This window comes from Apus apus, chromosome 4 (assembly GCF_020740795.1).
Source record: "Apus apus isolate bApuApu2 chromosome 4, bApuApu2.pri.cur, whole genome shotgun sequence".
Lineage (NCBI taxonomy): Eukaryota > Metazoa > Chordata > Aves > Apodiformes > Apodidae > Apus > Apus apus.
The window spans coordinates 71,914,097-72,202,454 of NC_067285.1; the positions used below are offsets into that span (position 1 = coordinate 71,914,097).

Here is a 288,358-nt window from a genome sequence, read left to right on the forward strand (position 1 = left end):
AGATTTCTTTTACTTCCCTCTGATTAGGTCAGAAAATGGCATAAGCTATTTGTTGTCTGGTAGAGTAGAAGGACAAAAAACAGTGAATGAGTCTGAAAAATTATTAATGATATCTGAAACGTTTTATCATTATGACAGACCTATTGTGACATTGTTCCAGAAGAGGGCAAGCTGTTGTCTTATTCAGCACTGCCAAACAGGGCCAAAACCTGAGCTCCAATTCTGGAGCCTGAAAGCAGTTTTTACAGTTTTTTTACATAATGGAAGTGGTAATTTGTGACTCATATTCCTGGACATGAAAGGATGAGCAGCACAGGATTCTAGTGCCCCAGGTTATGAACCATATAATAAGAACCACACCTATTTCATACTTCTTTCTCAATAAAAAAGATAAAATCCTATGAGCATAACTATAGCAGTGTGATAAGAAGAGAAATACTCTGGCTACCAAGTTCCTCCTGTACAATAAACCCCCAACATTTCCTGGTAATTATAAAGTTCCCCTCTTGGTTAGAAATGTACAAAAGCCTCATCTCGCTCAGTTCCTTGTTGTTTCATTGGGCAGGAAAATGAAATAGTAAAAATATGCATTTTAATGTGGGAGTTCATATTTGAACCTTTACGCCAAAATGTCACTGGTAAATTTTCCTTGAAAGACCAATCTGCCCCTCAGTGCTGGAAATACAGCAAAAGTCAGTCAAGATACTGTAGTAAGCTGTGTGCATTAATCCTGTTCATAAGCTTGTATAAAATGTGATTCAGTATGTGTGCTCCCATGAAATACATGATTAATTGTGTGGAAAGCCTTCACCCTGAAGTTTGAACACTGCTATGTGATGCTCGGAAGAGCATTTTATCTCACTGTGGGCCAATGATTTATTTAGAGCTTAGTGAAACATCTGTTTGAGGACAGCAGATGACCGTGCCTTGCACTATCATGGGATATTAGCATTTCTAAGGAGGTGGAAGCAGATTATATTAAAAAATAATAATAATAAAAAAAAATAAATCAAAGTGTTTAATGAATAACTGGTACAATTTTTAGGTGGGTAACCCTCTTTCCTAATGGAGCCCCATGGGGCAACTTGGGCTTTTGAAAGGGAGAAGTATTTGTTTGCAAACTGGTGCTCTGCTTGCTAATAGTAAACTTGAAGAAAAGATGTTACAATACAAGGAATCCAGTTATGTGGTTGAAAAACATAATAGCAGCCTTACAGCTAAGTACTACAATGTGAGAGAAGTCCCTAGGATATGATCCCAAAATCTTGATGCTTTTGTTTGTTTTTTCTTAATGCTCTTGGTTTACCTGCCTTTTTAATAAATTGTTAATTGGGACATTAGCGATTGGGATTGTTAATGATTAGTTTATTCTTTACCCAAGCCTTTCATGTAAGGTCTCTTCAGAGTATGTGCAGCACACATAATTCTATTCTACTGGATGAGACAATTGAAAGAACAGGCCAGTTGTGTAACTTTTACAGAGATCTGAGAAAATTGTTCTTATCCAGAAGACACTCCTTTGTGAAACTGAATGTACAGGTGTGGATGTTCACAAAAACATCCATGTATGAGATAAGTGCTGACCGGAAATACACTTGGCATTAAACAAAATGTTTTTCACCTTCCACTTGCAAAAGCTAGGAACTACTTCTGTTGGGTTGTTTGCTTGGTTGTTTGGGGATTTTTGAGGCAGAGGGTGTTGTTTTGTTTTCAACTTCAATATCAAAAAGACAAATAGTCCTTTAACCAGTCTCTTCTTTTTGTATACTTGTCCCTTACAGCTAATGCATAAGAGTTAGTTCCAGAAGGGACAATTATGATTTATTTCTTCTTGGCACAGGTGGTGGGTTGCCATGTAAACCTCCTAGAGACTGCAGCTGAGAACTCCTCTAAGGCTCATACCACTTCTAGGCTGCATTTATTGAAGTGCAAAGGGAGAAAGGCATTCAATTAGAAGCTATTTCTATGACATGTACCTCCTCTAGACCACCTTGACAACATGAATTTCAACTGTCTTCATAGTCTACCATTATAATTGGGTGCTTCATCTTTCAAAGTGAGATGATAAATATCCTAGTTTTAATTTTAGCATTTCTGGCTCTCCTGCTTATCAGTAGCTTACTCTGTTCCAGGAAAAGCAAAGAGAAAAAACAACTTTGAACAGCCCTGTTTGTAGTCCAGTCCTAACCTAATGAATAAATCCTGTTTGGAAGAATATTTATTTGCCATCATCAATGATGACAGTAGAAATGCAAACAAGTGCTCTGGGAAAGCTGATGAAAGAGTCACCATTAGAGAAGTTTGGGATTTTGTTTCGTTTTGTGTGCCTTATTTGAATCTGATTGTATGTTTCTGTAATCAGATGAAATATTTTTTGTTTTAATTCCTTGTGGATGTCAAGTATTGGTGCTGCCAGGACATCTTATTAATATCTCTATGCAGTCTGAATTACTGGTAAACTGTCAGTCTGAATATTCAAAATATGTATTCTAAACGAACAAAATGGATTTACATGTTGGAATTTTATACACCTATATCTCATATCTTTCAGTTTGCTGTTCCCAAGTAACTATCATTATATATACTTCCCCTCCCAGTATGACGTGGTATGTGCACACTATATATTTTCTCAGGAAAACATCTGAAAATAATTCTGTAATTGCAAACTGAGAATGTGCTGCCAATCCTCTGCCTTCTCTGTGTGTGCACTACATTCCAATTTTCCCTTTAATCTCAGTTATCACTATGAGCAAGGCATCGATTTCTCCCTTTAAAGCAATTATTACACCACTCCTACAGTTAGAAAGGGGAGGATCCAAGTCTGTGCATCCACTCGGAGTTGGGGACTCCCAGGATTTCTATCAATGTAAGACAGAACACAGGATATTTCTGGGAGAGGGCAGAGCAGCAGGAGCTGCTATAATAGTTAAAAAGAAGTTAAGTTACATACTCCTCCCAGTGCTAGCTGCAAGAGGCAGGGCAACAAAAAGCTGAGACTTGGCTCTGGATGCAGAAGGCATCCACCTGACACAGGAATTTCTGCCAGCAGCGGAGTTTGGTTTTCCTGTGTAGTCAGGAAGTTCAAGCAGCTGCATTACTATTACCTTGAGCACACACTCCCTAAGGTAGCAGCTACTGTTGGTTTCTTTCAGGTGCATCCAAGTAGGACGAGTCAGTATTTGGGCCTCTGTGTAGTCAAACTGTAGATTTGTCGTGGCTTACTGTACATTTTCTGCTTTTGAGATAAATGCTGAATCCCAGAACAGTGTGCATACTTTGAAAAATACTTGCATAGTAAGGTTGGTACTCCCTAGTCAATCTTTTGTAGGCCTATACAATACGGTTATCTACTCCTGATTCTCTTTTTTACAGATTTTTAATGGGTTATTTGATTTTGTTTATAGTCTCAAAATTATCCAGGCTAGTGGCTGCTGCAGCTGCCAGCCCACTCTGCCCTGACGGATACAAAAGCAGAGCTACTGAACTTCATAGATTCAGCTGCATCAAAGGAGTTCTCACTGTGCCAAATTGTGTATTTATATATAATTTATTTAAAAATACATAGTTCTATCACTTTTTTTTCTCTCAATTATTAATTTTATCTGACTTATCTGGTTTTATCAAGGATTAGCAAAGTATGGGTCTGGAAAGTATTGATTGCTGTGTACTGTTTAGCTTTGAAAAGATTCCTTCTCAGGAGAATGTCTTAGCATTTCTGCACAGCCTATAGAGCCTCCATAAAATCATAAATTTTCTTTGGCAATCTTTTATTTTAACTGAAGGAAAGTAAGAAATAAAAAATAAGTCAAGAACATGGTAGTCTGATAGGGTTTAATGGAAACAGCAGACTATAAAGCTTGCTTTGGATCAGCTACAATGGATTTCCTGACTGTTCCTAAACAGTTGTCTACTTTCATTCCTTTTTGAGAAAATTTTCGTTGTTCCAGATTGGATGTTGCATATTCATGGGACTATTTTAAAAAACAGAGCTGATTTAGAAATTCTTGCCTTGAAAAAACAGTCATAATTGGTTCCTTTCTCCCTCAGTTACTTACCAGCTTTTTCCTTTTTTTTTTTTTTAGCTCTTAGATGGCTGACCTGCCAGGAGTATGCACATTACACATGCTGATTCTGATTTTTGACAGGTAAATTATACATAACTAAAATTTTTGGCAAATATTAGGCTTTGCATCACCCCAGTCTATTTTGTGAGTTAACTGAATAAATGAATATAAATGAGGTGCAGGGACTCGAATCCTTTTTTCTAAAAATTTTTAATGGATAAAAGCAACATGCAACTATCTGGTCTTTTGGCCTACAAACTAAAACACATCTTCTATTACAGCTTATGCTAGATTTTTAGTATTTAATCACATTAGCATTTAGACTAGATTTTGACTTGTATTCCTTCCTACCTTGCAATTTTATTCTTCAAGGCACTTTGGGCATCAGTTACATTTCAGGGTAAAAATACTCTTGCATTGTAAGCATTGTTTTCATAATTATGCTCTGCAGTGAAGCTAGTCCAACCCTCCCTACAATAAGCAGGGACATCTCACACTAGAACAGATTGCTTAGAACCCTGACCTTGAATGTCTCCAGGGATGGGGCTTCCACTACCACTATAGGCAGCCCCTTCCAGTGACCCACCACCCTCATAGTAAAGAACTTTTTTGTAATGTCTAACCTAAATCTGCCCTTTTCTAGTTTGAAACCATTACCCCTTGTCCTGTTTGTTACATGCTCTTGTGAACAGAGCACAAAATGGATAGGTTTTGTTTCTTGCATTGTTATTACACCACCATAGAAAGTAGACCTCACAAAACCTTCTGGTTATTTATTTTGTAGATGGAAGAGAATCAGCAGAAAGAAACTGGTTTTCTGGTAGAAGATGATGTAGATGTGCTGATTTGTTGCTGGCAAAGAAGTAATGAGTGCAGAGATGGTGGCCACAGTAATGTTTTCTGCTTTTTAAATTGGTTTAAAATTAGGCTTTTCCAGAACAGATCCTGCACCAAAATTGTTCCTCTTCCCTCATCATTAGGAAAGTTAAACCTTTTACCTGGAGGAGACCTGACCAACTGGCTGGTTATGTTTCTAGGAAATCTGGGTTAGAAACAAGCTATTCCAAGCAACCCAACTAAAAAACTCCCCTTACTTCTTGGAGGGAAGAAAAATATTTCTATGGTGAAAAATGTTTAAGCTTGAGAGTTTTGGATTCCAATTTTGTAGAAAAATGGAAGTAGCTCGAATTTTATGTTAGTATGTAAATGTTCTGATTTTGCTGCAATTATGTTATCTCTGTAGAAATGATTTTATATAAAATGCCAATGTGAGGCTCCACAGTTCAATCTCGTATGTGCAGAATCGGGTCAACAGGACTGGCAAATAGTTGGATACATCCAAGTATATGATTTAGCTGTTTATCTATGCTTGCTTTAGTCTGATATCTCTACGCTGATAAAAGTGAGAGCTCTGCTGGGGATATAGGTAAGTGCTGTACTGAAATCCATAGAGCTATGCTGCTGAGGCAGTGAACAATGATCACAACCCATAGGAACAATTCTTTAAATACTAACTTGATTGCTCATCCCTTGTCCTGAAGGTACTGGAGCATTTTTTACAGGCAGTCTAAAAAATTGCTCTGTAAGCTTTTATGGGGATGCAGGATTTTTCTGCTTAAATAGCCTGTAGGGCCAAAGGTCATATATACAAAAAATTACACTAATGTCAGGTATTTTGAGCATCAAGCACTCAGTATTAAGAAATGCCAAAATTAAGGTAGGGGGTGGGGGGAGATGTGAAATCATCTGGTGAAAGATGTGTATTCCCGTGGCTCTCCTTTTTCCATGTCTTTGAACACAGCAATGTTCATAAATCTGTGTGCATGTAAAAAACCACCCAACTTGGTAAATTTGTTCTCTGCAGTGAGAATCTAGATCTATATGGAATCGGGAATTGAGTCTAAGCTTATCATATTCCAGGTCTTTATTGCCATGCTATATACAGTCTTTTTTACCTGTCTTTTTGAGGAGACTCCAGGCAGCTTTGATATGTCTGGGTACGAGGAGCATACCCTGTAAGACAGGCAGAGGAACACCCCACTTCTGAATCCCATCCAAACCTTCACAGATGCAGCACGAAGGGACTTCAAGTTAGCCTGAACTGTGGGACACCAACAGTACCTGATCAAGTCCTTTGTGGTTTGACAGCATCTTGAAAGTGCCCAGGACTTTCTGAAGGTCTGTGATGCCTGCATGGTAGAATCAGATCCTGTGAAACAAAACTAAGTGCCTAGCATTTGTCTGAAGACCTGAGCCTTGACATCTACTTAAGAATAATGTTTGTGGCAAGGAAAACTCTATTTGCAATCTGATACAGATTAAGTGGTAAAATTTATTGAAGGCTCCTGACAGACATGTTAGGGTTTATTAATCATGTCCTTCAATTCTATTGAAAAATGTTAATGTATCTTGTCAAGAGTTTATTGTGTAAAAACTTCCAGGATTGTGGTAAAAATATGTTATGCCTTACATGATATCTCACTAAAGGCTAAAAACATCTTCAGTCCCTGAAGACTGACAGACAATATTAGCTCATTGTCTGTCCTATTCTTCTAGCCCTGGGAAGTGTGTTCCAAAATGCTGTGTATTGACCTGCTGAAGTAACAACAGAAATGGGTGGGAAGTGGAGGAATCACTTTTTGTTTATATGCTCCTAAGGTTATTTTCAGTGGATGAGGAAGATAATTTTTTAAAAATACCCTGTCTCATTAAAACAGCCTTATGCTTGCTTTGCAAAAAAAAAATATAAATTTTAGAAAACCTAAAAATCTTGTACCTAGTGCAGGGAAACTCCTCTCTCAGAAGGCAGAAAGGACTTAAGCAATATTTCAGATCCAATATAACATCATAAAGTCAAGCACAAAATGTCAGTGATGAGGGCTGGCAAAATCTTTGCTTTGGATCAGACTATAGTCTGTGTCACTGAATATATTTGCACAGGCATAGCTAAATTGTCCCCATCTTGCCAAGACCCATGTTATTAAGTAGCAGATGCAGTACTAGAAATGAAAGAAAGAGTAATTAAGGTTATGTAGCGGTAAGAAATGCAGGCTCCATGTGTGCAGCAGCTGCTAATTGTAGTCATGTAAGGCAGTGGTCTGAGGGATGGCTGTGTAGCGACATCTGGAGAGGTTTGGGATGGATTTGAGTATGCTGTGTCATAGCTTTGGATTTCAACCTCTAAAGGGAATACGATCAGTATAGAAGAACTAATGTTTTTACGTTTCTTCAAGATGTTGTGTAAGATTCTGATCTTTTCTCAGCAAAGATAACCCTAGTAGTGTTCAAGATTCTGAGCGTGAGCAAGGAAAATTGATTTACCAGACATTTTGAAAACAGGAGAGAATGACAGTGATGATAAATATTGCTGAAGGTTGCTACAGCATAAGTTCTTGTGGATCCTTCAAAAACCCAAATGCAGGGCATTTCTTTGTTATCCCTAATGATAAAAGATTTAAAGCAAGATTAAAACTGGTGGGTTGCAGTACTACTGCATAGTTACCTCTGAGCATAAGCCAATACACAAAACCAGAGGTTTTAATCTTACGTCTTTAGGTTTTGTATCAGAACAGGAGCTGGCAAAGTCAGTTTTTCCAAGTTTGACTCAACATCTTAATTTGGAAAGTCACATTCTGAGTAAAGCATGGTTACATCATATACTCTCCCAGTGTCTATTTTAGTCAGTTCAGTAATATAAAGAAGTGGCATCAATATGTGTACTTGAGGACAAGAATCTGCAAGGTAGAGGCTGGTAAGGTGGGTTTTTTTCTGCATCCTATTGCACATGCCAGATCATTTTCAATCTGAAGTTACATTTTTCTGTAAAGAAGGTAGTAAAAGAAAATGTCTAAGTCTGTGTTTACAATTGCATGAGATACAAATATCAAAGACGTCTATTAGCAGGAGCCATTTCTTGCTCAACTTGTTAAATATAAGCAATCCCTGAAGTCAGCTTGCTCATGCTCCCTTCCCTCCCTGGAACCCCGCTGTATAGGAAGAAACAAGTGATGTAACAAACAGTAGCACTGAGGGAAAAGCCTTCCAAGCAGAGTTCATTTGAGAAGCTCTATTCCTTTAGCCACTCACAGAAATGAAAATAAATTTGTGTAGAGTATGAAAACTGCACTATGTGTCTGCACAGATGCTTAGTGATTCAGTCACACCTGAGGACTACATGTTATGGTTCAATCATGGTGGCCTAAATTTCTAAGTCATGAAACATATTGCAGACCTGAAGAGGAACAGTCATTTAGCAAAAATAAATATGTAGATAAGACAGGTCTAGAAAAGTGTTTCATTCTGTTTGTGATACATGGGTGATCATCAGATAAATGTTTTTTTTAACCAGAAATGTTAGATTGTACTGCTTTTATCTATTTTAAAATGAAAACAAATAACAGAATAACCTGTTGCTATGCAACATCACACAAGTAAGTTAAAAGTTGGCAAAAATAATTACTACAAAAAATGTGACTAAGCATGCTGTGTCTAAGGCTTGTTCTGAGCCACTGTAGCTGACTCTCATAAAACAGACATTTAACTGTGGAATTTATTGTTTAGTGCACATTTGGGCAACACTAACACAATAACTGGTCTTTAAAATTCCTTTTGCTAATTAGTTTTATGTCACTTGATGTAGCTGTATCTGTATTTTAATATCCCTCTTGCTTTAGGACATCCTGGATGTACCGAAGTAGTGCTGACAAATCAGATTATCCAACTGTTAAGTTCTTGTGATCTCTGCTCCTCCATTATGGCTTACATTATAATAGTTCTTCTAATTCAAGCTCTCACATTTGCTTAGAGGGGAGTAAGACTGAAGAAATATTGCTGTCTAAAATTATATAGTCCAGAGGAGTAAGGAAAATAAGGACAGGATAAAGCGGGATCTGAAACGCACAACTGCTACTGCTGATTGTTTCTGTATTAATAGCAGAAGATGGGTATGGGCTAATGGAGACATCACAAGGTAATTGCAAAGACAGCTGCTTAGTTATTGATACATGCATTGAAGATTTTAAGGTAAAGAAATGTTTAAAAATGTTAAACTGCTTTTTTTGTGTGTGGTTTTTATTTTTTATAGTTTTCCATTTTAAAGCAGTATCACAGGTTAGACTACCAGGTCTCTTGTACTGTGTAAGTAGGTGCTTGGCACAAAACACAGCTAACCAAGTAACTATCAGAACATAATTTCAGTGTGTGCGATGAAATGTGACTAAGTATGCTTGAGAGCAGCTCAAAACTAATTTTCACTAACACTAGTGTTAGTAAAAGCTTGCAGAATATAGTAACAGAACTATAGAAAAAGGGAAATTTTTCTAGGGTAAAAAAGTTCGTAAGGACTCCATGCTGGAAATGAAGACCTTTATCAAGGGAAATATGCAGAAGCTGTAACTTTACAAGATTTCATTGATCTGACAAAAGCACTGAATATGGTAGGTTGCTGTGGTCTTTGCAGCCTCTCAGAAAACTCCTTGTCTGTGTAAGAAACTTACAGTAGACTTTAGAACTAAGTACAAAATTAAGTTCAACAGAATGATACTTTCCATAGGACAATTAAAATACTACATTTTAAAACTAGTCTTGTTCATGCAGTACAGTGATGTATACGATTGCTGTGACCTTAAAATAAGCACTTGGATTTTTGAAATTCCAGTGTTGTTTATTCTCTCCAGATAGTGTAGTGGGCCTAAAAAGGCTAAACGGACCAGATAATTCTTGATTATAGCTACACGTGGGTTATCCACTCCAATTTCTGATTAATGGCTGCTTCTACAGACAGCATTTGATATGGTTGTCAGATGAAAAATTAGGACTGCTTTAGGGAAATAGAAAAAAGAGTGTCTGTTGTCCCTCTGAACTGAACTCCTTGTTTAAGCATTTCTTATTTTTTGAATGTTTCTGTGCAATAGTGAATGCCTACTGAGAAACAGACTCAGAAAAAAAGGCCATCGATGGCAGGTACTTTCAAGAAAACAGTCATCTGGCATAAGGCTCTTCACCAGGTGTGCTAAGGTTTTATGCTTCTTCTGTCCTGCAGGGTATGTCTTTGGCATCTGGACAGATGATGGGTCTGCAGACTGGAGGAGTTTTGCTATGGAGACACCAGCTTTTCCTGCTCTGGAGGACACTGTGATGAGTTGATTGCTGGCAATGTTTGGACTGTATGCACACCGAGGCATTAGTAACTGAAGTCTGGCTGTGGCAGACCAGAAGCATTGTCCATTTGAACTGAGCACCCAGTTCCATGCAGTGAGATTTAGTGGGGATGAGATTGAGTGGGGATACAGGAAGCAGTTACTGCCTGAGGGGCTTCTGAGGCTGTAAACACACTCCTGACTGCTTGCAACGTAGAGCCTGACTCTTCAAGATCTCAGCCACAAAAAACACTGCAAGTAGCGACCATTTTGAGGGGAGACAGGTCTATCAAACTCGTTGACTGGAAAAGTATTCAAGTCAAAGGATGCACATGGCAGCCACTGTGCACTGGGGCACATACTAAATGGCAGTGTAGGTTGCACACCACCTGTGGGCCTGTGTGATCACCTACCCTTGATTCTCCTATGCCTCATAATTCTGCCATCCTCAACTTTGAGGAATTTGCTTTAGTGATGTCAAGAATGACGTTAAATATTTTCTGTAATTTTGAACTTGTCTCACTGTAAATACTGAGCACCTGACTACTTGAGTCAGATGTGAACCCATCAAAACCACATTTGCTTTCAACTTAAACAGGATTAAAATGTTGTGCTCCCACATGCACACACAGAAATTTCAGAGGTGGAAAAGAAATGTGAAAATGAGATGAAATTACACAAGATTCTCTGATGGATGTGTGTGTGTTTTGAGAGTTTAGTGAACTTATTGTTTGGGGGCTTTTTTCCCCTCGGGTCAGGACAATAGAGAAACACATTTGCTTATTTTAATATGGTAATTGGCAGCACGGACAAGAGTTAAACTGAGAGTGAGTGTAAATGTGTGCTAAAATTATACTATGTAAGGCAGACCCAGGATTTTAGTTTTATATGGGCAGTTGTCTGCAGCAAAGGGACAGTATGAGGTGATTCACTAGCATCAGTGTTTCGAAGTGTCACAGCCCAATCTGCCAAAGCTTGTATGTCTGAGACGTAGGTCTCCAAAAAATTACTTTGCCTCCCCAGCTGCATTTCTTTATAGTACCTATATTCATGGTTTTATGCATACATTAGTATGTTGTGATTTGTATGTGAAAAGATGCACACCATTGTTCAAATAGGAGAAAAAGTTATGGTCTGTACCTTTAGGCATTTACAGTCTTTGGGCCTCTTCCCTCCTGAAACAAAGAGTTCTACAGTTGTCTGTAAAAGATGCAGGACTAGATTCTAAATCATCCTACAAAGCATTAAGGCTCTATTGAAGAAATGTACTTTCACTAAGGAGCTGAAGCAAAAGCTGCCAGTCTAACTTATTCCATATAACCAAGAGGGTGATTAAATGTTCCAAATATGCAGAAGTCAAATGTCCCATTTCTGCTTTAAATCTTTTCCTTTTATAGGCTGTGGGTTATACTCCCTGCTTTAAAAACCTGTGCTGTTTAGGAACAAGAATTTATTTACAGTTTTAAAAACTTGCAACTAATCTTGGATGAATAATCTAAATTAACCTTTGGCAGGGAAGCTGTGATTTCTAAGCCAACACATAACTGCATTTTGCATTAGTTCAGGAATATTGGGTACTTTGAGGGGTTAAGAATGAAATATTTTCCATGATTCATATCTCTTCTTGCTTAAAAAGTCAACAACTCGATTCTGATGTAGCCAAAAGGGGTTTTCAGTCCAAAATGTCTCGTTGCTTGCAATTAATTTGGTTTCTTGCAGTTAGGGTTTTGTATCACAATGCATTAATGCATGAAAGCAGCTGCATCATGAGTAGTGCCACATGTCTGAACTAAAAATAATCTGTGTATATTGTTGCTGTGCAAACAGTTGTACATTTTGGTCACTGAAGATAATCTCTGAGTTAGAACAGCAGAGACTCATACGGCGTAATCAGATGCATATTGTAGAACTGTGAGGGGACACGTGTGAGTGCCTGCTTGTGCCACTTAACCACACCCCATCCTTTTCTGTCTTGGCAAGGATGCAGAGTCCTATTATTTAAACCCATGAAAATGTACAACAAAACTTTTAGTGATAAACATACTTAGGCAAGTGGAAAGGATTTCTATTTTCCCTGAAATTTGGGGGTTGGAGCTTAGACAACTGACATGGTGCTTTAGAGAGGGGGGAAAAAAGGCTATGCTAATTTAGAATTAGTTCTGTCTTGCAGAGATATCTATGGGAGAGGTGGGGAAAAAAACCCACCTGAAAACGATAGGCTTCCAACTTGCTGATCTCAATTTTTATTCTTCCATTTACAGGTCAGTGTTTTGTGGCCCCACTGAAGAGTCTGTGCCTTTCAAGAAACTCCAGAAAATGAATTTTTATCCCTGTCCTGCTAGAGTATGTAGAATGGCTTGCCAATGGATGACTCCTTCATTCAAACTCAGAGTAACCTTTGGCTCTCAAAAGCACTTGCTTCTACTGCCAGCCTCAGACTTTAATCTCTGCTCTCCATTCTAAAAGCGAATTATACAGAGAAAGAATTAAATATTATGTTAAAGGGTTTTATTTCTTCCTTATGTGAAACTAATTCAGTGGCCTAATTCTCCTACTATGCACAATAGTAGCTCTCCAGGGCAATACTGCACTGCACTAGAGGCTGGGTCCCATTCATGCTGGGAACTGCTGGTGAAGGACATGAGAAGGGAGAAGATAATACCAGTTTCTGTTCAAAGATCCTAGGACTGCCAACTGTCATCACTCGACAGGCACTAACATCTTAGGTAAGTTGTCTGTCTTTATTTGCCAAGCTTCACTACAATGCAATGTGCTCAATGAGCAACAGTCACAACTGACAAGTTTTGGTTGCTGCCTTTCAGCTGGGGACAGTATCTGCAGTCAACAAACCTGGGTTATAGATTACCACTGGAAACGATGAAGCTCCATTCCTGCAAGTCAGTCTTGATCTCATCTGAACAGATGCAGTGTTGTTGATTATTAAATGGAACCTGTAGAGCATGTGCCTTGCCTGGACACAGCAGAATGGTAATATGGTTGAAAAAACATACCCAGCTATGGCACTGGCAATAATTTATAATAGAGCATATTATAACTATGGGTCGTAAACTAGGTGCTTTTAACCATTTACCTGTCATTAGGTAAATGTCTAATGTCTGTCAAGTTATACAGGTTAGTGGTAATACATTACCAAGCTGATATATGTACTTGATAGTTGTCTTGTCTTTCAAAATTAAGCAGCAGTTGCATGCTGGCCATGGAGAAAGAGAGGCTGGGATCCTGCAGCTTAGCACACAAAATAGTCGAGAAAGAGTCAGAGAACTGTTGAGTTCCCCGTTAGGAAGAAGCCAAGAGAGGGAGTTTTTGAGTCTAGATTATCAGCTACAAAGAGACCTTGATTTGTGATTCAAAAAACTAACTGCTGTTACATCTGTTCCTGAGAAAATGGGAAATGAAAAGGATTATAGTCTCTGTAATTAGAATTACAGCTAAACATGCTTATTAACTGCTTCTAAAGTTGAAGAAGCATTTTTTATTTCAAACATTGTCTTTGCATTTAACAGTGAGCGCCTGTGTCCCCTTTTGTTGGTTGGTTGGTTTTTGTTTGATTGGTTGGTGGGTTTTTTTTGATTTTTTGGTTTGTTTGTTTTGAGAGCGAGACAAGAATTCTATGTGCCCATGGAAGAACTTAAAATGTACAAGGACTTCCGCTCTGTATTGGCAGACAAGTAGATGCAGTTTCGGCATCTCTTTTGTGCTCACTTAGGACCTATACTGACAGTAAACAAACAACCAAAAAAAGCTGTGTGCTGGCAGTTTTTTTATTTGTGCTTTTGCCAAGATGTACTTGTTTATGCACCGTCTCTGTGCCAGGATTTTCAGTAACACTGGTGTTAAAATGTACCTTCTCCTCCCTTCTGTTATAACTAGTAAGCTCGTTTATTTTTCTTCAAAATGGCTATTTTAGAAATCCTGTTAACAGTTAAAATAGCTTCTCTCTTCTAGATTAATAGCGTAGTTGTGTGTGTAAACCAAAATTCAGAATGCAAAAAGCTGATGTAATGGGGAGCTGGAAAAAGGATATGCTAATTTTATATTATATTAACCGTAGTTATTTGTCTGGACTAATTTTAATCACAGAATCATAGAATAGTTTCAGTTGAAAGACATCTTAAAGATCATCTAGTTACAAGCCCTTGCATGGGCAGGGACATCTCCCCCTAGACCAGGTTGCTGTAAGTCCCACCCAGCCTGCCCTTGAAGGCTTCTAGGGAGGGGGCATCCACTGTGCTGCTTTCCCCTAGAATTTTCAAGTTTCTGAATTCTGGAATGTTTTTGAGAGGCATAAAGAGCCTGTATAGCCAATATCCGTGTACCTAAGATTTCATTCTTAAACTTCATTTTAAAGCAAATGAACAAGGGAATTAAAATATTCATAAACTCTGAAAAAGGGTTAGGATTCTTCAGGGTATCTAGGATTGCACATTATGTGCCTTCCAAGAAAATAAGAGGTTACTATTAACCTGTGAGAACTTCTCTGTTGATTTAGATAGAAACTCTGACAACTAATCCTTGGCTTCAAAGCCATATACACCATGGGGAGTACTGGGAAGGTTTGGTGACAAAAATGGGATCCGAACATTCAGGTTTCAAAACAGGCATCTAGGCATGGTCAGTTAATAAGCTATCACTGTTATTTCTTTGCATCTGAACCCTCCTTTCTGTTGGGCTTAGGTGTCTATTTCACTCAGAATCCACAGCCTAGAACCCTCTGTTTGTAGATTATCAATCACCAAAGTGGTTTTTGAAGGGAGAATGGAAATTTGTTTTTTAATTAAAAGCCTTCTTGACTAGGTTGCCTGCCCAGCAGGTGGGGAAATTTCCTCCTAAGCCTGAAGAGTGACTGAACCAGAAGGATGCAGGCTATCTTGGAAAGTAAACACCCTGCCCCTTTTTTCTGGGGGCAGGTCACCATTCTGCAGGGTGGAAAAAAGAAATAAAATGCATTCCTCAGGAAACCCAAGGGTGAGCACCAGCAGGTAGGTGACAATTTTACTAGCTTATTGGTTGTTATCTGTCTGAGATGGAAAATATTTCAAACTATGTCAGCATTTCATATTAAATAGTAGCCAAAGGAATATATTTAGTGTTGGGAGCAGGCACTGAAAACCAGAAGCTCTCACCACTGCCATTCCTGGATGGCAATTCATCATTTTGTTTCCATTGCTTAGTTTCTCAGGCTTATGCATCTAACATTCACTGTTTCAAGAGATTAACAGGGAATGTCCTCCCCCATCCTTGCTTTTGCACAATAGTATCTGTGATGTGACTCCAGACACCAAATCAAATTCTAAGGGTCTTAGATACAGGGAAAATTTATATTTAAATACCAAGCCACCTCCTTCTGTATAAACAGTCAAGAGGGCTTAGTCAGTGTATCAGTGCGTTTGGCTGTGCTCAGTGGCACAGCTACTTTCAGCCATCCTTTTAGCTTTGCTAGTAAAAAATAAAGGTGTGCGTTGACTCCTGGTTGCTTAAACACCTTAGTTACTATTTTTACATCTCTGCTGTTTTCCTACCTTGGACTTCAATGTCTATATGCTGTCATCTAATTTGTTCTTTTTCCTTTCCTCTATGCTTGGGAAACTCAGTCCTTATGAAAATGAGAAGCATCTGGAAACAACTGAAAGCCAAGATTCAGACAAAGAAGGAGAGGGCTAAGTACTACAGCATTTCAGGTTCCAGGATAAAGCAGGGTAATACAGGGTGTTGAAAAATTTCTGGTTTGGATTCAAACACCTCAATTCCTTTTCACACACACATTAGGTAGGCTTTTCCCTTAGCACTGCTTTTCCCTTTTCTTTTAAACAAAAGGGGTTTTTTTAACAAGTATTTTTATATATGCTCAAATTCATACTATTGCAATTATATAATAGTATAAATAAATATAAATAAACTTTTAAGGAATGAAAAATCCCTTTTTAGACAAAGCATTAGAATCCTATTAACCAAGGCTATATATTAAAAAAATCTTAATATATGTAATTTCTGGTGCACAAAGAAACTGTATCTTCAAAGCTGTCTGGGGTGCTTTCTATTTTTGTAGACTTCCAAGCTCCCACAGTGAAGGTCATCTTGCAGGAGAAAATAATCTTCCCCATTCATTTCAGTGTCCAGGATATCAGACTAGTGGCTTCAGTGAGGGGGTTAGTTATGGTAGTGTCAATTTTCCTCCGCTTAGGTTTTTCTTATACAAGACAGAGCTGACCTTGATTCTCTTCTTCATTGGAACTGGAGGGGGAGCAAAATAGGAAAAACCAAATGGCCCATTAAGGAGAGTTAAGTACGTTATCTTCTGAGGTAACTTAACTATTGGCTGTGTTGCATGTTTTACCTCCTTAACCTGATGATTTTTTTAAGTTCCCATTTTAACCAGCTTGCTGGCTTGAATGAGCATGATCTCAGTCAGGGACAAAGAATTTACTAGGTAGCAGAACACAGAAAACATGTGCTGCAGTGTGGAGCATGGCTGTCTAAACCCTTTTCTATGCTAAACCTCCAGTGTTTATTCCCTAAAAATTGAGGATTACAAGGAACTAGGAGTATCTAATCTGGAGCTTTGGAAATATGTGATGTATTGCAGGTAGGTTTCTAGGATTTATTGAAACTAAGGAAAAACTTTATTTTCCTGCATGGAGCAAGAAGTGTTTTTTTTTTATTTTAAACTGCTATTAAGTTTTAAAACATGATAGGAAAAGTTTTTCTGTATTGGTTTGTTAATACTGGACCTGGTGAGTCCACACACTGTAATTATAATTACTTTTTATGTATTCGAGAATTGTTTAGGGATAGTTATCTTGCCCAATTGAGATAAGGCTGAAATGCATTTCCCACACAACTGGATATTTAGTCCTTCTGTAGATGTGCTCTGGAAAGTACCATAAGGAACAGGAAAGCTGGGGCAGAAAATGTTGCAAAAAAAGGGTTCTGGGCCTTTACTTTCTCTGTTTAAGCTGTCAGGAACCCTGAGGTGTCAGAAAAATGGGAGAGAACTCACAGCCTATGAAGTAAACAGAAAACAAAACAAATAAATAAATGGACATCTGAACTACAAGTTCATTTACACTTTCAGAAAGATGTAGCTTTCTAATAAAAATACACATATGTTCATACTGATTTGCACTAAAATGATATCTCAGGAGCTGATCTACATGAACATTTTTCTCCCTTAAGAAAATGTAGATACCTAAATCTATAGATCTGAATCTGTAGCTTGGCTGCTACAGACTAACACTTACTCCCTTATAAAATAGGATAATGTGGCTGGGAAAGCATTTGGTAATTTAGAGCTCTCTGAAAAAGGAGCTGGGTCACAGAGCAGAGGTGTGGTAAATCACAAGACAGGAATGGAAGTTTTTGGCCAAACCCCCACCAGAAGAGAGGAGGTTGAGGGATCGAAGAGGAGTTCCCAGAAAAGTACAGTCCCACATCCTTTGCTGGGCAAGAACACTTCTGCAAGCTCCTTGTGAATCAGAAGTGATATTGGAACATGAGAGACAAATAATGCAGATATCCAAGTCAGCAGTTCTGCTGTAACTGGCACTAGTAAAGGGGGATGCAGAGATGGAATGGCAGAGTATTCAGCGTGTCACTGCCAGAACTACCTGCTTGTATCCCACTTGAGGAATAGATAGCAGCATATATAAGGAAAGATTAAGAGGGGTATGTTAGAAGCCACAGAACTCTTTCAAGTAAAAAAAAAAAAAAAAAAAAAAAAAAAGAGTTCAATAAGCAATGGGGCACTAGGAATAGGAGCTGAGGCTCCTATCTGTATGTGGATAGAGCATGCTAAAAAACAAATGGACATAATGTGCCTGAACCACCTATAAATGCTTCTTGTGAGTATGAACTGGACCAAGAAGTAGGATAACTAATCTTCTAAAGCATAAACAGATCTGACTAGGTGAACTAGGATACTAAAGATCATTCTTGGTTTCATGATGACAAATAACTGTTTAGTCAGTAGCACGGAAGGCTATTAAATCTATTTCTTCTCTTTATGCAGGTGAAATACATGGTTTGCAGAAAACAATTTTGTGGCAGTAAGTTTGTTTCTGTGCACAAACAAATGAGAAGAGTGTTGCTTGCAGCAGCTCTTCACAGAGGATAGCTTTTCAGGGCTGTTTTGTTTGGGTTTGAGTTTGTTTTTCTTTGTTTTTTTAACTGGGAATTCCAAAGTAATCTAAATATAGCCCTTGTGGATTGGAATTAAAAAAAATGTATTCATATCAGTTTGTTGAAATGACAAACTGCAAATACTTTTTTTTTTTTTTTAAAGGCCATTTAAATCTGTGAAATGCAAACTAGTCAATCTAGTGAAAGCTTACTCATTAAAAAGGAATGAAAACAAATATGGAGTCCCATTAGGAACAGAAATGCATCTTTATATGGGAAAGAAGAGAATTAGAAAAAAGTAACTAGAAATGTATTCTAGTAGTAGGAGAGTATGAATGGGTTGTTTACTTTCAAACTTACAAAGATTATTGCTTTGTCCAACAGCACTGGTGACTTTCTCCTAAGGTACGTTGTTGCCTGACTGTGGTTTCAGTTAGCCTAGACCCTGCAGCCCTGCAATCCCTTCCTGGGGCCAGGCAGCCTGTACTGCTCTCTTTTCATTCCTCACGTTCTCTGCAAATTGCACTTCTGAACTCCGGACTGCTTAGGGTCAAATACTGTGTCACAGGGTAGCACGATAAAGGGTCAGTTTGTTCTTTTTTGTATTTGGAAAAGCAGAATGAAGAAGAGAGTTTTATTAAAAAGACAAAAATAAATGACCCTTTCCCAGGCAAGGAAATGACAGCAAATTGGAATCAACAACAGTAGCTGGAAAAGAATCTTTTCCCTGTTTGGCTGGCCTTCTCACATGTGACTGTTTTCTGTACAGAAACACTGCTGAATTCCTCATTTTTTTTCCTATTCATGAAGAATCTGACTTAGAGTGATGGGTCCTACTGTATGATTTAAACATCAGGACTCAAGTGTGCTGTAGCTTGTTCAGACTGTTCCAGTGCTATGAGATACTGATGGAGAAAACCCTACGTAAACCCCCTCCTATTTTGGGGAGACTTATTACTAGCTTCCTTTTCAAATCCAGCCTTAATAATGGGCCATGCAAGATGGGTAATATCTGTGACTGTTGTGCAGCAGAAACTCCACCATCCCCATTAAAAAAAATACATATGATTTTGAAACAATTGTTGCTCACTCTTGCTTGTTCTTAGCAGTCACAGGTTGTCAGCCGTGTACTATTTCAGCTTTGTATTATTTCAGTTTGTTGGGTTTGGTTGGGATTTTTGGGGGAGGAGTGTTGTTTGGGTTTTTTTTTAATCTCTGACTGGAAAAAAAGAGCTAACCTATTTCCTGCAGGAATTATCTGGATGCGAACAGTGGCGTATAGCCTACAGAAACCTTCTGACCATTCACACAATAATAAATAGCAGGTATTTTTAACTTTTCCTGGGGTTTGTGTGAGAGGAGGGGGAGAGAGGCAGGAGAAAAGGTATTCTAGATACAGAATTAAAATTTAACATCTTCATTATGTCTTGATATATACAGCCTGTTGCCAATATTTGTTCTCCTTCAGTGTTGGGGTTTTTTCCCCCCCTAGATCTGTTAACCTTAGTCTGTCTTACCTTTGTTGCTGCTTTTTCACGTACATAATTTCTGTCAGGCATGGATGAGCTGAGAAGTGTGATAATGTCAATATTTACTTCTGGCACTAAATATTCAGTGACTGTGCCAGCGTATTTAACTGTAGTAGCTGCAGAGATTAGAACAAGGTGTATGCTAAGTAAACGCTCTTGTTTTTGAAAGGTAACAAGACCTGTACCGTCTGAAAAGTGAAGCAGTGAGATCCTCTGTTCAGTTGTTATTGAATATTCCATCATGGAGCTCATCATCAGGCTTAAATACACTTGGTAAGTCACTGTTGGTGGGACTGTTATCTAGGGCTTGTGCATAGGGCAGCATATGTTGATCATTGATCTGCAAGAAGATCATATTAGCATCAGTGACATGACTCTTTTGAGTGATGATTGGACACAAACCAGATGTGGTACAGGTTTACAGACAACGATGGGAAGGGAAGCAGAACTTGCAAAGACTCTAAGTAATTCTTCTCAGGGATACATTTTTGTTGTGTTTTTTTATGACTGTAGCTACAGAAAATAAGTGTATGCCATTTCTGATCCTCCTTCTACAATGACTTGTCTTTTGAATCACATTGGAAATGACCCAAAAATTATTATGTTTTAAATTAAAGTAATTATGACACATTAGAGAGAGCCTCTAGCAGTTGTTTTTTCAAACAATTATTCCTCATGGTATGTAATAAAAAAAAGAAACCAGGAGAGTTAAATTTAACCACATTGGTAGGATTATTACTGACCCAATTTCCTAGAAGACTCATCACATGATGCAAAAATATCTGGAGTGTCTATTTTATGTTTAATATGGCTTCTGTAATTCCTAGAAGTCAAGTAGCTATGCCTGATAATTTTGTACTTAAAATGTAGGTAAGTTTATCCCAGTTCTCAAGTTCTGTTTCCACTTAGCCTTGGATGCAAAGCTAGGAAAAAAACTAAATAGGACCAAGTCAAAATGAAAAAAAATAAATTACTTAACTGACTGAAGTTAAGACTTCTGTAGTGGATCAGGTCAACATTGCTTTGAGCCATTGGCAGGAACTGTCAATTTACATCAAAGATGATGTAAGTTAGTCTTTCTCCATGTTCAGAAATCAATATACTGTAGGTCAGGTGTAGGTTTCTTCTGCCTGTTTCCTTACCAACGTATAAAGAGAAGGACAATGACCTGAATAAGTCTGTAAAGGCAGCATTGGGTTGGCCAGAAAACCTCATAATGATACTGTGCAGTCCTCCAGATAAGTGTACCTGATATGTCAGTTACTTCTGAATACTAAAATCCATATCTTCAGTGCTTTTTGGAGATATGCAGCTATGGTGAAAGTGCTGCTGCAAGTTCTGAAATCAATTTTTACTTAGCTTTTTGACACCAAAGCTGCATTCCTGAGCCCTATACTTTTTCCTAAGCAACATAAGCACAGAATAGTTGTTCTTCAGCATGGGTACAGCCTTTCTGTACATTACTGTGTAGTAAATTCTTAGTAAAATAAGTGGCAATTAAACATTACTATGCTACTTGGCTTACAAATTTAGGTCAATTTTTAATTATAGATACATAAATACATTTTTAATACACAGATTATTTCATACTCTTTCCATTCTCAATATCGTACTGAACAGTGTGGTAACTGTAGTAAAAGGCAAGTTGAAGGCAGGCCTCTTGCAGAAGTACACTTCAGCAGCTGGGGCTATTTTACATAGGATTTAACAGTAATTAAAGACAGACTAGAGATGCTGTTAAAGCCTTATCCACAACACAAACTTAGTTTAGCACCAATTTTATGATCTGTCTAGCAGTGTCTATGCTTTCAGGAAACCAGAAAGTGCTAGATTTCTTTACTGAAAAACTGGATAACTACAATGCTAGGACAGTCACTTGGAAGTATAATCCTTAATCCTTCTGAAATCTTGTCCCAATAATCATTTTAATTGAATGCAGCTATAAGGTCCCCTAACTTGGGAACAGAGTCTCCTCTCCTTCCCCCTCCAAAGATATTTGAGGCACCCTAGGATGCCATTGCCCTTGGCCACAAAGGCACATTGCTGGCTCATGGTCACCTTGTCCACCAGGTCTCCTAGGTGCTTCTCTACAGAGCTCCTTTCCAGCAGGTCAGCCCCCAACCTGTACTGGTGCAGGGAGTTATTCCTCCCTAGGTGCAGGACCCTACACTTGCCTTTGTTGAACTTCATTAAGTTACTCTCTGACAATTTCTCCAGCCTGTCCAGGTCCCACTGAATGGCAGGACAGCCTTCTGGTGTATCATCCACCCCTCCCAGTTTTGTATCATCAGGAAACTTGCTGAGGATACCCTCTATCCCTTTATCCAGGTCATGAATGAATACATTGAACAACACTCGACCTAGTACCAACTCCTAGGGAACACCTGTAGCTACAGGCATCCAAGTAGACTCCGCACCACTGATCGTAACCCTATAAGCTCTGCCATTCAGCCAGTAAGTTTTCAATCCACTCTTCTAACACATACTTTCTAAGCTTAATTAATACAATAGTTCTACAATATTAAAATCAAGTCTGATGTTCAAGTTTAGACATTGTTAATCCTCTCATCTTTTTTCCTAGTGAGAGAAAACTATTAAATGCATTTCTTACTCAAGCAGTATGTTAGGAAACATTAATTCATGTGTCCTACTTCATTTTATTAAGCATCTGCATATTATGGCTTAGAATCAGCAGCAGTAGAAAAAAAACAGAAATCAGGATAAAAGGCATTAATGTTGGTTATTATAATACATTTTGTTAATGAAAAGCTCCTGGTTGCGGCTGAGAAGCTTAAAACATATTTAGTAGAAAAAAAAAGAAGTGGAACTGCAAAACTAAGTAGAAAACTACTTTAAAAAAGAAAAATCTAAATAACTGACCTGGTGTTATGGGCCTCTAAGAAAAGAACCTGCAGAAGTGTAGACTTTGCATAACAATTACCACAAACCAAACCAACACTGCATGCAGCATCTCCTTCATAATATAATTAAGGTTATTAGTTAATTTATGCACAAAACTCTGGGCAGTACTACAAAATGAAACCCTGATGGTGTTTTTCTTCTTCTTTTCTTTTTAAAAATAAACAATGCCATCCTAGCAGAACCTAGAACTAGTGATTTACACACTGAAATGCAGGCAAATTACGAACTTTGTCTTATGTATACTTCTCTTCAAAAAGAATGAGACAAACAAGGAAAAAGAGAGGATGAACAACTTTGTGAGTTACAGTGTCACTCATTTAGGTGAGTATTTTAATCAATTTAGCAGGAGAACCCCAGACTTGTATCCATCGTATCTTAGGTCCCACTTGCATCTTTTCTGGGGCTACATATTTGTGTGTGTTCACTGTTGAATGCTCTGGCTCCATATCCTGTACTGTCAGCTTGAGGTCTACTCCTTTCATTGTCTTGCCACTAAAATGAGCTTTGCTCATCTGCTCTCTGAAGTGAGAGCGATGTAAAAGCTCCTGCCTTACTATAGTCATTCAAAGGATGAAACAGGAGCAGTTGCAAGTGGCTAATTATTGCAACAAGCAAGTGGTGGTGTGTGTGTTTGGTTGGTTCTTAAAATATCCACACTGGTATTGAAAGACAATTCCCAGGTTATTCAAATGAGACAAAGTGTAGAGGAAGCTGAACATTTACAGATACAAGTACCAAAAGAAATTATTGCATAAAAAATTGGTTTATAAGTCTTCCTACAGACATATTTCAGTCCTTTCAAACAATATTTGTGTTGGCACTTTCTTGTCCTTTCCCACTCAACCTCACTAGGGTTGTTGGGAAGTGATGTTATTTGGGAGGGATTATTGCTTAAAATATCTCCCTCTGTAATGAATCTTGTAACATAAGGGAAGGCCAAGCCAAGAAAACTAATGAAGACAGAAAAGAAAGAAAGCAGGGTAGGGGAAGTCCACAGCTACTCATGTACACACTGTCTGTGGGAAGTGAAGAGATTTTGTGGCTTTGAGCAAGTTAACTGGAACATCTCTGTGTTGGCTGCTATGAGATAATTTAGAAATCTGTTCTGGTTCACTTTTCTCAACACTAGGTGCTCTGCAATCAAAGACCAAGTATAAACAAGAGTTAGAAAATATGATTCTGGTGTCCACAATACACAGGCAGGAGAATATTAGACTAAACAAAAATTGGACCCCACAGAAACCACTAAAAAAAAATGCTTCCTTTGAGGGAAAATGTATTTTATAAATCAACCAACCAAACAAAACAACAACAACAACAAAACAACAACAACAAAAAAAACAACAAAAAACAACAACAAAAAAAAAAAAAACAACAAAAGAGTAAATTAATGTGGGAAGATTTTTCCATCAGAACACTGCCAGTGACATCACTATTCTGTCATTCTCTACAGAATTATTTTCATGATATTCTTTGCAAGCTTGGAGAACAAATTTGTGAGGAAGCCATCTGTTACTGTCTAGTACTGCACCTGCTTAGCTGTCTTCTGCTGTACAATATAAAAAACTAAATGTCATCATTGGTATTGCAAATCAATAAAAATGGCAGAAAGAGACTGAAATGAAAGCTTGTACTGAAGCTGTAATCTTCCTGTAAAACTCAAAAGTTTTCTTCTGAATGCTGGTGAGGAATGTTGCCTTCAGCTAGAGACCTCAGACCTTGATCTAAAGCCTCTAGACATTGAAGTAACTGTTGCTCTGGTAACCTGTGGCTTATTTCGTTGTAGTGCTACAGAGTTAATGACTTCCTTTTTGAAATGTGGTGTTGTTAAAACCAGCATTTATATGGACGAAGAAACGAAACAGTAGTATTATTGAATGTCTGCCACACCACAGCATATCACATGAGTTCTGCATCTCAGAATAGCTAACTTCCAAAGTGCTCTCATCATCTGTAGCTTCCCTCCACCCCAAACTTCAATACAAATGGCTGAAAAGTGTAACTTTCCCTTCCAAGTTAAGTCAGAAAATCATACAATGAGAAAGGGCTGCTCTTTGTAAAGGTAAGAACCTCCTACAAAGCATTAGCACGCTCTGTGACAAGTGAAGACAGAGACCACATACATACATCAGCTTTTTACAAGAACAATGTTATTTTTTTCCTGTTCTTTCCTTGTCCATTTCCTATCTCACTTCTTGGTTTTGGCTCCAAATGCAAACCCTGAATTTTCACATTACAGCATCTAACAGGACAGATTTTGGTAACAGAAGCCTGAGAACCCAAACTGAAATTATAAAGTCTATTTGATGACCAGTATGCAACTGTTAAGACTTTGTTGTAGAGCTGGCTAAAGCTACAATGCCCAAGGAAGAATGTCAGTTTAGTATCTTCCTTTCCAGTCCTCCTTCCTGGCAGAAAAGAAGGCAGTAATTGCTGCCAGCAACCTTAGGGGCTTCCTCTTATAAAGCAACCACTGGCCAGGCAGACGTGAGCAGGCAAGTAGCACTGACTTTCAGGGCTGGAAAGAGAGTGTAAAACGTGGCACAGAAAGTATATTCAGTGCCAGACATATCCAGGTAGGGAACATAGATGGAAACACATCAAACAAAGCCTCATACCTCACCCACACAAACAGCTTTTGCTCAGATACCTGTGATTGTCAATTACTGGATTCTCACTCAGTCTTTTAATTCACAATTATTTTCTGAAAGGCTGAATTAGCTCCATGGGAAGTCAGAGTTTTCTGGGAGGTATAGGCATAGGCTACAACAGACCAGTTCACTGCTCCCAAGGCACTAAGAATACACTGGGTTAATAGTTACCACATGCTCATACAACTCCCAAGATCCATTTCTGTCGTAACTGAAAGAATACAGAGGAAAAAAGGGAGATCTGGAAAAAAAACAACCCTCTGAAAAAAAAAAGTCTGAAAAATGTTTACATTCTAAGAGCACAAATGTTAAGCTGTTTCCCTGGAGTGAAAAATCATGGGAAGAAGAATATATAAAGCTGCATCTACAATATCTTACAGAAGATTGTAAATATTGTGCACCTTAGTGTAAGCAAAGGAGGAAGAAGAGAGTCCTCTTCAATACACACAAGACCTACTGCCATATGCATTTTCTAAAACCTAGACTGGCAAGTTTAAAAAATCCATTTAGATTTTATTCTCATGTTTCAAACAGTCTTCATCAGCTCTCAGTTGAGCTTCTGCACTCACTTCTGGCTCCGGCCAAAATGAACATCCAATTTTGCAAAAAAAGTTTTGATTTTGGCCTAACTTCTTCCTGACACCAGACAATTAAGCCAATCTACTGTGTGTTGATGAGATTTCACAATAGATTTTTGAGCCCTGTTAAAATGTAATTTCAGATCACAATTAAGTCATTCTGGGAACTCAACAAAGTGCACTACTGATCTGATATCGGATGGGAGTGCTGCAGCCCCTTGCTCTGTAGCTATGAAGGGCCTTTACACCATGAATGGAAAACAAAGTCACAGAACCCTTTGATACTGTTCCAATAAAGCCTCACAAATTCTATTACTTGAAAAGCAGCAGAACATACTCACATTGCTTTCAGTAGAAGAGGTGCTGGGAAAGGCTTTCTTTTTTCAAGAACTTCTGTAGAGGGAATTACAAAAACAATGGTAAACTTTCCCTTTGCATCCATTAAATATCAGAGTACAAACCACTCTTTGCTTTCTGCCTGTGCAATAGCATTGCATTCCCAACAAAGATACTGAAAGCTACAAAGTGGTAGGGGAAAAAAAAATCATTAGAAAATTGTGAGCAGTTCTGGATGAAGAAACTGAGGGTTCATTTCCTAGATTTAGTGAAAGGAGAAATGAAAACTGTAGCAGAGATTTAATTCCTAATAAAACTCAAAATGGAAGGCAAGAAATGGTTGTTTAAAATGCTGCTTGCATCTTGTTCTCCACTCTAGCAGACACTTCAGTTTGCATTCACTGTACTAAAGTCCTTTTTTCATTTAATTATCTGAGAAATTGATATCTCTGTTTCTACCTGAAATTCTGTAGTTACCTGTGGGTAGCAAGAAGTGTACGATTTTGTTTTCCACCATCTTTTGTATTTACTGAAAAAACGGCTAAATCTTCTGGGGTCTAGAAAACTTGTAAAAATAGAAACAACTTCCTTATCTACTGAAAATAACATGTGAAAACCAATAAACAACCAACCAACAAAAAAGCTTCCCAAACCTCGAAGCATTTAAATTTCCTTACATAATTTTACAGGTATATCTTTTGATACAGTCAATGCACAAAGCTACTTCAATAATACATATAGTAAACTCTGGATATTAGAATTCCTGTAGTTAATTAGATGTTTGTTTCTAGCCATTGCTTTTAAAGGCTTTTATAGCTAGATGCATGATATGAAACGCAATACAGAAAAATGGCCTTTGAGCTTTAATTATCAAACACGCTACTAAGGAGACAGATTCCCCTTTCAAACCAATAAGCAAAAAGAAGCAGAACTGATAGCAGAAAGACCTTCAAGAAGTCATAAGCCAAAATCACTATTCTCTCAACATCTTTCACTGCTTTCTTTTCCAGAGAGGCAGACTCCCAGACCTAGGGCCTTGCAGGTATGTCATCCCTATACTCAAGGCAGATTGAAAGCTTCCAGTCAAAAAGAAATTAACACGTGGCAACACACACCAGCTTTTGCTAATGAAAACTTAAACAAAGGATTATTTCTCTTCAGAAAGAAGTATCTTTCTAACATTATAGACATTATCTATACTTGATATTTTTCTGTACATGCACAGGTGCACAAGATAAAATGAAGTCTACTGGTTTTAGCAATTTCTAGTTTTGGAATAAACACCAACTCTATTCACATAATATATTCTGTAAAACAGGTAAAACATGTAACAAAATAGTAGCCACTTAATCCTTTTCAGAAGAAAACAAACTTTTCTGATATTTAACTATACATTCATTCTGGGTAAGTTGAGGAAATATTTAACGATTTATCATGTGCAGGAAATTTGCCTTTATACTGAAATATATAGTAACATATCACACCTGCAGCTGAGCATGTCATCAACAGCTCAACAGCAGCACCTCCATGATCAGATTTATCTGTTTACAACCTCCTGCTCATCTAATTTATACCACTGGCAAGCTATGACAAAAACCACATTAAAAACACAAAACAAAAACACACACATACACACCCTCAAACCAAACCAACAAAAAAACCCAAACCCAAAAAACCCACAACCCCAAAACAACAACACCACCACCAAAACAAACAAAAATCCCCAAACAAACTAACAAAAAAAACCACCAAGAGAAAAAACAAAACAATACAAAACAAAAACAAACAAACAAACACACCAAACAAACAAGACAAAAACCAACCACCAAACAACACTTGACATTAAAAAAAGGGATCTTAATCCAGCTTTCCTTACTGTTTGGAGTGACTTGATTTGATTTCAATATTCAGGAGTGACACAGTAATGTTTGTAAGAGGTTATTTTGAAGAGCTGCCTATGTTGCAAACCATACACCAAATGTCTCACAATTGGTAGTTTCCTTCCCTAAGCAAAAGGATCATCTTTGAGCATAATACCTTATTCTATTTGGAGTTCAAAACACTTCTCTCGTATGTTATGGCACTTCCTACAAACTTCAGTCTCAGGAAGTTTGAATTGGCTGCTTTTCCAAAGTAGTTTGAAGGATGCCAGTGTTCTCAGCTTTGTAAACTCAAAATGAACTTGTATTCATGTTTCAGGTCAAATGAAGGGCTCAAATTTTATATTTTATTTTTTAATCACTGCGGTAGCACTTAGGAATCCAAATATCCAGTTCTTATTTTTTTTCCTTTATAAGGGTTCACCCTTGTATTTTGCCTTGTCCATCTGCCAGAACCATTAGTTTCAGACTTCACAGCAAAAATAGGCAAACATGAATATTACATTTCTAGATCAGAGGCTGGGGGAGAACTCAGAAGGGCTTCATAACAATAAATAAAACAACTATTAATGATCAGCTGAAATAGCTGATGCAGAGTGGTCTCTCAAACACCAGAATAGATCCACTGAAAAATGTCTTATAACTTTATTTTTCTTTGTAGGTTAGTCCTACTAAATATTTAAGCCTTAAATATTTTGAGTTGAATAGTATACTAAATAGTGGTAATAACAGCACTAGCATAAGCACTGTACTTTTCTTAGTTCTGAAGGAAAACAAGCCAAACCAACCAAGCAAACAAAAAATACCCCAACCCAGATGTTATCCCAAGGAGTTCTAGAGCAGTATCAATTCAAAATTAAATTGTGAAGTACAGTCTCTCATGGATGTAACACAAAACAATTTTTACAAGCGATCTTATGCAAACAGTGAGTAAAAAACCCTAATAATACAAAAGCAAACACATTTGACAAGTAACTACAAGTCTTAGGCCCAAATTCTAGCACAGCCCTACAGACCACTACTTGGGCTGTAGATTTGAGAGAGCAGGTCTCAGGCCTAAGGACAGCCTATTATCATCTGCAGGTGGCTTTTTCTTTAGGATACCATTGACGTTTGCCTCCAGACTTTAATCTGTGCTCATGGCTGTCTCATCAGGTGCATATCAAGCTATCTTCAGGAAGAAATCTTTTCAGCAGTCATTCAGAAAGCCATACAAGTCTACTGACCTCAAACAAGGGTCAGGCCTTGTAGATACACAGGCTTATCAGCCAGTGGGCCACCATCTGCACAGAAACACCATGAAGCAGCCACATTTCTTAATTTTAGCCATGAACTAACTGAAGACAAGAGTGGCTAAAAACTACGAGCACTTCCTGAATTCCAGTGCATCGCTTTACTCTTCCACAAGAGCAGGGAGTTCTGAACCTTGCTCTCCTTTCAGATCTTCTCGTGTCCTACTTATAGATGTTTTCACCTTCTGAAACAAATATTAATATGACCCAACTGTCAGATGTGGATATAAGAAAATATAGCATTTCCACTCAGTCACTAGATAGGATTCCTTAAAATAGGGGGTGGGAAAATGCTCAGAATGAAAAAAGCACACAAAGCCCATGCTGCTGCCTACTGGTGATCAGCTGGTGTACACAGCCCATAGCACTGTTGGAGACAGTGTAACAGACTCCTCTCAGTGACCGGAAGGCTGAGGAGCTAAGCTGAGTATATTACTTTTGTCTTCATGCCTCATGTGCACCAGACACCATCCTGACATAACCAAAGGCTGAAACTTATTTAGATTTAGCAAATTAATGACAGCATGTAACAACAAATGTCTATACCTAGAAATCAGATGGAAATCTTTCAGAAGTTTGAATTGTCTCCCAAGTTACTACACTATTGAAAGAACTGTAGGGGATAATGTTTTACACATTTTCTGTGTTTATTCATTTGAAGGGTTGGATGTTTGGGTGCTTTAAAAAAAAAAAAAAAGGCTTTAGAAGAAATGAAAAGGAAACCTTAGAAGTCTTCAAAGAAACACTGCTACTACCAAACGTAAAACAGCACTATAAAACAGTCACAGTCACATCATTTAAAAGTTGTTTTTCACATAACTGAGCTGCACTACAATAAATATTCTGGACAGTAGATGTCTTAATTGTAATTTGGCAATACCCTTTGGCTGCACCAACCTAGTTAAATAAAGTAAGTGTCAGACAGCTATTGAGTAAAATCTACCTTCTAAGGCAAAGAAAATACTTCAGTTTGAGATGTGCAATAAATAACAAATATATACCATTAGGTTTTGCTTTTGAGATGAAATAAACATAATAAAAGTGATTCTGCTAAAAGTTCCACAGATGCTGGATTGTTTTTGTTTTTAATAGTATTTGTGAGGTCTCGCTTGGCTTAAGGATGTGGACAGTTAAAATAATTCCTGAACTGTGTTAATGTGATGCTCCCTGTCAGGAAATTTATCAATAAAACGGATTAATTCATTCCCAAGATAAAAATAATGATACAGTTGGGGAGATCAAAGATAACCTCCATCCCTGATCAGTGTTTGAAAGGCAAATCCATTATACTATGTAAACACAAAGGTCAGATAAGCCTTTTTTATATCAACAATAGGCCCAAAAGTGCTCTAAGAAACTGAGAGCCTTCACATTTGAGGCAGTATATATAAATGGATTCAAATTGTCTTCATGTACATCCAGCCAATCAATCCTACCCTCCTCCTCCTACCCAAGCTTTGTTGGCCAAATAAATGCAAACAGTGGTCTTATTTACTCTATTGAAAGGGAGAAAAAAGTAAAGCAGGAGCAAATCCTACAATTTAAAGTCCAGACTATAGTTTAAAGGTTTTAGGAAATAAAAACCAGGGAACTGAGCATTTCTGGATAGCAAACACAAGGACTGCTTTTAGACAGATTAAGGCAGTGGGTCTTAAAATAACTGACAGTTTTATTTTGTAGTTTTACTTCACTGTTTTTTCAAGCTATTTTGGAAACTTTTGAAATCTGTCATCTCTGTAGAGAATAAATTTCAGTCAGAAGAAAAAACTTACTCCACCACTGCATACATCTTTTCAGTAACAAGAGACAAGCTGCAGCATATTCAGAGGATCAGCTTATCATTGCCTAAAATTATCAAACATAGCCAAGAAAATTTAAGTGGGTTTAAAATGTTGCAGAAATAAACAATTGCACAAAGTTTAAGAACTCCTTGATTCTGGAAGATGCCAGAAATGCCAAACTGCCTTACACAGGTCAGAAGCAAAAATTCAATCAATTTGTTCCTGGTACAGAAACAGTATAAAAAAGGAAGAGTCAGATTTACTGTCAGAAAGAACCCAGAAGTATCAGGAAACAAAGGTATTTGAATACAGACTGTTGAATTATTTTTAAAAAAATTAAAAACATATTTCAAAGTTGGTACTAGATTTCAGACAAAGATTTAGGGTTTAGGAATTAGTGAGAGCAAGACAAATAATGTGTTTATCTGAACCAACTGCCCAGAATGGAATAATGTCTAAGTAATTGTCTTCAGTTACTAATATAATCAGACTAAAACTCACAGCATAGTAGTAGTCAGCATATGTTAATTGAAAAAAAATACTGCTCTGTACTTTCAAACTGTTTTACTACATCCATCCACCCACATACCTGGAAGTGTTGTTAACTAGAGCAAAGCATGATCTGAAAGAGGAATTACTGCTATTAGATCTGAGCAAGGTCACTAGGATCTTTTGTTTTGAATCCAGCCTCAATGAAACCATTTAAGTAGGCCATGTTATGATGTCTGTTTTGAATACCTACAGATTCTGGGTGTTAATGCAGAAGACAACTAATGAAAACAGCAAAACCTAGAGTGCAGCTTTTGGACCACACGTGCTTTGCTTGTCAGGTTATATTCAGTATTTTGGGCTGGTAAACTTTATCAGCTGAGATGAACAGATTAAGAGGGTCTGGGGCTGCTGGCAGAAAAGGTGAACACACTACAATGACCTTTTCCTTAACTATCCTTTTGGTCATGTGCTTGCAGCTAAACAGTTCTCTCTTTCAGTAAGTCACATGACAGATGTTAGCCGTTCACCCAATTTAAGCTATTTTTGTTTCTTTTCCAGTACGTTCCGATCAGCGGCATGAACCGCAAATAGTGTCCAGCAATTGGTGAGAGGCAGATGCCCAAATACCACGTATTTAATCTCCTTTCAATATCCTTGACTCATGCATCCTGTCTGAGCTAATGTTAGTTTCCTGATTGCAGTGTGGCTGCACCCTTGGACTCTCAACAAGGGCCTGAGCCATCCCAGAAAGCTCACTTCTTCCTCTCTAGACTTCAGCTTCACTGTGCTTTTAGTGACTGGCTCTTTTTAAGCCACACAGTTAATACAAAACTCGAGTTAGAGTCACTGCCTTTATTCTTACATACCACAGCAACAGGCCAAGTAAAAATACATGGCAGAGTTGGACAAATGCTTTACTAAACTGTTCTCTTGTGTTCATTTCCTTCTTTAGTTATTTACCATAGAGCTCTTTTCCCTACCTTTAAAACCACTTTCTTTACCATCAAAAATATTTTCCCCCAGATCTTGTGACAGGTCTTCTTACCTCTATTACAGAAGAAGGAACTAAGGTACAAGGTCCACACAGGAAGGCTGTGGCCCAACCAAGACTCCAGGTCTCCTGAGACTCTGTCTTACACTTTGACTACAAAGTCAAGCACTTTCTCCTCTGTACTCTTTTGATCTTTTCTTTCTATCTTGAATGACTAAGCTATAAGGAATCTTTGTCTGAAGAGCAGGCTTCAAGAACAATACACACTTAGGATTATTAGCAAAAACTAATCAAACGAGCTCTATAAGCATGACGCGAGTCTTACCCAATTCCAACTAGGTATTCAAAGCATGCAAGCTTTTATGGAACTATAGGTACCTAATGTTGTAAACATGTCAAAGTTTTAACAAATATGAACTCGGGGCCAATGACCTGTGCTTAAACAGCCCACAAATAATCAGGCCACACAGCCATCTTCAGTTTTCAAAAGATGAATGCATGTACATTATTTGGGCAATGAGGCAATGTACAAGGCCAGCAGTCTGCAGGTTCCCAATTAAAATTTATTTAACTAACTTAGTATTCCTCTAAGCAGTAATTGCCTCAATAGTTAAGTGTGTGGAAGACAGTGTTTCACCTTAGACCATGACAGCAAGGGAAGAAATAGTGAGAATCATAGCAGCAGCTGCATGCTCTAACACTTTGACAAAGAAATTTACTTAACATGAGGCTAGAAATACAGGTCTGGTTGGTTCATTGGTTGTTTCTTAAAATCAAGAATTATGCTATTATCCCAAAATTGTGTCCACCCAAAAGAAACCAACTTAAAAGATGAGAGACCTGAAGGGTAAATGTGAAGGTGGGAAGTAGTGAAGCAGGAAAAGGAATTCAGGTATCAAAAATCATGTTTAGTAACACATAAATCATTCCTTGCTGTATCATAAACTTCTGTCCTTCTGGTTGGGAAAGAAAGTTACTGTATTCTCCTTATTCTGTGGGCTATTTCTGCATTTACTTGCAGTGTTTATTCTTCCTACCAATGGGCTGTAAAGGCATTAGCCACTCTGCCATGAAGCAGGGTGGTCATACACAGAGCAAAGTCCTGCTGCAGAGTTCTGGTTGAACAAGACTTTCTCTTCTGCACCAAAGAAATCCAGTAGTAATGCTACTATTGAGATGTTAAAATCAATACTAGCCAACTGCTAATGAAGCTGTGATGATTATGATATGTAGCTCTTCCTCAGTTCTGTTTTTAAGTGCTGGGCACTCTATTTGTGGAACAATAAAATCAACTTTCAAATAATACCATTTGCTTCTGATTGCAGTCTTTTTATAAAATAATAAAAAGTTATTGATTAAGTAGTTCATTATATGATAATGCAGTTCAATACTGAATAAACAGTGAGGGAAGTAGAATAAGTACCACAACTGTGTTCACCCTAAGAAATTGTTTAGGGAGGGCAATGCACAGCTGATTTCTACTGTGATTTTCACGCTGTACTCTTGAAAAGTCACAGTGGGGAAAAAAAAAAAAAAAAAAAAAAAGATAAATTAGTGGTTTTCATTCTCATTTGAAATAGTTTTTGAAAAGTCAATACTGGAATACATGCTTCATGTCCAAACTTTTCAGATAGGGTTTAAATGCCTACTTACTTTGTGAAAGGAAAGGGTAGCTCAAAGCCTCCTTGATAGCTGAAAGAAAGCCATCAAAGATGTAGGAGAAAGAACTCATTATATTCCTCACAGTATTTTTAAACTTCCCTACTGAACTAAAGCATAGACTTCTCTTGATTATCCCTTCAGAGCATTTATAATGAATGCACACAGATTAAAAGAAGAAATAGCTTCTTCCGGGCTGTGCAATGACCGATCACAAAACCAGTCCCTGAGACCCGTAATTTTCAGTTGCATTGCAAGTTTTGCAAAGCTGTATTTAACAGATCTCATAGTTACACACAGCAGAAGTCGATCGTTTCTCCTCTAAAGTGAACACCGCATTAGAAGGAAAAAAAACCCAACTCCCTCTTCCCCAAAATAACTATTTTTTTTTTAATCTGATTTCTTAGCTTAACTGAGAAGTAACTAGAATGTTAAGTTTTTATACAAAACTCTTTTAAAATAGGTGTGGCTATCTACATAATTTATAGGTTTCATGTGATAGGTGTGATACCAAACTCAGTATGAAGCCCATAGAAATGAAATATTTTGCCTATGATTGTTGCTTTTGTTTTTATGCCTCAGTTGACCATAGTCTTTGAAAACCACTGTGACACAACCTTGATAATTATTAGTCAAGGCTTTGCTGAAATATCATTTAAAAATGCTTTTTGGATACGGCAGTGTTCTGAATTAAGTATGTTGTGATTATGAACATCACTATGTTTGTTCTTGGATATATTATGCATTTAATCATCTTACATCGGATCAAGTATCAATGGTTTATCCTTGAAAACTACTCATAGTCTATTGTAGAGTTTTCCAGGCACTGAGTTGCAATGATATTACATGGATATTTATCAATTTAAAATACAGTTGAAACACACAAAATAGCTAAGAACCCAAGTAAAATATTCTGCTGTGGCAAGTGCAAAATGACAGAAATTGACATTTTACAGAAGTTGAACTCACAACTGAGCACAAAGCACATCTGAAATTTTTCTGAAACAGTTTGAATATTAGAACTGATTACAGTTATTACCACTAGCATTTATATTTTTCGTTGCAATTCTCAAAGAAGGCAACTGTTTAAAAAGATGCAGCAAGCCCACATTCAAAGAGCTTGCAATACCTGTTTCTGTGGATGGTTATGAAGTATCATTTATTGCTGCTCTCAGCTGGTCTGATAAAGATATTATGGGAGACTGGGAACAGTATCATATATGAGAAAATCTTACTGGTTTCTGTGTTCACATGGTACTGCATGCAACACTTGTTTAATCAGTAAAAGCCAAACCCAGCCTGAATACAAACTGCTGTTTTCAACTTAGCCCAAAGAATGTTAAGAATTTAATTTTTAAGATTTATATGTCTGTTGTGTCCACAGGGAGCAGGAGCCCTAGCAATCTACTGCTAGATTGCTCTCATATCATCATATTAATAAACCTGTCGGTCACGCACTGATCTTACATTTTGTTATAGATTTCTTCTTTATTTTTCTATAGCAAAAACTTGTAATTGATCACCTACTGTATTAAGAATAAAACAATATCTGTCTAGGAGAAAAAATGTGTTTAAAGTAAAGTTATATTTTAAAATGTTGCCAGGAAAAGAAAACATGAGCTGTTTTGAGACAGTAAAAATTGATAGCATGTGGCAAGATTTATCAAAGACAAAATGTAGGGCTGGTACCTGATACACATTCTGCACTGTTTATCACCAAGTTTGGAGGAATCCTTGTAAAAACAAAGGTCTACATGTGAATGTCAGTAAAACCACACCAATAGAGAAGGCTCTGGGGAGACCTTATAGCAGCCTTCCAGTACTTGAAGGGGGCCTACAGGAAAGCTGGGGAGGGACTTTTCATCAGAGAAGATACTGATAGGACAAGAGGTAATGGTTTTTAACTGAGAGAGGGTAGAGGTTAGATATTAGGAAGAAATTCTTCACTATAAGGGTGGTGAGGAACTGGAATGGGTTGCCCAGGGAGGTTGTTGATGCCCCAACCCTGGGGGTTTTTAAGGCCAGGTTGGACGAGGTTTTGCACAACCTGGTCTAGCGGTAGGGTTCCCTGCTCATGGCAGGGCAGTTGGAACTAGATGATCTTTAAGGTCCCTTCCAACCTTAATGATTCTCTGATTCAATAATTATCTTCTGGAAGAACAAAAAGAAAAAAGGGTGTTCACCTTTCTGTAACAAATAGGACTTCTTAGCAAACTGAGTTTTTGTATTGCTTTTAAAAAAGGGGAAAATATTTCTTTGCTGTTATATACTAGAGTCATAGAAACATAGAAGGGTTTGAGTCGGAAGGGACCTTAAAGACCACCTAGTTCCAATCCCCCTGCCAAGGTTTGTGACTTCAAGGCTTCAGTGACATCCACTGATTAGCCCAAAAGGTAGAAGTAAAAGTGCTTATGATTTAGCTACTGTGAGTAAGAGACAGAAAATTCAATTCACCACAGTCTATGAGTTTTTCAAGACAGGGTGTTGAAGTTACATAGACAACTCAGGCAGGTTTTCAGTGGAGATGAATGCAGAACTGCCTTAAAAGGGGTAGGCAAAGTCTTAGAGAATGACCTGTTACATTAGCCCTATACTTACTCTTCAAAGAAGAAAAACATTTGCGTTTTTTTTGTACAGGTGGATGAGCACAAAAACCTAAGCACATTTAGAAGCTTGTAATAATCAAAATAATATCAAGGATGTTCAGAGCACTGTTTCTGTATGAGAAGAAGTAATATCATTACACAGGTTGGGGAAAAGAAATCTACCTCCCTTAAAACAGTTTTCAACCAAGTATGTATGCGAAAATAGCCTGTAGATGTGACTAGAAAACTCATGTTATGACTTGTTGTTTATGACTGCTGGGATTAAGTCATGGTTTTTCCTTTCAAGCCTCAAAGACACTGTCAACACCAAAATGTTTTTGTTGCTTATAAAAAAAATAAACCATTTACTCAATAATTCATTACAACTATTCTGAAGAAACTGAATTTTAATTTTAAGCCAAGTATGGAAGCTTGCTTTTTTTTTTTTTTCTCCTTCAGACTAGTGCTGACACAGGCAATTAATCTGTTTCTGTACTTATTTCTGTTCTCATCAAACCTCCCTAGCTCCTGGCTGAGTAATTTCTTATTGAAAGAACCCTTGTGCTGTGCCTGTGACTCCTGTGAGGAAGCCACATTAATAGTTCTGGGCAAGAACTGACCCTGAATAAAGTGCCTGTTCTCATTCTTAAAGTTGCTGCACTGGGCTGCATTATCAGACAACAACAAAGACAGAGATCAGACAACTATCTAACAGCAAAGTCTAAACACACCTTCAAGTGAATAATATACCAAAAATGTCTTACATGGAGTTAGCCAAATTACAATCTTAGGGTGACTTGCTAGATCTTTCAAATATTATCATGTTGGGATTTTTTTTTGTTGTTTTGGTTTGTTTTTTATAACCATACAGTTTTTATTTGCAGGTGAAACTATGAAGCCACATACGAAGTGCAGAATTATCAGCAAATAATAGAAACTGTGAATTTCAATGAAGCAGGATATATTTAAAAGGATCCTGACCTATTAGGTCAGCCTATATACTGTAAATGAACTCACTATAGTGTATTTTGAAGCAATGGAATTTTTAAATACTATCCCCTCTTATAATGTTGCTAGCTTCAAATACTCCTTACAATAAATGTAACCATTCCTACTGCCATTCTCAGAAACCTTTGTAAGTTTGATTTTGAGCTCTAAGCATTAATGTCTTCAGCCATTCTTAGCAAACTACTTGCTGTTCTGTTTGCTGCACACAATATGCATCTTTAAAGCCTCGATCCTTCAGCCACAACACATCATCAGACCTGGCGGGACTATTTTCATCCCACACATCTGGAAACCATAGTTTTGGGGGAGGAAATTAAAAAAAAGAAAATCAACCAGAAATGCTCACTGTTAATTTTATTTGGTCATACATACTATCTGTTTAAAAGTAATTTTATATATTAAGATTAAACCGCTAACTTTACAGTTAATTCCTATTTTTTATATACTTGCATAATACTGATTAAAACTCTTTCTTTTAAGCGTCCTGAAAAATACCTTAATTTTCTGTCAGAAAAAAACCTAGTGTTTTCTGCAAGTAATATAGACTTTAAATGATAATAATTTTGGTTGCTAGTGATTCTTTACAAAAAAACTTTTCCTAAAAATAGCTGAAATTTAAAACACTAGAAGGTCTTTATTTTCACCTAACTTATGAACTACAGAGCAGGAAGAAATCCAGAAAGTTCCCATATTCCTTTTTGGTACTGTTTCAGAGTATGTTATATTCCTAAACCGCAAGATCAGAATGGCAAGAAGACTTTAACTTCCACTAGCAAATGCTGTTACCGAGGAGGAGGAACACTGATCACCCCATGAAAGACTTGCTTGCACTGCTGTGGCATTCTGCACCACAGATCACTGGTCAAGCAACTGTGGCAGGATGGATTTGATTACATGTTTCTGTGGACTATTTTGCTTGCTCCCCCTCACTGTGGTGAGGGGGATGCTTGTGAATTAACAAGTGCAGTGCTAGTCCATAAGTTACCTGACTGACTACAAACCCTAAAACTGAGTTCTGATAGATGCTGTAGCCTGGTCTTTTCAGAAGATACACATAAAGCAGGTATTTCCATATTCTGCACTAAATAAAGTAGCAGTTGATTAGCTTCTGACAGCCTGATGCTTGGTAGAAATACATGCAGAAGCAGTCTCTGCCACCAAAAGCCTTATTAAAGTACATATATCCAAGACATAAGACAATAGTTGGATGCATATATTTATATTCCCTACTGACTGCCATCCAGGGTTATTATGTGGAGGCAAACCTCCAGAGCCAGCCAGCTTCCCTTTGCTGTATTTGTTCAGTAATGTCAGCCCTGTGCTTGAGCTAGGAGCCACTACTGTGGCAGCAACGTGTCACCGTTAAGTAAGTCAGGCAAAGTTAATTACCAGTGTGTTTATGTACAAAGATGATCTGCAAGGAGGAAGACAATTCAGGAGAAATACAGTGTGATTAAATACAGGTAAAACACTAGGTTGTTTGTTTAAGCTTTCCATTGCTGTAGAAGTAATTTTCTACTTCACAAGCACAGCTATCAGAGCATTGTTTGTTTGTTTTAGTTCAGAAGCTGATTCACGCAACATTACTTTATTTAGTAAAAAATCACCATCCTTACAGGACATATTTTTTCCCTCATAGGCTATCTATGTTGTTAGGTTGGGCAGTAACTGAATAGCTCTCACATGCAAGATGTATTACAGCCCTATAAAACATTACCACAATTTACTGAGCCTGGTGAGGATGCCTTTGTTACAGCTTTTGTTTTAAATCCAGTACTGTGTCTGCCTCCTAGGGCCATGAAGTAAGTCTCTTTAAAAAGAGCTACAGATTTATTCTTCCACTTTGACTAAGTGAAAATGTGTTTTTTTTGGAATCTCCTGAGAGTAAATGGATTTACTGTAGAATCCGCTTTTGTTTATGGGTTTGATAAAAGAATTTGGCACTTAATGATTCCCAGGCTATCCCCAGTTTAAAAAAGAAGAAATCAAGTTTGCTGAGTCTTAATAAAATGATTTCCACTAACCTTAAAGCAAACTTATTATAAAGACTTGTTTCTGGTGCCAAATTAGAATGGAAATTTAATGCCTACTGACTTGCCTCTTCAACATTTAGACTCAGTATAATGTCACATTTTGTTTTTAAAACAGTGCTAAGGGGCAAGTCTATCCAGATTGTCACCTCCAATCCAAACATTTTCCTCCCATTTTTATCATCTTCTGTTCCTCCCATCTTCAAATTCTTCACAAAAAACTTTGCAAAAATTATTGAGTTTACAGGTAGGTACGAAATCCCTGCAATTAGCCCCATAACAGAAAGAATTGCAGACTGAAATTATTTAAACAGCAGGAACTTCCATTACATTATTAAGCTCCTCATAAAGGATTGTTTTATGTTCCTCTACCAAACTGGTTCAATGAAAACATTTATCAGGGAGAGTTACTGACACTAAATAAATAAACAGAGAACACAATAAATTGACACTGTTAAAAGGATTTATGTAGGGTTACTTAACAGCAGTGACAGCTTTTGGTAGGCAAACACTATTTACATGGAAGTGGAGAAATATTAAACAAATCTACATCACCTTTTAGGCCAATACTAATTATTCATAACAAATTACTATGAATTAGCAAGCTCTTGAACATATAATGCATCACCTACAAATCTCAGAACTACCTATTCCCATTTGGAAGAGCTAGGACTTTTCCACACAAATATTTTAAATTGAAAAAAACACTTAAATTCTCACAGAAACTACTAGCCATCAGTGCCATCCCAGACAGTTTCTTTTTAAGAAAAGCTTGGGCGTAACCTGCTCATTTTATTCTTTTCTCTAGCCAACATATTTCTCCCTTTCAGCATTTGCTCCTGCTTGTCAGCTTCGTAGGGCCCTGTTTACAGTATCAGTCAGTTTGTTCATATTTGTTGAATTCAAAGCATTTACTTGCAGAATGCTAAGACACGTTCATGTCTATGCAGAGGACTACAGGCCATATGCTAGTTCTTACTACATTAGTTGCTCTCAGTCTAAAAGGTCATCTCTAGGAAAAAAAAAAAACAACCAACACCAAAACTTTAAGGCCATTCAACAGCTTATACCCTTTTTACAAAGGCAGTTCAAAAGTGCCTTCAGTTAGGCCCCTTCTGCACAAGAGAGCTACTTTATGTTTTTCCTTTCAGGGGAACCAGCTTTGTACTGAAGACATTTATGTAATTTCTTATTTGTAGGGATCCTTCAGCACAGAGAAGACAGGCACCATCTAACATGATTAGGCATGCAGAATCTCCCTGCCAATGCTGTTTCTAAAAACAGTAACAAATAAATAAATAGATAAACAGATAAATAAGAAAATAGGGTAATCATTATGTCCTACAGTTCTTTCTATCCTGGATAGATTTAGTCTATTCCATATAATGAATTTTTGACAACTGATTATTAATAGAAACTGAGCGGTAAACAGATACACATTTATATACTCCTGTGGTTTTGTCACAGCTTTCTGCAGTGACTACATACCTCTGAAATGCTAGAGCTACTGAATATTAAAGTTGCATCAGATTTCACTATTTAAACACATCTCTTCAGCTTGGCAAAAGGTTGCCCAACTACTAAGAAAAACTCCTACATTAAATTCTCAAGGTAATCATCCTCTGAAACCTAAAGTGCTTGGCCTTTTTGTTTCTATTTCACAGAATGAGTTTACATTGAAAAACCTCTGAAGTACCTAAGAACATTTCTTACTAAGATGCATTAGTTATTTTGAGAAAACAAATCATAATTCTAACACTGAACTTAGCTTGCCTCTTGTTTCATTACATTTATTATTATTATTGTTGCTGGTCTCATAGCAAATCCATCTGAACTATCACATCCACCTGATTTAATCACCAGTCTGTGACTAGTCAGAGCAACCTTGTTCAAAGTCATCAGTTGTTGTCAGTTGCAGAAGTGCTACAGGCCTACAGTCTCTTGCTTGGGGAAAGTTTCTAAACTGCCAGTTACCCCACTCTGCCAGAAACAGTCTTTTCCTTTCATGTACTTTGAAACACAGCAGAAAATTGAGGTCAGAAAAATTTCCAAGTTAAAAGAAAGAAGCAAAGTAAACATAATTTTTGGCCTCTGTAACAGATCACCCTTGTAACTGCCTCCTTTGGTAAGAGTTTAAACCTGCTTCCTACAGACCATTGACAGTCCCCAACTTACTTTTAAAAGACATCCAAAAGATGACAGCTGCAGTTTTATGTGTATAAGCCATTAGACTAGCCCCACTTGCAATCAAAAGGACTTGCTCCCTCCATTCAGACAACCTAGGTTCCCACCTCTCCCTTCCATGAATCACTAAATCAAGTATTGCCAAAATTTACTTCTCCAATTCTTTGGCTTAGTTTTCTATAATACTAGGGAGTAAGAGCAGCTCACAAGAAGGGTCTAGGCCCACTGGCAAGCCATGAGAGCATCACTTCTTATTTACAGTGGCAGTGAAATTAGTTCATGGTATAATTGTGTAGGATGCAGTAAGAAAAGACACTATCTTAACGGTATGGTAAACAACCCTATGAAGACATAAGCTCAGTATAAAATAAGCCTACATTTTCATTTTAAAATGAGAGTACAAGGGAAGCACAACAGTCCAAAGGTATTTTCTCTGTTCCAGACCTTGAAACTCTGTACAGGTTCCAAGTTTAAAAAGTATTTCAAGTTTTACTTTAAGATCATGTAAAATAAAGAGAACAAACTCTCTTTTGTTCTCTGTGTTAGTCACCATCTGCAGAAAGTGGGAAGAAGTCAACATGAAGGTTTAAAAAAAATAAAAATGCTGCCACTGGTCAACAAGCATTTAACAGATCTCCATGTAATGCAGGGAAGGAAAATTCAAGACACAATGTACAATGTTGTGTACATTACACAACAGAAGTCACTTTGTTTTCTCCAAAGTAAGGTAAGATATAAGGGAAGTCACCATAACAGTTCCCCTTTCTTTTCCCACTACCAGATATGTGCTTCTACAACGTCCCTGTGCTGGCTGTAGTACTCACTTAAGTCAACCCCAGAAGCTGGTTTAACTCACTAGCCTGAAGGAAAAAAATGCCATTTCCAGTAAACATTAACCAGAATATAATGTATTGCATTTTATGAGCTAATTCAATTAATTGAGGCAATGTAAGCAAATAGTGCAAACTAACAGAATATGAGCAAAACAACTATTACTGAAACAGCCATACAATATATGTGTTAACATTTTACCTCACATCTACTTTAGTTCAAGTCTGATCCCAGGAACTGGTCTGCCATTAACGTTTGGACACAAATTAATGTGCCCTTCTAGATAGCCTCTCTTACTTACATTGAATTTCATGGAACCCATTTAGTGTGCTTGCAGACCCCTCTGTAATATAGTCCAAAGTGACTGGGGACAATCCAGAGATTTGCTTTAAAAGCACATCCCTGACTCTAGCTAAAATGTTAATGCAAAGGCAGACCAACAGACTCCATCAACACCAGGACCCAGTATAAGACAAGACCATAAAAAAATGAGTTTGAAGTTGCTAAGTCAGACTCTGTAAATAACAATGAACTGGTTCAATACCCAAGGAACCACAGCCTCTGATGTTCTGTTACCAAGTTCTTACATTTTATATTCAAAAAGCCATGAAGCAAAATTAGGAACCAGCATATTCTGTGGTATGCATCAAAAATATCTCAGCAAACAAAGGCAGGCATATAAACATTGCCCATTTAGTCATACTCTCACCTCCAGCAGCAAATGAGTAGGACGAGGTTGCTGGCCCTTGCTCACTCACTTGTTCCAAAGCCACAGAGGACAAACACAAGCTAAAAAGTGAAAATGAAAATTTTAGTTAATCCTTTCTTTAATGTTTTGTATTGAGGCTAATATTTTAAAGGAAATTGTACAAGAATTTTTTTCCTGTTCTTTAAACTGGTACTGAACAGTACTCAATCTTGCTGCCTGCATAAGCATATTCTGAAACTATCAGGCAGTATAACTCCAGGCAAGATTGAACAAATATTACCTTCATGGATCAGACTAGTAGGCAGTATATTTTATCTACTGATCACTAAAATTGGACATTTCTGAGGAAGGTACAAACTAGATACTTACAGAATGGGATGTTCACAAGAGAAGACTCTCCTTGGGCCCTATTAACATTTCATCACTTAAAACCTAAGTAATTTCTGTTCTGTGCCCCTTTGCCAAGTACCTCTGGCACTTTCATACCTGAGCTAAAGCAAAGCTACTGGCTACCTTCCAGATGAATGAGTTTCCAGTCTCTAATGAAAAGACTAGAGAGAAACCATAAGAAAGGCTTGTAAATATATTGTATTTTCTTGCAATAGCATTGCATCTGCTGGGGAGCAGGAGCCATCAGACATCACTTGCCTTTTTTGACATCCCATTTCTCCTGCCTCTTTTTTTTTGCCATCACATTTTCCCACCTAAATCAATCTAACTAAAAAAATTAACTCCTATAACATTTTCTTGCCCTTTATGCTGTTCCTGTCTCCTCTTTCTCCATTTGGTTCTGGAGATCAACATGACAACAACAGCAGCAGCTGCAGCTGGTATGTTAGCTGAAAACATTTCAGCTGTAACTGATCTGAGACATCCTAACTACACTAATGTTCTCATTGTTAGCTTGTAGTGCTCTCATCAGTCCTGCAGACACAAAAAGGGATTTTTGCAATTTTACAGATTAATTCACTCCAATCTTTGTGTAGTTTTCCAAGTGGTTTCTGAGAATTCGGTCTGTATATTCATTGAGGTAAATCCTAGGATACAGTGTAAGTCACAAGGAGAGAACAACAATCAAAACAAATACAGGAGCATAGAGAACACAAATATCCCATACAGCAGGAATTCCCTTTGCAATACAGTCACAGAAACTGCAAAATAACCACAAGTTTTAACAATCCAAATATATAAATTGCTACCTGTTTTCACCTTCCTGATCACTGCTATAAGGCTTTCCAGGTAGTTCTTAGTATTTGACTGTCACCCTGGGCCTACTGCATGTATAAGACATATAAAACAAATTTTCTCCTAAAATCACTCTAGTGAATTTAAATTTAATGCATTACGTATTTTGTCACACTTATTATTAAGTATAGCTCATCAGCTCATCCTATATCGGTACCTAACTTAAAAAACATTATAACCACGGACCAATTACCAGACCATTTCAAGATCACTCAAGTTTCCACACTACACGCTGTTGTCAAGGCAGAACAAGTTCAATGTACAATACCACAGCAGATCATGCTGTGAAGGTAGGAAACTCAGGAAAAAAAAAAAAAAAAAGGCTGGGGAATGCTACAGGTTCATCACCAACATGAAAGTGTGTTCACTTTCATTTTTAGAGTAAAACCCAATAACCCTTTTTTACAGCACCCAGAAGCTACTCTCAGAGTAAGTGGGAAGACAGAATACAATTCCTAATCTCTTATGCAATAAAATGCCCCAACCCAGGAGTTACTTCTTCACACACTTTATAACAATTGTAGGATTTCTGGGTAATACCGTGCTGGTATGTCATGCTCACTGAAAAATTCATAGAGGCAGTAGGGAGAGAGCTTTCAGACTCTCTTCTTCTAAAACTAGCAGCTGCAATAACAAAAGCTACCAGAGACTTCCATTTTATGGATCTGCATCAATCCTACAGAACAAGACTTGCTGCATTCACTAGGCATACATATACATACATATATATATATACACATATATATATATATGCCAACAAGCTCATATGCTTGTTGTTAACTACAAGAAATGGTAAGCCTGTCCATTAAATTGTTGTAAAAAAGGAAAAACTCAAACTTTTCTCATGTGTGCCTGTCTGCAAGTTTCAGTGGATCCTAGGCTGGAATATGTACAGTTTTATAACAAAGCAACTGTGATAGTATTATTTACATTCACCTCTTCTGGGATACAGAATCCAGCCAACAGGCATGACTGCAGTTTTGGGAAAACATAGGAAGTGAGCACTTTTGCTCCAGAATAGCAGCAGAAACCCTATTTTCACTATTTTAGAGGACTCCCCTCTCTCCCTCTGTCTGTCACAATCCTACCTGCACCGGACAGCAGGGACATCCCTGCTGATGAAGACATTCACTTCAACAAAACTGAATCAGTTCCACTGCCAGGGAAAATGAACCGGTTTCGCTCTCAGAAAACCTACACCAGTGCCTAGGCCTCCTTGTCCAGACATGAAAGAGAAGTGCCACAGCTGCTTAAATAATTCTACTCAGAAGATTAAGTATGTAACACAGGCTTTTGAAGAGAAAAGCAAGAGTAGCTGTCAGGCTTTCTGTTGTCCTGATAGCCATGCACTTCACGAAAGATGCCAAGAGCTATTGCCAACAGTTTGTATGTCCATGACAGAAAGTGCTTCTCTGTTCCTTTCCGTTGCCACAGACCAGCGCTTTTGATCCATCAGCAGTGCTCAGCACACATTCCCAAGGGAAATTCTTTGAAATGTACCTTCATCTTGATCACTGACCTCAAGCTGGTCCATACCATAAGCAAAGAGCTGCAGTTGCTTTGTGCAGAACTTTATCTGATTACCAGATTTCAAAGCAGCTAAACCCAGGCTAATCCACCACATAAAAGAGTCAAACTATTTTTAATGCAGGTTCTTTCTTTTAAAACCTAACAAGGGGCCTAAAATGAAGACCAAAATTTAGCACAGCTTTTTTCTGTCCCAGAGCCAGTCCACTACAGTTTATCATGGAAGATTATATTGCATTAAGAATATTATTCTAGAAACAATGGAGCATTAGAAATGCTTAGGAAAATCAAACATACATATAGGTCCAAGAAAATGTTATGAATATTTAAAAAAAAAAACAAAAAAAACCCAACACAAACCTCAAACACATGCAGAAAGTTAAAATGTAAAAGCTTAATCTATTCATAAGCATTTAGCAAATATTACTTTATTCTGACACTGCTAATATATCCTACAAGGACATCAGTACTTTATATTTTGCTCAAAATAATGACTAAGGAAGAAGGCTGCACATAAAGACTAATTAATTTATCTACTTTATTTGACACAGAAGTAACTTCAGAGTAAGCTGTGTCAATTATTTTTAAAAACAAGTAATCCTGCAACACTCAAAAAAATAATATATAAATGCTTAGGGATTGGGAGCTCCAGCTGCTGTGAGAATGAAGGAATCCTCATGACATCAGAAAGCAGGAATTATATTTCACTCACCCTCTTTGCTATGGTGAAAAAAAAAGTCAACATGATCCAGATGTTTGTTCTGGATGTTAAAGAGTGTCTACTTGGTAATTACTGTCTAAGACACGAGCTTTTTCTTTATAGTGCTGAAATAATTTATTTAATCCATAGGTAAAGAACTCAGAAATGCAGCAGCCTTCTTCTGTTACTCATCAGGGTGCAGGCCATAGTTTCACATTTTTTCACCTCTTGGTACTTAACATGAAGTCACATAAAGTTATCCAGTGACCAAATAAGTATGTAAGCATAGTATAAGTAAACAGAAGTTTTAAAAGGGTAAGTTAGGTTTCCTACCAAGTTGCATGAAATTCTGTTTTTTATAATACATGTAATTTGTCAATAAAGTTACAATTTCTTTGTAATCATTTTCAGTTCTATGTGAGAATGATTCTGCTTTTCTTTTTAATGGGGGAAGAAACTGGGAAGCTTTGAATGCAAGGCCTATTGCAACTACTGAAAATAATATTTTTTTTTTCTTTTAAGCACTGTGCACTTACTTGCATTAAACCCACTACCTTTGATCTCACAAAACTCTCAATTCTACTCCCAGGAGTGCTTATGAATACAGAGGAGCCAAGCATTTGGGAAGAGAGCTGTCTCACCACAGGCCCAGCATGACTACCAAGGTGACAAGCTGTGCTCCCTGCTCCTCTCGACCAGCTGAGGCTTTTGGAAATACAGCAAGCAGAGTCAGAGGCTGTAATCAGTTATCAGCATAGAAACTTAGGCCAACATTACAACAGAGCATCAACAGCACAACTCTCAGAAGCAACAGGTGAAATGACAAGTATTCCTGAGTAACAGAAAACAGAGGAGTGGTAAATAGCCATGAAGGGTTGCATACAAATTTCCATCATTAAATTACATAAGAATGATACAGTATATATTTAAAACATGTCCCCTTTCTTCATCTGTTTTAAAAAAACAGTTGTAAGAAAAAAAATCATGCAGCAGTTTTCTTAGATTTCCCTAACTGATGATCACAGAATCATATAATATTTTGGGTTGGAGGGGACCTTTAAATGTCATTGCCCTGGTTTGAGCCAGGATAGAACCAATTTTCTTTTTAGTGATTTTACTTTTCAGTTAAGTATCTTCTAAGTAGCTGCAGATGCTGAAATTAATGGCATATTTTTCAGTCAGTACCTGCTTCTAGGACTGATAATGCTCCATGTTTACAGTTACTGATGGAGAATGGTATGCAGAACCAAGACCACTGCTTGGACCTGGAAAACATCTTATGCTACAGAACCAGAAAGGAGTAAAGGGGTCACACCTGTGACGCTCCTTTGGGGAGGAGCTGACCAGACAGGTGACCAAAATTGACCAAACGAAGTATTCCATCCCATACATGTCATACTTGGTACATATCTGAGGGATCACAAGGGTCAAGCTCTTTTGGTCCATGGCCTGCATCCTGGGAGGATTCCATCCATTTGTCTGCCTTTGATCCCAATACCTGTATTCCTGAATCCCTGTGTTCCCATACCCAGCTCCCATTTGCTGCTGACTCCAGGAGTAGAGCTCAGGACTTTTCCAGGGCCTGCCCTGCAGCCTTGGTGGTGACGTGAGCATTACTGGGGGGATGGGATTAAAAATTTTTCCCCATCTTCCTATAAGCTCCAGTTAAATACAGAAAGGCCCCAGTAAAATCTCCCAAAATCCGTCTCTTATCCAGGCTGAAGAGCATCAGCTCTCTCAGACTTTATTCATGATCAGTGCTTTCCTGAAATGCACAGCTGTCATGTGGTACAACCTATACAAATTCAACAGCAGCAAAAAACAATTAAACTTGCTATATTATTTGAGTTCTTGAAGCAAGAGAAAATACAGTGTTTTTGCAACTGAACTGCTTCCTTTTGAGCAAGCTTAGAATTAAATGGAAAAATTTGACAGCAGGACGCAAATAGCTCGAGTAACAGAAACACAGAGGGAATGCTCTGGCCTTGCCCCTTTTTGCTTTAGGCTCCTTGCCATTACGTTAGCAACACAGGCATCACAGGTATAAATTAAAAGCCTCATTGGTAATGATAACTGTATAATCCTCATTCCTACAGTGTAAAATCCACTGTGATGTCTGTAAAGTCTTCCAGACTCCAGCATACAGACAATACCGTGCAACTTATTGGCACAACCATTAGGCTGATGTCAATCTTACGTGTAACTCCTGACTTCAAATATGTCATCAGTTAGAAAAATATAATGCAAGTTATACAATCAAGACACTTACAAGCTCCAGTTAACTGAGTCTTTATCAGCAAATGGTATATTCTCCTGTGCACCTGTTATGTACCAAGCTAACCATGCTGGTTTTCAGATGATCCTTGAACGGATGCACTTGCAATAGACATTTATTTTACAAAGCCTAATTTATTGCCAAATGCTGCAGATTCATGCCAACTGTGACAGTGCTTGTCCACATCTGACTTGTGATATTGGAATTAATCACATGTTTCTGCAAAGCCTGAGATGCATGCTACCTCTTTAGAGAGGAACCCAGATACATGGCACAAAACTTAAAAGCCTCTGGAACAGCTTCTAGCAAAACTTCCCTGAGGTGATCAGGAAACTATAAACTACAGTGAAGCTTTAATCTCTGTCACCCACCTGTTCATGAATTAGCAATGAGAGGAGCTCTTCTAGGAAGACAGACACTGACTGACATCTATTTTGGTACAGAATGGCTGTAACAGCACACTGCAGACTGATAGGGTAGAAGGCAAGGTAGGAATGAACCCAAAATACTGGCACCAGGTTTAGGAAGATGGCTGGAGGTTCACAGCTCAGATAAAATACCGGGCATTTCAGGAAAAGTAGCTAAAGCATAGATAAAAATCAGTTCATAAGGTCCATTAAGGTGTTTCAAAAATATGTCCTCTGCAAAAAAGCTAGGGTCTCAAGCAAGTTCTTGAATGAACTTCCAAAAAAATAGACAATCAGACAAAACATATCTATGTGAAATCCCATTAATTGTTAATGGTTTCAAGAAAGTGTTGAACTGTTTTTTGACTAATGATTTCCTCAGAACTTTAGAGATGAGGAAAACTTTGGGTTAAACCTTGTTATTCCCCTTAAAAGAAAATAACTTCAGTAAAATCCCATGCATATGCATAAGATCAAGGTGGGGAGGCGTGGGAGAAAGAACAAAGGGGAAAAAAAAATCCTAGAATGATTTAACAAACTACTTAATTGCCCAGATCGTTCTAACCATTTCTAACATTTTTATGGACAATAGAGTGAGAAAACAACCAAAACACACCAGCTGGCTAAAAGACAAACTTCTAATTAAATCATTTATGTAAGTACCCTGCTTGCAGCGGTGGCAGCTAACATACCTTTTTTTTTTTTTTTTTTTTTTTTTTTTTAAACATGATTGGTTGTGTAAGGAAGTTATTTACTATATTCACATTACCAATAATCCTCATTACAAATGATATGCAGAAGAAGCATCTTTAAGAATTACTTGAAAACGGAAACACTGTTTCTTTTACAAGTCCCCCAGTATTTGTAACTGTGTTGGACAATAACTTTGTTAATTCAGACACTGAAACACCTTAAAATCAGCAAAGGTTTTGGTCTAAATCTTTCTGCATTTTAGATCTCCTATTGCAGCTAAGACACCAAAATTATACCTTTGTTTTGACTACCATTGTAATGCATTAACAGGGAATTAGTCAGCAATCGGGGTTTAATTAACTTTTTTTTTTTTTTTAAGTGATGTATGAAAGTACCTGTCCAGAGTTAAGTTAATCTCCTTTGTTGACAGTAGGAAGAAATATTTCTAGGGAGTAATTCTCTTCATCATGAAGAAGGCAGCTGAAAAGGGTCAGAACAATCACACCCTGAAGTTTTCTCTTTCTCTCCAAAGACTTTAAAAGTCTTAATGAGCAGCTAAAGGGCAGGCATTACATCAGGCAAGCGCTGTGGCCAGTTCCTGGCAAAGCCTCTGGGCTTGGCACTTAAGTGAAAGAATCACACCATTATAATTTCAGGATTATTATTATTATTTTAATACACATGCAAGCCATTTTAGTGCAACTACAAATACTTCATATCCTGTTTTTCTCCCCAGGAAGTGGGAAAGAAAAAAAAAAAAAGCTTCACAGGTAGAGCATGAGAAGTTTGTTCAAAGTACATTGCAGCAGAATAAAAACTTGCCAGAAAATAGGATTCCATCCCCTTTTTCTCTCCCCTTTTAACAGATCACTAGTAACCTTTGGTTATTCTGTCACAAAAGTTATCCGGCAGTTTAGAAGACTGTGTCTGTTGCAAAACAGATACTATTTCAACATTCAAAATCTTCTCTGGAATGAGAGAGGTTAAAACGTGCTTATGTTAATGAAATTCCCAAAATGAACATTTATAGAAGTGAAGATAAGTCTTCATACATGTTTAGCTTTGCAGCAGCCTGGGGAAAAAGAGAAGCGTATTTTGTGCCAAACTAAAGACATCTCATTGTGTTTTTGTGGAAATCATCATCCATATTCCCCATCCTGACTGTTAATATAGGCCTACGTATTTTGGCAGGAAAAAAGAGAAGGCAAGGAAAGAAAATAAATGCTATTTAGGCTCTATAAAAGGAACAAGGTGCAGCAAGATCCCTTTTCACTTTGGCAGAACTGAAATTCATCAGGATTGTTATTCCTGTGTGCCATGTTCTTGAAGTTACCAACAGAGTAACCACATTTGCCTTGTTGAGACTAATTATTCAGCAACTCCTACAAACCAGCAGGCACGTGAGCAAGTCAGGGAAACCACATGGTCACACTAAGCTAAGTCCTTGTGAATCCACAACCATTAATTTTCTCAACATGGTTGTGAAGGCCACATACCACGGCCTCACAGTCCAGAGCATGGAAACCACCATCCTGGCCTTCATTATAAATACCACAAATATCAAATATAGCCAGCACAGAAGTTCACAATAGACCACAAAATTATATTTGCTGCAAAATCCTGAGAGGTCCTCCATTTCTACTCACACCTGTTTTTGATCAGTGTATTTACATGGAGCTTTGGCTGCTTGAAGCCACATACTGAAGATGATACTATCTATGGCACAAAATCCTGGAACAGGGGACCAGAGATGCATCAGCCTCATTTGCCAGCACTGCGCTCCCTGCCTACTTTCCCACACTGGTAGCTTTGTGCTGAAACACAGGGGATGTTTTCCTTCTCTCATTCACATATGAAAAGAACAGAAATTCTGTATTTAAAAGTCCAAGGAAAGCATGGTCATGATAACTGATAAACTATCACAGACAGTATCATACAGATTATTATTAAAAAGCAAGCATCCAATTAACAAAGTCAATATTGCAGGCAGGGAAGGAATACTAAACAATAAGAAAGTGAAATAAGCCAGGGACAAATAAGTCAACTCCCTGAAATCTAACCACATTTGCTGCAAATATATTTCAGCATCACTTTTTCACCTTTATATTGTTACCATGCACAGAAAGATTTCATTCAAAAAAGGTGCATCTTAGTTCTTACAAAATGTTTACGTAACATACATGGCAGCAGAGGTTGTGTAAGAAAAGAATAAGGAGAAGGAAGGAGGGAAGCAAAGTTCCCATTTGTTTATAAACAGTCAGGAGAGGTTACGCTGCAAGAGGTTCATCAGTTGCTGACACAGGAGAAGCCTGAGACCAAGGCGATATAAATGTCAAGGTGACTCCAGTCCTGCAAGCACCTTCTCTTGGCTGTTTACTATTTGAGACTTTTAGCCTCTGTCCTTCTAAGCCATAGGTTCTTTTCCCACCTGATGTTCTGATTGGCCTAGAGCTTTATGCATGATCTTAGGTCTTGCTGTCACTTGGTCACAAAAAAAAAAAAAAAAAAAATCTTATTTATATTTTCAGCCAAGTTCATCCACAGTTTATCTGTTCTTTTGAGTTGCCCAGGCCTTTGGCACTGCTAAATGCTTGCATTCAGGAGAGGACAGCATCAGATGTATCAGTTGACACCAACACCATTTTAAAAGTTGGAAGATTAATGGCTCTTTCTTTCTTCTCATGCATTTTGACAATTTCTAATTAAAGCAAGGTAAAAATAAATAAAAAGGAACTGGAACTATGCCTGGTGGTTTTTAAAATGTATGTTATTCTATTGTTGCAAAAGCATCTGAAGTTAGATTACATATCACATACATCACTGAATGGATACACTGTATCCAAGCAAGATTTTCCATTTCTTTTCCATCCTAATAAAAACTGTAATAGTGTCACATAAGATTGCAGACTTTTTGTATGTATTATTGTAATGTTGATGTGGGCTCCAAACAATACAAAGCTGTATCACTATGGTTTACTAGAGCATGCAGGTGGAAGGCAAATCACAACCCACTTACTCACCCTGCCATTTCAAGGAGCTAAACAGATTTTTTTCAACTCCCTTTGGCTGGAAAAGCAATAGAAGGCAAATAGAAAAGCATCTATACAACAGAAGAGAGATGCTTGTTTAGGAAGTAGATCGAACAAGCACAGTCCTTATATCCTGTTTAGTAATACAGAGATGTATGCACCTACTTTGCAGCTGATGTTAAAACCAGAAAAAAAGTATATATAGTTTTGCACCTAATTTGACCACATTAAAAGGGAACAACATCCCAGGCAACTATAATCATACTAAAGTACAGGTGGGTTGAAGTGATTGCAGAAAGTACTAATTCAGCAAAACTAATTTTTCATTCCTTTTCATAGAATCACAGAATGTTAGGGATTGGAAGGGACCTCTGGAGATCATCGAGTCCAACCCCTGCCTGAGCAGGACCACCAAGGGTCACACAGAAACACATCCAGATGGGTCTTGAAAGTCTCCAGAGAAGGAGACTCCACAACCTCTCTGGGCAGCCTGTTCCAGTGCTCCCTCACCCTTGCAGTAAAGAAGTTTTTCCTCATGTTGAGGTGGAACTTCCTGTGTTCCAGTTTGCGTCCATTGCCCCTTGTCCTATAACAGGGCAGATACTTATATTCAGGTATTTAAAATGTTAATAAGACTCCCTCTCAGTCTTCTCTAGACCAAACAGCCACAGGTCTCTCAGATTTTCCTCATAAGAGAGGTGTTCCAGTCCCTTAATCATCCTCATAGCCCGCCATTGGACTCTCTCAAGTAAATCCCTGTCACTCTTGAACTGGGGAGCCCAGAACTGGACACAATCCTCCAGATGTGGTCTCAGTAGGGCAGAGTAGAGGGAGAGGAGAACCTCCCTCCACCTGCTGGATACACTCTTCTTAATGCACCCCAGGATACCATTGGCTTCCTTGGCCACAAGGTCACATTGCTGCCCCATGGATAACTTGTTGTCCATCAGGACTCCAAGGTCCTTCTTCATGGAGTTGCTCTCTAGCAGATCACCTCCTAACCTGTACTGGTGCATGTTGTTATTCCTTCCCAGGTACAGGACTCTGCATTTGCTCTTGTTGAACCTCATTAGGTTGCTCTTTGTCCAGCTCTCCAGTCCGTCCAAATCTTGCTGAATGGCTGCACAGCCTTCAATTGAAACAGCCAATCCTCCCAGCTTCGTGTCATCAGCAAACTTGCTGAGGATCCACTCTGTCCCCTCAACCAAGTCATTGATGAAGATGTTGAACAGAACTGGACCCAGCACTGAGCCCTGGGGAACTCCACTAGTTACACGTCTCCAGCTGGACTCTGCACCATTGACCACCACCCTCTGGGCTTTATTGTTTAGCCAGTTCTCAATACATCTCACTGTCCACTCTTCTACCCAATGCTTCCTGAGCTTGCTCTCAACGATGTTATGGGAGACAGTGTCAAAAGCCTTGTTAAGGTCAAGGTAGACTACATCCACTGCTCTCCCAGCATCTACCCATTCAGTCACACCATCATAGAAGGCTATCAGATTAGTCAAACATTATTTCCCCTCGGTGAATCCATGTTGGCTACTCCTGATAACATTCTTTTCTTGGAAATAGGCAATATCTTAATTACCCATCATTAAAAATATGCTTTACGAATTTAATTCTTGTAATGTGACTCTTAGATTTGAAGTGCTGCCTTTAAATATTTAACATGATTTTTTCCCCCCAGATTCTGATATTAGAGCATCAGAGCATTTTCTTCTTCAGAACAATTTTTGCCAAGTTGTCTTGTTCAAATAGTGTTAAAGTAATGCTTGGCATCCTTGTAATATGGCTACACTGTCCAAAATGTAATGAGATTTTGCACATTTAAAAGATGGGGTTTTATTATGCCTAATCTAACATATAAGTCTGTAGATGAATCCAAAGACAGGGATTGAAATGACTGACCTTGAACAAGCACCCATTTGCAGTTTCAACTGGTGATTGATTACCTTCTCCTGAAATACTGCCATATAAATCATTTGAGTACTCAACGCTTTACGCAATATGACACATCAAATTCACAGAAGGACTTTGCTTGTATAGAAGGAGCAGCTTAGAAAAAAACATGCATTCATAAGCTCCAACCCACTACACTTGTTCCTATGCTTAACCAGCAGCTAGCATGAGAAATCCCTACAGAGCTGTAAAAGGCTCCTGGCAATAGTAAAGGAGTAAATGTTTGCAGAAACAGTGTTTTTTTACTCAACCGCTCTTATGTATTTGCCTCATTTTGGAAAATCCCAGTTAGTGATGACAGTTTAGAGTTAGCATAAAGGTATTCAGAAAACTTGAACCCATCAATCTGAAAGTTTCATTCTCAGAAATCTTGTTTGGCTCCCACCTACCATCTGAGGTACCTATATTTCTTGAAAGGGTTAAGCAGGTGGCTGAGACTCTTTCTGCAAGAAGGGAAAGATTTGCTTCTGGGCTTGCTCATAACTGCCCAAACCTTGGCAAAGCTAAACAAAGAGCATAGACCCAAGCCCTGCCAGGTTTTGCAAAGGAGGTGATCTCCTTCCTTGCCAGGCTTTCTCAGCCAAAGAAGCGTTCTTTTTTTTCTTATCATTCTTATCTGTGTTCTTCAAAATAACTCCACCAACCCCTACTCTAAATCCCAACTATCTGGGAGAGAAGGGAGGGGTCTTCTCTGCCCTGAGAGGAGCATTACTGGAGCACCTGGCCAAGGAACAAAACATGGCTTTAAATTTGTATCTCTCCTGAAGGTGACAGGACATGAAAGGTCTTTCTCCACAGAAGTAACTCTGCTTCTGTGGAAGACTTACTTCCTAGGTCAATGAGCATTCATACAGGACAGGGACAACTGGCCAACAATGCTTTGTATTTTACATTAAACATGTGATTATTTAAATGGCTAATAGAGTAACTCCACAAGCAAAACTGAGATCACTCCATCACAGAATACTTTTCCACTCCATGAGTTAAAGCATTCCCGCTGGAGATAGTTAAGTGGCATTTAAACATTTATATTAGAAAAGGGACCTCAGCCTTAGTTGTCCAAAACTCGAGCAAATATTCTAACCTCCAACTAGATTTTTTTCTTCCTTGTAATATTGTTCAAACAATGTTTTCTTTTGGAGAAGCTTATGAGTGGTAACAGTGACTAATAGGATAAATATACTGCAGCCATTTTTTGCAGGAATAATTAGTTTGTTCTTTTAAAACAAGCATCTGTGGTTTGTGCCTTGGGAACAGAACTGAATTTAAACACAGACCAGTATCCCATTAAGTGTCTGATTAGCTGTACTTGACAGATTATCACATTCATTGACATTGGATTTATTAAATTTTATGAAACCAAATAAAGGAGGTTAGAAAAACAGTGCCAGGGAACAGTACCTGTCTATGTCTTACAGTGCTTCTTCCTTAAGGCAACCGGAGGCTGCTGCAGTTTCAAAATTGCTGTTTCAAAACTTTCTGGATCTTGGCCACAGAACATTCTTTTCAAAATTTCCATAGACACAGATCACTCAGATATGGGACACACGGAGACATAACAAAAAGCCAGAGTTATGTAGCTGTACAGCAGTTGCTGACTTTCGATATAGGTCAAAGGTGGACTGTCCATAGGTCTAGCAAGAATATTCTTTGTCCCTCTGCCCCCTATTAGACATAAAACATTAAATAATCTCTTCATTTTTCTCAGAGGCTACATTTTTTTTGTCTACTGTGTTTTTTCCTAGCCTTCTACATGCTGCAGATTTTCTTAAAGTATACTCTTATCTTTTGTGACAATGAAGATCACAGTTCAGCAATTTGCTTCTTTAAAACAAGAACTCCTTACTGCCACAGGAACACAAATAAAAAGAGGAATGAAAAGTTCACAACTTTGCATAAGCTAGGAGAACTCTGTGCTAGATATACAAATATTTACCTATCAGAGATGTGATAAGATTTATCCATGACATTTTTTACTGCTGAGATGAAATAATTTACATAATAATAACACTTTTTTATATCTTACAAATCCTGAAAATATGTAACAAGCAAGTCTTAAGAATTGGGGAAAGGGGAGTTTCTGTTTCACGAGTAAGTAATTGACATAAAGACAATTATTGGTATGTTTTTAAGATGTTTTAACTCTTACTTATGATTTTCAAGATTTTTTAAATCTTATTCCAGCAGCAGGACTTCATTTTGATCACAAGACCTTGACCATTTCTTATCTCTTATCCAATAAACCAAATGGGACATACAGAAAACCATGCACAGAACCCAGTGACCCAATTCTGAAGCCCTTCCCTTATAAACCCATCTAGCACAGAACATCTTTTTAAGGGTGATGGGAAAAAATCTGAGGTCAATGATTCAGTGAAAATTCCTTCACTTTTTAAACATGCCAGTAACCAAATAAAAAAAAAGACAACTGAACACAATGCAAACAATACAAAATCTTGCAGAACCACAGAGAAGATCTGAAGATCTCAGTAGCCTGTAAGGTGCAGTGATGGCAGTGACAAGCTTTATCATAAAAAATACTAAGATCAACACATGATCCACAGCTTAGGAAATGCTTTATCTTGAGGGAAAAAAAAAAACACAACAAAACATTTTAAAAAGTCTCTGTTGTCCTCATATCTCTCTGTGAGCCACTGAACTAAAAATGAAATGTACTAATTGGGGTCAGACTATAATATGTGCCATCTCTGAATTGGAAATGGATCAACATGCAACATATGACCCCAGGTGGCTTTTGATTGCATTCTTTGCTGCAAGAACAAAATACTAGTATTATTTTGAGTTTGTACACCCTGCCAACCAGTATCCTTAACAAAACTATTGTAATTTTTTTTTTAAGGCAATCTTAAAATCATACTAATATCACTCAGATGAATAATCACAATTTGCTGAAAAACAGCATAAACAAATCCAGTCTATTCATAGTTTTGTAATTTTTCATTTTTAAGTCTGTGTGATATTCCATTTTAATTTCAATCATCCAAACATTAGGAAGTCAGGTAAAAAGTGTCACTGCAGTTGCTCTTGCTGATACAGTGTTTGCCTAGGCTTTTTTGAATTGCATTTTATTTATCCTGGAAGAGAAAGTTTAGACTTTTAAAACATGCACAGAAAGCCATGTACCCTCCTTGAAACCCACATGTAAAGTTTGGAGGCCTCTGAAAATGCTTAACTGGTTTCCTGAAGAATTAAAAATATTATTCATTGAAATATTAGTTTACCACATTTCTTGTAGGGGTCAGAAGAAGCATGAAGCAGAGCAAAAATACAAACTGCAATTTATGTGTTGATTCAAGAAAAAATGAAAAAGTTAAAAACAGAATTACTATTTACACGTATAAGAGTGGCAGTATCTTACTCCCAGAGACAGAGAGTGGCACCAGATGCTACTTCTCTTGAGAGTAAATTTGCTGGTGGAGCAAACAAAGATGGTTTTGAGCAACAGCCCAGACAAACAAATCCTGCAGTTTAGGGTAGCAAAGGTAGAAACATGGCCTGCCACGGTGGCAACAGACACAGCGTGCCATGCGGACTTTTACATGTTTGCCCTCATCTATGCTCCAGCTCTCTGTTGCTGTCAGTGAGTGACATGGAAAGACTAGTAAACCCACTCTTGCTGGCTCCTGTCTAAGCACAAACAGAATACTGCTTGTGCATGACATGATTGCTTGTGCAATGGCACAGGCAGTGTGTGGGGAGAGCTCTTTCTCTGGACGGATCACATTATAGCCTAACGCGTGGAGTTAAGTTTCCCTTCTGCAGCCACGGACTTTCTTTGCAGGATACTTTGTGTTAATGAGGACAAAAAAAACAGTTAAATATCCCACCACGCTACCAGAAAAATTTGAACAAGTTCTCCTAACAGGATATCTGTTACCTGATATAGCTTGTACTGCATCTAATTAAAATCAAGCAATTTGGGGGCAGATTCTTACTTGTGATATGGCTGCTTTTTGCCACCCTACACTGCTGCACTTCTGGCCAATAACTGCAGTCAAGAGAAATTTTAAACTAAGCCTGCATCAGGATAGTCCTCAAGTTGTTTTATGGTTGTGGAAGGCAGCCCAATCTGCAGAGGACCACACAGCTGCAGGAATACAGGAAGTGGAAAAAAAAGGCCATGTTAAAAGCTTGGTGATTCTGAGCATGCGTGAGAATAACTGCAAACTGGCTTAACCTGGAAACATCTATCTTCACTTCTCCATTTGAAGAGTCAACAAATTTTATGTGTCTTTGGAAATAGGAAAGAACTGGACTCTCTTCTCCCAGGAACTTCATAGTGAGTAGTTTTGATGATGGCAACGAATAATATTATTTCAAACTTACAGCGGTACAAGTAAGAAAGCAATGGAGGCTGGCTTCCTGCCCCTTTTTATTTGCATTCCAGAAACAATTTTTTCACCATCTGTAATCCTGTTGCAACATCTACGTGGGAATACATATTACATTCAGACTTTATCATAGATAAGACCACACATGGCAGAAGGCATGAAGAACAAGCTCCCTGGGGCCCTATTCCCAGATGTTGCTGAGTCTTCTCCTCACAGCTAACTAGCTGATCAGGTGCTGTAAAGGCAGCTCCCCCAATTCCTGCTCCACACATGACTAGGATGTAGTCATTCTCCCTACTGGGAGAGGAGCTGAAAGGGAGATTTTTATGGTTGGCCTTCTGTAATACATTAATATCCTTCCACACTCCCAGAAGAGAGATAAACTGGCTGTACAGCCACTTTGCACCAGACCAGAACAACTCAATAAATCAGCAATGCTTTGTCAGGGCTGGGGATATGAACTGTGGTGCCTGGTTCAGGTGTTTCTCAGCAGCTTCCAATGTAATGTGTAAGGAAAATGCCTGCCTGAAGATTCATCTATAAAGCCCGCCTGTTTGTTGCCCATAGAAAGCAGGCACCTCTCATATCACCCTTCTTCTCACAGTGCTTTGATTTTACAAGTATGCCAAAGCATCAGACCTATTTATATTCAGGCATGGCTTTTGGATAGAAACCTCGGTATAATGGGCAGCTTTTTGGCTTGTTTTTAATCACAAATCTTAGAGGAGAAGAGCAGCAGTTTCAAAGACTTTTACAAGGAAGCCTCAGGGCTTGTTTGCCAGACTTCAATTGATATGTTTGGAGCATGGTATATGGAGGTTGAACTGCCTGACTCCCATTAACATTAATAGAGTCAGGAGGCTAAATGCCTGCACCCCACTCTGCTGACGTACCATCGCATCTGGCAAGTAGCCTGCTGCCATGTCTAACTGCTTCTGGATGTGGTGCTTTTCTCATCTATATCAGGGTGGCAAAATAAAACAAAGAGGGAGGACCTAATTTCTTTCAGCTAAGACATTCTGCAAAGTACAATATGGGATGTTTACCTTAATTTTAATAAAGAACCTTCCACTTGCATGTGAACTTCCTTATGTGCAAGGTATCTAACAGCATGACAAAAACTAATTTAAAAAATCCATAGCAAACACAAACAACAAAGAGCTAGGAACCTGTTGGTATAATATGAAAGAATAGGGTAGCAGTTACCCAGCTTTTATAGTCCCACCAACATTCTAGGATATTGAGATTGTATGTGCTCCTTGAAAATTATAGATAAAGGAGTTACTTTTCTAGGATCAAACATGAGGCTGTTGCACAGCTGAAGCAAGTAGCTAATTTAAAATTTAACCTGCATTTAAAAAATAAATATTTAAAAAAACCTTCATTCTCTGTTTATGAACACCTGCAGTTTATATCACACACATGTTCATTGGAAACAATCTGTTAAATCTGTAAAATTATTATAGTGTAGTCCCATAGTATGTCACACTGTGGCAGTACCTTTGATCTCAGCCCCTGGGAAACATCTTTTATGTGGGCAGCAGCAGCAGCAGCTGTAAATACAATGTTAATACTATCGGGGTATTAAATTTCCCTTTTATTTTGCTGGCTGAAGTCTGAGGGCTTATGCAGTACTACACTTCCTATGTAACACGCTTTCAAGTTTCCGAAGTTTTGAGATAATCTAGTAAATGGACTGTTTTAGATAGTTTTACAGTGGTGTTACAAGTGAAAAAAAGGACCTCTCCATTTCTTTCAAATCTGGGGAAATGCACTTTGGTGATAAATCTTTATCTTTCAAATCTCAATCCTTCCCTCAGTTGCCTCACAACTCACAGCTTTTCTTATTTAACCTTATTAGAAACAACCTGTTGGCTAAATTACCGTTACAACCTGTATGTTTTTCACGTGTAGACCTACTTTAATGAAAAAAAACTATATTTTTAGAATATTATTTCTGTCCCTGATGGTTGTCTCATCACAACAGAAAATTCTAGATCATATACTGACCTTGCCATGCACAAACATCACAAAATATGCCCTTAGCTTGCCACTATGCTATGCAGCCTATCAATCACCACACACCCATTCCAGCTATACCTGAAGTCAGTGGTATAAAGATTAGATAATGCTCTGAGCAGTGTAAAGAGTAACTTGAGTTAGGCCTTATTCAGAGAGATTGATTAATGCTACTATAACCACTAAGATTTTACTCTGATGTAGTTGCTTTGCAATAATATCTTAATTGTTCAAGTTTTAAACAGGGAGTTATAAAGATTAGGCACTTATTTTCTCTTACATGTATTGAGTGTACACCTTCAGTAAGAATATTTATTACATTAAAAAAAACCCAAACATTATGTTAAGAAAAAAAATACATGTATACACATATTAGTAATTTAAGTGCCTTTTGCCTTTCAAGAGCACTTCCATTAAAAAGTCTTAAGAAAACTGATTCTACCAACTGGTATGCAAACACTCTGAAGTGTCCAAATTATCTTGATTTAGCCTCTCCTATTCACAGCTTTGCATTCTGAATGAGACCCACAAACCACAAGCCTGTTCTTCGCATGCTCTGCACACACTGCTGTCAATTGAGCATAATGACATCCATTTTGGCTCATTTTCAAATACCACTGTAATAGCCAATTTTGTGCACACAAAGCTTTTTAAATGCTTATGCTGGGGTTTGTGCCTTAGGACAAATCTCATTTTATGCTCCTCAGTATCAGCATAGTTTGTGAATGCAGGACTGAAGTCTAAATTCAGACTCTAAATCCAGAAAAAAAGAAATTAAATACCTGTTAGAGGGAAGGAGGGGGGGAAGCTGGTGAGCACACTTCCTAACTAAGGCAGGTACATCCCTTTCCTCTTCAACCTGTGAGTAGTGTTAAGCATCCAGTTAAGATTTACAACAGCCAGGAGGCTAACGTTCATGAATTTTTTGTTAATCAGTCATCAGGTAAAGCTTTTAAATCAACACTAGCAAGGACTAGAAGTCAGCCCTCTCCTTTTCCCAGGCAAGAGCTCTTAGTGCCGTGGGATACCAAAATAACATGACTCTTCTGGCACAAATTCTGTGCACACTCCTCCCCACCCCCTCCCACTTATTTATGGAAATAAGTACATATTATTTTAAAAACCGAACCTGTTTCACAGGGGAAGGGCATATGAGAATAACTTTTAAGTGGAAGATTGGGGTGAAAGTTGGGCATAAAATCCTGCCAGGCAGAGACAGAACTGAGGCTGCCCACATCATCTACTCATACTCCTGTTGGAGGAGTGAATGAGGACTCTGATCGCCTCCTGCTGCTGCTGCACTTCATGCACAGCCTGCAGCATTAGTCATGCTAAAGAGCATCCTAGCTGGATGGAGCCCCTCAGGTGAAACAGACTGAGAAATGCCTTACTTATGAATCCAAATTAGGCGTAAACGTAAATTACAGCTGGCCCACTCCACACTAAGCTAGTTCTGGGATGCCCAGGAAAGAACTTAAAACCTTTGGGAAATCCTGAGTTTTTTACACGGAGGGGTGGCTAAAGACAGCTGCAGGTTCAGTCTACACACCCTTCAACGCAGCTCTACTTAAGCCTGCTCCATATGAGAAGCTGGACAGCCGCGCCAGGGTGGCAACGTGCTGAGGGCTCAGAACAATAGACAACAACTAAGGAATTCCGATGGCTCCACAGTTACACAGCCGCACAGGGGAGTTACAATTGTTGCATTTTGGGACACAGAGCCTTAAAGCAAGTATTAGGTACCTTTGTTCTTTCAGATTTGTCCTCTCTTGACTTTCTTCAGATTGGTTATATATTGAGAAATCCTGGTAAAATAAATTCCAAATTTTAGGAAGGAAAATTTCACATTACTTCAGATGACTCAAAGGAAAGAATTACACAGTCACACTGCAAAAGATGGTGGTGCAGAAGAGAATGAACTGTTGGAAATTAGCAAAGAATGAGAAACACATGCTTCTGCAATGAAGAGACAGTCTAAACAGACTACATCCAACAATGAAGGCAGAAGGCCTGTGTCGTGGTCTGAGCCCAACACGACAACAAAGAACCAGCCACTCGGCCGCCCTCTCGATTCTCCCCCGCCACACACACACACTCTGTGGGATGGAGAGGACAAAGGCCAACCAGAAGCTCACGGGTGGAGACAAAGGACAAGGAGGGTTTTTCACCTATTAAAGTCCCAGTCAAAACAGACTCAACTTGGGGAACAATAATAATCTAACTTCACACTCATCAAACACACGCAGGACACAGACAACACACACAGAGCAGGGCTTGCATACATTACCCCACCCCTCCCTTCTTCCCGGGCCCAAATCACTTAGTTCCCAGTTTCTCTCCCTCCTTCTCCCCAGCGGCACAGGGGGACAGGGGATGAGGTTTAGAGTCAGTTCACAGGCTGGTGGTTCCTGCTGCTCCTTCCTCCTCAGGAAGAAGGGTTCCTTACAGTCCTGCTCTGCTGCCCCATGGCGTCCCTCCCATGGGAGAGAGTCCTCCATGAACCTCTCCTTCATGAGTCCTTCCCACAAGGTCCGGAGCTGCTCCAGCCTGGGCTTCCCACAGAGTCACAGGCTTCTTTGGGAACAGTCGCTTCCTCTGGCACCAGGGTCTTCCACAGCTGCATAATCCAAGTCTGCTGGAACCAAATCCAAGTCCACTGTCCAAGTTCAATCCTCCTGGCGCCTTCAGGAAATGTTTCACCACGTTCCTCCTACAGTGGAGGGGGACAGCAACCATCTCGCCATAGGTTGCAGGGAGACTTCTGCTTGGGCACCTTCTTCCCGTCCAGCCACCAGGATCTTCACCCCAGCACTGCCTTTCACCTCTTCAGCACAGCTCTTCTTTCTTAACGGCTCGCTCAGCTCAGGTCTTACAGCGGTTCTTTCGTATGTGAATCGCTGAGGCGCGTTTACTGTCCCTCTAATGGCTCCTTACCTGGGTTTGGAACAGGGAGAGCTTAGCTTCTTACCAGAGTCAGCCCTGGGGCCCTACCCCCACTACCAAAAATCCTGCCAAACCAAACTAGCACAACCTGAAACACTACAGAAAGCTCAGAGAAAGTATTTCTGTGGACTTCAATGTGAAAACAGTCAGTCCCAACATTTGGAAAGTTTTTTAACAAAGTAAAATACAAGAGTGGTAGTGGAGTTAAGAATCATGAAGTGATTCGCTACATTAGAAAAGAAACAAGCACATAGAAGTATTTGTGGCCTGTAAATGGTAAATTAAGATTATTTTTTTTTTCTTTTTTACACAATTCCTAAGCTGCCAGTGAGAGGTTTTGTTTAGGGCTTTTCACATAAAGACATTTTTTACCTCAAAGAGAGGTGCTTTTTAAAAAATTGATATACTTGTATTTCTCATGTAATTTTGCATTCTTTCATTTTTTACATAATCCATGCCAGGTTTGATATGCTCTGCTCCTCCAATTGAAGTGGTCAGTTAGAAAAGAAAAGCCATTCAGGTAGCAACATAAACCATCTGAAAAGAAAGAAACGCACAGTGGTGCAAATGTAAAAAATACTCCTGGCAAAAAGGAGAGTAAGAAGCATATTCAAGAAAGTGTGGCTAATGTTCAGAAGTCCCTTTCCTGGGGATTTTGCTGTGGTTTGCTGCAGCCAAACACTTGGGGTGACCGACATCTGAGACTGGTGAGCTTGGACCTCTGATGAGCAGGCAGCAGAAGCTCTTGTGCTTCCCAGTGGTTTGTGGGATGCTGCTGAAGCTACACGAGTCAACTATGCAGGTACTAGCTCTTTTTTGAGGGGGAGGGTGGAGAAGAGAGGGTATTTTCCAAGTTCCCAGTCACCTGCTCTAAAACAAGCACATTGCACACAGTCACCCAAATCCATTTGTCTGCACCGAGAAAAAGATGGCTCTTGGGCAGCTCAATGCAGCCTGGCTCTGAGGCACATCTGCAAGTGCCTTTAGCTGTGGCAGTGAAGAAAATTCTAGAAGGATAGAGATGCTTCCTGAAATCTAATAGAAACACACCTCTGTGCCTCCTTGACACCAAATCAGTTAGGGTTGCCACCCATCAAGAAGACGAGGAGGAGAGATGACTCTTTATAACTTGAAAACCCATCCTGCTTCTCATATCAAATACTCTAGTGCTCCCACCTCAAAAACTACTCAGGTTATCTCTCAACCCAAAACTCCCACTTCCTAAACTCTTCTATTCTACACACCTATACAGTTTCACAGGCTATGATAGGAACAAAATAAATAGATATTAATAGAGATCACTCTCATAACAGCTTTGGTCTGTTACAGGATGATGCATTTGTTATGGTAGTTTTAAATTATGATAATTATATATTCTGTGAGTACAGTTCTGCTAAGTATTTCTCACTTTTGTTGCTATGCTAGACAGAATATCTATAGATATTTTTAGGGCTGTGACTTTAAAATATTGCAGTAATGTTCAGTAAATACTTTTTGCTATAGTTCGGAAATATGGATTCTAGTTAAAAAAAAACAAACAAAAAACCAAAAAAACCCACACCCAGATAAACAAACAAAAACAATCTAGAAATACTCTTTCATTTTCCACAGCATCCTGGTATCCGAATTGGAACATTATGGGTGGTGGGTCTGGGTGGTCTACTAGATGGGTAAAAACCTGTTTGGGCCCTGAGGCCCAAAGGGTGGGTGGCTAATGGTGCATGCTCTACCTGGAGGCCAGTTATGATTTTGTTAGGAGTTTACCCTAGGACTTCCCTTGTCTAATATCTTTTTCAGTGACCTGGAGAAGAGGTCAGAGTTCACCTTCATTGCCCTTTCTGATGACACCTAAGTGGTGCAAGCAGCCAGCCTGCTCGGAGGCACAGCCACCATCCAGAAGCACCTAAGCAGGCTGGAGGGATGCGGTTCCTCAAGAACCACAAGAAACAAAGCAAGGGCAAATGCAAAGTTGTGCACCTTGAATGAATGAAACTCTTGCACTGCTACAGGCTGGGGAGGGAGTGGCTGGGGAGCAGCTGTGTAGAGAAGACCCTAGTGGACCACATGCTAAAGATGAACATGCTCTGGCAGTAATGAAGGGTAGCAGTGTTTGGGGCTGAATCATCAGGAACATACTCGGTGGCAAGCCATCTCTCTATTCCCTTTGCTTAGCACATTAGACCATATTTAGGATACACTGTCAAGTTGGGGGAATACATTTCCATCCTGAATTAACCTATGATTCATTATACATTTTAAGACTTTTTCCACAGCTTTCTAATCACTACCTTCTTTAAGTTTCTTTTGCTTTAGCATGAAAATCTTTTAAGCTATTTCTAGAAGTACATCCCTCAAAATAACTATTCTATTCTAGGTAAGTGCTTTCATTATATATATATATATTTAAATTCTGAATACCAAAGCTTATTTTGAAGGTCTCTCCATAAAATAATGAAAGAAAAGGCAAGCATTTTAAAACAAAATCTAGATGAGCTATGTAGGAATGAATTAACACCTAAGGATATTCTGTCATATTTAAATGTAGGAAAGTATAATTACAAGTGCTGCAAGTAGAAAACAGAGCTTCTTAAACAGAGAAATTAAGACTTATTTAAGAAAAATAAAAGGAACAGCGAATGTCTGGGTGACTTAAGTTTCCTTCTTTTGTTACTATGGCTACAATAAAGAATTACCAAAGGAGAGGATTGGATTGGTACGGTATTAAAGATTTGGCACGCTAATTAGTATTCTCCTTTTATTACTCCGATAGCCACATAATCCAGAGCCATTTCTTCTAAATCACTTAACTTTTTAGCATTGTTTTGCACGTAAATGCCAACTCTATTTCTTACATATTTGTCTGCATTTGTTTTTTTCTAAAGACCTGTTTCAATTAACATATATTTGAAGTCTAGACTTTGCCATTTTTTAAACACTCCAGACAGCCATTCATTATCAGCTTTCACAAATATATTATGTAGTATGTTTCCTTTGATATATAATAATTTCTGTGATGTCTCTACACTTTTGGTGACACAAAATTGTATGTGTATTTGAACATAAGCTTTCTCTATCCAAAAATCAGCCTTTTTAAACTGAAAGACATCAAGTTTTAATTATGCATTTTTATTGTATTTTTCTAACATTATAAAAATATCTTCAAAGCCAAGCTATCTAATGTGTGCTTGAAAGCTGACACCATGCATTTTTCATCTGAACACCTATATAGCTGTCCTGTTTTGTAATCTAAGTTTGCAAGATGTACATAAAAAATTAAAACAAAAGCATGAAAAGCTGTTTACAAACAAAAACAAAAGTGAGAAGAACTAAGATACCTCTCTTGGGCACAAATATATAGTGACAAAGAACACTACATGGTAAAATCACAAGGTGAGTTATTTATATGGGTTAGGCACTGAGCTTGGACTCAGACTTTGATTCATTCTTGGCTCTTTCACAGACTTGATAAGGGACAAGCTATCTGATCTCCTTTTCTGCCTGAGGCGGTGGCTCCTAAAGCTGATTTGCCTGCTGGCTGCCTCAGTCCTGCCATCCTCCCTGTCTCAGCTCTGACCCTGGCTGAGCCATTTTAGTATGAAAAGCTATATGAAAGGGTTTTGTTCTCCCCTCCCTGTTTTTCAGGTTAGTTTTCTATAGCTTTAAGGCACTGAAACAGCCCAAAGCAAGGCTAGACAAACAGAGCTACTGTGAGGAGAGGATTGCTGGTTTGCCAGCAAAGACAAAGAAGGAGAGCAACAGCCCTGAGTGAGATTTTCAGACTTTGTCTTTATCATTGGCTTAATGTTGGTGCCTTCTTCCTTTCCTCCTTACTTATCCTAATTTGTTACCTGTAGCTTTTAATTTTTTTTACCAGTGAGCTATCTTAGCTTAGGCTTGCAAATATTTGTGGACACTTACTAGCTTAACAGCACTAAAGAATTTATGTTAGAGGCAGCAAAAGAAGACAACAAATGGATTTCTGCCAATAATGTATTAAAATTAAAGGTTTCTGGGAATGTGTTTAGCAGATGTGTAAGAGTTTGATAAATATGTGAGAGCACTGGAGGACAGTTGCACTCTTGCTCTTCACAATTCCTATGAATAGGTATTTTTATAGATGCATTAACAGCAAGCTCCATAATAACAGGACAAAGCAAACCACAGGGGCTTCCTTGAAAACCTTACTCACCCAAACACAGAACTAGTGGCCACAAATCCTTGGCCATATTTCATCACAAAATGATTTGTTTGCTGCTGTGTCTGGTCTGGAGAGAATACTCTGCTCCAGAAATGAGGTATGACAGCGCTACTGAATATGTCTGTTAGCAGAATGCTAGCTTTTTAACAAGGAGTGAATAGGTAGAATTGCCTATAAATCTCCCTGACGCATGAGCATGAAGGTCCATATTATGTGTGACACAATAATAGTTCTTAACAATGCTCCTCCACCTTGCAAAGCTCACTGAAATACCTGAACAGCAAGGAGGCACACCTCACTTATCTGCATGGGTGGGCAAGACAAAGATCTGCATGAAAGAGCAGTCAGATAACAAAGGGGTCTGGGTATCTTCCAGTAAGCTACATGAGCCAGATAAGCTCTCTTACAAAGACAAATGCAGTGTATAAAAACATGCATATTCCATTAATTTTTAAAGTAACCTTCTTCAAGAGTTTATACAGGCACTTCAGGTACATAAGAAGTTTCATTGACTGTAGCAGGATTATTCATGTACATTAAACTGGGTGCATCTGTAAGCCTTTGCAGAAGAAAGCTCTTGGCACATATGAGAAATGTGTCAGTGACAATGAACTGCTGCAAGTGAAGTTCTTTAAGAAACTCAGATCAGAAACAAGCATTAGGAGAATCTCACTGGGGAAAGGACTGGTGATCAAATGCTGTCCTACCCAGCTGCTACCAACAGATGGGTAGCAGTCCTTGCACTCCAAGCAGCTCTTGCAATGCTACAGTGAGAAGTGGGGGCAGGAAAGGAGACACAGGTAGCAAAAACATGGAAACAAAGTGGCAGGGGAAGTTGCTATGATCTTTTGCATAAACAGCAATGCCCTCACATGTGAGATTTTTTTCCCTTCACAATTTGGTAGTAACTAACAGAGACAGAAAAAAAGCCAACGCTTGATATTTGCCAGCTACTGCTGCAGTGTTGATCACTTGGCACACAGACTGAAATATCAGAAAAGAACACAGAGTAGACAACCTTGAAAATACACTCTTCCATTAGTAATGGCTTTATAGAGCTGACAGGGTTGCAAGAATTCTGCAATATAAAGAGGTTCACCAAAACCCACACATAATCCTTACAAGCAACTTAAAACCAACCTGGGAAGTTTGATGTCAGTGGCTACCTTGAATCTCCTTTACCTCAGGATAAGCAGCTACAGAATCTTTGAAGAAAACCAATAAATAAAACCAGTAAAGTACTAGAACTGTGATCCTTACGGAGACTATACAACAAATCAAGGTGGATTCATTGTTGTTGTCAGCTTTATCAATACTCTTGAGTGCAGGGAATAAAGCAAAGCCTCTGTCAGAGGAGAGCAGATGGATCTAGTCTAGATCATCCTTAGAAAACACTGTACAGCCTTCTTTGAAAAAGCCTTGCCAGTATCAGTGACTCTCACTATTCAAATACTACATTTATTAGCACCATGTGAAATTCCTGTCTTCCTGCCCTACAAAAACAAAGTGAAAAATAACAAGAGTTCTGGAGCTGTCAATAGTATTCAAATTATTTTAAGGTCCACGTAAGATTTTTCTGTTAATTTTGTGTGCAAGGTTCTCAGGTGTTACAGGGATGAACTACAGCAAAAAACTCAACAAACAGTTGCAGATAAACTTAATTGCAGTGACTTACAAAACAACAACACCATCACCACCCTGACACAATTCTAATAATTTTCAGTGTAGAAAACAGATGTAAAAACACAAGGATTTTATTACTTACCTGATGACACATCACATCTTAAAAGGAAGTGAGTAACTGTTAATTCAACAATCAAAACCATTCAATCTTAATTTGATGTTATTGTTGGGCATGAAATAGTACACAAGCACAAACATGATTATTGTTATGTTGCGTTAATTACTTTTATCTCATATTGATCTTCTCTAGACCAAAAAATTCAAGAAACTGCAGTACAGACCCTGTGCTTTCCATCCAATTTCCTCAAACCCCTGTAAAGCTGTAAATAGAACTGTGGAGGATGTACTCACATCTAATGCCTGCTGTTCATGGTTATGAGTGAGTTGGATATTCTATTAAGTCTTTGGTGTAGGTGGGATTTTCAGTGTCTGGGTTGCATATTGAAATATCACAGTCAGAAGAAATCAGTTGTCACTGGTATAAGCACTTTTGTAGGAGAAAGGCATTGGCATGACACAGATGTATCATGTAGGCACAGCAGAATCTAATCAGAACTTGGAATGGTTAAAGCATTTTTCACTCCTAAAGCTAGAAGCTCTTATAATTAACATTTTCTCCTAACTATAATTTATCCTATGGAGTGTGTGAAGAAAGGAAAAAATCCATCATAAATTCTGATCAAATTCTTGTTTGCAAGTAGAGTTTTCAGATCAAAGTCTATCATTCCAATCTCTTCACAACATAATTGAATTAGTATTTACTCATTTTAGAAAAAAAAAAAAAATTAAAAATTACCTCCATTTCTCTTAAGACTTGTCCCATATCTTATTTCTGAGTAATTATTCCATTTTAAATAGAGAAAAATATATTATATATATTAATAGGAAAACAAATGTTAAATGTAAATAAATTAAATATAGATACTAAGATATTTATTTCATTATAATAATCACAGGATAAATTATGTACATGATTTTAAGTACTGGCCTACTCTCATTCCTTACAAAAGGAATTTCACTTCTTTGGACATAAAATCATGAGTGATAAAAACTTCTGCAAACCACATTCACATGCATGCTTGTCTAAATCATCTATTCTGCGGTTAGTTTACTGAATGTCTCTTACAAATTTCTAAGTGTTCACTGATCATATAAACTATTAGAATACAATATACATACATAACATTTGTCCTATATATTTTACTGTCATTTAAGCTTTCTCTCAGTTGCCTTAAGGTATCAATCAATTTCCCCTCTCCCCCTGAACTCATTGTTTTCTCTTTAAGAAAGGCAAACAAGTAAACAGAAAGAATCTGACATATGCATTATTCAGTCGGCTTACTGTTATTTTTTAAGTGGTGCACTGAAATATGCACCACAGTGCATATCAAGGTTATAGCATCCAGTCAAAGAAAATACGTCTCTTAAGAACTACTGTTTCTTTCCCAGAGTTTCCATTAAGACCTTTCTTCACTTGAAAGAGTTTGCATTTCTAGATTTTATATTTTTAGTCTGATTACCTATACTTTTCCTAAAATTTAGGCAGATGAGCAATCAGTCTTAAGAAATCTGGCAGTATAGCATTCAGACACAACATGACACATCAGTGACTCAGTCTCTGAAGAGGCCTGGTCTTAAGTAGCTTGAAGGGTACCATTATAATATTAGTGTATCTATTAATCAACCAAATACATTGATTGAAAATACTGTGTGACCTTCAAGCTTTAGCACAAGTTAAATCAAGAATCTATATATTCAAGTGATATTCTCTGAAACTTCAGGACTGTAATATTAGCAGTTGATTAAAAAAGGAACGTCTAGAAATGTCAATGGAAATGTACTTGCTGGTTGTTCTGCTGGTTATTTTTTCTTTACAGTGCAATCACATAATGCATATTACTTATGGTGTACTTTCATTGCTCAGTTAAATGTGTCTGCACACGTAAATAGGCACGGGATGTGCATTATGGAATGGTGAAAAGAATATTGTATTTGCCAAGCTGAGCAAATATGAGTGCTATTCAGTGAGCTAAAGATGGCATGCATGTACAACTCACAAATTGTCAGCTGTCTGTCCCTAATTAAATTCAGCAAGCTCTCACAGCTTGGAAATGAAGGCTTGAACAGCTCCCAGTGTCAGGCCAATCATCTAAAAATCTAGCTCCTCTTCCCTCTTGTATCCAAAGTGTAAAAGAAAGATATTTATAGCCCAGTACTCAATGAGTCATTTATTGGAATAACTGCTAAGAAGGGAACTCTGGGAATTAAAAGCAGCATAAAGGACACTTTAACCATCTCCCCTCTTTGTACAAACTTAATCCTCCTACTTGTTTAACAGCCATAGAAAGCAGAATTTTCACTGAACAGAAATGTTTGCCATGGACTTATTTAGGATAACTTTTTGCACTGTCATCTAATATTGCATTTAGCATCAGTACCCTCCCCTTGTCTTCTGATAGGGTCATCATCACAGCCACAACATACTTTTACATCCATTAAAGAGCATCCAAACAGTTCCTCTGTCCTAGTAACTTGTCTTGCCCATCTGATCCACCACGTATTTAATGAACGTCTTCTATGATGTTCTGCAACTGTGTTCAGACAAGATAAGAGACAGTTACTTCTGGCAAGTGACTGATTCAAAACACAAGGAGTTAAAGATGTAGACAGGGCTAGTATGTAGGAGTTGCTTTTACACATAGTGAATTTTTTTGTGGTTGAAAATGTATACAGTCCTTTTGAGAAAGTGGTACGCCGTCATGTACACAAGAAAGGGTTCAAAGACTGCACCTACTGATATTAGTAAACAATAAAATATTACAAACATGGTTCAGGTCTCACACATTTGTGAGACAGATCAAAAGGCGCCATTCAGAGGAGGCTTTTTAATTCTTTGTCCAAAACACTAGCAGCAAGGTTATATCAAATTGATTTTCTTTTCCAAAACAAAAACAACTTCAAACAAAACAAGTTATACTGAAGTCCCACCCTTATTTTGAAGTCAAAAGAATTTAGGACATGCCTAAGATTTCTAAGCTTCCAGAAACTTACAGAACAAATCTGTACAGCACCATACAGATTTACCAGCTGAGGCTTAGATGCAATATAAACAGAGCTGCACCATCTTGTTTCCGAGCCAACCAGTTGAGAGATGGCACTCATTACCTCTCATGCAACACTATGAAAAGGTGCTCAAACTACATTTCCCATCAGCTACGGTGTCTTCCTTAGTACTGTCATTTCCAGGTTTAAAGTGGCTCAATGGGATCATCTCAAAACTTTCCACCTCTGCTGACTCAGGCATGTCCTTAGTCTTTGACATGCTGAAGACTCCTATTTACACAAGTGTTTGGGTTCCTAACTACATGGGCTAGCCAGAATTTCAGTACCTAATTACAAGAGAGCAATCCACAGCAAGCAAGGAAGCTTGCTTCCTATTTGGGCAGAGTAGAGCCTGGAGAACCTGAATTTTCCAGCATCCCTGCTGGTTACAAAGACCCTAGGCTCAGCCAACACAGCAGTCCATGGGACAGGTAAAGTGGCAGAGCATCAGGTGCCTCCCTCTTATGGGCCACCCCAGAGTCACAAACATGGGCTCTGGCTCCTCTGCTCTTCAGGAGGCTCAGTCTAGAAGGGCTGAGAGGTGCACAGCCTGCTTTGAGGCAACAGTGATCTCACAAAAGGCTAAAGGCAAAGGTCCAAATCCAGGACTCCCACCTCCCTTGCCAAATGTCATCAGCATTGCTCTTGTGTTTAGTTTTACCCTGTAGCCCATAAGTTTTTTCTTTCATTAAATGGGAATATAGATTCAGCAGAAATAACAGAGCAGCTTCACTCTGGTTTTTGCATTTAGCCTGGGGACTTAGGGCAGCATCAGAGAAGCAGGTAGATATGGAAACTGAAACCATTCATGTTTGGGAAGACGTGGGATCTAAGCTTTTATGATTTGATTGATGATTTTAGTTTAAAAATAATATAGCCATATCAGCATGGCCTGTTCCTAGGTAATAAACCCTACGTCTTGCCATAAAAGCTCAGATGTGGTGTTACAGTAATGTAGTTACACCATTTCAAGACCCAAACTACTGACTTCATGGCAGTTAGATGCTACCTCAGACCTAGCAGGCCTTTTTCCACCATGCTCCATCACCAAATGAATGGACATTATCAAGTAACTAAAACTGAAGACCCGATTCTGAACTCTTTCATGGATGTGGCCTTATAAAACTTCTGAAAATTTTCTGGTCCAGTTCAGTCTTTGGAGCTTACTTTTCATGAGCCTCATCAGTCAAACAAGGGATAATAAATATGTGATTGGTATCATATTAACTTAGAAGACTGACTTGAAAGTTCTTAAAATTTTTACTTTTCTTAAAATTTATTGACATTGCCAGAAATATTCTTTATATATGTCTGACAGTGGCAAAACAAGACGGGGGGGGGAGGCGGGGAAGTCTCCTGGGAAAAGGAGAAGATTCCTGGAAACAAAAGTAACACTCTTAAAACATATGACACTTTTAAGAATTAATTACTGTGAGGAGTTTGTGTGATAGTCTATTTATTCTTTATTTCATTTGCTTTCCAGAGACTCTGTAGTCTATAAAAGGACTGGAAATTCCTATAATGAATACTATAATGGAATTTATTATGCCAGCAGAATTAAGCTTGTGTCAACACTTCCATTATAAAATTTTGGTTTTAAGAGTTTGTAACTTGTCTCTACAAATCATGTATGCCCAGCTTTATTTCTGAATAAGTAATAATATTATTGTCTCACAGTATAATATTATTGCAGTGATACTACTGATTTTAACTGAACAAAGGTCTTAATTAACAAAAATGAAGGAGGGAAAATTACGTTACTGCTTTATTACCAAACTGTTTATTTTTGCAACAGTGCATTTGATTTTTAAAACATAACACTGGTTTGGACTTTTTTTTTGTTTGTTTTGTTTGCTTTCATTATTTAATGGACCACCACTCAGATTCTTTCAGTGGAAGACTAGCTTGTTTTTTAGTTATGGGGTTTTTGTTTTTCCAAAACCATGTCCGTTACAAAATTATGTTTCAGTCCCAATTTTAAAAAACAAGACTCTACAATTAGTGTGGGGGATGAAGGAGAAAATGGTCCTCATATAGTTGCAGAAGCAGATTAAATGGCATGAATGGAATGAAAGTGAAAGTACCATCCTTTCTCCTACCTCATGTGCCTTCTATTCAGCACAACAGCAAATCTGACACTGCACAGGAATAAAGCAATCTTCAAAGCTTTTGAGTTAATACCTGCTAGATTTATGGATTTACTTCAGAAACCCTAACTTTGAAAGGAGAGAAGAAATCAGGTGCTGTACAAGTATAAAGTCTATGGTAATTAGACTGGGGGTAGGGAGCAGCTTTCCTGTTGTCACTGAGTGTAAAATATATACCACTGAAGGCTTCTATATGTGAGACATGACTTTCCATGTAATTTGAAGTCTTACCACACATTATTTTGCTAATATTCACATGCTTTTTATTTTCATGAAAATACCAACATGGTAGGCATGACAGCATAGCAAATTAATAACAATTTTCAATTGAGCAAATTAATAAAAATTACACCGAAGAATATGTGGTAGGAAGACAATTTAATCTAAAAGGTAACAGCTGAAACAGCTGAAACCTGCAACTGGGAATTTTTTTACATTACATGAACAAATTTTAGCCTATGAATGCAGAAATAAAGAGTTGTAGATATATATGAAGCAGTATCAATTTTCATTTTGAAACATCAATACTAGACACCAGATATTTTCAATAAGCCAGTGCCAATCTGGAGTTACATTACCAATTTCACGTTATATTTAAACTCAGTGTAGTTTTAGGCCTTTTTTTAATTACACCAATTTAGATAATCAGTCTCAAATTTTATATTCTTACTAATAAGTTTTTGCATTTTTAGCTGCCAAAAGGAGTATGGATTGGCATTACTTGCAATATGAGTGAGGAAGGAGAAATAGATATTCAGGAAAGCGTTTGGATACTATAGATGCTTTAGATTGGAAAGAAGCATTTCTCATGTCTATAAAGAAGACTAAGAAGTATAAAGTTCTAGTTACTTCAGGAACAGTCCTTAAAACCAGAAAGAAGTACCACTATAAAATTTAGCCAAAATTTAAAATGGCTGCTAATGAAATATTGAGCATGGATTTCTAATACATAAAAGGCATGGCAAAGCGGATGAAAGACATCTGATCTGGCTTTTTTCAGGATTATGAGCAATGATCAGATGAGAAAAACAACACATTTCAATCTGATTAACCCCCACCTGTCCAACTAATCCACAGATAGTAAAATGGTTTCCTTATTATCCTTCCAGCTGGAGGTAGCAAAAAACAACTGCAAGAAAGACACAACCACTGAAAGAACAGTTGTTCCTGAAGTCCTTTTTTTTCTGGTAATTCATGCTGTAAAACCAAATAATTGCTGGTCTATGTGTCTGAAGCAGTGGAGAGACAGACAAAAACACGAATTATGGAAAACATGGTTATCTTTAAAAGGCACATCACTAGTCCTGCCTATTTGGGAAGGAAGTTGCATTAATAAAGATGTATAAAAAGCCCCAAACAACAACCAAAACAATGAAATATTATATTTCTGTTTTAATGCAGGCCTACAAGAAAGCAGAAGCTTCAACATTATGAATGCTGCATGCCTTATCCCACTACTTTGTGGAATAATTACCTAGGTGAACCACAGTCCTCCCCTTATGTGGTAATGCAATTTCATGCCAAAAACTTCTGCAATTACATTTATTTTTCATTCTATATACCCTTGGGTTCATCTACATGGTATTATTCCGAACCATCTTATAACAAATAAAATTGTACTTAAAATTGCATTTTATGTTGCCTATTCAGAATTCAAGGTGCCTTGTAAAAAGAAGGTACTATCGCCTACATTCAACAGGGTAAACTAGAAAAAGGGAGAGTGGCTTCCTCAGCATTACATCAGGCTTCAGTGGCAGTGCTAAGAGTATGTTGATTTCTAATGCTGATTGATTACCAGCTTGAAGGAAGGGGAGAAGATGATGTTACCACGTTATAATAGCATAGAATGCTTATAATAGCACAGAATCTGTAGTTCAGAATTGCAGTCTCATCTTCTCTGTTTTCTTTTAATGCACGAAATCCTTAGTGTTCTGGTCTGAAAAAAGGAAGAGAAGCTTTCCAATGTAAACTGAAAGGGAAATTAATTATTATAAAATCTATTTATCTGTCAATTTCTGGACTATCACGAGACACAAAATGCACACACATTTTAGTTTAGAGTATGTTTCCATCATCGAAGAAAATTCAATTTTAAAATCACTTGGAGCTCATAATAATCCAACTGCAGCCATGGCAGAGGGTACATTAAACAAAAGTCCCTATTAATTTGGACAAGTCTCCCTATTCCATGATAGTAAGAAAAGATTACCTTTAAAAGGAACTCTTTGTGACAAATATTTATACTGGCACTTTTCCATCTTTCGTGCACATACACTTTTGAAGGAGCTATGCAGGTCTATCACAATGTAAACCATGTGATCTGCTGTACACAGTCTGTATGTTTAGGCAGTTACATACATTCCCACTTCAAAAGTGCACTCCTGCTCTTATCACTGTGCAGACACATCCATAGCACGCCATGTGGGAAACTGAGTAGCTGATAGGTGGTTTGATGGGACCTCACCTATTTCTTAAAAACAAGAAAAAAAAAAAAAAAAAAGAAAGAAACAAGAAAAGAACAAGAAAAGAAGGTGATCTGGACATCTGCACATCAGGTAAAATGTCAATATACAGACACAACAATAACATTAAGAAAGGAGATAGGTCACCAGCCTAGCTCTGCCAGATGGAAGGAGTGCATGGTAACAGCACTAACATTTCTCTTTGCTTCGGTGGTGTCCTACACCAGAGGTGAAGAGGTGCACGGGTCAGGCAGCACCGCACAACACACAGCTCTTCCCTCAGTGGTTCCCCTGTGTGCCTTTGTGGATCTGTTTACATTTGCTATTGGTTGAAAGAATCCATATTCATATGGCTGATACAACTAAACTGAAGCCAACATACCTGGAAATAGTCTTGTATTTTCTTTTAATGTCTCCTAAAAGGACAGAGGTATTAGGGAAACTAAGAAACAAATGAACAAAAAACCCCAAACAAACAAACAAAAAATATCCCCACAATAAACAACACAAAGTCTAAACGTTTTCCAACTGTAGGGAAAAAGCTGAATATTCCACAATAATTTAAAAAGTAATTCTAAAGATCTCTTGCAGAATGAATGCATCCCATTATTTTCCTGTTCTTCCCACATAAAACCATTTATTTCACCCATGGAAGGCACAGGAAAATGTTAACAGCTTTGCTTGAGCTCCAATTCAAAGAAAAAAATTAAACAGTAGAGAATTAAACATAATGCCTCTGATTACCAAAAATTCTACACCCACAATAAAAATTATATCAAGCACACCAGGCTAAGAGAACACCAAAGAACTTAGCAAACACATGACTAAACTTTCAAAGTAAAGATACTCTTGATTGCACAGTGGGTGAAGATTGCTAAGAGATGTATCCAAGCTAGTTTTTTTAAAAAGTAATTTTCTGCTCACTAGACTTGAGTCTCAAAGTACTCATGTCACATAAATGGAAATCACAGAAGCTCACTAAACCTGCAGAGATTCAGGATTTGGTGAAATAAATAGTAAGAGACCAGAGCTGAAGAAGACATGCTACAAGAATTAGGAAACAGCCAATATGTTAAAACATTTTTTTGTTATTAAAGCTAAATATTAGCCAGTTCATCAAGTTAGAGTAAACCTGTTTCACAGGCCTGATCCTGTTTTTATACATATTGTATCTTTTAAGCAAATGCTCCAACTCCTGAAGTCTTCCTCAGACACGTGCAGCCATAACAAGCTCTCGTCATGACAATCCTGAATAGCTTTGCAGAAAACAGCAGACAGCCTCTCCAAATCCCTGCTCCACCTTACAGTGTTTTCCTATGTGCTTTGCAGATGATTGGCAAAACACAACACAAAATGAGAATAGTTGGGAGTATTTGGTTCATTGAATGCATGACTCCTTCTAGCCTATTAAATACACATTCCACATTGAGCTTGAATCTGCTACAAAGGCTGTTCATTTTTAACTTGTTGCAATTCAGAAACCCAGAATACATCTTTTCAAGCCAAGGAAACAATACACTGGCCAGGCCTCCAAGAACTACAGCTTAATCTCTCCAAAATAAATCTGCTCACACAGGACAAAAGGTATCTCTCAGAGACTGTGAAAGCTTTATGTCTACAGACATCCTGAATACTGCCTTTGAAAACAGTCAGGTTTTGGCAACTGAACAAATTACCAATGGACAAATTAATATCCATTAGCTGAGTTATAACAGACCCTGGATTCACTTGTAGCCAGCACTGATGCAAAGTGCTTGGGCCACTATTATGTCTGAGGCATAATACCACTACTAACTGCAGCTCAGACTGATGAGGTACTCTTCTGATGGTGGGATGGCCAAGGCAGAAAAAACATACAACAAAAGCAAGAAAAGGACATGAAAATATTCTGACAAAACCTTATACTTCTTTTATTAATTGATAAAGGAACAATGATCAGAGAGAACTGTGGGTGCTGAGTTTCTTTCAACAGCCTCAGAGAAGCCCTACCTCACCACACATGCAAAAAACATGGCACAAGACAGCACATTTGGTGCCCAGGTGGGAAGTCACGGCAGATCTCTCACAGTACAGCATAGCACCCACCAAGACCTCTCTATCTGGGAGGACATATCCTAGCAAAGCCACTCAGTAATGTGCTTGACTTAGTGGCCTTTGTAAAGACTTTTACATAGGTGCAGGTGAGCCTCCTTCACCCTGTCAGTCAAGGTGCCCATTAACAGGCAGGTCTCTGACATGCTTCATTTTTAGCATCTTAGGCTGCCAGGCAGACTCAGAGCAGTGTAAAACTCATCTCCCTGCAACTGGGAGACACAATCTAGCCCTTCAGATTTCAGTACTCAATGAACACCACCATCAGTTCCTAAAAGCAGCCATCTTCGTTTGCAAACACCACCTGTCACCTTGCACTTAGTTTTGCCAGTCTTCCCATACCTAGGTCCCTTTTAAAATACATGTTTCTGCCCTGATTTTCCTTTTGCTCAAAGGGGAGATTTTCAAAGACAGCAATAAAGTCAGACTTCGCAACCCACTGGCTCCCAAGAGGTGGCAGATGCTAACCTTCAATTTTGTCCATAAAAGGAGTTTCTCTGGCTCTTTCATTTTTCATCTGTGGAGATCCTAAGCTTTTCTATTTGCATGAACTAATTGCTCTTCTCTTGCTTACTAATTCTATTGCTTAACAACACTGACATTGAGCCAAAACACCCCAAAAGACTGAATGTTTCCACTTTCTGGGGCCCATTAGCACAGCTTAAAAGCAGGAAGGAAATGCATAGGCTCAGCAGTTCAGACTCACTGCTTGTGTTGCAGAAGGGCATGTACAAAAAATAATATATTAGAGTGAATAAAGCTAAATATTAGATTATAGGATCCTTATTTTAATCTTCTTACATTTTCCTATGAGAGGGAATGAAATTAAAGTTTCAAGAGACAAAATAATCCTAGCAGTGGAATGGGAAGGAAGTCCCCTTTCTGCCAATTGGGAATGATTTCTCTAGCTGTTTTCCTGAAATGTAAAAATAAATCTGCCTGGCCTCTTCTCTTGCATTTAAATAAGAGTGGTTTCATGACCTCACTGCTTAAAACTGTCCCACAGGTGATAGAGAATAAATTTTTCATTGCAGCCATCACTTATAGCGACCTTCAAGGAGACTATGAGGGCAGCCAAAATTCCGAAATCCTTTAAGACTGCTTAAAATAGTTGAAAACTATGCTACCATATTTAAGGCAAAAGTTTTACTCCAATACTCAAAGTGATTTGACATGATTTGAGTGTGGTTAGCATAGCAGTGATATGTTAATGCAGGTACTTCATAGAGTAAATTATTTATATAGAGGATCTTGTTCACTGCTTTCATACTGGAAAGAATGCTGCACTTGCTGACTGAAATGCCACCCTGGAACATGGGTAAGGGAAACCTCAGCATTGCTTAAATAAATACCCTGTTGTTTCACATTCCCATAAGGAAAAAGAATTATAAGTATCAGGATAGTTTAACTAGCTCTTTGTTCTTTTTTTTTTTTTCCCCAGGAAGATACTAGGATGATGTCATCTGCCTTGACATAGTCTCTCAAACAGACTGACAAGGACAAACAGGTCTTCAAAGAAGTGGATCCTTTCCTCCGTTAACTCCCAAGGTCCTCTGCCCTGCATCCTGTGGGTTATCACCGTCCTGTGTGGCACCATTCCTGGCATTACTGACTTTGGACAACATGTCTTAAGATTGCTCTAATGTCATCTCCTAAATTACTAGCAACTCCTGACCTCTATTTGCACTTACGAGATACCTTTTGTCAGGGCAAAGAACCACTAAAAAGTTTGAGAAGAAAATGGCTGTGTTCTTATGAGCTATTTAAAGCAGAACTGAAACGTAGAAGAACTATTAAATAAGTTATTTGGTAAGAGTTCAAAGGTTATCACTTATACAAGAAACCTTATCTTACTTGAAAAACAAAGGTGTGATTTCACACAGGATATTGGCCTAGATATAGGCCTTTTCCTATCACATAACAGTGATTATTTCACACCCTTATCTTTAGTTTTTAACTTGAAAGTAATGATTAACAAAGCAGACATGAACCCTTAGAAGCCTATTCTGGGAGAAACTGAAGTGAAAGAATTTGTCATTTATCAGATCATAAACATCATGAGGCAATTTGACACTTACTTGTGTCCTTTATGGTGCAGGAAAATAGTTGACTCTGCTTATTAATTCTTAGGGCTGTGATGATTTGAGTATCTGAGTGTTAAGATGTAGATTTAATGTTGGTGGAAACTATGTGTACTAATCACAGAATGGGTGAGCTTAGAAGGCACCTATGGAAATCATTGGGTCCAACCTCTCTGCTCAAGCAGGGACACCTAGAGCCAGTTACCCAGGGCCACGTCTGGACAGCTTTTGAGTATCTCCAAGAAGGGAAATTTCTCAGTCTCTCTGGCAAACCTATTCCAGTACTCAGTCACCTTCACTGTAAGAAAGCATTTCAGAGGGAACCTTCTGCTTTTCAGTGTGTGCCCATTGTCTCTGGTCCTGTCACTGGGTACCACTGGAAAGAATCTGGCTCCACTCTCTTGGCACTTTCCTTTCAGGTATTTGTACATATTGCTGAGATCCCCCCCAAAGCCTTTGCTTCTCCAGACAAGCAGTGCCAGCTCTCACAGCCTTTCCTCATGAGAGATTGTCCAGCCCCTTAATCAACATTGTGGCCTTTTGCTGCACTCTCCAGTATGTCTCTCCCATACCAGGGCATGCAGAATGGACACAGCACTCCAGGTGTGAGACCTCGCCAGTGCTGAGCAGAGAGAAAGGCTTACCTCCCTCAACCTGCTGGCAACAGATCTCCTAATGCACTCTGGGACACCATTAGTCTTCTTTGCCAAAGGTGCTCATGACACTTACGATAACCATCTCTCTGTTAGGCAAGGGCCTGTGCCGAATTTCAACTCTCTCTGATCACATCATACAGAAGACTTATTTATATAAACATGCTGTGTTTTACAGCTGCTAATGAGCATGTGAAGGCCTGTAATTCAAACTGTGGCTAAAGGAGTCCAAAACTACCTATTTATGGAATTTGGAAAGTGTAGTGTACTTGTACTCTCTCTTAAACATTGACCATCACCAGGAACAGAGAAAAGAACGCTGACCTAGATGAGCACATAGTCTAAAGCAACACAAACCTTTTGCTTCTTTCTTATTCACAGATTCCTAATTCTCCAGAACTGATAACCAGTTTTCTAAGTTGATGTCAGCCTGTGGCCAAGGACCACTTGCAGATCGTATCTCTCAGTCTGCTCCTCAAAGAGCCAGATGTCATAAATTAGTCAGGAAAGGATGCCCTCTCACCTTACATTCACAACCAAGAGGTGATTGTTTCTGCCTAATCAGAAATTTGTGCTTAAGCTCAGAGATTTAACAACACAAGGTAACACAGGACTGTTGTTATGGCTTAATGAATCAGAGCTCTAATTGCTTAAACCTCTGGATGAAAAAGCTCTCTGGACAAAACAGCTCAGACATACATTTTCTTTCAACACATCTTTAACATGAGACATGAAAAGTAACTAAGTGAGTCACAGGCAAACAGACGTGAAGCTTTGCATGTGGGGCTTAGCATTCTGGAGAACAGTGCTGAAATTTAGTACATTTCAAATCCATACACCCTTCAGCAACAGAAAACCTGCTATGACTTCACAGTAACAAGAAGTCCCACAAAAAGCCAGTTTCTGCCTCGTAGCTATATAAAAATCTCTTTAGTATCCTGATGGCACCACGCAAGCATAAAGATGCTATGTGGTAGACAGATCACCTACTTTTCTTCACAGAAGAGTGTATTAGTCACAATAAAAGACATGTCACCCTGAAGGTAGAAAGAATGGGAAGGTCCAGCCTTTTAACACCTAAGGACATAGAAAGTTACGAGTTTATTTTACTGTTTTTGAGGGAAATTACTCAATTTATGACAAAAAGATACACAATAAAAAGTAAATGGTGAGGTTGTGTTGCGCTGCAAGTTCAACCCGGGCCAGGAAAACTCGAGTTGAATCACGGATCGCCCCTTTTCTTCTCGATTAGAGGAGGAATAGCCCCAAATTGGCTGGTTTTACTTTCCCAGTGGGTTCGTCCTTAACTTGGGACCGGCTGGCTACACCGGATCTTTCTCTAGAACACAAAACTGCCCAGATGTACTCGCACCAGCACAAACACAGAGATTATGTGTTTAAAACATGGGGGGAAACTGGATATGTAAACGTACCTGGTCTGTAAAGAGAACTATTATAGTTGGGCGTAGAGAGAGACCGACGCCTTTCCCGTATAGGGTCGACGGCGTGCGTGTGTCTGTGGCCGGTTACTTTTACCCCGGGACGTAGGAAAATAAAGGTTTCTTGGTTAGTCTTAGAGTTCTCAGCTCAGAAACACTGGCAGGAGTAACAGCGACGGCTGCCCCGGGGGCGCGGCCGCAGCTGCTGGGGCTCTGGGGTTGCTGAGGCGGCTGGAGCCGAGGGGATGGCAGGGACACGGCTGGAGCTGTGGCTGGAGCTCGGGAGCGCGGCTGCCAGGGCTGCTTTAGGCGCTCGTGGTGATGGAAGGCTCTGCGGAGCGAGCAGCGATCCCAGCCTTTTTAGATCCAGCTCCCTTCTTCCGTTTCTTCGGCTCCGGTTGTTTAGCTCCTCGGCGAGCAGGCTCCACGAGGAAAAGCAGGAATAGGCTCCTTTTCCCAGCCACAGAAGGCTTGCTTTTATCTGGCCTCCTGTTCCTCTTTCTTCTGTCTTCTTTTACTTCTCACTCCTTTGTTCCAGCAGCAGCGGACAAGAGGCGGCAACGACCCATCATGGCCCTTAACGACCGGTCTTTTTGTCTGCTCAGCTCCCAGCCCCAAGGTGGATTCCTGCAAGGGCTGGGTCCTGGCTGCAAACACAGCAAGGTGGGCTGGCTGTCCCTGTCCTTCATTGTGTGAGGCCCAGCCCGCAGCCCCTTCCCGGAGTGTTTCTTTTAGTCTGTTCAAGTCTCTATCGAAGTCGGTTTGGTTGAGAGACACACCTTTTTTGGAGGCCGATTCTCCACAGGCCGAAAATCAACTCCCCTCCTGAAATTGTGGAAAAACTTGAAAAGTATGAAATCAAAGCTTAAAACACTTATTTTCTTCTCATCAGTCTCTAAATGAAGCCTTTTAAACAAAGTGGTGCAGTTAGTTTTACTATCTTTTGATCACAAAGTTGCTAATTGTACTGATTAGTGTGTGATGTTGTTCTTCAAAAAAGAACCCTGATCATCATGGTCTTCACTGGCCTTCTCTCTTAAATGAGGGTCATGTAGGTACTGTACAAGATCCCAAGGCACACCCCACAGATATGACTGAAATAGGACCAAGTGAGACAGGTAAGTTTTCTTGCCAACCTTGTTAACTTATTCGGATGCTGCACAGTGAATGAAACCAAGTTTACTGTGAGAGATGTGGTGTGTCACTCAGTCTGAACAGGAGAGACACCAGAACCAAGCTGCCTTTACATCTGTCTTCAGTGCTGCAGAATCTGAAGAAGGCAGCATGGGTTTGAGCTGAACTGGCACTTCTGTCTTTCCTTCATTAGGGGCAAAATATATGCTTACCCCATTGGCTATATGGAGATCATTTCAGGTTGATGAGCTTCTTGAGAATCTTCTTTGAGAAAGAGATTATTTGTTCAGAAAACAGGCCTGTAATTGGGGTATTCCCATTGATTAACCTCATGCATCTAACAGCTGCCTCAACCAAGAGGGTGAATCTCTATGCTTGATGAAGATAGATGAGCTCAATGAAGACTGACACAAAGCATGATTCAGAACAGGAGCCTAATTTACATTATCTCAATCACACTTCAAAAAAGCTATCATCTTTTTCTCTCCCATCACTGGGCTATATTTTTTTTCAACAATTTAGGAGAGTTCTAGTGAACAACAGGCAAACTGCCTTATCTAAAAAGCTTTGTCCAATTTATGATGAAAAAAGCAATTTTTAACTCTTGTTATTTTGGTAGACAAACAAAACCACTGTCCCTGGGTTTAAAAGGTACATGAAAAGACTTTAAAAGGCAGTCTGTCTGATGAAGCCTCCCTTGCAAAATGAAGAAATTACTCAGACTAACTGAAATATATTGTCACAAACTGCATCAGAAAACTAAGTTGGTCTACTTAGCTTTTGAGCTTGGTTTGAATGAGATGATCTGCACTCATGTTTCTTCCAGCATTTCTGCGTGAGCTACTGCAGTGGTTCTGTGTGTCTTCTCCCTCCACACACACAGTTGTATGACCTACAAATTCATTTATTTTTTTCCCTCTTCTGTTGAAAAGGAGCTGTGATTCCGTGCAACCAGGCAGACAAAGAGCAAGGAAACTAAAAAGAGTTTAAGAGTCAACAGATCTGAAGTCAACGCCCTTGGTGACTAAAGTTTTGGTGCTGCTCCACATCACTCCCATGTTGGCCATGGCTGACAGGAGTGTTCGAGGAATGTGAGTATCTACAGAATACATAAAAACAAGGCTCACCATCAGTCAGCACCTCCCCACCTATCCCTCTGGGGGAAATAATTACTTTTAGCTGAAGCCATTTATCAGAAATAAAATGAAACCTGCAAAAACCAGCCTATGCTATTTGGATTTTCTCTGTTTACAAGAACTATTTTATTCCACTCAGCTGTTTGCACTGCTTAGGCCCATTAGAAACAGTCATTTCCCTCTTTATTCCCAAAAACTGATATACTTACATTAATGCAGTTCAGCAACTCATGGCTTAAAATAGACAGCAACAATTTTAAAAAATCTCCACAAATACGTAAGATTAAAGCTTGCAACATCTATTCCACATTGAAAATCATGGGCTTTCTACCTACTTTTGTCAATCTTTTTCTACACATATGACAACATCCTTAGTATTCAGCTGCAATGACCTGTAACTGTGAAAGGCCCTGTTGTTTCCTTGTTAGTAACCTGGGATTAATACCTTCAGTTAAGTTTTTGCCACACTTTTTTCTTAGAAACAACAAAATATGAATAACAATAATAATAATTATAATAGTGATGATGATGATGATAATAATAATAATAAGAATAATAATGAATTAAACAAAACCCTCAGAGAACCGTTTCCTGAATGCTGAGTACAACAAGGCTCAGAGCCCCCTGAGGCCACAAGAAGTTAGTGCTTCTCAGAAACACCTGACTGAAAAATTTCATCTCTGGGTAAGAAAAGCTTCAGAGGGAGAATTAAAAATCTCCCAGCGGGGAACTTTTAAGCAAATTAGGAGTCAGGCAATTGATTCTATGTGTATTATGAGACATAATCCCTTTATGCTAAAATTGTACCGTGATTAGTACATTTGCAATTCTGAAGCTTCATGTAAAATATATTTTTCAGAGTTTAAGACCAAATACTGGCAGTGTTCAAGGCATCCCAATTAAACCCAGTGTCCCTGTTTCATGCCTTCTACCGGCTGCACCATCCCACACTGCCTGCCTGGAACCGGGGCTGACAACACCTCCAGCCAGGGAGCTACAGGCCTCACCGCAGGGGAGCTGTCAACAAATTAGGGATTGTCAGAAAATGAGGGGCTATCAGCAAATTAGGAGACCGAAGTCACCAGCAGCATTTCTCTCCTGGCCTTCTCTGCTGTATTTCATCCCCAGCAGCTTTGGCCTGGCCCACTCACATGCCTTCACCTCTTCTTTGCCTCCTCCCCCATTATTTTACCTCACTGCACCGTTTCCCACCAAGGGAAGTTACCAACGGGATGTGTTGCTGTGACAGCAGCTCTCTTGCGCAGTCAGAAGGACATCTTCAACATATTTTAAGGCTCATCTGGATGCAAAGACCACGGCAAACTGGGCAGGAGCCCTAGAGCAAGCCTACTGCACCCAGGCAGGACGCAGCAGGGGTGCGCTCAGACACACCACCAGCAGAAGTTACTGCTGTGGCAGCTGCTCTACACAGCAGGACAGAGGATGAAGCGTAAAGCAGGAAAACTGCACCCTTTGTTGCTTCACTTGGTTGGTATCTTTCTCAAATCCCATCCTTTAAAACAACGGCTCCTGTTCATGCTCCTTATGCTAGGGAAGAGGTGCGGTGCTAAATCCTCTCAACATCTGAGGAGAGGCGGAAAAACACAGTCCAGGCAGTGATAGTGAGAAGACACAGCTTCAGCATGGAGCCAAGGAAGAGGGAAGAGCCTGACAAAACGCAGCAAGAGGATGGCAAACAGGAGGGATGCTGGTTTTGGATCAGATGGCAAGGGGGATGTAAAGAGAAAAGGGATAAGGAGTTCAGATGCAGGTTTATAGCAAGCAGTCGGAAAGCAAACTGGTGCAAGAAACCGTCAAGGTAGAAAGTGAGCCAATGCCAGAGGGGGACAATAGAAGAAATACTTGTGACTTTTGGAAAGCATTAACCTCCATACCCTGTATGGTTCTAGAAACTCCCCCATTCCTCTGCTGCCACCAAATACCTACCCCAAAATGCATGTCTTGCCTTCTTTGACTAGGAAGTCTATGGATAAAGTGAGACCTCCTGAATTTGATACAGCAGAAGTTTCTGTAACACAATTATATTCTTAAATTATTCTCCTGAATTATGATGTCAGTGGCCATGATTTCTGCTTATATCTCAGCTTGCTTTTCAAAATCTCTTAAAACACACAAAAAATGTACAATATTAATGCAAAAAATCCCTAACATGCCTGGAAAACACACTTTATTCTAGTCAAAGACTCAGCATTCAAGTAGAACATGTTTCTTATGTGACCATAATTCTGCATTCTGATACATAGTTAATGTTCAGACTGGATAATTATATGCCACAATTACACCCGTTATTTTTCTTATTCAGTAGGAGGCTGAAGGCAGGGCAAAACAGACCAGCTAAGACAGAATTAGAGGCCACCTGAAAATTTTCCAGAACTGGTATCAAAAACTTGTACCAACTGGAAAAAATCTAGACATCTTCATCAGAACTCAATTTTCACTATGGAAACAATAACATAAATGTTATTTCAATTTGACGGCTTCACATCAAGACAGTTTTGAACATTGTGAATGCTTATACAAATGGCATCACATTCCTCTTCTCCTTTTTCCCTTGCAGATTTACAGTAAAGCAGAATCATAAAGCAAAAACAGCAAGTAGAAAAATCATCCTGTAACTTTTTCTGTTATTGTATATTGAACAGATACAAATATGCAACCACACAGAAACATTTATTCTCCCAAAATTAGCATTCTTACTTTATTTGGTGATTCATTACAATCTGCAAATCCAATAGTCAAAAAAATAAACTAGGCATAATGTTAAAGCATTTTACAAGCAAAATACTTTACTGTTTCCTTTTCAATTTGCATAGGGTGGGATAAGTGTATTGGTTAAAGAATATGATGTACACAAGAACAAAGCCATAGTTCATCAAACTGTACAAACTGTGTTACTATCCTGTGAGAGAACTGTATGTGAACAGCTATAATCGTCTATGGAAAACCATACACTTCAACAAGGCTGCCTTCCCATGACCATGATGCATCATGAAGGCTGCAAGCCACTGGGCTTATTTTCTTATGTTGTAGATCAACCTAATTCAAAGAAATTAAAGAATCAAACAAGCCAGAATGCATCTATCTATGCTGATTTATCTTCTACCAGAACAAAGGCCAGAATGGAGAGAGGGAATTTTTAAAGTCAGCTTTTGAAACCACTTACAGTAATGTCTGTCTCTCGTATTTTCAGTGTCTTACGGCTAGCAAGTTTAGAGCTTCATCCACATATCTCTGTTTATTATTCCTGTGCATCCAGGTAAAAAACTATGTTTTCACTGTGTAGTAACAAACTCAGAGAGATCATGCTCCTTTCCTATTGTAACTACGCCTGTTCCTCCAACCATATAAATCTGGCTTTAAAGTCTCAAGAGAACTAAAACATAGTTGATCTAGGTTGTAATAAAAAAAGAATATTAAATACCTTTGGTAAAAATAGATATATTTAACAAGTTTAGAAAAGCAAATAGTTATATTGTCAAAAGAAGAGTATAAAAATGTACACGATAAAAAATAAACAAACAAAAAATTGTCAGCCATAGTAGTAAGAATAAAGGCACTGTTCTTTTCATGTTTGCTTCCTTAGTTCATGTTATTGTCCAGTTGTCTTTCTAAAAGGCAGGAACTTTACTACAGCATATGGAAAAATCCAGTCTTTCCTACCATTAGACAAATTAAGTTTAATTCGGCACAAGACAGTCTGCTTTAACCCAAGTCTATACAACAGAGAATGCCTCGATTTAGAGTACATAGGAGTAGTTCAACAAAGAAAGATAGATTTCAGGTGTTTTCAACCAGAGGCCAGATGTACTGGAGCTGTAGAAATGAGACAACCAGCAGGATCAAGTCTCCGTGATGTGAGCCTTCTAACTTTAATTTTACTCCTAAATTATAAATCCATGTATTGTCAAGAAAATTGTGGGGGATAAAAACAATATATTTTAAATCCCTCATTGATGCCTTTCTCCCATCCTTTCACTTGGCCTCCAAACAGAGCTGTCACACAACATACAATCCCAGTTTGGCTTCTCCTCTTTCTAGAGCTCACTGTAAAGCTTGAAGACGGAAGATCCCCAAAGCAAACAACTGAGATTAGAGAAGGAGATAATGCACAAGCCCCATAATAGAATCAGCCATTGATTGAATGTGCTTTGAAAGAAAACAGCACGATTAAATCATGTTTATCCTTCAGTATTCCCTTTGCACACACAGTCACACTCCTCATGGTGTTCCAAGGGTACATCTGTCAATGATTTATGCAATCCCCGGACGCCAATCCTTGGTTTCAGCTGAAGAACCTGAAGGAGGAGAAGCCAAGCATCAAGAAAACAACAAGTGCTTCATCACACACCTAGACTAAGAGTTAGATTGCATCAGAAATTCACCAGCCTGACAGGCAGCCTACTAAAAGAACTAGGCTTCCTCAGTTGAACTTCTTCATTTTTCCACTCTCAAATTATTATTTTTGCTTTTACCTCAAGCCCTTTACAAAATTGATAAAAACATGTTGAACAGACACTTGCTTTTCTGAAAGAGAGTCTTGCAGTTTCATATTTCTACTGAATTTTATTTAAGGGCTACTAGTATAGTTAACCCAATAGAATTATTAGATAATTTGATAATAAGTCTCTTTAGCTCTAGATAAATATACAGTGGAATTATAACAATGGAAATGGACAGATATGTCCTTCATAAAGTTCATGTCTACCACTAGAAAAAGCTGAACAAGGAGGTGTGGTTTTGCTGCGTCTGAACTGCACTAGTAAGCAAATAACTCAGGAAATGACCTAATAGTTACACAGAAAAATATTTTAACAAGGAAGATACTACTTTTAAATACAACACCTCATTAAAATGGTAAAAAAAAATATACTAGAAGTGCAATACATAACATTATTATTATAGTAAAAATAAATTCCTTAATTGGCTTTCAGGATTTCCAGATGTGCAAATGTAAAAGAAGTCCATACCTCATGGTATTTTTTGGTGACTTTTGTTGGTACACATTGGCACTCACTGCAACTCTGATGACAACAGGCACAGTTTCCACCACACCGTTTAACCAGAAGACACAATGGCCAGAAGATGGTATCAGTTCGCTTCAGCTCCTCCCTCAGTAACACTGAGAAGTTGCGAGGAGTACAACTATACAGCCGCACCTCCTCCTTTAGGAGGTTCAGATCCACCACTGCAAAAAAGACAAACAAAATGGTGCTTTTCTGACCCATAATCCAACTTCATTGGTGGTAAACAAACTTCAGCAGTGCTGAACTCTTGAGGAAAGTTCATTTTTGTTCAGGTGGTACAAGATCAGCACACAGGTGTAATACTGCAGCTATATGATTACCATGAAACTTAAATGGAATGATTGTTGTACAGGAGTATTCACCAGTTATTTTATGGCTCTGGCAGACTTGGTTTAAATTAAACAAAGCAATCCTTAGGTACTATAATCCAATAAATAATTTATCAAATGAACTCTACCGGAATTCCCTTTATTTATGCTCTAATGTTGCTATTCTATATTAAGTTTGGATTGTAGAAACAACCACAGCAATTAAGAATCCTGCAAATCTCCAAACACATTTTTAATTCATTTGCATATAGCATTCTAACATCCTTGATATGATTATTGCTCCTTTGCAAGGATGATGCAAGTCTATGAACGAATCAAACCATTTATATCTATGAGGAACTACTGTGGAATAAGAGCTTCAAGAAGTTATGTCATCATTAGTGAATACTGCACAGACAACAAATATATGCATAATTATGTGTATATGTATAACTATTAGTAGACTCCATTTGTCCTCTTCTCATTCATGACAGCGTATTTATGAATATCTATTGCTTCTCTAGGTTTCATTTTTCACTTGATGTGTCTTAAATAAAATACAGTTCCTCCTTGTAAGCACCCAACTTGAATTGCAAGTTAAAAATAGCAATATCTGGCACATTTCCCTATAAAACAGTTCCAGTGGATCACAACAAAGTTTCATTAAAGCTAAAATATGTTCCTGATCTGAATCAGCCTGCATAGAAATGACTTCTTTCCCCCTTTACTGACTATGTAAAGAGCCTCTAGAGGTCACCAAGGAGAACTTCAGCCTATCAAAGCAAAATAATACCTCTCAATTCTATTTAAACATGTAAGAAATAAAGAGAATTTAGAAGCTGCATTTCTCTAGTAGAAATGCTCACTACTCTGTCCCAGGAGCAGATCATTGGACAGCAATTCTATTCAATGTTTCTTCAAACATTTCTTTTGCAGACCATATTCTTATACTGGCATCCACAAGCTAGGGGTTTTTGTTGTGAAAGGTCATTTAAACACACTGAAGCCTTTTCTCTGCTTGCATTTACAGTGAATGCAAAGCTGGGACACTTCATTCCATCACTATCAGGTATCCTAAATAAACAATCTGATTTTTAAAAGCAAGGAGTGTGTAATAACTCCAATAAAGTTACTGATAGGAGACCAGCCTGCCTCCCACATTGTAAGAACATTCCTTGGAAAAAGCTGAGAAGGCAGTAGAGGAAAAAACAGACAAAACTTCTGGAGGAGAGATTCACTGAGAGAAATTACAAATTAATTAAGCTCTTTTGATCAGCTAATAGCTCTAGGCTTAGTAATTTAGAGCATGGATATATTTACCTCCATTAGTCTTGGGCTGTGGATAGGAATGGAGTACTTATTTCTCCTGTTACATTTTCAAACATATAATAAGTTAATTGTCTGAATGAGGATAAAATGCCTATAACACAATGAGAGCCATGCTTGTTCTCCTAATACTTTCTGCAGGCAGATTTCTACAGAGACTGACATGCTTGGTACAGTGCATTTCAAGACCTGGCTTGAGCCAGGACGAAACTGATTTTCTTTTTACTGATTTTTTTTCTATACTGAACTCTCTTCTAAGCAGCACACTTGCTGAAAGCAGCACAGCAAGTTTTCCAGCTAGTGGACTGATAACGTGTGAATGTTTATAAATACTGCTGAGGGACCAAGGACACTTTGCTCTACTTGTTGGACTTGCTACTTCAGACTTTAAAGGAGCAGATCAGTCTTAAGCACAACCCTCCCACAGGGAGGAGCGGACGAGACAGATAGCAAAACTGGCCAACCGAAGTATTCTATCCCAAATATAAATCAGGGATCGCAGAAGTCAAGCCCTTCTTCTCTTCCATCCATGGCCAGCGTCCACAGGGGACTCCATCTATCCATCTCCTTTGATCCCTAGGCCAATGCGTTCCTGACCCTCACAACTCTCCCCTCAGCTCCTGTCTGCTCTGTTGCTCTCTCCAGCAGACATTTTGGACTGCTCACAGCTAAGGAGAGTGCCCTGGGAGTTGCTCGGGGTGGGGGATGCAATAGGGTTTTGCACATTCCTGCACACATTCGTATATAATTGTACATATTTTCTTTCATCACTACTATTTCATTAAAGCTGTCTGGCTTAGTTTTCAATCCGGAAGCCTCTCTCCTTTCTCTTCTTTCTCTCCTTTCTTTCTCCTTTCCCTACCTGGGTGGGATGTTACAGAGGGCATTATTGTCACTGGTTTAATCGATGGTCCTGAGTTAAACCGTGACAGAGTCCTAACACAATTGCTGCTCAGCCCTTCACCATCAGAAATTGAACATGGAAGTTGGAAACTGATGCCTCTTTCAACAAGCCCAGCAACCAGTGGGACAGAGGTGACTGTATGATGGTGCGCTTCTCCATTACCTCCTGCATCCATTTCCTGATACTAGGTGTAGTTATAACAGCAAGGAAAGGGCAATGCACTAAAATGCATCGAGCAGCAAGTGTATTACACATTTTGTCACAAAATTGGAATTAACTTGAACTGAACCCCTCAGACATGCAGACCCAAATTTTAAAAAGGTATTGTGGAAGAACATGCAATCAGCTCTTTGCAGATAGATTTTAGTGTGCCTAGCTGTTACAACAGGCTTCAGGAGAGATGAAAAATGTCATGTTTGGTTTCCATGCTTTACAATGTACTGAGGTATGTTGCTATTGTACCTCACAATGAACCCTTGCCCTACCTTATGTAATTCAATTTCATTAAAAGGTCTGTGGCAAATTTATCTAGTGCTTATATAATCACTTCTTTGAAGTGTGTGAATGAAGCTGTTATTTTTTCAAAGAGTATCTGTCTGTCCAAAATTTATTTTAACACAGTGTGGGTATGAAGCTAGATGAGAGAATGTATATATTCCCTTAAAAGTGTTTACTTAACCACAATAAAAGGTTATGTGGATTTCCCAAGTGCACTGAGTTACAGTACCTGTTATAATGTGAACATTTAAACACTCCTTCAACTTGGCTTCCACTCATGTATCATGTTTGACACAACAGCCAAAGTTCTTTTGTCTAGCACTAGCTCAGGAGGAATGGAAGGTTCTGCAGTAGCACATGAATGCAAAACACTAAAATAAAAATAAGGGGAGAAGGAAAACAAAGGGAGAAAAAAATGTAGATGCAGGTAGGTTTATGGTAAAGTATTTCAAAAGTGTGCCTTCACTGGCACACACGACTGAAGAAATCCACATTCACACCAGCCTGAAATTAACTGTTCTGCAACTGGCAACCCAACTGCCTGTCATCTTCTGGGACATGTACTGAGTACCACAGGGAACCCACTTTCCCAAAACATTATTCCAGCTGGATGCTGCTCTCAAAGTCAACAAAACTAAATTCTCGTTGAGGTACTTCAGTGTGGGCACAGAATACAGCAGGGTAATTTTAATTCCTAAGCACCTTGGAGATCTTCCTAGGAGTATAAGTTTCGTAGTGGCTATTACAATAGGAAAGGGCTGTTGCAAAACTCCAAATGAGGAGAAGGGAAAAAAAGAAGTCACATAATCATACAAGAAAAGTTATCTACTATGTACTATAGTTGGACTGTGACTCTTTTCTTCTTCTTAAGTAGACTTCAGAATATGGTCTAATGATTATGCAGAGACTTCTGTGGGAAGTGATGGAATAATATTTTTGCACAGCAAAATATGTTTTATTTTTAAGTATGTTTAATATTATAAAAGAATTTAGGATTATATTTAGACATCAGAGCCTCTGAACTTGGTAATTCTTCTTTCCTGGCTAGAAGTTTTTGGAAGCATTTTATCCAGGAAAAACATCAGACGCAGAAGTTCTGTGGAATTTAGTTTGTCTAAATATAGTGTTTTTCATATTAATTATTAAGTAGGAGTAGAGGACAATACTCTTCTCTACATGAAGTAACATACACTTTTAATTACATTTTCATTTAATCTAGATGTAAACTGATGTTTGCCTATGAAAGCAGGACAGTAATCTAGCTTTTACGCTGAAATATTGCAAAAATAAAACTAATCTAATTATAGGATCAAAGAGTCTGAAAAAGCCCAAACATTTTAGGGCATGCACTTCTCTGAAACATTTCTTAAAAAGGATTTTAGATGTAGCAAACATTCTTCTAGAACGAATAACATGGAAAAAAAGAAAAAAAAGAAAAAAAAGGAAAAAGTTTGCTTTCCCTATATATTGAATAGACTTAACAGTTGTTGTCTGAACTGGATGTATTTTCTGCTTCAGTCTATTACATTACACACTCAGTAATTTATCTAAGGGTGGTCTCTTAAAGATAAATAAGGCAATACCATGATATGTTTCTTTACTGGGAAAAATCTATTTCAGCATCTAATTAGAAGTCTTTAAAAGTTAATTTAGACTGACAGTTTCTTTCTAGGATATGTCTTGCGAGGAGGTTTTTTTTTGTCTAAGCAGATGTACCCAACACCTGCATTTTAGTTTCTGTAAGGTTTCACAAACTACATTTTGTTTTTTTCCCCACTTACTGTATACTTAAGGCATACATATGGAAAATACTGAATCTAATTTGGAAAGTGTTAAATGACTATCTGAAAGGCATGGACCATTGCTAAAAGCTTTTAAAGAGATTACCTCCTCTTTGACTCTCAGTTTAGCGGCTGTGTGCATAGCTGTAGCAATATAGGTAGGGTAGAATGGTTGATTTTTAGGCTCTGACCTAAGAATCACCTGTCAAAAACTTAAATTTAAGTTACATAAGGTTTTACTTCCTTCCTTCTTTTGTTGATCAGTTGATAATCTAGTTTACATTTGTCAACAGAAAAGTGTATTCAGTTATGCTCATATGTTTTCATTGTCATGCTGTATGGTGGGCAAGGAAGGAGATATTGCCTGCATGCTGTCCATCCACCTGGAATCCGTAAACATGACACAGTGGGCAGCATCTGGGTTATACATGGAATGTCAAACGTACAGGGAAGAAATAGCTCCACAAGTTTTGAAATACATAATCTACATCTGGTTAAGCTGACTACTGCATGATCAAACTGGACACAGATATTTAACCAGGTATAACGGAAAAGAAACATTTAGCTAATCGCTCGTAATTCATATAGTGTAGAGACTGGAACAATTCTAAGGAAATAAACCAGTGGCTTACATGATACTGTAAGCGTATGAAATTATCTACCCCAAACAAAAAAGAAAGGTTTGTCCTCTATAAAAAAAGAAAGCCACAAAGGTTATGTCAGCCAGCCAAGGTGCCCTGCTATTTTGTGGAAATAAAGATCTCCCAGGGTCCCTACAAAAACTGCCCTGTGCACTTCCATTTTATTTCCCCTTTGTTACTTCATCCTGGTAAACTATTTTAAGTTTTGAGTTCAGTTATTGTCCTTTTTCAGATAATATAATTATGAGAATAGCTAAAAACAATGATCTCTGCTGTATTTCCAACATACTCCCTTCATGGAACCAAAATGTAGGGTGAAGAATGCTCTTAATTATTGTTACTGAATTAAGAAAACATACCAAAGAAAGCTGCAAGGCAAGACAGAAGAGCAATTTACCTCTTGATTTCCTCCCATGAATGTATGCCTTTCCAAGAAGTTGCCACGTTGGCCTGTACAAATCTTCCAAATCCAGTTGCCACCGATCTGGTTCAAGGTACCGAATAAGTTCTTCCACAGTACTAAATCCAGCCACAGCATTGTTTAATACATCTAATGGTAAAGCTGATGGGGGTAGCAATGATGGGCTAGGTGCTTCTGTGTGGTGCTGCAATCAAAGCCAAGAGAAAGTACCAGTCAGAGGGTTAATGGATCTGCTTTGATTAAGTGATGTACTTTATGAAGTTACATAGCTGGGAAAGTTTATAAGTGGCTAGCTTGTTTCCAATGTGCAGTTTACCTAATAAGACAAATGACAAAAGTCAAAAAGTACCTAATTACTCTTCAGTGATAAGTGTAAACAAACTTCCACTAGACAGTTTTCCCACTTCTCACATTTTTTAGCCTTGAAGATAGCTTGCCACTATACCTGTTCTTTGAAGAAGTTCACTGAATGACAAAAAATATTTTAGAAAAAGAACAAAGAGTCATTTGAAAAATAGCCCCATTACAGGCAATTACTATAACCCTCTAGAAATCTGAGGAAACACACATTTCACATGCTGTCTTTCTTATGAAACTTAGCCACAATCTTTGCCTTCTTGTCTTTCAATGTAAAATACGAATATACACTAGTACAAAGATAGCAAACATCCCCACTCTCATCTATAGATGAAAAAAAGCAGTAGGTGTGTTTCATGCAGTATGAAGAATTACATTTCTGGTTAAGCAATAATCATCAGAGTAATAATTTCTGCCTTTACTATAATTATTTCTCCCTTAAGAAGACAAAAGAATGTTCCCAAGGATATCAAAATTACTTAAATACTGAAATTGAGTAGTGAAAAAGTCTATGTACTTTCTCACAGCACAAGTCTCTCTGACGAACTCCCTGGGTCAGGGGTGCTCATTGACAGGCAAGTCAAGCAAAGTGAGACTTCTGGTTTTGCTTACTCTACAGTCTGTTTACAAATTCTGAATCGATTTGTATTTTCAAAAGAATAAAAAAAGGTGGGAAGGGAAACCTATGCACAAAGTTGCCGCTGCACCACCATTAAGTTTCTTTAGGCTTTTGTACAGGCAGACATCACTACAGACATTATATCCATGGCAATTTATCTGGACCATGTAAGAAGGATGAAGAAAAATTTGAACATACTGCTGATTCATTGGATGCGAAGGACAGGAAATCCCAAACTTAAATGCACAATGCTACATGCATTACTGCTCTCAGATGTGGTCCATACAAGATTTAGGGAAAATTTATTCACTGTAAGTACAGTCAGGTTTTGGAAAATGTTGCCCAGAGAGGCTGTACAGTATCCATCATTGGAGGCTTTTAATATTTGACTGGATAAAGCCCTGAGGAATGGTCTGACCTCAGAACTGGCCCTACACTGAGCAGAAGGTTAAGCTAGGGACCTCCTGACTTCCCTGAGTGAATTTTCCTAAAACAACCCCACAAAGTAATATTAAGAATGATGGACTGAATGTTCCTCCAGTAAGTAAAATAACATGCTTCTTGTTCCTCCCATGTACAGTGCCTGTTAGTACTGCACAACATTTACATATATATATTTATATATGTATTTATGTGTATGAATACGAATTTATATTTTAAAATCCTCATACCACTTGGTGTCAAAATGGCACTCTCAATACTCTAATGAGAAGCGTATAAATACTTAATTTTTTCCATCGATAATGTAAGATACATTGTATTAATTTACCTTTTCAAAATGTTATTTATGAGAAATATAACAGTTATGCAGAAAAAAAAAATCATGACATAATTTGTGCAATAATGCATACTAAACAGCAATTTTCTAAAATATATATGCCTGCGATAGCTGTATTTCATACCAATAATTATATCTTCCTTTCTGTGATCTCAATTCTATTAAATATGCATTTTTGGTTTCAGCCAAATGTGTGGTTGAAAGGGCAGCAAATGGAAGTAATTACCATGTCCTTCCTATTTTTTGCTTCAAGGGTTTTCTCTCTCTGTCTTCAAGAAATTCAGTCACTAGAATTATTTGTGCTGCTTTTTAGTTAAGCATCTTGCAAAGATAGTACAAAACATAGATCTAGAGTACTGCTAGTATCAACTTTATCATATTTTCATATTGCTAATCTAGCAGCATTTCCAGTAGAGTGGAATAGTTTCTTCCCATGAATGTGGATTTCAAAACTGAAAATATTTCTTTTCCTCTTCTGTCCACTGGCCACAACAAAATAATAACATGCTGATACATCTATTAGGTTATGATAATAAAGCAACATATTCCAGTCTATAATTTAAATATTTGCTTTTTGCAAAACATACTACTCAGTAATTTTCAAAATAGTGCTGTGACTCTATAATTCAAAGAGTAAAAAAAATAAATATTCCATTTTTTTTTCCTGTTTTTCTCCACAATGATGTATTTGTAACAGTCACATCTTCTGGTTTGAAAGTGTAAGGTTTTGCTAAGGTGAAAAACAAAATAAGGATCAAATGGTAGAAACAGTACTTGAAGCAAAAAAATTTAAAAAACCCTTTATTTTGCTTCCAGCTGAAGAATTTACTTCAGTGTCCCACTTCTACTGGGATTTTTTATTGCAAATGAAATAAGATGGATTCCAGATGGAAATCCATTGGTCTAGAATCTATTTCCACATTTACAACTTAGAACATGCACACTTAGCAATACACATATAGGAAATAACCCATCGATTTGTGGTTACTCTGGATTCAGCAGGCATTTGCCTGAGTTAAAATATTATGAGGAAATGGTGAATCATTGCACTTAATGGTAACACAATTAAAGTTGTCATCACTTTCTAATCATTCTTACAGCAAACCAAAACATAAAGAAAAAATAATTGAAACAGTAAAATTGCACAACTTCGAACATGAACATTTTAGAATAAAGTAGAACAATCTCAAGATACAGAATGTTTTTCCCAATAAGCTCTTAATTTACTAAATTTAAATTACAGTTAAAATGTACCAAAGATTAAAGAGAATTGATATAATAAAGCTATAATTTATAACATAATAACATTTATGAAATCTCAACTCAATAAATTGTTCAATATAAATGGTAATTCAAATTATCCTCCACATTGCTTTTACTTGCTAATAGGTGCTACTTATTTTAGAATATAAACCTTTTGGACAGAAATTCCAGGGCAGCATAAATGGTACTCCTTCCTTTGGCTAAAATTATATCTTGGAATTTTATACAATTTATCATTTATCTTGGTTTTCTCAAAGTTGGGGGTTTTTTGTGTGTTCTAGAGGCAATGTTTATACCTGCAGTAAGGTTTTACACTCGGAGAATATAAAAGAAGAAATTACTTAATGTAAGAAGTTAAAACTCAACTTCCTTGATGGGACATACCTTTTAGAACCAGAAAATACAAAACTTCAGCATAACTCTGAAATGTAGCATCATAGTTGCAACTTCAAAATGCTGACATACTCCTTAATTGGAGCTTTGCCTCACTTTATAGCAAGGCTATCACTTTTATTATAATTCCTTCCAATTAAATAATCCTAGATAAAAAACCATGTGCCTAGAGTTTAATCTACATCTCTCCTGACATTCCTACTCCAACCTTTTCTTCTCCCTGCATGCCTGACACAAACTGATGTCAAGCCACTGCCTGCACAGTGCTGCCAACAGCAGCACTCTGTAGGTCTCAGAGATGCAATATCTCTTCACAACAGTAATGTGAAAGCCTCACAGGAGGACCACCAATAAGCTCGAGCTGTTTTGCTGTACAATGTTAGTGGAGACAATGAATATGATCTTAGAATGAAATAGCCATTTTTCAACTGTACATCTATTCTATAGCTGGCATCACCTAACCTATTCCACAGAACTATATAATGTCTTCCCTAAAAAATCAGGTAGCACATAATTGACTTTAGATATAACAGACATCTCATTATCTGACAGAGGAGACATAATCCAAGACAGCAGACACTTGCTCAGGTACAGCAGCTATCTAAAATAGCTTTCCTGATGGAGATCACTTACAGGGAACAGATGTTCTCCAAGCTTTTCTACAATAAATACTAACCAACAGTAAACACTTTTCTTCTGCCATACAGCACATCCTCAATTAGTGTTTTAGTCTCGACACCACCTTTCTTATTATTTTTTTTTCTTAAGCATAAACACAAGTTTTGTATTTTAATGTGATGACTCCAGTAAACAAAATACTCCATAGTTTTTGTTGTTTTGGGTTTTTTTTGCCCAGGAAACAATATTTCTTTTTTAATAAGAATATTCTTTCATAAGAATAAATATGCTTAAAAACAAGACAGAGCCAAACAGTTGCATCTTTACTGTTAGTTAAAATTATGCAGGATGAAAACCAGATCAGAAAACATAGGGCTTCTGCCATTCTGTAGAACTGCCAAGAATGACAATTAGTGTTGGATCAAACACAATTTTCATTAGGTCTGTTTATATTGTATTTCTGCATGTGTACTTCATTCTATCAAAACAAATACCTTACAGAAATCCCCTAAGATATTTACAAGTCTAAAAGACAGGCAAATAGACCAAACTCAGGTAACAGTTGAAGATATGGGCTTGGAAAAAAGGAAGGATATAATATAAAGACTGACTTGACAAAACTATCTAGCCCTTAAGATTACATAAAACAACAGTACCCCAGAAGAAACTTAGGGAGTAAAATGCATCTTAGGGTGCACATATTGTTAGTTGTGCCCTATTCAAGTAATCACATCTACTCCATCTAGCCTCTTTCTCAAAGGGAAAGGGCAGGACATTCTAATATGTAGATTAAGAAGACGACCATCAGTGGAACAGTAAATCTGAACAAAAAATTAAACAATTGAACTTGAAATTATCTAGTTGAAGCTCAAACCTAGAGGATTATTTACTATGCAGCCTAACTTGAAGACTTGTGATTAATTTCTTGTTCTGACAAATATTTTCTCTATGATCCTAAGCATAGTATTTAGACCACAGTTTCATGGTATAAAGTACCTGGCAGTAGCAGTTCCTTGCTATGCTACCATGACCGTGTATGTGGCTGCACCATAAACAAGAAGTAACCTTTCTGAAACAGAGTATTTCTGACATTTCCTTTTTCTTTAACCCTTTTCCCCTTTTTCTTTAACCATAATCTTATTCACAGCGCAGACCTCCAACAGCTAAGCCATCACAACCAAAAGCACAGTGGCCGCTAACAAGCATTTTTAGATTCACTCCAGCACTTGGAATTTCATAGTGTGGAGGTTTGTAACACAACCTTGTCAAATCTGTAAAATGAGCATAAAGGCAATTCCTTGATCTCACAAGTTCTGTGAGAGAATGAATACAATGAACATTTATTACATGTTCATTATTGGTTTATCTGAAGAATCCAGAAGTATTTTAGATAGATGAAGGTTAAAAGGGTGGATATGAGGCTGCATATTACAACCTTTCCTGTTCTGCCACCACCTGTTTTGCCCTTGCACTGAATCTGCTCCAAGGATAAATAGTTCAGAACAAAACAGGACTCACCTACAATCTATACAAGATAAGCTCTTGAGAACTGTCACGATCTAAGCAAAGCCTTCCCTTTGCTCCTGTGTCATAGGATAGGACTGTCAAGGTACTGACACTACCCTCTTCCAGTTAAAGGAGGGTAAGTAATTTTGTTAGTTTGCTGCAGCCAAGAATGAGGAATTTAAAGTTTAACAATGCAATTACTGAGTTAAGACTGCAACAAGAAAAATATGAGTCAAATACTTGGCATGACAGGACACTTACAAGTAGTGAATGTGTAAAAGAATTCTCTCAACACAAAAGAAATCCCTGCTTTTTTCATTTCTTGTCTTGAAGAAAACATTGTAAAGCAGATTCTGCATGAAAACCCATTCATTAGCTGGCACAGTTTGGAAATCAGACTAGAAGGGACTCTATAACAAAGAAACCCTCAGAGGAAGCTACCCTTCTCTGAAAACCAACTAGGATCAATACTTGGACAGAAATAACATATTTCTTCTAATGAAATAGCCTGTGATTATTTTTAATTATACAGGAACACTACAAGTTGTGTGACTTGGACTTAGAGATAGGCCCTTGAAACTTGAAAGTACATGCACATTACATGATTCTTGTAACATAGTAAAGAAGGACTGTTTTTTTACTTTATAATCACAGGTAGCCCTCCTATTAGCACCATGAGAAGCAAGGATGGAGAGGAGATATCCAAATCTTTCTGAGTTTGCTCCGAGGACATAGAAGCTTCTTGGCATAACAAGAGCTCTTTTATCCAATGAGTACATGCAGTAGTAAGCATGAAAAGCCACTAGGAATCCTGACCTACCTGAAAAAGCACAAACTTTTAACTTGCTCTCATGTATGCAGCACAAAAAACCTAATCCATTTGTGAAAGTCTGTCATTTGTAGAGGCATCTTCTCTGTGCAACATTCATGTGCACCACTGCTGTCCAATATGTTAGTCCTGTTCAAGTAGAAATGTTAAAGAAAGCGGAGATGATCTGTAGCTGGGCCTGCACACAACCCCTTACACAGAGAAATCAAGTTCCAGAATCCTTCTCCTGTGCCTCCAGCAAAGGAATGAAAAAAAGGAGAAAAGGCAGACAATCAATTTAGACGGCCAAAGCTGGGGAAAAAGGCAAGGATGTTTACTTGCATGTGACAGAGATGAAAGCCAGGAAGGCCAGCGCAGCTCCCATCCATTGCAGCGCTTCATACTTCTTGAGCTGAAGGTACCGCCGGCTGAAGCAAGGATGGTTGCATGAAAGACACAGCAGCTCCAGGGCTGCAAAGTAGATAGTCTGGTAAATTAAGCTCCAGTGGCACTGAAATAAACATACATCTCATTCAGCTCACCTCACTTCAGTGATGGAACTTCCGCCAGTCAAATGCCATACAGTTAGGGTTACTAACCCTCTTCAATTTCATCAGCTGCTGCACATGAGATCCAGAATGCAGGATAACTGCCGCTTCTTTCCCTCATGGGCTTCCAGCTTTCTGCCTTTCACAGGCTCTCCACATTTTCTGTTTTATATTGTGCTACAACTGCTTATCCAAAGCTTGTCCAGCCTCTCTTCATATAAATACAGGGCTTTCTTTTTATCTCACCAATAACCTTACCTGCTGAGTCTCCATGAGCTTGCCATCAATTCACATCTTAAAGCCAGATGGTAAAAGTACTGTTGGGAGCAGCCTAATATTTCCTCAGGTTAAAGTTTTGAGATTTAAAAAATATTTTTTTAAAGTTTTAAATATTCCCCCAAACAGAGTTCCTGTGCAAGTTCACAGAGAAGGCCTGGAATCCTAATTGTGCTTGAAACATAAGGAGATGCTTTCAAGAAATTAGCAGCATGAAAATAGTGCAGGATGTCACTAATCATCAGCTTTCTTCTGGCCAATTGCAGCTTTTTGCCTGAAGCCTGTGTGCCCTGACATCCTTTGAAATACATCTCATCGGTGTGAGAGGCATTCTTATGAAGACAAAGATGCCACATATCTAGAATACATAAACTCTCAGAGCATGGAAGTAACCTCTGAAAGTAATTTAAGAAAAAAACAACTCACCACTTTAGTGATTTTGTTAATTACATCAATAAATTAGTGATCTATAATCACATGTGTACACATACGATAGAATCACAGAATCACTTAGATTGGAAAAGACCTTCAAGATCATCGAGTCCAACCATTAACCCTACTCTGCCAAGCCCAGGACTAAACCATATTGCCAAGCACTACATCTAGATGACTTTTAAACACATCCAGGGATGGTGACTCAACTGCCTCCCTGGACAACATGTTCCAATGTCTGACAACCCTCTCCTTGAAGAAGCTCTTCCTAACGTCTAGTCCAAACCTCCCCTGGTGCATCTTGAAGCCATTTCCTCTTGTTCTATCACCAGTTACTTGTGAGAAGAGACCAGCACCTAACTCTTTACAATATCCTTTCAGGTAGTTGTAGAGGGCAATGAGGTCTCCCCTCAGCCTCCTTTTCTCCAGACTAAATAGCCCCAGTTCCCTCAGCCCCTCCTCATAAGACTTGTTCTCAAGGCCCTTCACCAGCTTTGTTGCCCTTCTTTGGGCACACTCCAGCACCTCGATGTCCTTCTTGTATTGAGGTACCCAAAACTGCACACAATATTCGAGGTATGACCTCACCAATGTCGAGTAGAGAGATGATCACCTTCCTGGTCCTACCTGCCACACTGTTTCTAATATAAGCCAGGATGCCATTAGCCTCCTTGGCCACCTGGGCACACTGCTGGCTCATATTCAGCTGCCTATCAATCAGAACCCCCAGATCCCTTTCTGCCAGACAGCTTTCCAGCCACTCTTCCCCAAGCCTGTAACATTGCATAGGATTGTTGTGGCCCAAGTGCAGGACCCTGCACTTGGCCTTGTTGAACTTCATACAATTGACCTCAGCCCATTGATTTAGTCTGTCTCTCTGTAGAGCCTCCCTACCGTCAGGCTGATCAACACTCCCTCCCAACTTGGTGTCATCTGCAAACCTACTGAGGGTGCATTCTATCTCGTCATCAAGATCATTGATAAAGGCCTTAAAAAGAAGTGGTCCCAACACTGAGCCCCGAGGAACAACACTTGTGACCCATCACCAGCTGGATTTAACTCCATTCACCACCACACTCTGGGCAAGGCCGTATAGCCTGCGTTTAACCCAGCAGAGCAAAGCCCGTCCAAGCCATGAGCAGCCAGTTTTTTCATCAGAATGCTGTAGGAAACAGTGTCAAAGGCTTTACAGAAGTCCAGGCAGACAACATCCACAGCCTCTCCCTCACAGACCAAGCACATCATCTTGTCATAGAAAGAGATCAGGTTCATCATGTATGTATATATACATGTGAGAATACATTTTGCTTATTTCTGTGATCAGAAATACCAGCAATAATCCACATTACCTCACTTTGAAGGCAAAAAGAAGCAAAGTAATGCTCACAGTACTGTACGGAAGACTTTACTTTCAATACACTTCACCATAATAGTTCTATTTTCTATTCCTAGGAAACACTTTCACATAGAGAATCACCTTTATTGGATGTAGTTGCACCCAATGGATTTTTTTGGTGCATCTGGTAAGTCTCACTGAGCCAGCACATATCAGGATTTCATAAGCACTACAAAATTTCTACGTTTCTCTCCCCTGTTATTTTACAAAATGATCCAGTTATTCATGCATTCTTTTGGGCAGTAACTTCTATCCACAGATTTATTATTTCAGTTAATTAAGGAGAGAAAAATTATAAACAATTCTGCTTAAAGCTGTGTTTTTCACCAGCATCTCTGGCAACTGCAGAGGTTGACATGAAGTGTGTAACTCCTGCAATCCCTAGCATCCATAAAGCTTGGAGATTAAGCCCTGGAGAGTAAACCTGCTAGCTGCAAGAGGAGTCAAGTTTCTACTTTTGTCATGGGTTTTTACTACACTTGCTTACATTAGGAATTTGTGGCCATAGTACTGAAATATAAGGTACTAAATAGAAGACTCAAAGAAATGCAAAAGCTCTCTTGATTCGGACATATTACAACTCAGTGGCCAAACACATCCTTATTCTGAAAGCATGTCCTGATTTACTGAGTTGAATGGGAAGCATTTAAAAAGTCTGTAATGAATCAGGTCTAATAGTACAGAAGAAGAAATGGCATAGACCATCTCTATGGCCTAAAAATTTTCAAAGTGAAATCAGAATGTCAGTTTTCATCTGGAGTCCCTCCCTCAAGTAACTTGCCATTTTTGTCGTTTTCAGATTACTGCGGATATGCAAACTAATTTTGGGTATATAATACCTGGTTTTTGGTTTCTATGAAGTATACTTCTAGCAGAGTAATATCTAAACCATAACTACTTCCACACCTTAATTTTTAGTGAGCACTATCTTCTTGTTTATACATCTCTCTCTTCTAAATGAGACTTGAACCAAAATTTACAGTGAGCTCTCCCTGCTCCATTCAAGTGTGTGTATATATATATATATGCCATAAGAAAAAGTCTCTTTTGTATCCTAGTAACAACTGCAAAATATTTTGGTTTCTGAACTGCAGAGAAACTTGCATTATAACATTCTCAAACTAAACATATACAATACATTTAAAACTAACTAGATGTTTACTTACCTCATGGATGTGCATGTAGAAGGACTTTTAAAAGTCCTGAACTTTAAAAATTTAAAACCCAGTAGATAATATTTTTCTTGTATTACTTGAATGCCTTATACAAATACTTAGTCTAATTCAGACCCTGCGCAATACTAATACCTATATACAGTTTCAAGAGTAAAAGTGTGTGTGTTTGTTTATACAGACAAAACACCTGCTGAAAACAACTGGAAATAGACTGTATATAGGCAAAATGAAGTCCCAAAATAAGGTACACTTTCTTTGACCTCAAACTCATAAAATCTCTGTTTGGAGGAGGTCCTGCAATGCGCCTTTTGTTTGCAGTATATTGCTAAAGCAAGCAAAAAATCTCATGTCTAAGAAATTCTCATCTCTAAGTCTGACAGCATTTAAAAAAAATATTCATAGAGCTTTCCTAAACAAATTAATGGCTGCAATGAATCATTTAAATGTGTTGAACATCTGAGAGAATGTGCGTCTTTTATAAGCATTTGCTAAAGGTTTGATTGAATCATTTGTAGCAGACATGGCCAGTAGTCTTCTACCTTTGTTGAGGACAGCAGGTCAACGCACACACACACACGGTACTACTATTTAGGAGAATAGTAACTGTGTCCTCCCTGTCTCAGCATCTTCCTGTCAACTCTTCCTTACTATACAAACTACTCATCACAGAACTTAAGGAAATAAAAAGTTTATCCTCTGCTTATCATCCCTCATTTTTAAAGGCCATCTGCAGTCTCATACCTATTCCCAGGGCAGAATTCTGTATTGATTATTTGCCGTTTTCTCCTCATAATGTGCTCACTGAGGAGTTAAACTAGAACCTGCCCAGACTTCAAAACTACTTCTCCATCCTTTCACTGCTTCCTGCTTTCTGAGTATGTCCAATATCAACTTTCTGTATTTCAGCTACTAGCTCCTGAGGTAACTTGTTGGGTATTTTTGTGCTTGAACTGTGCTTGTGGTCGAGGCAGTAGGGTATTTCATGACTGTTTATAACAGTAATAACTACATCTTGCCCTAAAATATTATTTCTTGGATGTCCAAAGATATATGAATGCATGTATGAGTAGACAGCTGAAAAAGTAGTTTTTTCAATTGTTGATATAAGTAAATAATTTACTTTCATTTTGTGGATATAAGCTTTAACACAAATATGTCTAGAGTCAATAATAGAGATGTATACATATATTTCATTACATACCCTATCCAACACTTAGTTCTGTTGGATAAATCTGATTATTTCTCCTTTATATATAGTACAGTAGCATTGCAACTGGTAAATTTTTTCCATTAAATGATACTTTCTCGAATGACTTATTTTGATTAATGTCGTATTATGCCTGCAATTCCTTTCTAGAAGGGAAACCTTATAAAGAATTGTACATGAAATACTGAGAGAATCTCTCAGTAATTTTTTTACAGTTCAGATGAAAAGTCACATTTAGTGTACAGAGACCCCTGGCTCCAAGATTTAGCTGAACTTTGGCAGAAAGGGAGAACAAAAAGACTCACACCACAGATTAACGTCTTTCACTGAAACTTTTATATTACAAAAGTCCTGTTTGCACACCTGTTGTAGCCTGAAATGTAGAACAGCTTTTACTTCAGTGAAGAGAAGAATATGCAACACTCTGAATTATGCTTTAAATGTGAAATTAGCATCTAAAAGGAAGAATATAATTGTAATTGGACAAGCAGTAATGTAAAAGCCTCAGTGCACAAATGAGTAAATTCAAAAGGAGATTATCACAATCAGACTTCAGTGAGCACATATGTTTGCTGAAATCTTATTGCAAATGAGGTTACCATGATTATTAATCACTTAATTTATATATACACCCAAAATTCATACAGGAAACACACTTGAATCTGTTATATTTATGATTTACAGAAGGATTTTGTTGTTGTTGTTTAGTACATAAAGCTCTAGCTCTTATTTGACAGACAGTTGTTTATAAGGAACAAACAGTCAACGTAAGTGCAGCTGTTCTGAATAGCAAAGGTTTTGTACATTCTTCTATGACAGGGGATGTAGTCAGGACATCATGTTTGCAGACCTTTCTTTAAATTACTCATTTTACTCAAAATACATGAATACTTACCAAAAGCTTAACCTAATGGAACAACAGCAAGTGTTTGGAGTCAGGAAATGAACTGCTCTGTAAGCTCCCTCTAGGTATTAGAAATGAGTAGCTGTTGTTAAGAAAATGTTTACTTATCCCAGTAGGTTCACAGGAGGTTCATCAAACATTAAACACTAGAAAACACTGTTTATTACAACTGGAAAGTGCATTTGGCAAGGATGATGAAAATTACTTCTACAGTGTACGCAATTTTAATTTGATCCATCAGTATACATGTTAAATTGCATTCCACAACAGGATTCTGTTCATTTCATACAAACATAATGAATAAAAGGAACACACCCAACATTCCTGTACAAGAGACATGGCAAATCAGAGCTTGTCCTGCCTTCAAGGTATAAAGTCCTTGAACAAAACATTACTTTACAGGGAAGGAACCTCAGCTCTGTCCTCATGTATCCATTCTTAGTATCATTAAACCTGTTAAGAGATTTACCATTTTTAAGATTTGTGAAGAAAATAATTTTAATTGTATTCTTGTCATATTTAAATGTGCTTCTTATGTAGCATACATATTATAAGTCCACAAAAGCACAGTAGAGGCTAGGGCTACATTGGCCACAAAGATTCTCGCTTTGTTTGAACAAGCTTTTCTAGCCCTGTACTGTTAACCATAATGTTGACCTGACATACTCTTAATATTCAGCTGTATCGCTTCTATCTACATACTCTCCACCATCTGTAGGTCTTAATTCCCATCTCATGTTACCTCATTATACTTTCATATATATTATGCAACCAATATACACAGCACCCTATTATACAACAACTAAAGGGCGAAATTAATCTGGAAATTATGCTTAATCAGAGAAATTTAAGAAAAACATTTTCAAAACCCTAGCATTTAGGAGTAAAATATTAAAAGCATAAATGCAAAACCACAAGTATAGAAGTCCTGGAGTAGAATAAACAGTGTTACAGGGGAATAAAACCTGACTATGACACAACATGAGCTTTATCTCCAGCACCTGGATGATATAGGCAGAAAGAGAATATTCAGAGGAAAGAGCAAGAAGAAAAAGAAAACACCAACTATGATAAAAGATTGAGTGATACATGTTTATTTAATCTCAACAAGACTAGGCTGACAGGAGATGTGATAACAAACATGTAAGAGAGCATCAGATGATCAGCTGTTCCCTGGTCAATCAATGACAGGAAAGATTAATGTTACATATTAGAAAAAAAATGTATAGCATGCAAAGCAGTGCAACAGATTATCAGAGAAACATCTGTAGTCTTCATCACTGAACTTCAGGAACAGTACAAATACCTAGCAAGAATGAGCTTGCTCTATCTACTCCCTTCTCAGAGTAGGACAAGGGCTTAGAAAACACCCCACTTAGTTCATTTCCAACCTTGCATTCGTGTGATTGTGTTACACAAAATCTATCTGGTAGCCTTGCCTTTTTTAGAAAACATGTAAAATTATGCTGAGGGAAATGGTGAATTCTAGAAACAATTCTAAATAATTTTAAAATCTGCACTATTGAGTAGCTATGGCTCAGCTCTTCTGCATAGATATGAAAACTCTAATACACCTTTTTTTCTCAGTGATTATTTCTCCATTTGTACAGTCTAACCCTTTACATTTATTCTATTAATGCTGTAATAAAAATCAGTAACTGCATGCCTGTATACCTAAATATAGACTGTTTGGTAGAAAAATATGTTTTGATTTTTAATTGCTTGTCAACCCACAGGTCCTTAACTCATATGAGAATATGAAAATCAATGAAGCTACTCAAATTTTGGACTTTAATTTACCCTTCTCTTGATGAAAAGTAGGGAGTCATGGGTTTTTAATAAAAGTTGATTCTGGGGGAACAACAGAAGTTTCTTTAGCAGTATCATTTATAATTTCTTTGAAGCCTCAAAATAGTATGTAATATAACCCACTTAAGATAATGGTTTTAGCATTGGCTATAAAAGTAGTTGCATTTCTGCCATGTTCTACTTTTTCATTCTCTATGGCTGCTATTTAAAATGGATCCTTCAAAGATTGCTTGGAAGCAGACTACTTCATTCTATTTCTAGGAGACTCCCATGAAATTTTGTGCTGCTTACAGCATGAACAAATCTATTAAAATGGAAGAGGTCAAATTTTAAGGTACCACTGCAAGACACTGTCTCAGTGTGATTATTGGTATTATTAAAAAATTAAATATTTGAAACAATCTAATTACTTTTATTATACTGAACAAATATATTTTTTCCTTCATACATGCAGTCCCTTCTAAGCTCTTTCCTTGATGCATGTAAAAAGAAAAAGAATAAAAGAAGGAAAGGTGAAACCTGCCAAGTAATAAACCTATATAATTAACAAATATGCTATGTTGTAGAGCAAATGTCATTCTCCTGAAGACTGCCAGTTAATCAATTGACTTCCTTAAAGCATGAAAGATCTGCAATTATAATGCCGTCACTGTCCATAGACAAGGCCAAATTATCTCTAACTAATCTAGTCAACTAGATCAAGTCTTTTGATACATACATATATATTCAATTACATCAATTGCTAGTATACATAATTAAGGCTGACACTCTATTTAACAGAAATGATGGAAAAATCATGGTGGTTTATGTTCTCAACCAGGCCGTTAATCTTACTTGTAATGTTTTAAACAAGTCTATTCAGGCATTGATCATGGCCCCAATCCTGCAACCAGAACTGACTTGGAGGGATGTTCCTCCACACGCACAGCTGCATCTCCTTTCACGTAACTTCTCTGTTCTTGCACATTCCCCATGCTGTAAAGCTACAAAAGTCAAAACACTTACCCGCACAAGAAAATAATAGCCACACACTAGCACTGCACTAATCTTAACCATTTACAAACTACTGTTCTACCTTGCTATTACATTTAAAGAAGTTGAGGCTTGGGGTGTTTTTATTTATTTCAAAAGCGTAATTTTAAGAGAGTTGTAAAGCCTCCTACAAAGGCATTGCTCACTCTGTTTCTCACCTGTACCATTTTTATAAAAGGCTTTTTAACACACATTTGAAAATATTTACACAGAGAAATGTACTTTTATGCTTGTTTTTATAACTAAAATATTTTCTCAGTCTCATAGTCTCTCATTCTCTGATTCAGGAATACTGACTATTTCTGTTGATTTTGTGTAGAATATATGGAACTAATTACAGAACAGAGACATCAAAACCTGTGGTTTTTCTAAGCTTTAATTAATTGTGGTTTCACAGGCTGCTATTCATTGAAATATAGGAAGTGGTTAGATGTGGGGTTTATTATCAGTTTAAATAAAGAGCCAAAGTGTGAGGCATTGTTTCCAGCTGAGTTTTCCAGTCCATAAAAAATATGATTTTCTGTGAACTGTGAACATTGTTTTCATTCTGTTGAACCTAACAGCACAGGAAGTTATTTGCTGCATTTGATCAAGACAGAAAGTGTGCTTCAAAACCATATGACTGAAAATGCTAATTTGAATGCTTGACAAAAGCACCATTCCACAAATAAGCTGAATAAGAAGGTAAATTAAGATACTATTAAAAATGCATTATTTACAAGCATTGATCACTGAGTATATATAACTTGGTATTTTTTTTCCTGGGCACAAGGGACAAAAATTACTATCTGCTGCAGAAGAGGGGAAAAAAAGAAGGAGGAAGAAAAAGCAACTTTGCAAAGAAACACTGGTCAAGAACATTGACTGAAGAAGTCTGCATGGCTACTTTTGGTGGGATTTCTTCCACCTGTTCTGCACAGTGAAACCCCATGAGCCAATCTGTTTGTTTAAATAAATATAGAAAGCCATTCTGAAGGGTCACAATACCAAAAATGAAACATAATGGAGATGTAATGCATACATTAAACTTAGAAGCAATTTCAAACGAGTCAGGTAAATTGACTTTGATGACTGCCATCGACTGCCATGCTTGGCTGAAGAGTCAATCTAGTATTTGAAGAAAATCTTTTCTGTTTCTGCAAAAGATTATACAATTAAGATCCCTAATTGCCTAGAAGGTAGTATTATCATGTTCTTAGACTTCTTCCACTATTTACTATTCAATTGGAAGCTGTTTTGCATCTTTCAGGTTATCTGTGCAGTCCCAAAAAACATGAGAATCTGAAGGAACAAATTAGGATACGTGAGTATAAACCACTTGAAGAATGGGATAGGAGACAAACTGTCATTTCAAGTACATCCCTATAAAGTTAACATTTAACTTCCAGTTAGAAAGTCAGAAGAGAACATTTTGCTACTTAACAATCAAGGTTACATTTTCTCCTCAGACAACATATTAGTATTAGATATGTGTTACCTTAGCAGCTACTGAATTCTGTAAAAGAGAATTCTGATAAATTAAGTTCCAGTAAGCAACTTAAATACTGACACCTCTTTTATTTTTTTATCCCACTATTCCACTTCTCCCACAGAAAATTAAACCAATTTTTTGAGATCAACACTGATAGTGATCTCAAAATGATAACATCAGTCCTGTTTTTAACCCAATTACCATTGAAGTTAAATTCTTCCAGGCAATCTTTACTTCATTGCTGAAACTGGTCCATGGTGATAATTCACTCAATTAGGAAATTAGTGGAATAGATAGCAACTGTGAAATAAGATCTCATTGGGGAGAACAATATTCCCAGTGTCAAAAAAGCATATATAGAAACAATTATTTGCCAATTAATTTATTAATACAATGTACAAATCAATAATCTATTTAAACTTCTATAATGTTGCCATTATTTTGATTATGAGGTCATTGTCTTTCAGACCCCAGTACCTAGTATTTCCTGTTGAAGGCAATGGGAATTGCTTGTTTAAAAATCTGCCTGTCATCAGTCATACTGACTGTGTGACAAAGAACTAGAATCAAAACATCTGAAGATTTCAAAAGCCTGTAAATTGGAAAGTATAACATCATCTATTATTGCAATTTCAATAGTGTGCTTAGCTCTATATGAAGAGAAATAATGAACATTGAAACTCCAGGCAGTATCAAATCCAAATTGATGCACTGTTAGAATAACTTTTAAATACAATTTTTCTCCTGACAAAAACCACAGGAACACCATTTGTAACAGAATGATCCATCCATGACAAACTGTCACTGTAAGTATTGCCAGTTTCCCCCCCTCAGGTAATTTAGATATTATTTTCTCTTTCTCCTCTAAGCAGAAAAGAGCTTCTACCCTTTTGCTGCAGCAGAAAATATCAGTGGGAGGTACAAGGATTTCACTTACTGCAAGGAAGCCATGGCATATCACATAGTTACTGGAGACAGAACCCTGTATGTGACAGAGTCAGAGCAGGGTATAAAATATCCAAACTGAAAAGCTGGGATGATGTGGTCATGTTTCTCTTTGGGGATTCTCCAGTTGCTTGATTAAGACATTACCTTTTGTGACTATTTGATTATGGAGAGAACAATGTGAAGACTTTCTTAAGTAAGCAGACTCTCACATTTTATTAAGGAATTAAAAGAAAAAATAAGAACGGATAGTTGTTGGGGTTTTTTCCCTTAAAACTGTGTTCTCAAAATTACTTTCCTCTGGTTTCATATTTTTATGATGACATCACATTGGTATTCAGTCACTTGGTTCCAAGTATTTACCATGAAATTTAGGCCAGCCCCTATCTATAAATTATCCACTGACATTTTTGTATAGCACTAGTTTTGTAAATTATAGCTTTGTATGGCTTGCTTAATGATGATCCTTAGGCTTGGCTAATCTTTTTAAAAATTACCATTAACTTTATTAAAATGCCTACAGAGAAAAGTTGGTTCTGTTCACATTTGGGCAGTTTTTAATTTATTGATTTTCTGAATTCCTTAAAATTTGTAAGCAGTTTCAGGTAATGAAATATCAAACCTTGGCAAAATAAAAAGGGTGCCTACTTAAAACAATGGATAGCAACTACACTCTCAGAAAATAATCACAAAACTCCCTGTAAATGTGCCTATTATCTAAATGAAAATTTACAAAACCACCTGTTTACTAGTGCTGTTGCATCCAGACATTAGACATTAATTGTCTTCTTCTGTTTAGTCTTAATTCTATGAAAATGTATTAAAAAATCCTTAACTACATAGAGATACATGCTAATAGCTCACAAAAGTAACAGCCGATTGAACTTTGCTCTTCTCCCCTCATCACATCAACTCAAACATGTTCTTAGGCCTCAAATTAAGTAGGAATACAGTGATGCGCTGTAGTACATAGTCAGAACAGTTTGGTTTAGTACAGCAGAGCAAAAGTTGCTCAAAAACTGCACTTACGGGTTCAGGGTTTGCTTTTTTGTTTTGTTTTGGTTTGTTGTTTTTTTTTTTTTTTACAGTGAGCTTTGCAAAGGGTTCAGGTTCACCTCTCTCTCACCTTACCACAATATTGGACATTCAGCCTGATCACCTCTATCACATCAAAAGTGTGCAGGTTTGTTTCTTAAGTTCTAATTTTTAAAAATATGTTTTTTAAGCAAAGTAGTAAATTACTTCCAAATTTTATGTTTTCTTTCATCTATGTAAATACCTAGCTGTAAAAGTAACTCAATTTTTTATTCTTAATGATAATTTGGAACATAATTGAAAAAACCTCTGAGAATTTTTCATTTCTCTTTGTACTGCTCACTTAACCATCTATCTTTGAGTTTTGGTGAAAAGCTGGGCTGTACTCTGAAGTGTTTTATACAAATCAATAGTTTCAAAACACTCTTAAGAACCTTAACTGTATATTTATGTTGCATCAAAGGATGTACTGTTATTTCAGGCACCTAATTGCATGGGTTTTTTTCCTACATGAAAGGTGCATACAATTGTCTTAAGCAGAAGGACAACTAAAAAAAGCAAATACAGTATTTAAAGTTATATATATTGACAGAGAGCAAACAAGAACAGATCAATGACAGAATTTACTTTGACTAAAAGACAAGAATTCCGAGCCAAAAAGGCATTACAAAGATGACTCAAGAACGGAAGTATTTTAATATTAACTTTTGATTACCCAGAACTCCTCACATTGAAAAGCCTCAAGACAAATATGCACACACAAATCAGAAGAGTTCAGAAGATCAGAGTGATTTTCAGAAGATAAGTTAGGGCAACCCTATTAACAGCTTACATATTAAAAGCCTACATATATGTGGCTAACTGTCCTGCCAGTTAGAAAGTTAAAAATGTTTAGCGATTTGTCCTTTCTCCCAAGAAAAACAGATGATGACCAAATGACTTTGATATCTGTCTCAACTCAGTTATCTTACTCTCCTTGACTACCTAATCATTTTAGTCATATCAGCCAGCAGGGAAGTTCAAGGTCAGTTTCTCAGAGTTAGCACAATTTGCTAACAAAACAATTTTAGATGTTTCAAAACTGGTGACCGTCTTACATCCACATGAAGGTACAGTAAGTTAAACACTGAAAACATTTGAAAATTCAAATTTAAGAAATTGAATTTAATATGCCAACTATTCACAAAACCATGAAGATAGCAATATCTAACAAAACTACTTTAGCACAGCATGTCTTGTTAAAGATGGTCATGCTGTTTAAAGGGTATTTGTTACTCTGTTAGAATATTTAGAACAAGAGATGTCTAATCTAAGTGTTATCAAAAGACACCAGAGCTACATACTGGATTTAATTATCTACACCACTACACTGAAATTCCCCAAGCCACCTAAAGGACTTACTGAGATGAGAAAGAGAACTGTTTTATGTAGCATCGAGGTAGAATTATTATGGAGTTCACCCAAGGAATCCTCTTGCAGCTGTGAAGGACGTTTTATTAGGAACCAACAACTTCACAATGTCTGTAGGATTACATGAAAAATGTCTTCCAAAGACTGTGCTGTCTGCTTTCACACCTCCACTTTTCATGTGCCTTTGAACCTCATCTTCATGCACTAAATCATTCCCTTCAATTTGAAGCCCAGCATTTTATTTCTCCTCGTAAATAATTTATTTTTCTTCCTACAATTTGTTGCCTAGCTCAAAACCAGAGTAAAATGAATACTCAAGCAGCCTGAGCATTCTGCCTCTGAAAATGTCTTTGGCTAAATAAATTGCCCTCCATTTTCACATGCAAGGTTTTGTTGAACTCTTTTTTTTGAGCAAATGCAGAAGCAACCCTCCTGAATTCCTTCTCCACCACTCCAGCCAGTGATAATTGAAAGAACAGATGCAACAGCTAAAAAAGAAACTTTCTCAACAAAAATCCCAGCTTCTTCAGCCAAACCTTTCATCATCATCATTAAGAAGGTTTTGAGTACTTATGAGAGGCTAACAAATGACAGCTCATAATCCCCATCTGTAATACCAGAGGCCAGGTACTGCAAAGACAAGACAGGTGCAAATTTTGGTATTCCCATAGTGCTTATTATCTACCCCTTTTCAGAAACAAAAGGATTTCTCTTAACACCAATACCCCACATTAATATTTCCACAAGCAAACTCTTACCCTGAAGCTACTATACAGTGTTATTACTCTGTCAATATTTTTTCTCCTGAATTTAAAAAGGCGCTTTCACTAGTCTGTGTAGTTAAGACTGTGCAGACATCTACAAAAGCTGCTCCGCAGTTGATTTGATCTGAACTGTTTAGAACTGCACACATCATTCAGTTTTTTCCATGCAATTCTGCTGTTCCTGAGTCTTTCAGATCTTGACCATATGTTTACACAACATATGGACAGAACTCTGTTCTGTCCCAGATTCTTTCCTCTTTCCCATTTTCATCTTTTCATACCAGAATTATGGTAAGAAAAATTACTACAGTATACATCACTCTAATTAGTTGCTACCTGTTTTGTCAGGGGGATGGAATGGACAGGACTGTGGCGTGACTAAGATAGTAATTATGGATAATAGGGACATGACATGCATGCAGCTAAAACAACATAACTGAAAATGATGGTGCTGCCTGAAACCTTGTATCAAATGTACAATTGCTTACCTTTTTTTCCACTAGCAAGCATTTCAGACACAACGCCTCAGTATTTGAAAGCACAAAAAATCTAGGACTGTGCCACTTACAGAAGTGATTACTTTGAGAATGGGACAGTCACTGTTTGGAATTTGTAGAGAAGCCATCAGTGTGCTTTCACAAAAAGCTGTGAATGATCCTGGAAATTGGAAAAGGGATAGTGAACTAGACAATTATGTAATGCTTTAAATGTAAAAAGTAAAGATAAAGGTAGCAAAAATAAACCCCAAGAAACCCCAGCAGAGCTAAATGGCACTGGGAGAACAGGAAGGTGGAGTTGGGGGGTTTTCTTTGTTCATTTTTTTGCAGTTGGAGGAGCAGATATTTGGGTTTTTTTCATGAACTATGTTAAGTGAAAAGTGGCTTATATAACATTTAGTAAAGTATTAAATTAAAAAAAAAAAATCACACAAATAACTGAGACACTGCACTCTTTAGATCAATGAGGCTGAACAAACAAATGTGAACTATGACTACAGAATAATTTTAAAATACTAAAGGAACATTTAGACATCATTGTGGAATATTTATATTGAGGTAGCATCCAAAAACTCCAATTACATGGGATCAGTGAGTTTACACTTTAAGAGTCACACTTTTTTATACACACCCATATCCATCTCAATTAAAGGAGTTGTTTGAAGTTTCTTCTCTAGGAGATGCCCATACAATCTGATTTTAACAAAGGAAGTTGCAAAGACATGAAGTTTACCTGGGTTCAAGGACTACACGGACAATCTGTCTGTTACAGATTACTAAACAAGCTAAGCACACAGGCTCTGGGAATCCTCCTCTTCTGCAGAAAATAGCTGGCAAGTGGGGCACTAGAGGAGGGGTGAAGAATCACATCTGCTTGACCTTCTCCTAGTGCTCCCTCCCATCCATTTATGACTGCCACTGGTTGCAGGCTCCTGGGCTAGACAACTTTGGATTTGAATCAAGACAGTCTGACTTTTGGGAAACTGGGAAGGTAATTGGAAAGACTCAGACACTTGAGGTTACTGCTAACTATGTTGAATAATAAAGATTCAAATTCACATGCCAATATACATGATGTATTAAATGATAAAGACTAACCAGCTTTATCTGATCCTCACTCATTTGTAAAGAACTGTTTTAGAAGTGAGATTTTGAGAAGGAAGAGAGAATCTCTTTGAAGAACAGTTAAAGGAAAGTTGATACAAGTAGTGAATAACATATTTTAGACTTTTATTTATAGTTGCTACAGAGTGGCAGCATTATTCTTTCATTAATTTTTTCTGTATAATTGCACTGATTAGACCTAATTCAGTCCTTCTTGAGTGAACTTAATGGAAAAAAAAAAAACAAACAACTAAAAGACTCAAATACTAATAAAAAAAAAGTTTATCAGTTCTTATAATGCTAGCCATTTCATTAAGTAAAAAACTCACAATCTGAAATGTCCTTCAAACTCTGATGTCAAAATGCATGACATTGCTTAGTTTTAAAACTTGAGTTTTGATATTTAATTGTGTTTTACGATGACTATGCAGTTTCATAATGAGAACTCCCAGAACACACTAGGGCTATAATATGAAAAATATAATTGTTGACAGTTCATTTTCATTAGCAATGTGTTCCCTGCTTATTAGCAAGAGTAAATTTCAGTGTCTATTAAATTGAATGACAAAATTAACACCAAAGATAACTGCTGTAGTAATCCACAAGGCTGATAATACAACTCAGTACACCTCCCCCATGTATTCTTTCCCTGCATCACTAATGCAGATTGGATTTTCCACATTACTGTCTTTCCTGGATTTGTACATTTATTTTTTTTTTTTTTCCCTGTTTTCCCGTCAGCTGGCAAAATATAATTCTTTCAGATTGCTCCCAAACAGAAATAATGTTACTTAAGATCCCACATACACCAGCCAGACCACTCCCGGAGTCATGACATTCCAGTAGATTTTGAAATTGTTCAAAACAAGACAAAACCACTCTTATTTCTATCTTTAACCTTTCTTGTAGGCTTTTTGAAAACAACAGAGCACACAACATTAAAACATATATACAAGATTTGTTGAACACTGCACTAAAGTAAATGACGTACCACGTAAAACTAATACTAATTTTCAAATTAAATAGGCATACATACAAATAAAATTCTGATGAGTATGCTATGAGATACATCAATAAACTTCCAAATTAATTTTAAAAAGTCCCTGACAATATAAATATTGATTTCTAAATGGAAATCTAATAAAAGCCTTAGTAACATACAAAAATTAAAGAGGTTGTTTCATGTATTTCAAATACTTTTAGTTTTCTAAACTGTTTCACTTTTTAAGGCATTTAAAGAGATTAAACATTTTTTACACTGAATCATCCTACTGTCTGCTTTTCTGTGGGAGGAGAGGGTCAATATATGATCAAAGATATAATTTGGGGAAAGGAGCAAAAAGGTCTGCCTGCTTTCTCTTGACAATTTCAGTACCCCATCTCTTGCTTATGGCTATCACTTCTGCTTGAAACAGGTTGGCAGGGTGATCTAACTTGCACATAATGCTGTTCACAACTAAAAGAAGAACAGTTTTCACAACCTCTTCTCCATTTCACTTGTTTTGGCTTCCCCTCAATATTGTGTTTCAAAACTGACTTAGGTGAATGCTCCAAAACCAGGAGCAGTTATGTTACTTGTTAAAAACTCCTGAAATTTTCAGGAAGAAATTCTACTGAGGTTGTTGAATAGAAAAAAGCCAAACAATTCCACAAAGCATTTGAGGTGTGGTAATATAATTGCAATTAATTTTGAAATAATTGTAACTTGTTTAGAAATTAAAAAATCAGCCTCTTTTGCCAAAGTGAAACTGGGTGGAATGGCAAATGTTTGTCCAAGAAAACAAAATTACTTTGTCCTACAAATAGTCAATGAAATAATTTGTGATTCTTTTCAACCTGAGCCACTTTAAAACTAATATCACAGAAAAAATCCAAAGTAAATAGTATCTACTATATATGCTAGAAAAGAAACTACATTTGCGTTTTGGTCAAAGGGAAAGGAATCTAGTCCTTCAGAATACAAAACCGGCTATCATATAAGAATTTAAGAAATAAATTACAAGCAATTTGGTTCAAAATGCCTCTGTTCCTTTTAGCCTCAGAAAATCCTCAGGCTGCTCATGTCAAGGACCTGCTTCCATGGGCTTCTGTACAGGCTCACAGTTTTGCTAGACTCATTTCTAACTTGGTCTCTCTGAGAATCTGCTTTACATGCACAGATTTTTAATTTTTTTATCCTGTTCATGTGACAGAATGAAATGGACGTAGGAAAACAAGACGTTATGATTTGGTTAGGTAATATCCTTCAGAGGTTCTTTCTCCTTCAAAGGGATTTTCCCCCTCTCATTGTAGTACCATGGGTAATAGCCAGCCTCGGCCTTGTACTTTTTGTAGTTTTTTTAATAATCTGAAGTGTGTCACTCCTATCTTCATGTTTTGGGGCAATCTCTGATGTCTCATTTTAAAAATTTAAAACTAATTTGTATTTAGACTTCATGCACAGATTTAACACAAAATGAAATCTCCAACAAAAGAATTAGTAGAAAAACCTCTGGTTTACAACTAATTTTTGCTGCAAACACACAAAAAAATTGAATGATTGAATTTGCACATTAGAGCATCCTTAGGAGTTGATTTATCCAGGCTTTGGTTTCACCTAATCAGTGAAAACACTGAATGCAGAGGTTTGTTTTTTGTTGGATTTTTTTTAAGTGTCCTTCCATTATATGAAAGATTTTCACAGTCCTTTTCCACTTCATGTAGCATTGCAAAGGGCTAGTAACACTTGTACACTCTCCTGCTGCTTCATACCACCTTGGCTGAAACAACCCTGAAATTGCGTTATTTCTAAAATCTTTTGATTACTTCTTAAATGAGTGTAGAAAAATCTTTGGGAGATCAACAACGTCCCTTATGATGTTTCTGGATAGATACTCAGTTATTTCAGGCTTCGGAACCAACATGTAATATACATACCTGCCATCTGTGAAATTTGTGCACTTTTAGAAGGAAGGGAATTCTAGGTAAGAGCTTTCCTTTCTCTGTTCTATTGGCATGCACTTTTTCTATTAGTATTTAAATTTTATTTTCCTTTTTCATTAGATATGCTCAATTAAAAAGGTTCTACAAACAAAATTAACATGCTCAACCCTAGAAGAGCAAAGCTTAGACAATCTGGATCAAATAAAGGAACAACTATTAGATGGCCCTAAAAAGATTTATCTGAGCAATATGAAATTTAATCTGCATTACTGTTAATAGCAAGAGCACTAACAACAGCACCTCTTCATCAAAAGAAAAAAAGCCCCACATCTCTCTCAGATTGAAATCCAGGTAGCCATACAAAGACTGCACCAAAATCACCTGCCAAGCCACTTTTAAACAAGGTCAGTCTTCAAGCAGCTTCTTGGACCTTTCATCTTCACTTGCATACAATAGGGTTAAGTCTGTTCTTTGCTAAGATCTTTGGCATGATCTTTGATGACAAATGACACACTACCATACGCCAAAAAAAGAAGGGGAATACAGTAACCCCCAGCTTCAACTTAAACTGGAGCTGCTTTGTTCTGAGTGCCTTGAATAATTAATAACTACTTTGGCAATCAGTCATGCATTCCTTAATGGCACCTCAGGCATCAAGTATCCCATTCACCCGCTCCCTCAAGTAACAATGGAGTTTATTACATCAAGTTTTCTCTGCCAAACTTGTAACTGACAAAATTTAAACGAAACAAGTCACTAGGAAGACTGAAGCCCAAACATATATGGTAAGAGCTTATAAGGTTTTCCTCAATTGCATGTGGCTACTACATGGATTAGAGCTGTTACTGGGGGCAAGTGAGAAGGAGAAAAGAAATGAAATATGAATTGGTTTTGCAATAAAGTTCTAAAAGGGTTTAGGTGGTATAGTGCCAAAAACCTGACTTTTAATAAATGCATAGCTGAACAGTCAAAACGCAGAACTGCTAAGCAGCCCTTAGTGACTACAGCAGCTCACCAGTAAGCACAGATTAAGTGACAGAGCAGAACATGAAAAGAGTGACTATGTATAACAGCTGTGCTGAAAGTAGCATAATAATTTTAAAATAACACAAACTACATTTTCTTATCAATAATAAGCTTTTTTCAACACTTCCTTCCACTTCACAGTATTCCAAACAAAATTAACTTGCAACTATAGAACAGAGGGAAGAAAAATGGCATTAGCCCAGAATGATAGGAAGTTCTGGATGTACACAGCATGTCCAATTTGAAATAGAAGAAATTCAAATAATTAAACTGTACTTCAGATAGAATCCTAAGAAGCTTCATGTTTTTCTCAGGGAGCATTCTGCTTGTATACAGCATACGAACTGCTTTTACGAGGTACCTTAAAATCCCATGCTAAACCTTTCTAGAAAATGATGTTGCATGTACTGACATTGGAATTGGTGCGAGTCCTTTTGCGTGACTAATTCTTAGAAGTAAAGTAATCAGATCAATAGCCATTCTCCCCCTACTTATTCATCATGTGAAAAGTTCGTTTGAAATATAATATACAAAGTAAAATATATATATACAATAAATTACAGCAGAGTTAAACAAAGCCATTTCTCTTGCTCTTTAAAAGACCTGAAAATGTGTCCTGTGCCCCTCTCTGTGTGTGGCCTCCAAATACAGAAACAAGCTTGCACTGTTTTATTTCAGTTTTGCTTCATTTCTCCCCAAACAATCTCTCATTGCTAGTCTACCAGGCATCTCCCCCTCCCCCTCTTGTCAAAAAATAAGGAGAAAATATTTTAACTATTTAGGACCAGTTCATTGAAGTGAATTACCAAGTGCATCAGTTAAGGTCCTGCAAGAATTATTTAAAATTTACACTCATTCCTATAGCTGACATTTTTGTGGGGATGTAGGTAAGGGGGCTAGAAATTTTAATTTCTCTTGAACTGTTGGAGGAGATAGTATTACAGTCTTAAAGAAAAGCACATTATTTTTGCATCAGTTTTCAAACACTTTAAGTGCATGAAGCAGGTCTAAAGTCCTGAAAGTCAGCAATTAAGATTTCATTTACAATGAAATGTGAAATTGTATTTTTCATAGCTTATTAAGACACAATTTTTGACGAAAAAGATCAGAAACCTTTTAAAGGGAGATTTGGATATTAAACCTCACCAACTGATAAGCAGTTGTTATACAGCACATTTTAGGGCTAGTTAGTTCTGAATTCCTGTGACATGGAGGGGGCTGCTCTTACCTGTTACATGTGGCAGACAGCATGCTTGGTTGCTAAAACAGTTTGTGTGTGTACTTCTTATGCTATATGAGCTTTGTTAATGGAGAAAAATGAGGAACTAAAAATGCATCCTATGATGTTAACTATTTTTGTCTACTTAATAAGTGATGTACACATTTTGAAGATTAAACAATTGTTGAGTGTGTGTTGATAATCTGTTATAACTCCTTTTCCCCATCAAATGTCCATTTGTACATCACGGTATGAAGATATTTATACATATACTCTCGGATTTCTAGGTGCCTTTGTTTAATCCATTCCATAGAAACTGGATCATACATAAGTCAGATAGATATGGGGAAGGTAGGATGTAATACTGATGAACTGCAACAACAAAATTTGGCTTCATACACACTTCTATTTAGGGACTTTCTTTTACCATTATCGAAAAGTAAACATACTTACTACATTCTGCCCTCAGGTGTACAAAAGTTTAAACTTGGCCACATTTCAAGCTGGTTTGAAGACCGACATGTTATTTAATTTCAAAATTCATCATTATCAGGTCATACTATTCTTCTAACAAAAAGGTCTCACTCACCAGAGAGTCAAATACACATATCAAACCTTTAATCGCTTTAGGACTAGACCTTAATTAGCATTATATATTTGAAAATACCCATAGGAAAACTACAGTTAATAACATACGTATTTATATCTGTACACACACACTACCACACTTCACTAACATCATTGTGCTAAATAACATAGAAGATTATGTATTGTTTAAAAGATACATGGAATTGTTCCTTGCTTCTTCTCAGTCACTGCAGTTTTGCAAATGGTGAGAAGAGGCAAAAACGGCAAGAGCAGTAAGCTATCCAAACACATTTTGAGTGAAGCCCATGTCCGTGGGGTTACAACATAGATTCTTTTGACCAATTTTTTATTGAGCTTGCAGATATTTTCTACCAACCAAATACCACAGACCACAAGACTACTTAGGAGAGTCACAAAGTGAATGATGAGGAATTTATCAAAAATACTTCTTGCTCTCTTTACATATGGAATACCTATTCTAAAACAAGTCAACTCCTGTTCTGCTCCACTCTGATGTTGCAGAACATCTGATCCTTAAAAACCTATGAACACAGTTTAGCTGTCACAGATATTTCATTTGATGAAAAAAGGTTAACATAGATCTGTTGACAGTGAAAATAGTCACATTTTAGACACTGATCGTTGTTTAATACCTGCACTTTACAAGTGTTAAACAACTTCCAAGAGAAGTCTAGAGCAGTTTCCAAGAAAAATGCAGGGGAAAAGGAGACTCCTTGTCTGCTTTGTCACTACAATAAAACAATCCCGAAGCATAAGAACTTTCCTGTCTTTAAGAATCAAGTATCATAAACCATACATTTCTTCCATCTTTGTAACTTCCCAATGCTCTTTAAACGTCACACAGCTGAATCTTATGCTGATTTTTCTTCCTCTCAAAGCTAGAAAAAAATATTTATTTCACAGTGCCATATTAGGACTGCAAACATTTTATTGACGTTTCCACACAAATAAGGCCACAACTTCCCAATCCAAAGCCATCCAAGAAGAACCACAAGAACACTCAGTTAGTTAAAAAACAGAAACTAAATGCCCAATTGTGGAAGACAGATTGCTCATTATTATTTTCATTAAGAAATAAACAGCAATTAAACCTACACTATTAAAAGACTCTTTTGAGATACCACTTCAAAGATATTTTTTTTCTTGAAATGTTGCAATCTGAAACATGTTACTTACTGGCATAAGAAGTGTATAATGAATGCAGAATCCAGGTTCAGAAGGAAAATATTCATCAGACACAAATCTTATTCTGATCTGGTTTCCTTTGGAGATCTGTCTGCTTGGCACACTACTGGAACCACACCAGCGCCCTAAAACAGTGCCATCACTAGGCTCTTCAACTTCTACAAAGTCATACCTGAGCAGAAAAGAAAATCAAATGTTTATTTACTGGAAAAATTTCTATAAACTTCCTGCTTTAAACAATAAACTGACTCTGCAGTTTGCAATGTTGGGGTTTTTTTGTTGGTGTTTTTGTGTGTGTGTTTTTGGTTTTTTTTAATGCTAAAAGTATGCTACCAAAGCCAGCTATTTAAATTAAGCTTCCTAGTTGCTACTGGCTTAAATACACAATAAAATCATGCAGTGAGGTTAAAAAAATAAAAGTCAAGTTAGCATTTTGAAGAGTATGGTTTTGTTTGTTCCTTTTACAGAAAGCAATTACAACATATGGAATAGGGCAGAAGAAAGTCAGAGAAAAAAGACTGAAATTGCCCAAGTGTGGCACAGTAATTTGTACTGCAGTATCATTAGCAGCATATTGCATGTCACCAGTGAAAGTTCAGGAGCTTTTTGGTACAGAAAACTTGCCCCTTTGTAATACCAGTGAAAAAGATGGCTTAGGGAAATTTGGAAGCACGTTTTGAGTTTATGTTTATCCCAATGAGACATTTGTTGAGCTAAGACCTAGACATACTGCATATCAGAAATAACCTGGTATTTTGGCAATATAGACAGAAGAGATATGGAGCCTGGAGAGAATGAAACATATTAAGTTTTAGCTTCATTGATTTTTAAGATGTGGTCTGAGTATCCGTAGGGATTTGTGAAAAACTTCAAATAGGTCCATGAAACTAAGAAATGCTAGTGAATTGCCATCGGTAAGTTTCAATATGCCACACAAAGGTCCCAGTTTCTACTGGAAAATGTTTAGGTGGTTCCCAGCTCATAAAAACATTGAAAGCCACGGCTCTAGAAGGTATGTCTGGTTTCAGTGCTTTAACCTGTTTCATGTCAGTTCCCCAGCTGCCCACTGACAGAATAAACATTAAGTGTTTCAGCCGAGTTTCTCCTGCTTCAGCTTGAAAACCTCCAAGCCCCAACAACAGCAGGACCTGGGGGTTTGGTAAGGGGAGAGGGCACTGATGAAAGCATGGCAAGCATTTGGAAGTTCACAGCTGCAGCTTTGAGTCACTGTGTTACTTTCAAACCACAACTTCTATTCTAACCACAAGCATAACACACCTCTGAGAAAGTTTCAAGGTTTCTGATATTTTTGTGTTCTCTTCCATGTGCAGTCATATGCTAAATACATCTCAAATAAATCAAAATTGCTAAATAGCATTGAATCCTTCTCAAGGGTACAAACAGTCCTGCGTATGACGGTAGCAAATACTCCTATTTTAAAAATCACACATACGCACTTTACCAAATATGTCAAGCAGTATTTAATGTGAAAATTATTACCTCATAAACATTTTCTACTAAAGCTTTTTCTGGATTTTATTTTTCAGTAAAGCTAATCTTTATAATGATTCCCAGTTCCCTAGTTAGACAGCAGCAATAAATTATTGTGTTGTATGTTTGTGCAAGACTGAGTTGCACGTTTATTATCTCCATTTAAAGGACCAGGTTTTTTTCCACTTAATTAAAAATGAATACAATTAATATGTCCATTAACTGTGTTCAAAATCCATTACTGCCATGCACCACAGTTTAATATCTTTGTTGAACTTATACTAATTCCTTTATCACCATCTTTTTTTTCCCCCCACAAAACACTAATTAATTCCTTTAACTGGTCCAGGAGTGTTTTACTTTATGATCAGGTATACAATTTATTACAAAAGAAAAGTATACATTAATTTTACTAAAAGTTCAGAGCTCAACACATTTATCAAACTGATTTTGAGCACTGAATTTTCTTTTATTTTTTTGAATTTCACTTATGAAGTTTCTAAAGTTAACCTTTTAATTTTTAAGTTAAGAATATGAAATAATTATCTATCTTTCTGACTTGCAAAGAGTGCATACAGTAATCAGTATGTTATTGACTTAAGAAGTTAGAGGGATTGGGCATAGTACAGGTGTTAGTGCTTCTACATAACTCAAGAGTACTTTGTATTTCACCCTTTGGTCTCCTAGTATCCCTGAAGTAAGAGAGAAACCCAAATTCCACATATTAAATCCAAGACACTTAAAACAAATTCTAATAAATTCCATTAGTGAAATGTAAAAGAGAGGGGAAAATATTCTAAAAAACCCAAATAAAGTGCATCCAGATAATTCTATTTGTCGTGGTGTTTCTTCTATATTCAGTTCTTTTCTCCTTGATCTTTGCATTTGGCATTTGTAAGCAAGCTGCCACTTGTAACCAAAATAATTTCTGATTTTTCTGTGTGTTATTAGTGTTACCTTGATTTAGAGGTTTCTCGGTCACCCTTCTCCCACCCTAATACTATTCTAATAATCAGAAATCAAATTGTTTCCAATGTGGATCAATATGGAAACATTCCAATTATTATATAGCACTCGCTAGTACTGCACTGAAGTGTGCATGATCACCAGTACTACTGCATTTATAAGCCAAGTGAACATAACTTTCTCATGGCAACATGGTGCAGTATGTATGGCGCTATGTGGTTTATAATGATTACTTCCCTCCTCCAGCATCTCCTTCAGGACCTACAGAAGTTTTCTGTTATGGTGAACAAAGAAGTCTGGTGCTATAGACAAAAATTTCTGTTTTCAAAAGTTAGTATATGAGGTATGAGTATTGGTTTCTCACTGCTGAACACTGATGTGGGTGGAGCTACCTGCACAATATAGGTATTTCACCATCAGCAAGAGAAATCTTTAGAAATTCTGTCTGTATCAATAGAAAAAAAAGTCCCTCTCATGCTTCCTGGCCATAATGACACCTTTAACCAGTAAATTTTATTCCTGTCAGTTATCTAGGCTGAATGTGCTGCAAGAGTCTGTGAAACTGAAATTCCATGCATTGCACATCTGGACTGAAGGTTGAATTTGCTGTGAAACATAACAGAGTGATTCAGATGCTTTAACATTTACAAGATTATGCTACATTATTCTGCAGCTTCACACCACAGGCCTAAAGTTAACAATAGCAGAGCTATCCAAAATTATTTCTCCATCAAGGGACGCTCGTACTGGAAATGAAAGAAATCTAGGATAAATAACCAAGAACTGACAAGTTCTTTCCACCAGCAATGGAGTAAAAAATGTTAAAATGTATGTTGAACCAAAGAATATTTTTTTGTTCAGTGTACAAATGAGAAAACACAACCCTCTTCAACAATGACTTACAAAATGCTCTGGTGCTGTATCTATGTTCAGTACATTACTCAAATATTACTAAGTTATATTCATTATAAAGTCTCCTTTCCTGGATGAAAGATGCTTTTGCCTCTAGTCATAGAATGCTTTGGGTTGTAAAGGACCTTGAAAATCATCTAGTTTCAATCCCCAGTGAAGCCCACAATGCATTCCATTATACCTGTTGCAGAAGATATATTCCTCTTCGCTGTGGCCTAAATGCATGGGTCCATGGACTGAATTAATAATCCGAACAAAGACAATTTATATTGGAAAAGAGAAAGGAAGCAGTGTAGGCGACTCTAAACTTCAATTCCTGTCCAACTAGCAAATGTATTTTCCAAGGGAATAAGTATTCCTCTCCTTTCTATATTTTTTCTGTGGTTTAGACTGTCATTTGCTAAACATATTCTGATAGTCTGTTTACGTTGGCCTCCAGTTTTGTGACCTTTTTGTGGCTTCCCTCTGCCTTCAGAATTCCACAAATAAATCAATGGATATATGAAGCAGAAGCCCACGGGGTAAAACACTTTGTCATATCAGTGATGTTGGACCCTTCCATCTTGAGATGATGTATGCTAGACAAAAATCTAGCACGCCCTTTAAAACAGCTTGTGAAAAGTGAAATGTATTTTTCATTCCCCCTTTGATAAGCATTTGTTTCAATCTATTTTCTTTTCATTAAGAAATAGAAAGTTAATAACAATCTGTGCTCTTTTTTTTTTTTTTTTTTTACAGCGTCCTGTGGAATACTGTAATATTTTTGTTCCAACTTGTTTTAAAGAACATGGAATTCCACAGTCATCCTGGTGCTGGCAAAGCACACCAAAATACCTACTTCATCTGCAGCCCAAAAGCATTCAAGGTCCTCTGGCGTATCACCAGGCAAACTGTTATTGAATAGAACTTAGTTTATATTTGGACAGCTTCAATTTTGGAAACTTTGGAAATTGCTAAAAACTGTCATTCTGACAATATCATGTTGATCTTTTTCTAAACAAAATTTTAACACCATCATTCCAAAGGAAAATTTCCTCTCCCTCTTCCATCTCCATTTGAAATAATTTTTGCTGCTGAAATATTTACATTTCCTAGGGAACAAAATGGGTTTTTTCCATCATTTGATTTAACTGTGTGTCTGTATAGACAAAACCGTAAGGGTATGGGCAACACTTTACCCAGCCTTCATTACTTTGATCACTTTCAAATCCCAGCTGTAAGCAATCATGTTGCTCTTTGCGAAACAAACACTGTATTTATACACATAGAGGAAAGTAAGGCCAAACATTTAGCTTGAAGACTTTTTTTTTTTTTTTCCAAAGCATGCCTGCCTTAGTTGCAATAAATTCTGAATGTCTCTTCCAACCAACCCAGTCCCCCAATAATGCTCTCATGGGTAGATTCATATTGACCCAAAGTGACTACCAGTGAAAATCAGTAGAAGATAGCTTCTATTGCCATAAATAACTCCAATTGCCAGCCAAGTGGTAGAGATAAAAACTCAAATGATACAGAAAGGAGGAATGGAAGGGAGGAGGCACCTTGTCTGAAATGGTGACCCTGTGGCAGCACCAGCAAAGAATCTATGCAGGGTAAAACTTCAATAACAATCCACCCAACGTTATAAGAAATATTTGACTAGGGCTACTTTGAGTGACAGTAAAGTCAGGATACAAGAAGAAAACTGTTTTTGAAAACTATTATTTAAATTTTAAATTTTTAAAATAATCCCTCTAGATTTTGTCTTTTCAATAGGAAGTTCTGAAAAGTTACCCAGAGTCATAGAGTTCCATTTCCTGAGGCTCACAACATGGGCAATTCACCCCTAGCATCTGTCCTCTTTGGGAGGACTTGGCAGTGCCTTCCACTTCAAGAGGAAACTCCTTTAGATATCATTACAGATTATTATTAGATATTATCACAGAGTTACAGTCTACGTTTTCTGTCATGCTTGATGTTTTAATGTAGAAACAGAGAAAATATGAGGGAACAGCAGTGATGTGACATGAAATAAATTTCTGTAGTAGTACCTGTTTCTGCTTATCCTACACAGACTGTGATTTAACAGTCACTGGAAAGAAACAGCATATCCAGGTCTAATCTAAATAAATAACTGATGAGGTCAGTTTTTCGTACTCAGAAAATTATGTTTAATTATACACAAGCATCAGTTCCAGCCAATATAGCAAATGACCATAAAACCCTCAAGTATCCAGCCATCTCTACATTTTCCATGAAATAAAGATACCCAAGGTATAAACAGAGAACATTTCTAACTGCCATTCACCAAATATGGATTGTAGTTTCTCTGCCAACCTACTTTGAATATATGTATTTTAGAATATGCAGTACTGTACATTGGGACCTACCTTATGGAAACACAGATTCATTCACAAATGTTAGATGGTTGCCATGGTTCTCTCTACTTAATCTTCCCCCATGCTGACTAGTAACAGCTGGAGGCTTCTAAAACAACTGCACCACTCTCTCTGTATTTCTACCTTGTTATTTAGGATACATGGAAAATCCTCAGACTTCTATTTTCTTCCCCTTCATTCACTGTAAGCCTCTTTGATCATAAAATATACATTTACAATACTGTAAGTCTAAGGGAAAAAACAAGTTCACAGAATCATAGAATGTTAAGAGTTGGAAGGGACTTCTGGAGATCAAGTCCAAACTCCCTGCCAGAGCAGGACCACCTAGGACAGGTCACACAGAAACACATCCAGATAAGTCTTGAAAGTCTCCAGGGAAGGAGACTCCACAACCTCTCTGGGCAGCCTGTTCCAGTGCTCCCTTACCATTACAGTAGTTTTTCCTCACGTTGAGCTGGAACTTCCTGTGTCCCAGTTTGCGTCCATTGCCCCTTGTCCTATTACAGGGCACCACTGAAAAGAGATTGGCACCTCCCTCTTGACACCCACCCTTCAGATATTTATATACATTAATAAGATCCCCTCTCAGTCTTTTCTAGATTAAATAGCCCCAGGTCTCTCAGCCTTTCCTCGTAAGAGAGGTGTTCTGGTCCCTTAATCATTCTCATAGCCCACTGTTGGACTCTCTCAAGTAAATCCCTGTCCCTCTGACCTGGGGAGCCCAGAACTGGACACAATACTACAGATGTGGTCTCACTAGGGCAGAGTAGAGGGATAACTTATACTTGACTTGCTGGACACACTCTTCTTAATGCACCCCAGGATACCATTGGCATTCTTGGCCACAAGGGCACATTGCTGTCTCATGGATAACTTGTTTTCCATCAGGACTCCAAAGTCCTTCTCCACGGGCCTGCTTTCTAGCAGGTCGGCTCCTAACCTGTACTGGTGCATGTTGTTGTTCCTTCCCAGGTGCAGGACTCTACACTTCTGTTGAACCTCATTAGGTTGCTCTTTGCCCAGCTTTCCAGTCTGTCCAAATCTCACTGAATGGTCACACAGCCTTCTAGTGAATCAGCTACTCCCAGCATTTTACAGGGAATTACAGAGCTCATAATAAATCATATCTTCCTATTGTACAGATAAATATTTTGTGCAAAACTAAAAACACTACAGAAGTTTAGAGTTCATATCAACTGCCAAGGTTGTAAAGCATTCTTTCTAATCCACTGTAAAATTTCTACCTCTGCTCACACTGTTCACAGTGGTCAATATATGTGTTTCAGCTTCAACAAATCCATAATCATGTTTTTGACCACTGTTTTTCAATCACCATTTAAAAAATTTATTCTGGTATCCTAAATGCTATTTTTTTATTTATGCACAATCCTTATATCCTGGAATGCAGGTATGGCTCCAGTCAGCAATGTGAAAACTACTGGCTTAGAAATCACCTAACATTAGTCAAAAGCATATTTTAAAAAAGAACAACCAAAAAAATTCCTAAAGGGCTTTTTTAGCATATGAAGTTTCACCCAGGGCAGTGCAGGTAGTATTGCTTCCTCTCTGATGATACAGAAGCATTACACAGATGGTCAAGTCTCCTGTCTTCCTTTTCCACCCCTCCTGCCTACCTCAATGGCGAATGGAGCTCTATGTATGTTTATTTAAATGAAAACACCTTTATTTCTTTAGTACTGTGACACAATAATATATGGTCTCTTGGCTGCTACACCAGCACACAGGATTTTCCAATTCAGGACAGACCATTTGTCATGAAGTCCAATATCCCACTTCAGGACAGGCTAGTAATTGCTACTTGAATGGAAAGTGAAAAATCCCTTGAATGTAACTGAGCAGTTGCATAACACTGCGTGAGGCAGAAAAAATGTGTTCCCAACCCTAGCAGGAGATCAGTTTTCCCCTAAAGAGTGTAAGGAGTTTCCTCTCACTTCAGTATACCTAGCCATAAGTTAATGGTCATAGAATTATGCAGACCTATTTTTAATCCAGCCACAGCATATGAATCAAAGGTTAGTCTGAAACACTACTTCTTAATAACTGCTGCTAGTTTACTGCTCTCATGTAACTGTCTGAAAAGGAAAAGATCTATTTATTTTACCTTATAAAACCCCTAGGACACTCCCACATGACCATCTAAACTTTTTAGTAATAAGTAATCTTCCCCTTTGCAATTTCTCATGCACATGCATCTTTGATATTCTGACAATCAGATGAGAACAAATTAATGTAAATTGCACTACATTTCACTTATACTTTATCCTAATAAAGTGATGTAAAGTGGTGAGGCTGGAGAAGGGGAACTCCATCAATAAAAAAACGTTCCCAGAGTACCCCAAACAGAAGCAAGACCCAGCAGTGCCACTCTCATTTTCAAAGAAAATAATTTCAGTCCACAGCATTAGAAACACCACCAACTATGGTAACATGAAACAATTTTAGAAGCAATACATTAGGATAAGGATAATTTACAGAAATATTTTGATACTGTGGACATAGTTCACTTTATTCTAACAGCTTGCTTGAGATTTAGAGGACCAGAAAGGAATTTTAAGGAGCCTAAAATGTTTTTTTAAGTCAATGAGTATAGTCTCTGATGTGAAAAAGGAGTAGGGATTATGTCAACTTCCTACTCATCAGCACTCTCCTAACACTCATCTGGACTGTGAAAATAGATTTTCAGTTACTTGCAAAATATTGTCCATTATAGTGCCCTCTAGCAACAGCAGATACTAAAAATTAATTCTGGGTTTGCTGTTAAGGAATGAAAACTGGGTGTGCAAGAAAGAAATTATAGACCCTAAGCTTGTGCAGCATGTCTTCTGATTGCATCATGTAGGCTATGCTGATCTCACATTCTGCTCAGAAAAGCATCTCCTCTTTCCCCTTCTTTTGTTGCACTCTGATTTGCTTAGAAAGTACAATTTTGCAGCTATAAACCCTTTCTGCAGAACTGAGTTTACTGTTCTTGAAGCTTAATAAATGTGTCTGACAGAGAAGCCTCAACTAAAAATGTATAGTGTTTTAGTTTTCTAATTTTTTATCTTTACAGACTGTAATATCTGCTTTGTCACTTCACAAAACTTTTATCATGGGAATGGTATTAAGCAACTTTTAAAATGCAGTAGAGAACCCAAAGGAACATGCATACTTCTCGATCCAGTACACACCTCTGCCACAGTGTGAACTGGGGACAGCAGCTAAACGAACAGAATGCGACCAGATTAAATTTGAGTTAGTGTTTGAATCATTTGATAATCAAAGAGTCACTGTTTTCTGGAGTTTTGGAAAATCCAAAAGAAATAGCTTTCTTTAAAAAATAAAATAAATACAGGGAACGGCACTTTTGTTCAATGAAATCAGAATAGAAAAGAAACAGATTCAATTACTACTTTTCATGTGAAAAACCACTCAGTATTTCTTCAAAATAGAAGAAAGCAGGATGAATGAGTCTATTGGACTCTTCCACATTGATTAAATTGAAATAATAGTGTTACAACCAAATTCACATGAAAGAAATAACCTTTGTAGCATTGATCTTTTTCTTTACATGAAAAAGGACATTTTTTAGATAACTGAAGGACTCTGGTCCTAAATTAATCTAATACTCATCCCTCCATTTAAATCCATTCAGCATTGAAACCTCTCAAACCAGTATCACTGTTCAGTTGTCTTGCAAATGAATTGAGCAATTACAATCCAACCCTTAGAAAAACCAACTCCACAAACACCAGAAGAAATTACTCCACCAGCTGTCGTAACGTAAGTTTTATGGCACTTTCTGCACGCTGATCCTAAACCTGCCAGTGGTGAAACATCACTGTTGCTACCAAGGACTTCAGCTTAATTTAGGTATTTCATAATAACTCTTTCCTATCCGTATTTCAATGAATCTAAGGCACTCAAATTCTAGAACTCATCCTAGCCATTCAAATTGTATGACCCCCTTTCAGAATCTGAATATACTGATCTCTTCACTCCTGTGACCAATGAGAGGACTCAGGGAAATGGCAGGAAGCTGAATCAGGGGAGGTCTAGGCTGGATATCAGGAAGAGATTTTTCACCCAGAGGGTGGTTGAGCAGTGGAACAAGCTCCCCAGGGAAGTGGTCACAGCACAGCTTACCTGAGTTCAAGAAGCATTTGGATGATGCTCTCAGGCACATGGTGTGATTCTTGGGATGCCCTACACAGGGACACAAGTTGGACTTGATGATCCTGGTGGGTCCCTTCCAACTCAGCATATTCTATGATTCTATGAACAAGTACTCAAGTACTTTGTGTGTTGGGAAAAAAGCAGAATGAAAAAAAAAAAAAGTGTATTGAGGAACAAGAGTTCATATACTTTTTATAATTCCATATGATAATTCCATATATTAACGGAATAAATCCTATCCAAACTGATCTGATCTGCTGAAGAGCTAAAAGAAATTTTAACTTGAATATGACTTCACTTTTGCTGAAGAAGTTAGAGCCAATAATGAAAGAGATGTCACAGACATGCGGAGTCACCTAAACAGAGCCTAACCCACCTATATGTGTAGCATCTGAAAAAATATATTAAAAAAATGGGTGATAAAACTGAACACACTGAAATGCTAAGGCAACAGCTGTAAGAAAAGAGTTTTAAGGACTGGTCTTCACTATAACATTAATCTCTATCCACAGAGGCTGTGGGTCTGGTGCAGATGACTGTTTGTGATTTTGTTTTTCAATCTGAACCCTGGGGCACTCCTCACTTTTTCTTGAATTTTCAAACAGAGGTGGCAGCAGCAACCCTTGCATCTTCTGAATAGGAGGGGAAGAGAGGGGAAATAGAAACTGCACAGATCCCAGCAGCCCAGCTACTTAGTGACATGAGTCGCCATGAACACTGCACCGGTTCCTCTTTATTTAAAGAGTTCATTTAAAGGTCTTTGACCAGTTATTCAAAGCCAACTTGAACTTTGTACTTACTCAAGAGATAACTTCACCCTTTGTAATCACAGTCGACCAGAAGCATTTGAGACTGTCTGACAGTGAAGACAGCACATCAGTTGCCTAGAAAACAATTTTCCTGGGAACTAGACCTTGGTAAGAACTTGCTGCCCTCAAAAGCCCCAGAATTAATACTTTATGTGAAGATTTATATTTTTTTTCTGAACCTATACTTGATCCTAGTGTGTTCTTCACACATACATCAATGTTGCCTGTACAATGCAGTCAAGGAAAAACAAACAATTTTTTCAGGGGGTGTGGGATGGTGTAGGGTGGCATTTCGTCTCTCTAGAAGAAAAAGCTGAAATCATTATTTCATGCATGCGTTCTATTGATGCCCTACAGTGCTTCCATAACACAGGGCCAAGCAGAAGTGAGGTATCTGTCCCCACTTTTACTGAGGCACTTAGGAGTTCTAGCTATGCATCCATATATTACTTCACATGCTAGGTGTACAGATTTGTAGTAGTTACAAGAAAGGAAGCTGCACACGGTTTAAGTTACTTATTGCATCTTATATTAGACAGAAAGGTCTCTGTAGAAAATTACACTAAAAAATGTTTAGCCTTTTTACTATCTTTTCCAAAACTTATCACTACATACTATGAATTTAACAAATTTATGTCAATAAAAGACAGCTAAGCAAATATTTTCCTTCTTCATAGCCACTAAAGATAGTGTCTGCATGTTTCTTCTTAATACACTTATTTAAGTCTTGTCAGAATGAGCCAGTTCTTCTAATTTCTTAACACTTGTCAATAATTTCTTAATGATACATTCATTAGGAACAGATATGACTACTGAAGCTGGTTAGATTGCAGTTTCTACCACAAAACCTTTCAAATAACCCTCAGAGGAAGAACATTCCCAGTATTAAGAGTTAAGTATTTAATTTGATATAAAAAGGAAAAAAACTTGTCACAGTACTACTGATGGAGATTTTACCCCATGTTAGAACTGACAGCTGCCTTCAGCTTAACTAATTTTCTTCAGGCCAAAAAAATCTACATATTGCACGTATTAACTACACAAGCTTTGAGAATTCTTTAAAACATTATAGGTAAATGCTTCACTTATTTAACTACATGGAGAGATTTACCCATGCAGCAGCTAAAAGCTCCTCCTGCCCCTCAACCTCCTCCACCCCCTGACCAGACTATAGCTCTTGCTTTAAATTATTTGAGGACTGAAGAAACTCGGAAATTAATATAGGTATCCTAAAATTAATATTATGGTCACATGGCATTTAGTATTCAACTATTGGTTGGTTCCACATTCTCTTACTCATGTATTTTATCCCCATAATCTTATCTAATGTAATTACACTTTGGATTTGTGACACATTTCTGTGTTTTATTCTATATAATAAAATTCAAACAGACTGTAAGCATCTGATTATTAGAAAGAACAGCTGCAACCACCACTAAGATGAATTACTAGAGCCCTTCTGTGCACAGGGACAGAGAAAGTTCAGCCCACACTACTAATGTCAAGAGAGCTATACTTTTTTTCTTTTTCTGTTGCAGTCTTGTGTTGTAATGCTTCAGTACAGCCTACTCATCAGACTGCCTGTTAAAGGCAACTACAGCATCTATGTTATTCCTGGAAGAAACCTAAATCTGCATCTTCCTGTCACAGAGGACTTTATCAGAAAGCTTTTATCACTGCACGTTCTCACAGACAGAAAGCAACAATTTTTGACAGCGAGCAACAGTTGAGCAAAAATCAGTCCCTCCTGGTCAAGAAGAGTTATATAGCATTTCCCTGATGGCAGGAGCTGTCAGGCACAGAAGCCTAATGTCCTCATGATTAAAACAGCATTGAGAGGCTAGCATAATGAAAATAATGACCTGTCACATCAGCTATCATATCAGCAGAGGAAAAGCTACTGCTTTTCCTCGTGAGAAAGGATGGATGTACAGAACATCAATTCACTATGCCTCTGTTAGCCACATTCTCCCTTATGTAAGGAAAACTGACTGCTAGTTCTGTAATGTGAACAGTACTGCACAAAACAGCCAGGAGATTGCATCTTTCTCTTTTTTTTTGTTTGGTTTGCTGGGAGATTTTTTTCGTTCACAGGCTTTTTCTTTTGTCAGTCACAACTGAAAGCAAGCAAAGTGTACAAGGCTGAAATTCCTGCAACATTGCAGAGAATTCTAGATCCCTTCTATCAACCAAATAACCTAAATCTCTTCTGAGATCTAGTTTCCATATAAATTAGAGTTTGTGTTCACATTGGAAAGGATACAGTGGGATTCTTAACATTTTGACCATAGAAAGGATGCAGTGCAGATGAAGTAAAACTATTGTGAAAAAAAAAAAATATTAACAATACATGAAAACTGTAAAACATTAAATACATTACAATTGTAAATTGTAATTTAAACTTGTTCCTGAAACATACAGGACACAGCAGTGCTTAAGACTGGTGAGAATTAGCAGAATTATAGAATCATAGAATCATAGAATCCTAGGGGTTGGAAGGGACCTCGAAAGATCATCTAGTCCAACCCCCCTGCCAGAGCAGGGTCACCTAGAGTACATCACACAGGAAGGCGTCCAGGCGGGTTTTGAATGTCTTCAGCGAAGGAGACTCCACAACCTCTCTGGGCAGCCGGTTCCAGTGCTCTGTCACTCTTACAGTAAAAAAAATTTTCCTGATATTCATCTTAAACCTCCTGTGCTCCAACTTGTATCCATTACTCCTTGTCCTATCACTGGTTATCACTGAAAAAAGCTTAACTCCATCGTCTTGACACTCACCCTTTACATATTTGTAAACATTGATGAGGTCCCCCCTCAGTCTCCTTTTCTCCAAACTAAAGAGACCCAGCTCCCTCAGCCTTTCCTCATAAGGGAGATGTTCCACTCCCTTAATCATCCTTGTGGCTCTGCGCTGGACTCTTTCAAGCACTTCCCTGTCCTTCTTGAACTGAGGGGCCCAGAACTGGACACAATATTCCAGATGTGGCCTCACCAATGCACAATAGAGGGGGAGGAGAACCTCTCTTGACCTACTAACCACACCCTTTCTAATACACCCCAGGATGCCATTGGCCTCCTTGGCCACAAGGGCACACTGCTGGCTCATGGTCATCCTCCTGTCTACCATGACCCCCAGGTCCCTTTCACCTACACTGCTCTCCAGCAGGTCAGCCCCCAACCTGTACTGGTGCATGGCGTTTTTCTTCCCCAAATGCAAAACTCTACACTTGCTCTTGTTAAACTTCATCAGGTTTTTCCCCGCCCAAGTCTCCAGCCTGTCTAGGTCTCTCTGAATGGCAGCACAGCCTTCTGGTATGTCAGCCACTCCTCCCAGCTTGGTGTCATCAGCAAACTTGCTGAGGGTACATTCTGTGCCCTCATCCAGGTCGTTGATGAAGATATTGAACAACCCCGGTCCCAGTACCGACCCCTGAGGGACTCCACTAGTCACAGGCCTCCAACTAGATTCTGCCTCATTGACTACAACTCTCTGACTTCTTCCTTTCAACCAGTTCTTGATCCACCTCACATAGGACTATGCATGTTGATGCTGCTTTAGGTGAGGCTGGGTGGGGATGGCTGATCATAAACATAGAATCTGCTCTTATGGGAATGCTCTACCTTAGTAAATACTGTAAGTTGAATCACAAGTAAAAGCAGAGTGGGTAAAAAAGCCCTGCAGGATTACTCCAAATTTCAGAACCACAGAATCATCATGGTTGGAAAGGACCTCTGAGATGACCAGTTCCATCATCAACACAAAACAAAAAAACCCAACTCGTACAAACAGCTACACACCAAAAAACACTCACGAAAAAACTCCACAACTGTGGCCACTAGAGCATGCCCTGAAGTGGAACATCTACATGTTTCTTGAGTATCTCCAAGGATGGAGACTCAACCACCTCCTTGGGCAGGCTGGTCCAGTACCTGACAACTCCTTCAGTATAGAAATTCTTCCTAATATTCAATCTAAACCTCCCTTGATGCAACTTCAGGCCATTTCCTCTGGTCCTGTTATTTTCTTGGGAGAAGAGGCCAACACTCACCTCCCTACAAGCTCCTTTCAGGTAGCTGTAGAGGGCAATGAGGTCTCCCATCGGTTTCCATCAGACTAAACATCCCCAAGTTCCCTCAACCGCTCCTCCTATGATTTGTTCTCTAGACCCCTCACCAGCTTGGTAGCTCTTCTCTGGACATGCTCCAGCACCAAAATGTCCTTCTTATAGTGAGGGGCCCAGAACTGAACACAGTACTCGAAGTGTGGCCTCACCAGTCCTGAGTACAGGGGCTCGATCACTTCCCTACTCCTGCTGTCCACACTGTTCCTGGTACAGGCCAGGATGCTGTTGTCCTTCTTGGCCACCTGGGCACACTGCTGGCTCATTTTAAGCTGGCTGACCACCAGCACCCCCAGGTCCTTTTCTGCTGGGCAGCTTTCCAGCCACTCTGCCCCAAGCCTGGGCTTGTTGCGACCAAAATGTTGCAACCTGGCACTTGGCCTTATTGGACCTCATACAATTGGCCTCAGCCCATTGATCCAGCCTGTCCAGGTCCCTCTCCAGAGCCTACTGTTACGATGGAAAAAAGCTCTGGCATTGCACAGAATGTGAAGCTTAAGAAGCAGGTAAAGGAACTGAAAACTGTGACAATGACTACTGCAGGTAACTCATGAGGTCCTCTCACATACTACAGAAAGTGGAGAAAGATATCCTTGTACCAATTATACACTGTCATGGAGAAAGTCTAACATTACCAGGCTGTGTTTTTTACCCAGTTTCAACCATAGGTCAGAACTAAAGGATCATGCCACCATAAGGTATGGTGTTATGATACATTAAATTTCATGTCGTATTTGATTCTGTCCTTTCTCATATAAACTTGCCTTTGTAGAAACTGTTGAGTACAGCAACAATGCTGATTTGCATGGTTTTAGATGTTAAAGACATAGCAGAGTAATAAATAATACAGCATGCAGTCAATAAAACCCTTAGATTTTTTACAGAAGGTATTGAAAGACTATTAAATTATTTTATTAGGAACTATAAGAGATAAGAAACACAAGACATTACTTATAAAGAGATATTACTCTGATAACTGGTAACTTACTTGGTCTGTGTAGAATTGTTTTACATAGTTAAGCCCTCTGTGTTGCAGTTTTTTTCCTCAACTTGTCAATTATTTATATTCCCTTTGGATCAAAGAAGCTATACTTTCTCTTTCATTACTGAGTTTGTTACTGAATTTATATTTCATGGGAAACCTAGCTAATTTTTTTTTGTTGTTAAAAACAAAAATATAACTCTGTTTTTCAGAGGGTCTTATCACCCACGGCAAAAAGCCCAATGTGTCCTCAAAAGTGCACACATCTGGAATTGCATTTCTACAACTTCCTGGTATCCCTGCACAAATACAAACACAGCGAGATTGCTGTCAAATAAAGATTATGAGTGACCTATTACTGTTTGTATTCAGCACATTATTTACTTAAAATATATGTACTCCCAATTAAGTAATATACGAGTTATATTTAAAAAAAACGTTATCTTACTTTTTCTTTGCAAGTGGATGAATGAATCACTCTACCTAGATTTTTTTTCACTTGCCACTTCACTCTGCCACATGTAAAGAAAATAAAAAGCAAGCTAAGTTTTCATTTAAATTAAAAAAAAAATGTGTAAAGGGAGTGCACTCATCTCAGCAAACATATGTTTATAGTACGTATTAATTTGACATATTCTTGACAACTGCTCCTTCCAGAATTATGAAAGAAGGGTATCTATCTGTTATGAATCTCATCTCCCTAATTAAGGATAAGTGTAAAAGTAGCCTCTAAGAAATTAATTTTTTTTAATCAAAGGTTGATTCAAAATATAAAGAAAACCCCGAATATCAGTTAATTAGAAAAACTAGAAGCAAGAATAAAGTCAAATGTGTATCCAAGGCGCTCAAAAATAAAACCCCAAACAAGAAAAGCAAAACAATGCAAAAAACTACTTAGAAAGGAAAATCTTGTGTGAAGTACCTCTCCAGGAATACGTCAGAAGCGGATAATGCTATTCATATGACAGTTTTTATCAGTTACTTAATTTACTGAAAACAGTTCAGACAATGTACCACTATTCACACACTGATTTTTCTTTACAATGAGTTGCTATGATGGCAGACAGCTACAGGATACCAGAGTTTAAGAACTCTCCCATTTCCCCCACTCACAGGAACCATATATAATGTCAGCTCCTACTGCCTCACAAAATAGCCAAAACATGATCAGTCGGATGGCTTGGTTCAGAACTACATCCATCCTGATGCCTTTTATGTCACAGCTGTTTCATACCTTGCAGGGTATGAAACCTACGGCTGCGAATCACACAAAAAGAAATAGACGCCACAGGTCCCACAGAAACCTGTGCCTGTGACTGAGCAGGCAGAATTCTTACTGAAGTCAGGAAAAATGAATACCATAGAAGAATGGCAGCTAATGCGATACTGTAAGTGCTGTTTTTCATAGAACACTGAGAACTTGACCATTAAAGGCCATTAAAATATCGTGCAGTAGGGCATTTGACTTTTTGAACAGAGTTGTTGTACTTCGTGGTGTGACCTGAATTCCCCTTCAGACAACTTGCTTATACAAATTTTCTCAGTAAAAAATCATAGCATCATAGAATTGTTTGAGTTGAAAGGGACAGACCTTAAAGATCACCTAGTTCCAACCCCCCAGGCACAGGCAAAGAAACCTCCCACTAGACCAGGTTGCTCAAAGCCCCATCCAACCTGGCCTTGAACACTTCCAGGGATGGGGCTTCCACAACTTCCCTGGGAAACCTATTACAGTATCTTACCACCCTCACACTAAAGTTTCCTCCTAATGTCTAACCTAAATCTCCTTTCTTCCAGTTTTGATCTATTACCCCTCATCCTCTTGCTACACACCCTTGTAAAAAGTCCCTCTCCAGCTTTCCCGTAGCCCCTTCAGGCACTGGAAGACCACTATAATGTGTCCTCAGAGCCTTCTCCAGGCTGAACAGGCCCAACCCTCCCAGGGTTTCTGTTGTGCTCCAGCCCTCAGGTTATCTTCATGACCCTCCTCTGGACTTTCTCCAGGAACTCCGTGTCCTTCATATGTTGGGGACTCCAGAATTGGACACAGTGCTCCAGATGGGGTCTCATGAGAGCCATGTAAAGGGAGAGAATCACATCCCTCAACCTGCTGGTCACACTTCTTTTGATGCGGTCCAGGACATAGTTGACTTTCTGGTCTGCAAACGCACACTGCAGGCTCATGTTGAGCTTCTCATCTACCATCACCCATAAGCTCTTCTCCTCCAAACTGTTTTCGATCCATTCTCCACCCAGCCTGTAAGTGTGCTTGGGATTGCTCAACCCAGGTGCAGAACCTTGCACTTGGCCTTGTTGGACTTCATGCAGTTTGCATAAGCCCACTTCTCAAGCCTGCCAAGGTCCCTCTGGATGGCATCCCTTCACTCCAGCATTTAAAAACTAGGCATTCATTCCTCTAACATTGTGCAAATAATTTTCCCAGGTGTCAAAACTTTCATCTGAGAGAGAGAGATAAAATATTTCACATTTCTGCATCATAATAAATATGTGGACCAGATATTGAATGCAGAAGGAAAATGGGAGGACCCCAAAGCTTTGAAGCATGGAATCCTTCTCTAGCACTGCAAAAGAAAATAATAAAATAATGCTTTACAAGATGCATTTCATAAATATATGGACATGCAGGCGTCATTTTTGCTAAACTGAAGCAACACTTTTGTTCCATCCCCCACACCTGAGCTGAGATTTTCCTAAGTTGAAGGAAAAGTACTTACTTGCAAATGTCATCTTCTGGGTCCTCGAGCCCAAATCTTTCATCAAAAGTAAGCTGTATCCATACATTTTCGTCTACTGCTACTAATCTCCACACTAGTACAGTATTGCGTGGGTATGTGTGTGGAAACTTGGGGCTGTGAATACTTCCATTAGAAGTCACAGTAATTATCTTCTCATGCTGAGGATCTTGCACGCCTATAGTAAAGAGAGAAAACAGATGCTTATTATAGCTACATGTAAAGACTGATAGGTAACTGAATGTACTGCAAGAAAAGAAGGCCAGAGAAACAGCATTCCTATTTTAAAAGAATTAATCTATACTTAAATGTAATTTAAAATCTGATGGACCGATTCCTTCTACTAGTGGTATGAAAATAGTAAATTTTCTTTTAAGTGGAATTGCTGCTTATACAAAACTGAGTGTATGGTCATGCTTTGCAGAGGACTGTAATGTACAAGTAAGACAGGACAGCATGCAGTAATAAATGAAAAAGCACAATGAAGGCACAAGAAACAGATTCCTATTTTGGAAACTTCATTGGGCTTTTGTTAGCTGAGTCATAAGCATTCTTCTATAACGTATAGTATGTCAGCTGAGAGCTGCAAGCTAAATATGGGAGCCAACAATAATAAAAATTACTTTCCCAGAGATTAGAACACCAGAGTGCTATTTCCAAAGTATGCAAAGGACCAGCATTTCAGACAAACATGTCAACGCGGGGTGTCTGAGGACAACACTATAGTCAGCAGTTAATTTTGTTTCTAAAAAGCACACACAAGATTAAAAAACATTATTCTTCAAAAAACATTTAGAAAGTGCGGGTTTTTGTGTCATCAGGACAGTAACAGCAGGAAGTAAGGACTGTAAAGAGTCCAAGCATATTGAATAAGGAGTCAACTAAAAAGGGCAAAGGAAAGAAAAGGCGTATGGCAATTTAGTGAACAGAAGCTGCGGCACCTCTGGTATCTTCACCTCCTCCATTTGTAAAAGTATCTATTTACTTTAGTACACAACAGTGTTCCATGAATACATCAAATTCCCACACACAACACTTGCTCCATTTCAAATATTTGCTCTTGCATAGTGGAATTTCTTCTCTTACAAAATAATTATTTTGTATGACTACAACAGCAAGTAATTGCTGTCACTGGAGACTGAAGCTTTTTATTTGTCTTCAGATAAGCCGCAATATTTCTTTTTATCAATTCCACATAAATTGTGCCATTGTACTGCAAAAAGCCAGCCTTTTCCTACCAAGTTCATGCATGGTCTGAACATTTCTTTTGAGGAAATTGTGTGAAGACTCCAGCTACCAAATGTGGCTAAAATGAGAGGGTATAGTCTCTTCTTTGTGGAATGACTTTGCAATTCCTGGCTTTATTTTAGGGATAAATCAGTCCAAATCACACTCAAAGGGGAGTAAAATGATCAGTCAGATTTACAGCAGTCAGCTGCAAAGCTACATATACTGCTGCTGTGATCTGTCTGCCTTTCTGTTAACAACCACCCTCCCTATGCTCCCCCGAAAAAAAAAGAAAAAAATATTATTACTGTACAGACATCACTGTACAGCCCTGAAGAATTACTTTAGGCAAAGACTGAGGCAGGCAAGGCACCATCTAAGACAGGGGACAACAATACCATACAAAAAAAATGGGGACATACAAGTACCAAAACAAGGTATTTGAATCTTCAGTAAAAAGCTTCATCAAAAGATAGGCAACTGAGATCATCTGCAGGTGAAATGGAAATGGGGCACATTAGATGGGAAAAATCCCTAAGCTGATCCAGCGGTATGACATGGCTATGCTTATTAGGAAAGGACAACACACACTTTTTAGAGCCTGAAGTTGAAGAATGAGTCACCACAGTCATCTTTGATGTGGTACAAGATGCTATCACCAGATTTATATATCTATTAACGTAGAAAGCCTGCCCCCGAAAAGTACAAGATTCCAGGCATTCTGAAAGCACAGCAGTACCTAACCCTTCCACTGGAGTGGTAACAAAGATGAAAAACCATGATATCGCCAAACAGATCAGCAGATGCCACTGTAAAATGAAATTAAACCCACCGACTAGACAAGCTCATTCCTGCCTACTTCAAAGTAGGTCTCTTCCCCCATGGGCACAACACATTTCACAGAGATCAGAGCTGACACTTTTTAAATACAGCAAATACCTGTTTCTTAGTACATGGTAATCACTACATTTTAGCAGGGGTCATGGGTAAAACTTGGACAAATCACAGTTCAGGAGACAGACAAGGAGCTGCAGAAGAAGACAGCAGCACTGCGGGTAGAGTAACAGCTTGAGCACTGATTTCCTTGAAAGACTGATTCATTTGAAGTGCTCACACAGCACTGGTAAAATCAATTCTTAAAAATTTTTGCTAAACTTATACTAAGTTCACAACAGCACAAGATGAGAGTACTGTTAATCATGCACTATTAAGATATTATTTGGTTTATTTAATTCAATAGCTGTTAATTATGGAAATCAAATTTTAGGCTTTCAGGAACAGCATTAGCTCACATGCGGTTATCGCTGCTTTAAAAAAAAAGCCAAGTTGAAACCTAAAAAAAAAAGTTTCAACTCTAAATATTTATGGACTAATATTAGAGTTTTTTTCAGATACAGTGATGTTGCAGTATGTGTGAGTTCTCTGCTTTAAAATGCAGAAACAAAAGATGACAGTAACTACTTGTTTGTTACTATAGAACTTCAGAGGGAGACAGGTTTTTTTAATTAAAATAATCAAAAGGATTTCCTGACAACATTCCCATATAATTTTTACAACATTTCACATATGTACAGAAATCAAGACTTTGTAGAAGGAACTCTTTGAAATGTAACATAACATGCAGTTTCTTCATCTTTCACCAGACTTTCAAAAAGCAGTAAGGCCACTTTCAAAAGCAGTAACTCAAGGCATACAGGGGTAACTCTTTCGGTCTGGTTCAGCTGCCTCCAGGCACTTCTTAGCTATTATCTGAATTTAACAGTCAAACTTAAATTTAACTCTTTTGCCTGGTGCAAAGGAAAAGCTGGAAAATGGTCTATTATTGGCAGAAAACTGTAGACAAACAGCACTGTTCAATATTACTTGTATGTAAAATTAGTATCAGGGCAAAGCTACTCAAAATCATACAAATACTGCTTCAAAGGGACCTCTGGAGACCTGCAGCTCCCGGCTCCTCCCACCATAGCAGGTCACCCCTTTGAGGGTTCGCATTATCTAGCCAACACTCAAACCCCCTTACAGATGGAAACTCCACTGGGCCTTGGCCTGCTCCCATGCTGTGCTATCTCCCTGGGTAAAGCATTTTTCCTAATGTCCAATCTGAACCTCTCAAGCAGCAATTCCTGGCCATGGGTTTTTTTACGGTTTGTTTTTTTTTTACACTCTGTGGTGCTACAAGGACAATTTTAGCTTGGTCACTCTTTCAACTGCTTCTTAAAGGAATTGGGACTTGCTTCTAGACTGCCCGATAGCCTTCTCTTCTCCAGACTAAACAAGCCCAGCCTCCTTAACCTCCACTTACTGTCTGCCACCAGCTAGAGGCTGAGCATTCAAGCCTGGAAGTCTAGCCAATTTTCAACCTACTTAACAAGCAGTCTGTTCATCCCAACCATTATGCCTCAAGTACCACAAGAAATGCTTTTGAAGCACAAAGTGTTTGTTTTAATCACGAACTTTTCAAGTAGAGAGCAAAGAAAACTTCATACAGGCTTGCTGTATCTCCTAAGACAGCTTTCCTAAGTGGTATGGTTTGTGGCTTTTTTGGGTTACATCTGAGACACATCTAGCCTTCTGTGGGTTTTCCTTTTTGAGAAGCTTCTGTGCTTTGAAGCTGCTACCTATTTGAAATCTTGATGTGATTCTTCAGCTATTAGTAAGAAATAAATACAGAGAGAAGTGCACATACCCATAATAAACTCAGATACACATATAACATTCACACAACCTGTCAACTATTACAACACAATAAATTCAACTTCTATCTAGAAGTCTGCTAAGTTACACAAGTACTTGTTACCTAAATTACGAAACATAACAAATACAAACAGATAAAGTATTAAATGGATGTAAAGTAACAAATTAGGAACATGTAGGAGAAATACTACACTTTGTTTCAATTACTCCTCCCTCCAACACATATTTTACCTCACACATTTGAAAAGGCATATAAAAAAATGCCAGTTTACACAACTCAAGATGAATGTAGAGAGGATTGTATTTGTTTTTTAAATGCTACAATTTAACATATTACTTTCTTCTCTTCTTACTGTTTTGAGTTCAAACTTGTACTGTTACCTTAGGCATTGAACATCATACACTATCTAACTGAAGGCTAAAGGTCTTTCTCCTTGATGCAGCATAAAGAACATTACATGAAGAACTGCACACAGATGAAGCAAGCAGAGAAGCAAAAGCTTTCTAACTAATCTTCAGGAACTCTCAGTTTTGGCAGCTGGCCCAACAGGGAAGGACAAAAGGAAAAAAAAAACAAAAGTGGGGGGTGGGAGGGGAAAGAAAAAAACACACCATTGGAGAACAATAGTAAAAGATTCAACAATGTTTCCAAACAGCTGCATGACTTAACATCTTGAGGAAGATAATAATGACTAATCATAAACTAACAAACTCTCTTTGATTCCAAACTGCATCAAGAAAAAAAATGAGGTTATAGTTTTACTTTACAAGTTTATAACCTTCAAGAATTCTGCCAGCCCTTTGCCTAGTACTCTGACTTTTGCTCAAAGAAGGGGATGGCAACTAAACAGGCGGCTTTGTGCACAGTAAATCTTGCAATACCAGACACTAACCAGCCATCAGTGGATGAAGAGTTGCTGTCTCAACTATCACAGGAGCTTGACCTGTACAAATCGATGGGCCAGGATGCCATTCTGCCATCCACCCTAGGGTCTTGAAAGAGCTAGCTGATGTCATTGAAAAGCAACTTCACATCTTTGAGAAGTCGTGGAAATCAGGAGATGTCTCTGAGGACTGGAGGAAAGCTAATGTCACCCCCATCTATAAGAAAGTTTTGAAGGAGGACCTAGATATAGACACATTAGCCTCATTTCAGTCCCTGAAAAGGTTATGGAGCTAACCTCCTAGGGACTGTCACAAGTCAACTGAAGCACGTAATTGGGAAAAGCCAACATGGATTTACCAAGGGGTGGACTGATGTAATTTCCCGGGGATGGAAAAACTGATTTTTGTGATTGACAAACCTGATCCCCTTCTACAAAGTCACCCACTTGGTTGATGCAGGGCGAGCAGTTGACATAATCTACCTGGACTTCTCCAAGGCTTTTGATATGGTCCCCCACAGCCTCCTCTTGAAGAAACGGACTCATTATGGCCTTGACAAGTGGTCTGTGTGGTGGGTGGGTGGAACTGGCTGACAGACTGTACCCAGAGAGTGACTGTCAATAGTTCCTCCTAAAAATGGCAACCAATCACAAGTGGGGTCCCCCAAGGCTTGATATTAGGCCCAATGCTGTTCAACATCTTCATAAGTGACCTGGATGCTGGGATCAAGAGCACCTGATTAAGTTTGCTGATGACACCAAGGCAAGTGGAAAGGTTGACACTGCAGAAGGGAGAGCCACCCTCCAGGATGACCTAGACAGACTGGAGAAGTGGCCTAGCAGGAACCTTATGAAGTTCAACAGGGAGAAGTATAAGGTCTTGCAGCTGGGAACACAACCCAGGAGTACAGTTCAGACTGGGATCCACTTGGCTGCAGAGCAGCCCTGTGGAAAGGGACCTGGGGGTCTTGGTGGATAACAGGCTCAACATGAGTGAACAGTGTGCTGCAGTGGTAAAGAAAGCCAACAGGATGCTGGGCTGCATCAACAAAGGCATCACCAGCAGAGATCACCATCATCCCTCTCTACTTGGCACTTGTCAGACCACACCTGGAGTGTTGCATTCAGTTTTGGTCCACACTCTACAAATGTGGACAGGCTGGAGAGGGTCCAGAGAAGGGCCGCAAGGACGAGTAGAGGACTGGAGGACCTGCCAAACTGGGTTTGTTCAGCCTTGAGAAAAGAAGGCTTCGGGGAGACCTTATTACCATGCTCCAGGACTTAAAGGGTGGCTACCAAGAAGATGGAGACTCCCTATTTACAAGGAGTCACATGGAAAGGACAAGGGGTCATGGGCACAAGTTGCTCCTGGGGAGATTCCAATTGAACATGAGAAACTTTTCACCATGAGGACAGTCAAACATTGGAATAGTCTCCCAAGAGAAGTGGTAGATCCCCCACATCGGACAGTTTTAAGTCTCAGCTTGACAGAGTGCTGAGCCACCTCATACAAACTACAGTATTACCTAGAAAGTTTGGACCAGATGATCCTTGAGGTCCCTTCCAAACAGGCATTCTACGATTCTATGATTGTATGAAAAGTAACCTCTATTGAGATCTGTTTTCAGACCAAACTTTTTTGGAAGGCAGTATTAGTCCTGAACCTCTAAATATCTTTTAAAACTAGATAAATACTACATTTTAGCCAAGATAAAGAATAACTTTTGCTAAATATTAGATGAGGTAACTTTTTGGTGTTACCACATGCTCTGAGATCTAATTATGCTCGAGTGTTTCAATAAGTATTCCAATGTCCACAGCTAAAGTCTTGGCTACACTAGAATGAGTATTGAAGCGCCTGCTGACTTGAATATGAAAGGAATTCCACCTCTATTAAATATATAAAGCTTTTGGAATAATTATTTTACAATAGGCTGATAATATAAACTGCTTTTTTCAGTCATGGGCCAGTAGGTATCCTGAAATAAACAGGATTATTAGTATATTTTATATTCACAAAATAAACATATTCCAGTCATTCAAAAATTAATTAAGAGCTCTGCAATATGACTATCAGCAGTTAAACTTCTTATATCAATACTCTTATGGATAAAACAAATGTCAAGTTGCTTCTTTTGATAATATATTTTCACATTTGTTCTTGCCTCAGGTTTTTTCCTAATAACTTTACTATATACAGTAGATAGCCATCACATAACAGACAGACTCTAGTCACAGACTGCTCCCTATCTCTCTTCTTTTCCATTAAACTGCTACCTTGAGTGACTTGAGTCATCATGGACAGGAAAGGCATCAATTAAGGAAAGTTTTACAGGCACTATATTATAGTTAATTCCAGTAAGGAGAGAATTATTTTTAGGTACACTGCTTCACAGAAATTAAAAAATACTGGTAACTGAAAGAGTATACATACTTAAAAGATTAAAAACCACATATAAAAGAGTCTCCTTGCCAAAGACTGGCAAAATAAAACACTAAGAAGCTAGTCTGATTCCATATTTGCACTTTTTAAGTAAGAAGGAAGCACATCAGGCTATCATGAGTGCACAAACTTTTTAACGTTTAATGCTATTTTCTGAAGAAATATTTTTCAAGCGAAGAATAATTATTGTCTATTTTTCATTAGTCATTTATGGTATGTTATAACAGCTAGGCATTTGACTCTCATCTATATGCCATTAGATACAGTGGAAGAATAATACAAACTTTACCATCCAGGATGAATGACATAGAACTAAAAACATCTGCTTTGTGCACAGCAAAAGAGCGGCTGTTTATACCCGTTCTTCTTCACTTTGAATGTTTTATCATTCATTTACATTAACAGTACGGTCTCTAAATGTTGTCAGTTCCCAAGGACAGAGGAATGGAGAAAGAAAGAGTGGAGGGGAGGAGAGATAGAAAAGAAAACAAAAAAAAAGGGAAAAAAACATCATTCTGAGTGGATCACTCACCTTGCCCTTTAAAGGACTGGCAGATAGTAAACAGCACTATGATCAACAGCATCAAGGGCAGATAACAGATATAATCAGCCTAAATATCTGATCTTCACCCACCAACATCATGACGTCATCACAACTTCCTCACCTTCCTACAACAAATTTTCTCAATGTTCTTATTTTCTGCTATATTCCAGAGCATCGATCTGCTACACATTTTTCGCGATTTCTGTATCCTATTTTCCCTTCTGCCCCCAAAGAAGTGGGAAGTGTTTTACATATTCTGCACTCAGAAGTCCCTCTATACAAAATGATGTGGATATTGAAAACAAAGTTGACACAATGCCTAACAGTATACAGCAATTGATCCATTTTTCAGGTGTATCTTGTGGAAGATCAGAACAGCAAAAGGTTCAGTCTTAATAATTAACAGGTAAAGTAAGTAGCCCTCAACAATAACGAAGATCAGAAAGAGACAGATTTCTGAAAGCTACTTACCCAGGTTTTAACAAACGCATGATTAAAATAGGCTGGGATAGGAGGAACTGCAAGTCTCCTTAAAAAAGTAAATCCTATTATACATGAAAAATGTCAATAGAAACAACATGCTGTTAAGATTTAATGCTGAGAGGGACCAGGGAGGAAGAAAAAATGGTAAAACAGGAAAAGTGTTGCCCAGCTGGAGATATTTATACTAAGACATAACAAAGTTATTTATTTACTTTATAAAGAAAAAATGTATTTTTAAAATGTTATGTTTCTAGGAGGTTTGGGTGTAAAAAAGTTAGTATTTTAAAATACGTAATCTTTCCAATTCTTCTGATACGCAAAATAGGCATTTTCTAACAGTACACTGATTTAGCAAAGTGTTGAAAAAAAATTTATTAAAAGTAAGAAAACATCAACAGAAAAAAAAATATACCTATGGAAACAACAGAAACTCAAGTGAATATGAAAAACATCACACAAGTGCTCAAACCCAGCATTTCCAATTTGTTTTCAATTTTATCATGGCAGCACTTACAAGCTACATCCCAAATTAGCTTTGTTAGTATGAGAGACCACACACGTGCCCACACAGTATCAGTCTGTCTTGAAAGACACTACATACCAAGCAAGCTAGGAAGAGACTGGGCAACAAAGTAGTATTAACCCAATTTTCCAGCCTGTACATGGCACAGAGTGATTACAAGGGCATAAAGATAACTTCAACAAAACCTTTAAATGAACCTGGAGTTCTTTTCATCTCAGTTAAACGCATTAGTATCAATGCCAGCTCTTAAAACCTGCTTGTATCTCATTTTTTAATGCTAGCTAAGCTCCGTGTATGCTTTTAAATGTGCATGATTCATGGTTCATGTTCTTTATAAAAAAATTCTTTAAAATCTGACTCATTTGAAAATTTCACTTCTTGATCTTAAGTCAGACTTTGTTGAAAAGGAAGGGTAAAATTTTGTTATGGCCCTCTTCTTTATGTTTCCTTCAGTTTACACTGTGCAGCACTTGTGAAGAGCAGATACTAGCAAACATTTGGGAATAACATTATCCATTGTCCATGTGCAATTCAGTCTGAATAAATAGTATGTGTTAAACAGCTACAACTCATTTTAGGTATTATTTGGAATGAAAAATACAATCCCATCCTGATCGTGTTTCAAGAGGGAAAATAATAAGATAAAAACTACCCTAATCTTTAGAAATACCAGTTCTGGAGTGCTTTGTTTTGCTTTTTTTTGGTGTTTTGCTATTTGTGAGGTTATTTTTAATTTGTCAAAGAGTGCTATAATTATAGCAATTCAAACATTCATGAGGATCATCAGTCATATTTCAAGTTCTGAAAAGAAAGTGTCGTTCAAGACTATTTTGAAAAGCGTTACTGGGTAGCTATATGAATATAAAACTCAAACATTTTTAGTCAGAAAATCAGTGAAGAAGTTGTGTAAGAGGAGACATAGAAGAAAACAAAAAATTTAAGGGTTTTGTACACTATAGTTAGTATGACCAGCACATGTAGGGTTAGTTTTAACTACAGAGCAAGAGTAATTATAAAGTTAACCCAATGTAGCATTCAGTTCACTGTCAAAAATGCAGAGTCCAAAGCAAACTACAAAGTTGCTCTTGGTACACAAATAACACTGCTACTGGAAGCTTAAAGCTGCCTTCAGCTTGCATGATGTATACAGAAAATGTACCATCAGCATAACTTCATGTTAAAAAAGCAAGAAAGGCAAAGTATTATAAATAGTTTATTTGGCATCACTTTATGTATGTTTTGAGCTAGACTACACTGTATTTCCAAATTCAGAGACAAAGAGCCATTTTATCTTTAATGTGCATTAAAGCTAAAAAGATTTCAGCAGGTGTTAGAATGCTGAAACAAAGCTTACTGAAGAATACAATGCCTTCATCTCTAGAAAACTACTCTTCCAGAAGAGGATTTGCACGTCTAGAAGCAATTCAGAAAGGAAGCACAAGCACAAGTCCAGCTACAAATGACAGCCTGCCTTTCTGCAAGGAGAAAATTAAAAGGTTTTGTACAGTAAAGGTTTTGTATGGTAAAAATTGCTATATAAGGAATAATACTTTTTACAATGCCTTTTGATAACACACATATCTGATACTGCTGAACTCGTGTACATGAACACCAAGGGTATCTTTTCTAGAGAGACAAGCAATCAAATGACAAGCAATCAAAAATTTGAAACACCTTATGATAATTTTCTTCGGGTAGAATAAAATTTTTACCTTCAGTAAAAGAACTCTAGCCATTCTCTCTAACTTTAGATTAAAAAAATACATGCCAGTTTCAGTTATTTGCAAGTGGTATAGGCCTACCTGATCTTTCTGCCTTTATTCACACCAGGGACTTAATGGAAGTCAGATGAACAATCTTCTCACATTTGTACACAATTTATCCTTAGATTACTCTGACCTTTGTATTTTTCCAAAGACAGACTATAAGGGCATATTACAGCAGCCATAAGAGAGTAAGTCCCAGGGCACATGCAATACAGTAACCTATTTTAAGTAAAACCACTTTCAAAAAGACTCTTGCTAATCTACTATAGCAGGTGTCCTTGAGAAGGGCTAACAGCAGGGCCATGAGGATCCTCACAGTCACAATTTATGCCATTGAAAAGACTATGTGTATATGTAGTGTTGTGGTCTTCCAAAACCTATTGATATACAAATTTAGGCTTCATTTAATAGTGCTGCCACTGTTCACCTTGTTTACTTATGATTTTATCTATTCACATATAATGCACTTATTTCACACATGAAGATCAAACTTTTATTAATAGATCTTCCAACATTTTTTCTGCCTACCTTTAACATCAAAATCTTCTTAAAGAGTTACGTTTAACCCAAGAACAAGAAGACTTACATGGGATCTAAAAAAGCTCCACAGTGGTAAAATGAAAAGTGACATTTGAAACTCTTAAGTCACTCCAATAGGCCCATTTTCAGGTAATTTTCCCATTTGTCAACTTTTTTAAGACAACCCCAGGCAACTCTTTGTGGTGTTCCCAAGGGACTTGGCAACGCTGTACAGAGATGTACTCCATTAACATAATTTGCTCATTTGCAGCATCACGTCAAAAGCTACTGTTTAATGTGGAGTCCAGTATGCCAGGTACGCTGCCTTCCACAACAGTCTTACACTCTGTGTTATTCAGGATCATATGTAAGTCTTCAGTATCCAGCCAGATCTGTCACTTGCCTGTTTTTTAAACTTTAATCCTTGCCAAACCATATATAACATTCTTCACCATTCTTCAAATTCCTTAGAAAACACACATAGGCATATGGGAAGGCTGGGGGAAATCAATGATCAAAATACATTTTGCACAATTACCCTGCACTTCTGGAGAGCAAGTAAACAGCATAAAATATCTTACCAGCTTCGGTTTAGACAACATGGCTTTGATTTAAGATTCAATTTTAGAATAAATAGTGACACACTTTAGTAGTGCCCTCTTACCCAGTATGGATATTGAAAGTTCATCCGCCCACCAATAAAGTAAGAGCTGCTTCACTGATAATTTATCCTAGGTCAACTGTATGCTAGGTCAGAATATTTGATGAAAACTACTTTCCAGTCTCTTCACACACTTTTTGAAAGGTTTTCTGGATGCGTGTTGTGGTTGAGTCTATATCCTCACTTGAACCCCTTGAGGTGGAAGGTGAACCTACTAACTTCGTAGGCACAGAACTGCACTTGTTAATCATAGTATGGAGAAATTTAATTCAAAGTTCACATCACATGAGTCTCAAGGTAAGGAAAAAATTAAAACCCAGGACTCCAGTTACTAAAGCAGGTACAATGAAATGGTTTTTTATCTAGTTACACTGGGAATGACTACAGAACAACTTGAGCATTACTCCTCATCCTGCAATTGTAAAAGAGAATTACATACTCCAAAACAGAAGAAAACTCTGGCAATCTCCATGAATTGAAATTATGCTTTATATTAAGGCAGTGCGTTTTTTAAGGGCATAACAGCAGGTTACCATACAGAAGAAAAGAACTTTTATAAATAACCACATCTCGATGCCCAGTTAATTTATAATTATATGCGTAAAAGTTTCAATGTGTTCCCAACACAAGGCATTTATCAAAGGTTTCAATGCTAGTAGGTGGAGCCGGGAATTCAATTGCAAAACCAAACAAGATAGGAACATCAAGCCCTCAAGCTTATGCTCTCATGTAAATTAGAATGAACAAAACAACATATGCATAATCTAATCCAGCACACCAATTAATGAACCATTTGAATCACTTGGTGATAAACAGTCTGCAACAACTAAGCATTTGTATCTCAAGCACGATGGCTGAAGTAGAAATTATTTTTCATATCTTATCTGTTCCACTCTGCTGAATTTCAGTAATATCAGTAACTATAAAATTTGATGGTCCATAATTTTGTTTACTCAGTCAGACATAGTATTGCATTAAAAAGAATTCTACATAACACAGAATGTTTAAGACAAAGCTGAAAAATCTTGATTTAGTGCTTACTGAAATGTCTAGCTGAGTTAATCATCTTATTTCTAGGCACCTTAGCTGAAGTCTATTTTATGAAAATCTTGCATGGTGAAAAAAAAAAGTTCCAAAGACCCACAGCAGCTGTTGGAAACTAAAGACTTGAAGTTAACATTTTATTATGCCACAGGTAAATTATTATCTGCACATCAAAGCCTCACTGCTGTACAGAAGTATGAAGTGCTGGATGCCAAATGTTGACTGCCTTCATTCTGACACTGAGTAAGAGAACAAGGATTCCCAAGTGAAAATCAACTGAGAATGTGTTGGTCGGTTTTTCGTTTTGTTTTGCTTTGGTTTTTTGGGGGGGTTCTTGGTGTACTTCGTATTGTGTGTTTTTTAATACAGCATTTTAAAAATCTGTAAGGAACTAAGTACTGTGAATATACTTGGTCTCCCACAAACGCAGACAACTAAAATAATGTCATTGGTAAACCTGTCTTGATGACTGCAGATGTTATTGTTTGAGGACTCCTTCCTCACCAACCAGATTTCAGAGAAGTAATTGATTGGCTCTAGCTGGTTACAATTTAAATTAATACAATTTGTTTATTTAGTGACAGAATGATGAAGCTAGCTTCTGAAAACATCATTTTCTCAGATATTTTAAAACATAAGCATTACATGCAAACGTTCCACATGATGCTAAAAAAAAAAAAAACACAAAAAAACAAAAAACAAGCAAGTTTTTTTTTTAAATCCAGAGATTTCTTCAGTACACCTCACTTAGGTGTAGGTCTTCAGCAAGAGTTAGGGCATGAGATAGTGAAGAGCAGAAAGAGGAGAAGGATTGGTATTTCCTGGTATTACGTACTTACATAGAACTAAACGTTACTGAAATGGTCGACTTCACAGCAAGTGTAATGATAGTTCCCCTGCAGCGAGAAAAACTTTCAAAATAACCTTTAAGTTGGGATACCACTATTAAAAGAAGAAAGGCAGGGTCACAAGGGATAAGAATCCTATTTCACACAGGACTTCTTTTTTAAAGACAGTAAATACAGATTTGCTAACGGACATACTTTCCTTCATATGTTATTAACTTTACTCAGACTCTGGTTTCAAATCCTGTTTCCACCAAAACATTATGTTACAGAGAACTGCAGTGAGCTCTAAAGTAATTAGACTAACTCATTATGGACTATGACATAGTAGGATACACATGCTGATACATAAACAACTGGTATTTTTTCATATTATTAGAATCTACACAGTGGAAAAAATCCTTAGGTAGAGAACATTCACCTAAACGATGTAAACATTCTTGTTAAAGAGACAATTATGAGTTGCATTGCTGCAAAGACAAAATACATGTATTTATATACAGGCGTTTATTGAAGAACTGATGAAAAAATATTTAATGTCTTCCATCAGTCAAGAGTGTTTCTTACTTCACAGTTGAGCAGAAATAGCTCTGTGGTCTGCAAGGTCTTCAGATTTCATCCTGTGGTTTACACACACACACACACACACACAAAGCTTTCTTGGAAGAGGACCTCATCCTAATCATTTGAGTTTTTATGGCATATCTAACTCCTGCCAAGTGCTCCTCTGGAAGTAACATCAAATCTACTTGTAAGATCCAAGGAGTTCACAGTACAACTGAAGGTGGGAAAATAATTAAAAAGAACAACAATATAATAAGTCATCATCTCAATTTGAAACTGGCCAAATCTGATGAAGGCTAAAGAGATCACACATTCTCAGCTCATGGGAATGCAGTTTTGCCTGTGGAAGATTCTTGGCTTCCCAAACTGGAAGGGGAGAGAATTTAATTCCTGATATCTTTGAAGATCAGCTGCAGGCCTAAAACTAATGAAGATTAAAGTCTTTGTGACCACTTCAGAAGAGATGGATGTGAATTATATTACATATCAAAGGTATACATGAAATTAACAACACTAACAGGCATGTTAAAATTAGTCCATATCATTAGAATTCATTACTAGCTGAAAAACAAGGGTAGAAAATAAAAATGTAGCCAGATTCAGAGTAGCACATTCCCCAGGATTGTTCAAGAGTTACAATCCACGGGTATCCTCATATCAGCATTAACCAGCTGAATGATTCCCACTGTCTTGGTAATGGTTTTAAACTGAGAGAGGAGAGATTTAAGTTAGATACTAGGAAGAAATTCTTCACTATAAGGGTGGTGAGGAACTGGAATGGGTTGCCCAGGAAGGTTGTTGATGCCCCATCCCTGGAGGTTTTTAAGGCCAGGTTGGATAAGGTTTTGTGCAACCTGGTCTAGTGGTAGGGTTCCCTGCTCAGGGCAGGGGGGTTGGAACTAGATGATCTTTAAGGTCCCTTCCAACCTTAATGATTCTATGATTCTTCTTGTGGAAACATAAAAAACATGCTGCATTTAAGCAGGGACTTTGAGAGACATTAAATGGACTTTAAAAGTGACAAAAAGCACAAACATCTCATCACCAGAAGCTCAACCAATTCCATTAATCAGGAGCAGAGAAAGCGTCCTCCTTGCCTACTGTATGTTACATTTCTGATTTCCTCCATCATTATAACAGGTTTTATGCAGTTCTGGCAATTCCATGGTGGGGCCCTTCCTCAGGGTGAGGGAGGCAAGTCACCCCCTTTCTCATTTCATCGTTAGTAGGGTCAAGCCTGGCATCAGTTGCACTAGGGGACTTTTGGCTTTAAAGTAGTTCACATCTCCATGTGATATACCATATATACACACCATCAGAAAGCCACTAATATTCTGGATGGTCTCTTGCTTTTCATACACTGGCAAAAAGCAATTTTTTAAAGTTTGCTGGTCAAAATGGTGTAAGCAGAATACCCTGTTTATACAGGTATTAATTCTCTCAAGCAGAGAGTAAATCAGCTATTCTAGGTGCAGTTTTCCTCAGTCAAATCTTAATCATCTAATGTATTTAAAAATAGTACTTAACTGGGAGGTAACAGACAGAAGAATGAAAGTATATTAGGGCATTTCAGACATACGCTGTACTGATAGGATATCCTTCCAGAGACTTCCCACAAGGACTGGAAGTTTCCAGAAGGGTCTGCATTTGCACTTTGTCCAGTGCTGCTTATTACACTTACTACTTCAGGACACTGGTTAAGGAAAATGTTAAGCAAAAGCCCTATTGAAACAAAGTACACTTTGTAAAGTAAAAATCATATAGATTAAAAAAGGGGCTGGAAGCACAGTTTCTTTATTTCAGCAGTTTTTCACATACAACTCCCTCTAACCCCTAACAGTCAGAAAACTGGTTTTCACTCAATTTTCTGGTACAACCTGCAAACGAGAGTAAACCTGCTTTATCCATTTGCAAAATCACTTGCTTTCCTTGCAAGTGCTGTAAAAATTCAAGCTGATAATAAAACACTCCCTTACTCACAGACACACACCCCATCCCCCCAGCCACACACCCCTCAACCTCTAACACATGGTGTACGACAAGATCACTAGGGGTAAGAAGTCGGCAAAAGCACGCGGCAGCGCAGAGCGGAGAGCGGCAGCGGCCGTCACAGGAAGTTGCGCGAGGGCACGTGGAGAGCGGCGCGAGTGGAGGCAGGGAAGAAGACACCGGTAGCTTTCTCTAGCATGGTGACAACACGCCCTAAAACCGTATTGAAAAAGGATATGGGACCTCAGACGGAGGTTCTGAGCAGGCACGCAGCTGTGCAGGTCTCTGGCTGCAGCGAGTGCCTGAGCCTCGCACTGGTAGTAGAGGGAACCAGTGGCACCGCGTGTGTGCGGTGTGAGCAAATCAATGATCTCCTCAGGCAGGTGGTTAGACTGACAGAGGAGGTTGAAAGACTTAGAATCATCAGAGAATGTGAGAGCGAATAGATTGGTGGAGCCAAACCCTGAGGCAAGGGCAGAAAGAAGAGAGTATTGAACAAGTGATGGATCCCCTCCCCTCCTGTCCTCAGACAGAAGGAGAGAACTTTAGAGACATGGAGGAATGGAGGGAGGTGCGTCCTCGGAGAGGCAAGCAAAAACCCTCCCAACCCCCTCCGCCCTCCGAATTGCCCCTGAAGAATAGGTATGAAGCCTTGGTACGTCAAGGACAGGAAAATGAAGTTGGAGCGATAGATTTGCCTAGTGAACCACCTAGGACTTGTTGCTCAGCTCCATGACTTAGGACTTCTACTAAGAAGGAAAGGAGGGTAATTGTGGTGCGAGACTCCCTTCTGAGGGGAACAGAAGGGCCCATGTGCCGACCAGACCCATCCCACAGGGAGGTCTGCTGCCTCCCTGGGGCTCGCATTAGAGATGTTAAAAGGAAACTCTCTAGTATGGTAAATCCATCTGATTACTACCCACTGCTGATTTTTCAGGTTGGCAGTGACGAAATCATTACAAGAAATGTAAGGGCAATGAAGAGAGACTTCAGGGCCCTGGGACGGCTAGTTAGGGGGTCTGGAGCACAAGTCGTGTTTGCCTCCATACCTCCTGTAAGAATGGGTGGAGAGGTAAACAGGAAGAGTTTGCTAATGAATGAATGGCTACAAGACTGGTGCCAAAGGCAGGGCTTTGGTTTTTTTGATCATGGGCTGCTCTATGAGACACCTGGCCTGATGGTGGCAGGTGAGATGCACCTGTCCCAGAGGGGGAAAAGGCTTTTGGGGCAGGACTTAGCAGGGCTCACTGAGAGAGCTTTAAACTAGATATGAAGGGGGAAGGGGAGAAAACTGGGTCTGTTAGGGACAAGCCCAAGAGAAACATACCAGGGCCTGAAGGGGGTGGTGTAAGGAGGATTTGGTCCCACCAGTGTGCTCTGCTTGCTTCCTGAAATGTCTGTACACCAATGCACGCAGCATGGGGAATAAATAGGAAGAGTTAGAGGTCTGTGTGCGGTCTGAGGGTTATAATCTGGTAGCAAAAACAGAGACATGGTGGGACAGCTCACACGACTGGAATGTGGCCATGGATGGCTATGTACTTTTTAGGAAAGATAGGTCGGTGAAGCGAGGTGGTGGAGTTGCTCTTTATGTGAGAGAGCAGCTAGAATGTATCGAGTTCTGTGCAGGGGCTGATGAGGGGCAAGTTGAAAGTCTTTGGGTAAGAATTAAAGGGCAGGGTGGTATGGGTGATACAGTTGTGGGAGTCTACTACAGGCCTCCTGATCAAGATGAGGAAGTTGATGAGGCTTTCTACAGGCAGCTGAAAGCAGCCTCACAACTACAGTCCTTGGTCCTCATGGGAGATTTTAACTACCCCGATATCTGCTGGAAGACTTACACAGCCAGCCTTTCACAGTCTAGGAGGTTCCTCCAATGCATTGATGACAACTTCTTAATGCAAATGGTGGACAAGCCGACTAGAAGAGGAGCGCTGCTGGATCTTGTGCTCACCACCAAGGAGGGCCTTGTTGAAGCAGTGGTGGTCAATGGCAGCCTTGGCTGCAGTGACCATGAGATGGTGGAGTTCAGGATCCTGTGTGGGAGGAACAGAATACCCAGCAGGACCAGAACCCTGGACTTCCACAGAGCAAACTTCAGCCTCCTCAATCAATTGTTAAGGGAAGTCCCATAGGACAGGGTGCTGGAAGGTAAAGGGGCTCAAGATAGCTGGTCAACATTCAAGGACCACTTCTTGCAAGCACAGGATCAGTGTGTCCCAATGGTTAGGAAATCTAGTAAGGGAGCTAGGAGACCAGCGTGGTTAAAAAAGGAACTGCTGGGCAAACTCAAGTGGAAAAGGAAAATCTATAGATTATGGAAGGAGGGGCTGGTTACTTGGGAGGAATATAGGACTGTTGTCAGAGAATGTAGGGAGGCAACTAGGAAAGCTAAGGCCTCCTTGGAACTTAACCTTGCAAGTCGGGTTAAGGACAATAGAAAGGGCTTTTTCAAATACATAGCCAACAAAACTAATACCAGAGGCAATATAGGCCCACTGTTGAATGAGGCGGGAGCCCTGGTGACAAAGGATATAAAGAAGGCAGAGGTGCTGAATGCCTTCTTTGCCTCTGTCTTTACTCCTGCAGGCTTTCCCCATGAGCCCCATAGCCCCAGAAGAAGTCAAGATAAAGGAAGAGTTTGCCCAGGTAGATGAGGATTGGGTTAGGGATCAGTTGCGTAATCTGGACATCCATAAATCGATGGGTCCGGATGAAATGCATCCAAGGGTGCTGAGGGAGGTGGCGGAGGTCATTGCTAGGCCACTCTCCATCATCTTCGGTAAGTCATGGGTAACAGGAGAGGTGCCTGAGGACTGGAGGATAGCAAATGTCACTCCAGTCTACAAGAAGGGCAAGAAGGAGGACCCGGGTAACTATAGACCGGTCAGCCTCACCTCCATCCCTGGAAAGGTGATGGAACAACTTGTCCTTGGCACTATCTCTAGACATATCAAGGACATGGGGGTGATCAAGAGCAGTCAACATGGTTTTACCAAGGGTAAGTCATGTTTGACTAACCTCATAGCCTTCTGTGAGGAAATTACTAGGTGGATAGATGATGGTAGAGCGGTTGATGTGATCTATCTTGATTTCAGTAAAGCATTTGACACCACCTCCCACAGCATCCTTGTAGATAAGTTGATCAAGTATGGGTTTGATGATCAGGCAGTGAGGTGGACCAAGAACTGGTTGAAAGGAAGAAGTCAGAGAGTTGTAGTCAATGGGGCAGAATCTAGTTGGAGGCCTGTGACTAGTGGAGTCCCTCAGGGGTCAGTACTGGGACCGGTGTTGTTCAACATCTTCATCAACGACCTGGATGAGGGTACAGAATGTATCCTCAGCAAGTTTGCTGATGACACCAAGCTGGGAGGAGTGGCTGACACACCAGAAGGCTGTGCTGCCATTCAGAGAGACTTAGACAGGCTGGAGACTTGGGTGAGGAAAAACCTGAAGTTCAACAAGGGCAAGTGTAGAGTTTTGCATTTGGGGAAGAAAAATGCCATGTACCAGTACAGGTTGGGGGCTGACCTGCTGGAGAGCAGTGTAGGTGAAAGGGACCTGGGGGTTCTAGTAGACAGGAGGATGACCATGAGCCAGCAGTGTGCCCTTGTGGCTAAGAAGGCCAATGGCATCCTGGGGTGCATTAGAAAGGGTGTGGTTAGTAGATCAAGAGAGGTTCTCCTCCCCCTCTATTGTGCATTGGTGAGGCCGCATCTGGAGTATTGCGTCCACTTCTGGGCCCCTCAGTTCAAGAAGGACAGGGAACTGCTGGAAAGAGTCCAACGCAGAGCCACAAAGATGATTAAGGGAGTGGAACATCTCCCTTATGAGAAAAGGCTGAGAGAGCTGGGTCTCTTTAGTTTGGAGAAAAGGAGACTGAGGGGTGACCTCATCAATGTTTACAAATACGTAAAGGGTGAGTGTCAAGAAGATGGAGTTAAGCTTTTTTCAGTGATGACCAGTGATAGGACAAGGAGTAATGGATACAAATTGGAGCATAGGAGGTTTAAGGTGAATATCAGAAAAAATTTTTTTACTGTGAGAGTGACAGAGCACTGGAACAGGCTGCCCAGAGAGGTTGTGGAGTCTTCTTCACTGGAGACATTCAAGACCCATCTGGACGCCTTCCTGTGTGATGTACTCTAGGTGACCCTGCTCTGGCAGGGGGAGTTGGACTAGATGATCTTTCGAGGTCCCTTCCAACCCCTATGATTCTATGATTCTATGAAAACTGGACATCTACTCACAGCTCAGCCTACATTCATTCATAAATACAATATTCTTGGATTCAAAGACATTTAAGATCTATCCATTCAGGTTTTCTATTCTAATAATTCCCTTCACAGAATAACTTTTTTCTGTTAGTGCTACTGGAAAGTAATGCCACGTAAGTACTGAGCAACATCAATATTTATCAGCAATTCTCATTTAAATTGCCCAGGGATGTTTAATTTGTCTTCTAAATCTTTAACTTTTACACTTGACTGTAAGAAGAGGCTAGAAAAAGCCACTTCCTTATTATTTGAGTTATACATTTCTTTATAATAACATTTATTCAAATTCTGGTTGCAAGCCAAATTTATTGTCTCGATGTGAAAAGGCAGGAGTGAGAAAAACAAGTTTTGTGTAAATGTAAATGAAAAAAGGAATTTATGGTACATACTTGTTGTGCCTATCTACTTGTGGAGATAAATCCTGAAAGATGATGACAACTACCCGCTTTTTCAACAGAACATGTAATTATCTTTTCTCCAGGCTCATATTACCAACCAGTCTGGCCTAGAAAACTAGTCTTAGATTGTTAACATAAAAAAAGCACCACACCAAAAACCTTATACCTTTAGTACAACAAATTTTATATGAAGTGAAAGCAAAAAATTAACCTAAAAATTTAATGACCTTCAAAGCTAAAGAAACCCCATTAAACAGCTTTTTTAAGAGTGCATGAAACAGTTCACCATTGAAGTCTATAGTTTTCTATTAACATCAGAACACCAGAAATTAATTAGATTATTATTGTTATTATTATTATTATTACTGGGACGTAAGAGCAGGTAGGTGTTTGTTGGGTTTTTCTTTCCTTTAAATTCAGAGTACCATACCACTATATTAAAACCTCAATGTTTAAATTAGTCATAGTCACTTGATGACACAATATACTGGATTCCTTCTCATCTGCTCTTTCCCTCTTTTATTCCATGTACATTACAGCTGGTAGCATGGATGCAATCCAGATGTTATGTAAAACAGCTGCAAATACGTGGTTCTAAGCCTACAGTGCTTTTACTCATATACAGAAAATGCTTATACTGTCAATGTCTGTGAGGTCAGTTCACTGAAAAACAATTAAGGCAGCTCCTATGCCTTCTTAACAAAATTCAAAAAGAACTCCCAGCCATACTCAGTTCTTTACTTAAATTTGGATACCAGTTGGTTATCAAGTTTTTGATTCATATAGCAAAATGTACTGGTTTGTGTATCAGTTTTGTGGGGCTTCTTCCCCCTATGCACTCACTATTCATTGCATTTTACGTTTCAATTTTGATCCACACGTACCTAATAGTACTATAAAAGAGTTGATTATCCCCTCTCTTCCAAGGCTTGTCAAAGCCCTGCATAATTCTGCAGTCCTACTTCATGAATGAAAATTAAAGCCCCAGTTTTCTCACATTCCGTTGCTTTAACATCAAATCATTATTTCTAGTCACATCACATGTTTTAGGCAAACTAAGTAGAAATATTGATCACAATAGAAAAAACAAGCAAAACAAAAATAAATTAAAATAAGCACTAATATATGCATAGAATGCCACCACATGAAGCACAGTTTATAAGAAAAAAAAATACTCTGATGGGTTTTATTTTAGTATCATATAGATTTGTGAAGTAGAATATGAACTATGAATTATCAGGTTTTGTCTATGCATTATATAATTAGAAATTATATTTGTCCAACACTGAATTACAAGGTAAACTGATGACAAATTATGAAATGATCCTCTTAAGCCTGGTATATTGGACAATCTATATCCAGTCAGTAAAAAACTATTCTGATTTTTTTTCTCCATAGTCACACTCAAAATTATTCTGTCAAACTTAACGCCACCAAAAAGACTGAAGAAACAATGTACAATTTTGATTAAGCCATTTCATCATGAAAGACATTATGGAATCCTTTTGAACTACCTAAAAGGTTGCCAAATTTTAATAATTAGCCATCATACCAGACTTGTCCCCAAGACTAGTGTCTTTGCAAGGAAAGAAGGAGAAGCAACCAGTAAACAGTCTCTTTCATTTATGATGCAGAACCCGTAAATTACTTTGGTCAAATTAAGATATACTCTTTTTATTTTTATATATCCATATATATACAACAAATACATATTTACACAAAGACATAAAAACATCCTATCCATAATTCTAAATAATCATGTTTGTCAGGGTGCCTGTGGGGTTGTACTGTGTCCTGGGAAAAACTCCCAGTTATGTCTTAATTCTAGCTCAAGAAGGATCACCTACCTGCCTGCAGCACACTTAGCAACCAGGAGCAACTCTGAGCAAGATTATCATGCAGGAACTGCCACACAAAAATAGCCCAACTCTGTATCAACAGTTTCTTACTGTGAGGTGGTCTTGCAGAATTTCAGCATAAGTTAGCAGCTCAGTGCAGTCTAACACAGCTGAATAATCAAGGTGTGAGCAAGGAACAGTAAAGCAGTTGCTCACCGGTTTGGATGGATACTCACAATTGGTCTAAGATTAGAGGAAGAAAATAGTGAAAGCATTTCTACAAATAAGAACTGTAATATCCTACCAATATCATACTACTGTAAGAGGGATTAAAATAAGCCAGAATTAAAAAAAAACCAAACACTTATCTCCTGATTACTGGGGGGTGTGAAAAAAAGAAATGCTTCAAAACGGGCACCAGTTGAGTTTGTAGAATAACAGTTTACTGATTGTTTTTCAGAAAAAAAGCAACAGTCTAAGTGGGAAAATTTAACTGAACATTAATAAAATTCTGCTTTCATGATAATTCACTAGTTTTAACTGGGAAAAATACCATTTTCATTCAATATTATTCTAGGCTTTTTGCTTCTTCATAACAAAATGAGATTTTACATGGCATAATTCAGTATCAATTGCAGTCAGTCACTGACAGTAGCACTAAGATAGTGAAACTTTTCAGTACTCACATCCTAAACAAAAACCATTTTTCTCCCTAAATTATACTCTTTCATATCCCATTACTCATACTTTCTACTTCCATTTACAAAACCAGGAGTTTAAATTTCATCCATAACAAAGATGAAGATTTACCCTTCTTGTTTTATTATGCTTATAATTTCCACCTCCTTTCAATTTTGAAAAATGTTGAAGTGAACAAGGAGGAAAACTAGTCAGTTTTGTAAAATGGTATCTGCTTGCTTTCTTTTGGCTAAACCAGGAGGGGGGGAACAACCAAACATTTTTCCTTCCTCCCTCCCCCAGTGAAATAAGAAAATAAATACAAACCTTTTAATACTTTAAGAATTTGAAACATTTGTTTTGTAAGATAACTGCTCAAAAGTTAGGTATAAATCTCATTATTATATTTGTTGTTTTCCAGTTATGTGGATGAATTAGAAGTTTTTCTGGAGAAAGACGGAAAATCTCAGATATTTAAGAGTAGAGGTTAAAGGCCTTTTTCCTTTAACCAAACTTATGGAAACAAAAGGAGAGTTCTACTTTATACCTTCTGCAGTTCAACCCTGTTTTCCAAAATAATAACCCTTGAAGTTGCCTTCTATTTTTTTAGCAGATTCATTTAAGCTACTTTCATCACTCTAGAAAGATAAATCTAGTCAACAGCAGAATATAGATCAAAAAACATTTACCTATCATAAACAACTTCAAATTATAGCTCATAAACCAGTAACATTCCAAAGTTTATTCACTGTATCTTTGTTTCAGAAAGGTGGTTTTGGACATTTTTTCTACAAGCTCACATTCTTTCCTCCTTCTACAGAACTACCACCATTACTGACAAGCCTAAAAACAGAGAAACAAAACTCTAAGAATTAAAAACATTACATTAGATGTATTACAGTATCAGAGTTAATGATTACCACAGATATGCATGTCCACATATGTTTAATATCTCTTAATTTAATACTATCTAGGTCGTCCTGCAGCCACCAAGAAGGTGCTGTGATTACTTCTGGGAGGGATACAAACATGAAACACTTCGGTACCAGGTGTCTCCTTCCAGAAGGACAGGCTACCATGTGTGTGTCGTTAGAGAACAGACAAGCTAAACAAACTATTTTCAAAGCTTATTCTTGCAGCTGTCTTCATTCTCTTAGTACAGCTGTGCAAGCTATGAAAAATCTGTCATAATTAACTTTTTTTTTACTTTTCTATAAAAGACATACAATCAGTCACTTATGCTGAAGCTTGTAATATACCTAAGCATAATTACTACTATTGTAATTAGACTAAACAAGAGCTATTTTGTCAGAATCACAGTGGCACTTACAGTGTTAACTAATGTCTGCTGCTAGTGACAAATTACTCCCAGCCGAGACCTAATATAGCATATGTCATTTTTCTTTTGGATGCATTACTATTGGATAAAGAGATTGCTTGAAATTTTTATTTATTTTTTCCTATTTCCCAGAAGAAAGAGCCCCAAACTCCCAAACTTTAAAAATTATAGAATATTTATGCCCTGTTCTGCATTGGTGCTATTCCTATGCTCTAATGGGGGTAACCTGGTAGGATTCTATCAGACTGTTACCTCCTTTTTTCTGTCAGACTATATGTAAATATTCACAATTTTTGATAGCTGCATTATGCAAATACACTAAAAAAAAAAAAGTCTGTATAAAATATCTGAGAGCTTTTCCAGTCTAAATACTACCCCAGTATTTATTCTCACTACTATTTGTGAGGTCTCTGATTTCTGTAATCTCTCTTGCAACTTAGCAACTCTCACCAAGATTTAAATGATGCACAAAAAACCAGCTTCTCCCATCTCCCTGGGGACTACTCTCACAACAACACAATATTAATTATTATTAAATCTAGTGGGCTGCACTCCTCAGGAATATCAAGCGGGCTGAATTAGCAGCATCTTCAAAGAAAAAGTCTTCAGAGTAAAACGTTTTTTTCAGAATACATCCGCCTGAAGCCCAGCATAAATCTAACAAAATAAAATGATTCTGTGTTTGCAGGGCTCGCAAATGGTAATAGTCAATTTTTGTCTCACAGAATCCAAGTTACAGTCAGGAACGTTGTTATGAGCACACTTGCCATCTGTACTCAAATGTTAATGGTGCAACTGGATTGACTGTATATGGACAGAAATGGTCTCAGAAAGATTTGGATTACAAAACAGATAAAATATAACAGATGTGCCCATCAGCAGGCAGGCTGGCATTCACTCCGCAGCAGCTGAAGCTTCCAAGAGTAAGCATACTGGAGTAATTCATCTGTTTTGAGCTTTCAAGTCACAAAAAAAGCACAAGTTCAAAAGTACCCTAAATGTGAGAGGAGGGATGGAAAATAAATAAGATTTCTTTCTTGGCCCACAGATGATAAACAAGCTGTAGCTCTAAACCTTGTAGTATTATTATACTCTGGATCCAGCTGCTGCCAGCTCATTCTGCATATGCTTTGGCTTTGTGGCAAGCTGGGCCACAAAAATGAGAGCAAACACTGTGATGCAAACCTGCAATGAGCAATCTTGCATTAACCACTTGATTTACATAGGTTTAAGCATTGCAATGCCTACAGTCTCCCACCCTAAGCTCAAGGCCATGGAGAAAAGGAGATTGCTTTGAAGAGTGGTCCTTCTCCACTAGGGATGGCGCTGCTTAAAGCTTGCTAAGAGAAGCACCAAGCACACCATTATACAGCCAAACTTGGGTGCCTGTTTGAACACAAGTCAAGCATTATGTGCTTCTATCAGCATCAAAAGGCCACCTTCCTCATGAGAAAAGAGAGATGTTTCAATATCCTGGAAAAGTCTCCTTGGACTAGGAATTAATCAGGTTCCTAAATCCTATCTTAGTCTGTTAAGGCACCATCTCTTCTTGTAATCTTGTTTCTGAGTTAAAGTTAGCAAAGTCAGTAACAGATTTACACTATAATTTTTATCAGAGTATGTTCAGATTGTGTTTCACTTGCAGAGATCACAATTTATTGCATATGTCACCATGTTCAAGGGGGAGGAAAAATTAAAAACTCATCTTAATATTTGCCAAGCTTCTATCAGAGTGACAGGCACATGGAACAAAGTTTTATCCTACTTCATTAGTACTGGAAAAAATGCAACCAATAGAAATACTGTTTCCAAATTGAAAGACAGAATTTGGAAGAAGCCAAATTTTCTTCCACTCTACTGATCTGAGAATGACATAATGACCTGATGAAGTCAACTGCCAAATACTTCTGAGGAAGCCTTCAGGAGTGCCAGACGGCATCATTCAAAAGGTCTTGTAGTCCTGGTCCTACAGCCTGGCTCAAAATCATAAAAATTTATCATATTCCATACGAAATCCTACTTCTGACCAAGTAATATTTCCACTATAAAAGGTCACATGCTTAGAGGTGTCAAAAGGCAAACTGGCTTTTGTTTAATACCTCTCCAGCCTACAAATGAAATTAATATGCAGTTAGGTGGCAGAACAAGTTAAAATCAATACTGTATTTATATTAAAATTCTAAACAAATAGACAATTGAAAATTCTGGCTTGCAAATTATATTCATCCTATTCTTATCTTGCTAATTCCAATTCTGAAAGATTTGTATTTTCAGATGATTCAAGTTAACGCCAACTGAGCTTCTAGATTTAAGAACACTTTATTCTACCTACTTCTTTTTTTTCTCAGTTGTGACCATAATTTTAAGGAAAAACCACCTAATTCTCTACAAAAGGTTTCCAAAGGTTATCAGAAATACTGTCTAGAGAGGACATGACTGTCAGAGTCTAACGCCAGAATTTAAGGAATGTAGATATTTGCATTAAAAATCAGCACAGACTTCAGTTCTCAACACATCACAACATCAATGAATGGATGTTAGTATCCTATGTAAAGGAGACACTTTCAAAGTTGTTCTTCTCAATACCAAAGAAAAAACCAGTGTAATCCACTTTGTTAGAAGTGGAACTGAGCTGGCAGAATGAATGCCAGGTGTGAGAGGTGCACTTGACTTTAGGTTGTTTTCTTGGGAGGTTTGGTCAATTGCTTAAAAATAAAACTTAATACTACCAGCTAATAATGGTGGTAGCTAATACTACTGCATCCTGGGTATTGATAAAATGCTGGATATTATGTTTGAGACTCAGTACATAAATATACAGATTAAGAATGCAAGTGCACCTAATTGACAAAAGTCATTAATTAGCAATTATTTTCTTAATAAGCCTGTTATACAAAGAGAGGGCAACAAGAAGAAAGGCTACTGACAACATTCTGGCTGTGAAAGGCTTCCCTTCCTGTTCCTTCTCCTCTTTCCCCTTTGAGTGAAAAGTTTAGTTTGACTGAAGCCAAATTAATTAGTTCCACTAATTAAGCTCTCCTTGCTATGAAATCTGATGATCTTTTTTCAACATTCCCAACTCTACTTCACTCACATTTCTGGTGGGCATTTATAAAACAGCGCAGATTAACAGTCAAGATCAAAATTAGCAAGCTAGCTGAACAACATGAAAGTATCTTCTAACATATGGTCTCCAGGAGGTGAAACACAACAGCCATTCCCCACAACTTCCAGTGGTACACAAGGCAGATTGTGCTTCCACCAGCAGCTCAACATCAGACTCTTTAGAGGCTAATCAGTAATATAACATCTACAGTATGAGATAATGATTAAGAGGAGATCAAAGCATAAAGAACACTTAGAAATATGCAACAATACTGGAAATGTTTCACTTATTTATATAAAACACCAAACAATGTGTTTGAAAGCTACTGAAATAAGTTGATACTGAGGCATGTGGCAGCTGGGGGAACTCAAATTTAGCAGGGGATCCTCATTTGCAGGTCTTATTTCTCCAAAGTCAGCACAAGCAAAAGGCAATGTAGGGTTTTGTTCTTTGAAGATTATTCTGTGCTCTTAATTTTGATCATTCTGAAGTAAGAAAACAGTGTTGCAATGCCTTGGTATGTTAATGGCAACTTTAATAAGTTATTTATGTGAATTGTAAATTTACAAAATCCCTCAAAACAAACAAACTAAAAAACCACATCAATGAGACATATTTCTCCCTCTGAAACAGCTTATTATTTACAACCTCAATTTTGAGAGCACTTATTCATGTGCTTAATGTTAAAGACTGCAGTTAGTACCACAAAGGTCAATGAAATCATACAAGTAAATTTATATCTACACAAAAAGCATGACCATGAGTGAAGTGTTTTTAATGGAAATTTTTGTTTTAATAGCATTTATGTAGAAACACTTATTTTTTATTATTTTTAGATGACATTTATAAGAGTGTCTTATGTCAGAAGCAGTTTACCCAAAGATTAATAACTGGTAAAATACAAAAAATTAAGAGCAGGTATGCATTTTGGCAGAGTTTTTTTGGTTTGATTTTGGTTTTAATTAAGAGTCAATGCAGTACCTCAAGAAACAGTGCTGGGACTACTGTTGGAGGGGCATCAGTAATTTCACAAAATAATAGAAAAGTGAAACAACAAAAAAGTTCATTAGAAAAGTCACCTCTAAAAAAAATTAATCCATGAGAAGCTGAGAGAAAATTTCACAATAGCAATTGATAAAATTGCAAATAAATAAAAAATAAATTAAAAATAGCAAATTGATAAACAAGCACCAAGGCACTATCTCATGCAGTAACATGAACTGTATTCTGTAAAGTTGTCCTAAATAATAAAGGAACTCCTAAAACAAAATATTACTGAAATAAACAGCTTTGAAACATGCTTCACAAATTGAACTAGGTAGAAGAAAATTTACACCCAGAGAAAGAACAAGTGTAAGAATAAACAAACACAGAATTTGTCCTTTAGAAATTCAACATTTGTAGAATTTCACACACCAGTTTTGCTAAGTATTTCACACACCAGTTTTGCTAAGTACATTTAACAAAAAAGCGAACAGACACCTCATGATTAAACCTCACAGAATTTTGAAGTCAACACACTAATTCAGAATTGTGATCAGTTCTGCCAATGGACACGCTACTCAAGGTTATAAAGTTATTTTGAAAGTGTAGCAGAAAACATCCCTTAGGAATACAACTCTTTCTCTGGAAATTACAGACACTGCAAGTTGCAAGAAATTAAGCGTCCCCTGCACCAACAATGTCCCAGAGCATTCTGCTTAAAACTGATAAAACCGCATTCATTAAACATTTGCGGCTAGGACAAAGAGGACAAGTTTTACATGGTATGTAATTCATAAATGCACGTGCTATAGAAATGTTGCAATGTAACAAAAGGACAATTGTATTGGTCCGGCTAACCAAAAAGTTCTACCTATGTAACAATACTAAGACATTCCCTAAAAAGCTTGTTGTATAAATGGGTATGCAAGTAATACTGCAGAAGAAATGAATACACCTGACTTGGCCTTTCCTGCCACCACTCCAACTTCATCCAAAAGAACAGATATTACATTTTAAAATAATAATAAAAAGTAATATATGATCTAATTATGGTTTTTATTTATTTTAAGATACCATATTTTCCTCCTTATTCTCTACAAGGCTTTTGCTTTCCACTGAGCCTGAGTACAAAAAGAGATTAATTGCTTGCATCTGAAAGCATACAAAAGGAGACAAAATTGCTCTATTGCTTCTCCCTGTTGTCTCATTAGTTCTGTGATTTCTTAAGCTGAAACGGGGGGGGGGAACCTTTGCATAAGCTGTTATCTTCTATGCTCAAATTTCTGTTGAGAAATTGGAAACTGACATTACAGGCAGATATTAACTTACTATTGAACATAGCCTCTAGCAGTGACCAAAGTGTCTGTGCAAATTTGGTAGATTCTAAATGAAACATCTACAAAACTCAATGGCTCAATCAATTTCTTGAACTTACCTTGTCTGTCTCATTCCATTTATCTTATCTCCTCAGTCACTTATGTCATATCTAATTTAATGCCTACCACCATAAAAATTTACGGTCAGCAATTTTTGAACACTATTCCCACATGTTAATTTCTACAAGAACGGGCCCTTAGATAACAATGATAAATTGTAAAGTAATTGCATGGTGCCACAAACTTTATGACCCTCTAGGCAATATTAGGAATAATCAATAAATCTGTAATCAGACGACTTACCAAAGGCACTGAAAATGCAGAAAACAGGGCTGAAGAAAAATGAAAACAGCAATAGAAATACAAAGTAACAAAGATTCTCTTTGCTAATTCAGAGGACTGTCATGATGGTGACTGGGGTAGTTCTATAGACTGACCTTACTGACTTTACTCCTGTGAACTGCCAACCAGAAACAGTATTGCTCTTTGGACTCCTCTCTTTTCCTACACTATTCCCATCTAGCTGGCAGTCAAGCAGATTTAGAGAGTAAAAACAAATCAGTATGATTTCTTCCTGGCTCTTGTTTTCTTCCAACTGTCTTCTGAAGGCTTTGTAATGGAGCCATAGGTAATTTATAGCCAAAGTTAAATGAAATGAGCAACAGGAAACTGCAAAGTGTTAGATTTCTCTACAGAGTAACACTCCAAAAGGTAGACAAAACAAACTGGCTTGGGAGGCAGCTACGGTAAACTACACTTCATTAAACCCATGAAGAGTTTAATCCTGTTCAATAAGCTTTTGTTCAATTTCTGCTTCCTTGAAGCCAAATTGGTCATAAAAAAGAAAAAGTGAGGTAACTTTAAACAATTACAGCAGGAAGGCATCTGTCGTCCCACAGACTTTCAATGCATTCATACTGTATTAGTGAAAGGGCTGAGAAAAGTGAAGGAAACTCCAGTTTCACAGCACTACGAAGTATGGCACTCTTCAAGCTGTCCTTCAGTGGGATGGCCAAATGAGGTTAATTATTCAAATTTTGAACATGCTTCCCCCAAACCAATGCTGTGATCATTGCTCCTGGGATCAGCATTGCAGGAAAAGCATTTCCACCAAATTTTCTGCTATGTATGTCTGAAGAAATGGACCAGTCAACACATCCATACAATAGTCCACATAAACTGTTCAGAAACTCCTCTTTTTGATACATGTGTACTGCAAACAGGAGTATTTCCCTCTGCAAAAGTACCACGACCATGCATCAGCTGTTATCCCCCAGTGTGAGCAGGAAGCTTTCAAGAATCTTTACTCCTGCATTCACTCTTCACAGCACCAACCAAACCTCTAAACATATACTTTCACTAACCTCACATTTCTTCCCAACGAGCCATAAAACACATTCACTCACATCTGCAAATCCAACCAGACTGAGAAATAAGTCTGTAAAAAAAAATAAAATCCTAGGAATGTTGGGTTTTTTGTATGTTTTGTTTTTCTTTTAAGGGCCACACAAGGTCAGTCACTTCTAAGGTTAAGCTGGAAGTGACCAAAATTCTGCAGGGCAGGACAAGACACAGGAATGCAACATCAGCTGCTAAGATGATGGCAGGGTTCATGTGCTTCAAGTACTCCCAATTCCACAACAACAGTCATAATCAGTTGTACTGGGTTTGCATGGCAAGATTTTGGTAGCTGAGGGAGGTACAGGGGTGCTTCTGTGAGAAGCTGCTAGAAGCTTTCCCCGTATCCCACTAAGCAAATGCCAGACTGGTCCAAGACAGACCCGTTCATCACTGGCCAAGGCCGAGCCCAGCAGCGAAGCCAGCAGTGCCTCTGGGATCACCTATTTAAGAAGTGGGGGGAAAACCTGCACAACTGCATCCAGAGACAGGAGTGAGAATATGTGAGAGGAATAGCTCTGCAGATACGAAGGTCAGTGAAGAAGGAAGGGGAGGCACTGGAGCAGAGATTCCCCCGCAGCCTGTGGACCATGGTAAGGCAGGCTGTGCCACTCCAGCCCTTCAATGTCCATGGTGGAGTAGATATCCACCTGCAGCCCATGGAGGACTCCACTTAATATATTTACTTACATACTTACCAATCTGTTTACCTATGGTGACTGCTTAGACAGGGAACACTGGCCTACACAGTCCTCTGAACACGCCTACGCTCATGCTTTATAGAAGAGGAAGTTATGTGCATATTAGCAGGTTTTTTTCTTTTAATTTCCTCCAATATTCCACATTTCCATCACCAAAAACAACATTCTAAACAATGACTTATGTAACAGATAAGAATGGCATTGATGATGGCTTAGGTCTGATTTCAGCTTGACTTTCCTTTGTATGAGGTTTTCATAAAGCAGTTGTACCAAATACAAGACAATCTTCTCAGTGAAGATTTGTTCTTTAAATATAATTTCCAGTTAAATTTCCATAATTCAGAAGAAGGATAATATTTGGTTAGTAAGTAATGTTTTCTAAACTGCATCAGAGTTAGTTAGGTAACTATCCAGTTATGTTGCAGTTCCTCCAAGACACACAAATCAATCTAGTCTTGAATTACCAAAAATATGATTTGCCCAGTCTGCATGCAATTATTATTTTTTTTTAGAAACAATAAATACAGTGAAGTAATTTAAATATTTAGAACACAGCAAAATACGAAGTTGCTAGTAGTAGTAAATCAAGAATTTGCATTTGGATACTCTGACACAGGCTACAGCTTAGTCTACCCAAGCTGTATGACCAGACACTCTCCAAGCGATAGATTTGAATGCCTAGAACTTAACATTTTGAATGACTGTGTTGAGTGTTTATGAGTGAGGATCAAGGGGAAGGCCAATAAGGCAGACATTATGGTGGGAGTTTGTTATAGACCCCCCAACCAGGATGCAGAGGCTAATGAAATATTCTATCAGCAGCTGGCAGAGGTCTCGTGATCACCAGCCCATATTCTTATGGAGGACTTCCAACTTCCCAGGTGTCTGCTCGAAATATAATACAGCAGAGAGGGAATGGCCCTGAAGGTTCCTGGAGCGTGGTGAAGACAACTTCCTGACACAGCTGGTGAGGGAGCCAACTAGGGGAAATGCCCTGCTACACCTGCTGCTTGTTGATGGAGAGGGTCTTGTGGATGATGTAAAGGTTGGAGGTCACCTTGGGCAGAGCGATCACAAAACGATAGAGTTCTCAATTCTTGGAGAAGCAAGGGGCAGAGTCAGCAAAACTGCCATCTTGGACTTCTGAAGGGCAGACTTTGGCCTGTTTCAGAGCATGGTTGACAATGTCCCCTGGGAGACAGTCCTGAAGGGCAAGGGAGCGAAGGAAAGCTGGTCATACTTCAAGGAGGAACTTTTAAAAGCACACGAGAAGGCCATCCCAAAGACCCAAAAATGAGCCAAAGGGGAAGAAGACCAGCCTAGCTGGAGAGCTTTGGCTGGACCTCAGGAACAAAAGGAAAGTTTATGGCCTTTGGAAAAAGGGGTTGACAACCTATGAGGAATAGCAAGATGCAGTGAAGCTATGCAGGGGGAAAATTAGAAGGGCCAAGGCTCAAGTGGAACTCAACTGGGCCACTACAGTTAAAGATAACAAGAAGAGGTTTTTCCCAGTATATCAACAGAAAAAGAAAAACTAAGGAAAATGTAGGCCCACTGATGAACGAGGAGGGCACCCTAGTGGTAGAAGACACAGACAAGGCAGAATTGCTGAAAGCCTTCTTTGCTTCAGTCTTCACTGCTAAAGCTGTCCCTCATTAATCCCAGAGCCTGGAGGCAAGGGGAGGTCTGGAGAAACTAAGACTTTCCCCTCAGTGGAGGAGGACCAGGTTAGAGACCACTTGGCCAAACTGGATATCCATAAGTCCATGGGCCCCAATGGGAGGCACCCATGAGTGTTGAGAGAGCTGGCAGATGTTATTGTTAGGCCACTCTCCATCATCTTTGAAAGATCATGGAGAACAGTAGAGGCGCCTGAGGACTGGAGGAAGGCCAGTGTCACTCCAGTCATCAAAAAGGGCAAGAAAGAGGACCTAGGGAACTACAGGCTGGTTAGTCTCATCTCCGTCCCTGGTAAGGTGTTGGAAAAAATCATTCTGGATAACATCTCAAAATATGTGGAAACAAAGCAAGTCATTGGGAGAGGTCTGCATGGAATCACCAAGGGAAAAATGGCTGACCTATCTGATAGCCTTCTATGATTTTATAACTGGCTGGTTAGATGAGGGGAGAGCAGTGGATGCTATCATTTACCTTGACTTCAGCAAGGCTTGCTTTTGACACTGTCTCCCATAACATCCTCAACCTTAGGATTTATGTTCTTCCAATCTAAGCTTCCTAACACAAATAGGATGTTTAGACACCAAAATTAGAAGCCTACTAAGTTTTTAATACAAACTCCTTACATACTCCCTTCAAAGAGTGTTTTCTTTACTCTTCCTCAGGAGCACCTACCGTACTTGCCCATAGCAGTTCCTTCTTCTCTGCTCTCCCTCCATGTTGTGTTCTTTATTGCCTGTATCACATTCTCAAGAATAGAGATAATGAGTAAATAGTTGGACTTGATGATTTTAAAGCTTTTTATTCTAGGATTCCATGAGTATTCCTATTCCCATTTGTGAATAGTCTGGTATCTTCTGGGATGCAAAAACAGCTGAGGAGGGCTCAGAAGTACCTCCTTCATTCTTGGATGAATACTGTTGAATAGGAGGCTACCATGGCAAAAAAAAACCAAAAAATTAGAGGCAGGACCATCACTTCTTCCAGCCTTCTCCCTTTCAGTAAAAAAGCGAACTTGCCTCATATTTGCAGTAATTATATTATTGCAAGAATTATTATACTTGCAGTAACGCAAGACTGCCCTTGCATGCCAAAGCAGACATCCAGCCATTGCCAGGTTTTATATAGGGTATCATTCTTGGAAGGTCAAGGCACGAAGTCTTCTCCTCTGGTAAGAAAGGAGATCAGGAACAGTAAAGAAATAATTGATCATTTTTGTTTTGCTTTATTTTTCTCAGGCAGGGCAGATACTGTGCCTGTTCTTTTCCAGTTTGATGCAGATAACAAAATACATGTTGCCTGCTGCCTATGATTTAAAAAAATCACATTACTTAACCACAAAAATACATCCAGTGTTGACAAGAAATTGAGAAACAATTTACAAACAAAATGCAATACATATGCCTTTGGCTTCTTTCACTGACCTTTAGCTGCCAGTATATGAAAAGGCCCTAAAAGCTAAGTAGAGAGACTGTAGGCTAAGAAACATCTGTTTAAAAAACTTCTTTATTTATAGCCTATTAATTTCAGGCAGATGGCCCTGGATGAATATTTATAGTATTTTTAACCAACAGTTGTTTAAAATAAATTATTTAATTCAAAACCTATTAAAAATAAATCCCACAGGCTTGCAACCTCTGCCATTTTACTACTGCAGCAAATGACTGGTAGCAATGTGAGGAATGCAGGTGTTGAAGAAGAGTGTAGACGGAAATAGAGTCCTTCAGAGAGTTTCCCTCAAATCTATTCCAAGCTTTGAAGATAAGGATTTTTCAAACCTCCTCCAAATGGGGGAAGGGAGACAACAAACAATCTTAACTCTTTCAACAAGTGTTTAACTAATAGAGGCGGTGGTCTCCTGTGCAAACTTAATATTTGAGCCTGGGTTCAAAGTATTCTCAGGATTACACAGCCTCCTTTTATACAGAACAGACTAGGTCTGCTCTTGTAGCTGAGCATACAGAGCCCTGTATTAATTCCTCCAAAGGAAAAACCAGTCCATGCAAAATATCCTGGTCCCAAGATGCCCAGATAACACTGCACAGGATGGAAATAAGGCCCTTGTAACCCTACTGAAGCACTCCATACACTTTCAAACAAAACAAAACCCCCCAAACACCCCAAAAACCCTTCTGCCATCCTGCTATGCCGAGGAGACTTAACTCTGCCAGATGCACGGGAAATATTGCACATTTTTTCTTGTATCCTTAGAAGGAGATCTTTTCGTCTTAAAGAACATAATCTACATGTCCCTAAGAAGTCACAGAAAACAGTCTAAAGAAAGCAAAATATTATTTTGGATTTTAATGTATTACTTTACTTTCTAATGTAAAAAGTTATAAGAAGCACCAAGTTTCTATTTGTTATGAACACATCCAATGCCATTTAATGTAAACATCTTCCTTACAGACAGTAAGGACCAACACGCCATTTTCAAATGTATCAAGCCTGTGCACCCTGACCACAAACATCCATTCTTAGCCTGAAGTACCAAAGTCCTTCTTTCCACCATAAGCAATTACTACATTACCACACAATCTTGAAACAGAAAACTCACCCATCTCACATACTTCTAATCAGAGGACAAAACTAAGCTTCTGTCTAAATTTAACAGGAAAGGCCAGAATCGGGGATTGTAATTCTGGCCCCAAGGGCATTCCAGTCATGTCCATCGCCTCCAGCCAGAGCCCACAACTCTTGCACCCTGCAGCTAAGTGAGCACTACAACTTCAGAAAGCTCTACCTCCTCTGCCTGCAAGGCACCATTCTGCAGAAAAACTGCTCTCATTAGCTCTTTGAAAGACATGCAAAAGAAAGCCGAATTACTGTATTTGCAGTTTTTCTCACCATCCCCAAAGGTCTGTAAATTCCTAACAGAATCCCTGCAGAAAGAGGTCTCAAGAAGCATATTTTGTTCTAGTCATCACACCTATATACATAATTCAGAAAACATTGAGTGTCGAGTATTGTTTTCCCTTTCTCTCTCCCCTTTATCCTCTGTTGCAGCAAAAAATTAGAGAAACTTGAGGGGAAAAAAGCAAAGAGATCTGTCACAAAAAATACAATCAGTTTAGGTGGATTGTAACCTAGCTGAAAGGCAGTTCTTCAGATTTCTAAGGAAGACTTGTTTGTGGATATATGTTAAAACATGTACTTATTCCACTAATATAATCCATCAGCATGATCTGTGATCTACAACTTGCAATTTAAGAGTTGTGGCTTTACTACCAGTGTATCACTTATTGTATCAGACAAAGAACGCATTATGCAAAAAACTCAATTTCTATAATAGCACTATCCAAAATAAGAAACAAAGAGCTTATCTGCAAAACATTTAAGTGTGAAGGGATAACAAATACACTGGAAAAAGTTTTGGATTGACTGCTTGGGTCAGGGACAGTAGTTGCAACATAGTTGTTACAGACAAGTCAAAGAACAGAAATATAGTATCACTAAAAGGTTTACAGTTGGATTATCACTTTTGAACTGTATAACTCCACATAAAGTTCTTAATACAACTGCTTGTTTCCACATTGAGTTCTTGACTGATCTCTTTCTAGCCTAGACTCATTTTGTTATCTGTCACATGGTTTATTTCACCTACATTGAATCATAGAATGGTTTGGGTCTGAAGGGACCTTAAAGATCATATAGTTCCAACTCTCCTGCATAGGCAGGGACACCTTCCACTAGATCAGGTTGCTCAGAGCCCCATCCAGCCTGGCCTTGAACACTTCCAGGGAATAGGTATCCACAACTTCCCTAGGCAACCTGTTCCAGTGTCTCACTACCTTCACATTAAAGAATTTCTTCCTAGTATCTAATCTAAATCTACCCTCTTCCAGTTTGAAACCACTAGCCTTTGTCCTATCACTACATGTCCTGGTAAAAAATCCCTCCCCAGCTTTCCTCTAGGCCCTCTTCAGGTACTGGAAGGCTGCTCAAAGGTCTCCCCAGAGCCTTCTCTTCTCCAGGCTGAACAATCAAGTCCTCTGATCATCTTCATGGCCCTCCTCTGGTGTTGCTCCAGCAGGTCCCTGTCCTTCCTGTGTTGGGGGCTCCAGAACTGGACACAGTACTCCAGGTGTGCCCTCACAAGAGTAAAGTAGAGGGGCAGAAACAACTGCCTTGACCTGCTGGCCACACTTCTTTTGATGCAGTCCAGGACACTGTTGGCTTTCTATGTTGCAAGTGCACATTGTCAGCTCACGTTAAACTTTTCAACAACCAACATCTCCATGTCCTTCTCCTCAGGGCTGCTCTCAATCCACTCTCCAACCAACCTCTATTTGTGCTTGGGACTGCCCCAACCCAGGTGCAGGATCTTGCATTTTGCCCTACTTAACTTCATGAGGTGGGCATGAGCTCACCTCTCAAGCCTGTCAAGGTCCCTCTGGATGGCCTCCCTTCCCTCCAGTGTGTTGACCATTGAAGAAATGCTCCTCCTTAAAGGATGCAATTTCTTAAGGGAGAGGTGTGTTTCACATACACACACACACAGCCCCCATCCTGGTAACGTGTCCTAGTGGTCAAACTGATCTAACCCCCAGTGTTACCCAAAGCAAAGTATCTTAAGCTATATCGGAAGTCTGTTAACCTCCTCTGTTTAGCCTAGGGTCTGTAAATATATTCAAGAACTAGCTGTAAAAACCACATTAAAATAATGAAGCCCCAAAATTTATAGGAAATATTTTATAAAGCCAGATAGTCTTTCAGGAAGCTAAAAGCACTACCCCTGCCTTCAAGACAACTTGAGACAGTTTAAAAATGACTGCCAGTCTTGTGCACAGAAAGAAAAATCTAGTAGCTCTGCAGACTTATCAATTATTATGACTACAGCATTACCAGCAGAACTAAGTATCAAGAAGACTGAGTGTTTCTGTTTTCACATACACGTATCAGCTCATCACTCTAACACTTTTGCATTTAAAAAGCAGCTGGAAGATTACAATTTTTTTTTCTTAGAATCAAAAAAACATTTAAAGGGAGAAACTGGCTAATAAAATTGTAATTTATAAGTGGTTTTCTCATATTTTCAATATTCTAAAAACAGAAGGAGTCATTGACAACAATCCAGGTTTTACCCAAACTGCACACAATCATCACATATTTCTAAATGTAAAAGGTAAGAAACAAGTTAAAGTTCTTAAACTCAGCTGCCTGATAATTAAACATGGCCAGTAGTTGTGAGAAAAATATAGGAAAGATAGGTTGATTTATAGTTATTAAATCCTGAGAAGAAGACAAAGGTTTTTCTTTGAAGTCTGAGGAACACAGATGTCACTTTCATGTTGACTTCAATAACTCCTCCTTTGCTATAAGCAGTTATACTTGTCTTACAATTTAGTCATAGAATATCTAAGCATTTTATTGATAAAAGGTAAGATAACCTGAAATTGTTCAAATTAAATTTGAATGGTCCACTGAACCCTTAATGATGTCTAATTCCTTCCTTTTTGAGATTGTGGATGTATTTTCCAGAAGGCTGTTGAAAAGACTGAGAAGCTTCTTAGGTCTCAAAGAGCTTCAGAGCAAGGGAGTAACCAGATCCAATTTAAAAACAGAAAAAAACATAATAAATAATTCCTTTATGGTAACTTAAAGTTAGTATAAAACACACAAAAACTAAGGTATTGAAAATGAAACTGTATGGTTCATACATGTGGAGTTTGTATCATGTTTTAAATATGTTTTTCACTAAACATTCCCTTGCAGTAGCATTTTTACATTTATTAACATTACCAAAATCTGAACATCTGGTAAAGTATTAAATGCTTTCTGATTGAAGACCTTTTGCATAGTTTTGCTGACTGCAATGTGAAAATACTCACTAAACCTTTCTATTCTAGTCACAAAGTATCTTAGCATTAATTTTTAACCACCTTGTTCAGAAAACTTCACATTTCAAAAATAAAGAACCGTTAATTTGTAGATTGAATCCATGTATGTGCTTGCACATGTAACATAAGCAATAATCTAAATCACACACAGCTTTAAAGGCAAAATGAAATGTCTCTTTTTCACCAGTTAACTGCTCCTAAGACTCAGAAGTGTAAAACTAAAGTAATCCAACATATGCATTGTACTATTTAATAATACTACTTGATAGCATTCAATGTTCTCAGAGAGGCAATTAAAGGCAACATTGCTCAAAAGAGGAAAATGCAAATATCCCCAATATATATTTGGGTACTGAAATAAAACAACCACATCAGCATTCATTCCAACTTACAATGAAGACAATTACGCTTGAAAAGAGGGGAAAAAAAGGAGGGGAAAAAAAAGACAAAACATCAAAAGTTGCTATTATAGGCACAGAGTTTGCAATGAAGTTTCCTACACAGGGAATCTTTGGTAGGATACCAGCACAAATCCCTTCACTGAAAAAATCAGCTAACTTGGCAGACAGTAAGAGAATCACATTATACTAGAGAATGCATTCTAAATTCTAATGCACACCTACCTTAGGTTTTTATGCTAACTATATTACTTCATTCAATTTTTTTGTGAAGGATTTTGCTTTTAATAATACATGTTTTACATATCATAATGCATTTATCTATAATTAAAAATATTTTTGCAGTAGGAAAAGGGGCTAAGCTGCCCTTAAGCAGATTTTAAATGTGCAGCAATTTATCCTACCACTTCTGAAAAAAATGTGGTTTTACACATCAGTTCTTCTTGCTGAGTCTTCACAAAGTCTATGAAGTTATTTCAGGAACATTTGAAATCTCATATGTTAGAATGTGGGATTGTCAGTAGCCAGTTTCTCTAAAGCAAGATTTCTCATTATGTGAATTTTAGCATAACTATATTGAACAAGTGATTCAAATGCACCTCACACTTAGTGATGTTCAGCCTCTCTCCATAAGCACTAAACCAAGTTCTCTCTGCTGCAGTTTTCCTATGGAAAAGACAATGTTCTGCTTGCTCAGATCATGTGTCTTCTGCTGACAACTACCAAAATTGCAGCACACACAACAATGGCTCAGTTGTATTTATTTTTATTTTAATGAAAATTTGTGTGTCTTATCATGAAACAAGGATGAATACCAAGAGCAACAGCAGGGTGTTTTGCATTTTTCTAATTAACTGAATTTAAACATTAAGAGTGACATAAACTTGCAGTAAACAGAAAGTTGTAATTCTTTCATAGTGCCCTAGGGACCAAGACCATAATAGATGTGATTTTTACTGCAAGGAAAGCTGTTGATGCTTCAGATGCTGTGTCTTGCTGCTACTGATTCTTTTTTTAGTATTTGGCTGTTTTATATTCTACAGCATCTTTTACCAAATCTCTAAAAGGGATGGGTTAACAGAAGCTCAGCTCCTGTATTGCCTACAGGGTACATGCAAATTTTCCCCAATCCGATTTATTTAGGAAGACAATGGTTAAAACATCAGTCAAACAGATGCTGTAATCTGGTATTCAAGAGACTCAACATAACTGTGTATGGGTTTGCTTTCATGAAGAGTGTCTCAAGCTCTGCATTTCTAAAATCCATACCAAAGTAGAAAGCTAGGTTATTCCAACTATTAATGGTAATCTCAAGGGAGGCACATAAACCAGTAATTTCTCAAATTACATACCCTTGTCCTTCTATAAGATCCTTAAATGATTATCAGCAGCTTCACTGAAAGCAACAGTTGCTAAAGAGAAAGCTAATGTTTATTCCACTACTTTACAAGGGGAATAAACTCTTTGTAAGGTCACATTACAGTCTTCATTTTTAAGCACTCTTGGGGAAAAAAAAAAAAAGGCACTCACAACTTTCACCATCTGCAGACGAATCAGATACTGTCTGTTTTCAAGCTGCTTGCTGAACAATGACAGCATGAACTAAATTTGCTTAAGATATCTTAAATTCTCAGAATCTTTTAAAATAGCTATGCTTTATTCTGAAGAAATATACTTAGAAACTGAAGTTCCAAATATTAATACATTATTATATTTTGAGATAAAGACAACTAAACTTGGCCCTCTGCAAGTTCAAAGGGCAGAAGAACAGAGTTGTTGTTTTTTCAGGCAAAAAGGAAGTAACGACAAAAAGCAGATTAAAAGTATGTGCAGCTTCGAAGTCCTCTGGTAAATAGTATTTCCAATTCACTTAGAAAACTACTATATAATTTAATGTATTCTTCAATTTGCACTTTATTCCTTATAATCAGATTTTTCTCTTTTTTCCCTTTGAATGCCTGTATAGATACCACTTCTTTTCACATTCACCTAAGTACATTTTCTTTTTCCTTAGAACTTCAGTTATTTCAATTGTTTTAAGGTTTATTACATTTGCCTTAGGTATTGCTTAGCTAGAATACACATACCCAGCTCGTAACTCCCTATAAATAACTCTGCAACTCTTCTTGTAGCTTTATTCAAGTCACAACAGTATCTAGCTCCAAAAACAAGCTCATTGGAGCCCTATACTTTAGAGGATGGAAGTTACAGCTACCCAGCATCTCTGGTTTTCATACAGGAAGTTGAAAGAGTCTTTTTTGCTATCACGTGGCCCCACAGGATTTCACTTCACTTCTCACAGTTCTCTCTGACACCACTATTTTCACTAGCTCTTCCTCGGATACAATTTCCATGTTCCACTGATATAAAGGTAATTAATTTTCTATCCACGTTTCCTGCTTCTTGGCTTTTTGGAATTCATGGGTTTTAATCTGCCTATAGAAATGTTTCACTTTGATTCTAGTGCAAGTTTTATTTTCATGATCTTCATAATTTCCAGCACACATTTTTCCACCTCTTTTTCTGATAAAGACAACGATATCAAGAAACCATAATGCAACATTACCATTGTGCTTCAGCCTTGCCCTTCCCAGACTTGGGTGAACTGAAGCCAGGACTTCTGAACTTGAACTGCCTCCTAATTCAAATATTGCATGAAGTAAACTCAGCTCAGCAGGCAACTTTTACTGTACTTCCTTCTACCTCTACTCACCTCCTTGATGCTTTCCATTTCCTGGTCTTTTAATAGGAATTTCAGAGACAAAAAATCTGAAACAAACAAAAAACTCCCATGTCTTTAAAGGGAGTTGATCAATTTATGAAACAATTTTCCTTCTAAACTGCACGGTCTGGGACATCTAATTCCTTGCTTTTCTATTACAGAACTATTTTTAACCACTAAAATTTTCAACTGTAGAGCACGAATATTGAGATACAAAACGTCTAACTACAGAAACAGTGAGGGTATGCCTGACTAGAAATACTTTTTCTACTGCTCTATGCCACTGTGAGAATAAAGGTCTGTTCTGAAAGTCAGCATGGACAATTTATTCCCCTAAAAAAGCTATTATTTAAGGTAAAGGCTCTAAGAATACATGTGGCAACTACATATTTAAAAACCCTAAAATACTAAATACAAAGAAAAATCATGTATTTTGTTCCTGTTGCCCTACAGGTATACTTCCAATTCCAGTCAACCTACCTAAAATTAATTAAAAAATATTTGTGGGGCTGTTTGAGTTATCCTTCCACTAGAGACCCACTGCAAAACAAAGTGAACATGCAGAGAATTTTATTCTGGATACAAATTGTACATAGTTGACATCCTACACTGGACAAGAGGAATGCCTCAGACAGCAGTCAAAAACCCCTCAAAATATTCAACACAGAAACAAACCCTGAACAATTACAACCAAAGATACCTATTCTGACTCCTGGTTTAGCAATAGAGGTCATTTGAATCTTCCAACATAGCCATGCTACATACCTAGTTTCTAACAAAGAGCTGAGACTTTGACCTAAGAAGGGGCAAATACCCAAAGGATACATGAGATTTAATGCTGTGAATAGCTTTTCTTTCTACCCTCCTCCTTGCCAGACAGGTGCCTGTTGATTTGTGTACACACACATACATGAATGCATTTCCACCTAATCCTCCACCCCCCTAGTTTGCTTCCATTATCTTCAGCAAGAAGAGGGAAAACAGTCATGTCATAGGGAAAAGTTGCATTAGTTGTTTCAAAGTGATATTGTTATTTCAGGACCATAATTTCAATATGACCGTGTGAAGCATATACCACCCTCTTAATTAGATGAGAAACAGGTATAAGCATCTCAAATATGAGGTTACACAAGGAATTATTAAATACTTTGGGTGATATGAGTATGAGTTATCATGAATTTTAAAAACATATTTATGTTTAAAAGTACAGACTATCTACTAGACCCAGATATTAAAAGATTAAATTAAAGAGGGGACATCTATAACCTCCCTGGGCAATCTATTCCAGCACCTTACTACCCTCATGGTGAAGAAAGTCTTCCCTTGTCTAACCTAAATCTACTCTTTCAGTTCAAAACCATTACTTCTTGTCCTATCACTGCCCTCTCTGGTGGAAAGCCCCTCCCCCTTTTTCCTGTAGCCCCTTCAGGTACTGGAAGGCTGCTATAAGGTTTCCCCAGAGCCTTCTCTTCTCCACGCTGAATAGTCCAAACTCTCTTAGCCTTCCTTCTCCTGCATATAAATGCTTCATTGAAAAGTTTTGCCCTAGTACAGACAAATGGTTAATGTTAGCTGAACTTTGGAGCCTTTCAAGACTAAAAACACACAAGTCCAATCTACTGTAACATTTTGCCATAAGCCAAGATTAGGACTTGCAACTAGAACATAGTCTTGAATAGACCAGAAAATTGCTCAGGTCTCCACGTTGTTTCTTTAGTGTAGTGTTCATTATCCTTGTCCTAGAGTAGGTACTTCTGTGATGTCTGGACTATAGACATAACCCACAGGAAAGTAACTGACAGCATGGTAGATAAGAACAAAATCACAAATATCCCCACCCCCCCAGCATAGTCATGCTTATGGGGTTTCCAAAGAAATACGAAATTGTTAAAGTACTGTGAGCACTGGAGAAGTAGAAGCACAGTTAACCTCACAAGAAATATCACTGCCACTTTAGGTGTTCCCCAGAATTCTGTGTTCCTGGTCATAGCAGAAAAAAAACCACCCAGATTCATTCAAATGTTGCCAGGAAACAAATGCATCTCAAAGAGCAGTTCTGAAAGAAAGGCAGCTCAAGTTTAGAGTGTCACACAACAGTACATAAGCACATTTCCTCCTCCACATACCAGGTATACCTAGCAAAGCTACAGAGACATTGGAATAGCAGGTGGTATGCCTTATAGAAAGTTTAACAGACATGTACCAGTGCCAAAAAACCTTACTGCTGAGAATAACTGTTTTATATTTTACAATCTGAGAAAACAGTAAACTTTTCCATTTTTAAAATCTGTGTTCAGAAAATTCCTACATATGTACCACAATACAGGAAAAATTACATAATGTTTAAAAATACTGAACAACACAATAATAACATAATTGAAATACACATCAAACTGTTCATAGCTCTTGGCTGATCTTTTGTTTCTGCAAAAGGTCTAAACAAAAGTGAAAAAGCAGACTTACTAGCATTTGTAATATGAAGACACTGAATATTAACCAATGTGTAAAATGCCTTTTTAGCACAGCAGTCTATTTGATCTCAAAATTGGCTCTGACAATGGGCTGCTTCACAGTGTAGCAGCATACCAGCTTTTTCCAGACTAAATGCTTTGGCTTACACTAACCACAAGCTTAGGCTGAATGACACCAAATTATTTCAATCAGTTGCAGACTTATCCAAGCCATCACAGTTTTTTTAGTATTTTGCCTTTCCCCAGCAGATGTATTTATCACTTTCTGCATCTGTTCTTCTGTATCTGCCATTTCTTTCATTTTTCCATTCCTCCACAGGATAGGAACAGATAAACCTTGTCTTTCCCCTTATTTCTACATCCTCTCTGATCAGCTCTTACATTCATTTGCATCTCATTTTCTCATTTATTTCCTTCCTTCTATATCTTTCTATATATGAAGATAAAGGGACCACACTCAACCACCACAGTACTACTTGCTATTACACTTCTCTCTATACATTTTTCCTGCTGTGCTTTCAGCTTAGTTCTTCAGCATTATGGGATTCAGAATCAGATGTCCAGTAAGCAACCTCACAAAATTCTTCAAGTAACCTACTGCACACCAGAACTTCCCAATATATTATTTGGGAATTTTTAATTTCATTTTTTTTTTAACCTTCATCTAGTATAATGAAGAGATAAAGATGTCCTTGAAATCCTGTGCTTTTGGCTGCTAGGAACAAGTAATGAGAAACAGGAACAAGGAGATGTAGTGCAGGCATTGTTACAGTGGGGGACACTGCAATTATCCTACCTGTTATTTCCAGAATGAAGTAAAATCATTAAATTTAAAACAAACAAACAAAATATTTATCTGTTGTGCTTTGCAGATTTTCTGTTGCAGACATTAACTACAAGATCTTTACTTTTCAGGGCACCTCATTAAGCCTGAAATTTAACATTAGTTAAATACTCCGTTGTGATGATTATCTGATGATGGAGCAGGTGTTCTGAAGTCATTAGGATGGTTTTGATGCTGTAAAGAGATCCTCATGCAGAATGCACGTGCAATGCAACTGCAGCCACTAAACAGAGGGCAAGAACCAATCTTTCCAGCTGGTGGCAAGAGCATTTGCTTTATAAATACCAGGCCCAGACCTGCAACACTTTTTTGCTTGCCATTGCTCACGAGACTGCTTGTGTCAGACCAGACACAGTCACAGAGCTACAGGAGCTGGCTGGGTCAATGGCAAGACTGCTACTTTGTGGCCAGAGCAATCTTATACAAGCAGAGCAGCAGATGATGAAACAACCTACCCTTTTATTTCCTGGGAAAGAGTCAGCTCTACATTTTCCACATCAAATCAGTATCGGATCTAAATCCCAAGTAATGGAGCACATAATGCAACAGCAGCATTTCACTGAAAGCTGAGATTATGCAGACATATAAAACTTTAAAACCAGTTCAAAATATTATTAACAAACTTGCACTATTTTTCTGGATTTTGTGGGGCTCCTTTTCCTTTTTTTTTTTTTCTTTTTTTTTTTTTTTAAAAGCCATAAAACTTCTCAGATTAGCTTTTGGGAAAAGCATTTATGGGATTCAGTGCTTGCAGTCCAGTGTGAGGTGTTGAATAGAGCAATGTTGAACTGATGAATGTGTGACTAATTCATGGATTATTTAAATAGCATGCACAATATTACACAGACAGTGCTCAGATTTCTTGTTCTAAAGACATGTCCATGTTCTTTGAGTAAATTCCTGCTTTTACGGGGATAGAGATTAATATTTTTTAACCAACCTGGAATTGAATGGTTTACCATGTTTAATTTCAAAAGTACTACTAGTTTTGTGTGTGTTTAAATATTTATAGGGCTAAAGATTCAACTACATGCTTACGTTTAGGTTGACATGACTCAAAATTTGTACTACATTACACATCACGTGTCACTTTACTATGCTGTTATTTCTGAAAACTTTGCTTGATTCTAGCCACGTGTACAAGTTTTCCTTCCTTTCCAGACTGCGAGTTTTGCCATTACAATATTTTTCATAAAATTATATATATACATTTATATGATTTTTTAAAAAAATATACACACATATACCCGCTCACAAAGAAAAAAAAAATTCAGATTACTGTCCTTGATTTTTCATTCATCCAAGATACTTTACTTTGCAAGATCACTCCATCAGCCCACTTTCTTATATACCCATTATTCTCAATATTTATTCAGAACACATCTAGGACCTGCTTCCACAATGAGTCAATTTTTAAAAATATAACCTTCACTGACAGTAAAAGTGTAGAAAGATAAAAAAAGGTTTTTAACACAAGCTCATGGGCCACAAAATTAATTAAAGGAAAAGTTAAATGTGAATGTGTGGGACAGAAATCTGTACCTCAGCAAGTTTCAAATTTTACTTTTAAGCCAGGAGAGTTCTTAGGGCTGGAAATGGAACTCCATCAGCCACTGGTTACATGATCCTGGAGACCATTCAACAAGCTTTACCCAAAGAAATAATATGTAATGTAAACTATCACCATTATTAAAGGGTAAGAAGCAAGATTGATGAAGCAATTTGCCAGATACCTCAGAAACATACTCTTCATGGGAAAATCTACACTGCCGACTGATCTTGTATCCCATGCGTATCCCAGAATGTTTTACAAGTTATGTATAATTTATTGCTCTCTTGCATACACCCTATCTGAGGGTTTCTAAGCCAAATCAGACCTAAACGTCAAAAACAGCATTATTGAGGCAGTCTCCTCATATTGCTCGAGCAACCACTTTTATAGCCTGACAGGACCACCTGTGTGAGCTTAACTTTTAGTAATAAAACTAGCATTAAAAACATACAGAGGCAGAAATATAGGAAACAGAGGCAGGGCAGGACTGACACAGGAGGGAAGATAGAAGTCCTGTAATTAATTTTTTAGGTGCAAAACTATTGTACAATTTGCAATCAGCTCTAATTATTCAATTGTTTCTCACCAGCAAAGGATAGGGTTTCAGGACTTCAGGAACACTGTAAAGCCTACTGACTCACAAAAGATAATGCCAACAAGAAACACTAAACGTAACACTTCAGTGTATTCACCTTCCTACAGAGAAAAAGAAACTCATCTCATACATTGCATCAGACCTTTTAAGACTTTATGAAATGTTTCCTCACTTACTGCCTAAACTTGTAGAGTACACATGATCTTGCAGAGCACAGCACACACAAGGTATCTGCTAGACACACATATACAGAACATGATCACAATTTACCAGTTTAGCAATTAAATGTTAATATTGATCCTATAAGCTCTTAGCCAGACATTGCTCTGGGATCAACTCCAGAAGTGGTGAATGATCCCACTACTTGTGTAAAGCTCTACACAAAAGATCTGAGGCTGACTCTGCCTAAATATGCATGCCCAACAGGGTCTCCTTGTTTTATTATAGAGGAGAACAAAGACTGAATGGAAGGGTGCTTCACTGCCTCACATTCAAGGGACAGCATCCACTCTCCTACCCTGTCAACACAATATTTTAGTGCTGACAGCACATCTTTGATGATAAGCTACAAGGCTTTTCAATTTTACATCTCTCTTTTTATCTCTCTGGTTTAACAGCTCCTCAATATAAAGCAAGAGAACTCTCCTTTTATGGTATAGTACAATGGCTTTATGTAATAGATGGTTTCCATGAGGACTTGGCTATAATGGCCTTCAACAAGTTGCTTACGTTAAAATCTGATTTTTCCTATACTTGTCATACAATTAGAGTTTTGTGGTCAGTGAAGATCTACATGTTTATCCAGACTCCAGTTCTTAATAGGACCATCATACTAACAGTACCCTTTTCAAGTTACAAAACAGACCAAACAAAACAGCATTGGTACAAACTTGTATGTGGAAAAAAGGAGAAACAAACATGCAGAAGTATTTTAGAAGTCAGTGATATTTACATCAAGGCAAACCAGACATTTTGAAAGCAAGAATTGGTAATAGGAGTTAAACACCACCTTTATCAGAAGTTGCACCTCTTTTAGTCACATATACACTGAGCTTTTCATATTTCTTGCAACTAATTTCAGCTTTATATTGGGATAACACTATGACAGTCAATGCCTACCCTGAGTTCAGCTGAGCTGGGTGTGTTTCTAACTTCACATTGACTACAAAATTGAACCCTTGAAAGCCCCAATCAGAACTGTCTTGATTGACTTTCTTTCCACTTAGGTAACGTCAAAAATGCTTTTTTGCAGAATGAAAACAGATCACCAGAAAAGCCATCAAATCACAGCTTCCATATCCTTTTTATAGATCTGTCCTCCAGCTGGTATGCATATTGAAGTTGGTATGGTATAATGCTGTCTATCCATATTTACATTTGTGAGTTTACAAGACACACATTACAATATTTTCATAGAAGAGAAAAACAAGACTACTTTTGCTGCTTTATCTTCACTAGATGTCTAAACAAGAGGAGGATTTCATTATTTTTTGCTTGAATTTATCTCTTTAAAAGGTATCATATGCACCCTAATATTAAGTACAGAATTATTATTTCATATTCTCACAGTAACATCCAAACTGTTATAAATGCCCTTACAGTACTTCATAGCTTCATTTTGCTCGCTTGTTTCTAGAAACCAAAGCTGTAACAAATTCTCTAGCAAATTAGATGAGTACTTGAGACAAGTACTGAGTCTCTGAAGATAGCAAATTTGTTAAACTTTAAGTAGTGTTTATATTTATTACTTGTTTCACAGGCAAAATTCTCTAAATTTTGTACTTTGCCTTTGTTCATAATAAAGTATAAACGACTCCTGGAAATCTCACAGCCAACAGGCCTCAGGTTACAGTTCATTGTAGGCTTTATTCAAACAAGAGAAAAACAAAACAAAAGGCTGGAAGAGAAATAATGCTGAAACAAGTAATTCAAAAAGTGAAAATGACTGATCAGAGCTGTGCTCTGACTTGAGCATAGCTGTTTTCTTAAATTTGTAATTATCAGGTGGAATAAGATTATCAGAAATGCAGCTCATCAACAAGAAGATCTACTATCTATGTATTGATACTGAAACGTGAACTATTGAAGTCTAAACTTTTAAATACAATAAACCACAGTGTATATTTTCACAAGCTCCTTGAAAACCAAGCTCTTAAATCAGTGTTCCACGGATCTGCAGATTTTCTTTCCTCAGTACAGACTGTTCTGTCAACAGATTAGCATTTACTTACAGAGCAAAATAAATGTGTAGATTTTCATTTTACACAAAATAATGCCACACAAGCATGCGTGCATTATTTTTTGGTTGTTTTTTTGTTCGGTTTGTTGCGGGTTTTTTTGAAATTGAGACAATTATCAAATTTTAGAAGAACCATACAAAAAACAGAATTTCAAAGTCTGAAAATACAAAAGGAAAGCTAAAAAAAAACCAAACAACATCCCATGGGTGCACAACTTAGGGAGCATGGTTTCCAAGCAAATCTGGAAACCTGTATTAGGCTCCCAGAAAGGAAAATAGGATTTAAAACAACAACTAAGCACTCCCACCAGTTCAAATCAACATGTATACCATGGAAAGGCTTAAAGCAGATTCAAGGAAATAAAACACTATGGTGGAGGAAGACATGCTTTTTTGGTGGGGTTTTTACAGGTTTTTGGGGTGGGGTCTTTTTTTAAATAAGTCCCTCTTCTTCCAAAGGCCTAAGTGCCCCACTCAAAGCTAACCTACTCAGACCCACAAGTCAGAGTGTCTCCTTTTTAAGGTCCTAAGGCATTAATTTCTTTTAAAACCAAACAAAGGAAAAGAAATAGGAAATTCTGCTACTCTGTTTCTTAAGCAACAGCCTCATAACTTAACAAACACTAGGACTATTTCAGCCTTGGTTCAATTCCACTCAGAGACATGTTCAGATTCATCAAATGGCATACTCCTGGAGAGATTCTTAAATGCAGCTTTCCTCCAGAAACATCAGACACAAGGTTTGAAATCCTCAGAAATAGGAAAAATCCTGTGCCTCCCCCATGAGCTAAGCTTGAGGAAAGAACAGCAGCTTTCTTTACTGCAATGCAAACAAGAGACACTGCCATTGTGTCTTCTGGGAAGCATATTTATGTAAACATGAAGAAGGTACACACTGTGATTCCCAATCAAAGCCCAGCTGGGAATCTCAACAGATCATCTGCATTTGGAGACAGCTCACATGATGACAAAGCATCACTTCAGCTTGCCAGGAGCAGACTATTTCTGGATACACACAACAGCAGAGCTTTTTAGGTAGTTAGCAACTACTAATAGGAAGAGTACCAAGAGATGGGATATGTAAGACAGTCATTTTAGGAAAACCTGGAGACTGAAGTAGACTTCCAAACCAAGGTCAAATGCCTCAACATTTCATCTTTGCTCATGCCTATTCTCTGCACTGTATGCTCTTTAACAAAAAGAAAAAAAGACAAAGAAAGTAACGCTATCAATTACTTCAAGTCTGAATTATGTCAGTTCAAAAATATTCTTGTTTCATTAAAATGTTAATATATTAATAACCTTAGCCCTGAACCTCAGCAGTAACTGAGAATACTATTACAAACATAAATTTGGCAATTAACTCTACTTTAGTTGAGTCTAACTTACTAATACCCAGACTCAGCGTCACAGTACCGGCCTGATCAGTTTAAAAACAGTATTTCATTTTTTCTGTCCAAAAGCTTTGAAAACCTTATCTTCATACCATTTTCCTGCACCCTATTAAAAATAAATAAATAAATAAATAAATAAACAATCAAACTCAGCAAAAAAGCCCACCCACACCACACAAACCAAAATCACTATCTGTTGAGAATGCAAGAGAGGTTGACTCCAAGCAGACGAAACTGAAAGGAGCTGTGAAAGCAAAGGATGCAACAGCTCCACAGTTCTGACCTTTAGAAGGACCCTGCTTTTCAGCAAACATGAATTCTTCTGTATTGGAGGTGAAATGGCAAATACTTCCTGTTATTAAGGAAGGTTTTAGATTACCTTCTCCTCACTCAAATGCAAGACTTCTGATAACTAACCACAATGACATTAAAAATAATGTTAAGACTATCCTGCAGTTGTATTAAAAAGCAGATCACATTGCTGTTGGGAAGAATAATAAAATAAAATTGCACTCATGGTCATCACAAAAGTTGCATTATGTTTTTTTGATGGTGCAATTTCATGGCTCTGACAGCTAAAAAATACTCCCCTTCTAATTTCAGGTAAAACAACCAGGGAACATAAAAACTAATTACCTGCTGCTTTAAAGGTGAAGAGATCTGAAAAACAAAACAAAAAAACAACCAAAAGCAATCAAACAAAAACCCCCACAAGACTGACCTTTAATCCATTGGTGCCACCACAACCACAGCTCCCACAAATACCCCAGGCTCACAAACATAGCCTTCCTATCAGCTTAGGTTGGAAAGAGCTATTGGAATTTTTAACAAGGCTTTGAATCACAGATTTTGTCTTAGGAGCTTTTTACTGGTGATTCCACAACTGCAGAGTTTTGTTCCTTTATTCTCTATATGCCATGTTTTCAGCTTCAGTGATAATACAGGATGCCATCTGCTTCATTATCATTCAAAGCAAGAGGTGAAACACACTTTTGTGTGGTTCAGAGGACAACTTACATTACATGCAGACAGACCATAAAAAAAACCACAGCTAAGATACAAAATCAAATGTATCTCCAGTTTATAAAGCCATCTGATACTTTGCACAGGTAGTCAGATTCAAATTACTATTCTGTAGCCTCAATTTGTGATGTATTTGACTACATGGGTATAATGCATGGTTTTCTATTTCAAAACACCTTATTGTAACAAATCTTTACATTTTAAACATCATTACTCAATGAGTCAGAAAATAAATAAATAAATATATCCCAACATTCAAGATACTCATACACTTTAACCCTGATCTGGCAAAGCACCTGAGCAGCACCTCAACTTTTAAAACAGAGTACCTCTGGAGAGCTTCATGGTCAGGACTGAAGTGCTCACTATATCTAACCAAAGAGAATTATCTGCCTGTCTATCTAGTCATGGATGGGATTCTCACCCAAAACATTGATTAGGTCCATGACACAGCATATGGCTAACTGGGGAACAAGTTTAATATATAATTTCAGGAGAGAGATATCAGTAAGATCCTAGTCACCAAAGCCACACTCCTCACCTCAGAAGTCCCCCATTAACCAACATAAACTACATAAATCACACAGAGGACAAGATAACTATAATGGACCACCAGTAACAACTGTAAAAGGTTAGAAACTGAAAAAGAGTACAAAAGGTAATTAGTCTGATCTGAGGAGGCAAGTAAAACAAAAACTAAAGGAAAAAGGAAAATACCAAACAGTCTCCTCGTTCATAGGGTGAGACATCACAGAAGACTTATTTTAGTCTAACATCAATAAAAAGGCAGCTTTAAATCAACAGCTTGCAGATTATTTACGTGTAACTCCCAAGAATTACACGTGGCATACCCTGTGAAGAGATAATTAAACACATTAAGTGACAACAATTGAGTTCTAGGAATACACTTGATTGCCTTGAGGCCATATTTTCTGTTTTAATCCTGCTCACTTATTTCCACTGAAGTAATAACTTTGCTTGCCTCTGGCTGAGTAAAGTTCAGGATTATGCCACTAATTAACTAGTGGCTCTGGGATTTCTAGGCCTACACAAAGCAATAATGAATGCTAGAAAGTCTATTATGCCACTGATTTTTACTTCTCTGCAACAGAAATTACCTTCCTAGCTCTTCTTAGGGCAAAAGACAATCACATAACTGCTTTCTTACTGAACAAAACTTTCCTGAATTCCACACATGTTAGTTACACAAGAATTCCTTCACAAACAAGTTACAGCAAGTTGCATGCAAAAGTTCACCTGAAAGTAGAGCATCAATAGTATAGACTTGGCAAATTAATTCTTCTTGGGTGTCATATTATCACTTCCCTGCTGCCTCGTGCCCTTTCTTCCCCTGTTCAATAAACCCTTGGCAACCTGTTTTCCACAAAAAGCTAATTTTTCAGCCAATTCTGTATTCCTTATTAAGAAAAAAAACCTAGAATACCACAAAGAGTTTTCCCTGTGCAAGAATTTACAAATAAAAGTACTACCTAACTCTTCAGAATTGGTTTACTGAATATTGTCAAAGATTATATAAACAGTGGTTAATGCAAGAACCTAACCTTGTAGAAAAAGCTCCCTCTTTATAGAAGCATCTGCAACGTAGTCTTAATTCTGAATTCCTAGTTGTATGGACTGATTCAGAGAACTTAAATACATCTCCCCCTAAATTTTAAGCCAAATCCTTTATGAACATCTCCACAGATGGCAAATTTAGACTTCTGTGACCTAAACTGAAGAATACATCAAATCTACCCTTGCAGAGTGATGTAACCAAAGGCAGCCTAAGTGAAAGGGAACAGGCTATCACTTACAATTCATCCCTTCCGACTAGAAAAAAAAATGGAAGCTTCCTAAAAACACTTTAAGCTTACCTTGAATTGTAACTGAATATTTAAAATACATAAAAGCACTAGAATTCAATATATTGTCACTTACAGTGATACATACTGTTATTAAAATGTTCAGCTTGCTGTGATTTTATTTTGACCTAATGTAATAGTTACCCACCCTTTTTAGTAATCAGCAAGTGATTATTCTTCTTCCGGTAGGCATTTTTCATCAGCAAGTATTAAAAACAGCAAGCAACTGGTTTAAAGAAAAGCTGTTTAAAATGTCTTAATATAAAAGCCAGAGCAGAGTACTGTGTGCATCACAGCATAGTACTGAAATAATTTTTAAGAACTAAAAATCCTATAGTTCTTGTAGTGTATTTCAAGTGCTTCAAACTGTCCAACTGCAGATTATTTGCAGTCTTCAAAGCTCTGATGATCAGAAGTTAGACAGTTGATAGAAAATTAAACCTGAAATGGACACATATTTCCTACTGTACACTACCACTTCCCTAAACAGTTCACCATTTAATATAAAATAAAGGTAATAGATTTACTATGTGCTCTGCAGCTCAATTGCTTCATAAGTAAACTATTTCATTTGTGCCTTCTGTGTAACTCATCACAACAGTACTTTTTAATAGCAATGACATTTAAGTGTTCTGCATCCATCTGATGTGGTTGGAGATCAGTCAAACCGAATCAGGAATTTCTTAAGTGAAATGATCAACCTGAGAATAGCTACTATTTTTGTAATACTTTAACATGTCACCTAGGTGACATATCACCAAAACAAAAAACAAATATTTTAAGAATATCATTGCTAGAGCACATTGATCCATTATGATCATCTGACACTGAATATCCAAGAAGGAGTCCTGGATAAGTTCTGGATATCCTAATAAACCATTATAAACTGAATCTCTTGATAAACAGACATTTTGAAAAGGAGAAACGTAGTCATGACAGCTCGATCTAAGCATTATTTTTAGAAGTAAAGCTGAGTGAGGCAATTCAGCTTTTCAAAAGCATCCTCTTCAAAACCTGTTTAATTATCCTCAAGCATATTTCTACTGGAAAAAGGAGGAAAATTACTTTTTTGCCTTTAATCCCCCAAACTTCTGTATTTAAACTCAAGTTTACAAAGTATTATCTGCAAGTTTCTGAACTGCTTACTTGGAAACATGTAGTTCTCTGACTAGCTCACAGACAGAGGGAAACACCCCTTCCTGACCATAAAAGGTCTGAGTGCATGTTCTCAAGCGGAAAATGTGTGGGACCTTATTTACAAATGTATAAATACATGCCATTCCTTTGCGCTCACAGGCACAGCTGAAAGTGAGCCAGAAAACGAAGCACTAGCAACTTGATCTGAGATTTCTATTACATTTCACCTAGCATTGTATCACTTCAGCCTACATTTTCACAAAAGTTTAATTATTTTAGTGAATAAAGTCACATAATATTCTCCAAATAAAGAAAAATATTAATTGTATTAATGAGCATTTTTCAGTTTGTGCACCAAGCATCCATTTCTCTTATTTCCTCCCCCAATACCTTTAGCCTCTCCTAAGGCAGAGACAAGAGACTGGAGGAAAAGGCCCAGGAGATCAGTACAGGATCCAGCAGCAATCAAGAAACATCTCACAAGAAGCACCTTTTCCCTCAGAAAGTTTCCTGCAGATGAGAACTGCTGGCAAGCATCGTGCCACTGACACCATCCTCAGGGACACAGGTCCCTGCTTTTAATGGTGCCCATGAAGAACCAGGCTTTACTTAACTGGGTCATCCAATACTACTGAAGGCACACACACAAAAAAATATCAGCAAAGGCTGTTCAGGACTGCAGAGTTTACTCCTCCTCTAGGAATCCATTAAAAAAAACAAAACACCCCGAAACAAAACAACTAGTAGCTCAATTGCTAGGCTATCTTTAAACATAGAAGGCAACTTTGAAAATATCTTCTAAGTTAACTTAAATACAAAAATGCTTACTAAATAACTTCCCAGGGTAAATTTAAAGCCAAATTTCAATTCTCAAATATAAACACAATAGTGCCATGTCCTCAACATTAACTCCAGAAATGTAAATTTGAAAACACTGGTCAAAAACAAGTAGCTGCTACTCCCCAGTGCTTATCTTGTCACTTCTACCTGATGAAGTTTTGAGGATTATTGTCTAAGTAGGTATTATTTACTGTATGCATAATAACTAGAACTTGAAAGCACAGAAGCTAGAGGTACACAAGTTCTCTCTTTGATATACTTCTTTATGAACAAATATTTTTATTTTGGTTACAGTCAAAAACCACATTCCTAAACACAGAATGGCATCCAACGCTGCCCCTAGAGAAACTAGAATGATACAGTCAGGTTAAGACTCTGAAGAATGTGCTTTTCTTCATTTAAAAACAACCAAGAAACCCTAGAAAAATATCCTGTTTAAAAGATAAGTGGGAGGAGAAATCATTCATCAATGTTATTCACAAGGTAGACAAAGACACGGGATTACCTGTGAAACACACTAGTCAACTTTCTCACAAATAAAATTCAAGACAGAAAGAGAGCAAGGAAAAGGATGGGAGACAAGCAACTCCTTTGCAAGACCTAAATATTAGCAGGTACACTGATGAACCTGCTTGCTTCTAGGACAGGTTCCCCTTCAAGCAAGGAGCTAAAATAATTGGTGAGGACAATTTACTGTCATTATGATGCTCAGACAAAAATCTTTAAACCTAATACAAAACAAAGACTCTCCTACATGTACATGTCCTTCTCTCCCATGAATGGCAAATGGATCAGTTTTCACAGCCTCCATGTCACCTTCAGATATGCCAATGACAGTACTGAAAGTTCTCTTGGTATAAACCCAGTAACTAGACCTGTTTGTTTTTCAAGCTGGTAATGGAAAAGAAAAAGTCTCTGCTCCTCTTAGGCAGAGGCCTAATGGAGGAGTAGATGCTTGTCCTGAAGGCTTAAAAAAAAAAAAAAAAAAAAAAAAAAAAAGTAAGTCTATGGGAAGAAAAATCAAGGCCAAAACAAACTGAACACCACTTGACACCATAACCTAATGCTGAGGAAAGAACACTTAAGAAAGTTTACTTTCCATTTTTACAACCATCACCTGACAACATCTTTTACCCATATTAACAATTATACACTTGAAGTGGAACATGGAAACAGCTTGCTTCTATGAAATTTATGTCTTCATCTCACTGTGGTTCCCATCACTCCCAGATCTGAGCACAACACAAAGCAATTTCTCAGCATCTTTCCCATGTGCAGAGCTGCTGTCTGTCCTTCTGGGACTCAGCTACACTGCAAAGAGGAAAAACCTGAAAAGTAAGAAGAGCACAGAGAACCAGAGAAAAGACTGTCACTGTATAAATCCATGAGGTACTCTTATCTCAAACATCACCCAGCAGTACTTTTTGATACTTGAAATACCAGCAGATACATACTTTATATGCATTTTTAATCATATGTCTTACACCCACACACATACATGTGTGCATATTTACTATACACATACACACAAACACTACAGAGGAGAACAACGTGGCAGATTCAAAGGCTGGAGCAGCTTTCAAGTGAGGCTCCATCTAGCAGGTCAAATCTAAAAATCTCAGGCAAAAACCAAATAACTAGATGATACGAATAAAATGACCCAGTAGTGCATGTGAAGCAACCAAAAGAATATCATTATCTGTTACATGGTTAAAACTTCTTACCACTAGAAAGTGTAGATAACAAGTTTACAAGGTTTAAAAAAAACTGTTGGGCTACAAACCCTCAAAATTCTGCTTGCACCTTAAAAACGTTTCTGACTACTAAAATGCTAGAAGTCAGGAGAATAGATCAAGGAATCAATATTATGGCCCTTAATTTGTAGTGTCAAGCACAACACACTGAGCTAACTTTTGGCCTTTCATTTGGCCTGGAATGGCTGCTCTTCCCTTCTAGACATTTCTCAGGGAGTTGCCTTGGCACCTAAGGCTACATTACTAGTGCTTTCTTTTAATCTACAGGATTGTGGATCACAGCATTATATTTAACCTTATCTCTTCCTTTTGGCCTCATTACCATTGATCATATTAAAAATTCACATCTTACTCCGTATCTTTAATTAGTGCTCCTTGCCTACCTTTAATAAAATTGTTTCATCTCAAATACAAAAGCACTTCTTTTTTAGTACAACCAAGAATAGTTTTCTTTAATTTGCCTCCACCTAATATTTAATAAGCTAATTAACCCTCAGTTTTACATCTTTAAAAAATTCCATATTTAGAAGATAATTTGGTAAATCTTAACTGCAATTTTATTGGTTGATAGGAGTCATGTCTGAGTGAGGTTTGTAATTGTCCTCTGCTCGTAACTCTCTTTACTTTCTCTCTCAAAGTGCCGTTAAACCCCAGTGCCACAACTGCTAGAGCTTTTCTTCCTACAGTTTCCATAATTTTAAAAAATGAAACATAATAAATGGACACTTAGTCACATCCTTCATGCAAAGAACCCAAACAATTCTAAAATGTATCCAAAGTTGTGTAAGACTAGGTAGCAGAATGGCAATTTCATTTTTGCAGATTCAAATGGGGGATAAAAGTCATTAAATAGTGGCTGCTCTAAACCAAAGGCATTATTGCAAAGCAAGAAAAATAAGTGTTTATTTGGATCATTGGACCAATTTTCCAAGTTATTTGATCAAAGCAGTGTGTTACTTCTGCACTAAGTGACAAGTGATCAATCATCTCAACTCTCCAGCATAAGTAATGGAAGAGGAAGAAAAAACAGAACAAAACAGCAAAAAAACAACTGCAGGAACATCATCGTGTTACGTTCAGTACCAATACAGACGGAAGACTACCACACTGCCTCCAAACTCCCTCCATCTAACACTTTATATTTCTTTGGAAGCCTACTCAAATAGTGGACAAATAGCTAGAACTTGTGCTTTCAATTGCTTATGCTTTATTACTACCTGAATAATGCTATGATATTAAGAAATACAACTGAAGTGTTACACTGATAGACTGTCATTAAGTGCAGTCCCCAGCAGTATTTTTTACATTAAGGAAGCAATATCAAGGTCTTCTAGCTTCCCGATCCTGCAAGATTTCTGCAGGTACTTCAAGAAAGTTATTAATACTGTCTAAAGCCTAATACATAGCTAGAGCTTTAAGAGTTGAAAATTATAGTTGGAGAAGGCATTATCATCATTAGGTAATCCTATGCAGTTAGATTAACATGTTAAAATTCTCAAGTGAGGTCTTCAAGTGATTAATGTGTTCATGAAAAAGCTATGGAAAGAAAACAGAATCATACCAAGCCTATGAAATTAATTACATAGAAATACTTTTTCACTGTAAGGAAGATGATGAGGTACATGAAGCTATTTAGAGAGTTATTTTATGGACACAATCTCTTTGAAAGTAATATTGCTTATTTGAGTTAGTATTTGTAAATAAGAGGTTTGAAGAAGTATGGGAAAAAAGGCCAGTGAACCAATGAACCACATACTCTTTACTAAAGACAAAAAAAAAAAAAGAGTAAAAACAGAAAAGCTGCATTACATACAGAAGACTTAAGTTCTGGAAGGAAATAATATATTTTCTATTAATAGAACATGAAGAAAATTCCACTACAGCAAGAATTTTAAGACAAGGACACTTGTCTTAAAAGCAAAACACAGACATAATTGTCAGAGAATAAAAGCAGATTCAAGTTTTTTGCTTAAAGATACTCTTAAATTTTGTATAATATTATCACATCTGCCTTGCTTCTATTTCACTTCTGTTCACTTCACTGTCACTTCTATTTCAAAACAGTATTTATGGAACTGTGAAAGACAGCATCTTAGTAGTATCTTTTCTTACACTGCAGAGAAAATACCTACTTACATTACCTAAGTGAAAACCATCAATATCTTTAGTGCAAAAGATCTGGAGAAAAATTCTGTATGCCAAACATGGCAAACATTTGATTGGCCTTTTTTTTGTTTCTTCCTACCTACAAAAGGTAGTGATAACAAACAGCAAATGAACCCATTATATTTATGCTATGTTCCTTGTAATTGAGTGATCTTGAAGGGAAGGACTGATTTGGATTCAGTAAGGTTTGTGGTTTTTTTCCTTCAGTTTTCAGGAACTATATCACAGACCACTCCAGAACATTCCCTCTAGCCCTTCTCTAACTCTGAAGAAAGTAGATGCTAGCTGAGCACTGAAAGCTTCATGTTGACCATTATAACTTTTATTTCTGCAAAAGATATTCAGGTGCTCCAGGGCTGTTTACAGACAGGAATTACCAAAACTCTTCTTCTTTTTGCTTTCCCCATCCACATGCACATATCTAATATATATCTAACCATTTCTCACCAAAGTCTTTTTGTAAGGTGCAAGCTGCTGACCCTTCTACTCAAAAACCAACACTGCAACCATTGTCTGGATCACACTGTTTTCCCTTATGGCCCAATTTAAAAAATGCCCAAACCTTCACACAAAAACCCCAAATAATGCAGAATTCATTAAGGCTAAAGCCACTGTTTTTCCAACAGCCTCAAAATGGTTCCTCTTGCATTTCTTTTTACTTCATTTTGTTTCTCTCATCCTCTTACCACAGGAATGCACTTATTTTCCACTACTCCCTCTTCAACAAAACCACCCACTTTATAGTCATTGGGTACATCACAACCAGAAGACAGAAAAGAAAGAGAGAGAGAGAAAGAGAGAGAGAGAAAGAGAGAGAGAGAAAGAGAGAGAGAGAAAGAGAGAGAGAGAAAGAGAGAGAGAGAAAGAGAGAGAGAGAAAGAGAGAGAGAGAAAGAGAGAGAGAGAAAGAGAGAGAGAGAAAGAGAGAGAGAGAAAGAGAGAGCTCTCATGAACTTCTCTGTGCCCTACAAATAGCAATTATTTCTTTCCATGAAGACTGCCTCCCCATGGTTTATAAACATAGGCACTCAACAATAAACAAAGCTCTTGAAAGAGGGCATAATGATTTGGGATTTTTTTAACTACACACAGAAAAAATATTACTGCTTACCAGTATGATGTATAACACAAGCTTTAAGCAGAGCTCCCCAATGCATAGGAATAATTAAAAGTTAAGGGAAAGAAGGAAAGAAAGAGGTCTTGGTGGCAATCTTGTTTCTCCTCAGAAACATTTCAGACATTATGAAATCATGCTGTCCAAAAGTGCCAGGAATAACAAAAACAAAATATGGTTGCGCTGAATCTATCTTGGCACCAAGATGCCATTGCAGTTTGTCATGTTCTCTCCTCTCACTTTAAGGATCAGATTCCTAGTAGCAACATAAGCATATGCCAGAAAAGAAAGTATATTGAGAAGTTTCAGAGAGAGACACACAATTTTTCCACTGCTGTTAAGTCTCATTTTTTAAATACTTTGGTCTTGATTTTTGAAAGTATTATTATTTATTCTTGTTTCAAGTAAGTAAAATTATTGGTCAAATCTGTCTCTTAAAACCATACTTACTAGCTACACAAAATATAAGCAATTTGAAAGGCCTTGTCTGATACTTTGATTTTGGTGCAGAAGACAGAAAAACAAAGATGGTTTATGTTGAGAATCAGATACTGATACAAAGCCTAACAGTCTGCTACTTTTATCTCTAGTATATCAGACAAATAAATACTTAAATGACATAGAAGAATGTTTTAGCATGAAAAACTATCAGAGATGAAAGTACTGGTTTCTCTCTTTACTCTTGGGATATGAACTCTGATTAACGTGAAGCGAGAGAGAAAATGGCACAGTATCCATGTACTTCTCTGAAAAAGTAAATCTCCACTCCCACTGATCATTATAACAACAAATACAAAGCCAATGGCTTACCAATATTGCTTTGTAACAAGTCATCCTCAGCACACAGTTAATGAAGCATTACAAGCTTGCCTACCAGAAGTTTAGCTGAATGACAATTCAGCCCTACCTGTTCAAACAACACCCACTACCACCACCACACACACTGTATTTTGAGGAATGGTACCTCAAAAAGAGCTCTTGGTTAGTCCTGCTGTAGAAGCACAAAACAACCAGTATGTTACAGTGCAGTATACTGCAGTCTTTGCACTTTACAGCTTTATGTCATGATTGTTACAGTGAAAAAACTTCCAACTCCTCCTTTTCAATACCTTCACACGATGTAAAAATCAGGTGATACTTACCTAGTAGACTTATAAAATAAGATACTCATGCACAACAGTATGAAAAGAAACATTTGGCAACCATCAAAGAAGAGCTACTGTGCTGGAGCCCTTTTATTCAGCATTCTACTACAGAAAGTAAAAAGATACACAGAAAGTTTCTATGCAGTGTAGTTGACTGCTAGCATCTTTTTTTTCCCTATAGATGACTTGAACACTGATTTCCTTTTCATGTTTCTATATTTACCTCTCAACATCTACCATTTCTCTATGTTATAATGCATCCCAAGTTTTTCAACTACTCTGCAAACTATAGAAAAGACCATTTCCCCCTTAGTATAAAGGAAGACCATTTCTGGTTGCAGTTCTTACAAAATTATTTTTCTGTTTTCATCAACAGTACAGATTTCCATATCTCTCCATTAAAATTTTACTGTAAATGGGGTAGAAGTCTTCTTGTTCTACAAACAGCTTGAATCCCTTAGCTTAGGAAAGGCAATGAATGAGGGAGAACTATAAAAGAAAAAAAACACTCAAAATATGGAAGTGTGATTAGCTTTTATCTTTCAAATACTACTTTCCATAAATAAAATTCATTATACTTCAATCGTTATTAATTAGTTTTTTCAGATAAAAAAGCAATTCATATGCAATAAATTATTTATATCTAGACAAGCACAACCATGGTGACAAACAGGAATACAATAGCTGAGCAAAATTTTGCATTTTGTGGACTCAATCACAAGTCTGAAAAAGTAGTCATCCTCCTAAATGTTTCCTTTTTCCAACCTTAGAATTAATGACAACAGCTTGATCTTGCAAATATGTATCATGTAAGTTTTTCGTAGTAACTAGATCCAGTCACTTCTCAACTTCAGTGGATTTCCTCATATATGGCAAAAACTATTTAGGTATCTTTGTGAACAACTCCTCAATTTATCTTTGCATTTTTACGTCTATCCAAAGTACTATCAGTGAGGAAAGTTAGGGATTAGAGCTAGACAGCTAGTAACTAGTTACTAGCTAGAGCTAGTAACAGCTAGTATTCATAATTAAGGGAACAGTAAATACAACAGATTACTAGTACATAGAATAGCATGCATCAGAGTAAGCAGCAAGCTTACACCTGTCTTTATGTCAAGGATTTGACTAAAGAAGGGGCAGGAGTAACTAAATGCAATTTGTTACCACAAATACCAAGTACTTTACAAAATGTCTTTTCAGGTAGACTCCAAGCTTCTAAGCAATTAATATCCTGTGCAAAGTGATGAAGGAAAGGAGTGAATATAACTGAAAAAAACCCAGCTACTTCTCACTAAAAATTAACACAATTATGTTGTAGCTATCCCTGAAATCTTATGCCAGCCAAGGGAAGGCAGTAGTTACAAAGCCATTCACTTAAAAACAAAACAAACAACCAACCCAAAAGAACCCACCAAACTCCCAACCAACAACAAACAAAAAAAAAGAAAACAAAGAAACAAGAACAACAACAACAACAAAAAAAAAAACACCGAAAAAAACCACCACCACACAAACATAAAAAAACCACAACAAACCACCATATTCCAGAGGTGTATTCCAAGATCCCAAAGATGGGCAGGGGTGACAGGACTATTATAGCTACTCTATTCTGTATTCAATAGCAACATCTGGGTGCACATGCACATTCCAAAGCCAGATTGCATGAACCAGCTGCAGCCGCATAGATGACACATTATCTGCCTGTGGAGTGTACAGGCCACATCCAAGCTGCATTTTTAGCTACAATCCACATGTTCAACAACTCCTAGTGCCTGGAATTAAATTAACGTAGAGCAGCTGACATGTAGAAGAGCAGGGAAGACTCCTTCCCAAACCCAAGAAAATAGAAGTATTACTTGATACATTACATCCCATTAGTTGATCTTCATATACACATACAAAATATATCATTTAAATAGTAATAATTTAATTTATTGAATGTTTGGGGACCTGTTCAATATACTGCTAACCCATTTTGAATACATTCAAGCACTTCTAGCTCCAATATTTACCACTGCTTGCCCAAGCCAATCCAAACCAAGAGATTCCTGCTTTTTAAAAAACCACAAAGAACATATTCTCATCTGAAATACAAATACTGAACATAAAGTTTACTAAGTATTAAAAGTGAAAAAATCTGAACAAGTCAATCTAGGCCAAGAATATGCCTCAATAAATGAATTAGAACAAACATACATTAAGCATCCACACACATCAAACTGTCAAAATAAACCACATACAAGTGCATGTAACTGTAAATTTGAGTAATTAAATGCCATTTATTAAGTAGCTGCTACTAGAAATAAACATTGTGCTGTTAAAATTGTCCATAAGAAAAGTAAGCCTCCATTCTATGGTGAAATATTTTAAAATTTTTCAGATTAATCAGAACCATTAACAAGATTTGGGGTTTTTGTCAATTATGAGCAAGAGAAATCAGCTTTATTAAAGTGCATTGACCCAATACTGAAACAGTATTCTTAATGTTAACATCATAGATTCTGAAACTTAATTTGAAAGAGAACCTGCAGGTCCTGTATGACTAATGGACAGTACACTACAGACACATCATCAGTTTCTTTCCCTAACACAAAGAACTTATCAGGTCCAAATTTTCGTTAACGAAATTACATATAACAATAACAATATGGAAACATACCACAACTCTTTCAATGGATATTATCACTACACAGTACCTTCACATGCATCTTGACTAATGAAGCCAATCAGAGTTCTGAAGGATTCTCACTGCTAAGGCAAGCAAATGCTTTGGAAACATGTTTGTTTCTTCTTGACAATTACACAAAACCATATTTTCCTTCACAAGCAGTAAGAGAATTTTGCAAATCAGGAAGATATTCAAGCAAAAGAGCTCTCTTTACTAGTACACTCATTTCACCGAAGTGTGGCACTCTTGAAGTGTTAGGCAAGACTGAATATGATCTCAAAGGTCTCTTTTGAGATGAAAACTAATGACCTCAACAACTCTGCTTGTCCTGTCTGGACTCAGCCTAGGACATCTGCTTCCCCACACACATATTACTTCTTGGAGGTACTGAGAACTGAGATAAAGTAAAGGTCCCCAATAAAGAAACCAAAAGGACAACTGATACAGGTAAAGATTGCTGAAAGACTCTACTGGCAAAGACACCTTATGGCAAGATACTGTTCATCACAAATTCAGTTTCCACTTCCAAAGGAATAATTACAAGGCTGTAGTGGCACTAGAGGTAAGTATCTTGTGAATTCCTACACCAGCAAGTACTGTGAGAAATACAGTGAGTGCTTAGCAGAACTTTTTCAAGTATTTCAAGCTTTAAACTGTAGTTTGACTACAGATAGATATATAGTGCTCCTTAGGACTAGGTATTTTTGAACAATACAAAGCAAAGAAAGTAGGCTCAACAAGAATCCTTAGCCATATTTTTAAAAGTAGCATTTAGGTTAGGTCTTATACAACAGTTTCATCTTCTTGTCTAGAAATCATGTTTGTTTTGGAACCATTACTTGTTAGTTCTTAATTATGAGGCTTACTTTAGTTTCAGGTCCACTGCTAGTTACACAAACAACAGAAGTGTTTGCAGATACAGGCCTCCCTGTGTAACAAAAGGCATACTAAATAGTAAGACACTGAAGCGTTGGAATATTAAGACAGAACACTTCCCAAAACTGTGTTTTTTAAAATGCAAATTGCCAATAATATGAATATAACCCTTTTACAACTGACACTATACAATGCAACATTCATTTTAATCATTTTCTGAAGGACTTCTTCAAACACTGTATAATCACACATACACACTTCCCAAGTAACAGCTATTCTTTTCCCAGGCACAGTATCAAGCATCTAAAAGATGAGTCATCAGGTGATTATTTAGCATCGTATATACAAATAGGTAGCTTCATCCTTGTACAGTTCATTACAACGAACTCCAAACTTATGCTGGGTAGTTATTTTCACTCTGAAGGGACATGCAGATTTTAGTGCATGAAGAGTTATGAAAGGTAGCTGACACTGAATCGGTAATAGCAGAGCTGAGCAACCTATCTTGAGAAAAGGAAAGCACCCCACAGTAGCTAACATCAATGGCTCTTTCCACACCTTTGTCCATACATAAGCTGATATTTACATAGAAGTACAAAAATAATCGTGTGGAATGTATTTGAACATGCAGAAGTATTAGTTATCCTCTTTTCCATTCCACTTTTTCAGTACTCTCCAACAAATTATTAAATGGGTCACAAGGGTCTTGTGAGTTGACACACCATAGATACAATGTTTAATGCTTCAATTGGTCTGACAGAAGTTTCTGCAACTACCACAGTTTAACTTGGATCACAATCACCTCTGCAGACCTATTTATAAGAAAAGAGCGGAGAGCCAAAACAGTTGCCTTGTAATTAGTTCAGGCCTGTTTGAATCCAGAAGGGAAACTCTTTTAGTTTATTTTCCCCAGGAACACTACAAAGTTTCACTACAGCTTTACAGTGTAGCCATGCAGATCAAGAAAGGCCCCTCATTCTCCTAGAAAAAAAAATATCAAATTATACTACTGAATTGTTCTCCTGTTTCTCACATTTACTCTGAATGCTCCAAAATCTTTGAAAACACTGTTTCTGCAAATTTGTCACCTATACTGTCAAAGGCATTCTGGCAGAAAAATAAAGTCTTGTTGAGGGCAAAATTCAGTCAAGATGACTGTAAAACCTAATCCACACCTTTGAATTTGCACTGCATATCCACCACTTAAACATCTTGTAAATGACCCAATTTGTTTACATGGCCCTGTAGCTTTTTATGACTTTTCCATAAAGAAGTTATTACATCCATTCCTTTTATTTTGTTTTAGAGCATTTGAATAAGCCCCAGAACCACAAGCAAGTGAAACTTGAAGACTCTCTGCAGATGGAACTGGCCTCATGTAACTCACCACTACCAGTGAAACAGTCAGAACAACACTTTCAGTTTGGAAATGCCATACCATCACACACAGCACAAGAATTTCCTGCACCATGTGTCTTTTTTAAGTCTTTTTAAAGTTTTTTTTAAACAACTGTTTAACTATTGTATGACTGCTGGTTTCCTGTTAATCAGAGGAGGAACCTGTTAGCCCTAGGACTTGAGACTCTGTTTTGAACAAGCAGGAAAGAAGTCAGATGGTTATTCAGTGAGGTATTTCAAGACCAAAAAAATAAAATTTAAAAAAACCAAAAACCAAACCAAAACAACTTTTCATTCTAGTTGCCATCATGCAACGGCTCATCCCACAAAGATCCCCAAATAACACTTTAATAAAAGACTGGACAATTTCATTTTCTGGAACAGGCTGTAACTAAAGATAATTACAACAGGCAATATTATCCATTATTTCACAAATCTCTTCCAGCAAAGTAATTTTCCCACTTTGTGTGCTTTAAAACAAATGACACTTCAAAAGCGGCATAGAGAAATTTACAACTATGGATTGACATGGAAAGTGTGGTAAAAGTGTCTCCATTTTTCCAGTGTAATCTAGTCTTCAAATATAACACTCCCTGGTATTTTACACCTGGACTTTTCCTTCACAGAAAAATTACAACTTTGCTGATATGTGCCAAACTGAGTAATGGTTTAAAGATGTAGAATACTGAATCTACAAAGGGAGCACCACCCTCCTTTACCTTTTACTGCCCAAACCTTGTTTGAAGCCCATTTATCAGATCACAGGACCAAATTCTTAATAAGTTGCAGCATCTAACCTCCCGCCTCCTTACGTAATTTATTGCCATTTCATAACATGAATATTACAGCAAAAATAATGCAAAGAATGAAATGCACACAAAACAGAAGCAGCATTGTTTCCTTTTCCCAATATATTATTTGCTTTTCCTGAGGTAGACTTGATATTTCAAGAAAAGCCATGTAAGGGCAATAAGGGAGTTTAAATCCAGCACTCAAAAGTTATCAGCAGCTACGCCAGGTATTTGCTGAAAGCTTGGACAACCTTCCTCACTTCCCTTCAGGAGAACTGTAGTATCATAGGGAAAGTTAAAAGATAGCTACCAAATTAATACCACTGTTCACCTAGAAAGCAAAGTACTAAAAAATTCAAAACAAGGATTTCTACTTCCAAACACAGTGCTGGGAAGATGTGTGAGCAGAGGAGAGCATTTGCCTCCCTGCCACTCCCTGGTCCTTCCTGGCTGGGAAGATGTGAGAGTAGAAGAGAGCATTTGCCTCCCTGCCACTCCCTGGTCCTTCCTGGCTTTATTCAGAACCAGTGCATACTTTGCACTTCATGTGAAGAAAAAAGTACAATGGTAATTAAACTGAGCTATGCCTGTATACTATTTTAAAAGTCAATAATCAGTTTTAACAAACTCAAGGAGAAATTTCAGTGTTTTGGTCTTTCACGGAGCAGAGAAATGGAGTTGCTCTTTGACCTAAAAGAATCTCCTTTAAAACATGTGTTTATAATGATACCTCGAGTGAATTTACCAGAAAGCACAAGATTAATGAATAATTTATGAGGATTAATTCTCAAAAAGGCATATTGCCACTGAAAAGAAAACAAACCACAGATAAGGTGTGACTGGTTACTCCCTTGCAACATTTCCATTCTAATGACTATGAAAGGATGCCACTCTTTCCCCAACCCCAAACACCTGTATATGAAAACAGCAGTAAGACAAAAAAAAGAAAGCAGAGACTACCTCTGTAAACATCATCACAGCAGAGTTAACCTGCATAAGTCTCAAATGAGTCCAGTTTGAATGCGAACAGTCACACAGTGAAATAATAATCCAGCGGCTTAATGAGACTGAACAGTTGATGAGTTCTTTTAACTTGAGTCGCAGCCAGCTCATCATTGCCACAAACTCACAGCACTTCAGAGGAACTGACAGCAACAAGAAGCTAGGCAGCCCATGAGCCCAGTGCAAATATTCCATCATGCCTATGCAAGGTGAACGTCAAATTCCAAAACTGTGGGTATGGCTAACAAAGATGGAGTATTTGGAATAGAGCTAATTTAACTCAGAAAACAGCCTTTGCTAACCCTAATGCAGAAGGTCCACATAGGAATTAAGTTTGGCTCCCCCTTTTTGTTTACTTCAATTTTTTAATAGTTGCTACACTCTCTGTGTATAAAACTTTCTACATTTCTACTTTCTACATCTAGAGTCCTGCCTTTTCTCATCCAGACAACCAATCTGTAGAAACAGATTAGGTTATGAAAACCTGCAGAGCTGCTAGTGTACACAGGCTTTGTATCTTCACTTAAAAAAAAAACCAAACCTGCTTAGCATGCTGTAGGATCATGAAATTAAGCACAAATAATCCAATGTAACACTGGGGATATGCTTATAAAATCTCAGCAGAAGGATGTCAAGAAGAGGAGACATCAGATTGAACCCTAAGGCTACAATGTCTACGAATGGAGCCATGAATAAATTTTCCTGGCATTGCCACCTTAAAATAACATCCTAAAATGTAATGAAGCCTCCAGAAAACACACATTTGTATTTTAGGTTCACAGTAGCACATTATGAATTTTCACCTGCCTACCTGAATAAAAGCATTTCACATTCAAACACAAGCTGTAAAAGTTTTCCCCAAAAGGGAATGACAGGGCTAAGTTTTAATACACAATTAGTTCTCAGACTATCTGAAACAACTAAGTATTATACAGATACCTAAGTACTACTAAAATAACCACATTTCTACATGCCAGCTCCATTCATTTTCTGTTGTGTTACTTTTTGTAAGTCCCACAGGTTTCTGCTAAAAGACTATTTACATAGAGACCAATTTTTAAGATGCTTACACACTGCAAAGTGTCATGGCATGCACTTTGTGACTAAAATGCAAAGGCATAGTTCTCTGAAAAAGCCAAGAGCTAAGTATAAAGCAATTTAAGAGGCTTATTTCCAGCTAAGGGAAGTGGGCTTGCATGGTGCATCCTCTTTCTAGTAATCAGGAACTGCCAGACACAGCAAAAAACCAAAAGCACCAACTACCCAACAGCAACAAAAAACCCTCAAACCACTCTTCTATAAATGCATAATTACTGAAGGATGCAAACCAGTACTTTCCTATTACATGTTGACTATGTAATAATTACATTCAAAGGGTTTAGACAAAGTTATAAAAGACATTAGGTTTATGTGAATACAATGTTCAACATAAGCACTTTTGTAGTATAGCTGTCAGCCTCTCAAGGCATACCCTTTATAAAACCCTGTATCTAACTGAAAAACCAACTAAACTCCTCCCTCCAAAAAACAGGACATAAAGCTTTAAAGTCTGATCTGCAAACCTAATAAGAACTAGTTACAGCAAAAATGAAATTTTACCTATGTATTCAGGACAGGTACCTTTACCTAACAGAATTAACCAAGAGAAGCAGCAGGACTAATAAGTCCCAAACAGCACTCCACTGAAGAGCAGATAGTACACTAGAATTCAACATAAAGGCAAAAACTGGTTTTTAAAACTGTCTTGCACTACAATTTGTTGCAGTATTGAAGAACTCCACAATCTCTTGCTTAAAGCCAAAAGAGAATGTGATGCAATTCTTCACTCTCCAGGAAAACAGCTTTACAACATTTCAAAACAAGTCTCGGACTAAACAGAAATAGATGAAACTTGAGAAAAATTGCATCACTGTGAAGTTTCCCTTTAGATGACACATGCTCATATTTTATACTTCCTTAACATCTCAAAATGAAGAAAATTTCTGCTATGCGAATAGACTTTACTGGCACTCATCAATTCAACACGAGTCAGCAGAAGTGGTATCAATTCCCACTGCTTTGAAGTATGTTGGTTTATAAGAGGCTATTTTGTAGTCAAACGACTGCATCCAAGCAACAGCACTGACATTGCCCTCTGCAAGGAGAGGATGCTCTGTATCACTTGGACATCCACACCTTCTTTCAGGTGTTCAGCCAAAGCTAAACAAACTTAATCAGAAACTCTATGCTGTGTTGCTGTCCCCATCAGTGAGTAAGCTGGAAGCTCACTTTGGAGACACACAATCCAGGGAATCCTCTATGTAGCTGTGAGGAGGTGTGTGAAAGAAAGCACATTAGGAGGTGGCAGGAGAAGCTCCCTCTGGCACTTCAGCTGCTGGCTCAGTTCCAGCTGTATCCACCAACTTTTCCCAAGGACGGCTTGAGATCTGCCAGTCTCAAACGCCAGCTCAAGGGCTCCTGTTTGGGGTTTTTTTAAAGCAAGATAAATCTTGCATGTTACAGAAGATTTAAGAACTACATTGTGAGGAGAACAATTAGTGAAACTTACTATTAAAAGTTTCTATTCATGGGGGGTAAGAAGAAAAATAAAACTACAAAGAAATAAAAATTTATCAGAAGACAGATCATTACCAGGAGACTATCTGTGCTGCAGAACTGACAAAAGTCAAAAAAAGTGTTTTGGTTTTATAAGATTTACTTCAGCCACCCTGTTTACTGCTGTTCATTCACACTTGAAACTGACAGCAGGAAAATTAATACTTCTAACTAGTTGGTCCTGGTAAGCTGCTAATTGACCTCAGTTTCTTGGTCTTCTGAAGTCAATCATAACTACATTTAAAATGTACATGCCACATAAGATATATATATCATTCCTTATGGCACCTTATAGCAGTTTTTACATTCTCTATAAAAACATCCTACTTCTCATAGAATCATAACAGATGATAGCTTAGCAAACTTAAATATTTTTCAAATCTTGTCGTAAGAAAGCCAAGAAAACAAAACTTAGATTTTCCTCCTATCTTATGCTGTAATAGAATCTAGATTAAACTAATAGCATCACATAAGCAGGTGCACTCAGACCACCACAGTTAAGCCATGAGAATTAAGTTATTACTCAGTCCATCAATAGCTCCCTCAGACATTGTTGAAACTACAGAAACAAGATGAAAATACTACGTAAAATCAGCATTCAAAACTAGATAGAAAAGTATCTAGAAATATAACAGAAAGGAGAAATAAGTAAATCCTCCAAGTAATCAAATTCAGTGTGCAAGAGATTGACTTTTGTGCTTCAAAAGAAACCGAGTAATCAATTTTTCTTAACTCTTTATTTCAATGTGGAAAAAGTGGTAATAAATACATCAGAAAGCTGTAAGAGAACTGATAGACACCCATGTATGAAATATTCTTCAAAGCATAATCTGCTTTTCAACGGTACATAGACTCATGAAAATTAAATCCATCCAGATAAATGGAAGCCATCACAACATGCACCATTTACTGCTAGTTCTGTTTCCAGAAAACTGTTGCATAAACTTATTTCATCTTCCAAATGAATATTTACCCAGTAGAATTACAAATAAAAACATTGAAGGTAAATACTAATTTTTCAAGGAAATCACATAAAACCCCTTACTGTCAAAGAGAGCTTACAAATAAAACATTCTTAAAGAAAATCCAACTATAACAGAGGGCCAACAAAAACAAGGAAGTAGTTTTAAGTGGTTTCAAATGGAGCTACACTAACTCCTCAATAGCTATCACACTAAATTCCTTGGAGGTAGGAGCAAAATACTGTGCTCTAAGAACAGCTAATTTACAAATAAATATTTACACTAGGTGATTACCACCTAAAATGACACTCACTATGTAGCAGAACAGAAACAATAGAACTCTTTATGTCTGCATTTTTAACTACATCAAGTCGAATGGTAATTTCAAAGTTAATAATCTTTTAGCTAATAATTTACAAAGAAATGAAAAACTAAAACCTTGAGCATATGCTTACACTCTGTAACACAAGTAGTTCTGGTGATTTATAACTGGTCATAGACATCTTCAGTATCACTTTGAAGCAATAGCTACAGCACCCATGTGTGCTGCTGAGTAACACTGTAATCCATTGTATGGCAACACTTCTTGGCCATTTAGCAGTTTTACAAGTAGAGGATAGAATTTTTATTTGTAGACCATGTGAGTGAAAAATCTTCCCCTCTCCTGTCCAAAGATTATTTGGCATGTGAACAGCAAAATCTCATTCTCATACTCCAGGGAGTTTTAACCTGCCTCTAGCTAAAAGCTATACAATCTTTAGATTGCAGCAGAGTGTAAAAATCACTCTAATTAAATCAAGTAAGAACTGGTTTGACCAGTGTTACTGATCCCCCAAATAATTAACATCAGTTAAGAAGTAAGGGGTTGGCACTCAGCTGTACCTAAACTTTTGCTAATTTTTGAGGTAGGTTTTGCAACCAAACAACTAGAAAGCAAGCTTCCAAGTAAGCTACAAGAAGGACATGCACTGTTTTAAGTATAAACTACCAGAGAATACAGTTTCAGGGCATTTAAAAAAAATTAAAATTCTCCTGGCTTTACATTTGTTCTAAGGTGGTGTGGCTGTATCTTAGAGCATGCCAAATTGCATTGCAAACCAGTTGAAGCCTGACCTAAGGCAGCTGCATTTCTGATACACGTGAACAGAATCTAGTTTGTGTTGTCACATCTATTTCCACCTATTTACATCAGTTTTGCTTCTATGCCCTACGATCCACCTTTTACACTTTATTATTGCACTCCCATTGTTGGACCCTAATGACCCTGCAGGTCCCAGCTTTGTTATCCTGTAACAAACCTCTTAGGGCAGACTGACAGCATAGCAGGTTTCTTTCCAGTCCTGGTGAAGTTAAAGCAAAGCAATGGTAATTCTCTGTGTTGACATGCTTCATGTGCACACCATGCAGATTTAACAAAAGGCAGCATAACAGCACAAGAGTTTGGTATATTAGTGCCAAGACCATTTTGTCATAAAGTGATGTCTTAAAGCCTCTAAATGCCAGGTAAGCTGGAAAGGGGTAGAAAGTGAGTGATTTCTTTTCTCACACAGAGCAGATAATTTCCTGTACTGTGCACAAAGTCTGATTGGTTTCCTGTCAGAATAGCCGGGTCTCCGAGTCTTTTGATCACTTTCCTCTGGCCCTTCACAGTTGCTCTGATTAGAGATTGATCCCCGTGCTGCTCTTTGATCAGCAGCTCCAGCAGCCCTAAGGTGCCATATATCATCACATTAGCAGGCCACAGCAGTATTAATCTCCCCCTGCAAAACTTGTTAGAGTGCTGCATGTTCTACCCGTTCACTTGTGGAGGTCTCTGAAACTTTGCTTTCTATTAAAAGATGTGACATAGAATGCTTTTATCTGGGGAGTCCCAAGTTCAAAGTTGAGAGAATTGAATTAGCCTTCAATCCACATTTCTGCTTTATTTCATTACAGTTCAGAGAGTTTTAAGAGCTCCCAGCTTGGCCTTTTGCGTTGGTTTGTGCCCAGGGAGAAAGCTCATTCTAGCTGACAGGCAAAGTACTAAATTTTTCACACACACAAGGGCCCCCCCCCCCTCCAACATTAAGGACCACGAATGTATGCTAACAACCTTAATTTTAGATACTCTACAAGAAGTGTGATTTCATGCAGTATGTAACGTTTCAGTTAGTAAAATATTTGTTTTTAATTACTTCATAATAGCAGATCAAGAGTAAAGGAGCCTAAAAATCTGAATAATGTAAATCATATGGAGTTCAGAGGCTAAGCAAATTACACACCCCGAAGCTGCCCTTGCTGTATGAAAGGAGTCTTTCTCCAACCCTGTGCAGCCCCAGCCCAAGGGAACTTGCATTTGAGAGTTTTCTAAACATTTCAGGTACACTTGAAAGTTGAAAGTAAATTCTCGTTTCCTACTTTCCAGGATTAGCTCGCTTCCAGTCTGCACAAAATACCACTCATTCACGTACAGACACAAAAACCCACAGCCCCCATCTCCCCGAGGGGGTACAAAGGTGCGCGGGGCGCCGGGTTTTGTTGGGTTGGGTTGGTTTTTTTGGAGGGGGGACGGGGGGGGACGGGGGAGAAGGAAACATTCTGCATCTCCGACGGCAGAGGAGGGAGGCTCGGAGCGGGCGCTGGGCTCCCTCCCGAGGGCCGCCTCCCGCTGCCCTTTTACCCACAGCGCTCCCCTGAGCGCGGCGGGCAAACTCCCGCTGCCGAGCCCCGCTCATCCCGCTCCGGCCGCGAAACTTCCCCACGCACACCCCGCCCAGGGCCGCGCTCCCTCCGCGGCGCCGGGCAGCCCCCCAGCCCAGAGAGCTCCGCTCCGCTCCGCGCCGGTCGGGCGCCCGCCCCCGCCCTGCCCCTGCCCCGGGCTGCGCGGCGGCGGAGGAGCCGCTGCTCCTTACCGTTCTGCTCCTTGGCGCCGGAGAAGGCGAACTTGCTGCTGAGGTCGGACTCGGCGGCGGCCCCCTGCCTCCGGCCGGCCAGGGCAGATGTCAGCAGGAGCAGCCCGAGGAGGAGCATTGGGCCGGCGGGGCGAGGGGCTCCGGCGCAGCAGGCACTGGCGGGGCGGCACCACCGAGGCCCGGGCGTCTCTCAGCAGCGCCCGGCGCGGGCTGCGCCGCTGGGGAGAAGGCAGCACTGAGCCTGCTCTGGCAGCAGAGAATTGCAGGGTAGTTTCCACATAATCCCATCCAAAACTTTTTCCTAGAGCCCTTTTCTGTGTCTCCAGGTTTTGTTTTTCTTTGGCTTTTTTTTTTTTTTTCCTCCTCTCTTAGAAAAAAAAGAAAATAAAAAGGATCGAAGCAAAATTTGGACCCAGACCAGCTTCCCAAGGACCAAACGAGCCGGGTCTGGTGAGGGCGCGGGGCAGGCAGAGGGGCCAGGAGCTGCGGAGGAGCGCGCACCTGTCAGCCGGCGGGAGCGGCGGGGCGGGGGCGGGCCGGCGGGGCGGGCGGGGGGCGGGCGGCGGGGCCGGCTGCGCTCCGACTGAAATACCTTCTTCCTCAGCTTCGACTCAGCGGTCGCGCTGCCAACTCGGGCCGCGTCTCCCGGCTTTCCCCACCCCCCTCCGCCGTTCCCCAGCCGCCGTCCCCTGACGGCGAGGGCGGCACCTGGCGCGGCCGCTGACGCGCCGGGAAGTTGCCGGCTGGGTGGAAGGAGGCGAGCGGGGCGGCCTGAGCCGCCGTCCCCGCTCGTAGCGGCCAAGTGGCGGCGCAACAGGTGCTGGGGCGGGGGGACCGGGGCTGCCTCGGCCCCCGCCGCCCGCACGGACCCCGGCACAGAGCCCGGCAGCCCCACGAAGGGGGTTCCCGTCCCCCGCCCCGTGAGGAGCGGAGGTCACGGTAGTCCGGGGCTAATTTCTGGGTTTGGTAATTAGGGTGAGTCGTTGTGCGCTGACTTACCAGTATGTGCCTACTGGACTGTGATTATGGTAATTGGGTTCGTGCTTGAATATTTGAGGCTTAGTTAAACATTTCATCTGAAGCATGTCCTTGGTACTGGGAAGTAAAACATGAAGTGGAGGTTTTTAAAAGGCTCTGGATGCAGACTTCTGGTTTTGTTTGTTGTTTGGTTTGGGTTTTGTTTGGTTTTGTGTTTTTGTTGGTTTTTTTTTTCTTTTTTGACAGAACTTGCTGTTTTGGCTACCCTGAAATGAGATCTGTAGGATTTACATAGATCGAAAGAGTTCAGCTTTTAACAACTATCCCTCTTTTGCTGACGTGCTTTTTGGGATACTCAGTGAGGTGTTATCCCCAAAGCAGACAGGGTTGGGCTTCTTTTTGCTCTTCCACCAGAAATCAGAATTGAATTTATAGCGAGGTGTATCTCCCCATTAGCACTGGTGAGGACTAGAAGGACTGGTGATATTCACCCACTAAGCTTATCTGCTAGAGCTGCCATTTCTAGTTTGCTCGGAATAGAGTTTGAATAGTCACTATGTGATGGGTCTGAGTAATAAGACAAGGCTAACTAGATCCTGTGATGGCAAGACAAGCAGTAGGAAGGAAAAATCTCTTTCTCTCAACAGAGAAGTTTTGAGAGAGTTCTTTTAATGGTGATTTCAGCTCCCATAGCTCTGAGGTGGTTTTGGGGACAAATGGGAAGACCTGTATAGCCATGGTCTCACTCACTGTCTATGCAGGATGCACGAGAGAGAGACTGAGTCCACACGACTGGAGTCTTGAGCACACACTAGATAAATTTCTTATCCTTTGACACAGCTCTTTCCATTATATAACTGAGCTATTTCTTTGCCTCAGCCAAAGTAACCCTTGAGACAGTGATAAACATCCCCTCTGCTCCTAATAAGTGACATATTCCTAGTAGCAACTGAGAGCCATTCAGCCAAGCTGGGCTGTCTTCTGAAAGGCAGACTTGGGAGCACACCCTAAATAGCAACTCTTCCCTTACAGTGCGTGAAGAAAGAAATGTGCTGCACAAAGCAGACCGTGTAGTTACTTTTATTATTGTTAACATTATTAGTTATTATTGTTGTTTTTTCACTTGTTTTATAATTGAAATAAAAATATGTACTTTGCAGGTCTTCTGCCTTGTTTATTACAAGCAGTGGGGTTTTTTAATCAAATAAATAAAGCATTGCACTGTAACTTTTAATCTTTGTTGCTTGAGGATTTTGTGGGCTTCTTTGTGTTTTGCAGAATTGATGACAATTTCCCTCTGAAAACCATGGACCTAGTGTCTCACACTGTGTACATGAAAAAATAAAGGATCTGATGTCTCCCATAGCTTTGAAATTCCAGGCTGCATTAGACCAGTGTTTCATCTGGTATCCTGGCTCCGATTTTCAAAGGAAAATGCAAGAACCCGCATAGTGGATGAATATGGAATAACACTGCCTGGGGAGGAAGCTTGTATGCTAAAACTCCCGTAATTAAAGATCAGGGTATATTTTCGATCATTAAGGCTCTACTTTTTAAAAATGCTTTTGTTCTTAATACAATCTAAAATATTGTGTGAGGTAATCCTCATCCTTATAAATGTCAAATCTTCTCTGAAATTAATGCTAAGCATTTTTCACTAGCTACCTATGTTTATTTTTAATGTTATTGCTATCCAGTTTTCTCGGGTATATATGTGTGTTTGAATTATGAAAATAAGTAAATATCTGTTAATTTTCTGTGTTACAACTCTATCATATCCTTTCCCAACTAGGCATTTTTACTACATTTATCATCCTGATATCTTTATACCTCTAGGCTTCTCGCAGTTCTATTTTTGTTATGTTTTATTGGAGAGGGACAACCAGAAGGTGACATTCCAAGTGAAGGCCTAATCTTAACATATACAGTGAAGACAGAACATTTTATTGTATGTAGCATTTTTCATGCATGCCTTTATCTTTTTATCAGATCTGTTCGTACCGTGATCCACAGAGGTATTAACATTAAAAAATATTCTGAATGGTTAAATAATTATGACAGACTAATGTATGTGTAGTTGAGGTCATTCCTGCCAGTGCACATTGTATTGCCAATACTGCATTTCAGTTGGGACCACAGCACTGATGCGTCTAAGAGTTCTAGAGACACAAAGCCTTGTATTCCTAACTTTTCTCCATGCTGAGAATTGCACTTTGGTCCTTGTTTACACTATGTAGTCTTTCTGACGGTGTATCAAATTCTAAGACTTTTTTTTTTTCCAAAGGTTTTGTAATATAGTCTATAAAATTGCGTGTCAAGTATTTTTAATTTGAATATTGCAACAGGCATTTATCCATTAATTGTCATACTTTGAGATGCAGATTTTCCTCTCTAGAATAGCAACGCTGATTTGGCATATTTTCAGATTGTTATTTGACTCTCTTTTTTTTCATCATCCACATTTAGAACTTTAGGAAGCAGTTTTTCTTGTACTTGAATAAAATTTGAATTTTCTGGATTATCCCACAGGAATTTATTTTGCAACAATTCCAGAACTAAAGTATTAATATCTAGCCACCAGAGAAGGCAATGGAAATTTGGCCTTGCAGGACTCCAGAGACTTACTGTGATGATGTGTAGTCTTTGTACTCCTGAACTATAAATATCCTTGAAATGAGAAGGCCTTCTCTGTGATAATTATTAATGTAAAGAGTTTTAATTAAAATGTACATTCATCACACAATCTTCACAAACTTTACTTACATCAACAAAAGGAATTCCGCACACGAAAGTCAAAATAACATCATAACACAGAACCGACAGAGGTGGAGGGTTTACACACACTACACCCCTTCTCCCTTCACTGCTTTACAACAACAAAGATCCCCCACAGTTACCTGTGGAAGTGAGCTGGAATTGGTAAGATGCATATGTGTTCACAGACTGTCCTTCATGATTTAAACTGATACCAAGAGATCTCAACTGACTTTAGGGAGCAATGGATATTCCAAGGATGTTCTGCAAGGAAGCATACTATTGCCTTTTCCTATATGCTGTCTTCAGAAAAACTTCACCCCCATGTCTTTGGGAACTACAGGCTGGTCAGTCTTGCCTCTGTGCCTGGCAAGATCATGGAGCAGATCCTCCTGGAAAGTCTGCTAAGGAACATGGAAAATAAAGAGGTGATTGGTGACAGCCAACATGGCTTCACTAAGGGCAAGTCATGCCTGACCAATCTGATGGCCCTCTACAGCAAGGCTACAGAGATGGTGGATGGTGGCAGAGCAGCTGACGTCATCTACCTGGATTTGTGCAAGGCATTTAACACTGTCCCACATGACATCCTGGTCTCCAAACTGACAAGGCACAGATTTGACAGACGGACCACTTGGTGGATAAGAAATTGGCTGGATGGCTGCACCCAGAGAGTTGTGGTCAATGGCTCAATGTCCAAATGGAGGGAGGTGACAAGTGGTGTCCCTCAGGGGTCAGTACTGGGACCAGTGCCATTTAATATCTTTGTTGGAGACATGGACAGTGAGATTGAGTGTATCCTCAGCAAGTTTGCTGATGATACCAAGCTGTGTGGTGTGGCTGACACCCTAGAAGGAAGGGATGCCATCCAGAGGGGCCTTGACAGGCTGGAGAGGTGGGTCAGTGCCAACCTCATGAAGCTCAACAAGGCCAAGTGCAGGGTCCTGCACCTGGGTCGGCACAATCCCATGCACAAATACAGGCTGAATGGGGTGAATGGATTGTCAACAGTCCTGAGGAGAAGGACTTGGGGGTGGTAGTAGATGAGAAGCTCGACATGAGCCGCCAGTGTGTGCTGGAGCCCAGAGAGCCAACTGCATCCTAGGCTGCATCAAAAGAAGTGTGGCCAGCAGGGCCAGGGAGGTGATTCTGCCCCTCTACTCTGCTCTGGTGAGACCCCACCTGGAATGCTGTGTACAGCTTGGGAGCCCTCAGCACAAGAAAGATACAGACCTGTTAGAAAGGGTCCAGAGAAGGGCCACCAAGATGACCAAAGGCCTGGAGCACCTCTACTATGAAGACAGGCTGAGAGAATTGGGTCTGTTCAGCCTGGAGAAGAGAAGGCTCTGGGGAGACCTTAGAGTGGCCTTCTAGTATCTGAAGGGGACCTACAGGAAAGCTGGGGAGGGGCTTTTCATCAGAGAAGATAGTGATAGGACAAGGGGTAATGGTTTTAAACTGAGGGAGAGGAGATTTAGGTTAGATATTAGGAAGAAATTCTTCACTGTAAGGGTGGTGAGGAACTGGAATGGGTTGCCCAGGGAGGTTGTTGATGCCCGATCCCTGGAGGTTTTTAAGGCCAGGTTTTGTGCAGCCTGGTCTAGTGGTAGGATTCCCTGCTCATGGCAAGGGAGTTGGAACTTGATGATCTTTAGGGTCCCTTCCAACCTCAATGATTCTATGATTCTATGATTCATAAGGTTTGCTACAAGACAAGCATTTCTCTCCTGAGGAGGAATAGGGTGAGGAATACAATATTTGAGGGAAAACAGGAAAAGGCTGAGATAGAAACCCATTTTGGGCATGAGGCACAATCAAAGGGACATACTTCTGGAGACATGCAGCTCCACAAACGCAATTCATTCTATGAAATTAATGTCCCACAACAGTTAGAGATAGGCACTTACAAAAGTTTACAAAATTAGGACTCACTTTTTAGAAAAAGATTGGTACTCGTTTCACTTCCTACTATGAATGAGGGTTAAAAAAAGGAATTAATACATAAGTACTTATATATTCCCATATATTCTGAGTGTGCCTATATAATCCTTGTGAGATAATACAAAAGTAAAAAAAGGATTTTGCAAAGTTTAGCATGTAATTTAAAACTAATAAATATCTGCTCAATGGGACACACTGGCAAATGTCTGCTTTTGTGCAAGGTTCTCTTCATTTCAGTGTAGTAATATATTAATTGTTTGCTAGTATAACAGGGTTGAGGTTTAAATGCTTCTGTTCACATCATGGAGTTATTTTTATTTGTGCAAAGAACTCTTAAACTGTTATTAAATGTTAGGTTTCTAGAAAATCTTTTATGGAGGAGTGATAAATATGAAAAGAGAAATTGCAGTAGGAACACTAATTCTTTTAGAAAAGCAACAATACAACATTCTGCCTTCATGATCACTGAGCAATAGAAAAATATACATTTGTACAAATAAACATGACTCTTGTAATCTTATTAGTGTGAGGTGAAAAGGCTACCTATGGAATTGCACAGAAAATTATTCCTGCATTAAAAAGTGCTCCTGTCAATGAGGTAGCATTAAATTTTAGTATTTCAGCCTTATTGTCCACTCCTATGGAATTTCTAAACAAGTTGAAGATTTGTGGTCCTGTTTTTACGTTACATTCAAAAGTATAATGAAGAAAAGGAGTGAAGTCCAAAGAGGCTTCAGTTGTTTTGGTGCTTATACAGTGTGGAGTGCTCAGACACAGCCAGACAAGGAGCTCTGAATGTACATTGGTCACTTGGATCTTGACACTAAATGAAGTGCCATTTCTGTTTTGAAAATCATAAAATGACACGTGGGACTTAGAAATACACCTGAAGATACTCATTCGAACACAGACTACTGAGAATATCAATGTTGTTCTGCTCAGCATTTCACACCTTAAATAGTTTTTCAAACTGACTCAAACATTTGAAAACTGAAGTCCTTATTGGACTTTCATGTGATCTCCATATATGAGCATTGCTTTAGAGTAGTCACATATAATTAATTCCAACTGTTTTATCAACTACTTGCACGTACATAGTCCAAGCTACATTTAAATGCAGCTTTGCTTTAGGTGAGCTGTGGGAGCTATGACAGGAGACAAGAGATGAGGCCCCCTGGAGATCTCCCAAATGGAGATTTCTAACTGACAAGGAATCACATGGAAAAGACATGGGGTAATGGGCACAAGTTGCTCCTAGGGAGATTCTTACTGGACACAAGAGGTAAATTTTTCACCATGAGGACAGTCAAACATTGGAATAGTCTCCCAAGGGAAGTGGTAGATACCTCCACATTGGACAGTTTTAAGTCTCAGCTTGACAGGGTGCTGAGCCACCTCATATAAACTACAGTCTTAGCTAGAAAGGCTGGACCAGATGATTCTTGAGGTCCCTTCCAACCTGGCATTCTATGATTCTATTAATTATATTGACAGTGCCATCTCCCAGAGAGCATTGTCTTCAAGCTAAACTGAGATTACCATTTAATTTGTTAAAGAAATCTGTCTAAGAGACGCTGCAAGCAAATTCAAAGCTTAGAGGAATATCAGAAACCTAACAGTAGAGGATCAATCAGGAACTGAAGAGCAGACGCAACCACCCAGGAATTATGAGGCACTGGAGCAAATACAGTTCTACTATGTATGGAATATCTGTCCTCCCTAAACTTGACTCACCACATCACATTTCCTATAATTTGTCCTCTTCCTATCTCTTCTCTAGTCTTCCTCTCTTTCACCTCTTCCAGTTCACCCTTCTTAATAATTAGTTACCTCTTCTTCTGCACTAATTATTTAATGAAAGTCTTGGTATACTAATCTTATCTCTCCACACTTGATTTAAGTACTAGCTTTCCTAATCCACCTCCTTGCCTTCATAACTGCTCCTCTGATACTCCCTTGCACTCCGAGGTGTCTCCTCTTTGTACTTTGCTCTGTTTTATTTCCCACCAGTCTCCAGTCCAGACTTGTTTACTGTAGCAAACCTTTTTTCCCATTGCAGTCTCACAGAATGGAACTTTCCCACAACTTTACTCAGGCTTTCGTTGTACTGATTATTTTGACATAGACTAGAGGTGTGGATCAGTGAAGTCAAACATCTGATGTTCAGACTCAGCATCCACACTATGGATGCATTGCAGGAGATCTTTCTCCAAGACAACTATAAGATGATAATCAACAGTAACAGATGTGCTTCAAAAGTGTCTTTCTTATCAAAACAAAAAACTGAATGTAAACATACCCACTTTCTTGCCTGCCCTATCAATTTTTATATTTTTCCTAGATTTTTCTTATTTTAATCTGCAGTCCATACATCTCCTTGTTGCCAAAATCTCTCTGCCTCTGAATGAGGCAGCTTTCCTGTTCCACATTGCATGGAGTCAACTGGAGAGAACATAGGCTAACAATTCAGCCCAGTCCAGGCTTGACATCATCTGCAGAAGCACGCCAAAATTTTTTTCCGGCCATTTGGAGCTTTCAAGAACTGATCTGTAAAATATAAGATTTTACTGATCACATGCAAACTGTAATTTTTCAATGTTCTTAAATTTGAGTAATTTATGTAAAAAATAATATAAAAAATATCAGCAGGCACATGTTTGACAAAATAGTTTATATGACTTTCTAAAACCTGGACTCGGTAGCAACTTGGAAAAAAAGCTGTAACATGGGAGGCATAGAAAATCATAAACACTGAGTTTTTCATCAGTTGCCTCCTTCACAGAATTATCTGAATTATTTTGGCAGAAATAAGGTTCAAGATGGAACACAAAGGCTTTCATCCCATGCATTTTTCAAAACTCAGAAATCAAAGTCTTTAAAAATATCAGATCATCTTAGTAGATGGTGACAGTTCTAATATTTTTAGAATTCTTAAACAGATCTCATTTAATCCATTTATTCATTAATATGTGTCAAAAGCAGGTTTAGTTCTACAGGGATTTTTCTAATGACAAAAAATGCTATTGCCAAGGGCTTAGGATCTAAATTCTACCAGATTCCTTCTGCCCCTTCTTACATAAATATAGGTAGAATTCCTGAAGATTATAAATACATTGAAATAAGCTGCAATACGGAAGAGCTGTTAAATTTTTACTTAGATATTTACTAGCTGCACTGCATAAAAATATAGACAAAAGCCTAGTTTAGTATTAATATTTCAAATAATGCATTAGTTTTTGTATCTGGAAATCCAGGTAATGCTGGCAAAAACTTAAGGGAATCAAGGCCTGCCAGTTGGACAAGAATATAAAGAATGTATGAATTATACATTATTCATACCAATGAATTCTTTTTGTTATTTCCTTGCCAATCCACTGAATGGAAAAATACTACAAAGGAAAATAATTTTAAAGCTTTTTCCCGTAATTCTTCAAAGCTATCCCACTATTAATCACTGGAGTTCACGTCATCCAGTTAAGAATGCACAATATTCCGAAGTATTGCCAACATTTTTCTTTATTGATCAAACACTGGCATCAAAACACAGTAACTCATTCCCACAGCACCATTAAAAAAGAAAAACTTCAGCTTCACTACCATCTGGATCACAGATCATCCCATAAAATGTGTGCAGGTTGACATTAGGTTTTTGAAGTACTTACTTCATATTATGTTTCTCATACTATTCTATGTTGTGCCCTGTCACAATCCATTTTGAAAAGAACAGCACTCCATTACAGTCTGAATCTATAACAATACTGTTTTCTCCTTAGAAGATAATCTATGTCTAGGTAAGAATTTATAGTGGATTTGTAGACATAAACAGTGATATTGTAGTTCCCTAGTGCTCCCTCAGCATGCTGGTTACTCTCAATTGCCTGCAATTTAACTAGGAGCTGAAGGTACTGAAGTTGTCACCATCTTTTGGGGTGGAACTCAGTACCTCACAGGATTAGGCTCCCGTTCAGAAAGCACATCAAGCAATGCCCAGGATGAATTGAGTGAATAGGGATGGACCTGAAGAAACCCTTAATCAATGCAAAACATGAATGTTATTATAAGGACGTATTTCAAAAGTGTAAAACAGTTTGATAAATGCAATACATAAAGGGTGCTAATCTAAATGGATTTGTAGGATCAGAGTCCTAATCCTGCCCACTACACTATTGGATGAGAGCCTAAAATCTCTTCTGCATTAGGAGCCCTATCACACACACAGAATGAGTACGTCTGTTCATGCCTAAATAAAACAAATACGACTTGATCCTCTGTAGCTCAGCACATTTCTGCTCAATCCTGTGAACCACTGAACTGAGTAATGTTAATTCCATTATATTCATTTAAAATCAAAAAACAAAGCTAAGAGAGAATGCCCAGTCCTTCATGTAATTAGAAATTAATGAGAAAGAGAATTCAACTGTGGGTTCTCTGCGTTCAACTCGACTGTCCTGTTAATAGCCTGATGAATAGGTTTTAATCTTTACTGATGAAGAAAATAATGAAAGCTCTGTTTTCAGTACCACACCTGGTCATGACCAACTATGTCAACTAAGTTAAATGATCATTCTAAGAACTGAGTTATTGCCTTGTTTGTTGTCCAGTTTGTATCTCCCATTCAGGACTCACATTTATTTTATTTTTCATCCATCTTCTTATTGCCTGAGTGTTTGTGTACCTATGGCTACCAACAAAAAATATTTTGTAATATAAATTTTTTTCTCCTGTTTCATATATTTCAAGATGAAATGTTTTGAGTGTGAAAAGTTTCAGCAAGTGATTATAGTAATAGATTGTCCGTCAGTGTCTTTTATTTTATGAAAGCAGTGGGAATTTTACTTTGGTAAAGACAGCGGAGGACAGCCAATAGACTATACAGTGTAAATGCTGTAGTGCAGTAGAATTCTGAGGGTAAGAGAAACAAGTGCTTTGTCTTGCAGTCGAGACTAGTAATTGTTTTAAGCTCATTCTCAGTCTCTTCTACCAGGTTTATAGGTGTGGACCATATTCATTCTTGCAGTACTATTAGATCCTCATACTGGTGGGAGAGCTGTTTGTGAGGATTACTCTAGCCACTGAAAGAAGATCATTCAGTTACCATGCTCTTCCTTCCTGCAGTCAAACACCCTTGTACTACAAGTACCCAGTTATTGTAAATGTACATTTAACATCTGTAATTTTAGTTGAGACTAATATACGGCATCAAGTAACTTAGAGAGATTAATGCTAATTGAATAGATGAGGAAAATGTTATTAATTGCACAGACTAATTGAAAACTGCTAATGCAGTTATCAGGCTGAAGTCAGATTTGTTGTATCAGTTAATTCTTATGTGAATATTATGGTATTACGAATAGCTGCTTCATGTTGAAACAATGGAAAATTCTAAATGCTTTTGAAAACCTATTCCATTTCTTTTTCCAAGGTTATTATCTTTGATTTGTAGTTTTTTATCTAATACTGAGTGATTTGGTTTTTTGCAGGACAAAGTGCATTAATAGCTTAGGGCAGTATTATGAGTTATTTTAGGTAGAACTGTTCATAGATCAATGATTACAGCTGCTAAATAATATCATTTTGGTTTTAAAGGTTATTGAATCAGGTTCTAACTTGTAATGACACCATAGAAAGAAAATAAGCAATATAATAAACCAATAATATTTTTGAAAATAATAAACTTAATAATCTGTCAGGTATTCAGTGTACAAAAGAGACACCTCACTTTGCAGATGTGAACTTGCTCATTTTAATGTACAGCAGGTTGCAACATCCAGAAGGAAAAAATAAACAAACAACAACAACAAAAAACCTTCCAGCAACACATTGCCTTTTCTGTAGTCACTCATCACTCATCCTTGGTGTATCAGGTACAGAATGTGGAGTGAAGTGTAAAAACCACCAAGTGACATCTGACATATATTCACTAAGAACTGCTGAAATGGCTGCAAAAATGAAAGCAAAATGGAATAATTCACTGTGGTGAAAATCAGTATGGGGATTAACCAAGGGCTAACCAAGTTGCATGCAAAGTTGTGCTAGCATGGCTGTGCTACTTTTAGGATGTCAGCTTGTATCGCTTTTAGTGCTGCATTCTGCCTTCAGGAGGTATCAGTCCTCTCAGATAGCTTGAGTTTTTTCATCTGGTGCAGTTTAATTTAAATCCAGCCTAATTGTGTGCCTCCTTGCAACAGGTCCCTCAAGATCCTAAGTTTGCAGATTGCAACGATAGCACCATTGTGGGGCAGTCCCACATGGTCCATGGCAGCCCTGTGTGGGTAGGTAACAACTTATTTGGAATAAACTTCATCAACATAGGATTTTGATGCATTATGCTAAGATATGAAATTGATGATGAAATTGCTAAGCCTCTGTCCATCATATTTGAGAGGTCATGGCAGTCCGGTGAGGTTCCTGCTGACTGGAATAAAGGGAACATAGCCCCTATTTTTAAAAAGGGGAAAAAGGAAGTCCCAGGGAACTACAGGCCAGTCAGTCTCATCTGACCTCTCATCTGTGCTCGACAAGATCATGGAGCAGATCCTCCTGGAGAGTCTGCTAAGGAACATGGAAAATGATTCTATGATATTTTTTAAATTCTAGCAATAATAACATTGGGTCAACCCAGCACTTTGCTTGAGATCATAGAATTATACAATCATTTGGGTTGGAAAAGACCTAGAAGATCATCTAGTTCCAACCCCCCTACAAGGGCAGGGACACCTTCCACTAGACCAGGTTGCACAAAGCCCTGTCTAACCTCCGGGGAGGGGTCATGCAAAACATTCAACCATGAAGACAGTTCCCCAGGGAAGAGTGTTGTGCTCTTAGGGCTATAACTGTTAGTCTATGTAGCTGATTTGTTTAGTGCTAGTTCAGGCTTTCCTACATGCTGCTCTCTTAACAGAATTTTAGAATTATACCTTTTGCCCTCTTAATGTAAGTTTACTGTCATCTAAAGCATGCTGCAAAATGCTTATATTCCAGCCTGCTAAATTCCCCTGATATTCACATCAGCTGAAAAATAAATGCTTCTGCAATTATGGGAAAGTCTGTGTTAATAAAGAATCTCTTATGGAAATGATATACTTTATATTCCAAAAACAACTGAAGAGGCTGATAAGACCCAGCTACTAAAAATATCCATCTATGGAAGCAGGTTTCACTGACCTGCACCAAATCTAAGAAAGCTGTTTAAAGGAAATCTCAATATTTGATAATTTCTGGTAAAGTATTGTAAATCTGGGAAAAGTGATTATAGCTCTACATTAATGAGAGTGTGATGTAACATATTCATTGCCACATCATGTCCTTTGGCAAATTAAATTTGAACTTCTTATCAGTAAATCCCCAGTTACTTAAAAAGGGGAACTAGAATGATCCAAGTCCAAAGAAATGTGTTAGCTTGACTTTGATAAATTAATAGAGAAGTAAAGGTGATTATATTTCTTTCCATTAATTGAAATAATTCAGCACTGTTTATGGTAGATAGAATTTGAGAAGCTAATTGGACCTTTTTTAAAAAATAAGATTACACACTTAGTTGCTAAAAGTAATAGTGTTGTTGTAAAATGCCTCACAGAAATTGAGCATATGATGTGGTACAACATAGCATGTTGATGGAAAGACTGGGATGTAAAATCAAGAAGAAACAGAAGGCAGAGCTGTTTGGCACCTTAGGGTCTGAAGGCAAGAACAGTGTCTTAGAGTAAGTCCTTACATTCATGATTCAGCATATGTGTATGGAACTCAGAGGAGCCAACTACATATGATGCCATTTAAAATCTGACCCTTGAAAAAGGAGGTGAGGAACCTTGCTTTCACTGGCACCACTAAAAAGCTAGGACTGATTTATTTACAGCTGTGAAATGAGGACAGGATATATCTCAGTGCACCTTTACAAACAGAATGTAACATGAATGTTCAGTGAAGAGGGCTCATATCCAACCAGCTGGCAAATCTTAATTAACTGGAATTACATTGGTCCTCCAGGTTAGGATAATATTTGCATTGGTTTTCTGCAAATCAGGATAGTGAGGCTTCCTAATAATTGTCTGCTCATCAAATGAGTGCCCAAAGGGACAGCTGGACCAGCAAATAGAGGGTTTATTATGATGAACCATGTCTGTTCTCCTGCACACCCAGTGAAGTCCTTCAGACCTGACTTTGCCTGTATGACTGACTGTGGTGCTGTGAATCTTGCTGGTTTGGACTGAAAGAATGAGTAAACAGTTAAAAAAATGGGTGTCCTCCTGCCCCCTTTCTCACAATACCTAGAAAACTCCTCAGTCCAGAATGTGTGTTAGAACTTACCACTCGAGAGCACTTCTATGAGAAATAAGCACTCTTTTGCTTGAATAGTCTTGCTTACTATTTAAAGCTCAATAGAAGGCACAGATTAAAAGTAAGGCCAAGAAATATGGTGAACCTGGGTATCTGTACAGTGTATGGTGGCAGTAACCACCAAGTTACTGAGCAGAAAGTAGAAGGAGCTGCTCTTCCATCTATCATTGAAATACATGTGCAGTTAAACAATGAGATTCTAGGCCCTAAGAAGACTTTATTTTTATGAAAATATTTTCAGCTGTAAATACACCTATCTGACATGCTATACACAGGCAGAGAGGAAATCTTGCATGATTCTATGGATTTACCTCCTAGCTGTCTGGCAACTTATTTCTCAGAATGTGCGCTGTTGAGAACTCAAATTTTATGTAGCAGTTCTTCATACAAATCATGCAGGGGAGCCTTTGCACTTAATTCAGGGCCATAAAGACCGCCAGATAATAGAACATTTGAATAAGTTGCTGCAATACTCAAGTCTGTTATGAATCTTCTAAAAATAATACTTTGTCTGAATAGCAGGTCATTTTAAGTTACATCACAAGGTGACCAGGGAGATCAGGCATCATGTACTTATTAAAGCTGACATCTGAAGGTTTTTCTAAAAATAAGCTCCCATTTTACAGAGAGGATTTTTCAATCACCTTAATCTTTTGTGGTATTTGGGGATAAAAAGACGCTCCAATGACTGGAAAAGTTCCAAAGAATGCCTGGAAAATGGCAAAAAAAGTAACATGATTCATTAATTTGCCATTCATTCAGGAGATTATCCTATCTAGCTGAGGGCTGAAGGAAACAGGCATTGCATCATTCAACCTTCAGGCTCTTTGTCTCTATATGTTAAATCCCTCTATGGTGCATCAGGAGGTGTCCTCTTACCACGTGAATCACCCACAGGACAAGCATAAAGGATGTGTCTGCCCTACCTGCCCTATAGGAAGTCCACACTACTGCTGGCTTAGCGGTTTGAGTACTTAGTCAACAGAAAATCTGGGCTTAATTATCTTTTCAAGCTGATGGTGGCCTAATCACATCTCCTCCCCTGAGAGCCTATGGGGATGAGATGTCCTCTACACTACCTATTGAAGCAGTACTAGTGTGTAGTAGCAAAACCCAGTTTCACTGGATGAGAGGAGGGGAAGTATTGGCTTCCCCAGTCTAGTTAACATTACTCAGTGTGGACATGGGAATACTAACTCCCTACTTGTTTATTTCTTGCAAGAGTTTAGTGGATACTAAGAACATCAAACCAGGATTTACCAACTCTGTTTTCTCTCTCCAGTGCCCTAACAAGCAGATAGTAGAATCATGTCCCTGTTTTTTTCTTTCGTGTAATCTTGCATCTGTTGCCCAGTGACACATGTTCAACAGGCTTTGAATATTTCTTCTCATAAATCTGAATGAACAGGTTACCAAATACTCCTTTGTAAAATGTGATTTACAGCTTCTGAAGACATGGAAAGAATTGAGTACAGGACTCCAACTGCAAGTTCTCCTGATTCTCTGTCTCCAGATGAGAGGCACTGTAATTTCATTGAAAAGACAGTTTCTATAGTTTCATATTGGAAAGGACTCGTATTGTAGGTGTAGGCTGGGAATTCCCTGAAACCAGGCTATGTACTGGGCCCCTTCCAGTTTTGCTGAAGAAACATTTACTTTCCTGACTGTTCTCCTGGGATCCCGGCAATCTGCCCAGTACTGAGTGGTTCTGGACAGAAGCAGGGCTCTGGGCATCTGAAGCACTTCAAGGGCTCATAAAAGGAGACAATAGTCAGTTTAGGTCCTGCCAGTGACTAGATTAAAGCTAGATGTTTTTGTTTTCTTCAGTTGTAATGTCAGAGTAATGAGTCACGATATCGGACAAAGTGTGCTTAATACATCATTCAGACTGATGAGTATTTAATTAGCTTAATTATGTTTACAAAACTGGGAAAATAACTTTGTTGTTTCTCAGATGGGGAAAGTGATGCATAAAGAAAATTAGAAGTTATTTTAATATCAGTGTTCCTTGCTCCCTAGCTCCAGTCAGAAAGCCAAATGAATTTTTCCTGCTTTCTGGACAGGCTTTTAGTGAAGTTTAAATAATTAAATTATACAGTAAAGTTTGCCAAGATGCACAGGAATGCATACCTAGAAGAGATTTCCTGCATCATTGAGACCTCCCTTACCTGAAGGCTGTATTTTAGAATTATTTTTCTGGAACATTGCCCACAGTATTCTTGATGAGATTTTCACTTGCTTTAATACTTCTCCATGACTGCTTGAAATATTAAATCTAGTTGGAAATCTTATAAACTGCTAGTACTCAATGCCATTAATTTATTCAGAGTTCTTCTGTGTTGTAAATCATAATAGGCCTAATCCTAACAGGCTCATAGCAGAAATTCGTATTAATATCTTTTTCTCCAAGTTTAAGTTTCATACAGTTTTCCATGTCACTATTATTTTTCTAAGCCTCAGAATAATTCTTCATGTATTATAACTTATTCTCTCCTTTATCCATAATTCCCCCTAGCTCTACCATCAGAAAATTTTGCTAACACATACCCAAAGTCATTAAGGAAATAGAGGTCACTTAAGGGAAACATTAATTAAAAACCGGATTGAAGTGCATCTCCGAAGTTAGTTTAACACAGGGTAGGATAAATAATTATCTCTTTAACCTCTTGCCACTCACCAGATTATGTTCTGTTTGTGGGATGGATTTATTCAGGATGGTTACGGCCATATCTTGTAATCCTGAAATGAGCAACAGATAATTAATATTCCAGGAGCTCCATAGAGCTGTTCAGGAAGGTATATTTGTATGCTTCTTGTCTGGGAAAAAAGTGACAAGACCAAACACAACAGTATATACCAGATTATGATTCTGTTTAGAAAACATATGTAAGTACAAATACAGAAGACTAAAAAATTGTCAGTCCTAAAGTGCTCACAATTTAATAAGAAGCAAAACTGAGTAAAATGAAAGTCTGGAAAAGTTGTGCCATAACTACTGCATGATGCAGTCATTCTTAAAAAAACAAGCCAACGATGAACTCATCTGCCTAAATATCAACTTGCTGCTTATGCTACTGAAAAGGTGTTTCAGGGAGAACTGAAAGAAGCTGAGGGAATGCTTTGGAGAGACAAAATTTAATTTTATCCAGTATTTTGAAAAGAGGTGCAAGTGTGATTTAAGAACTTAACTTTCATTTAAGTTGGATTGATATTTTCTCACCAAAAACTAAGCAGTCTTCCCAACTTCTTCTTCATTACACTACATACACTTTACTGTACTTTAATCAAGTGGGTGGAGTTGAGTTCCTACGGGGCCTTCTAGGTGGGCAGACTGGCAGCAGCAAAATGTATCCCTGATGTTTTCACACGGGGGTTGGGTTTCCATGGCCAAGAAGTCTGAAGCAGATCTGGCCAAGTTGTGTCCAAATGCTGGAAAGATGTAAAAACTGACCTCAGCTGTAGATAATCTTAGCTTCAAATAGGGAATCAGAAAGTTGTGTCTCAACAATGCAGGCAGGTCACATTGCAAACTGGTGCCAGCTTGGGTTCCTCTTCAGCTGTAATCCGCAGCAAGTCAGAAGCAGCTCTGCATTAAGGTTCAGCCTTTCTGCTTCTTGTGAAAATGAGGATAGGTGGACACGTGGAGAAAGAGACTGTCACTTCTGCCTCTGAGCAGCCATCTGGAAGACCAACCCCACACGTGGACCTAGCCAGAGAAGAAAAAATTGAGGGAGTCCAGCTGGCTCACCATGCTTGGTGCTCTCAAACACCACAAACACAGTTTCCAATAGAGAACCTTTCTGGAATTTCTGGTTGCAGGTCACTGGAATGAAATTAAAGTTACAAAATACTGGAATTTCCCAGTCTTACTCACATTATGAGTCAAAAGCAGATCCCAACTGTCATTTGCAGCTGAAAGAAACTTCTTTTATAGTATTTGTCAGTAAAAGATTCCTTTTTTTCCCCCCCATAGAATGCTACATAGAGACCTAGAGCTGAAAGATTAATGAGAGTTTAAGACTCACTTGTCTTTTGACCAAGCTCTGCTTGGAAATGCCATTGCCTCATGATCAGATTCTTGATTACTGATGGACCACCTACTTCTCAGCAGTCCTGGCTCTCTTATTCTCTGATTCTGTAGTCACATAGCATTAGTCCTGCTGCTATTTTCTCACACCTTTGTTCTTTTTTAAGATTTTCAATTTAATAACAACAACCTTCAGTTTCAGTCACCCTTATATAAGATCAATCTCCATCCCTTCTTTCCTGGATGCTCCTCTTTTGATGTTCTCAGTGTTTCTTATTTCTCTAAACTAAACGTGTATTTTTTTGTTGCTGTTAGGATAATATGAAAAGTATTTCATAACATGACAGAATATGTAATTTAATATTTATATGTATAAATAATATAAAAGTAAAATTAACTAGGTTTTTTGACAATGTTGTGAGGCAACCTATTTGAGGATATGACCATGTTACATGTATGCCAGCCTGAAAACCATTCAAAGCAGGAGAATGGGTTTAGTGGCTCTATGGCAGGATTCAGCACTAAACCCCTTGAGGCCATAAAAGTGGACAACTCTTGTAGAAGTTTATACAGGATTTTCTTTTTGCTTCATTTCCTTTCATATGGCCCCAAAAGGCAGGTAGGATCTCAAGATCCTTATGGCCCCAAAAGGCAGGTAGGATCTCAAGATCCTATCTATTGTGTAATATGATTAAAAAGTAAGTCAGAGTAATTTTTATATTTTTGTATTAAACAATTTTGCAAGCCTTTTCTGGTATTTTTCTAATTCATTCTCTACTGTTTGAAAGTCTTCGAGATTCAGAACTGTGAGGTGATCTGCTTTGTCTAAAATGCATCCTGCAATGAGCCTCTCTAGTGAGGAGGGCTGGTTGTGGGAACACTGACACTAGAGACTGCTCTAAATAATGTTGTTATGCCTATAAGACATCAGGAATCTTTTGACAGGATAGTTTTTGCTTAAAAGCCATAATCTTCTAAAACTCAGCTGTTTCATGCAAATACTATCGGTTATCTGTTTCTGATGCAGTACAGGCTCTTTTGCCTGGTTAATGTCTATCTATGATGATTACTCAAGCATCCCAGAGAGTAACCCTAGGTATTCAAATGAGCAAAAGATGACCCATTGGGCTTATCCTTCTTGGTGTGTACGTTTTTATTTCTCTTTGTTCTTGTTTCAGAAATTTGCAAGTCTGAAGCCTGGATGTTCTGAAGACTTATTTTTTGAAATAACAGATTTTGCAGGAATCCATAACCTAAGGATCTGGACATTTCCTTGTGCTCTGAGAGATGGGTACAGGTCCCCTGCGGCAGCTCAACAGACCTGATACCTGAACTTGCATGTCCTCCTTCCCAGCAGAGTGGCCTGGACATGGAGTTTTCTCTGACAAAAATGCACGTTCTCTTCTGAGATTTTCTTCTTTGTAAATCTTGCTAAAACTAGTGTTCACTAGGGCTCTATCTGCAGTCATTGATTTGAGATGAAGGTTTGATGACTTCTGCAGTTTAGTAGAAGCAGTGACACTGTTTCCTTTTCAATTTAAAAAGCAAATGTGAGTAATTTAGGAAGTGTCTGGTTTGAAATTCAGTGCCCCTAAAAAGAAAACTATAAAAAATACTTGAGGGGTAAGTCCTTCCTAATTGGCAAAGCACAGACAATGGCAGCACTGAACAGTGGACTATGTGTGATCAGCTAATTACATACACAATTAAACTGCCTTAACTAAACTTGAGCTGTGGCTGTGGGCAGCTTATGTGAACTAACACGCATTGGCTTCATATTGCATCTCCTATCATTCTGTCTACATGATAAATTATTTTCCCCAGCACAAAATGTTTTACCAAAGCACCCTTCAGAAGTTTAACAAACATCAGTGAGAGGGGCCTAGTTATGTGGTTAATTTTCCTTCATTTGCTCTCTCTACATTTCCTGTGCATAGCATATTTCTTTGAATTTATTTGTCAAGTGACCTGTTCTCCACGTCATGTACGAAATGCCTCCTGCAAATACACTATGTTTAAAATGTACCTATTTGTTTTGACTGACCAAGCACCTCAATCTTGATGTTTGTCCCTGCTGCAATTTGAAACTGGCCTTCCACGTCCGTTGTTAAAACCTGCATTTCTACATCTGTTCTTGTCACGTACCTTCACTCTCATCTTGAAAAGAATAAAAGCAAAAGAGATACTTGTTTGGTCAAAACTAGGTTAGTGAAAAAATGCTTCTCTCTTCCTGTTCTAAAGAACTATTTTTTTCCTCTTGGTGAACAGAACTGTGTTTCCGCTGCCTTTTGGACTGAGATTCAAGTCGGTATCAGAACTGCAAATAGAATGTAGAAAACCTATAGGTATTTTCTCTGATATTGTAGCCAGAAAAAAATTATATATATCAGTCATTGTCTTAACAGTCATGACATATAGTGCATTTATTTGGTAATCATATCCCTTAAACTCTTAACTCTAAACAGCAAAGGTACAAGGATAAACTTTAAAAATAAAACCTTTTAAATATGTTTTCTGGGTCTCTCTCATTGAGACCTTTTTTAAGTTCTATAAAAGTTTTCAGACATTTCAGACAAGAGACAGTAATTGGATTTCCAGACCTGTCTTTATTACTTGAGCTAGAAAGAGACATTGAGAGTGAAATGGTCTAACTTCTTGCCAGAATAGAATAATAACTAATATGAACTGCTTTTTGCTTCCTTAGGGAAAAGGGCCCTCTCATATTTAAAAGGAATCTTATACTAATTCTTTAGAGATGTAACAAGAAATGTATTAGCATTAATTGCATCTTGACCTACATCAATTATATACATGCCTATTCAGAAATAAAACCAAAAAAAAATCCAAAAACCCCAACAAAAAAAACCCCCACAAAACAATAACATTTAAAAAGAATGAGAAACACAACTGGGTGCAAAAAAACTATGAATGGCTTTTAAAAATGTGTAAATTTTTTAGTTGTTTTTAACATGGCCTCTTTCTAAACTAGAAGTGTCCTTTTCAAAAGCATACTCAGTCTGACATTCTGGTACATTATATTTTAGCAAACCTGCTGCTGTCTCACAGTAACAGGAATCTGTCTCCTTGTTTTTCCATCAGATGTTTCCTAAGAATTTCCTAAGAACTACAAATTCATTTTGGACAGAAAAGCCTTCACCAACTCCATTTAAAAATAGAAAATAAAAATATATTGGTTTAGATCCATCTTTCTTTGACATTTTTTAATTGAAAGCACATGGGAAATTTTAAATGTGTGTACAAAAAATCTTTTCTGTGTATACAAAATAAATTACTTCAATTTTTTTTCCTATATACATATAAGATATATGAGTGGTTCACTGTTCCTAGTACATCCACTATAGAGAAATACCCACAAGCAGAATGCCTCTGGTATTGGGGATTCTTTAGAACTGGACACCTGAATGGATTCCAAAATAAAACAGTGAACTGTTATGTCAGTGGCTTCATATTCGAACTGCTTGCTAATATGGGAATTTCCCCATTCGTCCTCTGACAAAAGGCATCATCATTAGAGAATGAAACAGAAATATTTCTAAGTTTAAAGTGTTTGTAAGGGTGATTACACTGTTAAACTAACACTGTGGATGAAATAGATGTCAGAGGAGAAACTAATTTACTGTCTCCAATTGGTCTGTTATAGTAACCAGATTAACATGCAAACATAAAAGTAAATGTATGTTTTAATTTTGATTACGCCTGGGGATACATCTTTATACTAGATGGTGCCAATTTTTTATGATTGCACCTTTTGATTATACCCTTTGAGACTATAATTTGGGTTTCGAATCTATTTTTTAACATATTCTCTGTACTTTGCTTCGCTTCCATCCTGATGTTAGGAATATAATTTTTTTTACCCTGAAAACCTTAAGAAAGACATACTGTGATTGGGGCAGAGAAATGTGGCATAAATACTATAGAAATAATGAAAGGCTGTTCCCACAAGTTTCTAGACCACAGCAATTTGCACGACCTTTGACTAATTCAAGTTAACTTCAAATAAACCCACTTATATGTGAACTTTGAACCTCCTTAGAATTGCCTAGGAAAAAAATATTTTGTAAACTAATACTACATGCTTTTCTATTTGAGGGTGTTAACTGTGTTGACCAATATTTTTAATCTGGTAATCTGACTAAATGACTTTTAATCTGTTCTGCTCCAAGTCTAATGTAACTACAGTGACAGTATTGCACTCACAACAGTTTGAAGCTAGCATGATAAGTTAAAAATATCTTCAGACTTCCTTCCTTTCCACCCACAGCTAGGGACCTGATTACAGTGTCCTTAAATCCTGCCTGAATGTCTGTTAATTTTACCAAAAGACTAATTATGAAGCAATATTGAGTCCCACTGTGTATCTAGAGAAGCTATGAAATATAATTGCAATTATGTGATGATGCCTTGGTCAGACAATAGGTTATCTATTATATGTTATAATAGCATCAAAACTTAAAGAACTAACAGAAACAGATGTGGCAGATTTTTTTTTTTTCCCTTCTTGGCTCAAGCAGTTAAAATGTCTAGAAACTCCATTTCCTCCTCTTTGGGACATGCCTAAATCGTGCCTGAAAACCAGTTTACTGAGAAAGAGAAAATTAGCTAGGATGTGACAATGTCCGGATAGTTTACCTAATTTGAGAATAAATTTATAAGTGATCTCCATGATGCCTTACATGCTGTTTTAATCTAGTTGTATTTTTAATCTGTTTCTTATTTTCTAGCTTTGCCTGTTAAAAAGTCACTTTGCATTGCAGGATAATTTAACCGATGCAGAATGAATGCTTCTGGGCACAGTTGCAGCCAGGTGCCACATATGGAGACCAACTGTCTACTGACCCTAAGGGGTTTGGTATCACATCTCAGCTTCTGTGCTCTGTTTCTGGTTGTCCCAAAGGAGACTGAATTCCAAGAGGTATGTAAAGGAAAATGAGGATGCTCCTGACTCACCAGTTAATAAGGTATGTTGTAGGAATTCCTGGCTGAGGAAACTGATCCCATTTTTCTTTCCAAGACATTTTTCAGTCTTTCTGATGCCTTTAAACTAGAAAGGAAAAGGACATATATCAGTATGAAGTCTTGCATTTCTAACAATGGGCCTATGAGATGAAATTATCTTAGCAGGAACAGATCTATTTTATATACTGAGAGAAGGATTATGACTTCTCAGTTTCCACTCGGGGAGATCTTGTAGCTCTCTACAACTACTTGAAAGGAGGTTATAGTGAGTTGGGGGTCAGTGTTTTATCCTGAGTAACAAGCAATAGGACAAGAGGAAATGGCCTCAATTTGCACCAGGGGAGGTTTAGATTAGATATAAGAAAAATTTCTTTACTGAAAGGGTTGTCATGCACTGGAACAGGCTGCCCAGGGAAGCGGTTGAGTCGCCATCCCTGGAGGTATTTAAAAGACGTGTAGATGCGGTGCTTGGGGACAAGGTTTAGTGGTGAACTTGGCAGTGCTGGGTTTATGATTGGACTGAACGACCTTAAGGGTCTTTTCCAATGTAAATTATTCTGTGATTCTATGATTCTATATCAGAATTTAGTCTTCCATATTTGAAGATTCTGCAATTCTGCAATTCTAATTGCAGTGTTTTATTGTACTTTACCAGTTTTTGTCATTCCAAGTCTTCAAAGGTTTTTGGGTCTGCAACGGAGAATTGAAAGACTACAGAAAATGTTTCTGGGCTAACTAAGAGTTTTGTGGAGAATGTTTAGTAGAACATGGTTTGTCATTCAGTCCATCACTGTTGAAAGGAAAACCTAGTCCTTCCTTTGTTCATGGTTCGCTATTCAAAACAGGACTGTACTTTTTGGAATTGAGTGACCATTTTGTCCTCTTTTGCTTCTTGTGTATTCAGAAATCATCCTTGAACAAATCTCCCTAAGGAAGATGCCTGTGTGATAGCAACCTGAAACTGAACCCTGGAATGAAACGACATTTTAAATGAAATTACATACTTGTTTATAGAAAGGTTGACTGATTAAATGTCTTAGGACTGCCAAGGTTCCCCTGTCTTGCTAAAATTATGTTAGAAAAATCGTGGTTGTGTAACATCTGTTTGCTCTGGTTTGTTCTTGCCCAGTCTGGTCTGCCAGGAGAGCCCTCCCTGACCTCCTGCAGCCAGTGCTGCCCCTGGGACATCATCTGTCCATTTGTTCATTGAGGAGCCCCCTGCTCCAAACAAAACCACAAGGCAGTGAGCGTGGTGTAGGAAGGAGCGTGACTGCTGGTGACAGACATGGCACCAGAGGACTCTGTGTTGTTCTTGGCTGCAGACACTTCCAGGCAGGAAGACAATAGCTTGTTTTCTTCCTTCATCTCACAACCCCTGGCTTTCAGGGCAGGAATTTCATTATAATTTGGATGGGTGGAAAAGCTATAATCAAATGCCTCTGGCAGGTAGACAGGAAGTTTGCAATAGGCTATCAGAGCAGAAAAGCAAGAACAAATAGCTTAAAGTTTCAAGAAAACCAGAACATTTTGAAGTGTATTTTAAGGAGCAGCACCTATTGTAGCTCAGTCAGCACTCTCAGGGTTGATGGCTCTGCAGTCATCTCTGATGTTGGGACAAGAATGAGAAGTCAGAAAGAGAGATTAGCTATGTCTGTCATGTGAAATACCAGAAGGAAATTCCTTTGTGTTCTCAAACCACAAAGGCAAATATTTTTTAATAAGAAATCCTAGAAAAAGTGAGTACAGGACTTGACTCTCTGAAATTATCTATTTAAAAATTTTCTGAGCATACCTAACAGTTTGTGACTGTTAAACCAGCATTAATCAGAATAGGACATGGACTTTTAATAGAAATGTAAAAATTTAAGTTCCGTTCTGTTTTGAATGTTGCTGGTAGAGTCTTGCTTTATTTTAATTACTATTTTCTTTCCTTAGAAGCATCCTAACTTTTCTCTCAAGCAAAATAAGAGGTAGTAAACTTCAGTACTGAAATGAAAAGGAAAAAAAGAACAAAAAACAAAAACAAAACAAAAAAAGCCAAAAACAAAACAAAACAAAAAAACAAAACCCAAATCAGTCAATCAAACAAACAAAACCTAAACAAAACAAAACAAAACAAACACAATGAAAACAATTTGGAACACTTGGTTGAAATTGAATGTTTCTGCATGTACTTATATCTGACTGAGCAGGCAGCCAAGGCCTGACTTCATCCTGTTTTACATCAAAATCCTCACAGGTAACCCCCTGAAGAGCATCAACTGCTCTCTCGGCTCTTCATGATGCACACTGGTGAGTTACTGGCTCTTCTGCAATCCCTCCAAAACCCCACTAAAATAGGAAAAGACCAAAAAAGAAACTTAGTCTTCATTAGACTATAAGTACTCATTGGTGCTGCATTTTATGTCATGTGTCTATGCAGCATGGTGGAGGCTTCTTCCATGATTGAAGTAAGCCTCTGCTGAAAGAAAATAATGGACTTGTAGATATTTTGGGTTACAAGCATTTCTAATGGCAAATTTTAGAATTGTTTTGGTTGGAAAAGACCTTTAAGATCATCAAGTCCATAAGCTTGATCAACTTTTTTTCAAAGTCAAATTTCAGTTTTTTGAGTTTACGATTTTGAAACCTTGAAAAGAAGAACCTGTGAGTTACTTAAATGTGACCTGCTAGTTTTCATTAAAAATTGAAAAACTTCTAAAACTAACTTAAAATATTTTAACCAGAAGGTAACTCCTGTGTCTTGTTCCATATAGACCTGTTAATCATACCTCATAAGGCTAGTCTTGTAACACCTAAGTCTGAAATTATAATTTGTATTATGTGCCTTAAAGCTCTAAAATTGATTGCAGCCAGTCCAGCTGCCCAGGTTGCTATGTAGACAGAAATATAACAGCATCCTTACTTACACAGCAGCCCAACTTTCTCATCTAATTCTTAACACTCCTCTGGACACTTGGTTGTTAATTTTTGTCTCTCCTTGAAATATTCATCACTAGGAGTGAGATGGGGCTCTGTAAGTCACAGACACATAGTCCAGTAGTGCTAATATTGACATGTGTGTCTGAACTTGTTTGTGTAAGGAATCCCACCAATGTTGTCACCCAGGACAGGAATATCCTGACAGCAGTAAATGCAGAGCCAACATATTATGACAAAATATCTTCCCTCTCTGGTTTGAATATTTTTTTAATGCACTTTATGCTTTTACATAGATAATATTTTTTACAAATTTAAATATTCACAATTATAAATATTTTATTAGAAAAGGAATAATGCAAACTTGCATGAAGAACGTACTTTGTATTAGTAAGTGTCTCTGAAACCTTAACTTAAAGTAAAACATATAAAAAAGGAAAAGGTTGTACTAACTTTTCTTCCAATACAGAGACACAGACATTCAGTAGATATCTGAATATTCCTTGAAGTTGGTAGACTAAAGAGGTTTTTTCCAACAAGCTTTCCTGTCTGCTTGTTTGCCTTTATTGCTCTACAGGGGTAAGCTGGTTTACTTTTAGCAACTTTTACAGTTGTTTAGTCTGAGTTTCTGTGAAGTGATTCTGTCTAAAGGAAACTGATTAAAACCAATGCTTTTTTAATTCTATTTTTTTTTTCCAAAAAGTTTCTGAAAAGTCTTGTTGATCAGGAAATTTCTGAAGGGTTGGGTAAGGTTATGAAGTCAATAGCCTGAAGAGGAAACTGATGCTGGCACTTCTGGGTATATTGAGCAACTGCATTTTTGAGTAATCCTTGTTTGTTTTTTATTTTTTATGGTAACCTTTCATGAGGGTTTATGAGGCTGGTGTTTCTTGTCTAGGGGCAAAACCTGACCAAGATGTTTATTTTAATTTTTAAAATCCTTTCTTCTTTTGGGACCAGAAAGTAAATAAATAATAATTACTTGTGTAAGCACAATGATGGAGGAGTTCAGTATCAAAACTAGGGAAGTGCAGAGTACTCATGTGCATGGATATCAGGAATATATGCAATTTTAGTCAGTAGTGATGGGAACTTGGCAAACCTTTTAAATTTTTCTCACATCCTTTTCCTTTCATGATGTTCCTCTGGGACTTAGTCATAAACAACTCCAGGCAAAATTTCCCTGAAGTCCCTCACAACATTTCAGTTTGGATTAAAAATTATGCTTGGCACCAAGTCCAAGACTAATAATGAATACTAGGATGGACTGCTCAGCACACACCACTATTTATCAAGGTTACAGAGTCAGCCAGCCTCCAATATAAGAGAAACAGGAGTTTATACTTTTAACTACAAGTTTCAAATAATTTAAATTCAAATATTTATGCCAATTTCTAAAATGCATGCATTATAAAAGTGACCTTGATTGTTTTTTGTTGTTGTTGTTTAAACATAACTAATTCTAATAGAATTTAAACATTGATTAATTATTTAATTATTTGTGGGTATAATATCAACTAAAGATAATCAGGAAGATACAGACAAAAAGATACTTTAAATTCCCATATCAGTAGAAGCTGTTCTTTAGAATTTGTAAGCTTTTGAATAAAGAAAATCTACTCTTGTTAATTGAATAATTAGACTTCATAAGGAACGTGGTCATCCCTGTGATCTTTCAAAAACTCTTTTAGCTTATAAACCATGGGAAATGTGTGGCTAAATTCTCTGTGCAGCTGTACAGAAAATGTTACCTTGTAACTCAGAAAGCACTGGAATGAGATAGTATTTCCATATGGAAAAGTTCAGTCACTGGTGAGGCCTTGCATCATTCATCACTTTCTTTAATTCTGTGGAAAACAAGAAGTAATAAGGAGGGTTGATTGCTCTAAATAGGAGGAAAGGTAAGTGTAATGTCCCTTATAAGAAAGAGGTGGGATGTATACTGATATAATATATACTATTTAGTATGTACTGTCTATTAAGTATGTGCAGCCAAACTCAGTCCTAGCAGCAAGAAAAATGTTTTTGATTTTAAGCAAAAGAAATGGGTTAGAAATCAAGGACAAACATTTAGTGACTCAAAAGAACATATACCACCATTAAAAAGTGATTTACCACTGGAGGAATTAAACTGGCAGATGAAACGCAGCTCTTGCAAGTGCGAAAATCCATTAGCCAGGATGACAGCCCAAACAATAATGCTTTCTGCTTAAGTAGGACTTATCTCTAATTGAAGTCTAGTTTCTCTTGAATTCCATTCAAGACTGAAGTAAGAAAATTTGGTAATTTGAACTGGTAAACTCCCATTTTGGAGGTCAATGACATATCTTATCACCATCATGACAACTGTCTGAAAATGTCTTTCTCAGCTTGCAGTCCAGTAGGTAGGTATTCTGAGAAGTATTTCTAAATTGTGCTTCTGTCAAAACTTCTTCTCATTCTCTTCCTGGGAAAGGTATGTATTATTTATTCCTTAGGGTTTATCTAACTAGTGTTTAATACCCAGAGGAAAAAATAATCCCATAACTGATATTTCATATTGATGTTTCTGTTAGTTATTTAATTATTATAATCAGTTGAAATACAACTAAAAAAATATCCAAAAACCTTGTCAAACATTCCCTGACCCCTCTAAGTCACAAGTAAGCATTCCAGCAGAGCCTCTTGCGCAGCCCCATTTGCAAAATTATTAAAATGTGGCTGTGTTTTTCTCCACAATGTCATAACTGGATCTGCTGGAACTTGGAAAGTTTGGACAAAACTGAACCCATCCAGAGCACAGGGCTGTGCCCTGCCCATGTGGTAGTGCCAGGCATCGTGGGTGGAGTTGGCTGAAAGGTGTTGTGAGCAGGCATGGCTTTCTTTAACAAAATCCCTTTCACACAAAAGGACTGGTGAGGCTGTGAAAGGTGGTGAGGAAAAGATTATTTGCTCTGTATATACTCTTTCTGGTTGCTCTACCAAAGCTTACAAATCCCACAGAAACAAACAGGAGTTGCCTGTTAGCTCAGGAGCAGGGAACAGATCAGTGAGGGAAGAGTTACAGGCTTTTAAAAATCTTACTTCATTTATCCCTGCTTGAAAACAGGCCCTTACCACACTATGTTTTGAAAACACTTTAACAGATAAATGCAGAACAATACAGGGAGAATCTGTTGGTGGAGATATGTTCCTAAGGATGGCAGAAAGTATTTGCTTCTGCCTCTTTGCTGAGTGGAAAGAATACAGTATTAATCCATGCCTGCCCACCTTGCTCTTACCTGCCCACCTCCCATGCCATTTTCCATTTTACATGTGATTTCTTTATCTTCTTTCCTGTAAGTGGTTATTTCTTTAAACTCCTTATCATTCCTCATTGTATATAAGCTACACATTATGTAAGAGATAGTCAGAACTGATCTCTGCATCTTCATATACAGGAAAGTATATGAAGTACAGAGTACATACGTGCCACCATTCTCCTGAGAGAAATCAGGTTTTATTATGTCAATCATCTTTTTTCAAAATAGAACTCTGAGAATGAGGGAGAGAGAATGAAACTACAGTTTATCAGTCTGCTGCTAATCTCATAAAATGTATGAAGTGGAGAAATGTATTATCAAGCTTTTTAGATGCAAAACATAGGAACTAAATATTTGCTAAAGAGAAGTATTTTTTGCAGAGAAGAGATGAGAAAGTAAATTTTACCAGGCACTGGACTCTCTTTTCCCTGTTTTTGAGGTAGCTGGAGTAAGGTCATTGGCACTGGGTTCTCAGCCACAAGGCTTGTTCTGTCATTTTTATGTGTGAGGAATTGTGTAGAAAACTGCCATTATTTGAAAACTAAACAGATTGTCATTCTGGCTTTTAAAGCTGGCTGCTGTGTAAGCCATTGTCATAATCCACCTGTATGTCAAATTCAGGGATTGTGTTACAATATCTTTAGATACATGGAGATGCCAGAGACCATGCAAAAATCACTTTTCTTTGCCAAAGCAAACAAATGAAGGGAAATCCCTAACTGTATGGGTTGAATGGAACAGATGTAATAGCTTTACTTCACATTTGCTGTGCCTCATGCATAGGTGTCATGTAAGAGGTATAGGTTGACTGTTGTTATACTCAGCCAATAGTCAGTAACAGAAGTCTCTTTTAGTACACAGGCAGCTGAATTTAAGCCATATCAACCCCAAGGCAGCTGCAAATTATTCAAGATGCTGAACTTAGGATAATGTATAACGTGCCTTTTGAGTAGAGGTATGCAGGTCAAGTGTAACGTCACTTGAAAAGAGAATTGCAGTTTCATCCTTGTAATCTTGCTCTTCTACCCTTTCCACCCCAATAAAGTGAGATTTTTGTTCTGCTGCAAAACACAAAAGAGGAGGAAAGAAAAAAGAAGTTGCCAACTGGCTTGTTTCCAATTTGCATGGCTATAACTGAGTACAGAATCAGCCCGGTATTTGGCTTTATTTAGAAACACAGGCCCTTGTCCAGATCCCATTAAGACTGACAAAAAATGCACTTCATTGATTTCACTGACAGTGGATTGAGCCCATCAAGAAAAATTAGCTTGGTGTCAGGGTAGTAAAATGTCTGTGTAAACTGGATTCATCTGTAGACCAAAAGAACATATTTTCACTCCTTCAATATGAATTTCAAACAAATTTATTGAAAACTAATTCAAAATTAAGCTAGTCATGTTTCTCTTATTAAACAATACTGCTGGAAGTGCATAATGTGTCTCTTGGTTGTCCATCGCAAGAAGTATTTGCGAAGACTGAGATTATATTCCAAACATATCAGTCATAGCTGCTGCACTGACTTTAAAGAGAATGCCATTAGCTGTGGTAGACTTGTTACAGATCATTTCTCTCCCAACAGTCTAAGGAGAAACAGCTAAAGAACTGGTATCTTCTTTCACTGACACTAAGTGGCAAATGTGGAGTTAACTCAAAATGGCTGTTTTGCTCTGTGGGAAGAATGGCTGCACATTTGTGATTTAGTGTAGTCAGGGGGTGAATTTGCCTTGCACTTACTTGCAGGATGTACCACAGTGTGTGACCACTATGCTGGGAAATGGCTTTCCTCCTGGTGGAACCAAGGTTGAAGCCACTCATTAAAATGTCCCTGACTCACCCCACTTGCAACATCACCTCCTTGCACAAACATAATTTTTTGGTGAAAACACCATGTGCATATACAGTCCTCAGATCTTACAAAATTACATCACATAAGCTCCTTGTTCCTTTCTTTCTGTTCTGCACCATTCAGTAAAGTCAATGCAGCCCTAGTGCCCCTTAAAACAAGATTGTCTCTTCAGATGCCACAGAGGAACAATATGGCTAAATTATCATCAGCCATGCCCACGAATGGAGATCTACTTTGCCAGGTTTAATGAAACACCACAGTTCCTTCAAGACAGCAAGAGTCTATGGCTAGATTATTACAGGAAAGGTAAGATTTTAAAACTTCTTTCTCCATCAACACAATGTTCTTATGACCCACTGAGTTTAATAGCTTTTGAAGAATTTATGCTCACTGAGGCAGTGAAAGCAAGGCAAATCTCATGGAAGTGCTGGTGAGATTTTTAGTAGAGAAAATGTTAATAATAACTTCCCTGCTAGCTCATCTAGGAAAAGAAAATACAAACAGGCTTAACAAAGATCTGAGCCTCTCCCCATTGATATGGATGGCAACAGCTGTCAAGGGGAGAAAAGGCTCTATTTATATTCCTGGGTCTTTTCTGGGAAGAATGGGGTGAGTTTTTTTTCCTTTCTTTGACTTTTCTGTTTCTTTTCCTTTATTCTTTTTTCAATTTTTTTTTTCTGTGCTTTTTCCTTTTTCCTTTACAAGGAAGGAAGGAAGGAAGGAAGGAAGGAAGGAAGGAAGGAAGGAAGGAAGGAAGGAAGGAAGGAAGGAAGGAAGGAAGGAAGGAAGGAAGGAAGGAAGGAAGGAAGGAAGGAAGGAAGGAAGGAAGGAAGGAAGGAAGGAAGGAAGGAAGGAAGGAAGGAAGGAAGGAAGGAAGGAAGGAAGGAAGGAAGGAAGGAAGAAGAAGAAAGAAAGAAAGAAAGAAAGAAAGAAAGAAAGAAAGAAAGAAAGAAAGAAAGAAAGAAAGAAAGAAAGAAAGAAAGAAAGAAAGAAAGAAAGAAAGAAAGAAAGAAAGAAAGAAAGAAAGAAAGAAAGAAAGAAAGAAAGAAAGAAAGAAAGAAAGAAAGAAAGAGAGAAAGAAAGAAAGAAAGAAAGAAAGAAAGAAAGAAAGAAAGAAAGAAAGAAAGAAAGAAAGAAAGAAAGAAAGAAAGAAAGAAAGAAAGAAAGAAAGAAAGAAAGAAAGAAAGAAAGAAAGAAAGAAAGAAAGAAAGAAAGAAAGAAAGAAAGAAAGAAAGAAAGAAAGAAAGAAAGAAAGAAAGAAAGAAAGAAAGAAAGAAAGAAAGAAAGAGTTGTCCTTTTTTTCTTTTTTCCTTACTGTCTAAATCCATCCCAGCCAGGGTTCAAGTTCATTCAGGAGATGAGAAAACCTGACCTCACTTCTGAGCTGAATTCACTGCTGGGATATGTGAGCATTGCAACTCTGTCCCAAGGCAAAGTCAATCAGCTTAGCTTTGTGTGGCTTTCCCCTGGGACAGAGGAAGGTTTCAGTGTTTTCAGAGCTAGGAATAATCTCTTGCTAAAAATGAGTGACCAGCAGCACTATATCCCAGCATATCTGGACAGGTGACTACAGGGTGGAAAGACCTGGAGCTGCTTTGATAGCTGGACCTTCTTCTACGCAATTGTCCTGTGGTCAGAGCAGGCCAAGGTGTGGACTAGGTTAGGGTGTTTTGTCAATCAAAGTTCAAATACAGCTCATATTTGGAGTGAATCATCAGTAAACATCAGTGGCTAGTTTTACGGAAAATACACGTTTTAAAAATAAAGATATTTTATGTGGCCTATTTTCTGGTTAATCTAATACAAGGTTTTGGCTACACTTCTTTACACTTCTATGTTTGCATTTGTTTATTTTCCACCACTTTAATAAAAAAACTGCTGCTCTGAACTTGTGTTGTAAATAGGTGACTGGCAACAAAACTGTTTTGAAGGACAAGAAAAACAACAATAAAAAATTCTTTAAACTACACTGCCAATGATATTCGAGAAGTAGAGCTCAAAATCGTGGTTCACATGAACTAAAAGGGAATTTTTTCATTAACTGTGACTGACCAAGGACTGTCCATGATTTTTAACAAGTAAGCAGGTCTCTTTTTTTGTTTGATTCATTAGGAAAGTTTACTAGAGCATTTCAGAGACAACAGTAATGTTGCATAAAGAAATACAAGTTTTATATGGCAGTTTCATTCTTAGTAAATCACAAGGAACATCTCAAGATTTCTACATTTTGCTGTGAAATATATGTCTGTAAATCTCCAAGCCAAGGTACTGATTAAAGGGAAATTTCAGTCAATCTGAATGCGCTTAGCAGAGTTAAGCATTGGTACAGTGGTCTCAAATCCTTTTTATGCAAACAGGCCACCTGAAGTGGCTTTCAGAAGACCATAAAGTAAGGAAGTCACTTGTTGGAGTGACCAATCTAGCCACTGGTCTGAAAATTCAGAGAATCTCCTGAATATTAATACTTGTAGAAGTTAGCCATAAATGTAGAGAAGGGAAAGGAGGAAAGAGGCCTAAATACAGTTCTGGAATTGTGTACCTGGTGTTGGTTCAATTTTATTAAACTGTCACGAAAAGAGAAGAAAGGAGGCATGCAAAATTCTAGAAAGAGAAAGGGCATCACATATTTGTTTCATTAAATTTCAAACACCTAAAAAATTAGGTGCTAATAAGCATACAATATGAGCTTGTCAAAACACACCACATCAACCATTGTTTGACTGCACAGCTAGGCTACTCTACAAGTGAATAAAGTAGGTGTGAAATAATTTGACTTCAACAAGGCTGGTCTTTGCTATCTATCTCAGCATAAGCAAATAAGGAAATGTGGTTTAGCTTGAACCGTATTAGTGCTAATGTAACATCTTTATCATCAGCTCTTAGCTCGACATGACACCACAATTTGTTCCCTATTCTTTAGGCAGCGTTCCTGATGCCCAGTGTATTTCAGTCACCATTCAACTGAAGGTCTCTAGCTTGTGACTGCCAGCCTAAACATCTAACCTAAGCAGTGTTACTCATCTCCTTTATGGCAGTTGTCTGAAACTGTTTTATCTAGAGATGTTTAATTCCAGCCAAGGCTTCACTGATGAGCCCACCCAGGCAGTTTGGAGCTGAGTTCCCATGGTGGTGAGAGAGCTCTGCTATCTTCTGCATGCTCTGCATTACTTTCCAGACCCTCATGCAAGAATCAGAGAGTAGGATTGGACTGACTGACAATAGTAATTGAAATTAGATCAGAGTGGGTGCTTAGAGGCTGGACCGGGAAACTCCATAATAGGAATTGAGAGAGGAATATAGTGAGACCACAGTGACTGAAGCAGAAACTAAAGTAAGCGAAGTTTATATAGTAGACAAGATTCAGGCAACCTTGGGTGAGACAGACCTGGGTCTAGCTAAGGTTTTGTGCCTGAGATGTGGAAGTAGCTGCAGAGACTGGAAACCAGCTCTGAACAGCAAGCTGCTGTGCTTGCATCACACTGTACTGTGGCATGCTGTTGCAGAGAAGAACCATGGCAAAACACCTGAGAGGAGGGTGAATGGCAGCAAAATGTCTCCTGTGATGTGTTTTCCCCTGTTTCATGGGTGACATTTAAATCAAGGAGTGCAACTGCAACACAGACAGTATGTATTCCTTGTGTGATTTTGAGACAAGTTGTCTCCAATGTGTTTTATTTACCCTATCACTTTTCCAGCTGGAAACATCACCCTCAGCATCTAGGTCATTAAGTGGCCAGAGAACGATGTCAGTAATTCAAAGCCTCCAGATTCTCACTGACTGTAAGGAGCTAGACCAGATGAGCCACCAGAAAAGAGGTCTCCCTGGATATTAGGAAAAGTTGATGGGACTTTTAAATGCTGTAAAGCCCAGCAGCAATACACTTTTGCCATCACTGCTGCTAGCAGATATATATAAAGACTACTGTGGCTGTCCCTATCATCACTGTACAGTTTGCCAACATCTTTACCCAGTTCATTATGTCAGTATATGATACCATGACTTGTTCTCAGCTTCTGGTTCACACGCCAGCCACAAAGAAGTTGGCTGGGTTCTTTGTAAGTGCAATCTCAGCAGTCTCTGTGGCCTCTTGCTGGCCAGTTGTACACCCAGCAGCGAGGGATGCTAGTGAGAAAGAAAACAGCTTCTGAAGGCTGGTCTCTGAGAGGTACTCAGGGCAGCTTCACAGTCATATTCTCCTAGATGTTGGACCACAAACCAGAAATAGTCACTGTCCATTCTGTCTTCACACAGATCTTCTTCACTGGAAGCCTGTATGTTTGGATCTGGACACTGGCATGCTAATCTAAGACTTTTTTTTTCACAAACTTCTATTGGACAGACCAGGGGTTAAGTGGGGAAGAAACTGGATAAGTATTGGAAAAACCTCTTCTACTTGCAAGCCTGAGTGATTTCTGATTTTATGAAACAGGGAAAATTGTGAAAACCAGGACAAACTGCATTCTTGTGCACACTGGGCTAAATACCTATGCATGTATACTGCTAGCCAAAAGAAAACAATAAAATAAAAAGCCTGAAGCTTCTGGCTGTTATTTACCCAGTTCTCCCAGCCTGCAGCAGCAGGAATTTGGTCCTTGGAGCTGAGCCATCACACTAGACCTGACAGCTGCAACAACCAGTCTAAGGCCATTTCTCTGCACACTGACAGTTTGTCTGTGCACCCAGGCTGCCCCATTTTCCTCTTTTTCCAATATCAAAGGGGCAGGGTAACAATTCCCTTGATATGTGCCTTGTTCTAATATACTAAGGTTTATGTACTTTCCCAACAGTATTAAGAAATCTCTGGAGTTGAAAATAGATGGAGTTTGGAAAAGTATTCACATAAAGTACATCTGCTGATCCTGTTTATACTCTTTCCTAGACATGCACTTGTAGCCCCTGTAGCCAGTGGTGCAGACAGAATATTGTGCTATGGGGTCCAGTGGTCTAAGTAGCATGGCCTCTTTAATGCAGTCATTTGACAGTCTTCATCCAATATTTAATAGTCTTCATATGACTAGTACTGCAATTATATTGCATACAGAATAACAGAATGGTACTTTGGCACAATATGTATCTGCCTGGGCAGGCAAATCCCAGTCCTAGTTTGCTTAGATGTTCACCATTTTAGATACGCAAAATGGAATATTTTCACGGAGTTCTGCATTAGAGTGAGTGCGGGATCTACAGTTTTAACTACTATGTTCAAGATAAGCATTTACACAAAATGCAGATCCCTAACCAAACAAGGCATTTCAAATCACACTTAAGGACATGAGTAGTTGCACTAAAAGCAATGCCTGTGCTGACTGGCCTAAGCTGATACCATAGTTAACCTTTGTAAAGACAAAAATAGAACAATAATCGGATATAATCTGAAAAGGAGAACGTATTTTCTCAACAACTAGGTTGTTCCCAGCATAAAAGTAGTTCTCTCTGCACCGATGTCAGGTCCATTAGCATGTGTGAGTGTCTCCTAGTTCAAGACAGGATTAGTAATGTCTTAGAGAAGGCAAAGTTATGCTAAGGATGCAGTAAAAGTGTTCTTTAAAACCAAATGACCACAAACGCTAAAACCTCTGGCATCTGTACTATTTTAGACCAAAAAAAAAGAATTAGCAGCACAAGAGCTTTCAGCACAGCTTTGTGATCTTTCAGTGCTAAATTTATTTTTAGTGTTGATGCAAGGTACATAATTCACACTGCAGACTTTGGACATCATGTGTAAAATACTTGTTTCCATAACAAGCTGTCATTGTAGGACAAGTGGGGTTTCTACAGGGATTTTTGGGTAACATTTTTTGGAAGTTTCTATTTTGAAAATAATAAATTGGTAATATAATTTCTGAGAAACCGTGTAGTGTAATAACTAGGCACCAAGTATATAATTATGAGTACTCTGAAGTGTGTTTGTCAAACTAAGAGTCCATGGCCTTTCTTGTGCGCTTATTTGTATTCAAACCTCTCAGAAGTAAGTACATTCAGTCAAGAGGCTTCATATAAGAGTAATTGCTCCAACCCCTAATTTTCTCCAACATTCCCTATTCTTGAAAAATATCTCCTAAAATAGTGTGTCACATACCTGCCTTTGAGCATCAGGCACCTGTTCTTCTTGTTGAGTGCTTTCATTCTCCAGGAATTCCAGTGCTGTATAGATAATGGTTCTTCTACATTTTACAGTCTTCATTTCACTCATTACACAAAGAATCAGCAGTCAGAAATCACCAGTTCTTGGGGTTTTCTGAAAGAAAAGCAGCAGAACTTTAATTTCAGGGTAAATTTAATAGTGCCTTTTAGGATTTTCTAGGTCAGACCCTTTAACCTGCATTGATCCTTCACACAAATTAAGTATGAAAACCCAGACATTCTCCTGGAAACTGCATTTATTATGATGGTGTTCCTTTTCTGAATTGCTAAATCTGGATGAGGAAATGGATCCTCAAGTTATAACTTACCATGGCACCAATGTAGACAATATCAGTTATTATACTGAGATTCTGCTGAAATAGCTGTCCAAAAGGCAAAAAGGATCTGTTTTCTTTAGGTTGCAGGCACATGATGAATTTTGGGGCTTATGTCCAGTTTGGAGATGGAGCCCAGTACAGGCACTATTACTTACAACATTATGATAGTGTGCTAAGAGTGTTCCAAAGGCTGAGACTGAGCATCTTGTAAGTTGTACGAAATTTGTCCTGCAGGCTTTTGGCACCATATGTCCATCAGGTAGCTGCCAGCTGTTCAAACTGAGTGCAAATCAAGAAGAATTTAAGAGAAACTACTATGGTAAAGCACATCAGCAGTGTGATTTGGGCAGAATGCATGTGCTATGGTGGGCAAAAAGGAAATATGATTGCAGGCTGTCCTCACTTCTGTCCTCAGGAACACCTAGATGTATTTCCAATGCAGCCAGGAGGAATCCTGAACCACATTTAAAACTCTTATTAGCTGGAATTGCCTTGATTTGCACAACAAGGCATCTGTCTCTTCTTTTTATTATGTAATTAGAGGTAATATGGACAGGTACTTAATCCTGTCTAGCACTTTGCATGCAATAAGTGCCTTTAGAAAGTGTTTATGTTGCAGAAAATATAGAACATGTCAATTGACATTTCAATAATAATTGGTTCCTGATTCTTTTCAATGTACAGCTATATTCTTTATTGATCTGTATAGATATAGCTGCAGTACAGTAGTTATCCATGAGGCATGTGGATCATGCCTGTAGCATGTTGATAACAATTACTAATCATGCATTAACTCTTCACAAGTAATTTGCATCTACCATTTATGCATGAACAAACACTGCCTCTAAGAACTTTGAAGCTAATCCTTTTCACCACTGACTTGTATCTCAATTCTTAAATGACAGTTTAATCCAAAAAAGAAATTATGCTGGCACTAAATGTGTTCAGCCAATTAATTACACAAACATACAGTTTTATACATAGGGATTAAATGTGAGCACACAGGTTAAAATGCGGATGCACTCAAATAGGCATCTTTTGATTTGATTTTTTTTTTCCCCAAAACTGGAGTTTCTGAAGTGTCTAAAATATTATCTTATAGATAGAAAACATGCCTTAGTAATTTTGAAGCAAGGTTTAGTTGATCTTTTAACACTGCTATAATAATATGATTTAATGCAAATTTTTTAAGGTATTATGCTGACTGTGGGTGTTTTAAGGTGCAACAAATTTCAAGTTACTTCAATCTTATTAGTAAAATACTCCAACACAAGGAGAGGTGTTTCAGATGAGAGAACACTATTTTGACAGATAATACATTTTTCAGGCTCCTTAAGCTGTATTTTAGGAGTGCACAGAACTTCACACAGCAATATTATCAATATTAAAATAAGCCTCGAGTCTGAGGCTTATTTACATAACAATTGGAACAATAAATTGAACTACTTTGGAGACTTCTTTAAAGTTGAAACCTCTTGTCTTAGTTTAAGGACAGGACTCCTCTATAGACGTATCTCACTCACTGATACAAGCAGTGCAAATCTTATTGGCTTCAGTGACCTGGACTGAACTTGAATCTCTTTGGCAATGACGGTAGAGAACCACAGAATGAACTACTACTCAAGCACACCACCCTCTTTGGTCTTTCCATACAACATGTGGATGGATATCTGTATTCTAACATAGATACCTCTGCTTTCCAAATTGATCAGTCCTTTCAGGGATTACAGGACATGTACTCTGTTCTGCCATTGTAGTTTTTTTCTTAGCCTTGAGGTAATTTCTCCAGTACTTCCATTTTAGCAATAAGAGAGGAAGGGAAAAATTCTTGAAGTCATACATACAGCTCGACAGCACTTTGCATGTGGAGATCTGTCAGCAGACAGGCTGCTAATAACTACATAGGAAATGCAAGTAATAAAATGCATAAGCCTCCAAGGAACATATGTTTTGGGCATCTTGCACAATCCCAATTTTCTGTATAGCCACGACAGTAATAAGACATGTGGCTGCTTCCTGTGAAGCACAACCATTATTAATGATTATATCTATTATGATCAATAAATACCATTGCTGTTTTGACAATTTACTTATCTATCAAATACATAAAGCCTAATATAACCCAGGCTTATTACAATTTACTAGCAGTACCATTTTTGGAGGTGCATGCATTTCTAATAGCTTTCTCATTTGATGTTAACTAATGAGACACTTCATTGTGCATGCAGCTCTCTGGAAAGTTTTCATACTAGAGCCTCCACCAAGGCATGATATTTGCCAGCATCCAGATCAACCCTGTAAGGATCATCTGTCACACTCAGTATCTGTAAAGGAGAGAGAGATGAGGGAACTGGAACACTAAGGAGGACAGACTATAATTTTCTTCCTCTGATGGTTCATCTGCTTGTTATTTTGTTTGCTGCTGGGTTTTCTACTTTAAGTTTCTGTATTTCAGAATTGAATGAAAAAAACACAAGTCTTTTCAGATGGAAGGAAATGAGGTACCTTCCACAGTTCTAGTCACTAGAACCAGAAGGGAGAACCTTTAATACCAAAAACCTATTTTGTCCCCATTTCCTAACTGATGCAATGACCTGAAGATAAATACCTCTTTGGAACAGCAGAGAAGGCAAGAACAAAGACCATGAAGCATCATATAGAAATCAGTCTTTCTTAGGAGCCTTATAAACCTCTATACCTTCTGGATGATCACCAAAGTGAGACAGGTGATAGTAATAAAAAACAACCTGTAATTACAAAAGTTTCAGAATAAAAAAATCTTTTTAAAAACTAGGTTTTCTAACTGTGTGAATTAATTTAACTCAATTTATAAGAAAAACTAGTTTGGTTAGCCCTTCAACTAATGAAATCTGATTTCCAGTAAATGTGAGTCTTGTGGTTGCCTGGGTTTTTAACTGAATTAATCTGAAAGCTACAGCATGTACTCTCCTTGTAGTAGAAATTTTAAAATACAGATTCACTTTCCTGAAAAAAAAGTTCATTAAAGGCTTTAATAAAATGTTGGCAGCTATTTGACATTAAAAAATATGTTTTTCAGTCATAATTCCTCCTCTAGTAAAGCAGATACTTTAGGAATGAAATATTTTTGTGTTTAAAGAATTTATAGTAGCTTTCTCCCAGGTGGATGTTCTGATGTCTAGTAATCACTCATGCCAGTCTTTTTTCCTTCTGCAGGAATATTAGCTCAATCTGTCTTCGCAGACAGCTGCTTTTACAAAACATGCAAGACTTAATATCTCTGAGCTCTCTGCTTTTTTTTGTTGGGTTTTTGTTTGTTTGCTTGTTAATGTGGTATCAGTTGAAAGAAATAAAAACTTTGCAACAAGCAGTCTGAAACATGCACACATACACAGTGTTATCAACAAAATTCATTACCTTAATAAAGTAGACTAAAAGGAGTGATAAAAACAAATAATATCTTACGCAGCTATGAAGTACTTCTTGTGTGACTAGACAGCAGAGCTAGACTACTGGATCTTCAGATGTCCTTGTTCCACTTCTGCAAACTAAAAAGGACTAACGTGCCTGGGCTGATCATTAGGAGAGGTCTTGATATATTTTGCCTGTGGCTTGCACAGCTATTTTCTAGTGATCAGGATAACAACTAAGATCAGGAATTCCTGGGAATTATTCCTGAATCAGAGAAATGGACATTGTTTGATATTCCCAACAGAGAGAGCAGCAGTTGCAAGCAGCAAAAAGATAGCTAAGTCCACTCCTACACTCTGAAATACGGTAAATGCTGAGGCACAGGTAGAACCACCCTTATACATTCATTTAGTAGTAAGAGGATCTCTGAAAGACAAATCACCTAAATCAATCAGCAGAACCTGGCCCATCACTCAAATGATCAACTGACTTGCTGGTATGAGGCTTTTATAGGAGGGGTTTTGCCCCAGTCCTTCCTGTTTGGGCATTGTTAAGTTGGCCAGCATGGCAATATGTCATCTGGACGGCATGCAGGCCATCCTTCAAAGTCCTGCATGTGTGACAACTCTGGCTTCCTCTGGAAAGTGCCAAGTGAAGGGGTGGTGTGAGCAGTGTGATTATTCTGGCCCTGCTGGCCTGCAAAAAATGTGCTGTGGGTAAGAAAGCAGCTGTCTGTGCCTTGGCCAGTTTTTGTATGAGGAGAGGGGGTAGGAGAGGCCTTTTTTCACAGACCCTTCACTGTCAGCACTTGCTTGAGAACTTGCACCGATTCCATTTAAGTGCATTTAAAAAAAAACACAACAAAAAAGCCCAACAACCACCAAACACAAAACCCCCTACAAAAACCAGGGTTATTGAAACATTTCTTGCAATATTTGGTATTACTTGTGAGGTGTAAGACACCTGAAGATACTACATAGATATCTTACCAAAGCAGCTCCCTTTTCTTGTCTTTGTCATGTATAAAGCACTTCATTAACTATAGATAGATATTAGCTGTATGCTTTTATTTACTGTGAACCTTCATCTATCCTTAGGTGTTTACAACCGTAGCTGCATCAGGAAGCACTTGCGAACACCAGCGGATTTGCTGACAGGCCAACGGAGGCAATGAGGTGCCTTGTGTCCATGAGCAGGGCTGCCTGCTCCACATGCAGGGAGCGGAACCTGCTGTGGCTGCGGCGGCTCAGGCTGCAGGTGCTGAGAGTGATTTGTTCCTCTGCTGCCGCTACTCTGGCTCATTGTAGATGCTTGTTCTGCTCTACTGTGTTAAGGCTTTCTTAACACAAACAGGTGATGTGCCTGTCCTCATGTCCTAAGCATATGGCTGACTTATTTTTCATGCGTCTACGACCAGCAACAACAAAAATGCAGACAAATGGAAGTAGCGATTGGTGGGTACCTGGTCCCAAATACCTTTATGCCAGTCCTTCTAGAACAACTACAGCATCTTGGCTTCTATTCCTGAGATAAAGTTCAGAAAGGTTTTAAAAAAATAAGCTTAGCGTTTTTTTTTTCCATACACAGACAGCATTATGGGAAGCCTCTGGGCTTTGCTTTGTGTTTCAGGAAACGACTTCGTTGAATTTTGCACGTTCCCCTGTTTGAGCTGTAAAACTGTGTCTTGAGAGACCTGTGGCCTTAAACTGATTTGTGGCAGTAGATTTTTCCATCCACATGCATGTATGTGTACGCACATACGTATGTATGTATGTATGTATGTAGCAGTGTATGTATACCATGTCATTATAGTCCAAACCTCAACAGAGCTTGACAAAGAAGCATGATGAAGATGTTGTAGAAAGCATCCATTGATGTATTACACTCCTTCATTGGACCCATTCTGAAGAATAAAAGCATTCTCCACATGATGCTGCTCTTTCACCATCCTGCAGACCGAAGCTTTGGCAGTGTATATTGGGAGTGATAAGAAACAAAGCCGAAAGATAAAGAAGACTTGGAAATGGTCATGATTTCCAGTGACTTGGTCACTAAAATAAATCTGAAACAAATGGCAGACGAGGCCTTTGAACTATAACAGGAGCATGAGCATTTGTTTACTTAAGACTACTCAGCTGCATAACGATGTCTGTCAATTTCCAAAATTTTGGCCAAATAGCTGATGTAAGCAAGAAGTTCAGCAAGCAGCTCTGCATGTGCTTGTAGTTCTACAAGTGTGGGATACAATGAGCTCCAGAATTTCCATTCTATAAAGTCTCCACTTATAATGTAGTTAAAGTCTATAGCCATTGGAAAGCCAGCATCCTTTGTAACAAGGATACGCCTCTACTCTCAAAGCCAACTTCCTTACTTTTTCACAGGAAAAGTCTGGCATTTTAAACCAAGTAACAATAACTATCGACTCAATACACGTGTGTATACATATATCTATATATAAACTTTGCAGCAATGAATCATAGAATGGTTTGGGTAGGAAGGGATCTTAAACATCATCTAGGTCCAACCCCCCATGCACTGACACCTCCCACTAGACCAGGTTGCTCAGAGCCCCATCCAACCTGCCCTCTAACACTTCCAGGGATGTGGCTTCCACAACTTCCCTGGGCAACCTGTTCCAGTGTCTCACCACACTTCATATTGAATATTTCCTTCCTAGTGTCTTATCTAAACCTACCTTCTTCCAGTTTAAAGCCATTACCCCTTGTCCTATTACTACTAAATAGTAAAGAGGTCTTCCCAGAGCCTTCTCTTCTCCAGGCTGAGCACTCCCACCTCTCTCAGCCTGTCTTCACAGCAGAGGTGCTCCAGCCCCCGATCTCCTTTGTGGCCTTCCTCTGGCCTCGCTCCAACAGCTCCATGTCCTTCTTGTGTTCAACCCTGTCCTCCTCCATCCTGCTCAGCCCCTCTCCGCTAAAGCTTCTCGGTTCCTGCCAACTCTATCAGGCATGTGCCCCGTCTGTGCCCCACCTCTGACGGCGGGAAGGCCAGGAGGGCTGCGGGGGGGTCCGAACGGGCAGCGAGTTACCCGCTGGGCCCCCGCACGCCCCCAGCCCTCCCGCCGCCCGCGACGCGCTCGCCCAGTGCCCATGTGCGGGCGGGCGGCCGGGACATGCTCACTGGGAGGCCGCCGCGGCTCCCGCACATGCTCACTGGCCGCGGAGGGCACCGCCGGAGGTAGGGCTCTCTCCGCCGCCGGAGGAACCGCGCTTTCGCCACGAGAGCGGGCCGCGATATGGCTCGCCGCCGGTTCGCCGGCGGCCGGCGGCTCTAATCGCGGAGGGGAGCCGCGGCGGAGCGGCTGGCGGTGAGGGCCGCGGCGGTGCCGGGGCGGGCAGGGAAGGGGCCGAGGAGGAGCGAGGGCCCGGCCCCGGAGCCCCCGCCACGCCGGGCCGCAGCCGCCCGGGGCCCGTCAGCACCTCGGCCAGCGCCGGGGGCCGGGCTGCGGCAGCGGGGCCGGGGCGAGCTCCGGCGGGGCTCTGGGGGGGCTGCCGCGGGGCAGCGCCGGGCCCGTCCGGCCGCTGCGTGGGGGGTCGAGGCGTGAGGGGAGCTCCGCTGGTTCCCTCCTCCCGCCCCCGCTGCCCCTCTGCGCCGGCAGCGCCGGGCCGCTCGCGCCCCGGCAGCGGGGCCGGAGGGAGGCCTGGGCCGTGCGGGGAGGCGCGGGGACCGGGCGCGGGGAGGTATCGGCGGGGGCAGCTCCGCGGAGAGTGCCGGCCGGGGGAGAGGGGCTGCGGGTCTCTGAAGCGTCGCGGTGCCTCCTGGAGGTGGGAGGAAGAGAGGAAGAGGCTGCCACTGCTCCCTCAAAAGAATTGCAACCAAATGCACAAATAAAAGTGGGAAAGGCAGCTGATGTTGAGGCACAGGAAATGCCTGGGAAGTATCGGTGGGATGGGGAGCAAATGGGAAATGCCCGGGGTGTCGTAGGGCTGCGGGCAAGGGCCGGTGGGGCAGTCTCTGGTGGGGCCGGGTACAGGCGACAAGGGCTCCGGGCTTTTGCCGTGTGTGCCTTCACCCCTAAGAAGTTACAGTATTAAACTGGACACACTGTAATAAAGCACAGTTTCGCAGATTGTGTTTAGTCATCTTTGCAAGGCCTTTTCAGGGCTGGCTCTGCAGCATGAATACTTCGTGATAAATAGTAATTTATGTTTAAATTCAGTAGGTAAAATTACATTTGCAGTCTTTTCTCTTAACTAGCATTGAAGCAATTGCTGCTTTATCTGTCCAAGGTCACAGAGGGCTTGCATTTCTCTGCCTTACTAGATGACTGGTTGGTCACATTTAACCACGTTCAGTGCAGCTGACACATGACATTTTTTAGTGAGTTCTCTGTAGCAAGTTTCTGAGGATTTTGAGTTAGGCAGTTTATTTCTTAAACATACTGGAGCAAACCTGCGCTTAAATCTGTTCCTCACTTTGGGAAGCTACTTGACTGTCAGAAAATTGCCTAAGTTGGTTCCACGTCAGAGGCACACCTCACTTTGCTCCCAAGGCAACTGAGATAAAATTAAAATTAGCAACCCAAAACAAAACCAAAAAATCTCATTTTCAACTTTTTGTAGGTATGTGTTCCCATTTTACATATCTAACTTTACTAACATAAAGCTCTTTCTTTTCTTTTGCCACAGACTGGAGGTTTCTCTGAAGCTTCATGTTCAAGATGAAGTTTTTATTAGTGGTTTTATTTTTCATCTCATTCTCCTTATGGGTTGAAGAAGTCTGTTCCAAAGAGAAGTCTTCAAAGAAAGGAAAGGGGAAAAAGAAGCAGTATCTGTGTCCATCGTATGTTCCTTGTTTCTTTTATGCTTTTGTGTGATGTTCATCCTACTATATTTGTAATTGTGGAAATTATGCAGAAGTTAAAGCTGCTGCTTTCTGCTGCAAAAATGGGGTTTGGGGTGGGAATGAGAGAAAGAGGGCTTGAGCAGCATCATAGCTAAGTTCTGTTAATGATTGTGATTCTTTAGTGGCTGGTCCACTGTTTTAATGAAGGGGAACATCAAGGCCATAGCAGGTGGTTTATTTCTTTGTGGGGGATTCCAACCCAGTGTCTTGCTGTTTCTGGGAACACAGTATGAAGCCCATAGTGCTTTCCTCTGTAGCATCATGTTGCAGATGTACTGAGAAAAGCAAGGACAATGCAAAACTATTGTAATGAAATTCAGTTTCTGATTAACTTAGTTCTGTAAGAGAAGACTTGTCCTGTGCATGTTCTTACTGCATGTTGGATAGAATGAAGGTCTTCAGCACTTTCCATCACTAATTTACAGTACTGTAACTTTTATGGAGGTGGATTGATTGTTGCTATAAAGCATGCCCTTATGAAATACTCTCTCTGTAAAAATACAGAAATTAAAATCTGTGATTGCCTGGATGAATAGAGAATATATTCTGGGCATCTATGATTACTTGATGTTAAAGAATACTCCCTCTTTCTAATGCCTAACACGTTTTTGGTTGGGATCCATACAACATCACAACAGTTTTATTTGTGAGATCTCTTTTGTCATATTCTTGGCCGGCCTTGCTCATCTTTTTAGTGTTATGGTGTAAATACCCAAGGACAAGATCAATGGAATATAGTAAGTTGCCAATAAGAGTAGAAGAGCAGTAGGCCTGAAATGATAAAATTGTTCAGGCAGATTTCAAGCATGCTCTGGGGAGAACTCATAGTGTCCTTGCAATACCTGGAGGGGGAGGTTTTCTTCAGGAAAGCTGGGGAGGGGCTTTTTACAAGGGCTCGTAGTGAGAGGACAAGAGGTAATGGATCAAAACTGGAAGAGTGGAGATTTAGGTTAGATATTAGGAAGAAATGTGAGGGTGGTGAGACATTGCAACAGGTTGCCCAGGGAAGCTGTGGAAGCCCCATCCCTGGACGTGTTAAAGGGCAGGTTGGATGGGGCTCTGAGCAGCCTGGTCTAGTGGGAGGTGTTCCTGCCCATGCAGGGGAGTTGGAACTGGATGATCTTCAAGGTCCCTTTTAGCTCAAACCGTTCTATGATTCTGTAATTCTTCTTTGACCATAAAAGAAGACTAGAAGATGAGACCAGCTATTTAACATGAATAGACTTCTTTAAAAATACAGGAAAAAAAGTAGAATAACTGAATGGAAGCAATGTTTAAATAATACTTTTTAAAGTTCCCACTCTTTTAAAATATTGACAGTGATGTTTATTTGTAACCCAGAATTTTCAGAAGGTTTCTACGTATGATGAGTGTTTTCCTTTCCTTTTTTTATATGAGACCTGAAAAATGAGATAATACAATTACAGAATTATAGGGTGTTAGATTTTGAAAGGGACCTCTAGGGATCATTGAGTCCAACCCTCCTGACAGAGCAGGACCACCTAGGGCAGGTCACACAGTAACGCATCCAGATGTGTCTTGAAAGTCTCCAGAGAAGGAGACTCCACAGTCTCTCTGGGCAGCCTGGTCCAGTGCCGTAACCCTTACAGTAAAGGAGTTTACAGTAAAGAGATGTATGTTCAGGTTTGCTTATATTAGCATACAAGTCTCAAATGCAATCATGACTCATCTGAAATCACCCCTACTCATTCTATCCCCTTTGAATTGTTCAGTTGAACCCCCTGTGGAACTTTTGGTCTGAGCTACCATGAGGATTTGTAGCAAGGAGAGAAACATTGTAGTTCCCAGGACTGGCTTAAGCACTGAAGGCCTCAGAAAGTGAGTTACGCAGCTGGGAACTCAATCTGGATCTTCCATAGGAGCCACCAGCACTTCCCCTGTTCTTGCTCTTAATTAGAATTGAAAACAAGTGGATGGATTTATTTATTTGTTCTCTTAAGTATCGCATTTCTTGGTACCCTACTCTTTTTTATACTGGTGGGTGTTACAAGCCATTCTATGATTTTGTGATTGTATGATGAAGTCATGTCATCAATATACTTGAAAAGCATTGTATAAATGCTATACTTTTCAAAGCTATACTTTTAATTCCAGGCTGCTGAAGACTTCTGTGATAATACTATTGGAATCCAGTATTTGTCTGATATATCGTGTATTCAGTGCTACGAGCTGGAATTCATTGCCCTATCAATAAGCCATACTGGATTTTCTGAATAATTAACAAGTTGTCTAGATTTTACTTGGCTGAAGTTCACAGCCTGAGAGACAACCACTTGTAGTGAGAGGACAAGGGGTAATGGATTAAAACTTGAAGAGGCGAGATATAGGTTAGACATTAGGAAGAAATTGTGTTGTGTGAGAATGGTGAGACACTGGTACGGGTTGTCCAGGGAAGCTATGGAGGCCCCATCCCCGAGAGTGTTCAAGGGCAGGTTGGATTGGGCTCTGAGCACCCTGATCTAGTAGGAGGTGTTCCTGCCCATGCAGGGCAGTTGGAACTAGATGATCGTTAAAGTCCCTTCCAACACAAATCATTCTATAATTCTATGATTTTTTGATTCTATGAAAATAGCAGGGCTGCAGAACTGCTGTTTTTGTGACTGGCACCTAGCAGACCTCAGATGTGAATAAGCAATGAAGGTCAGTTCTGTGTTGCAGAGAAATTATTGAATGCTCTCTTAGGCTACTGATGGCAAACTTCTAATCACCAGCATGTTATTTATAATCTCTCACAAAACTTCCTTAGTTGACGACACCACTTTATAAAAAGGGCTGCCTAATCTTCATCATTTTTTTCCTGTGAATAAAGTAAGGAATCTTTCCTCACAAACAAAGCAAAGCACAGTGCAGTGGAGTGGGAAATAAGTGACACCATAAGGATTGACCCAAAATAGTTTTGAAGGGAATGATTGAATTAAAAATTTACTAGTAAAGCAGCAGAGAAATCTTTTAGAATAATGCGTTGTATCTTTTTTAAAGAAAACCAAATTTGTGTAATTTATAAAATGGAATGGTATAAATTCCTAAAGAAACATATATTTGTAAATAAAAATCTTAATCTACCTTTAATTTGCATTGGTTACTGGTGCAAGAGCATTTAAAGCTTAATTGTAACAAGTTATTGCCTTTTGTTTCCTTACAACATGGGAAAAGCTAAATTTTACCTCCTTTGGAGAACAAGCTAGTAATTATATAAGGAACAATCTTCTCTTTACAAACTTTATAATTCAAATCAAATGTATGGAAATAATTTTCCAGGAAAGATTTATGCAGAATCTGATGTTACCGCTAGAGTTCTTTAGTTTGGTGTTAAGAAATGGAGGGTTATAAGACTGGCTTGGGACTTTAGCATGAATTTGTTTGTATGGAATCTAAGCATACTTGAGCTTTTCCTTTTATGGCTCTCCTGCATGCAACCCCTTTGCCAAATGCACCCCTCTGGCATGAAATTCACTGCTATTAGAATAAGCTGAAAACAAGCAGATTAGACAGCCCGTAAAAAGTTCATTGTTGTCTCATAAACAGATACTTGCTTCCTTCATTTAGGGAATTTCTATTTTGTGTCTTAGAGCAAAATCTCTTATGTGTGATGATTGATAACACTGTATTTCTCAGCATGTTGTGTGATAGCAGCTTGATTAGCCATCTTATTTTCATTTATTTCTGAAACTGTTTTTCCCAGATTTGTTATTGAGGGTTTTCATGAAGCTGATGCTTAATCCCTTGGTTCTTACTTTGATTTAATGCTTGCTCAGAACAGATGTAAGATTTCACAGCTTACATTTAGATAATTTCCCTTATTACCTCAGGCTTTCTAAATGAAACAGAGTAATTATACTTGTATCTGATTCCTGAATGTTTGTTGATTAACAAAGAAATTGATATATTAGGTCTGAAATCCTACGATAGGGAGCATTGCAGCATAGATCTGAGTATCTGGCTTCCAGTGATGCATAGTACAATAAAATAGAGAGCTTTAGCGTAACAAAACGCTTGCCTTTTGACTCAATGAAAAATATTTAAAAAAACAAACCAAACCAGATCTACCTCTTCAAGAAAGAAATTAAGGATTTTCTGGATTACAGTGTTCTTGTTTACCAAGTTTACTTTGAAATTCACTGTACTGAATACAGATTATTTCAATGCACATGCAGATGGATTTCATGGCTTGATTTTTGTTGATTGTAGACTAACCCATCAGCTGTATTGCCTCTGTTACTTCTTTTTTACCTGTTATTAACTTCTTCATAATTCCTCATAATACCTGTTTCTGGTAAATATGTTACACTTAGCTGTGACTTTTTCTAAAAGCACTGCTGAAAAATGTTTTCCTTTTCTTATGGCATAATAAATACTTCAGTTATTTTATGATGTGTGAGCTGCTGTTGTTATCTCCACAATCCATAGTAGCCCAGAAGGTCTCTACTCAAAACTGCTTGCAAGAGCTCTAGACAAATGAAACTGTAAGGAAAGGGAAGTTAAGTTATGGCAGTTATAGAAGGCTTAGAGATGTAAGAGTGTCAAACAGCAGCTAACAAAATCAGTTATAACTGTCCTCTTAATCACAGCTATTCCCCTTAATTTTAGTTTTAGGATGACTCAGCTGTTCCCTTGCACATTTGTTTCTGAAGATCCCACAGTGTCTCTAATGCCAGAGCAATGCTGAGAGTGTAACCTCAATAACTAAATCTCGTTCTCGTCTGTGCTTTTAGAAGTGACTCTCCTCACCTTTATGCGCTTTTCCACATGAAGGTTTGTATCTGTGTGTGTGATTTACCTAAATACTGTGTGATAGCTATAGAGACTTTTTTACCCACAAAGCAGGAGTACAAATCATATTTTAGCTTGTATTCGATAAAGCGTATCATCTACTTCAGAAACTGTGAAATGGCCCTCTAAGCCCTCCAGAAAACATGGCTTGTGCCATCTGCCAGCTGGAAGCTTAGAAAGGTCACAGATGCCAAGGTTCAATAAACAGCTTCTTTTAAATAATAACAACAAAAGACAGTGGAACTAGGGAAAAAAACCAACACAACATAGCAAAAAACAAACCAAACCCAACAAAACAACAAACCTTTTGACGCATTGTTGTATGTCCTAAAATTTCTCATGGTTAATTTTCAGTTTCTGACATGCTCTTGCCATAAAGACTAACGTAGAAGTTTGAAGTGCATCTTGTATATTGACACCTCCTCCCCTTACCATGGACAAGGACTTTTAAAAATTATATCAAGTGTTCAGGTATACATGGCCTCTCTATCCTTAGTATGTGATAGTCTCCAGAATGTCAACGATGGGAAAGTGGAATTATCTGTGTCTTCATCCACATCTTGTAGAAGACACTGTTAATAGTTTATGAACTTTTTCATTTGTAGCTATGATGGAGGGTTGATACAGTTTGTGGGAGAAGATGGACTCAAGTTAAAAGAAAAGCCTGAATTTGGTTGTGGAGGCAGTTACATCTCACAGTGATTCTGAAGATAAGTACATTGCAAAGCCCAGATCTGGTTGCTATAAAAATTCTTTTGCCCTACAATAACAGCAGTTGATCAATGGTTTAATTATTCTGTAGCATGTAACTCTCATGGAAAGCTGTGATCCCAAACAGATAGGGCCGCATTCCAGGACATTTGAGGATTTGTTTTCAGAGTGGATAAACATGCTGGGGAGTAAAAGATAAAGCTATATAAGCAAATCTAAGTTCTCTTGTAAAACAGTAATTAGGCATGGTAGGCTGGTTCTGTTCAGTAATTCTCCCTCTCAGTGAGCAGTGTTTACTCTATTATGAACATTGCAGTGATGAGACACGAAAATCATGCAGTAGAGTTACTGACTTCATTTGTCATATACAACCTTCAGGCTAGGAAAATACTTGGATGTGCAGGTTAAATTACACCTCCTAAACTTAAGCACAAGGAAAACCATAGGACTAAATTCTGTTCTCAGCTCCACCAAAAAGATCTTTGAAAGAGAAATTAAACAGAATGTATATCCACTTATACCACCATACAAGGTAGTTAGATTTTACCAGTATCCAAGTATTTTCTCAGTACTTACCACATTTGGAAAAAAGACCAGGACAAGAAATGGATGTGCATAAACTGTTTTAAAAATGTCTGTAGTTCTGCTTGAGCATCTGGGTGCTGATCATGTTACCTGTCTGCATGTGATATGAGGACATAACAGGATGCCCCTTATGCACAAGGGTTGCTTAGGTGATGATTCCGGTGGGATGCAGAGATGTCTAGGTGTGGAGCAAACAAGCTAATTATAAGAAATGGAAACAGTTAGCTTGCAGGGAGCAGTGTTGGGCAGGCTGGATGAAGGTACCGTACTAACATGGTTCTACAAGTTTGGGGGCTGTCACCTCTGTGGCAGGCAGATGAGTAAGATTGCTTTTCTCAGGCTTAGGGAATAATAAGAAGGCACCATGCAAACACTCCTTAAGGTGTCTGGCCCTGGCAATGTTGGATGTGAAAACAAAGAACTGAACTTAGCTTAATGCTAGGTTGTTCAAGCTATGCATTCTAAGCAAATGCCAACACTAGAATAAGCATGCTACCTGACTGTCTGGACTGCAGTGTAATGTAAGATGGCATGTGAATATGTCCCCATGACATGTCTTTTTTTTTTTTTTCCTTTTCCTGATTGTCATACCATAAGGTAAAAAATATATTAATGCTCTCCTCTGAAGTTAGAAATTTTTCAGCATAATGGGATTTTGAGACTAGGGATCAGGGCAGTAGGTGAATTAATTCAACAGCCAAGGTCTCCTTCCCACTCATGTTCATACACTTTGCTGCAGTCATCCTTCTGTAGCACTGGGTGTGACAAAGACTCTTTGTAACTTCAGTGAACTCTGAGAGACTAAATGTCATGATAACCCATAGAGATGTAGTGTCTCCTGACAACGTTTCTTTAGCACAAGGAAGCTATATACATTTCAAACCAAATGTAATACATGCTTCCTTTTTCCATGCATATATGGTTATTTAAACTTCCGGATTTTGATTAGTGAGTTATGAAAATAATTATCAATCACCATCAATTGAAAATGTTAATCGTGTTTTTCAAAGGCATTGATGAAGTATGCAGAGCTGCAGTGGAAAAGGAGCTGGACACCTTACTGCATATCCTGTGAAATACAATACTTAAAGTCATGCTTTTATTCATCAAAGATACCAGAAGTAACCTCTCAAAGAGGTGCCAGACATAGCACACAGAAATGTTATGCTGAAAGACTGAACTATTTTGTTTGCTTTTCTGAATGTTGAGGGCCATGTTTGTAGAAGCAAGAACACTTTTGAGAATACTGTTTGCTTAATCTTTTTTTTTTTTTTTCAGAGAGAAATCATGCTTTGAGTTTGGATTTTTTGTGGTGTTTCGTTTTGGTTTTTGGGTTTGTGGAGTTTTTTTATGTTGATTTTTTTCTTTTCCCAAAATTGTCATTTAGGCAAAATTCTTGTTAAGGCAGTTTCTAGCTTTATTGTTACTTGCTTTTAAATTTACATTATAGCAGCTATGAGACTTTTGTTGCCTTACCCTTTGTTTGGTATTCACCGTATCTTGATGAGAACCCATCAATTGCTGTGAAGAATGCTGCTGCATTTCCACCTCCTAATGGTTTCCAGCAGCTCCACCTCCATTTAACTCCAGTTGAAATAAATATATTAAAATTACAGTGCATGCTACAATTGGTGGATATCTAAAGGAAATCTTAGCCTAGTTATCAGCTTTTCACAAATGTGAAAACTCTAGGTGGGGTAAGAAAAAGTAGTGAGTAACTTCTCAGTTGGTGTGAGTGTTGTTATATGGGAATCAGACAGCCTTTAGCAAATAGCAGTATTGCTTCTTTTTGGAAGGGAGTTCTTAGCTGAAATTAATTTTCTCTTACGTAGTCTACACATTTACCTATCATAGATGCCTTTTTGAGTGGCCAATTAAGCAGGGTTAGTAGTGGCTCTAGGTAAATATCTTAGTGCCATGAATAGTCCCAGCCTGTTTGTTCATGTGCTTAACCCATCCTATTCACTGTTTCATTAAGTTATTCTGCTTGTCTGTCACTCTGAAAGTGGCATCACTTCTTAACTCACCAAAAGCTGCACATATGATTTATTGATTTGCAGGTGAAATTTAGCCATTTTGATCATCAGGGCTCTCTAAAGGAAACCCAGTCCTTATGATGATGTTTAGTTGCATGAGTGCTATTTGCGGACATTAGTTCAATGACAGCATACTATGGAAGACAATGTGAAAACATGACTTGATACTCAGCAAAGCTTTTTCTGCTAGTAGCTATTCCAACCACTTCATTCAAAGTCACCTTTAAAAAATAGCAACTTCTGATCCTCTGTGCTTCTTCTAACTTAAAACAACCAATACTGTTTTATTTCACTCACTTCTTACACAGAGGAGGATAAATGTGCACACATTACGCTTCTGTAAGCTCTAAACACTACCCAACAACTTACAGAAGATGTGATCATTATATTCTTTACCAGAAAGCAATCCTGTCACCTGTTCTTCATCCCATTCTGTCATCCCAGTGCTGTAAATCTCCTTTGCCCTAATTCATGGTTGATGTTTGAACAAGCAGCCGGAACAGGTATTTGTACTAACAGAACTCTGCAGTGCAAATCAGATCTCACAATGCTACCACCTTATTCATCTTACTTGAAGAGACAAATAAACCTATCAGCACTGTCTGGTTTCTTTTGCTGTTTGATGCTCATTCATTTAATTTCTCAGGCTTTTTTCTTCTTTTCCTTATAGCATTTTATGAGCATCTGTATTTAATTTATGTGTCCACGCTAACCCGTGCAGTTCAGATAAGTGTCATCACTATTTAATTAACTTTTATGTCTACTCCACAGCAGAAATTTTTTAAAACTAAGATTTTAGTTTGTTCATTAGTAGTTGTTTGATTTTGTTTTGATATTTCATGAATAACAGGTGTATATGATTTAGAAAGATTTCCTATTGCGTGTGTTAAGAAGGCCCTCCTTTTATAAATATAATTTCTGTAGGCATCTGATGTAGATATTTTAGATTTTAAAGTGTTGGACAGTGCCCTGAACCTTTTCATATCAGGTAGAATACAGTGTACAGAGTGTTTGCCTGCCTCTTAAATAGCTAAATGAACATTCTTCTGTGCCTTGTTGCTGCTAAAAAATGTGAAATAATCTTAACATTTAACTTCACATTTTTCAGTTGTCCAGTTAGTGGTAACAGTGAAAAAAAAAACCATACACAGCTAGTTGATGATGTTTCTGTAGTGGTCTGTTTATTGGTAGAGGTTATCACTGAAAGCTGAATGCAAATCCCAAAATGACAGTAATAAATTAGTCCTGTTGCGTAATGATCCAAATTCAAATCAAATATGAAAAGCCAGAAACATAGCCCTGGGAGAACTGATTGAAAGTGAATTTCTCAATTATTCAAAAAGATTAGAACATCTATTGCTATTTAATTGCTCTAATAGTAAATTAGCAGAGGTTTATTGTACCCAGAGTAAGGACGTACTAGTGAAAGTTAACGTATGTTACAAAAAGTAAAAAATTCTTTGTTTTATTAGTGGACCATTTATCTCTAGATAAATGCGGAGAAAAGAGGTAATTCACATGTGGAGTTGTTGTATGTGTCAGCAGTTTTAGTGCATTTACAGGAGGTGGGGGAGGAGTTATATGCTGCAGCCACTTAAAAGCTGCTCCACAATTTTTTGTCATCCTGCATGTTATAGATGAAGATACACTCATGGTTGCACACTTTTCAGTAGCTACATCTCTGGACAGCCTTCTGAATTCATACTAATCCTGTTAGTGAGTGGCGAGTAGTCTGAAATTTCAAGGAGCATTGAGTGGTTATTTGATGTCATAGCTGAGCTGGTGTACTTTTCTCCCTCATGTATAACATCAAACAAATGCAAGCAGATAGTTAAACAGATATGCAGCATTAGGTTTCAGAAATATCCTTAATACAATAGGGAAAATAGAAATTGTTTTGTTTTTTTTTTCTGAAAGGTAAAATGCTCAAATGATGTCAAGGAGACTATGATAGAATAAAATGCATTTATAAATGGTTTACATGTTTTTAATAATAGGCAAGTCCTTCATACTTTTAAACATTTTAGCTGTTAAATGTTAAGTGAGGAGATTAAATCTCACTGTGAAGACATAGTAAGTGCTACCAAGTCAACAAGTCTTGTTCAGTTGCTCTTGTTCTTTCACTTATAGTTTTGAGGTGAAACAGTTGATTTTAAAGGAGAGGTTATTAATAAAAACTAGATTATTCAAGGGCTAGGATCTGGTCTTGTCTCCAGTTTTTGATCAAATAGTGATATAAAGCAATGATGATAGTTATTTATTAATTAATTAACTTCCCAGTAGTCATTAAGGAAGATGCTGAACAGAAGCTTCTCAAATTGGACATCTTAAACCTGGGAAGTCTGATGCATTCATACAAGTTGTTGCTTTTTTAACTGGCCAAAAACCTTGTGGAGAGTTAATATTTTCTTTGATAAATGTTTGAATAATGCAGAAGTCCCAGGGGACATGAAGAAAACTGAAGGATGAGGAGAAAACTAGCAATGAGCTGAGCTGCTATAAAGAATCAGCTGTAAGTCTGTCAAACTGATGTTGATATGGGAAGGAATAACGGAAAAAAGAAATTAAGCCGGGCAAAGGAGGCAACGGCAGCTACTACTGATTGTGGAAAACATTTAGGAAATAGACTAGATAATTTAAAACATCCATTCAGACATTAATTTGCTACAGGTAATATTGTTGATCCGTATGACTTATACCTCTGTAGGGTGTTTGCCTTATTTTTACATGGCATCTTGGTTACTAAATTAAAATGACAGGAAGTCAGCAGAGTAGTCATAAAATGGATGGAAAAGTCATTACTAGACAGGATTCAAAACTGGAAAACATCACTGGGTAGGTCCTACAGACAACATATAAATTAATTTACATTACATTATCAGCCTGCCAGGTGCCTGAAGTCTGTGGGGTGGGGCCAGTTGCACCCTTAATGATTTTTATTACACTCAATTTCATGTTACTCTTGTAACTATTTACCTGTCACAGATTCTTTTTTTTATTTTAACAATGGCTTTAACACCCAACAGAATAACAAGGTAAATGGAGATGTTTAAATTCCCCCTGAGGAACCAGAGGAGAGTGCAAGGCCTCATTTTCCATAACAAAGCTTTTATTAGCACTTGACAAGGAGATGATGCAATGGCTCCAGCCCGCTGGAGGAGCTGGCTCTGACATGCGAGAGCAGGAGGCTGCCAAAAGCCTCCCATGGTTTGGCACCTACGAAGTGCCTGTCAGTTTACTTCTGTTCTTAATCTGACGGTCACTAAAAATAGCTCAGGTGGCTGCTTTCTACTAAGGAAGAAATCGTGTCCCCCTGGATATTTGTACTAGGAGGGAAGGGAACAATTAGTGAATTGTGCTGTATTTATTTTCTGAGGTTTACAGTTAATGGAGAGCTCTGACTTGTTATAGTCTTTTGAAAAATACAGAGACATCACAAAGCAAGGAAGGCTATACACTATGGAACCCGAAAATGCTGGGCATAGTTTTGCTCATGATATGGCATGACTTTAAAATTACTTACAGTTGTTTCTGTCTCAGTAGTAACTAATGCATTTTTTTTACAGCCAGCAATCAGCTGAAGACCTTGCAAGGGTACCAGCTAATTCTACCAGCAATATCTTGAATAGACTATTGCTCAGTTACGATCCCAGGATAAGGCCTAATTTCAAAGGTTTGTCAGATGTTTCAGCCTTTTTCTTTTAATCTTTGGAATTTAACTTTTGCTCTTTTCACACATAAAATTTTATATAGAGGTAATATTTACAACCCTTTTGTTTTAATTGTCATTTCTCTAGATAGTGTGAAACTCAGAGGATACTTTTTTGATCTGAAAGATGGTATGTTAGGATTTTATGGTTTTAATAGTATGTGATGCTTTGATATGATACTTATTATAATAATTTTTATCATTTTATAATATTTTTTTAAAGTACAATTTGATTTTACAGGGTAAGTTTTTTAAATACCTTTTTTATCCCTACATTTCAGTTAGATATTAGTAGTACCTCTGCTTCACTGTGTTTTAAAACAACAAAATTCTCTATAGAGATCCTTTAAGATGTCTTTGTAAAATTTGGGATCAGCAGTATCATAGTTTGGAAACCATATAGTTATCAAACCCTTCAAAGATATGTTACTAACACACTTTGCATTTTTAAATAGATAATGAATTTAAACACACTCTCTGATTTTAAAGCATCTCGCTGGTAGTCAAATGTATGAATCATCCATGTAGGCAAATGTGATTTCCTTTCATATGCAGAAAAGGCTGGGATACATATCTGCAAAACCTCTAATAACCCATACAGCTGTTAGTTTCTAGGAATTAGTTTCTTTCCCTGCTGGAAAAAAACATAGGCAATTTTATTGTATTACAGACACTGCAGTTCACCTAAGTCAGTTCTTTCTTATTTTTAAATTTATATTTAATGATATATACAGTAAGAGATAGTTTAACATGCATTTCAATAGTACTATAAATGTTTAAATCTGCAATCACTATTGTGCTTTTGAGGAGACCATTTGCAGATGTTCTGCTTATCTAAGTTTTATAACTTACTTATAATATATATAAATAAATGTATTAAACTCAATTTTCAGCAAGTGACCTGCTTTTTTCTTATTCTCTGTAGAATCTTATTTGTATGTTTTCAGCACTTAGCCTTGTCACAAAGAATAAATATCCAGCTTCTGTTCTACCTGTTCTTCAGCATGATAGATCACAAAGCATATTGCAGATTTCTTTATATTTTTGATAACCCTGCTGGCAGCCTGCTAAGAATCAAGATGGAAGGAAAAAGGAGGACATGCAATGTTAACTCACAGGGAGGTGGAAGAAAAAGAACATTTTCTGACAAGTGGTTTGCCCGTGTGAAAATGTTCCTCACACATGAGTGATTTTCTTGGATGGCACTTCCTATTCAAATCTGAAGAGATATTACACTCTTTGCTACTAGTGGTGTGGTGGGTGCTCTGTCACATGCATCAGGTGCTGAACAAAGTCTTTTGCTTATTGCATAACCAAACCCACCACATTTAACTGGTCTGATTTTTTTTTAAAACCCAACAAACTGGTTTAACTGAAAAAAGTGCATTTTTATCCTAGTGATTTTCTGGTGAACCAGGAGAACGAGTCTGAATTTATGTATTCAGTGTACACTGAAATATCGTATGCAGACAAACAATGAGATGAGGCATATGTTACTTTGTATTTGCTTACTTTGTGAGAATAGTCTGTATATGTTGTTCAGTCTCTTATTGCCGAAAATAGGAAGAATTCCACTGAATTAAGTTCTTGTAATAGTGTAAAGGAGATCAGATACATAGTGCACACACTGACACTCTCAACATACAGGTGCTAAATAAAACCAGTGGACCATAATTAGTTCTCACAGCCATCAGGCCACTTCTCCCTGCTTCATGATAACTCTCTGTTAACACCAGATTAAATGACTGCCGATCAGTTCCCACAGGGTGACAGAGGGCAGTTGTAGCAGCTGTCACACCATCCCTTTGCAACGACAGGAATCCTGGCTGTGGAAAACAGGAAAAAATCCGGTCCATCTTAGTATCTTCCTTTTCTTGGCAAGGTGGTGACTATTATAAAACAGAGCAGCTTTCTCTTGCACAAAGGCTAGGCAACTGTGAAAGCTGCATGCAGCAATTTTTATCTGCCTGTATTTATACATTGCAGTATTGTACTTGGCTTGCACAACATATCCTCTTACAATGTAAGGAAATGTGTCATTATAAATCATAAACAGAACCATAGAATCACAGAACCATAGAATCATAGAATCATAGAATCATAGAACCATAGAATCATAGAATATGTGGGGTCGAAAGGGACCTTTAAAGGTCATCTAGTCCAGCCCTCCTTGCAGTGCAAAGGGGCCTTTTTAACTAGATCAGATTGCTCAGAGCCTCATCAAGCCTGGTGTTGAATGTCTCCAGGGGTGGGGCCTCCACTACCTCTCTGAGTAACCTGTTCCAGTGCTTCACCATCCTCATAGTAAAGAACTTCTTCCTGATAACCAGTCTAAATCTACTGTGCTCTAGTTTAAGACCACTACACTTCATCCTATGTCTACATTGTAAAATGTCCCTCCTCCCAGCTTTTCTGCAGGCCCTCTTCAAGCACTGGAAGGCTGCTGTAAGGTCTCCCTTGGAGCCTTCTCCAGGCTGAACAACCCTAACTTTCTCAGCCTGTCTTCGTAGGAGAGGTGCTCCAGCAGCCCTCTTACCATTTTTGTGGCCCTTCTCTAGACTCGTTCCAACAGGTCCATGTCTGTCTTTGTGTTGAGGGCTCCAGAACTGGACACAACACTCCAGGTGGGGTCTTAGAAGGGCATAATAGAGAGGCAGAATCGCCTCCTTTGACCTGCTGGCCACACTTCTTTTGATGCAGCCCAGGATGCAATTGGCCCTCTGAGCTGCAAATGCACATTGTTTGCTCATATCCAACTTTTTGTCCACCAGTATCCCTAAGGGCTACTCTCTATCACATCATGCCCTATTTTTATTGATAACGATGATTGTCCCTACCCAGGTGCAAGACCTTGCACTTGGCATTCTTGAACCTCATGAGGTTCACAAGGGCTCCCTTCTCTAGCTTGTCCAGGTTCCTCTGGATAATATTCTGTCCCTCTGGTGTGTCATCTGCACCAGTCAGCTTGGAGTCATCCACAAACTTGCTGAGGGTGCCTTGATCCCACTGTCTGTATTGCTGATGTAGATATTAAACAGTACTAGTCCCAGTACGGACCTCTGAGGGATACCACTTGTCACCCAGGTAATTTGGGATGGTGGATCATCATTATGACCTTGACAGTTAAAAGTGTCTGTCACTAGAAATGTGAATTGCCTCTATCCATTACACTGCATGCAAAAGAAAAGCTGGATTGTGCATTCTGTGATAACAGAAAATCATAAAATTTGAAAATTATTCAAATTTATGATCTGTGAAATGCTTTAAACTTAACACCCTGGACTAAGGGTATTTTTTTCTCTTTTATTATCATGAAGTTGAAAAGAGTTTTTGAGATTTCTGTTTTCTCTCAATGGAAATAGATTAAACTGCAGCTTTTGAAAACTGTGTTTATACTAACTTGAAAAGATAAATTTGTATGACCTTATAAAAAACATTTCACACTGTGATACTGGTATAGAGAAACTTTAAATAAATGATAACCTATCTTTACTGGATTGTGCAGTTCACTGTAAATATTTTTTTTCTTTTTTTCTTTTTTTTTTTAAGGAATTCCAGTCGATGTTGCAGTCAACATCTTCATTAACAGCTTTGGGTCAATTCAAGAGACAACTATGGTAAGACTGAAATGAAATTAATAAAGCACACATGGAATTTTTTTTAATTAAATTTCAGGCTGAGGATTATGAACTGTAAATTTGAAATAATTGTTATGATTGCAGACACTGAGAACTGAGTTAATAGGGTTAGTGATAGACTGACTGTTTTATGTCATGAACCTATTAATCTGTTTCACTCTGTATTTGTCCACACATTGTTTTTAGAGCCTGATGAATATTGAAGGAAATCCACAGTTTCTAAGATATAAGAAAGACACTGATTTCCATAAGGGAAATTCCAGGGGAATTAATTTGATATCTAGGTTGGTTGGTATGTTAGTATACAAAATACAAAAACTGTATATGAGAAAAAAAGAACATATATGCGTAAAGCTGAAGCATGCAGGTTCTCTGTTTTAATTAGTTCTGAGGATAAGAGTAAATAATGGAGGAGTAGAAGGAGGAATAAAGGAGTAGATCATCAATTGCCATACTCCTGTTTATTTACTGTGTGAGGTAAACTGAGGAGTGAATTTTCTAAAGACATGTTCCCACAGTTCAGTCATAAAATTTCAACATGTCAATAACAGCACAAATTAATCCTCATTACAATTTTGACTTTGTCAATTAAAAAAAAAAAGTCATTTCAGCAAAGCCATTTCAAATATTTTGGGACTTGAAGATCTTCTTTGCAATGATATATCCAATAAATACTGTCATATTATTGAAAAAAGAACACAAAACATTTAATTGCTGAAGGTGTTCTGACCTGATTGGGGTTGTCTTTTATGAAAAAAAGAGGGGAGGACATCATGTCTTACCTGTACGTGTGAAGCCAGAGCCAGGGCCTGTGCTCAGCATGGGTGCTCTGAGGTGCTCCCTGAGCATCCCATTTAGAAATTACTTTGGTGATCTGTTGCATTCAAAGCATTCAGGCAGTTCCCTAAACCAGGTTGCTCTTTTTAATACTGTGGCTAAGGCAGCATTCCTAGTCATAATGGCACAGAAGCAATAAACCATAATACAACTAATAAATAATAAAACACCTTTTGTTGTCAGAGGATGTAAGCACCCACTTAAAATTCAGAACCATCTTACACGATGTCCTAATGACATTTCAGCAGGGCTGCAGAGCTGCTGAAAGGAAAACATATGTGCTGGCTGAAACAGCTTTTGAATAACTTGGCCAGGAATTTGTTTCTTTAAGTAGGAGTGAATAAAGATTTAGATTTGATTGCAAATGATAGTAAGTTAACTAATAGCATTAGTGGGAAATGATATTAAAACGAAGAATGTAAGTGAGCTGAACATACCTCGAGATTTATTTCCTGAAAACAAAAAGGAGACTGAAGTTTAAAGATGGGCAGGGAGGAAGAGCAGGAAAGTAGGAGTGAGATAAGTGTTTAAGATGGCAGATATATTAGGCCAGATGGCTCTTTCAAGTTTCTGAGATTTATTGCTTGTTTTAAAAAGTGACTTTTACAGAAGCTTTTTTACAATTCACCCAGATCCAAAGAGTAACAAAACATGAATGCAAGGGATGTGCTTCCTCCCAAAAAATTAAGTATGCACTCTACAGCGATACATATATGCCTGCCTGTGAATTCCTGGTATGGCCACTCACAAATTTAACTAGGATGTCTCCTCCGTATTTCAGAACTTCAGACACCATCCTTTAATTTATGCTTTTATTTAGATTTCTACATTCAGCCGATCACCATGATAGCTAAGCATGTTTATGTGAAGTTTGGATTATTTCTTGGTTGCTTTAATGTATCACAGGAGGCACTGACAAAATAAACATTCCATCTGTTCTTCCATGTATCACTTTGGAAACTCTTCCTGCTGCGGTTGGTGTTGGGTCCTGTGGACATTCAGGAACCACTTCTCTCTTGAGGATAGTCTGGTACTTGTCTTCAGATGGTCTGGGTAATGGACCAGATAGTAGAAGCAAGTCCCTTAGACTAGGGAAAAACTTGTACCTCCAGAACCACAGGAAAAGTGTTTCCTAGAGCTGAGGCACCAAGTTTTTGGAGGACTAGAGGGTCCTCTTGCATTCAGAAAGGAGAGACATCTGCATGCAATGACAGAAGTACTGAAAAAGCTTCCTCAGTGTTGGAGGGGAGAGTGGCTGTCTGCAACTCTACTTTCTCAGGCATTGAATTTATGTATGTGAATTGTGAGGAATATTGATTCCTAGACTTTCTCTAAAGTTGCCAGAATCTACAAAAGTGGTTGGAGTGATATCAATACTGATTGCAAAATCTGTGAAATTATGTATTTCTCAGTATTTCTGTTGATGAAGTATTGTGATGATTCTTGTCTCTGTAGTCACTTCTGGTTGTAATAGTTGAATTTATAGGTTCTGCAAGATCTATGTGGGGGTAAAGCATCCTGATTTAGCCATGCTAAAGGGACAATTCCATCTCTTGGGTGATGGAAGGGTGGGGACAAACAACCATGGGTGCAAAGTGATTGGAAGGTTTTTTTGGTGGAGTGTGTGTGGTTGCTTCTGTTTGGTGTGGTTTTTTTGTGTTGATGGTTGGACTTGGTGATCTCAGAAATCCTTTCCAACTATGATGATTCTCTGATTCTGTGATTCTGTAATAAGGTGTCCTGTATCCTACTCTGAGACCCTTCTCTGACGTACACATGTATTGAACAAGTTACCTGGAAAAACTAAAGAAAAAGTGAATTAACTACAGAGTGGATAAACATTTTTACAGCTAAAATGGGGAAGAGCTTATATCAGAGCTGCTGCCTTCCAATAAGTTCCCTTTATCTTGAATCCTGTAACTTGTGTCCTAGCTCATCAGACTACTTGTCTGGGATCCTTGTGCTAACTCCACTTCTGATTTTGCAGATGTGTTTTTAGACTGTGTATCTGAGGGATATTATGGTGATTATGTCACATTTAGAAAGTGTTACAGACTTGAAGTCCAGTTGAGGATTCCCAGGGATAGATCCTTTCTGGTACAAATACCCATAGTGCTCTAAAATTTTAGCTGTGCTGCTGATCTGACTCTCTTTCTACAGAATCTGTATTTGTAGATTTGTACTTGTGGTATAACTTTCTTCACTGACTCAAATAGCAAAACACCATTTACTCCTCCTTTACTTTAAAACCTTGCAGAAAGGTCTTTTTTATTTTTATGTATGTAAAGGAAACTTTTGTTTCCTTACTTTACTCTTAAAAATGCCATTTTCTACTTTATTAAAAAAACACTATTATGCTCCCTTTCTTTGTATGAGTACAGTTCATGTAGAAAAAGTCTTTCATGATCTTCTATGTGCTTTGGTTTGCAGAAAGATATGTATTGGCTATGCCTGGTTTCTGGCATGAGGAGTTTTTCTGGCCACATGCCTACTGTTTAGTAGGTTGCATTTGAAATCTTTCCTAGAATGCCTCCCCTTTCAACCTCCCTGAAAACAACTTGCCTTCTGTTGGAGTTTCATGGGAGACCAAAGCCCTGTAGAATAGTGCTGTGATTCTTTTTACCTACTGGGTTCTCCCAAATCTAATGCTGATGAATGTCTCTTCCATACCACTCCCTGCCCAAGTTTCAAGCTTTTTTATTGCTATTTGTCTTCCCTTTTTTATAAATTACTGATCATTCTGCAGTACTCAAAGAATGTTTGTAAAATGTATAGGAAGAAGACCATGTGATCCACGTAGACCACTTCTTCAGCCTCTTTTAAACCTCATTGTGGTGCACATAATGATTCTTCAAGTTCATTGCCCAAATTTGAGAGGACTGGTTGCAGACTTCTTTCAAAATAGATTTATACCAGATGCTGTAATAGTTCATATTCTTTTAAGCAGAAACCCTTCTGCACATAATTTTCTGGCTAGCCAGTTTTTGTATCTACTGGTTTTAGGTATGTCTAGTTCTTCAAATGTCACAACATCTTGTTGTTTGATATATTTATTTGTAATAGAGCAAGGAAGAAAATAAAATAGCATCGACCTGATCTTACTTCCAATTCTTATTTTGCCAGTGCATTCTGCTTTTCAGTGATGTAAACATCTCCTTCTTCTGAATGGGTAAGCTGAAGGCAAGTGTTAAGACACTGCTTATCATTTGCCTATGGCTTTGAGAAGGCATCTTATTTTGTTAAATTAGGGTAATGCACTAATTTATGGGGAAATTAATTTTGGTGTCATGAACAGTGTAATGCTTGTGAGCATGAATAATATGCAGCGTTTATCCCATATGTTTTAAAGTAACTATTTTCACTGAGACAAGAAATGCATATGGAATGGGAACTTCAGCAAGAAGCAAGTAAAGTACATTTTCAATTATATACATATAATTATATACATATAATTGAGAAGATGCCTTCTGAGGAAATGACCTGAATTCCCTCCTGTTCTGAAGCTTCTCTATGAGAGACTTTGAGTACAAAGTATCTTCATATCAACTATTTTTTATACTTCTTTACTTTGACAAGTTAATAAAGGTCTTTGTATAAATAAGTCAGACTACATATATTTTTTTCAAAAATGGACTTCCAACAAGTAACATATCTCTCAGAACTATGCATATTAACAAATATTGCCTCAGTTCTTTCTACTTGGTTATGATGCTTTGCATTTCCTTACAAAGCAGTAAGGGAAAATATTACACATTACATTGTAATAAAAAAATACTTGGGCTGATCTGACTGGTGAACTGGACATGAGAAAGTGGGCACCATATTCCAATTAACAGGGTAAATCAACAGGGTAGATCATTCTGCATGAAGTCTTAGCCAAGTGAACTCCTTTCTGTTGGAGTTAACATGACTGTCTCAACGTGGCACTTGCTTTGGGCTGTAAATGTATACATTATAGTAAGAACTATAGAAGAGGGTTCACATTTTATCAAGAGAAAAATACATAAGAGGGCATTAACAAGTAAAACAAACATAAACTTGACTTGTTATAAACTCGACTTGTTATGCAGAATACATTCACAAACCCCAAACATATCGAGAACCTTCACTCACAGACTTCTAACATTTTGCTATAATTCTAAAG

General features: G+C 38.1%; 2 protein-coding genes across 5 annotated transcripts in view; one reads left to right on the forward strand and one right to left on the reverse strand.

The window, feature by feature from the left end:
* Positions 1-90,756: 90,756 nt before the first annotated feature.
* On the reverse strand, positions 90,757-222,461 carry PDGFC (platelet derived growth factor C). Its single transcript, XM_051617809.1, has 6 exons — positions 222,130-222,461; positions 145,876-146,071; positions 127,297-127,477; positions 97,974-98,181; positions 92,062-92,279; positions 90,757-91,389 (listed from the first exon to the last, which is right to left on the reverse strand). The coding sequence occupies exons 1-6, from the start codon at positions 222,245-222,247 to the stop codon at positions 91,273-91,275; spliced, it is 1,038 nt and encodes a 345-aa protein (XP_051473769.1). The 5' UTR covers positions 222,248-222,461; the 3' UTR covers positions 90,757-91,272.
* Positions 222,462-266,202: 43,741 nt separating this feature from the next.
* The window catches only part of GLRB (glycine receptor beta), a 46,369-nt gene continuing 24,213 nt past the window's right edge, over positions 266,203-288,358 (forward strand). The window contains exons 1-4 of one of the 4 annotated variants that reach the window (XM_051619078.1): positions 266,203-266,239; positions 267,691-267,844; positions 279,597-279,703; positions 283,289-283,356. In XM_051619078.1, the coding sequence (XP_051475038.1) occupies positions 267,714-267,844; positions 279,597-279,703; positions 283,289-283,356 (306 nt within the window). In that variant the 5' untranslated portion in view covers positions 266,203-266,239; positions 267,691-267,713. Of the gene's footprint in view, positions 266,240-266,296; positions 266,370-267,690; positions 267,845-279,596; positions 279,704-279,853; positions 279,870-283,288; positions 283,357-288,358 lie in introns of those variants that run through there. The other 3 variants (XM_051619077.1, XM_051619079.1, XM_051619080.1) reach the window with 3 other exon arrangements.

Excerpts from the sequence above, each read along its gene's own strand:
- PDGFC (XM_051617809.1), bottom strand. The coding sequence starts at position 222,247 with ATGCTCCTCCTCGGGCTGCTCCTGCTGACATCTGCCCTGGCCGGCCGG. Across the intron at positions 146,072-222,129 it reads CGGCGCCAAGGAGCAGAACG|GCGTGCAAGATCCTCAGCAT; the intron begins GTAAGGAGCAGC and ends TCTTTACTATAG. Across the intron at positions 91,390-92,061 it reads TCACCAAAAAATACCATGAG|GTTCTTCAGCTGAAACCAAG; the intron begins GTATGGACTTCT and ends CTCCTCCTTCAG.